At 39.8% G+C, this 288,358-nt stretch overlaps 2 long non-coding RNA genes and 1 other non-coding gene across 4 annotated transcripts; 1 reads left to right on the top strand and 2 right to left on the bottom strand.

Moving 5' to 3' along the window:
* Window positions 1–43,366: 43,366 nt before the first annotated feature.
* Window positions 43,367–51,767, bottom strand: LOC131808258 (uncharacterized). Its single transcript, XR_009344750.1, has 3 exons — window positions 49,379–51,767; window positions 46,966–47,151; window positions 43,367–45,141 (listed from the first exon to the last, which is right to left on the bottom strand). It is a non-coding gene; the product is annotated as an uncharacterized LOC131808258 (long non-coding RNA).
* A 51,180-nt stretch (window positions 51,768–102,947) lies between these two features.
* LOC131808259 (uncharacterized) lies at window positions 102,948–282,009 on the top strand. 2 transcript variants are annotated; one of them, XR_009344751.1, is made up of 3 exons: window positions 102,948–103,202; window positions 280,291–280,416; window positions 281,598–282,009. It is a non-coding gene; the product is annotated as an uncharacterized LOC131808259 (long non-coding RNA). The 2 variants fall into 2 exon arrangements; XR_009344752.1 differs by lacking the exon at window positions 102,948–103,202 and adding an exon at window positions 103,921–104,160.
* Window positions 208,055–208,161, bottom strand: LOC131808665 (U6 spliceosomal RNA). Its single transcript, XR_009344874.1, has one exon. It is a non-coding gene; the product is annotated as a U6 spliceosomal RNA (small nuclear RNA).
* Window positions 282,010–288,358: the final 6,349 nt, after the last annotated feature.

The raw sequence follows: 288,358 nt of genomic DNA, 5'->3' as shown, positions 1-288,358 counted from the left end.
CGATTTGATATGCGGTTCCTGACAACCAACCTCAGAAATAATTCCATCTTCATGAGAAGTCAGAAAGAACCACAAACCAAACCTCAAAATAGATTCAAAGAGAAAATACTCTTTAAAAAATTTCCCTTCCTGGGGCACTGGAGTGGCTCAGTGAGTTAAAGCCTCTGCGTTTGGCTCAGGTCATGATCCTAGGGTCCTGGGATTGAGCCCCATGTCTGGCTCTCTGCTCAGTGGGGAGCCTGCTTCCACCTCTCTCTGTCTCTCTCTCTTCCTGCTCTGGCCTACTTGTGATCTCTGTCTGTCAAATAAATAAAAAAATAAAATCTTTTAAAAATATTTCCCTTCCTATCAGAAGCAGACCAAACCAATAACAAATTCCCCAGAGCTTCATCTAAAAGGTTGTACTTTCTTCAGACACCCAGCAGGACCTTGATCTCTTGGCCTGGTATTTCTTCAATGGCCCATCCCAGAGAATAAGACACTAAACTACTGAGCACCATGGGCCTCAGAACCACGAAAGAGATGATGAGGGGCACAAAGCATGCCTCTGGTCACCAAGAGGGTATGGAAACGTTTGCTGCTTTTCTGCATTTTTCAAAGCTGAGTTGTTAGCTGGAGGCCGCTCCTTTATGATAAATTGCTGATACCGTATTAGTAAAAGCTATTATATGATCTTTTACAAACCATTTCCTATCTTTGCATTGTCATGTGCCAAGACAGACACGGATTATTTAAAACCCTGAAGAGAGTGCTCTTGCATTTAAATTACCTGTAACCTTCGTGTAATAGATTTATGATTGATGATAGATTTAGTTAAAATAGAACTATTTAAAATATTTACTCTCAGTAAACGATTTCAACCTATGCTCATTTAAGTAACTTGGTGCATAATCCCTTTTCTATTAAACCATAGTGCAAGGACCAATGCCGCGATTCCTAGAGAACCCCAAGCTATTTTTCTAGAATGTCCGTATGCCTATATATCAGGCGTCCTGTTTTCACTCCCTTTGTGGAGCACCTACCCTGGAGGTCATGTAATAAACAATGACTAAAAATACAAACAAAAAACCCAAACATCCAGGTTGAAGTGCCATCCCTGCCTGGAGATTGCTCAGACAGATCCCGGGCAGGCATTTCAGCCCAGGCCTGTGCTGGGGAAGCTGGTTCATGGCTTTCGGAGCAATCTGGAAGCCAGTAAACTGACCCAAGGGTGAAGCTGGGGTATAGGACTGATGATCTTTTCCCAGCCAGGCCGCGCACGGACACCCGCTCAGGGAGCCAGGCTAGGAGGCTGCCCAGCGCAGGCGCTGGGAACTCTTGCAGCCCGCCCGAGCTTCGCCCCGCACCCCAGCCCGGGCCGGGCCTCAGGAGGGAGGGGGCGGGGGCGGCGCAGAGAAGGGGCTTTGCTAATTTCCAAAGCAGGAAGTGAGCTTGTGGAGGACTCAGGAGGGAGGGGGTCGGAGGCCGCCCTAAGCAGGGGCTTTGCTAATTGACGAGGCAGGAAGTGAGCTCATGGAGGATGTGGTGGAGAGTCTGGGAGGAGGTGGAGTGGCTGGCGGAGGAGCGGCGGGCAACGCCAGGGTGCTGTGCTGCGGCCCAGTCCGGACTGCAGGACCCAAGGGACTCGCCGCCTCTGTGCTCCTGCGTGGGGCAGGGCTGTTTCGCTCCTTCTGCCTGCTGCCCCTCCCCGCCCCAAGAATTCTCCAGACCACCCTCTTTGCACAGGTAAAGTGACACCACGCCGCGCCCTCACCTGGAGCAGAAAGCAGGGGACGCGACCTGGGGGCGGGGAGGGGGGTTGTCCAGGCCCAGCCTCCCAGGAACCCCAGGGCACCGGGCCGCCCCCGGACACTGCGCCCAACCCAGGTCAGCATGGGGTTGGACTGGGGACAGAGCCTTGGGAGGTGCACCTCGCCAGCGGGTGCGCTAGCCCCCATCGTTCGGCACCCCCACGCGTGCGTGCTGAGGACCCCCTTCCGTCCCCCGCCTTGGCCCCGCTGCTTTTGTTCTGGACTTGGGATCCCAGGTGGAAACTAGTCCCTCAGACTTCCCTGGCAGCAAGGAGGGGAGGGAGGGATTCTTGGTTTTCTGCCCTGGCTCTTCCTCTCTCCCCATTCACAAGCCTTCTGGCTTCCCTTTCCTCTCCTCATTGTCAGTTTCATTAAATGGTTTTCTTCAGCATGTTGACCCGAAGAGCTATTTCATGAATGAATATACAGGAAACTGAGTCGGAGCCCACCTGTGAGAGCCCACCTGTAGAGGTCTTTCATTAGAATGGTCTCTGGTTCTAGCCTCAGTTCAGAATACTGCATGTACCCGAGGACCTAGTCCAGATGTTTCTTTCATGTCTGACTTGAATTTGAAATCCTCCTCAGACTTCAGCTTCCAGGATTTCTCCAGTCCTTACTCTCCCACGGTCTTGGTGGGGATCCACCATGAGTGTTGAACCTAGGAATGAATGAATGATATATACCCCAGATCGCTGGGGCTTTGTCTTGTTCTGCTGAGGTTGGAAAGGATTGGGAGAGACCCCCTGTATGCAGATACAGAGCTGCATGCAATTGCTTAGATAAACGTGTTCCCCACTTAATTGCTTGGGCATTGAACATTTTGCCCTTAACCTGTGGCTTGAGCAGTTAGGAGGAGACAATCTGGAGGTGAATCAGAAGATGGCTGAATCCACATGGTGGTGGTCTGGGTTTGGGAGATTTTCCTGGAGATTTAAACGAAAGATCTAAATTCTTCCAGTGGGGAGTGGTAAACATTTTATGGATGGGAGATGCAAAATAAATGGTCTGGTTAACCTTTCCCTCCCCCTCAAAACCCATTATTTGAAAAACCAAAAAGGGAAGTGAAGGGAGAAATCCTCCCACTCCCATCCCCACTCACCTCCATAGCCACCTCCTCTTCCAAGAACCTAACAGACAAGGTGCCAAGAAGTGTTAGGTACCAGCAGTGGTCTCAGATCTCATTCAAGGATCATGGTGAAAGGCATTCAAAGAGATTGTGGGGGCACAGGGATCCAATTAAGGGGGACAAGTTTAAGTTTTGCCTGGTCCCCTAAAAATTAATGGCACTAGAGAAGATGAGCTTTGGGAACTATAGCTTAATGGATACAATGTGTAAAAAGCTTCAGTAAGTCATGGTGGGAAGAGGCCATGAGGGCAGCAAATACAGTCTTAGATGATGTTATTAATAGCACTACAGGCTTTAGATTTCCTGTGGTGGTGTTCTTGGCAAGACCAGCCCGGCCCAAGTGGATACTCACAACCTGGAACAGAGGGTCTTGGAGATCCCAGCACGTGAGGTATGATGAGAGGGTAAAATGATAGGAGGTGTCCTTTGGAAGGACTGTCTCCTTGACTTTCAAAGGGAGAACCCAAATCTGTAGGTGAAATCTTTTTGGCTACAAAGAGGGCTGAGGCCTCCTAAGGTCAAGGTCTCCTCGTCACTTGCAAAGATGTCGAAGAACATATTCAGACATTTCAAAGATGTCCTCATGTCCATCGGTTCCCACTCTGGAATTCTATCAATAAGATGAGAGTTCCTCTCGTTGAATAAAAGATCTAAAAAGACATCCCTTTCTCATGTAATTTCTGTAACCTCCAGGACCCACCCACCTCCCCCTTCCAGCTCTGTAATGAAGCCACAGCTGGTGGAACTCCTTAAAGGCTATTAGTGGCTGTGATTTGTGGAACTCCTTAAAGGCTATTCTCCCTTATATACCCCCGGACCAAGTTTCCATGCTCCCTCACCTGATTTCCTACACTCACCTCCCACCTGGTGTGTTCACACCTGCAACTGCCTTTTACCAACCCCTTTGCCTAAAGGCAGCCAGAGTGACCTTTCAAAGACCTATCAGTTCCTGGCATTTGCCTCCATAGAAATCTGCACTGATCTTCTAACAAATTCTCAGTCCTCCAAAGGCACCCATAATCCTCCCATCAGTCTCTTCATACCCCTCCAACTGACTGAGGCCTGTTCTGCCCCATCTCTCTGCCCTTCAACCACACTGCCTCCCTCGTCCTGTGGAGACCCCTCATGGCGCCTACCTCCAAGCACAGGTGATTCCCATTGTTGGGAAGACCCTCTTCCTCTTCCCCATCTCCCCAACCCAGTTACTCCCACTTATTCGTGAGCTCAAAAGCCCCATGGTACACACTCTCCATGCAGCCTGCTCTCTCTTTTCTAGCACTGGCCTCCGTTTCTATCTGTGGTTGTGTCATGGATGTCCCTCCCCAGCCAGCCTCCAAGCTCTCCTTCCCTTTAGCTCCAACACCTGACACAGTGCCTGGCACGTAGTAAGCCCTGGCTAGCTCCTAAGAGCCTCACTGAGGGACTGGAAGCATTTTAAAAACGTCACCACGTAGGCTCCAAAGTGTAGGCAGAAAAAGCTTTGCCTGGATTGACATTTTAGAGAGGTATTCGTCAAGTTGGATGTGTTCACTGATTTACCTTGTAAAATTAAAAAAAAAAAAAAAAGGACCTCTGTATCGCTTCGCATCTAACGAAGGCACATGTATACTATTAGGCCACGTTATGAGCTTAATGGAAGGAGACAAGATGTTTTCGCTAAGAAAATGTATAAGACTTTTGAGGTCAAGTGGGAGGAAACAGTCCGTTTGTTGGAGCATTGCTATCTTACTCTATCACAGCCACTCATAAAAATCTGACACGGGGTGAGTCAGAATTGTCTGTCGGAGATGAGTTAGATCTGGCTCATGTTCCTACAGACATGAAAGCCAGGAACTAAGAAGGAGGCTTTGAAAGCCTGGGTTGAGGATGCGGTGTGGTTCACTGCGATGAACTAAGTGCCCAGGGCCACCTGCAGACATGCAGGCCTGTGTCCTTCCTTTGTTCTGGGGTCCCTCTTGCACCATGTGGTGAGGCTGGTGGCTGGGAGCAGCTCAGGACAGGTCCCGGTGGCATCTTACCTCTCCCACCCTCCTGTGGGCTCCAGTGGGCTCCAGTAGGTCCCAGAGGACAGCCTGCCTTCCTTGCAAAGCCCAGTAGCACTGGGAGCAGAAACTGGGACCAAAGAGTGAGCACCCTGTTTGACAAGCTGGACCAGCCACCTCTTCTTCAGATGCAGGGGGAGCCCTGGCATGCTGACTCCTCCCTTCCCCCTTTCCCCTTTCCTCTCTTCCTCCCTCTACCCTTCCCCTCTCACCTTCCCTGGTGGTGCCCTTTCCCAATGCCCACTTCATCCCTTTTCCTTTCTACATGCCTGCCTTCTAGAGTTTCTTCTCCTTCCTCCCCATTACTTCCCTTCATCTGAATCTCCTCCTTGGTCCCTTTGTCCCCGCGCTCTGCACCACCTCCCCTTCCCTGGCCCCTGTTCAGCTACATCCCCACTGCAGGCAGAGCTGGACTAACATGCTCACTTGCTAGCTCACCCACCCTCCAGAGAAGTCACTCTTCGGTGGCCACCTTCCTGACCCCCTGGTCCCTTCTCCACTTGTTCAGATATTGCTCTGAAGTCTGAGGAGGACAGAGCGGGGCTGCCACAGAATCAGGCCAGAGGAGAAACCAAACCATGTGTCCACACTGTCCTCCATCACTGCTGCTCTGAGAGGTTTCGGAAGTCCTCAACAGGATTAGGATTTAGGGGCTTCTTCAGAACAGGGAGTGAAAACAACCATAGGTCAAAAGAAAAGCTATGGCCCCCACACAAAAATAATAATCACAAATGAAAACTATGTTAACTCTGAAGTCCCAAAGTCGAAGAATTGCCTTGATCTGTCACTAGAAAACACCCAAGGCCTCACTCTCTGGTTTCTGGGTGCCCTGGGAATAGAAGGATGCTCTGACACGCACGTGCCAAATGATGGGGGCTACCCCGCCCGCTGGCGGGGGGGTGTTACCTCGTGGGGCGCTGTCTTCGGCCCGACCGCTGGTGGACAGGGTGCAGCGCGGCGTCCCGGGTGTACCTGGTGCCCTGGGGTTCGTGGGAGGCTGGGCCCCGACACCCCCCCCCCCCCGCGCGCGCCCCGCTCGTGGCCCGGGCTTTCTGCTCAAGGTGATGGCGCGGCGCGGTGTCACTTTACCTGTGAGCAGAGGGTCCTCCGGAGAAGCCTTGGGGCGGGGAGGGGCAGCAGGCGGCAGAAATGGGACAGCGCGGCCTTGTGGGCTAGGCTGGAGCAGGGGAGCGCAGGGGCGGCGAGTCCGGTGGGTCCTGCTGTCCCGACCAGGCCGCAGCACAGCACCCTGGCGCTGCCCGCCCCTCCTCCGCCAGGCCCTCCACCTCCTCCCAGACTCTCCACTGCGTCCTCCACGAGCTCACTTACCGCCTCGGAAATTAACAAAGCCCCTTCTCCTGGCTGCTCCTGCCCTGCACCCGCCCCCGCCCCCGCCCCCGCCCCCCTGCATCCTGAGTCCTCCGCCAGCTCACATCCGGCTTTGGAAATTAGCAAAGCCCCTTCTCTGCGCCGCCCCCACCCCCGCCCCACTCCCTCCTGAGGCCCAGGCCCGGGCTGGGGTGTGGGGCGAAGCCCAGGCGGGATGCGAGCATTGCCAGCACGGGCTCTGGGCAGCCTCCTAGCCTGGCTCCCTGAGCAGGTGTCCGAGCGCGGCCTGGCTGCAAAAAGATCATCAGTCCTAAACGCGGGCTGCACTCTTGGGTCAGTTTGCTGGATTCCAGATTGCGCCCAAAGCCAGGAACCAGCTTCCCCAGCACAGGCCTGGGCTGAGATGCCTGCCAGGCATCTGTCTGAGCAGTCTCCTCTTCTCCAGGCAGGGATGGCACTTCGACCTGGATGTTTGGGTTTTTTGTTTGTTTTTTTGGTCATTGGTTATTACATGACCTCAAGGGTAGGTGCTCCACAAAGGGAGTGAAAACAGGACGCCTGATATATAGGCATAGGGACATTCTAGAAAAATAGCTTGAGGTTCTCTAGGAAACATGGCATAGGTCCTTGCACTATGGTTTAATAGAAAAGGGATTATGCACCAAGTTACTTAAATGAGCATAGGTTGAAAATTACTGAGAGTAAATATTTTAAATAGTTCTATTTTAACTAAATCTATCATCAATCATAAATCTATTACACGAAGGTTACAGGCAATTTAAATGCAAGAGCACTCTCTTCAGGGTTTTAAATAATCCGTGTCTGTCTTGGCACATGAGAATGCAAAGATAGGAAATGGTTTGTAAAAGATCATATAATAGCTTTTACTAATTCTATTTATTTGACAGACAGAGATCACAAGTAGGCAGAGAGGCAGGCAGAGAGAAAGATGGGGAAGCAGGCTCCCCGCCAAGCAGAGAGCCTGATGAAGGGCTGGATCCCAGGACCCTGAGATCATGACCTGAGCCCAAGGCAGAGGCTTAACGCGCAGAGCCACCCAGGCGCCCCCAGATGAAATACATTTCTGACTTAGAAACTTCAGATAGAATTTTTTTGTCCATGATGACAACCGAAGAAAATGTGTCATCCCTAAACCTAACCTTAACCCCTTACAACGCTGAAACCTAAGCTGACCTTAAAGCCCAAACTAGAACCCTGAATCCCAACCCTGAAATGGAACCCAAAGCCTGTACCTGAGCCCTGGATCCAAGCCCTGAACCAAGAACCCAAACGCTAAACCAGACCTCCAAGTCATGAACCCTTAACCAAAATCTCAGCATGAAGCCAAACCCCAAATTTGAACTTGAACTTTATCCCATAAGCCCTGAGTCTTAAAGCCTAAATCATAAACTTAAAGCCCTAAACTATAACTCTGTTCCCTTGTCCTTCACTCTAAATCCTCACCCTAACACTAAACCCAAATCCTGATCTAGAATTCTGACTAAAACCTGAACCTGAACCCAAATTCAAACGCTTCACCACACTTTGCTTATGCACTTGCCATTGATGGATATTTGCAGTTTCTATCTTTTGATTCTTGTGAACATTGTTTGGGTTGGGGGCTAGGGTTAGGGTCTTGGATTAGATTAGGGTCCAGGCTTGAGACCAAGTTGAGGTCAGAGTGTGGGTCTGCATCGGGGCCATGTTCAGTGCCACTGTTTGGGTCAAGGATTGTTGTAATTCCTCATTGTTTCCAATTCATTGTTCCTTAGCTGTTTGGGGGGAAGTTGGGGGGTATTGGGCTCCATGCAGCTTGAATTTCTGGAATGAAATGGCGTCAGCTGGACCCAGGGAGGGAGCAGGACCTTCCACTGAAGGGTGAGCTCCCACAGTCCTGCACTGCCTTCCACCGCCTGCAGAGGGCGCCAGACCGCAGCTCCCGCCCTGAGCCCAGGCTGCACAGCCACAGCTGGGACCGGAGCCCCGCCTCTTCAGGAACCACTTTGGAGACTTCTGGAGAATGTGGGGCGCCTCCCTCCCTGACAGGACAAGCTGAGGAGGGTGTGGCTCTGCAGCCACACTGACCTGACCCGTTGTGGAGGACGTGCCCACACTGGCAGTAGTCCAACCTCCTAAGGACCAGACGCTGGAGGAGGTGAGGAGAAGCCACCTGAGTGGACTGTCAAGGGGTTCGTGGTCTCAGGACCCCACAGGGGAAGGGCGCCCTGTGTAGACACTGGGGCTTCCGTCATTTTGTGTGAGGAGACGTGGCCTCCTGCTGTGCTGTGCGCGGAGCTGTGGGGTCCCCCCTTTCTGGGCTCAGGTGCTCTTCGGACCTTGTCTGAGTTTGTGTGCTCGCGGATTCGGTTCCTGGGGCTCCTCAGATGGTCTGCAGTCAGGGAGCGGCCGCTTGCTTTGGTGCTTGTGCTCCCCCCACCTCAGCCCTACGGGGTCCTTCCCGTGTCCACACCCACTCCAGGCTTGTGCCGAGTCCCGAAATTCAGGAGCCAGAGTGAGGACTCTGTAGACAGTTTTGGGGAGAGTAGGTATTTTCCCAGTGTGGGTTCTTCCCTGAGCACAGTGCCTCCCCATCTCCGTGTGTCCCCCTCCCTGTCTGTCGTCATTGTTGCAGGGCTGTCAGAGGACAGGTCTGTCACATTCTTGGTTCAGGGGCCTCCCGGGTATCTTGCTGTCTTGGATGCAGGTGTAAATGAGATCGTTCTCCATAGTCTCTTTCTGATGGTTCCTTCTGAGCACGTAGGAGTGCCACTAATTTGTGCATATTGATTTTGTTCCTTGGAAGTTCTTGAATTTATTAGTTTGACTTGCCTTAAACTCCATCTGCCAGTTATTTGACCAGCAGCATGGGTTTATTTGGGAAGAGCAGAGAATGGCAGTCTGGGCTGAGCAAGCTACGGTCCCATCACAGGCAAGTGCGAGAAACAGGAGAGGAACATTATTTCATGGAGGAGGAAGAAGTTGGGAAGGGTGCTTGAAGGAAAGTCCCCTGGAGAAAGGCAGGGTAATGGAGAATTCTCACAAGCTGAGCTGCAAAGCTCCTACAAAAAGTCAGGAAATGAACCTCTGGCTTCCCCTGTGGGGCCTGGAATTGGTGAGTCTCTCCTGTGGGGGATTGCAATGATGTGGGGTCTGTAATGGGCCTGAGCACCAGGCGCCCCCTTCCAGCCTCCCCTTCTGGCATCCCCAGTCCACTTTACTGGGGCCTCCCTTCCTGCTTTTGCACAGTTCTAACCAGCTTGTGGTGGAACGTTGGGGAAAACTGAAATTCCAAATCCACTGCTTCTAATGCACCTTAGATACAGGCGCCCATGATTTAATCCTCCCACGAGTCTCTTGCTAACATGTGTCCTCTCCATGTTGGGTGACCTGGATCTGGGAGGGCTTGGCCTCCATCCCAAAGTCTGATGTTCTCCCTGCTTCCGTGTCGTCGTGCTAACATGGATGTTTGGAAGAGTCATTTCCTCTGCGGTGATTTCAAATTGCAGTCAGCTTGTTATAGCAGCACAAATACATGCTGTCTCCACACTCAGATTCCCCAGCCGTCATTTCTTTACCACATTTGCCACTTCACACAGGATTCTTCAGTGTGTTTGATCCCACACCAGGACAATGTCCTGCAGAACCAACACATAACCTGAAATGAGGAGATCATTACAGAACCCATCCAAGGGTTAGTGTTAGGGACCAGGGACATGGCAGGACTGACCTGAAGACCCCATGGAGAGCTGTCTGGGTGGCTGAGTTGACAGTGTAGGTGAGGGTGAGTGTCTGGCTCTGGCTTTGTGTCCAGGAGTCAGCTCTGTGTGGGTGTGTCCTCAGCTGGGCATGCAGATTTCTGCTCCTCTGAATCCTTTCCGGAGATCCAAAAGGCACAGTTTCCTTCTGGGTGGCAGGCTGAGTCCTCTGGGATTGCCCAGGTTTCCCCAAATTGTAGGGCACCTACTGCAAGGCCTTTGGGGTCAGAATCCTGAGAACCAAACCAAAGGTTATGGTTAGGGCCCACCACATGGTGGGCCTGATCTGCCAGCACTCTGTCCATCTTTCTGGGGGAGGGGGCAGTCGAGGGATTTGTTCAGGGTGAGTGTCCAGCTCCAGGTTTGCATCCAGGGGCCTGCTGAATATGGGGGTGTCCAGAGGTAGGAATGCAGATTTCAGTTCCTCTGAATCCTTTCTGGAGTTCCAAATGGCATGGTTCCTTTCAGGGTGGCAGGGTGAGTCCTATGGTGTTCCTCACTGTCCCCAATCTCTGAGGCTTTGGAGCCAGGCTGTCGGGGACAGACCTCTCAGGACAGAATCTAGGCTTAAGAGTTTGTACCTATGGGCATGGCTGCACTGATCTGAAAGCACTGTGGCGAGGATCACAGGGGTCTGAGTTGAGAGCATGGTTCAGGATCAGTACCAAGGTCTGGGTTTGTGTCCAGGGGACCGCTGAATGTGGGGGTGGTCTCAGATGTCCAAGACGATTTCCCCTACTCTGAATCCTTTCCAGCATTCCAAATAGCCGGTGGCAAGCTGAAATCTCTGGGATTTCTCAGGTCTTGCCCTTGCCCTTGTAAGGGCAATATACGTTTTACAGTAAAAATTTCACCAGATGAGCAGAACAGCAGAAAAGACACAGCTCAGGAGTAAATCAGTGAACAGGAATATCATGCCAAAATCTTCTTTGAGAACACACTACAGAGCAAGGGAAGATAGGAGAGAAAGCTGAGATATAAAGGACAAACCCTCCAACTTTCCAACATCATTCCCTACTTGTTTATTTCCATTGCTGTCAGCTCCTTCGCAGTCAAAAATAAGTCACCTGAGCCAGCCTTTATTCTTCCTGAGTTTGGGGCACTGCAAATCCCACCAGAGGGGCCAAGGGCACCCCTGTACCTGCTGAGCTGAGCCCATTTGTACTACCCCAACTGGGAGAAGGTACCAGCCTGGCCCTCTGGTGCTCCATGGTCTGTGGCAGTCCTTCCTTCTGGACTCTGCTTTGCTGCTCTTCCTTCCCAAACCTGGTCTCAAACTAGGGATTGCTCATGGAGTAGTAACTCAGGGAGATGAGGCTCAGGAGGGCCTCCCTGCCTGGAATCCCCATGTGAGGAGTGCACAGCCAACAGATTTTGCCCAGGGACTTGCAAAATGCAGAGAGGCAGATTTCTTTTCTCTCTTTCTCTCTCTCTCTTTCTAGCCTCATACCAACCGGGAGTTCTAGAACTTTCTTCAGTGACTTCTAGGTGTAGCTTGGCCACTATTTCCACAGAAAGGCCACTTGAGCATGATCAAACACACGTATAAGCAATTACATTTTAAAAAAATAAACAATAAGCCAATGCACACAGACCTTTGACAGCAGCACAGGACGCTCAAGGGACCAGAGTCCCTACCTTGGGCAATAGTGGTAGAGGCCGGGTTCTGCCACGCAGGTCCCTAGACCTTTGGCAGTTTCCACGATTGCAAATCCAGACATGCAGAATCCTGAGGGACAACCTACTAACTGCAAAAGAGCAAAAATTCATCAGGATTCAGAGAGTGGAAATCCATTTGTACTGGAAAAGAAAGAAGTAGGCTTGCTGTGAATCCAGCAGGGAGGACAGGCATAGATAAAGGCTGGTGTATGGGTCACGGAAACGATTGTTTCTCAAGGGTCATGCTGTCTCTGTAAAATGCTATGAGGACTGTCTCTTGGGGAACTCCTGCTTTCCTACCAGTGACGCCCCCAGATTCTGCTTTGCTAGTCCCATGGATTCCTGGGGATACCCAGTTGATAAGCTACGCTGTCCTCATGACAACACTTGCTAATGGACTGAATGTGTGTGTCTTGTCCCAATTCAGATGTTGAAGCCCTGACCCTCAAGGAGTGCCATCAGGAGGTATGGGCTTTGAGAGGTGATGAGGTCATGAGATTGGAACACTTGTGCATGAGATAAAAGCACTTCTGAGAAAAGACCTGAGAGATTGTTCTGCCAGCTGTCATCCATGCAAGGCTACAACAGAAATATGGGCATCTATAGATAATGAAGCAGTCTCTTGCTAGATATCAGATCTCCCAGGATCTTGCTTTTGGACTTCTCAGTCTCTAGAACTGCAAGGAATAGTACATGTTTTGCTGTTTCAGCCACCCAGTCTGTCATCATTTGTTGCAGCAACTTGAACTGAATAAGGCAGAGCCCAAGTACTGGTTAATCCCTGCTTCTACTCATTTCCCCTCAGAAAGAGTTTCTAATCCAGAACTGACCTCTGCTTTCCATACACGTGCTTCAGACTCCTTCTGTGAGAGCCCAGACTTTGTAAAAGATTCCTCCCTCATGGCAAACAGCATTCTGTGACTCCTGAAGAATGTCCTCCCTGACTGTACTGAGTCAATCAATCTGAATTTGATTCTGGAGTCCCAGGATCAAGGACTGCATCAGGCTCCCAGCTTCATGGGGAGTCCGCTTCTCCCTCTGACCTTCTCCCCTCTCATGCTCTCTCTCTCTCACCCTCTCTCTCACTCTCTCTCAAATAAATAAATAAAAATCTTTTAAAAATCTGATTTTAACAGACCATAAGCTTGTTCTTGCTGGTCTTTGGAAGATTAGGCATTAGGCCTTCGGAGAAAGTTCTGAATGGCTGCTTCAGGAAGGGGAGAACTGTGTCCCCAAGGTCTCTTTTTGCTGCCTGCTAATCACAGATGCTGAGACAAATCCTCCCAGGTGCTGGTTTTTCAAAGCATTTAATGCTTTGGCTTTGAAGTTCCTCACTTGACAGTTCTGCTTTAATCAGTTTGTGACAAAACAGCCAATTGGTGGTGGATGCAAAGTGCACTGATAAAGTTAATATCAGGGAACAATTTTTTGAGTGTCAAGCATGTGCATGTGTGTGCACACACATATCCATGTGCTAAGCATTATGGTAAATGTCTGACAAGAACTAAAACATCAAAATGTCAGGATACCCCATTAGCTGATATTTTTATTATTCCTACATCCTAAACTATGAAAAACAGGGTCCGAGAATCAGAAGTGGCAAAAAGAATCAAGATTTGAGGCAGTTCGATTTCACAGCCAGCCTTGATCAATAGGCATGTACACCTGTGTCTAGTTTCAGCTCTGTGTAACCTTGCCATAACCTTGGATAAGCCATTCATCTCTCAAGTTCAGGTTCTTGGTCCAAAGAGGGAAGGGGCACAGGTTGAGTACCTCCAGTGGGACTTCCTGGCAGGCTTGTTCATCCAAGCATTCCTGTTTTAGTTTGAGTAATTGAATCCCGTCTTTGTTTTACCGAAGGCCAAGCTTGTCCAGTGTGTCCATGCCACCAGCCAACAGCATTTGTCCATGCCATGTAACAACTGAGCAACATTCATAGGAATGGGGGGAGGAAAAGATGTCCACAGGTGTTGACAGATGTTCTGCATGGAGGAACAGGAGCTGGGGCCATCACCTGCTGTTTCTAGTGGCCTTCTCTGTCGAGTTAAAACAAATGGCAATTATTTGCAATGGCAGGGATGAAAGAAGAGGGTATTATGCCAAGCGAAATAAGTCAGTCAGAGAAAGACAATTATCATATGATCTCATTCATATGTGGGGTTTAAGAAACAAAACAGAATCCTAGGGCAGTAAAGGAAAAAAATAAAACAAGATGAAGTCAAAGAGGGAGACAAACCAGAAGAGACTTAAAAAAAAAAAGATTTTTATTTACTTATTTGACAAACAGAGATCACAAGTAGGCAGAGAGGCAGGAAGAGAGAGAGAGGAGGATGCAGACTCCCCAGGGAGCAGAGAGCCTGATGTGGGGCTTGATCCCAGGACCCTGAGATCATAACCTGAGTTGAAGGCAGAGGCTTTAACCCACTGAGCCAGCCAGCCAGGTACCCCTCAGAAGAGACTCTTAATCACAGTAAACAAACTGAGGGTTCATGGAGGGGAGGGGGATGGGTGGAAGGCAGTGCAGGAATGTGGGAGCTCACCCTTCAGTGGAAGGTCCTGCTCCCTCCCAGGGTCCAGCTGACGCCATTTCATTCCAGAAATTCAAGCTGCATGGAGCCCAATACCCCCCAACATCCCCCCAAACAGCTAAGGAACAATGAATTGGAAACAATGTGGAATTACAACAGTCCTTGACCCAAACAGTGGCACTGAACATGGCCCCGATGCAGAACCTCACTCTGACCTCAACTTGGTCTCAAGCCTGGACCCTAATCTAATCCAAGACCTTAATCCTAGCACCCAACCCAAACAATGTTCACAAGAATCAAAAGGTAGAAACTGCAAATATCCATCAATGGCAAGTGCATAAGCAAAGTGTGGTGAAGGGTATGAATTTGGGTTCAGGTTCAGGTTTTAGTCAGAATTGTAGATCAGGCTTTGGATTTAGTGTTAGGGTGAGGATTTAGAGTGAAGGACAAGGGAACAGAGTTATAGTTTAGGGCTTTAAGTATATGATTTAGGCTTTAAGGCTCAGGGGTATGGGATAAAGTTCAAGGTCAATTTGGGGTTTGGCTTCATGCTCAGATTTGGGTTCAGGGTTCATGACTTGGAGGTCTGGTTTAGGTTTTGGGTTCGTGGTTCAGGGCTTGGATCCAGGGCTCAGGTACAGGCTTTGGGTTCCATTTCAGGGTTGGGATTCAGGGTTCTAGTTTGGGCTTTAAGGTCAGCTTAGGTTTCAGCGTTGTTAGGAGTTAAGGTTAGGTTTAGGGATGACACATTTTCTTCGGTTGTCATCATGGACAAAAAAATTCTATCTGAAGTTTCTAAGTCAGAAATGTATTTCATCTGGGGGCGCCTGGGTGGCTCTGCGCGTTAAGCCTCTGCCTTGGGCTCAGGTCATGATCTCAGGGTCCTGGGATCCAGCCCTTCATCAGGCTCTCTGCTTGGCGGGGAGCCTGCTTCCCCATCTTTCTCTCTGCCTGCCTCTCTGCCTACTTGTGATCTCTGTCTGTCAAATAAATAGAATTAGTAAAAGCTATTATATGATCTTTTACAAACCATTTCCTATCTTTGCATTCTCATGTGCCTAGACAGACACGGATTATTTAAAACCCTGAAGAGAGTGCTCTTGCATTTAAATTGCCTGTAACCTTCGTGTAATAGATTTATGATTGATGATAGATTTAGTTAAAATAGAACTATTTAAAATATTTACTCTCAGTAAACGATTTCAACCTATGCACATTTAAGTAACTTGGTGCATAATCCCTTTTCTATTAAACCATAGTGCAAGGGCCAATGCCGCCTTTCCTAGAGAACCCAAAGCTATTTTTCTAGAATGGCCCTATGCCTATATATCTGGCGTCCTGTTTTCACTCCCTACCCTGGAGGTCATGTAATAACCAATGACCAAAAAAACAAACAAAAAACCCAAACATCCAGGTCGAAGTGCCATCCTTGCCTGGAGACAAGGAGACTGCTCAGACAGATGCCTGCAGGCATCTCAGCCCAGGCCTGTGCTGGGGAAGCTGGTTCCTGGCTTTGGGCGCAATCTGGAAGCCAGCAAACTGACCCAAGAGTGCAGCCCGCGTTTAGGACTGTTGATCTTTTTGCAACCAGGCAGCGCGCGGACACCCGCTCAGGGGGCCAGGCTAGGAAGCTGCCCAGAGCCGGCGCGGGCAATGTTCGCATCCCGCCTGGGTTTCTCCCCTCACCCCAGCCCGGTCTTGGGCCTCAGGAGGGAGGGGGGCGGGGGCGGGGGCGGCGCAGAGAAGGGGCTTTGCTAATTTTCAAAGCCGGAAGTGAGCTCCCAGAGGACTCAAGATGGAGCGAGGAGGGGGCGGGGCAGGAGCGGCCAGGAGAAGGGGCTTTGTTAATTCCTGAAGTGGTAAGTGAGCTCCTGGAGGACGCAGTGGAGAGTCTGGGAGGAGGTGGAGGGGCTGGCGGAGGAGGGGCGCGCAGCATCAGGGTGCTGTGCTGCGGCCCAGTCGGGACTGCAGACCCACCGGACTCGCCGCCCCCGCGCTCCCTCGCTCCAGCCTAGCCCTCGAGGCCGCGCTGTCCCGTTTCCGCCGCCTGCTGCCCCTCCCCGCCCCAAGGCCTCTCCGGAGGACCCTCTGCTCACAGTTAAAGTGACACCGCGCCGCGCCCTCACCTTGAGCAGAAAACCCGGGCCACGAGTGGGGCGAGGGGTGTGTGTGTCGGGGCCCAGCCTCCCACGAACCCCACGGCACCGGGAACACCCCAGACGCCGCGCTGAACCCCGTCAACCAGGAGTCGGGCCAGGGACAGCGCTGCATGAGGTAACCCCCGCACCCCCGCCAGCGGGCTGGCTAGCACCCATCGTTTGTCATGCGCATATCAGAGCCTCCTGCCATTCCCAGGGCTCCCAGACCCCAGAGAGTGAGGCCTTGGGTGCTTTCTAGTGACAGATTCAAGGCAATTCTTCGACTTTGGGACTTCAGAGTTTACATAGTTTTCATTTGTGATTATTATTTTTGTGTGGGGGCCATAGCTTTTCTTTTGACCTATGGTTGTTTTCACTCCCGGTTCTGAAGAAGCCCCTAAATCCTAACCCTGTTGAGGACTTCCGAAAGCTCTCAGAGCAGCAGTGCTGGGGGACAGTGTGGACACATGGTTTGGTTTCTCCTCTGGCCTGCTTCTGTGGCAGCCCCGCTCTGTCCTCCTCAGACTTCAGAGCAATATCTGAACAAGTGGAGAAGGGACCAGGGGGTCAGGAAGGTGGCCACCGAAGAGTGACTTCTCTGGAGGGTGGGTGAGCTAGCAAGTGAGCATGTTAGTCCAGCTCTGCCTGCAGTGGGGATGGAGCTGAACAGGGGCCAGGGAAGGGGAAGTGGAGCAGAGAGCAGGGACAGAGGGATCAAAGAGGAGATTCAGATGAAGGGAAGTAATGGGGAGGAAAGAGAAGAAACTCTAGAAGACAAGCATGTAGAAAGGAAAAGGGATGAAGTGGGCATTGGGAAAGGGCACCACCAGGGAAGGAGAGAGGGGAAGGGAGAATGGAGGAGTCAGCATGCCAGGGCTCCCCCTGCATCTGAAGAAGAGGTGGCTGGTCCAGTTTGTCTAACAGGGTGCTCACACTTTGGTCCCAGTTTCTGTTCCCAGTGCTACTGGGCTTTGCAAGGAAGGCAGGCTGTCCCCTGGGACCAACTGGAGCCAACTGGAGCCCACAGGAGGGTGGGAGAGGTAAGATGCCACCAGGTCCTGTCCTGAGCTGCTCCCAGCCACCAGCCACACCACATGGTGCAAGAGGGACCCCAGAACAAAGGAAGGACACAGGCCTGCATGTCTGCTGGTGGCCCTGGGTTCTTAGCTCATCGCAGTGAACCACACCGCCTCCTCAACCCAGGCTTTCAAAGCCTCCTTCTTCGTTCCTGGCTTTCATGTCTGTACGAACATGAGCCAGATCTAACTCATCTCCGACAGACAATTCTGATGCACCCCGTGTCAGATTTATATGAGAGGCTGTGATAGAGTAAGATAGCAATGCTCCAACAAACAGACTGTTTCCTCCCACTTGACCTCAACAGTCTTATATATTTTCTTAGCGAAAACCTCTTGTCTCATTCCATTAATCTCATAACGTGGTCTAATAGTATACATTTGCCTTCGTTAGATGCGAAGCGATACAGAGGTCCTTTTTTTTTTTTTTTAATTTTACAAGGTAAAGTCAGTGAACACATCCAACTTGACGAATACCTCTCTAAAATGTCAGTCCAGGCAAAGCTATTTCTGCCTAGTTTGGAGCCAAAGTGGTGATGTTTTTAAAATGCTTTCAGTCCCTCAGTGAGGCTCTTAGAAGCTAGCAAGGGTTTACTACGTCCCAGGCACTGTATCAGGTGTTGGAGCTAAAGGGAAGGAGAGCTTGGAGGCTGGCTGGGGAGGGACATCCATGACACAACCACAGCTAGAAACAGAGGCCAGTGCTAGAAAAGAGAGAGCAGGCTGCATGGAGAGTGTGTACCATGGGGCTTGTGAGCTCACTAATAAGTGGGAGTAACTGGAGTGGGGAGATGGGGGAGAGGAAGAGGGTCTTCCCATCAATGGGAATCACCTGTGCTTGGAGGTAGGCGCCATGAGGGGTCTCCACAGGAAGAGGGAGGCAGTGTGGTTGACTGGCAGAGAGATGGGGCAGAAAAGGCATCAGTCAGTTGGAGGGGGATGAAGAGACTGATGGGAGGATTATGGGTGCCTTTGGAGGACTGAGAATTTGTTAGAAGATCAGTGCAGATTTCTATGGAGACAAATGCCAGGAACTGATAAGTCTTTGAAATGTCACTCTGGCTGCCTTTTGGCAAAGGGGTTGGTAAAAGGCACTTGCAGGTGTGAACACAGCAGGTGGGAGGTGAGTGCAGGAAATCAGGTGAGGGAGCATGGGAACTTGGTCCGCGGGTATATAAGGGAGAATAGCCTTTAAGGAGTTCCACAAATTGGCACCAGTTGTGGCTTCATTACAGAGCTGGAAGGGGGAGGTGGGTGTGTCCTGGAAGCTACAGAAATTACATGAGAAAGGGACGATTTTTTAGATCTTTTTTTCAACAAGAGGAACTCTCATCTTATTGATAGAATTCCAGAGTGGGAACCGATGGACATGAGGACATCTTTGAAATGTCTGAATATGTTCTTCGACATCTTTGCAAGTGACGAGGAGACCTTGACCTTAGGAGGCCTCGGCCCTCTTTGTAGCCAAAAAGATTTCACACACAGGTTTGGGTTCTCCCTTTTAAAGTCAAGGAGACAGTCCTTCCAAAGGACACCTCCTATCATTTTACCCTCTCATCATACCTCAATGCTGGGATCTCCAAGACCCTCTGTTCCAGGTTGTGAGTATCCACTTGGGCCGGGCTGGTCTTGCCAAGAACACCACCACAGGAAATCTAGAGTGTAGTGCTATTAATAACATCATCTAAGACTGTACTTGCTGCCCTCATGGCCTCTTCCCACCATGACTCACTGAAGCTTTTTACACATTGTATCCATTAATCTATAGTTCCCAAAGCTCATCTTCTCTAGTGCCATTAATTTTTAGGGGACCAGGCAAACCTTAAACTTGTCCCCCTTAATTGGATCCCTGTGCCCCCACAATCTCTTTGAATGCCTTTCACCATGATCCTTGAATGAGATCTGATACCACTGCTGGTACCTAACACTTCTTGGCACCTTGTCTGTTAGGTTCTTGAAAGAGGAGGTGGCTATGGAGGTGAGTGGGGATGGGAGTGGGAGGATTTCTCCCTTCACTTCCCTTTTTGGTTTTTCAAATAATGGGTTTTGAGTGGGAGGGTAAGGTTAACCAGACCATTTATTTTCCATCTCCCATGCATAAAATGTTTACCACTCCCCACTGGAAGAACTTAGATCTTTCGTTTGAATCTCCAGGAAAATCTCCCAAACCCAGACCACCACCATGTGGATTCAGCCATCTTCTGATTCACCTCCAGATTGTCTCCTCCTAACTGCTCAAGCCACAGGTTAAGGGCAAAATGTTCAATGCCCAAGCAATTAAGTGGGGAACACGTTTATCTAAGCAATTGCATGCAGCTCTGTATCTGCATACAGGGGGTCTCTCCCAAGCCTTTCCAACCTCAGCAGAACAAGACAAAGCCCCAGCGATCTGGGGTATATATCATTCATTCATTCCTGGGTTCAACACTCATGGCGGATCCCCACCAAGACACTGGGAGAGCAAGGACTGGAGAAATCCTGGAAGCTGAAGTCTGAGGAGGATTTCAAATTCAAGTCAGACATGAAAGAAACATCTGGACTAGGTCCTCGGGTACATGCAGTATTCTGAACTGAGGCTAGAACCAGAGACCATTCTAATGAAAGGCCTCTACAGGTGGGCTCCCACAGGTGGGCTCCGACTCAGTTTCCTGTATATTCATTCATGAAATAGATCTTCCGGTCAACATGCAGAGGAAAACCATTTAATAAAACTGACAATGAGGAGAGTTAAAGGAAGCCAGAAGGCTTGTGAATGGGGAGAGAGGAAGAGCCAGGGCAGAAAACCAAGAATCCCTCCCTGCCCTCCTTGCTGCCAGGGAGGTCTGAGGGACTAGTTTCCAACTGGGATCCCAAGTCCAGAACAAAAGCAGCGGGACCAAGGCGGGGGACGGAAGGGGGTCCTCAGCACGCACACGTGGGGGTGCCGAACGATGGGGGCTAGCGCACCTGCTAGCGATGTGCACCTCGCAAGGCGCTGTCCCCAGCCCGACCCCATGCGGACCCGGATTGGGCGCAGCGTCCGGGGTGGTCCCAGTGTCCTGGTGTTCAGGGGATGCTGGGCCTCGCCAACCTCCCTCCCCGCCCCCAGGTCGCGTCCCCTGCTTTCTGCTCCAGGTGAGGGCCCGGCGTGGTCACATTACCTGTGCTAAGAGGGTGGTCCGGAGAAGCCTTGGGGCGGGGAGGGGCAGCAGGCAGTACGAGTGGGACAGCGAGGCCTCATGCAGGAGCACACTGGGGCGAGTCCGGTGGGTCCTGCAGTCCCGACTTGGCCCCAGCACAGCACCCTGGCGCTGTGCGCCCCTCCTCCGCCAGCCCCTCCACCTCCTCACAGACTCTCAGCCACAACCTCCGTGATCTCACTTCCCGCCTCGTCAATTTGCAAAGCCCCTGCTTCAGGTCGCCCCTGACCCGGCCCCTACCCCGACTCCCTCCTGCTCCCTCCTGAGACCTCCGTGAGCTCACTTCCGGGTTTGGAAATTGGCAAAGCCCCTTCTCTGCGCCGCCCCCGCCCCCCTCCCTCCTGCGGCCCCCAACCTGGCTGGGGTGCGGGGTGAAGCTCGGGCAGGCTGTGAGCATTGCCTGCGCCAGCGCTGGGCAGCCTCCTAGCCTGGCTCCCTGAGCGGGTGTCCGCGCGCTGCCTGGCTGCGAAAAGATCATCAGTCCTAAATGCCAGCTGCACTCTTGGGTCAGTTTGCTGGCTTCCAGATTGCGCCCAAAGCCAGCAACCAGCTTCCCCAGCACAGGCCTGGGCTGAGATGCCTGCCAGGCATCTGTCTGAGCAGTCTCTTCTTCTCCAGGCAGGGATGGCACTTCGACCTGGATGTCTGGGTTTTTTGTTTGTATATTTGGTCATTGTTTATTACATGACCTCCAGGGTAGGTGCTCCACAAAGGGAGGGAAAACAGGTCGCCTGATATATAGGCATACGGCCATTCTAGAAAAATAGCTTGGGGTTCTCTAGGAAACGCGGCATTGGTCCTTGCACTATGGTTTAATAGAAAAGGGATTATGCACCAAGTTACTTAAATGAGCATAGGTTGAAATCGTTTACAGAGAGTAAATATTTTAAATAGTTCTATTTTAACTAAATCTATCATCAATCATAAATCTATTACACGAAGGTTACAGGCAATTTAAATGCAAGAGCACTCTCTTCAGGGTTTTAAATAATCCGTGTCTGTCTTGGCACATGAGAATGCAAAGATAGGAAATGGTTTGGAAAAGATCATATAATAGCTTTTACTAATACAGTATCAGCAATTTTCATAAAGGAGTGCCCTCCAGCTAAAAACTCAGCTTTGAAAAATGCAGAAAAGCAGCAAACGTTTCCATACCGCTTGGTGACCAGAGGCATGCTTTGTGCCCCTCATCATCTCTTTCGTGGTTCTGAGGCCCATGGCGCTCAGTAGTTTACTGTCTTATTCTCTGGAATAGGCCATTGAAGAAATACCAGGACCAGAGAAGAAGGTCCTGCTGGGTGTCTGATGAAAGTACAACCTTTTACATGAAGCTTTCTGGAGTATTTTTTAGTGGTTTGGTCTGCTTCTGATAGGAAGGGAAATTTTTTTTAAAGATTTTATTTTTTTATTTATTTGACAGAGATCACAAGTAGGCCAGAGCAGGAAGAGAGAGAGACAGAGAGAGGTGGAAGCAGGCGCCCCACTGAGCAGAGAGCCAGACATGGGGCTCAATCCCAGGACCCTAGGATCAGGACCTGAGCCAAACGCAGAGGCTTTAACTCACTGAGCCACTCCATTGCCCCAGGAAGGGAAATTTTTTAAAGAGTATTTTCTCTTTGAATCTATTTTGAGGTTTGGTTTGTGGTTCTTTCTGACTTCTCATGAAGATGGAATTATTTCTGAGGTTGGTTGTCAGGAACCGCATATCAAATCGAGCTATCTTGTTAGCAATAAATAAATAAATAAATAAAAGCTCAAGTGTTGGTATAAAGCTATTATGCTTTTCAAAACTATGAACTATAATTGATGTATCGTGGTCATTCTTTATCATATCACACAGGAGAGAGGTGGCAGAAACGCACTTTCAGGTTAATTTTTTTACAAGGAAGATTGACTTATAAACCTACTTTGTTATTCCCTTTCATTCAATTTCCCTGTACCTCCTTTTCTATGAATTGTAACGGTAACCCATTATTATTTTTATTGTTGGCACGTGCTTTGTGAACCATAAAGTGTACGTTATAAATGGGAGCGCTTTTCTTTTTTGCAGTTTACGAAAAACTAATATTTTTAAATTTATTTTTTATTTATTTTCAGCATAACAGTATTTATTCTTTTTGCACCACACCCAGGGCTCCATGCAAGCAGTGCCCTCTATAATACCTCTCAAGCCCCCGCCCCTTCAAAACCCTCAGATTGTTTTTCAGAGTCCATAGTCTCTCATGGTTCAGCTCCCCTTCCAATTTCCCCCACCTCCCTTCTCGTCTCTAACTCCCCATGTCCATGAAAAACTAATTTAAAAACATTCATCCACCAGAGTACCCAAAGGGCTCCCATATAAACTATCTGTCATTACATTATGTCCCGATGTGGAGCTCGATCCCAGGATCCTGAGATCATGACCTGAACTGAAGGCAGAGGCTTTAACCCACTGAGCCACCAGCCCCAATGTATTCTCTTCAGTACCAGAATTTGTAACCAATTGACAGATGAAAAAGGAGGCAGTCAAGTGAAAAACAATAGGTCTTAGACCTGCAAGAAATTCGAATTAGATGAATTCAGCTACTCAGGCACTGTTTCACATTTTCAGATCTCTGCAGAAAAGGGGTTAACCTTTTTACAGCATGTAAAAGAGAAGACTATAACACATAATATGTGTAAGCATGTAAATATCAAAATATATCCCATTACTTGCTAAGACACACAGGGCCTATTTTTTCTCTGAAATTCATGAATATGTAGGAGCAATAAGTGAGAAGTGAATGTATACTCTTCACTTCGAAGTCTTTTAGAAATCTAAAATATGACTTTCTATGGTTTGTGTCTCCATATTCCTTTATTGCCAGTTTGAACAAATCCACATGCTTTGATTCAAAGGTAATACATTCCCCTTATTTGGAAAAATGATGTTTATTTTTGTTCTCTCACCCTTCGCAGGTGGTTTCATTTTAGCACACTTCAGAGTTATAATTTCATGCTTCTTAAAAACATTTATTATGATCTACATAGATGAATGAAACTTTTATTTTATTAAATTATTTGCCAAAAAATCTGTTATTTTTAAAAATGTATTTCCTTTGAAGGGTTATTTTAGAGCGTTCAGAGAGGATCTAGGAGTGTGGTATTATGCAGTTTTTAAGTAGGTATGAAATGGTTATTTATATGATTGTTTCTTTAAGGCTTATGTATATTGTCCATTATATGCTATAAAATATATTGAATGTAAATTTAAGGTGTGTTTTACGTAGTTTATTTTTTGGAAAAAATTATTGAAATAACTTATGAAATTCAGTATACTCTCAACATTAATTTATTCTGAAATTTACCAATTGTCTATTGAACCTATTATATGGCAGATATTACTTCAGACTACACTGGTAAATGAAATACTTGTCTTTGTAGAACTTTTATTTTCATGGGTGAGACAATTAAAAGCTATAAACCTTAATAAAAATTGCATAGTGCATTCAAAAATGATGAGTACAATGGGGAAAAATAAAAATTCAATCAGGGTGAGAAAAATCAAGGTTGCTAGGCAGGGGATGGGGAGCTAAAATTTTTAATAGGAAGATTAGGGTTGTTACAATGAAGCTGACAATTGAACAAAGGTATGGAAAGGTGATGAATTTGTCCAGAACTATCAGCAATAAGGTCACTCCAGACAAAGGAATTGGCTATCTTGAAGGCCATAAGGTTGGATCATGCCTGGCATATCTGAGGAATAGCAAGGAGGCCACTGTGAGTGACTGATGAGTAGCAGGGAAAGAGGTCACAGAGGTTAAATGAGTGGCTAGATCATGTAAAAGCTTAGAAGTCATTGTAAAACTCTGGCTTTTATATTTGGAAACTTACTGTGTGATAGAATTTCTGCTAATAACGGAGAATTCAAATGTCCATAAAATTTCAAGGATTCTTATTCTAGTAAGACAGAATAAAGAAAAAGAGTTCATAATTTCACATGGTGTAACAAATGCTCGGAGATCCCAAGCTATGGGAGCACAGAAGAAGGCACTAAAATCTCACCAATATATTTGGTGACTGTGACTATATATAAATTTGTATTTTCTAGATTTTTTTATAGTCATGGAATCACACAGTATATACTATTCATTGCCTGGCTTTTCTTTTCTCAGCATCATTACTTTGAGAATCTCCAATTGTAAATAGTTCATTTTGATGTTGAATAGTAATCTCTTGAATGAATAGATCATAATTTGTCTTTGCTCTATTGATGGGCATTGATGAACATTTCCACTGTTTTCAATTCTTAAAAATAAAGCTGCTATGAAATTCATATACAAGTCCTTGTATGAACATACGGTTTGTTTCTCTTGGTTAAATGCCTAGAAGTAAAATGGCTATTTGTGTAACTGCAACATATTTTGCATTTAAAAAAATTTTCAATCTATTTTCCAAAGTGGTTGTATCATGATATATGCCAACAACAGTTTAGATTTTTTGTTGCTTCTCAATCTAGCTCAGACGAAGTACAATTAGCCTTTATAATTTTAGCCATTCTAATAGATATGTAAGCATGTCTCATTATGATTTTAATTTGTATTTCTTTAATGTCGAGGTTCAGTGGGCTGAGGTCCGGAGCTGATGACCAAGAAAGAATTCTTGAGACATATTTGCTGCAAAAGGGTGGTTTATTGAGACATGGGGACAGCACCTGTGGGCAGGAAGAGCTGCAGGTTTAGTAATCTGTGGTTTGGGGAAGGTAAGGGTAAGGGAGGTTTCAAGGGAGTTTTCATATGCTAAAGAGGAGTTGTCTTTTACCAGGCCATTAACATCAAGATAGTTGAGAGATGCCTGTCTTGCAGGATTGTGAGCTCTGCAAGTTAACTCTTTGTTTCTTGTTTATGGAGGTCAGGGGTGCCTGAGGAATGTTACACATATTACAGAGGGGAGCGGGTGGAGAGGGGGTGCAAGGTGCCAGCTTTTGCTTTGTCCTCAGTCAGCCTCCTGCTCCCTCATCAAGTTCCAAACCTGAGAGGGGGCTCCTGGGAGTGAGGGAGTGCAAGAGAGTGGGAGGACGGGAGGGCTGCGGGCCTAGGGGAAGGCGCCCAGCCTGCTCCTGCTCTTTGTTTTGGAGACTCACGTGGTCCTGCCTAATTGGCCGCCATAGAGCCTGAGTTCCCAGGGAGGCAGAGGCGTCCTTTGCAGCTGTGGTTCCCGGGTTCTTCCAGCTGCCAGCCCCACCTTCCCGCAGGAGGCTGGAGGCCCTGGAGGGACCACAACTCCCACAAGACCCCGCACTCCAACAGAGCCTGGCTGATAAAGGGGCGGGGTCTGCGTGGAGGGGCGGGACCATGATGCAGGGGCCTTGGGGCTCAGCATCCCCATGTGGCTTTCTGGAGCTCAGGAGCTTTCTCATCCCTGGATTGGCATCTGGCAGCTGGACTCATTGGAGTCCTGGGGCGTCGCCTCGGACCGGCTCTCTACGGGTAGAGTGTAACGAAGTGTTAGCTTAGGAGGCACAGTGCTAGGGATTGGGTAGCGCTGAAGCTGCTGGTTGTCCTGGGCTTCCTGAGGAGGTTGTCTGAAAAAGTCACAGGTGCTGGTAGGGGAATCCTGGGGGAAAACTGGGGCCCAAACCAGCACTTGAGCCTCTGAGCCAGAAGCCAACAATAACTGGGAAAAAGTCCAACGGCGCTAAGGTGCTTTACTTTTGGCTGAGAAGATAAGCAGGAAGGATAACAAACCAATGGGATGTCTGTAGACTTCTACTGGAACTTTTAGGTCTGTCTTCTGTAATTCCTTACCTGTCACTCAGAGGTTTTTTCTTTTTCTTCCTTGGGTTGCCTTCTTAGAGAAATCCTTAGCTTGATATTCCATCTCTCTGGTTTGGTTTTAAGCAGTGCTCATTCTGCTATTCAACCCATCTCTTTGAAAGGTTTCTTTTTACTTCTGTTGCTATTTCTATTTCCAAGATATCGGTTAATTATTTTTATAACTGCCTGCTCTCATTTCATGATAAGATATTCTGGCTTATCCATATGATTAATTTAATTACATTGATGTTAATGTCTAACACTTTTCCCCCCCTTAGGTGCATATTCTCTCTTGAAAGAAAGGATAAAACATATTAAAGCTGTTCTTTTTTTCCGTGGCTTGATTTTTCTGAAACATTTGTGATTGTTGGTTTATGTCTCACGCATTTTTATGTACCTCGAGAGTCACTGCTTTGTACTCTCTTTGCAGGAGGCAGGGGCATGAAGAGGATGAACTGCAGAGTATATTTTTTTTCTTTTTAATGAAAATGGGTAGAATCAGGGTTTGTAACCTACTGGTCACCTGGGTACCCCACCCCATTCCTCCAGAGCCTCGTAATCATTGGGATTTTGCTTGTTTCTTTTACCCAAGCTCACATACTCTCCAAGCTGGAAGCAATCATCCCATTTTCTACTTCCTGGAAGGCTATACTTTGGTGAAGCTTTGGTTCTAGTCTCTCAGCCAGTTCCCCTTTCATTTTCTTTCTTTTTCATTTTCATTTTCTTCCTTTCTTTCTTTCTTTCTCTCTTTCTTTCTTTCATTTTGATTCTGGGCTCCTCCCTCCATGTTTGCACTGCCTTTCCTTATGTACAAATGGGGATAGTAGGAAAGAGTGACTGAGAAGCCCTTCCAGTTTTTTAAAAAGATTTTCTTTATTTATTTGACAGAGAGAGCACAAGTAGGCAGAGCTTCAGGCAAAGGGAGAGTTACAAGCAGGCTCTCTGCTGATCAGAGAGACTGAAGATGGACTCGATCCCAGGATCCTGGGATCATGACCTGAGCTGAAGGCAACCACTCATAATTGACTGACAACCCACGTGGCAGGCCCTTCCCCGAGAAAACAAACCAAGAAAGAAAAAAAAAAAAGGACTACAAGAGAACAACCACTACTTCATAGGAAAACTTGTATTGTTCTCTTGTTCCCACTATTCCGGTTCATTTTTGTTTTTTTTTTTTACACATAGGTAATTTTTTTTAACCTATTTACCATCACAGCGAGTTGTACAGTACATCAAATTCCAAATACCTTTCTAACCTAACTTTTTGATACATACACCTATGTTTTTCTTTTGCATTTTTATTTTTTGAATTCCTTTTTTTAAATTTTAGTTTAGTCTATTTTATTCCTTTTTAGTTTTATCCTCTAATATTCATATAGAGTTAAACTTCAAAGTAATCCTCTTTCCCCAATCAATACTACCCCTATAGGTAAACCAATTTTTAATCCCCTTTATCTTAGGAAAGTTGAGTCGTTTAATAAAGATATCGAGATACATCCAGGAAGAATCAAAACAACCTTCCTCACACACACTGAGAATTTATAAGAACTCTCCCATCTTCTTCCACCAGTGTTTCTGTGTTTTTTGTGTTTGTTCTGATAGCATATAAATTTTACACTTGTGGTTCTTTTTGACGAGGTTCTATCTTTATTTGCATATATATATATATATTTTTCTCTTGTCATATACTTGTATCAGTCTTTTTATCTCTTTTTGTTTGTCTACTTCATTAATTTTACCTTGGGGCCCATCTGGGCTGAACCTTATTTTTCATCTTCCCTTTCTTTCCTGTCTCTCTCTCTCTCTCTTTTCTTCTTTTCTTTTTTTACTTTTTTTCTTTTCTTTTATCTCTCGTTTGGGTGGGAATCCTGATTTCTCAAAGTGAATGTGTATATTTGAAGAGAGGACCTCAAGACCTCTGGAAGTCTGCATGCCTCATTCACTGGGCAGGGGACTTCCTGCTTCAGGTATTTGCACAATAGACTCCAGTTAAAGTCCACCTTCAGGACGAGTCGAAGCCATGATTGTTAAGAACACAGAATAGGGTCCTACGTAGCATACACGATGTGACCAATAGGCATTAATGGTCACTCAAGGGTTCTGGTACATTGTTATCCTCCTGTAGATTATATAGGTAAAAAGCATCTGAAAGAAGGATGAATACCCAACTTTTGTAGCAACATGGACAGGACTGGAAGAGATTATGCTGAGTGAAATAATTGAAGCAGAGAGAGTCAATGGTCATAGGGTTTCCCTTATATGTGGAGCATAACAAATAGCATGGAGGACAAGGGGAGATGGAGAGGAGAAGGGAGTTGAGGGAAATTGGAAGGGGAGGAGAAACATGAGACTATGGACTCTGAAAAACAATCAGGATTTAGAAGGGGTGGGGGGGAGGTAGGGGGAATGGGGTGGTGGGTACTGGGGAGGGCACGTATTGCATGGAGCACTGGGTGTGGTGCAAAAACACTGGATACTGTTACGCTGAAAAGAAATAAAAAATTTTAAAAAATATTTTAAAAATCTGAAAGGTTCCCAGGAAGCAGTGGGTTTTGTTTTGTTTTGTTTTGTTTTTTATAAAGAAGAGGAGGATGGGTCACTAGACTTTAAGAGGTCATGAATAAAGCAGGAGAGATAGGAACTGAATCATAAACCTTTGTCATTAGCTTGGCAGGAGTTGAGGTATAAGGTCCTAGGTCTGCATGGAGGTGGGTAGGTCACAGGGAGATAGTGAGGTTAGTACTCCAAAGGGGATCTGGCATGTGGGCTTGGGTATCAAGAAATCACCAATGTAATTAAGTGGGATAACCATGTTTGTAGTGTGTGTGTGTATGTGTGTGTCTGTGTGTTAATTCTTCATAGCTGGGGATACTGAGTTAGATGGTTATTGATGCCCTATCCAATTCCAACATTGCTAGTATTTATGACTTCTCTGGCTCAAATATTAGCAATGGCTATGGAGAGAAGGGTTAGACCCAAAAGCACGGAGCACAGTGTATAGAAAGTTTCTCCCAAGCTTGAAAGAAGGCTTTATCAGTATATTTTTGTCTACTCAGGCTGCTATACCAAACACAGGCTGGAGGGCTAAATGGCAGAAATGTATTTTCTCACAGATCTGGAGGCCAGAAGTTCCAGATCAAGGTGCCAGCAAGGTTGGTCTCCAGTGAGCCTTTTCTTGTTGGTCTATAGATCACTATCTTTTCAACTGTGCCCTCAGATGACCTCTTCTCTGTGGGCCCCCAGATGGGAGGTAGGGGGAGTGCTTTCATGTGTTTCCCCCTTATGAGGCCACCAGTCCTAGCAGATTAGGACTCCTGTGACCTCACCAAGCCTTCAGTACCTCCTTCTAGGTAGGCCCTATCTCCAGATGCAGTCACACTGGAGATTAGGAATTCTTCATATGACTTTTGTGGGGACACAATTCAGTCCATAACAATTAGTACAGGAGAAAAACCATGAAGAGAATTCTAGAGGAGTCACACGTTGATGTTATAAGGTAAGTGGGTATAAAAGTGCACCTCTGAAGTCCAATAGGTCATTAGAGCTAGAGGCCGACAGGAAAGTCCCGTACGTGCCACAGTTTTGAGTTTGATGCAAGCGCAACTCTGAAGGGAAGATATTTGGGAGGCCTTGGCCAACCACTACTTCCAGCCAGGGGTGATTCTGGAGGGAGTATCTCTCGGAGTGCTGCCTAGAATCAAGACTTTGGGGTTGGAAAAGTGCCACTTCCAAAGCTGGAGAAGGATGGTGCTGTAAGTTACCTGAAGAGTACTGTTCTGGGAGATAGGAGATCTGGAGTGTCCTCTTTGTTCTGCTGTTGACCAGATGTGAAAATGCAGATTAGCTCCCTAACCATCTCAGTTCTACCACCATGTGCTGCTGTCATGTGTCCCAAACCCCAGAGTTAGTTTTATCCATAAGCAGAAGCCGGTCTTTTAGTTCCCAATCTCTTAATCGGGCTGATCGTCACAATATATAGCAGACACGTGACAGCCACAGGGGAGAAGTAAGAGTTGTCTTCCCCTCAGGGAGAGTGGAAAAGCTCTAGGAGAGGGCATACCAGTAGACCAAAGGCAGCCAGTGCTGGGGAGTGGAGCCACGAGGAAGAGTGTGCTGATGACAGCCTTGTGGAGGGAGGGCAGAAAGAGCCACCACCATGACACTTGAGTTACAGATCGAGCTTGGGGATAGAGAAGGGATCAGGGCACGGTAGAGCAGCAGCTGGCAAAGTGATTCTGTTGAGCTTAAGCTCATAGTGCCTTAGCGAATTAGAATGGGAAATACCTTGCTATTGTCTGTGACTCTGTGATTGTGTGAGTATGAGTGACAGAGTGGGGACAAAGAGAGAGGGAGAGAGAATACATTAAATTTTAAAGAAGGACAATAAGGGATGCCTGGGTAGCTTACTCAGTTAAGCATCTACCTTTGGTTCAGGTCATGATCCCAGGGTCCTGGGATTGGATCCCATACCAGGCTCTACTGGGGGGCCTGCCTTCCCTCTGCCTGCTGCTCCCCTTGCTTGTGATCTCTCTCTTCCTCTGTAACAAATAATAGTAAAAAATAAACGAGGGCGATACGTTATGTTTACTTTTGTTTCTGATGCCAGACATGGGTTCAGAGGATTGAAGAGGGAGATCCAAGGAGCTAGCCTCTCAAGAGGAGTGAATACCTAGTCACTGGTAAGATCCCTGGTCCTGCAATACAATATGGCTCCTGTGATCTGGGTCCTGATAAGTGCCCCTCGCCATCCTTAACCCGATAGTTTGATTCTTCATTGCGTTCAGTGTGGGGAACTGGGAGAAGCTATGACACTTGGCCCTTTGTGGAGGAATTTTAGTAGCATAAATAGCAATAGCTATCAGTTCTGGAGCACTTCCATGACTCTGCTGCAGGCACTGTGCTGTGATCTGGGTTTAGAGCAGTGAGATAAACATAGAAATAGAAGTGGGCTTTGTTCCCAAGAATCTGAAACCCACTATTCTCCTTGTCCCCTTCCCATTCTGTCTTCTTCAGCCCTTGTGCAATCCCACCAAGCAGGAAGCTTGCTTCTCCCCGTCCCTCTGCTGCTCCCCCTGCTTGTGCTCTCATTCTCTCTCTCTGACAAGTAAATAAATCAAATGTTTTAAAAAATTATAAAAAAGGCAAAACAAATAACCATTTTTGGAGAGTGATTTTCTGAATGGAGTTATGGGCAGTGCTGGGTACTGAAGAAGACGCTCTGCTGACCAGAGGAGTGGGGAAATTACAGAACAATTCCACAGGTCATTGAATATATCACTTTCATCACCCCACCCATAGCACTCATTAATCTTTAGCCCAGCCAATATGTTGGTTATAAAAATGAGCTTTCTCCAAACTGACAGGAAGTTCTCGTTTTAGCAATGTAAATCATTCTGATCTTTATCACTAATGTGATCTAATCCTGTCTAGTAAAGAAACTTGAGAGTTCTATATATCTGTAAACATTTAAGAAAAACAATGGACTCAACTCTAATTACTTTTTAACTAACTTGACTTGCCAAAGGAAGGAGAAAGTAAATATCAGAAATCTTACCACTAAGCACAAGTTGCAAATTATACCTGCCAAAATGTGGTTCAAAATATAAGTAACCAGTCTCCTTAGAAGCCTTTTACCTTCTTATATCTGTTATGTTGGGTAAATGAGTAGTTACTGGAACACAGCTGGCTCAGTGATCACAATTCAGCTTACCCTCAGAAATATAAATAGATTACATGTTTAGCCCGGTAACTGGACACTGATATAGAATTATTCACTGGCTGATTCCTAGATCAGAAACCACAAAAATTTTTCTTTTTTATGGAAGTATGGCTGTTACAATAGTCTCACCTGTACCACATACTGATTGACTTAACTACTCTATACGTTACAGGTCTAGATGTAACATTTTAATAAAACAACAATATCTTTGATGGTATCATGGAAATGGAAGTGCCTTGTGCACTTTTCTTAATGTGTATAATTACCTAAACAGCATAGTAAGTAAATCAAGGCCATTGTCAAGCTTCCGTCAAGGAGAGTCCTTAACTAGAGGGATTTCCCATTGCTCTCAGGATGATAACCTCTGAGTTACAGGTTCCATTAGTTGGCCACACACATTTGGAGCCTTGTGGACTTTCTGATAGCTGAGCAGCATATCTCTGTTTCAAGTATTGTGATCCCTGTTCTTACTGTAAGAGTGACAGTTGTCACTTTTCCTGTGACCCCTGTCTTTAGGAAAGTGTCTGACTCAGAAAGTCGAGTCAGTACCCCCCAAAGGTACTTTTCAGGAGAACCACCTCAAAGATGATCACCTGAGATACTGTCAAGAAAAAAAAAAACCTGAAATTCTAAGCAACATCCATAATAAGTCTTTTTATGTTGATAAGGAAAGATTTTCCCCTAAATACCAGATAGGCTCCATGAAAGTGAGATCTTTACCTATTTTTTTCACCGTGTCACCAGTCCCTAGAAGAGCGCCTAAGACATCAGTCAAGATTAGGTTGCTTTGAATGAATCAAGTGAATGAATGAACTGTAGCCTTTGATAGTTAGGTAGTTTATGGTCCTTAGGCAAGAGATGGGATTTGTGTTGGGATTTCACTAATGGGAGGTGCCGAAGAGAAAATTGAGAAGCTAAATGTGAAAATAAGCAATTTACTGACTGGAGTAGTTCTGAATACATTTCAAACATAATTAAACTATGGCTGTGGATGTATATGCGTTTTCATAATTTTCCCTTGAAAATGTGAGGCATACAGAAGTTATCTACAGTGAATACTGGAGAAAAAGGCATTCTGACAGTCCTCAGCCCATCCACTCCAGGATTGTGACTCTTTCTTCCCATGTTCTTTCTGACATCATGGACTTTCAGATTGACATCTCCCATCTTGGGTCCCACTCTCATTAGCTGTAGAAGTCATGAGATGTTTGTGATGTGAGGTTGGCAATATCTCTGACCTTTGGTTACAATATGTCTTTGAAAGCCAGTGTTTATTCTGCTTTTACAGCATTTCTCCATTTGAACTGGCCACCTTTTAAGTGGTCATTAGCGACATGTGGCTACTAGCCATGGGACTTGGACAGCAGAGGTGTGGAAAATCCGCACATTCTTCCACTCAAAGGATATTGTGAGTTATGCTACATCTTTTTTTTAAGTGTCTTTTTTAGATATTTAAATTCAATTAGCCATTAGATAGAACATCATTGGTTTCAGAGAATTTAGTAACTCATCAGTTGTGGATAACCCTTGGTGCTCATCACATCACATGTCCTCCTTAATGCCTATCACCCAGTTACTCCATGTCTCCCACTCCCCTCCCCCCCAGCAACTCTCAGTTTGTTTCCTATAGTTAAAGGTGCCTCATATTTTGTTTCCCTTTCTGATGACTCCCATTCAGATTTCCCTCCCTTCCCTCTGATCCTCTGTACTACATCTTAATCTCAACAGTCAAGCAGTGGTAGTAATTCAGTCATGGAGTCATGCATATTCTAAATCTGATGAGGTGGATTCCTATACTGCCTTTGTCTCTGCTAGCGCGCTTACATTTGTTATATTATTGCTGCTGTGTTCATGTTTCTCGTTCACTGAATGTCTGATATAAGAATTAGTAAAATGTGTGACTGCAGAAAATACAATGGTCATGGATGATGAAGATTTTCTCCTTGACCAGACTGGAGTCAAGTTCCTCTGAGTCCTCTTTCTGTCCAGCCTTGACCTCAGGCTCCGCCCACTTAGCCCAGTTTTAGCAAGAAATCTGCTTAGTCAATTTTTCAGCAATCTCCTATCCTACTCTTGATATCTGATCAAATTCCTTATCTCTCACCCCTGGTATCTTACCACTCTTTTTTTTTTTAAGATTTATTTATTTTGACAGAGAGAGAGCCTGAGCAGGGGGAATAGCAGAGGGAGAGAGAGAACCAGACTCCCCACTGAGCAGCAAGCCCAATGCCAGGCTTGATCCTGGGATCAGATCATGACCTAAGCCAAAGCCAGAGATTTAACCAACTAAGCCACCCAGGTGCTTCAGTATCTATAACCCTTAATATCTGATCAAATCCCTTATTCCCAGGGCACCTGGTTGGTGCAGCTGGTTGAACGTTTGACTCTTGGTTTCTGCTCTGGTCATGATCTCACGGTCCTGAGATTAAGCCTCACCTCAGGCTCTATGCTCAGTGAAGAGTCTGATTAAAATTCTATTTCCCTCTCCCTCTACCCCTACCCCTGCTCCCTCTCTCTAAAATGTATTAATAAATCTTTTAAAAAATTCCTTATCCCCTGATCTCAATAGTTTATGACCCTAGCCTTCCTTCAACAATATTACTGTCCATATGGTTTAGCCAGAATCCCTTCATCCTTACCCTTGATATTCCATCTTAATTTTACATTCAGTGACCCCCACCATGCTGTTTAGCTGTAAATCTCCATTTGTCTGAGCTGAGCCAGATTTCTCTCCCATACTATAAAATAAAATCCCATCGTAGTAGCGTCCCTTGAATAAAATCTTCCTTACTGTCTTTAATGGGTGTCACAATTTTTTTTTTCTTTAACAGTCAGGAGGGTGCTAATGGAGTACCACGACAAAAGGCATAACTTCCTATATATGGACATTTCCTTGATTTACCTGACAAATACTCTTTCTCTCTTCTAAGGAAAATTTCAAGTTCTCAGTATAACTGCCAACTGGACCAGGGGTGGACAAGTGAGTCAGATGAGACCAAAATGAAAATTCTGTTGAGACAGTGGACCTTGAGGATTCAAGCCAAGGACAAAAAAGTGTTGGTACTGCATTATTCTGATGGTCCATTAACTCTTGCTTTTTTTTTTTTTTTTTTAAAGATTTATTTATTTATTTGACAGAGAGAGATCACAAGTAGGCAGAGAGGCAGGCAGAGAGAGAGAGAAGAGGAAGCAGGCTCCCTGCTGAGCAGAGAGCCCGATATGGGACTCGATCCCAGGACCCTGAGATCATGACCTGAGCCAAAGGCAGCGGCTTAACCCACCGAGCCACCCAGGCGCCCCAACTCTTGCTTTTTTGATTCCTGTGTCTATCACTGCCCCTGCCTTTTTGAAGATAATGACCATTCATCTGAGTACACGGTTCACAGAATCCCTTTGCAGTGGCCCATGCGGGCCAAGGTAGTAGAGCATAATAGATCTCTGTAAGTTTTTAAAAAATGTCTTTGTCCCTGTTGCCCATGGCCATTAAAGACAAAAGGTCGGGGGTAGGGGGATACTGGAAAAGGTGAAGTTCTAGTTACTCACTGATTTTTTGATTGGTAGAGAGAAAGCAACACCTACATACAGGGCCAGTGGATGAGTGGAGGAAACATCTTTGGATCTAGGAGGAATGGGGGAAGGAGAAATATTAATATTCTTTGTCTTTGGAACTGCCCCTGAAGACTTCCCCACACAGGAAAATGACCTAGCATGACTCTCCTAAACTTCGGCAAACCCCTTAAATTTAACTGACATCTAGATCTGATACTCCCTGCTGGATAACTCTGATCATTATTTGATTGTTATTTATTTTATTTTAAAATTATTTTTAAAGAAAATTTTAATCTAAAAACAATTAATTAACATATAATACAAGTTTCAGACATACAGGTTAGTGATTCATCAGTCTTTTATAACACCCAGTGCTCACTGTATCACATGCCTTCCTTAATGTCCATCACCCAGTTACCCCATCCACCCATCCCCCTCCCCTCCAAGAACCCTCAGTTTGTTTACTGTGATTAAGAGTCTCTTCTGAGGGGTACCTGGCTGGCTCAGTGGGTTAAAGCCTCTGCCTTCAACTCAGGTTATGATCTCAGGGTCCTGGGATCGAGCCCCACATCAGGCTCTCTGCTCCCTGGGGAGTCTGCATCCTCCTCTCTCTCTCTTCCTGCCTCTCTGCCTACTTGTGATCTCTGTTTGTCAAATAAGTAAATAAAAATCTTTTTTTTTTTAAAGTCTCTTCTGGTTTGTCTCCCTCTTTGACTTCATCTTGTTTTATTTTTTTCCTTTACTGCCCTAGGATTCTGTTTTGTTTCTTAAACCCCACATATGAATGAGATCATATGATAATTGTCTTTCTCTGACTGACTTATTTCGCTTGGCATAATACCCTCTACTTTCATCCCTGCCATTGCAAATAATTGCCATTTGTTTTAACTCGACAGAGAAGGCCACTAGAAACAGCAGGTGATGGCCCCAGCTCCTGTTCCTCCATGCAGAACATCTGTCAACACCTGTGGACATCTTTTCCTCCCCCCATTCCTATGAATGTTACTCAGTTGTTACATGGCATGGACTAATGCTGTTGGCTGGTGGCATGGACACACTGGACAAGCTTGGCCTTCGGTAAAACAAAGACGGGATTCAATTACTCAAACTAAAACAGGAATGCTTGGATGAACAAGCCTGCCAGGAAGTCCCACTGGAGGTACTCAACCTGTGCCCCTTCCCTCTTTGGACCAAGAACCTGAACTTGAGAGATGAATGGCTTATCCAAGGTTATGGCAAGGTTACACAGAGCTGAAACTAGACACAGGTGTACATGCCTATTGATCAAGGCTGGCTGTGAAATCGAACTGCCTCAAATCTTGATTCTTTTTGCCACTTCTGATTCTCGGACCCTGTTTTTCATAGTTTAGGATGTAGGAATAATAAAAATATCAGCTAATGGGGTATCCTGACATTTTGATGTTTTAGTTCTTGTCAGACATTTACCATAATGCTTAGCACATGGATATGTGTGTGCACACACATGCACATGCTTGACACTCAAAAAATTGTTCCCTGATATTAACTTTATCAGTGCACTTTGCATCCACCACCAATTGGCTGTTTTGTCACAAACTGATTAAAGCAGAACTGTCAAGTGAGGAACTTCAAAGCCAAAGCATTAAATGCTTTGAAAAACCAGCACCTGGGAGGATTTGTCTCAGCATCTGTGATTAGCAGGCAGCAAAAAGAGACCTTGGGGACACAGTTCTCCCCTTCCTGAAGCAGCCATTCAGAACTTTCTCCGAAGGCCTAATGCCTAATCTTCCAAAGACCAGCAAGAACAAGCTTATGGTCTGTTAAAATCAGATTTTTAAAAGATTTTTATTTATTTATTTGAGAGAGAGAGAGAGTGAGAGAGAGAGAGCATGAGAGGGGAGAAGGTCAGAGGGAGAAGCGGACTCCCCATGAAGCTGGGAGCCTGATGCAGTCCTTGATCCTGGGACTCCAGAATCAAAATCAGATTGATTGACTCAGTAAAGTCAGGGAGGCCATTCCTCAGGAGTCACAGAATGCTGGTTGCCATGAGGGAGGAGTCTTTTACAAAGTCTGGGCTCTCACAGAAGGAGTCTGAGGCACGTGTATGGAAAGCAGAGGTCAGTTCTGGAATAGAAGCTCTTTCTGAGGGGAAATGAGTAGAAGCAGGGATTATCCAGGACTTGGGCTCTGCCTTATTCAGTTCAAGTTGCTGCAACAAATGATGACAGACTGGGTGGCTGAAACAGCAAAACATGTACTATTCCTTGCAGTTCTAGAGACTGAGAAGTCCAAAAGCAAGATCCTGGGAGATCTGATATCTAGCAAGAGACTGCTTCATTATCTATAGATGCCCATATTTCTGTTGTAGCCTTGCATGGATGACAGCTGGCAGAACAATCTCTCAGGTCTTTTCTCAGAAGTGCTTTTATCTCATGCACAAGTGTTCCAATCTCATGACCTCATCACCTCTCAAAACCCATATCTCCTGATGGCACTCCTTGAGGGTCAGGGCTTCAAAAGCTGAATCGGGACAAGACACACACATTCAGTCCATTAGCAAGTGTTGTCATGAGGACAGCATAGCTTATCAACTAGGTATCCCCAGGAATCCATGGGACTAGCAAAGCAGAATCTGGGGGCGTCACTGGTAGGAAAACAGGAGTTCCCCAAGAGACAGTCTCATAGCATTTTACAGAGACAGCATGACCCTTGAGAAACAATAGTTTCCGTGACCCATACACCAGCCTTTATCTATGCCTGTCCTCCCTGCTGGATTCACAGCAAGCCTACTTCTTTCTTTTCCAGTACAAATGGATTTCCACTCTCTGAATCCTGATGAATTTTTGCTCTTTTGCAGTTAGTAGGTTGTCCCTCAGGATTCTGCATGTCTGGATTTGCAATCGTGGAAACTGCCAAAGGTCTAGGGACCTGCGTGGCAGAACCCGGCCTCTACCACTATTGCCCAAGGTAGGGACTCTGGTCCCTTGAGCGTCCTGTGCGGCTGTCAAAGGTCTGTGTGCATTGGCTTATTGTTTATTTTTTTAAATGTAATTGCTTATACGTGTGTTTGATCACACTATTTCTGTGGAAATAGTGGCCAAGCTACACCTAGAAGTCACTGAAGAAAGTTCTAAGAACTCCCGGTTGGTATGTGGCTAGAGAGAGAGAGAGAGAGAAAGAGAGAAAAGAAATCTGCCTCTCTGCATTTTGCAAGTCCCTGGGCAAAATCTGTTGGCTGTGCACTCGTCACACGGAGATTCCATGCAGGGAGGCCCTCCTGAGCCTCATCTCCCTGAGTTCCTCCTCCAGGAGCAATCCCTAGTTTGAGACCAGGGTTAGGGAAAGAAGAGCAGCAAAGCAGGGTCCAGAAGGAAGGACTGCCACAGACCATGGAGCACCAGACGGCCAGGCTGGTACCTTCTCCCTGTTGGGGTACAAATGGGCTCAGCTCAGCATGTACAGGGGTGCCCTTGGCCCCTCTGGTTGGCTTTGCAGTGCCCCAAACTCGGAAGAAAAAAGGCTCAGGTGACTTATATTTGACTGGGAAGGAGCTGACAGCAATGGAAATAAACAAGTAGGGAATGATGTTGGAAAGTTGGAGGGTCTGTCCTTTATATCTCAGCTTTCTCTCCTATCTTCCCTTGCTATGTAGTGTGTTCTCAAAGAAGAATTTTGCATGATATTGCTGTTCACTGATTTATTCCTGAGCTGTGTCTTTTCTGCTGTTCAGCTCATCTGGTGAAATCTTTTACTGTAAAAAGTATCTTGCCCTTGCAAGGGCAAGGGCAAGACCTGAGAAATCCCAGAGATTTCAGCTTGCCACTGGCTATTTGGAATGCTGGAAAGGATTCAGAGTAGGGGAAATCGTCTTGGACATCTGAGACCACCCCCACATTCAGCGGTCCCCTGGACACAAAACCAGACCTTGATACTGATCCTGAACCATGCTCTCAACACAGACCCCTGGGATCCTCACCACAGTGCTTTCAGATCAGTGAAGCCATGCCCATAGGTACAAACTCTTAAGCCTAGATTCTGTCCTGAGAGGTCTGTCCCCAACGGCCTGGCTCCAAAGCCGCAGAGATTGGGGACAGTGAGGAACACCATAGGACTCACCCTGCCACCCTGAAAGGAACCATGCCATTTGGAACTCCAGAAAGGATTCAGAGGAACTGAAATCTGCATTCCTACCTCTGGACACCCCCATATTCAGCAGGCCCCTGGATGCAAACCTGGAGCTGGACACTCACCCTGAACAAATCCCTCGACTTTCCCCTCCCCCAGAAAGATGGACAGAGTGCTGGCAGATCGGGCCTGCCATGTGGTGGGTCCTAACCATAACCTTTGGTTTGGTTCTCAGGATTCTGACCCCAAAGGCCTTGCAGTAGGTGCCCTACAATTTGGGGACACCTGGGCAATCCCAGAGGACTCAGCCTGTCGCCCAGAAGGAAACTGTGCCACTTGGAACTCCGGAAAGGATTCAGAGGAGCAGAAATCTGCATGCCCAGCTGAGGACACACCCACACAGAGCTGACTCCTGGACACAAAGCCAGAGCCAGACACTCACCCTCACCTACACTGTCAACTCAGCCACCCAGACAGCTCTCCATGGGGTCTTCAGGTCAGTCCTGCCATGTCCCTGGTCCCTAACACTAACCCTTGGATGGGTTCTGTAATGATCTCCTCATTTCTGGTTATGTGGTGGTTCTGCAGGACATTGTCCTGGTGTGGGATCAAACACACTGAAGCATCCCATGTGAAGTGGCAAACGTGGTAAGGAAATGACGGCTGGGGAATCTGAGTGTAGAGACAGCACGTATTTGTGCTGCTATAACAAGCTGACTGCACTTTGAAATCACCGCAGAGGAAATGACTCTTCCAAACATCCATGTCAGCACGTCGACACGGAAGCAGGGAGAACATCAGACTTTGGGATGGAGGCCAAGCCCTCCCAGATCCAGGTCACCCAACATGGAGAGGACACATGTTAGCAAGAGACTCGTGGGAGGATTAAATCATGGGCCCCTGTATCTCTCAGGTGCAATAGAAGCAGTGGATATGGAATTTCAGTTTTCCCCAACGTTCCACCACAAGCTGGTTAGAACTGTGCAAAAGCAGGAAGGGAGGCCCCAGTAAAGTGGACTGGGGATGCCAGAAGGGGAGGCTGGAAGGGGGCGCCTGGTGCTCAGTGCCCATTACAGACCCCACATTGCAATCCCCCACAGGAGAGACTCACCAATTTTAGGCCCCACAGGGGGAGCCGGAGGTTCATCTCCTGACTTTTTGTAGGAGAGAGAATTCTCCATCACCCTGCCTTTCTCCAGGGGACTTTCCTTCAAGCACCCTTCCCAACTTCTTCCTCCTCCATGAAATAATGTTCTTCTCCTTTGTTTCTCACACTTGCCTGTGATGGGACCGTAGCTTGCTCAGCCCAGACTGCCATTCTCTGCTCTTCCCAAATAAACCCATGCTGCTGGTCAAATAACTGGCAGATGGAGTTTGAGGCAAATCGAACTAATAAATTCAAGAACTTCCAAGGAACAAAATCAATATGCACAAATCAGTGGCACTCCTACGTGCTCGGAAGGAACCATCAGAAAGAGACTATGGAAAACGATCTCATTTACACCTGCATCCAAGACAGTAAGATACCCGGGAGGCCCCTGAACCAAGAAGGTGACAGACTTGTCCTCTGACAGCCCTGCAACAATGACGACAGACAAGGAGGGGGACACACGGAGATGGGGAGGCACTGTGCTCAGGGAAGAACCCACACTGGGAAAATACCTACTCTCCCCAAAACCGTCTACAGAGTCCTCACTCTGGCTCCTGAATTTCGGGACTCGGCACAAGCCTGGAGTGGGTGTGGACACGGGAAGGACCCCGCAGGGCTGAGGTGGGGGAGCACAAGCAGCGAAGCAGGCGGACGCTCCCTGACTGCAGACCATCTGAGGAGCCCCAGGAACCGAATCCGCGAGCACAGAAATACAGACGAGGACCGAGGAGCACCTGAGCCCAGAAAGGGGGGACCCCACAGCCCCGCACACAGCACAGCAGGAGGCCACGTCTTCTCACACAAAACGACGGAAGCCCCAGTGTCTACACAGGGCGCCCTTCCTCTGTGGGGTCCTGAGACCACAAACCCCTTGACAGTCCACTCAGTCGGCTTCTCCTCACCTCCTCCAGCGTCTGGTCCTTAGGAGGTTGGACTGCTGCCAGTGTGGGCGCATCCTACACAATGGGTCCGGTCAGTGTGGCTGCAGAGCCACACCCTCATCAGCTTGTCCTGTCAGGGTGGGAGGCACCCTACATTCTCCAGAAGTCTCCACAGTGGGTCCTGAAGAGGCGGGCCTCCGGTCCCAGCTGTGGCTGAGCTGCCTGGGCTCAGGGCGGGAACTGCGGTCTGGCGCCCTCTGCAGGCGGTGGAAGGCAGTGCAGGACTGTTTGAGCTCACCCTTCAGTGGAAGGTCCTGCTCCCTCCTGGGGTCCAGCTGATGCCATTTCATTCCGGAAATTCAAGCTGCATGGAGCCCAATACCCCCCAACATCCCCCCAAATAGCTAAGGAACAATGAATAGGAAACAATGTGGAATTACAACAGTCCTTGACACAAACAGTGGCACTGAACATGGCCCTGATGCAGACCCACACTGTGACCTCAATTTGGTCTCAAGCCTGGACCCTACCCTAATCCAAGACCCTAACCCTAGCCTCCAACCCAAACAATGTTCACAAGAATCAAAAGGTAGAAACTGCACATATCCATCAATGGCAAGTGCATAAGCAAAGTGTGGTGAAGGGTATGAATTTGGGTTCAGGTTCAGGTTTTAGTCAGAATTGTAGATCAGGCTTTGGATTTAGTGTTAGGGTGAGGATTTAGAGTGAAGGACAAGGGAACAGAGTTATAGTTTAGGGCTTTAAGTATATGATTTAGGCTTTAAGACTCAGGGGTATGGGATAAAGTTCAAGGTCAATTTGGGGTTTGGCTTCATGCTCAGATTTGGGTTCAGGGTTCATGACTTGGAGGTCTGGTTTAGGGTTTGGGTTCGTGGTTCAGGGCTTGGATCCAGGGCTCAGGTACAGGCTTTGGGTTCCATTTCAGGTTTGGGATTCAGGGTTCTAGTTTGGGCTTTAAGGTCAGCTTAGGTTTCAGCGTTGTAAGGGGTTAAGGTTAGGTTTAGGGATGACACATTTTCTTCGGTTGTCATCATGGACAAAAAAAATTCTATCTGAAGTTTCTAAGTCAGAAATATATTTCATCTGGGGGCGCCTGGGTGGCTCCGCGTGTTAAGCCTCTGCCTTGGGCTCAGGTCATGATCTCAGGGTCCTGGGATCCAGCCCTTCATCAGGCTCTCTGCTTGGCGGGGAGCCTGCTTCCCCATCTTTCTCTCTGCCTGCCTCTCTGCCTACTTGTGATCTCTGTCTGTCAAATAAATAGAATTAGTAAAAGCTATTATATGATCTTTTACAAACCATTTCCTATCTTTGCATTCTCATGTGCCTAGACAGACACGGATTATTTAAAACCCTGAAGAGAGTGCTCTTGCATTTAAATTGCCTGTAACCTTCGTGTAATAGATTTATGATTGATGATAGATGTAGTTAAAATATAACTACTTAAAATATTTACTCTCAGTAAACGATTTCAACCTATGCTCATTTAAGTAACTTGGTGTGAAAGACCCGCGGATCCCCTTACCCAAGAATCCAACACTGCCACTGGATGCAAACAGCAAGAGGTTTATTGTCACACAGGTACCGGCGGGTGGTCGGCAGCTCCAGCTAACGGAGCACACCAGGCTGGGGTAGTGCAGGATTTTTATAGACAGGTACAAACAAGTTTCGGGTGGGGCTGAGCTGATTGGTTGACAGTTTGAACAGGCATACTTGGCGTCAGTGAATTGAGTCAGGGGACAGCGCGCGAAAGCAGACAAAGCAATCTTACAGAAGCAGAACTGGCCGATTAGCCCACGCATGCGAATGAAAGCACTATCAGGATATTGAAGGCCTGGTTACTATCAAGCCAAGGCCACATTCCCTCTAATGAGGCACTAACATAAAGACAATTGGGAGTCTCCTGGTGGAATGTTACATTCCTGCTATCAAATGTCCTTGTTAGTGAGATTTAGGTCTTAAAAGAAATTTAACTTTATTTACTTTTCCTTCTACCTCCATCTCCTTCGGTTTTTTATGGAGGGGAGGGTGACGTTAGGGCTTGAGAAACTGAGTTATGTGTCTTTGGAAATTGAGCTATTGATAAGGCTACTTCTTTGTTGTAAATCTCAAGGACATTTGTAAACCAAGAGAGACTCCTGCCTTGCAGGACTGTGATCTCTGCAAGATAACCATTTGCTCTTCTTGTAGGGCAGTCAGGGGTGCCTGTGAAATGTCACACATGTTACCAAGGGGAGTGGGTGAAGGGGGGGGTGCAAGGCGCCAGCTTTCGCTTTGTCCTCAGCCAGCCTCCCGCTCCTTAGAGTTGAGGGTTTAAGCAATTTTTCATTTCTTAGCAAAGCATTAGAAGCATTATTATACAGAAGCCAGAAACAGCCGGGTTAAACACAGATTTTCGCTATTCGTTATCCTGTTATGCTGCTTGCTGACTCCCTTATCTATCGTCAGCTAGCTACAGTTTCTCAGTTAGCATAAGCTGGTCATAAAAAGAATGTTAAAACTTATAGGCTATAGTATAATTCTGACCTGGGGTCCTTCATTCCCCCCTTTTTCTTTAACATGGATATAATCTTATATCCATCTGTTTTGTTCTTCAATTGAGTCCTTTTGGGACTCTACTTGTTTAAGTAGTTGGTATTGCTGAGTCAAGACCATAGTCTGAACAACAGACAGGCGATCTTTAATGAATTGTACTAACCTGTTTAAGACACAAGGACCAAAAGTTAGAGTTAATAACAGAATGATGAGAGGGCCCCTTATAGATGACAACAAAGTAGTAAGCCAAGGCGATCTGTTGAACCAGTTTTCGAACTATCCCTGCTGGGACTGAAAATCCCTTTTTCTTTGAGCAAGTCTTTCTCTGAGTTTATCCATAGTTTCTCTGACTACTCCAGTTTGATCTGCATAAAAGCAACATTCTTTTTTAAGGCGGTCAGGGGTGCCTGTGCCTGTGGAATGTCACATATATTACCAAGGGGAGTGGGTGGAGAGGGAGTGCAAGGCATCAGCCCCTTCTCCATCCTCAGCCAGCCTCCTGCTTCCTCATCATTTCCCCCTGAACAATTTTGACTCTTAAATCTTTAAGGTGGTTGAAGGTGGAAGGTCTCATCTTCTGTAACTTCTTCCTGCTGAATAGGGGCGTAGAGCTGTCCCTACCTACTGGGGTCAATATTGATCAGTGGAGGAATGTATAGGGGAGTTACGAAAGGCGGAGGCAGCCGAATCCAGCGCTGACAGTGAAGGAGTGTCTTTGCGCGTGGTAAGGATCATCTGTCGTGGTGAAGTCATTGCAGCAATGGAGTCTCGGCGCCAAGTAGAGAAACACTGAACAGAGCAACATATTAAGGTTAATGAGGTGATAAAAATGAGAAGCCCGAGAAGGAGATTTGGCCAGAGTCCTCCTTCAAACCAGGAACTTAACCAATCACTGAAAGAGAGAGAGAGAGACCTTGTAGAGCCTTAATCTGGGCATTCATATCCTTTATTAGTCCTGTGAAATTTTTGTGATAGTCTGGGATGTACACACAACATTCTGTCTTGATAATTGCACATGTGCCATCCTGGGCTGCTGTCAGTACATCTAAGGCCATCCTATTTTGTAGGACTGCCTTGCATATCTGTGACACTTCGGTATTAAGCTGGGAGATGCCATTTAGTGAATCATTGAGTGCCTTTGTAGTATATTTATTAAGGGCTTCTACATGCCACATGACATAATGTGCCCATGAATTCAGGCAAATCCTAAAGTACAGCGTCCTATCCACCCTGGAGGAAGCCAGGGCCACAGGTTGGTTCCACATATCCAGTGGGTTCCGTTTGGAGCTGGCCATCTAATGCCAGGTCACCTTACCCAATCAGTAGCAAACCAGTCAGTAGCCTGGAGTACTATTACTTGGGAACACATTTCTAGTGAGCCATCCTAGACATCGTGTGTTATTTGCCCGAGTACCAATCGTATGATTCCTTTGTTCCCAGCATAAAACTGCCTTCTGACTGAGCTGTCCAATCGTGGGTGTAAGCCACAGATATGTATCTCAGATTTGATATATGCCATCTTCAGTATAGCGATAAGGAGGGTTTTGTAACTTAGGCCCATATTTGATTGGGGAGTTATGGCTTGATAGCATCCCCTTTCCTTCCAAATAGCTCCCTGGGCATATTTGGAGTCAGTATAAATGTTAATTCTTAGGCTTTGACAATTTGGCTACTAAGACAAATCTGGATCTGATGTGACATCATTACAGTCAGGGACTGTCCCATAGTGAGCTTTGAGGCTCCTTTTATGAGGGCTGTTTTATGCTTAGCTAAAGCATCTGTTTGCAATCGCACCTCAACAGAGGTGGCCTCTAGGATAAATATGACTAAGGGATGAAACCAATAAGACGACCTCTGAGTGGTCCAACCTTAACAATATCCTGATTACAGAGGATCATTGTCAAGTGGGAGAAAACTTGTCAAGAGATAAGGAGAGTTCCCCATGCATCATCCAATCCAATCATAAAGAAAGTGGGGTCATCCATTGTCTCCACAAGTCCATAGTTAATCCTATGGAGTGCAATAGGCTGGCTTTTAGGCAATTTCATTATCCCAGCCACACATAAGGTGTTAGTTAAGTTATACAATTGTAGGGGAATCAATCCCATTTTTCAGTTGTTTAATCATGTGCCGTGGGGTCTGCGAATATCCCCACAAAACAGTAAGATCAACTAAAGAAGCTATTGTACAACTTCTCTGAAGTTTACCTCAAATTGTTTAGCTTAGGTAAACATTTAAAGACAATCAAATCTAGAATTTAACATCCATAAAGGTGTGTTACTAAAACAATTTTTTTTCTCTAAAATAACCCTCATTTACAGAGATAGCCAAATCAGGACTAATTCACTTGTGAAACAAGTCCAGTTTTAACAAACTTGGCCCATTATTTACATAAGCTCAGCAAGAACAGTTGAGTGTGATCATATAGATCTTTTAGAATCTGCTTTGCTGGAACTTCTTATAAGGAATCTCTAGGTTGAACTTTTAGTAGCCTCTCCGGGCCAGAAGCCAAGCTCTGTACTTGCCATCAGGCATGCCTGCAATACCTGTTGATTTGTGCGAGTTCCTCTTCTGAGTGTCTGCACCTACCAAGGAGTGACACCCTTTACTCACCTGGTGAGGCTGCTGGGAACTCTGTAAGCAAGGTATCAGGCCAACAGTCAGTCCCAAGGGGCTTTATGGCTCCAGGTTTCATAAAGTCAACCTTAGTTCCTTTAAACTGTCTGGTCATATCTGAGTCTTTTCAAATATGACATCCCAGTCAAAGCCTTGGTAAAATAACCAGTTCTCAATGGTGTCCTGTTAAAGGAGAACAGATTCTTATTGAACTTATGCAAATGACTGATTGCCATGGAAGAAAGAATACTTACTGAGACCTTTTGGTTTCAGAGGGTTCAGATAGAGAGAAAAGCTTGAATGCTTTGAGCACTTTTACAAATGAGCACTTTTACATCTCTATAAGCTACAGATAACTAGGAGGGAGTATCCCTAGTCTGGAAGAGCAAACATTAAAGAGAACCAACAAAGTTTAAAGTTAAGATAAAGCATTAAGAGACACAACACTATAATCTTTTAGTTCATTTAGTCCCATGTTACTAATTCTGGTGAATTCGGCTTTAGTCAGTTCTGGAAATTCTTACCCATTTCAGTTTTGGGATTTTCAAGCATATCAAATATCTGTATTTGTCCTGAAAGTCCTTTATAGGAATATCCTTGAAGATAAAACTCATTTTACCAGAGAATTAAAACAATTATAAATGACAAAAACTCAGAATGGATATGGTTAGAGCTAAAGAGACACAGGAGTTTACAATTTAGCTGCAAGAAAATCAGGTTACAATTTCTGTGACATATAACATTCCCATAATTACAATATCAAGCGATGATCTCTCAAAACATTAAAACTTTAGGAAATGCATAGAATCTCTAGAATAGTTATAGCATTTTCCCAAATGTAACCCAAGGTTTATCATTGGTTTAAATCTTGTCAACAATTGCTAAAACCTTAGAAAGTTTAAAAACACATGCCTAAATATAATTAGGGATGTTAAACACCTGATAAAACAAAACATAGGAACTGAATTTTTCAGGCAGGCAAAGAGAAAACCATTTACACTTTTTAACAGATCAATTAGCTAAGAAAACTTTGCCCCTTTTAAACAGAAAGAAAACCAGTTTTTTATACCAGTGTCTTTCCCTTTTTTTAATTTTATTTCTAAGTGTGCAGTCTTAAGATAGGAGTTTTCTGGGTTTCCCTCCTATCATGAATGATGTCGCAGACAAGGGAGGGGGGGGATCTTTCCCCTGCTGTCCTGTTTGCATCCCTCACGGGAATTTAGGAGCGTCTTAGCTAAGGCTTGTCCGCATAAACCCCGGACCAGGCTACTCCGTGGAGTAGATGACCGTTATGCCATATGACGTCCCGCGAGACTCAAGGTGCAGCCCCCTCAGACTCCATAGCCAAAGTGGTGGAGCCATACAGACACATTCACACAGTCAGGCACTCTTCAGATTCAAACAGGTTGGATACCCTCCCCTTTTGGGCATCTCAGGCTAATGGGAGGTGATCAGTCTCCCCTTTCACTCTTTACAGATTAGAGTGAGTTTCTATGGTTACAGGCAAAGGAGGATGGTAACAGGGTGTTTTCGCAGTCCCTCAAGGTTGGGCTGCTTCCTTAATCTCTCAAGGCCAAATGGCCCTTCTACTTGGAAGTATAATCTATGTGGAGGCAGGTCAGGAGAGTGCTAAATCACCTTGGAGGCTGTTTTTCTTTCTTTTTTAGTCTGTCCTGACCATATCTAAAATTTCTTTTGTGAAGATTTCCGTTCACAAACCTTCTACAACTTTCCTTTGCATTCAGGTTTTGTCCCAAGCCATTTCCTTCCAAACAACCATCTCATTTAGGACAAAATTACCTTCCTTAAATTTTTCTTACATATCTCCTACTTTCCTACATACAGAGTTTCCTTTTATTTCCATCAGTCTTAGTTACACTAAGCAGAACCTTGTATTCTTAGAAACACCTTTAGTTATTAACCAATTGTGAACTGTTACAACAGAATTCTTCAGGTGACAAATTTATGAATCAGTTAAGTGGCAAACAAGTTTACCAACAGATTTAAATACTCTTAGTTTCTTTGCAGTAAGAAGTCAAAAGCACAAACCTACATTCAGTAATTAATGACAGCATTTTATCCTGTTTGGTTAAGACCTAGATGTCCACAATTTAATTCCATTTGTCATCCAAGCAAAACTTTAAAACTTTCAGGTTACCAAAGACTTTGAAAGCTATTTCAGCAATTACCCATTAGAACTTTGAGACAAACAATTAACCATCAGTTTAGTTATTTTTTTGCTAACAAATTTTAATAAATAACATGAGCTTATTTGACCTTCAGTAAACTTCGAAGTTTCACATTTACTGCTGATAACTTAAAAGACAGGTCTTAATTAAACCAACAAACTCAACTTAGTTCCAACTCTGATTTACGTTCCACCTGGACCCACTCCACTTTGAATGTTTACCTGAGACGTGCGTGGGAAGATCTGGAGTGGGGGTGTTCTTCTTGCTCCTTGACAGTGAAGAGAGAAGGAGCCATGGTGCATGATCTAGAGGCTAGTCATGCAGGCTGCACGCACGCTGGTGCACAGAAACAGGAGAAGGGGGAAACAGAAGAAACAAAGTGCTGCCAGGAGGCAGAGAAAGGATTCCCGGTTTTGGAGCTCCTAAGCCCCAACATAGGAGCAGACAACATGCTTTCCCACCAGCAAGGGGGGAGGGGTAAAGCAGTCTAAGTCAGGCCAGAGAACACAGGGAAACTTCCCCGAAACAAAGAGAGTTTCGGCAGCTGCTTGGGAATATTCCTTATAGTCTCTGTCTCGAGTTAGACCAACCCCAGTTGGCTCCAGTAATAGCCATTAACACGGGAAGTGAATGAGGGAGAAGCCCCATTTTAGAATCAAAGAAAACACCAAGGACAACGAGTAGAACACACAAAACAATTAACAAAAAGGTCGCTGCGCGGTTTCGGTATACTACCGAAAGAATGGTTTCCACCAGCCCAGGGAGCCTCGAGATCTCCCTGCGGTGGACAGACTCCGTCCAGAGCCGAGGCACCTCTGGAACGGACAGACGGATATAACCCTCGGACAGATGAGGGGCCCCAAAAAATTGGGCCCCTCGACACCCTGGAGCGTCCCCCAGGGTTGGCAGGGGAGAAGTCCGAGCTCGTCAGCTCCTTCTCAAGCTGCCTACAGAATACAGACCAACAACGCACGCTGTTGTACAATCCTATGCTACCGAAGCATAGGCAAAACAGAGGCCTACAAACGAGAACACGAGACTGGATACAAACAAGAACATGAGACAGGAGACAAGAATACTGGCCAGCTTACCTCCCGGTGGGAGTCAGTTGGATCCGTGGGCAGGAGTCCGATGATCTCGGTGGGACCTCCAAATGAAAGACCCGCGGATCCCCTTACCCAAGAATCCAACACTGCCACTGGATGCAAACAGCAAGAGGTTTATTGTCACACAGGTACCGGCGGGTGGTCGGCAGCTCCAGCTAACCGAGCACACCCGGCTGGGGTAGTGCAGGATTTTTATAGACAGGTACAAACAAGTTTCGGGTGGGGCTGAGCTGATTGGTTGACAGTTTGAACAGGCATACTTGGCGTCAGTGAATTGGGTCAGGGGACAGCGCGCGAAAGCAGACAAAGCAATCTTACAGAAGCAGAACTGGCCGATTAGCCCACGCATGCGAATGAAAGCACTATCAGGATATTGAAGGCCTGGTTACTATCAAGCCAAGGCCACATTCCCTCTAATGAGGCACTAACATAAAGACAATTGGGAGTCTCCTGGTGGAATGTTACATTCCTGCTATCAAATGTCCTTGTTAGTGAGATTTAGGTCTTAAAAGAAATTTAACTTTATTTACTTTTCCTTCTACCTCCATCTCCTTCGGTTTTTTATGGAGGGGAGGGTGACGTTAGGGCTTGAGAAACTGAGTTATGTGTCTTTGGAAATTGAGCTATTGATAAGGCTACTTCTTTGTTGTAAATCTCAAGGACATTTGTAAACCAAGAGAGACTCCTGCCTTGCAGGACTGTGATCTCTGCAAGATAACCATTTGCTCTTCTTGTAGGGCAGTCAGGGGTGCCTGTGAAATGTCACACATGTTACCAAGGGGAGTGGGTGAAGGGGGGGGGTGCAAGGCGCCAGCTTTCGCTTTGTCCTCAGCCAGCCTCCCGCTCCTTAGAGTTGAGGGTTTAAGCAATTTTTCATTTCTTAGCAAAGCATTAGAAGCATTATTATACAGAAGCCAGAAACAGCCGGGTTAAACACAGATTTTCGCTATTCGTTATCCTGTTATGCTGCTTGCTGACTCCCTTATCTATCGTCAGCTAGCTACAGTTTCTCAGTTAGCATAAGCTGGTCATAAAAAGAATGTTAAAACTTATAGGCTATAGTATAATTCTGACCTGGGGTCCTTCATTCCCCCCTTTTTCTTTAACATGGATATAATCTTATATCCATCTGTTTTGTTCTTCAATTGAGTCCTTTTGGGACTCTACTTGTTTAAGTAGTTGGTATTGCTGAGTCAAGACCATAGTCTGAACAACAGACAGGCGATCTTTAATGAATTGTACTAACCTGTTTAAGACACAAGGACCAAAAGTTAGAGTTAATAACAGAATGATGAGAGGGCCCCTTATAGATGACAACAAAGTAGTAAGCCAAGGCGATCTGTTGAACCAGTTTTCGAACTATCCCTGCTGGGACTGAAAATCCCTTTTTCTTTGAGCAAGTCTTTCTCTGAGTTTATCCATAGTTTCTCTGACTACTCCAGTTTGATCTGCATAAAAGCAACATTCTTTTTTAAGGCGGTCAGGGGTGCCTGTGCCTGTGGAATGTCACATATTACCAAGGGGAGTGGGTGGAGAGGGAGTGCAAGGCATCAGCCCCTTCTCCATCCTCAGCCAGCCTCCTGCTTCCTCATCAGGTGCATAATCCCTTTTCTATTAAACCATAGTGCAAGGACCAATGCCGCGTTTCCTAGAGAACCCCAAGCTATTTTTCTAGAATGGCCGTATGCCTATATATCAGGCGACCTGTTTTCACTCCCTTTGTGGAGCACCTACCCTGGAGGTCATGTAATAAACAATGACCAAAGAAACAAACAAAAAACCCAAACATCCAGGTCGAAGTGCCATCCCTGCCTGGAGAAGAGGAGACTGCTCAGACAGATCTGGGGCAGGCATTTCAGCCCAGGCCTGTGCTGGGGAAGCTGGTTCATGGCTTTGGGAGCAATCTGGAAGCCAGCAAACTGACCCAAGAGTGCAGCCCGCATTTAGGACTGATGATCTTTTTACAGCCAGGCCAGGCAAGGACACCCGCTCAGGGAGCCAGGCTAGGAGGCTGCCCAGAGCTGGCGCTGGCAATGCTCACAGCCTGCCTGGGCTTCGCCCCGCACCCTAGCCAGGGCCCGGGCCTCAGGAGGGTGGGGTCGGGGCGGCGCAGAGAAGGGGCTTTGCTAATTTCCAAAGCAGGAAGTGAGCTCACGGAGGACTCAGGAGGGAGGGGGGCGAAGGCGGGGGCGGGGCGGGAGTGGCCTGGAGAAGGGGCTTTGCTAATTCCCGAGGCGGGAAGTGAGCTCTTGGAGGATGCAGAGGAGAGTCTGGGAGGAGGTGGAGGGGCTGGCGGAGGAGGGGCGGGCAGCGCCAGGGTGCTGTGCTGAGGCCCAGTCGGGACTGCAGGACCCACAGGACTCGCAGCCCGTGCGCTAAAGCGCTCCAGCCTAGCACCCGAGGCCGCGCTGTCCCGTTCCAGCCGCCTGCTGCCCCTCCCTGCCCCATGGCTTCTCTGGACGACCCTCTGCTCACAGGTAAAGAGACAGGGCGCCGGGCCCTCACCTGGAGCAGAAAACCCAGGCGACGAGCAGGAGCCTGGCAGGGAGGGGTGTCGTGTCCCAGCCTCCCGCGAACCCCAGGGCACCGGGAACACCCCAGACGCCGCGCTGCACCCCGACCGCCAGTGGTCGGGCCGGGGACAGCGCCGCACAAGGTAACACCCCCACCCCGCCCGCTGCCAGCGGGCAGGCTAGCCCCCATCTTTCAGCATGCCCTTGTCAGTGCCTCCTGCCATTCCCAGAGAATCCAGAACCCAGAGAGTGAGGACTTGGGTGCTTTCTAGTGACAGATTCAAGGCAATTCTTCGACTTTGGGACTTCAGAGTTAACATAGTTTTCATTTGTGATTATTATTATTGGGTGGGGGCCATAGCTTTTCTTTTGACCTATGGTTGTTTTCACTCCCGGTTCTGAAGAAGCCCCTAAATCCTAACCCTGTTGAGGACTCCGAAAGCTCTCACAGCAGCAGTGCTGGGGGACAGTGTGGACACATGGTTTGGTTTCTCCTCTGGCCTGATTCTGTGGCAGCCCCGCTCTGTCCTCCTCACTTCACAGCAATATCTGAACAAGTGGAGAAGGGACCAGGGGGTCAGGAATGTGGCCACGGAAGAGTGACTTCTCTGGAGTGTGGCTGAGCTAGCAAGTGAGCATGTTAGTCCAGCTCTGCCTGCAGTGGGGATGTAGCTGAACAGGGGCCAGGGAAGGGGAGGTGGTGCAGAGAGCGGGGACAAAGGGACCAAGGAGGAGATTCAGATGAAGGGAAGTAATGGGGAGGAAGGAGAAGAAACTCTAGAAGACAGGCATGTAGAAAGGAAAAGGGATGAAGTGGGCATTGGGAAAGGGCACCACCAGGGAAGGTGAGAGGGGAAGGGTAGAGGGAGGAAGAGAGGAAAGGGGGAAGGGAGGAGTCAGCATGCCAGGGCTCCCCCTGCATCTGAAGAAGAGGTGGCTGGTCCAGCTTGTCAAACAGGGTGCTCACTCTTTGGTCCCAGTTTCTGCTCCCAGTGCTACTGGGCTTTGCAAGGAAGGCAGGCTGTCCTCTGGGACCTACTGGAGCCCACTGGAGCCCACAGGAGGGTGGGAGAGGTAAGATGCCACCGGGACCTGTCCTGAGCTGCTCCCAGCCACCAGCCTCACCACATGGTGCAAGAGGGACCCCAGAACAAAGGAAGGACACAGGCCTGCATGTCTGCAGGTGGCCCTGGGCACTTAGTTCATCGCAGTGAACCACACCGCATCCTCAACCCAGGCTTTCAAAGCCTCCTTCTTAGTTCCTGGCTTTCATGTCTGTAGGAACATGAGCCAGATCTAACTCATCTCCGACAGACAATTCTGACTCACCCCGTGTCAGATTTTTATGAGTGGCTGTGATAGAGTAAGATAGCAATGCTCCAACAAACGGACTGTTTCCTCCCACTTGACCTCAAAAGTCTTATACATTTTCTTAGCGAAAACATCTTGTCTCCTTCCATTAAGCTCATAACGTGGCCTAATAGTATACATGTGCCTTCGTTAGATGCGAAGCGATACAGAGGTCCTTTTTTTTTTTTTTTAAATTTTACAAGGTAAAGTCAGTGAACACATCCAACTTGACGAATACGTCTCTAAAATGTCAGTCCAGGCAAAGCTTTTTCTGCCTACAGTTTGGAGCCTAAGTGGTGATGTTTTTAAAATGCTTTCAGTCCCTCAGTGAGGCTCTTAGAAGCTAGCCAGGGCTTACTACCTGCCAGGCACTGTGTCAGGTGTTGGAGCTAAAGGGAAGGAGAGCTTGGAGGCTGGCTGGGGAGGGACATCCATGACACAACCACAGCTAGAAACGGAGGCCAGTGCTAGAAACGAGAGAGCAGGCTGCATGGAGAGTGTGTACCATGGGGCTTGTGAGCTCAGGAATAAGTGGGAGTAACTGGAGTGGGGAGATGGGGGAGAGGAAGAGGGTCTTCCCATCAATGGGAATCACCGGTGCTTGGAGGCAGGCGCCATGAGGGGTCTCCACAGGAAGAGGGAGGCAGTGTGGTTGAAGGGCAGAGAGATGGGGCAGATCAGGCATCAGTCTGTTGGAGGGGTATGAAGAGACTGATGGGAGGATTATGAGTGCCTTTGGAGGACTGGGAATTTGTTAGAAGATCAGTGCAGATTTCTATGGAGAGAAATGCCAGGAACTGATAGGTCTTTGAAAGGTCACTCTGGCTGCCTTTTGGCAAAGAGGTTGGTAAAAGGCACTTGCAGGTGTGAACACACCAGGTGGGAGGTGAGTGCAGGAAATCAGGTGAGGGAGCATGGGAACTTGGTCCGGGGGTATATAAGGGAGAATAGCCTTTAAGGAGTTCCACAAATTGGCACCAGTTGTGGCTTCATTACAGAACTGGAAGGGGGAGGTGGGTGTGTCCTGGAAGCTACAGAAATTACATGAGAAAGGGACGATTTTTTAGATCTTTTTTTCAACTAGAGGAACTCTCATCTTATTGATAGAATTCCAGAGTGGGAACCGATGGACATGAGGACATCTTTGAAATGTCTGAATATGTTCTTTGACATCTTTGCAAGTGACTAGGAGACCTTGACCTTAGGAGGCCTCAGCCCTCTTTGTAGCCAAAAAGATTTCACCTACAGATTTGGGTTCTCCCTTTTAAGTCAAGGAGACAGTCCTTCCAAAGGACACCTCCTATCATTTTACCTTCTCATCATACCTCATGTGCTGGGATCTCCATGACCCTCTGTTCCAGGTTGTGAGTATCCACTTGGGCCGGTCTGGTCTTACCAAGAACACCACCACAGGAAATCTAGAGCCTGTAGTGCTATTAATAACATCATCTAAGACTGTATTTGCTGCCCTCATTGCCTCTTCCCACCATGACTCACTGAAGCTTTTTACACATTGTATCCATTAAGCTATAGTTCCCAAAGCTCATCTTCTCTAGTTCCATTAATTTTTAGGGGACCAGGCAAAACTTAAACTTGTCACCCTTAATTGGATCTCTGTGCCCCCACAATCTCTTTGAATGCCTTTCACCATGATCCTTGAATGAGATCTGAGACCACTGCTGGTACCTAACACTTCTTGGCACCTTGTCTGTTAGGTTCTTGGAAGAGGAGGTGGCTATGGAGGTGAATGGGGATGGGAGTGGGAGGATTTCTCCCTTCACTTCCCTTTTTGGTTTTTCAAATAATGGGTTTTGAGGGGGAGTGAAAGGTTAACCAGACCATTTATTTTCCATCTCCCATCCATAAAATGTTTACCACTCCCCACCGGAAGAATTTAGACCTTTCGTTTGAATCTCCAGGAAAATCTCCCAAACCCAGACCACCACCATGTGGATTCAGCCATCTTCTGATTCACCTCCAGATTGTCTCCTCCTAACTGCTCAAGCCACAGGTTAAGGGCGAAATGTTCAATGCCCAAGCAATTAAGTGGGGAACACGATTATCTAAGCAATTGCATGTAGCTCTGTATCTGCATACAGGGGGTCTCTCCCAAGCCTTTCCAACCTCAGCAAAACAAGACAAAGCCCCAGCGATCTGGGGTATATATCATTCATTCATTCCTGGGTTCAACACTCATGGCAGATCCCCACCAAGACACTGGGAGAGCAAGGACTGGAGAAATCCTGGAAGCTGAAGTCTGAGGAGGATTTCAAATTCAAGTCAGACATGAAAGAAACATGTGGAATCGGTCCTCAGGTACATGCAGTATTCTGAACTGAGGCTAGAACCAGAGACCATTCTAATGAAAGGCCTCTACAGGTGGGCTCTCACAGGTGGGCTCCGACTCAGTTTCGTGTATATTCATTCATGAAATAGCTCTTCGGGTCAACATGCAGAAGAAAACCATTTAATAAAACTGACAATGAGGAGAGTTAAGGGAAGCCAGAAGGCTTGTGAATGGGGAGAGAGGAAGAGCCAGGGCAGAAAACCAAGAATCCCTCCCTGCCCTCCTTGCTGCCAGGAAGGTCAGAGGGACTAGTTTCCACCTGGGATCCCAAGTCTAGAACAAAAGCAGCAGGGCCATGGCGGGGGATGGAAGGAAGTCCTCAGCCCGCCCGGGTGGTTGTGCCGAAAGTTGGGGGCTAGCGCTCCCGCTGGCGGGGGGCACCTCACAAAGCGCTGTCCCCAGCAGGACCCCATGTGGACCCGGGTTGGGCGCAGCGTCATGGGGTGGTCCCGGTGCCCTGGGGTTTGCGGGAGGCTGGGCCTGGACAACAGCCCTACCCGCCCCCAGGTCGCATCCCCCGCTTTCTGCTCCAGGTGAGGGCGCGGCGCGGTGTCACTTTACCTGTGCAAAGAGGGTGGTCCGGAGAAGCCTTGGGGCGGGGAGAGGCAGCAGGCAGCAGGAGCGGGACAGCGGGGCCTCACGCAGGAGCATACAGGCAGTGAGTCCGGTGGGTCCTGCAGTCCCGACTGGGCGCAGCCAGCACCCTGGCGCTGCGCGCCCCTCCTCCGCCAGCCCCTCCACCTCCTCCCAGACTCTCCACCACATCCTCAGTGAGCTCACTTCCAGCCTCGTCAATTAGCAAAGCCCCTGCTTAGGGCCGCCCCCTACCCCCTCCCTCCTGAGTCCTCCACAAGCTCACTTCCCGCTTTGGAAATTAGCAAAGCACCTTCTTTGCGCAGCACCCGCCACCTCCCTCCTGAGGCCCGGGCCCGGACTGGGGTGCAGGGCGAAGCTCGGGCGGGCTGCAAGAGTTGCCAGCGCCTGCGCTGGGCAGCCTCCTAGCCTGGATCCCTGAGTGGGTGTCCGCTCCAGGCCTGGCTGGGAAAAAATCATCAGTCCTATACCCCAGATGCAGCCTTGGGTCAGTTTACTAGCTTCCAGATTGCTCCCAAAGCCATGAACCAGCTTCCCCAGCACAGGCCTGGGCTGAAATGCCTGCCCGGGGATCTGTCTGAGCAGTCTCCTCGTCTCTAGGCAGGGATGGCACTTCGACCTGGATGTTTGGGTTTTTTGTTTGTTTGTTTGGTCATTGGTTATTACATGATCTCCAGGGTAGGTGCTCCACAAAGGGAGTGAAAACAGGACGCCTGATATATAGGAATATGGCCATTCTAGAAAAATAGCTTGGGTTTCTCTCGGAAACAGGGCATTAGTCCTTGCACTATGGTTTAATAGAAAAGGGATTATGCACCAAGTTACTTAAATGAGCATAGGTTGAAATCGTTTACTGAGAGTAAATATTTTAAATAGTTATATTTTAACTAAATCTATCATCAATCATAAATCTATTACACGAAGGTTACAGGCAATTTAAACGCAAGAGCACTCTCTTCAGGGTTTTAAATAATCCGTGTCTGTCTTGGCACATGAGAATGCAAAGATAGGAAATGGTTTGTAAAAGATCATATAATAGCTTTTACTAATACGGTATCAGCAATTTATCATAAAGGAGCGGCCTCCAGCTAAAAACTCAGCTTTGAAAAATGCAGAAAAGCAGCAAACGTTTCCATACCCTCTTGGTGACCAGAGGCATGCTTTGTGCCCCTCATCATCTCTTTCGTGGTTCTGAGGCCCATGGTGCTCAGTAGTTTAGTGTCTTATTATCTGGGATGGGCCATTGAAGAAATACCAGGCCAAGAGATCAAGGTCCTGCTGGGTGTCTGAAGAAAGTACAACCGTTTAGATGAAGCTCTGGTGAATTTGTTATTGGTTTGGTCTGCTTCTGATAGGAAGGGAAATTTTTTTTAAAGATTTTATTTTTTTATTTATTTGACAGACAGAGATCACAAGTAGGCCAGAGCAGGAAGAGAGAGAGACAGAGAGAGGTGGAAGCAGGCGCCCCACTGAGCAGAGAGCCAGACATGGGGCTCAATCCCAGGACCCTAGGATCATGACCTGAGCCAAACGCAGAGGCTTTAACTCACTGAGACACTCCAGTGCCCCAGGAAGGGAAATTTTTTAAAGAGTATTTTCTCTTTGAATCTATTTTGAGGTTTGGTTTGTGGTTCTTTCTGACTTCTCATGAAGATGGAATTATTTCTGAGGTTGGTTGTCAGGAACCGCATATCAAATCAAGCTATCTTGTTAGCAATAAATAAATAAAAAAATAAATAAATAAAAGCTCAAGTGTTGGTATAAAGCTATTATGCTTTTCAAAACTCCGAACTATAATTCATGTATCGTGGTCGTTCTTTATCATATCACACAGGAGAGAGGTGGCAGAAACGCACTTTCAGGTTAATTTTTTTACAAGGAAGATTGACTTATAAACCTACTTTGTTATTCCCTTTCATTCAATTTCCCTGTACCTCCTTTTCTATGAATTGTAACGGTAACCCATCATTATTTTTATTGTTGGCACGTGCTTTGTGAACCATAAAGTGTACGCTATAAATGGGAGCGCTTTTCTTTTTTGCAGTTTACGAAAAACTAATATTTTTAAATTTATTTTTTATTTATTTTCAGCATAACAGTATTCATTCTCTTTGCACCACACCCAGTGCTCCATGCAAGCAGTGCCCTCTATAATACCTCTCAAGCCCCCGCCCCTTCAAAACCCTCAGATTGTTTTTCAGAGTCCATAGTCTCTCATGGTTCAGCTCCCCTTCCAATTTCCCCCACCTCCCTTCTCGTCTCTAACTCCCCATGTCCATGAAAAACTAATTTAAAAACATTCATCCACCAGAGTACCCAAAGGGCTCCCATATAAACTATCTGTCATTACATTATGTCCCGATGTGGAGCTCGATCCCAGGATCCTGAGATCATGACCTGAACTGAAGGCAGAGGCTTTAACCCACTGAGCCACCAGCCCCAATGTATTCTCTTCAGTACCAGAATTTGTAACCTATTGACAGATGAAAAGGGAGGCAGTCAAGTGAAAAACAATAGGTCTTAGACCTGCAAGAAATTCGAATTAGATGAATTCAGCTACTCAGGCACTGTTTCACATTTTCAGATCTCTGCAGAAAAGGGGTTAACCTTTTTACAGCATGTAAAAGAGAAGACTATAACACATAATATGTGTAAGCATGTAAATATCAAAATATATCCCGTTAGTTGCTAAGACACACAGGGCCTATTTTTTCTCTCAAATTCATGAATATGTAGGAGCAATAAGTGAGAAGTGAATGTATACTCTTCACTTCGAAGTCTTTTAGAAATCTAAAATATGACTTTCTATGGTTTATGTCTCCATATTCCTTTATTGCCAGTTTGAACAAATCCACATGCTTTGATTCAAAGGTAATACATTCATCTTATTTGGAAAAATGATGTTTATTTTTGTTCTCTCACCCTTCGCAGGTGGTTTCATTTTAGCACACTTCAGAGTTATTATTTCATGCTTATTAAAAACATTTATTATGATCTACATAGATGAATGAAACTTTTGTTTTAATTAATTAATTATTTGCCAAAAAATCTGTTATTTTTAAAAATGTATTTCCTTTGAAGCGTTAATTTAGAGCATTCAGAGAGGATCTAGGAGTGTGGTATTATGCAGTTTTTAAGTAGGTATGAAATGGTTATTCATATGATTGTTTCTTTAAGGCTTATGTATATTGTCCATTATATGCTATAAAATATTTTGAAAGTAAATTTAAGGTATGTTTTATGTAGTTTATTTTTTGGAAAAAATTATTGAAATGACTTATGAAATTCAGTATACTCTCAACATTAATTTATTCTGAAATTTACCAGTTGTCTACTGAACCGATTATATGGCAGATATTACTTCAGACTACACTGGTAAATGAAATACTTGTCTTTGTAGAACTTTTATTTTCATGGGTGAGACAATTAAAAGCTATAAACCTTAATAAAAATTGCATAGTGCATTCAAAAATGATGTGTACAATGGGGAAAAAGAAAAATTCGATCAGGGTGAGAAAAATCAAGGTTGCTAGGCAGGGGATGGGGAGTTAAAATTTTTAATAGGAAGATCAGAGTAGTTACAATGAAGCTGACAATTGAACAAAAGTATGGAAAGGTGATGAATTTGCCCAGAACTATCAGCAATAAGATCACTCCAGACAAAGGAATTGGCTATCTTGAAGGCCATAAGGTTGGATCATGTCTGGCATATCTGAGGAATAGCAAGGAGGCCACTGTGAGTGACTGAAGAGTAGCAGGGAAAGAGGTCACAGAGGTTAAATGAGTGGCTAGATCATGTAAAAGCTTAGAAGTCATTGTAAAACTCTGGCTTTTATATTTGGAAACTTACTGTGTGATAGAATTTTTGCTAATAACGGAGAGTTCAAATGTCCATAAAATTTCAAGGATTCTTATTCTAGTAAGACAGAATAAAGAAAAAGAGTTCATATTTTCACATGGTGTAACAAATGCTCGGAGATCCAAGTGTAGGAAGCTATGGGAGCACAGAAGAAGGCACTAATATCACACCAATATATTTGATGACTGTGACTATATATAAGTTTGTATTTTCCTGATTTTTTATAGTCATGGTATCACACAGTATATACTATTCATTGCCTGGCTTTTCTTTTCTCAGCATCATTACTTTGAGAATCTCTAATTGTAAATAGTTCATTTTGATGTTGAATAGTAATCTCTTGAATGAATAGATCATAATTTGTCTTTGCTCTATGGATGGACATTGATGAACATTTCCACTGTTTTCAATTCTTAAAAATAAAGCTGCTATGAAATTCATATACAAGTCCTTGTATGAACATAGGGTTTGTTTCTCTTGGTTAAATGCCTAGAAGTAAAATGGCTATTTGTGTAACTGCAACATATTTTGCATTTAAAAAAATTTTCAAACTCTTTTCCAAAGTGGTGGTATCATGATATATGCCAACAACAGTTTAGATTTTTTGTTGCTTCCCAATCTAGCTCAGACGAAGTACAATTAGCCTTTATAATTTTAGCCATTCTAATAGATATGTAAGCATGTCTCATTATGATTTTAATTTGTATTTCTTTAATGTCTAAATGTTGAGAAATTTGTCATGTGCTTATAAGCCATCCTTATCCTTTTGGTGTCATGTCTCTTCCATTATTTCCTTCACATGTAAAATTGGATACTCTGTTTGGTTATTAGTAAGGTTTTTTATTTTTATTCATTTTTTAATAATCAGAGTAGATGTCCATTATCACATATATAATTTTCAAATCCCTTCTCCATCTTTACGGTTTCTCAGTGGAGCTTTGATAGCTGTTTCTTTCAAGAAATATGCTACTTCTTTCCTGGTACACGGAGGTATGACTAGAACATTATCAATGTTGACCTTTGCAAAGAAAATCATGGCTTAAGATATATGTAGTCTGCAGTTGTTGGGAGTGTTCACCATCCTTGCCTCTTACTCATCTCTCACTGCCCACACATTCAGATATAGGGGAATATTGATTGACAAAATATTAATAGCCAAATAACACTAGTTGGAGAATAAGAAAAATGCACGCACCTGATTATATAATATTACTTAAATAAAATATGTTTTTATTAGTGCTATTGGAAGTAAATTCCTCAATACTTTAATCACACAGAATGATGGAATCCTAGATTTTTTTCTTGTATTTACTAAGAAAATGATCATACCTCAAGTATAGTAAAATGGAATAGGGAAAATTAAAAATTGTTTTAAGTTGATTTGCGTGTGTTGTGCGTATGTGAGAGAGAAAGTGAGAGAGAAAGAGAAAGAGAGAAAAAGAGAAAGGGAAAGACAGAGAGGTGGCTGCAGTGAACTGATGAGTTGCAGGATAGATTTTAAAGTTTTGTCTTTTGCTTTCTACATTTCCTTTTCCTTAGGTTCAAGAGAACAATCAGTAATATCTCAGATGCCTGCTGGTAACATCAGCAGAAAGAGTTAGAGGTTCCCAGAAAATTAAAGATGAGATATAGTTTTCCTGACATAAGAAAAGTCATTTTTTGTCCCCAGCTATTTTCAATGATCTATACCCCACCTGTGTACTTTCCCAAGCACACTTCTTCCAAAACTCCCTGGGAGGTTCTTACAAAGAAATGCAAAAACCTCACTAGTTAAGGATTTTGAGGGAACAAGGCAATGGGAAAACTAACAGTCACCACCAGACCAGGAAATAGCCTAAGCTATTGAGACAATAAATCAGTGGTAAAACTCCTAGTGCTATTTCAAAAGTAATCAAGGCCTTGCATTCCTTGTCCCAGAAAATGAGCCCAAGTCCCCATCTAGTTTATATCTGCTCTTGAAGCCTGCAGAGTCCCTTTCAATTGTCCAACAGTTACCTCTGCTTTATTCTAACGTTGAAGTTTCTGCCCTCGGTCGAATATAAGCTTCATTCAGGTGAACATGCAATACATATTGCACAAATACATATTTGGATGTGCATGCATCCACGGGATAATAAAACTCTCCTTTCTGAGTATTCATCTTAAATACTATATAAAAATCTTGCTTCTGTTCAAACAGTCAAGGCTTTAGAACTTATTCCCTGTGATCTCCTTGTATGTTATAAACAAAGATTCCTTTGTTTGACAACTCCACCTGTTTCTGTGATTCACCAAAGACTGACCTCAATTAGTTCCGTCACTGTAATGGCTTTCACTACTCTGATTCTACCTCTGCAAGTCTCCAAATTTAACTATTTTTTTCTCCCAATTCTGCATGTTCTTGGCTTTAAACTGCAACTCTGCAGAGATGCTTTACTTGTTTTAAAAAAAAAAATCAAGAGACGGGAGTAGTAGTCAACATTGTTACTTTGAACTTCCTGCCCTAAGGGGCTCTCCTGTTGTTTCTCTTTGACTTCCTGGACTGAAACGACAGAAATTTGGCAATACATCACTCCCCAATCCAGATTACTGACAGAACAGTTTAGACTCTTAGAAAAATATTAGTTTAAAAGATCACATAATTAAATACTTAAGCATGTAGTGTAATATAGTGGTTTACAAGAAATATATTTTGGTCATCTGAATATTTGGTTTTCAACCATGGCTACTGACTCACAGCTCCTAAAACTCTTGGAATTTCCTGTGATAAGGGTGAGAGAGGTGTGTTTTGTTATGTTCATGAAGTGACCTTCAGACCTCACTCAAGTCAAGGGCTGTTTGCCTGAAGGACCAACCACTTGGTGAAAGCCTTCATAACTTTTTGCCCAACATGCCTCCCCTTCCTCCCAATTCAGGATTATCTGGGGAGGGAAGAGGAGCTGGAGATTAGATCAGCAAATGACAATGATTTAGTCAGTCATGACTATGTCATGAAGCCTCCACAGAAAACCTGAAAGGACTGGGTTCAGAAAGCTTTTAGTTTGTTAAATGTATGAAAAGGCAGGAAGAGTGGCAGTCTTACAGAAGGTAATAGAAGCTCTGTGCCCATTCTCCATACCTTACCCTGTGCACTTCTTTATCTATCTATTGATTTAAATCTTCTATTATATCTTTTAATAAGCTGGCAAACATAAAGTAAGTATTTTTCTGAGTTTTGTGAGTCCCTGTAGCAAATTAAAAGAACGTGAGAAGTAGGCCACTGGGACCTCCAACCTGTAGTTGCTCAGTCACAAGCACAGGTAATAACCTGGGGCCTACAGTGAGATTGGCATCTGAGATGGGGTTGGAGATAGTCTTGGAGGACTGATCCCTTAACTGATGAAATCTTACGCTATGTTCAGGTAGATAGTGTCAGAATTTAGTTGAATTCTTGGAGATCCTGCTGTTGTCTGAAAATTATTTGGCATTGTTGGTATGATGTCCTAAAACCCAAAAAGATATAGCTACCTCAAAATAAGAATAAGGTTGACAGCTTATATATAATTAGTTTGTATATCAGGGATTTAAAATATACCCAATAAATAGTGTAAGGAAATAAGGAAAGATTCTGAAATAAAAACAAGAATAAGAACCTAGTGGTACTAATAGATTAAATATATGTAATCTAGTTGAATTAAGAATACAATGGATAGAATATGTAATGGATTCAATAGAGATAAGAAGTCACTTAAGGATATTGTCATCTGGATACCAGCAAAGCATTAAAATTATAAATATAAAAGAGGTGTAAGATGTAAGTGATGTGTGTGGAACAAAAGCTAGAGAAAAAATTAGATTTCCTTACTACTCATAGCCTGTTGACAAGTCCTTGAAGTTCCTCTGGGGACTCAGCTGCTTCCATGTGGACTCATCCACTCAGGGCAAAAAGCATTCCTTAGTCCACCCCCCCAGGATACTGAAAATCTACTTTCACATGTAAAAATTACTTTCGAAACTTCTTTATCTCTACTCCACACCCCTGCCCTCAAGATATACATTGGCAATCATCTCCCAAGCATATACCCACTGATACACATCAGAAGAGTCTCTTCCCTGAGTTTTTACTAAATAGTAATAAATGACCTTTCCCTAACAATAGCTAGCCCCCTCAAGGTCCTGGAAACCTTGTTTATAAAATACCTTGGAAGCTTGTGCTATCCCTAACCTCCTCCCAAATTGAAAGTATATAATCAGCCACTCTTCGTGACCCTCTCTCTCTACTCCAAATAAATAAATAAATATTTTCTAAACAAAATAAAATAAATGACTTTTTTTAAATGAAAGAAGAAAAAGGAAAGAAATATTTGAATATTAATGTACATCTATTTCTCAAGCATAAAATAGTCAAGACCCTGGATTAAAATTTACATACAAGAAAAGAAAGAAAATATTCATAACTATAGTTGACTCTATGAATCCCAAACTAGGGCATACATACCAAAGACAAAAAAAAAAAATCATAAGTGTTAGAGAGAGAAAAAAATTTCATTAATAAAGAAACAAGAATCAGACTGACAGAAATTTTTTAAATAACATCAGATATAAAAGAGAATGAAGTAATAGCTTTATTATCTTGAAAAAATAATCACAAATGTAAACATTTAGATCCTTATAAAATGTCATTGGAATAGGAAGGCATAATAAAAAAAATATTTTCAGGAATACAGACCACAGATAATTTGACTTAATTTGTGTAGGCAGCACTTAAATACTAATATTATTTTAACAGTTAAAATATACTCTATGACCTATGGGGTGGGGGAAAAGAGGATGACCAAGTCATCTTGAAATAATTCAGTTTTATGAAAAAAGTAAAAAGATCGAAAAAAAAGACTTGAAGAAAAGAGAGATAAAACATATGCATAATAAAAATAAATAAATAAATAAACAACTGGAGTGCCTGGGTGACTTAGTCGGTTCAAGTGTCTGCCTTCAGCTCAGGTGATGATCCCAGGGTCCTGGTATTGAGCCCTGCATCAGGCTCCCTGCTCAGTGGAGAGTCTGCTTCTCCCTCCCATTGAGAAAAAAAATTTGACTTATTTATTTGAGAGAGATAATCTTTAAATTTTACTTATTTATTTGAGAGAGAGTGAGAAAAGAAAAACATGCACACAGCAGGGGGAATAACAGAGGGAGAGGGAGAAGCACCCCACTGAGCAGGGAACCCCCTGCGGGGCTCTAACCCAGGACCCGGGTATTATGACCTGAGCTATAGGTAGACACTTAACTGACTGAGCCACTCAGGTACCCCAATGAATACAATCTTTAAAAATAATAATAATAATAATAATAATAAATAATATTTCAGATAGTATGATATTTTTAAATGTAAGACTTGGTATAAAAACAAGATGACATACTTGTCTAATTATAGCAAAAGACTTTGATAAGTTTAGATGCAGTAGTACATAAAAAATTTAACTTCTTTCATTAACTGATAATTTAATTAGATTAAATTAAGAGACATCAAAATTTAGAGAATCTAATAGTCCTGATCTATTAATAAATGTAGCCATCCTGACCCCAAAACAATAGTCTTCAGTATGTATATAAGCATAAGTTGAACATTTACACAAACAGGCTATTATTTAGGCCAGAAGTATATGCCAATAAATTCCTAGAGTTAAATATCAGGCTTTAGTTTCCAAGAATAAGGCAATAAAATTAGAAAACAATGACCAAAATATTAAATTCATATAATTGGAAGTTAACTTCATACCTAAAAAGAAATAATACAGCTAATTCAGAAATTTTTAGAATTATAGTACTTTGGTAATATCAACTCTCAAAATGAGTAACGGACAGGTGGGGCTAGGGAGGACGAGATCCATAGGGAACTTTGTGAACAGGCTCTCAGAAATCCCCAAAATGTGGTGTGGAAAAACCAGAGTAAAGAGATAAATTGGACCACCCAACCCCAGGGAAGAGCACCCTGATGTAGGCATGTGGGATGGAGGACCACCCTGCCCTAGGTGTATGGGGTGGGTCATGTGGGGTGGGTGTCTCTATGATAAACACCTGTAACCAAAAAAGAATAATCAGACCCTAAAAAGGAGGTAAGCCATTGCAGCAGTTATTGATAGAGATGTTAAAAGGATTAAAGTTGCCTGGTTACCTTTTTATAAAAAATAAACCCTGAAGGCACTCATTGTTAACTGTGTGGGGAGCCCTCTTAGTTGTGAGAGCTTTTTCTATATATTCACTTGATAAACTTCTGTCACTTACTCACTCTCCATTGCCCATGAGATTCCTTCTTTGACTCCAAGAGACAAGAACCTAGCTCTCCCACATCATTCCCTAGAGTTAAGTATCAGGCTATATTTTCCAATGATAATGCAATAAAACTAGAATAGAATGACAAAAATATTAAGTCCATGTAACTGGAAGTTAACTTTATACATAAAAAGAAATAATACAGCTAATTCAGAAATATTTAAAATTACTCTACTATGGTAATATCATTTGTGAAAATAAGTGACAATAATTAAAGGTATGAAGGAAATCTAAAGGTTTAATTGTAGTAATTCAAAAGAAAAACAAAACAATACAACAAAAACACCAAAGCATAAAACAACAAAACAAAACAAAAAGAATATAAAGGCAAAACCTAAGAACGACAGCAGTAATAACAAAATATTATAGAAATAAACAAATTTTTGGAATAGATTAATAAGAAAGATTTGACCAATGAGTACTGGTCAGGAATACTCAGAGATGATGAAGATAAAATAAAATGCTAAATGAAATGTATAAAAACTAAATTATAGACCTAAGAGACTGATTAAAAATGCTTCTAGAAAAAGAGTCTAATTTGAAGACAATAAAATTAATAGCACCATAGAGAAAACTGTATTTGTGACATAGGGGATCAATTAGAGATGATAAAGTATTTCCTTAAATATCAAAGATAACAATTAGACTCAGTGGTTCAGTCAGCTAAGCCTCTGCCTTCACCTCAGATCATGATCCCAAGGCCCTGAGACTGAGCTTGTCTCCCTGCTTGGTGGGGAACCTGCTTCTTCTTTTCCCTCTCCCTCTGCAGCTTCCCCTGCTTGCGCTTGTTCTCTATCTCTCTCTCTCTCTCAATAAATAAAATTTTAAAAGTTAAAAAAAATTAAGAAATAAGCATCAAAGATTAATCCATAAGGTAAAAATATTTATTAAAGTGATTAATTAATTTATATTAAAATTAAATATTTCCTTGCAATTAAGTGCAGTGTGGAGAAAAAGTTAATACACAACTGACATAGGAATGAACCATACTTAAAATATTTAAAACTGACAAGGAATTATTAGATTTAGACTCCATGATGATCTCTATGTATGTGCATATAAAACACCTTAAAATACTTTGTAGGAATGTGCTACAGGAAATTAAAGAGACAGGGAGGTAAAGGGGGGAAAAAATAGCTCAACTTGAAATGACTCGTTGGTTGCCACTGTGTTTTATTTACATTTTCTACCACTGTTTTGGTCAATGAAATTATTTTACATGTATCTATTATTATCTTATAGGACATGTTACACTAATATCATTATTAATGAAGTTGAGAATAAGAATATGATGCCTCATTTCATCATAATTGTTAAAAATGATCCCTAAGCTGGTAAATGCAGGAAGCCAGAAACAGAAATAATACTTAACGCCAGTTCAAAAGCTTGTCCACCTGGAACCTGTAAGAAAATCCAACTAGATCCTGAAAATAATGAGTGATTTGAGGAAACTGGACAGGGATATAGATTTCCAGATGCTTTTTACTTATAATGGCAATAGCAACTTAGACAAAGTAATGGGAAAACATCTATTAATTGGCAGTAGGAAAATTATTAAAAAAATAGAAACCATAAGCCAATGAACTTGGGAAAATTATGAACAATCTACATAAACATAAAAAGAAACAATATATATTTGCCAAGGCACATTCACATTTAAAAAAATAAGATGAAAGGGGAACAATATGCCATAATACATATACCAATGTTTTTCATAGAAGTTTAGTATAAAAAATAAACATTTTACATAATTTATTTGGAAATTGATATCACATATCTGAAAAACTTGAAAGAAGAAATGGATAACCATGACTAAACAAATGTAGCAGAAAATGATTTACAATAATAGATAAAAGCTATTCAAAAATGCAATGAATATTGGCCAAAGCTTAGAAAAATCGATAAAATATAAAATGTAAAATGAATTCATGAATGAAAAATAGAATCGCATTAAATCCAATTTGGAAAGAACTAATAATTTTTTTTTGCCTGAATCTGCTCTGCCTTTCATTAGGTGGGACACTGACCAAGCCCACTCAGCTCCTCTCTCATGCCCAGTAATAGAAAAGTCAGGGACATCAATTACTTTTGAGATGAATTTTAACCACTGTGGATAGGATGCAGAAGCCAGTGGGTTAAACAGATTGTTTCTTGTTTCAGGAAAATAATTCTGAGATGTATTCTGTGCATTAGGATTGATGCTCAGTTGTCCACAATCATAATCCACTCAGTCTGAACTCATATATGTTTCTCCTGGACCACTTAGCTCTTCTCATTCTCTCCTCTTCCACGTGATCAAATCCCAAAATAATTATTTACGTTGTGTATGCAAGTCCTGATTTTGAAGGGAAACTCAGTTACAGAAAGAGATGAAAATAAAGATACAGGGAAAAAAATGGTGCACTTGGGTGACTCAATTAGATAAGCATCTGACTCTTGATTTCAGCTCAGGTTGTTATCTCAGGGCGATGAGATGAAGCCCCTATACGCTCTGTGCTGGGCAAGGAGGTTGCTTAAGATTCTCTCTTCTTATCCCTTTCCTTCCACCCCTCACCTCCCATGCTGTCTTTCTCTTAAATAATAAGCACTGCTGAACTATCTTAGATTCTGTACCTTCTCTCCAGCCATGAACCTATCACTGTCTTTAACTCTTGAAAACTTCATTAGACAAATTAATGTGGTGAAGGAAGCAATATGAGAAAGCCTATTAATCTGATGAGCGTGGAACTGAACAAACCCTATAGATACTTTCCCTTTGATTTCTAGCCTATCAATACCTACAGTGAGTCACATACACTCATGATTATTATTTTTATTGTATACTTCATATATTCATTAATTTTTGACTCGTTATCATTTTGTTGAAGTGTTAAACTATGGTAATAAACAAACTTTTAATTAAATTTTCCTCCTATGATACAAATATAACTTGCACTTAAGCTTTAGCTAATTTTATGTTCTAAAATTGCCAAAACAAAATGATCAAGGTTTCTAGATTATTTACTGTATTTTCTACTATATAATATTGTTCTATCTCTTCTGTATAAAGAAAATGAATGCTTGGGGCTCTTGGGTGGCTCAGTGCGTTAAAGCCTCTGCCTTCTGCTCAGGTCATGATCCCAGAGTCCTGGGATAGAGCCCCACATCAGGCTCTCTGCTCTCTCTGTCTGCCTCTCTCTGCCTGCCTCTCTGTCTACCTGTGATCTCTGTCTGTGAAAAAATAAATAAAATCTTAAAAAAAAGCAAATGAATGCTTGATAACTAAATGAATGCTTTACTGAACAAATTAAATATGGCAATAGCATTTTATTTTATCATGCTTTACATATTAAACTATAATATTATATCACTAGTCTACAAATAATCTACTCACATAGTGATTTGGAAGCTTTTAGCAAAAGAATTCTTCCTCCTGATTGTAGTATAAAAGCCACAGAAATATACAGAAGACTCGTAGGATAGAAAGTTAAATCCATTTATCCGTGATGCCTTGAATAGGACCTGACCTATGTATGTCCTGGGATGCACTCGTAACTGTTACATGTGATAGGATTATATTTAATATATACAGTTTCATTTACTTCACAAAGGAGATATAAATTTGAGAATAAAATATTTGATGAATCTATAAAGTCTATATCTATTTGTAACCAATGTGGTAGAATTAAGATGTTAATTTGAAAAAAAAATTTCATTGAACACATACACAGATTCAATTGTTTTTATATATGTAAACAGCATTATTTATTTATGTAAATAAATGCATTGTCAGTAAAATCCATTTACTGATCAATCATAAGGGTAATTTTAAGTACTAAGTATAAGAAATATGTGAAAAGATAAGTGTTCAAGATTGCAGTTTGTGGTAATTAATACAATATGATAGGCTCATAAAAAAGATATATTACTTGAACTTAAAAGCTTCTATAATTAAGCGATGACCACTTGAAATTTGTAATTAGTCTTGCTGCAGTTTTTCCTTGCACTTATTGCCCTTCCCCAGAAGTTCATTAAGAATTTCTGTGAATGTCCTTATGTTTAATCTCATTCATAGATTCCACTGCTGCTCACAAAACAAAGCAAAAAAGAGAGGTAACTCTATGTGGCACTCCATCCACAAGCAATACATTCATAAATAATTAAAAAGCTCTCTATTTCATTTCTTACCCATTCAGCTGATAATTTAAATGAGTAACTGAGGCCATTTTATCAGCACTTTTAATAGAATGCGACTCAGAAAATTCACAGTGTTATTTAAGAAGAAATGCTCATGTGTTAAGGTTTTTATTTTTTTTAAATCAACAAAATAATTTTCAAATATTAAAAGCAAATGTCTCCTTTTCCTCCAAGTTTCCTTGCTATGTCAAAGTTATAAATAAATACATTACAATCGTATTTTGAGTAGTAGATAAAAACAAATGTTTTGAAACTGTCTGTGGGTTGAGTGTCTGGGTTAACTTGTATAAATATCTGAACTCAATGTATTTAGACTTTATTAGATGGTTTTTTAGACTTAAAATACATGCTCAGATAATGACAACATTATTTTATTCATTTTAATAAATAAATTATTTTATTTAATTATGTTTAGATATTTATTAAATTAATGATTTAATATTTAACAATCTAAATTTGAATATTTTAAATTCTAAAAAATATTTATTTAATTAAATCGATACATTTAATATAAATATTTAATAAATTATTTAATCATTATTATAATTATGCAATACATTATGTATTGTGTAATAATTGCATTTTAATAAATAAATGTATTATTTACATTATTTTATTTTACTTTATTTTATTTAGTTGACAAAGAGAGGGAGAACCCAAGCAAAGGGAGCTGCAGGCAGAGGGAGACGGAGAAGTAGGCTCCCAGCTGAGCAGAAAGTTCAACCTGGGGTTCCATCCCACGACCCTGGGATCACCACCTGAGTCGAAGGCAGATGCTTAACTGACTGAGCCATCCAGATGCCCAACGCTTTGTATTCTTCACTTCTAAATATTGATGCTGCTTCATCTCTGGAGTTAGTAAATTGATGCTGAGAATTCATATCGAAGAATTGATAGTAGCTGTTAAACAGAAACATGTAATTTAAGGGAAAAAAAAGAACAGAAGGAAGAGAAAGGCCAAAAGTCAAAAGCACATTAATATAAAATTTAATTAGATAAATAAAGCTGATATTCCTGAAGGGGGCTAATAAAAGAGCTGCAAAGAGCTGATAGCATTAGGAAAATTGTCCACTCCTGGTCATTTCATAATTTTAAACTATTCCTTATTAATAAATATACTTAGCTCCAGAAACACAACCACATAAGGACATTTCCACCAAGTTTCCTCTAACAGCATTTACAAATTAGACATTCAAACAATGTAGTTCGTTACATGTTGCATCTGTATCTTAAAGTTTAAATACTTTCTGTGACACATTTTCTAACAATGAAAATTAATATATATATATATATATTTATTTATTTATCCCTAAATGGAAAATATATATATATATATATATAGAAACCTTATCCCTAAATGAAACCTTTCTTTGTTTATTAGCTTAAATAGGTAAATTAGAAACAACAACAACAACAAACAGCTAATATTATAGAGGTAGGAACAATTTACCTTTTCATTCATTGCTATTTTCTAAAAATTCCTATTTTATTTTTTTCTCAAGTATGTCATAATAATTTTCTAAATCTCCTGCCTTATTCAATTTTCTTTTAGTGGAAATCTCTATTTCATATTTATTTTCTCTTCCTCCACTCTTTGCTCTAATAATTCAATGTATTATTAGATTTTCTGTTTTTCTCTTTATCCAGATATATCTTTTCTTTCTTTCTTTTTTAAATAATTTGATTTGCTGGCATTTTACATCAGTACATGCTTTCTTATGGATGTTAGAAATGTCTGTGGAACTACTAGAAGAATAAACGTCTTTACCTTTAAGAAGTTTACAGTCTAGAGTGCCTGGGTGGCTCAGTTGGTTAAGTGTCTTCCTTCAGCTTAGGCCATGATGCCAGGGTACTAGGATCCAGTCCTGCATCAGCGCCTGCTCAGCAAGGAGTCTGGTTATTCCTCTCCCTCTGCCCCTCCCTCTCTCTCTCTAATAAATAAATAAAATCATTTAAAAAAAAAAGACTTACTGAAATCTGAGACTGAATTACTAAATTCAGTCTTAATATAAGACAGCTAAACAAAGCAATGATCACAACTGGAAAATTTAGTCAGATCATGGTTTAACATTTTTGGTTGACACAGGACCTCTTTCAGTAACAACTTTCCCTAAATATCAATTTCTATTTAAGGCAAAAAATTTTGACAAGAAATCCAGATCCTTCTCATCATTTTCATATCAATTTAATGTGACATCCTCGGAGTATATAATCAAATATGTAATTATTCTATCTGTTGCCTTGTATATTTCCTGTATCTTTTTCAGACTCAAAGTTCCATTGAGGTAGAGTTTTTTTGTTTTGTTTTTAAAGCAGAGATTTTTAAAGTGTTTGATATATCCAAGATGCTTCATAAGTGTTTACAAAACCTATGTATTTCAGAAGCCTTAAACAGGCTTTCAAATAATGTAGGTGATATTAGTAGTCATATCAAACAATTTGTAGGTTTCAGTCATGTAAATAACTACATTTCTCAGAGACAGAGAAACATACAAATGATCTGGGTCCAGTAGGATAATGCTAGCATGTGTTGTAAATTCTCTTATATGACCTTATTCTTGCAAGAATTGGTTATGTGGCAGTAAAAAAGGTATCACTATCTTATACTTTATTATTTAAAGAGATTTATGGAAGTTGTTAATTTCTTACACTACCCCTTTGTTTCAGTGGACCCAATTTCCGTGGTAATGGTGAGAGGAAAGTAGGCAATTTAGGCAGCAGCAAAAATCTCCTACAAGGCACTATAAAATAAGGCTTGTTCTAGATCATGGGTCTGTCCAAAGGGGAATGTTAAGGGGTAGAATGGATGATGGATGCATTGTGGACTTATAACTATAAGATTAATACTGTTATGTCCCAATAATGGGTCTATGATTAAAGGAGGGAGACTGATGTAAAGCAAAGGTCAAGCAAAGCTTTATTTCATGCCAAGCATCAAGAATCTAACCGAACGTTCGGGGCCACACCTCTTATGAGAGAAGGCAACCCTTCGCTGTTTCACAGTCTAGCTTTTAAGGGCAAAGGCCATGCAGTCAGGCCTGGCCACGCACAGGTGACCAATGAGATTTTAACACACACAGGAAACTCCACAGTGAGGCTAGGTGACCAATTGAGGTTCAATTTACCCTAGTATAAACATTTGACCCAGCCTATTAGGATTAGTGCCAAAACGGTTCCCAAAGGGAGAAGGAGTGGGGCATACTCCTTAGTATCTAGGGAGACAATATGCAAACACCGCCCTCCCCTCCCGCTGATTGATGTCTCCACCTGGCCTGACCCACCCTTGTATATGGGCTTTGTTACCTGGAGTTGATTTCCAGGACTTGTTTTTAAGTGAAACCTCTGGGGGAGGGGGAGCACGGAGAGTTTAAGGGTTAATCTCAATGAAAGCCTCTTGCTAAAATATAAAAATATAAAATAGGTCCTTACATTACAACAACTCAGTAGGGAAAGTCCCAGTGTGGTGATAAAAGAAGTGATGTAACTTGCATTGCGCATTTTATTTTTAAAACTTGTAAGTTGTATTTTTCCCTGCCATGACATCATACTTTATCTTCATCTCTGTCTACTAGTTTAAAACTAGTTAAAAAAAACTCAACAATTTTTTTAAAAAATATTTTATTTATTTATTTAAGAGCAAAAGTCAGAGAGAGAGAGAGAGAGAGAGAGATGAGCAATATGGGGCTCGATCCCAGGACTCTTGAGATCATGATCTGAGCCAAAGGCAGACACTTAACTGACTGAGCAAATGAGACTCCCAAAAACTCAACAATTTTTTTTAAAGATTTTATTTATTTATTTGACAGAGAGAAATCACAAGTAGATGGAGAGGCAGGCAGAGAGAGAGAGAGGAGGAAGCAGGATCCCTGCCAAAAGAGAGCCCGATGAGGGACTCGATCCCAGGACCCTGATATCAAGACCCGAGCCGAAGGCAGCAGCTTAACCCACTGAGCCACCCAGGCGCCCCAAACTCAACAATTTTATAAAATTTTTAATTGTTGGGGTGCCTGGCTGGATCAGTCAGTAAATATGTAACTCTTGATCTTGGGGTTGTATGTTTGAAATCCACCTTGGGTGTAGAGGTTTTTAAAAATAAAATCTTTAAAAAATTCTTTTTTCATTTTTTTATTTAAGCCATTGTATGGCAATGTTGATCACTATATTGTACACCTGAACTAATATTCACCTTATTTTAACTAACTGGAATTTAAATAAAAACTTTAAAAATAAAATAAAAATAATAATCATAAAAATAAAAAAGAGGAAAAATTATTTGGCAGGTAATTTTCTTAATTGCATTATTATTTATTATTATCATAGTCTGTGTGTGTCGGTGGGAAGTGGCTGGTATTCCACTGAGTTTCATATCTGTGTTACACTGAGGTCCATGTCTGTAGTCAGTCTTTTTTTTTCTTTTAATTTATTTTCAGTGATCCAAAATTCATTGTTTATGCACCACACCCAGTGATTCATGTAATAAATTCCCTCCTTAATACCCACCACTGGGCTCACCCAACCACCTGCCACCCTCCTCTACAAAACCCTCAGTTTGTTTCTCAGAGTCCACAGTCTCTCATGGTTTGTCTCTCCCTCCGATTTCCCCCAGCACACTTCTCTCCATCTCCCAGTGTCCTCCACGTTATTCCTTATGTATTGAGTCTTATAAAAACTTTTATTTCTTTCCCTATTCTGCTTTGCATATGCTTACCTTAGATGTTAAAATGTTATAAACCTCTCCTGCCTGGTCCATTTTCTCTCTCTTCTCTCATGATTTCTCATGCTCTCCCTGCCAACCCCACATGCCTTACAATATCTGGATATGACTAATTTCTTCCTGAGATACTTTATTCTACTCTGCCATATGGTTGCCCTTCCGTCTTCTGTACCAAAACTTCTATCCCCTGCATTTGTGCTTTAACAATGCCTAATTCTTTTCACTACATCTGTATCTTTGAGGCCAATACTCAGTAGTGCAATCGCTGGGTCATAGGCTAGCTCTATTTTACTGGAAAGAAGGGCCATATGCACCCCAGTGTTCATAGCAGCAATGTCCACAATAGCCATTCTGTTGAAAGAGCCAAGATCCCCTTCAACAGACAAACGGATAAAGAAGATGTGATCTATGGATACAATGGAATATCACTCAGCCATCAGAAAGGATGAATACCCAACTTTTGCATCAACATGGATGGGACTGGAGGAGATGTTATGTTAAGTGAAATAAGTCAAGCAGAGAAAGTCAATCATCATATGGTTTCACTTATATGTGGAACCTAAGGAATAGCATGGAGGACATTAGGAGAAGGAAAGGAAAAATGAAGTGGGGGGATTGGAGGGGGAAATGAAACATGAAAAACTATGGACTCCAAGAAACAAACTGAGGGTTTTAAAGATGAGAAGGATGTGAGGATGGGTGAGCCTGGTGATGGGTATTAAGGAGGGCACATATTGCATGGGGCACTGGGTGTTTTACACAAACAATGAATCATGGAACACTACTTCAAAAACTAATGATGTATTGTATGGTAACTAACATAACATAATTTAAAAAAAAAGGAGGGGGACAATACCTAACACTCAATCTTTGCTAGTTTCTTGTTTACCTCCTTTTAAGAATAAGCTCATTAGTGGTTTTTCGTTTGTTTGTTTGTTTTTTCTGTCTCAACTAAAAGAAGAAAAATAATACACATTATTTTGAAAACTTTTTGAACAGTGTACAAACGTTAGTCAAGTCCACAATGTATCATCTCTTCTTCCTCCTAACATGGCTAAGTTGAAAAACCCTTTATCTGGGAAAATATCATTCTCCTGACACCTTGTGTAAGATTTTGGCTTTAGCTTAGATTATCCTTTCTTTCCTTTTCTGAAAATAAGTTGAAAATATTAATAGCCTCAGTTTCTTCTTCCAAAATATGACTGTTTCTTTACCAAGTGCAAAAGCAACCCATTTTGACCATAGTAAACAGCTTGGACCTACTTTTTTTGGCTCACTGTTTTAGTGAGACAAGTGGAGTGAAGATGACACACCATTTCCAAATGTATTAATAATTGGTAAACCATACTTCTAAATTGAAGTTTTGTTGCCATTAAACTACGACCAGACTCGCTATAATTACAGAGGTAAATTCTTTATATTTACTATATTTGAAATTACCATATAATACCAAAATAAAATTATGATTATGTGAAGAGTCTGTAATATTAAGAAGATCACTTTGAAATTATTGCTCATCTAAATGAAATTTCCCATTTTATAATCTTGTATAAGCTTCCGTTGTCATTTCCTATTTAAAATCTATTAGAAGGCACTCTTATTTTCCCTTAAGTGGGAAGTCAAATGTGGAACAAATTCATTCCAAAGGAAATGATTCTATATTCCACTGAAGACCACGTGGCTTCCATGTGGCATTTTGCCTCTTGCATATTGTTCATCTCCTACAACAAATGGGGGTATGCTCTTTAGTAAACTAATTCAACTCAATTAGAGGCATTGTCTTCAAGGGATAACATCAAAGAGACTAGAATCAGAATCATACTTTTGGGAAAATTGGGCCCAGGTTTTTTGTTTTGTTTTGTTTTGTTTTAAGATTTTATTTATTTATTTGACAGACACAAGTAGACACCACAAGTAGGCAGAGGGGCAGAGAGAGGGGGGGAAGCAGGCTCCCTGCTGAACAGAGAGCCTGATGCAGAGCTCGATCCCAGGACCCTGAGATCATGGCCTGAACCGATGGCAGATGCTTAACCCACTGAGCTACCCAGGCGCCCCATGGGCCCAGGTTTTGATGGATTCTTTCCTCAATCTTATAAAACCTATTTGAACTCTACTGGATGCCAGAACTGCTTAAAAATATTTGGTCCCTTGTAATTTTAACCTTCCAGTATTCAATGCACCTGATCCATTTAATATCCTATAGTATTTTTGTCAAATGAAGGCTCTCAAAGTGTGTTTCTTGGGAGTCACTTTTCAATTGGTTGCTTACATTTCTGAATTTATTATTTGTTCTAGACCATCCTTTGAAGATGGTTGTATTGAATAGACTTGGAAGACAGAAATAGTATCTTTTTTTTTAACTTAACCTGTTGTGTTTGCAAATATTATCTGCCTCTGTTTTGATTCTTCTTGTGGGAACTGAGGCTCAGAAGTGATATATAACTCCCACCCCTACACACACACACAAACACACACACACACACACACACACACACACACACAAATACTGTTAATATTTTGGCTACCTCTATTGCTGTGAATAATAAACTATATTATTTCTGAACCATGAGTCTGCGTCTTCTATCAACACCCAAGAAACCACAGAAGACTCATACACCAGCTTTCAAATAAGGGAAAATAATCTCAGATGCTTTATATTTTTTGATAGTGTTACCCACTTCTGAACATATGACTGAACACATATAAAGCTGGAGCCATGACCATTTAGAGCTTCTTCTGTGGAAGAACTATGCATTCACTAGTAAACAAAAGTAGTTTCATCTTTTTTTGTTCCCTCCTGGACACCATTTCCTCTCTCACACTGTTGCTCAAATTGGATGGAGTCTAAGGTCCTTTGAGGAAATTTTTGTTTAATGACTCAAAATAAAATAGGAAGAGTCTAAAGTGCTAAAAATAATTCTAGATAAAAGGTATAAGATCATGCCAGAAAGGATAGTAATTTTATCTAACAACTGCCTGTTCACCCCTTATTTGTTCATTAACTAATCTCAAATTTCTGACTAAATCCCTTTTGTAAGCCAGAATGTGAGCTAAAAACTGGGATTTCAAAAACGTTTTCATTTGAAATCCAGTTAGTTAACATATATGGTTGTATTAGTTTCATGTGTACAGTATAACATATAGCACTCGGTGCTCATCATGACAAGTGCTCTAATTAACCCCCATCACTTATTTAATCCATCACTCCTCTCAGATCCCCTCAAGTAACCATCAGTTTGCTCTCCGTAATGAAATGACTGTTTCTTGCTTTGTTTCTCTTTCTATGTCTTATTATTTTCCCCTTTGCTTGTTTGTTTTGTATCTTTTATTCCATATATGAGTAAAGGTATTTGTCTTTCTCTGACTGACTTATTTCACTTTTAGCATTATACTGTCTAGTTCCATCCATGTTATTGCAAATGGCAAGATTTCAGTCTTTTTTATGGCAGAATAATATTCCATTGTATATACATACCACTTATTCTTTATTTATTCATCAATTGATGGATATTTGGGCTCTTTCCATATCTTAGCTTTACAAATAATGCTGCTATAAACATAGGGGTGCCAGCATCCCTTTGAATAAGTTTTCTTGTATTCATTGGGTAAATACACACCAACAGGATTGTTGGATCACAAAGGACTTCTATTTTTAAATTTTATGGAAATTCCATACTGTTTTCAAATATGGCTGTATCAGTTTGCATCACCACCAACAGTTCACAATTGTTACTTTTTCCTTTTTTTTTAAAGATTTTATTCATTTGACAGAGAGAGATCACAAGTAGAGAGAGAGAGGAGGGAGCAGGCTCCATGCCTGGCAGAGAGCCCGATGTGGGACTTGATCCCAGGACCCTGAGATCATGACCTGAGCTGAAGGCAGAGGCTTAACCCACTGAGCCACCCAGACAGCCCCCACAAGTGTTACTTTTTCACATCCTCTCCAACACCTTTTGTTTCTTGTAGTGTTGATTTTAGCCATTCTGACAGGTGTGAGGTGGTATCACTTTCTAGTTTGGCTTTGCAATTTCCTGATGATACATGATGATGGACATCTTTTCATGTATCTACTGAACATTTGAATGTGTTCTTTGGGGAAACACTTGTTCATGTCTTCTATCCATGTTTTTATTGGATTATTTGTTTTTGGATGTTGACTAAAAACTGGATAATAAGTAACACACAAGACAGGTTTCCTTGAGCTTAAATTTTATTTGCATGAGTATCATTAACAGGAAAAAATATGCATATGTGTATGTACAAGTGTGTTTACGTATACATCTATCTATCTATCCTCTATCCCCTGTCTTCTAATTGTGGTAAATCCTGTAAGGTGGGGAATGGGATAGTCTTAAGAAATATGCTGCTGGATATGTTGGGTAAGCAAATTTAATTGCACTCAGATGCATTGGATATAAGTGAATCACTCAAATGAGTTATTTAATATTATATAGAAACAAATTAAAATTTTATGTAGTTGAAAATAATAGGTAGTTAAAATAATTTTTATTGTTTGTTGTTTTTGTGTCTTTTTTTGATTATATATACTATGGTGTGAATGTTTATGTCTCCCAAAATCATATTATGAAATCTAACTCTGGAAGTGATAGTATTAAAACATAGGGGCCTTTGGGAGGTGATTAGGTCATAAGTGGGATTACAGTCCTTTTAAAGGAGACCCCAGAGAGTTCTCTTGTTTCATTCATCATGTACGTTTACAGTGAGAAGATAGCCATCTATGAGGAAGTGGGCTCTCCCTGGATCTGCCCATTCCTTAATCTTGAACTTCTCAGTTCTAGAACTGTGAGAAATAAATTCCTGTTCTTTATAAGCTATTCAGTCTATATCATGTCCGTTATAGCAGCCTGCATGCAGAAGGACACTATGACCTAAAACGAGAGCAATAAATATAAAGTTTCAGTAAAGTCAGTTGGTACAATGTTTTTTTACTTAGAAAAGACATGCTGCTTCATGTTAAACCTTGATATTGTATATGTTTCTTGAAGGGCCACTTCTTACTCCTTTGTGTTTTCCACAAAGTCCAGGATGATGCCTTACATAAAGGTAATATTTTATAAATACTGTTGGAAATATATACTTCTCTAAAATCTTATTTTGCGTACTGATTACTTGGATCTACTTTGCCTTGTGTAGAATATTTGAAATATATTAAGAACCGGATGTCTCTCTAAATAACATTTAGAATCATCATTAGTTTATTACTCCTGACTCATTTGTTTATGCAGTGATACTTACTGCAAGAACACTGAAGTTTGTAATATAATTTTTGAAATAACCACCAGTCTAGTTTATTATAACTTATGAAAAAATAATTTCTCATGTTGGTTTAATTCTGCTCTTATGTTATGGTCATGACATTTTCATTAAAATAAAGTAGAAATTAGAAGTAAATTATAAATGAAAATAAAAAATAATAAATAAAAAAATAAAAGTAATACTCTTGTGAAATGTTAAACTTTTCTTACTTATTTTGATTTGCTTTTCCTCTACCATAATGGCAAAGCTCTATTTTGCAGATAGATACAATATTCTAGTTGCTAGGTTTGTTACTTTTGCCAAAATTTTCAAAATATAAGAAGTTGAATAGTCAGGGATTGTTTATTAAACTCCTTATCTACACATATAAAAATAAAACAATGATGGTGACCTGGGTATTTCTAAAATTGTATTCTGTTTTTCCATATTATGTTTTACAATGTAATTAATAAAATTCTGCATATATTAACACCCATCCCCTTCTATCTCATCTGTATGTCCATTACAGAGCATGTATGATTTCTATTCATTGCTATGTTGTGGTGAAGAGATTGTCTGAAGTAGTCCTATATTTATGCAGGAAGATCTTAAGCTACGGTGCTCTTGTTTAGTTGCTTGTTCGTGATCAGTATGTCTGAAAGATGGTAAATATTGCATCAGGTATGACGATTAAAAAATATTATTGGTGCCTGATACACTGTGATGAAATAGGTAAGTCGATTCATAATTTGTTAATTAAATTAGAAAAAAATTCCTTTGGATTTGTCCTTTATTAAGAGTTTTGCTTTTTTTTTAAACAAATTCCTTGGGATGTTTTTTGTGTAATATATATCACATGCCTCAACCTTTAAATTTGTATGTAGAAAAGAGTTATCAGAATGAGCCTAGAAAATATTGTTATGAAATATTTGTGTTCTGTTATATTATGTTAACTTAGGAAATAATGGTAGTTATTTTTATTAGCATTTCCAACTTTCCACATGCCCTTACAGATGAGATATCATGGTTTTCCTATTCTTTTTATCGTGGTTGTTATATTCTTCATGATCAATAACAATCAATGAAAATTCGTAACATTAATTTTCTTTGGGAAAGTGATATTTTAGCAAGAATCCATGACCAAAAATTTTAGCTGTTGTTCTTCCAGGAAATGAGACTATCAATGTTCCCGAAATTTCAAGAAATAGAACTTATTAATTGTGTTGGTTGATGTTTATAGTCTCTGAATTTAGAGGTGCATAATTCAATTTAAAATTTATTTTGGGGGCGCCTGGGTGGCTCAGTGGGTTAAAGCCTCTGCCTTTTGCTCAGGTCATGATCCCAGGGTCCTGGGATCGAGTCCCACATTGGCCTCTCAGCTCAGCAGGGACCCTGCTCCCTCCTCTCTCTCTTTGCCTGAGTCTGCCTACTTGTGATCTCTATCAAATAAATAAATAAAATCTTTTATAAAAAAATTTTTAAAAATAACATGTCATGTCTGGAATCTGGAGCATATGGAAAAAAATAATATCTGAGGACAATACTTCTCCCATGTTTGTGCCTTGTTAATAATTTTAAACAGTCAGGCAACTTTTAGCTTTATTGAAATACCTGCTAAGATACCAGCAGTGCCTTTTGGAGCCCTATGACTATAAAAATTAATTGCAAATATTCAAAATGTTTACTATGGTGAAACTATTTAGGGCCACCACCAAGTATGTTTCAGAAGTAAGCATAACTGTTACTCTTCCATAAGGCAAAAGGGCAAATATTCAGGAGTTCCATCTGCTGTACCAGGAGGTGAATCAAGTAATGATTTTTGTCTATAAAATAATTCACTTTTCAATCTAACATTCCTCATTCCACATTATAATAATAAAAACTAGGAGTAGACTAAAACAAACAAACAACTACAACTACAACAACCAGCTTTTCCTTCAGTGGAAAAGTAGATATAACCTTATGAGTAGCCTGAAATTTATTTTTAAATATTTTTAAGATAAACGTTTTTGTTAGAAAACCATATATTTTATATTACTAAGAGATAACAGGCAAAGTTTTATTAACTTCTAAAAAGTCTAGTTACTTCTATTTATCTATTAACTTATCTCTTTATGAAGTAGAACATGATCACAACTATTGTATCTTCCCAAGTTTGTATGCTTTGGTTATTTTATGTTTGCTATTTCCTTGCTTAAATTTTACAATATTTGATACATAATAGTATCTTTAAGTCCATCTATGGTTTCACAGAATTTGTTTGAACTTCATAAAAATGTACCATACTTTTTGCACTGTCCTTGTTTGACTTCTCTATTAGCTTTCCAAGATTTATTCACTTTAGAGTGTGTAGCTATCATTTATTTTTATTCCTCCATAATGCTATGTTTACAAATTTGTATTTATCTGTACTTTTAAAAATATCTTAATTATAAACCATTTCTCATCTCATGTAACACTCATGTTACTTCTACACTTATCAGATATTATGTAACTGAAAACCACAACTCAGCAACAATAGAACACCATTTTTCAAAATTAAATGGCTTACCAGAATTCTTTAATTCTATCCTTTATTTGTAGTAGATGACCCTTTATTCTGGTATTTGGCATTGTTCATATGGAGGAAAGCTTATAAGTTGATATTCCATAAATAGAAGGATTTATTATGATTGAGTAATTATTTTCATTTATAATGCATAGAATATGGTTGATTTAATATTTCTTTCTTACCTTCTGCCTGGAACATAGTGCTATCTATGTAATAGCCACTAAAATATTAAGTTAATTACCTAGAGTTTAAACTGCATATTAATAGGAATAACATACAGAACTCTTCTCAGATTGGGACACCTGGGTGGCTCAGTCAGTTAAACGCCTGAGCCTTTAGCTCAGGTCATGATCTTAGGGTCCTGGGACTCAGATCTGCAACAGATTCCCTGCTTAGCCGGGAGTTTGCTTCTCCTTCACCCTGCTGCTCCCCCTGCTTGTGCTCTCTCTCACTCTCTCTCTTACAAATAAATAAAATTAAAAAAATAAATTTTCTGGGAGATTACCCAAGGTAGAAAAGAATGGGAAAGTGATACAGTGAAGAAGCAACTTTGTCAAAGAGGTACATTGTTGATATAATTGTTGTGGATAGAAAATGAAGGCTTGCTTTTACTGAAAGGTCCTGAGAAACTTCTTTAAGTTGTCCTCATGAAGACCTGAAAACTGACAATTTTACCTATGGTTCTTATTTCCACTTCACTGAGAGCTGTCCTCAGAGGACATTAACTCTCCTACACTTTTGGGTTGTGTTGGAGACATTCTAAAATGAGAGAGAGAACATGAGATGCTATCAGTGTTAAGTAACTGCAATTTCCCATGGAACTATCCACCACAGGTTTGGCTATAATCAGGTGTTGGGCCTTGATATCAGAGGGATTTGAGGCAGTATCATTTTAGGTTAATCATTATATCTGAAATTTCCAAAAACTTCAACTGATGAAACTTTGATTATAAATCTATAAATATAACAATAAATCTACAGTATTCAAATTATTTTCATAGAAATACACAAACAAAGCATCAATTGATTAATATTTAAATGTTACAAAATACTGAACTGAAAGAATTTGGTCATAGAACAACGTGTAAGAATTAGAACTTAGGTTTAGTTTAGAACTCAGGATGCATTTGAGACTCAGTTAAGAAATTGAATGGAGGGATGCCTGGGTGGCTCAGTGGGTTAAGCCACTGTATTTGGCTCAGGTCATGATTCTAGGATCCTGGGACCGAGCACCAAATCAGGCTCTCTGCTCAGCAGGGAGCCTGCTTCCTCCTCTCTCTCTGCCTGCCTCTCTGCCTGCTTGTCATGTCTCTCTGTCAAATAAATAAATAAAATCTTAAAAAAAAGAAATTGAATGGATGTCTGACTGTCTTATAGGTTTGCTAAAAATCAGTGACTTTGTGTTCACGTGTGGCTATGCAGGAATTTTTAACTTTCTCTAAGAAGTTATTAGATTTGATTATAAAAGGGCAGTAAAGGATGGGGAAAAGCAAAGTACAAACCCCATAAATACAAAGACACTGAGTATGAGAAAAGAGTAATAGATAAGAAGAATCAATGCATTTGAGGAAAATGGGAATTGAAATACACAATGATTGTTGATTTTTTTAGATGGAGAAAACAAAACTAGCTTGCAAGAAGGAAATAACAGAAGACATGTTGTGATGTGATACAGAATCCTGGAAAAGGCAGTAACGTGGATTAAAGGAGTAGGGAGAGCATATCAGGGAATTTGGATAGGAAGGAGTTAGGAGATAATTGCTTGATAAATTTTATATGGCCCACTTAAATGCACAGATTTCTCTTCTTTAATTTATATGGAGAACAGGGTGTCCTTTCTCTTCCCTTTCAGAGCACCAGAGGTGTACTCTTTCAGACTGAAAACCTGAAAAGCTCAGGACTCAGTTGCTTAAGCACAGCTGAGAGGACATATTTCAATTAAGATTTACATTTTGCTGTAGGTAGTAGACTGTCAAAAGTGGTTTAACCATATTTTTTCATTTAACAGGAAGACTACGGAGAGTGTTTTCTGGTGTTGGTTCAGAGTCTTAAGAAAGTCAAGTGAAGTATCTTAGAGGTTTTCATGTATTTTATTCACAGTAGCAAAAATTGCTGTTGGAGTTCTCACTACTAAGCCCACATTTCTGGTAGAAAGATAGAGGTAAAAGAGAATGATATCTCGTACGACTGATACTTTGTCATATGGTTACAATGTAACTAGAAAAGAGACAATAAAATATTTGATGTTGTTTTAAGTTTCTTTGTTGTCAATCCCTCAGTGCTTTCTGATATTAAAGGAAAAAGTAGATGGATATTGACCTGGCAACTATCAACACCTGTCAGTCTCTCTTGGATAACCAGTATATCTATAATCTCTTCTTCCCAGTAAAAAAAATAAAATATATTCATAACCCACACTGTGCCATCTCAAGTTACTGCACCAAGATAAAATTCCAATGATTTTAAGTTGTTCCAAATGGACAGAATACCCTTCCTTATGATATCATGTCTTATAAGATAGATAATTGGCTTGCTACCAATATACCCAGATGTGATTGTGGAAGAGACAGGAAAAAAATAATAATATTTATTTATTCCTTGGGTTGACCCTGTATACACAGATGCATTACTATTAGAAAAGGTTGGTTTGGGACATTGGAATGAATTTACTTAATGGGTCTGTATGTAACTGGGTTGGAGGAAATTTTTAATTTCTACAAAAATTATTAGAATTCTATCTTATTCTCTTTTGTTAATTTTCACATGTTAACAAAGCCAACATTTTTGTCTAGCAGACAAGATCTTAAATTCTAACAAAACTCAATTTTTTCCTTTTTTTTTTTAAGTTTGAGAGCCTCATGTTCTCTCATGCTGCTTTAAATACAGCTCAAAAAAAAAAAAAGGAGCTAAATGGGGCAGTAAGATCAGACTTTTATTTTATTTTATTTATCTTATTTTTAATTAAAAAAGTAAAGATTGTATTTATTTATTTGAGAGAGAGAGAGAGCATGAGTGGGGCAGGGGGATGTAGCAGCAGAGAGAGACTGAGAAGTATATTCCCTAATGAGCAGGAAGCCCGATATGTGGCTGGATCCCAGGATCCTGACTGAGATCATGACCAGCGACAAAGGCAGATACATGTGCAAAATCCCTTTTTTTTCTGCGAAACAATACTTTACAAGAGATGTTTGAAAAAGTACTGGGGAATTAACTTTAATCAGAGATACAAAAATTTAATTGACTTTTGTAAAGCTACAGGGATCCAAATGATGGGAATCCCAGCCTGTTTAGGTTGTGGACCACAGAGTATTCTTCTCTGTAATATTTTATTTTCTTCCATATCTACTAACTCCAGTCCAAGTTCACTGATCTCTATTTAGATAGTGCAAAACATGGCAAAGAATACCAAACAAGTGCCCAATATTCTACATTTATTACATCATTTCTAACATATAGAAGTGTGTTATCAAGGCTGGTTCTGTGAACGAACCTAGTTATGCTAAAGTGTGTTTTATTCTCCAAGAAATTAAATGCATGATTATCACACAATTATAAAATACTTGTGTCAAGAATTTTTTTTTCAAAAATTAATAAGAGAAGCAGATATTAAAACTAGTTCACATGGTTATTTGGGATATAAGCAGAGTTGTGCAGCAGAAGTGCTCTGGGCCCATAATTTGGGTTATAGAATTTATGTTCTCTAATGAAAAATCACTAACTTGCATTATTGTTAAAAGAATCTTGTGCATTACCATCAGTTTTCTACATTACAACCTCTTGCTCTACAGTTTGTAAATAACTTTGTCAATAGCATGCTAATAAACGGGGTGACTCCAATGGATTGAGATAATCTCCAGAGTTTCTGCTACATAATGCCCAGGACTCCTTTGAAAGGACACCTAAGAATTTATTTTGCCCAAAAATTTGATCATTTTTTTCACTGCCCTTACCTATTTTCCAAACCTAGTCCTTTTGTTTCACCTTTCAGTCTACGGACAACCCTGTATCTGACTGACTTGTCAATTCTGGGAATGTTTTGCAGATTAATTTGCTTGCCAGAGGTGGTTCCTCTAATTGATGTCTAAGAACCCTAATTAGTTAAGAAAACATTTTTTTAACATTTTCATTGCTACTTATTATTATTATTATTATTGCTAATATCACTATTATAAATAATTCACAAGGGCATCTTTCTGACAAAAGACAAAGAGCTGGCTACTAGTAGAAAAAGTACATTTGACTCTGTCAGTGAAAGTGGTAAAGGGATTTGAGAAAATAAGGCAAAGCACTGGAATTATGTGTTAAAACTTTAAATATTATAGACACATTTACTTAATTTCTAATACTGTTGGTGCTTACAATTAAATGAGATGTTTTCCATGAACCACGCATTACAGCAAATATATTGTTTATACAGATTAAATTTTCATCAAAAGGGACGCCTGGGTGGCTCAGTTGGTTAAGCAGCTGCCTTTGGCTCAGGTCACGATCCCAGCATCCTGGGATGGAGTCCCGCATCGGGCTCCTTGCTCGGCGGGGAGCCTGCTTCTCCCTCTGCCTCTGCCTGCCATTCTGTCTGCCTGTGCTTGCTCTCTCGCCCACTCTCTCTGATAAAGAAATAAAATCTTAAAATAAATAAATTTTCATCAAGAAATTGTAAGTGTATTTTATTGTAGGATCCTGATAAGCATTTTGCAGATGAGAAAAGTGAAATTTAGAAAAGTATGTCTCTTCAAATCCCTCATACATTATCTGGCCTAGATAGAAGGATATGCTATCACAATTGAGGATGATAATTGAGATTACTTAAAATGATAAACTTTATAGGGTTTTTTAAAAGTTTTCCACAGATTCTGATTCTTTTAAAATATATATCTATTTTGTGTAAAGAGAATGCACTGAGAAGTAAAAAGTAAGTGATATATCAGTGCTACCAACTAATGGCTATAATATCATCACCTTATTTATGAACATTGAAACAGTGTGCAATATTTAAATAAATTTAAATAAATTCCTATTTATTTTATATATTTATAAATTTAGGTAGATTCCTATTTATTTATTATTAAAGAAATTCCTCTAACAAACAGTATGTTTTGAAGGTTAATAGCAGGAAAGTGTTGTACTACATGGACGTAAGCAGAAAATGTGATCTAAAAGTCTGCTTTCAAGGGCGCCTGCGTGGCTCAGTGGGTTAAAATTCTGCTTTCAAGAAGCTATAACAGTAAGTACTGAGCATTAGCTATTATATGCTATGGGATGAATAACTGAAATCTACATTTGAAACTAATGGTACACTATATGTTAACTAATTGAATTTTAAAAAGTTAATTTAAAAAACCACTATTTTATAAAACAATATTCCCAACAGGCTCTTTTGCTTTAAAATACTCACTTTGTAATGAGAGTCATTACTTTTGTCTAGCCAATTCTTACACCACTGTTTATCCCTTCCCTGCTTTATCCCTTCCCAGTATCAATAAAGGCTCACTTGGGTTACCTAGAAGCCATGAGAAAGCTGGCTGGTATTCACCAGCAATTTGACCACCATGTGCACTGGGAAGTCTATTGATAAAGGCTTTATTGCAATAAGTTGCAAATACATGGATGATTTTGAATTCTCTTTCTTGAGGTCTTGTTTCATGATAATAAATTTAGGGTGGCTTATTGGAATGGATGTTATTAACATATCTTCATAGTTATAAGTACAGGGAATTATAAAGTAGATGAATGAATGTGGCATTACTGACAACTGTCCTCATTTTGAAATCAAATTACAGTGTACTAAGATGAGGAAGCAAAGCAGATTTGGGATTTTGAGTGAAATAATTTAAAAAAGTCTTAGGGGTATGATCAGACTATTGGGTAATTCAGTAGAAAAATGTCAACTGATTGAGATTCTGTGTTCCCTGATTTCAGAGAGAAGTTAAGATAAATAAGTAACACGAGGAGACTAGGAAGCCAAACATAAGTGATAATTTTGTGCCAGGTTGCGTATACATCTGTTTATCTTCTTGCTTTACCACTAAGGTTGCTCCTAGAGAGGAGTTTAAATATGTGTTGGAGCTAATCTCTGTGGATTACACAAGAAACCACATCCTACAGCTCTCCCTGAAACACCCTTTATGATTTCAATGTAATTTGGTTTTTGCATTTTTAGAAATAACAAAATACTTTGCAAACTCATCTACTTTATTACCAACACAAGTGAGTCAGCTGACTCCACATTTTAACACAGTGACAGTCACAGAGGAATGGAGGAATGAGTAGAGTTATCAATATATGTGCTTTTAAGAAGTATGACAGGGTACCAAAACATGGGTCAGCAGCTGTGCAGGAAAAGTGATGGAATAAATGACTCATTTCAGAGGAGTTCTATAACATATTAGTTCTATAATGTATCTTCAGCACCCAATTACCCGCTTTGATCTAAAGAAAAGGATTTACAGTTAAGGTCCCATTAATGATTTGACTGGTAGGGTCTGAATCATTTTTACTATTGTTTTGACTATTACTTGAAACCTATAGTAGTACTTGGGATATGTGTTGTGTATTCTGTGAACATGTGCTATTTTTAGATTAGATAACTTCTGTCTCGAACCCCTGTTAATTTGTTTGTTTTTGTTTATTTGATAGTGGTTTCAGTAAATGGATATATCTGAAAAATTGCAAAGCCACTATTAAAATAAGTTACTATGATATATAGCATGGAATTGCACATTCCTCCTTTGAATCCGACAGAGCTTCACCATATCCTTAACATGTTGGGAAAAACATGCTATTATTTTTCATTATAAAATTTCTCCTGTTAGGCTGTGATGGTTGTCATCAGCAGTAACTCCTCTGAAGGCTTTGTCAAAAGAGTTGAAAAAATTGGAAAGGTGTGAATGAAGCTGTTTGCTGAATATAAAGAAAAGAACATTGAAGTACAATTCACACTCTTCCTTCTCCTTCTATGCTTTCAGATGTTTGACATTTGAAAATTTTGCTTCTAGAAGAGATGCCCTATATAATTCTTACTTTAAGGAGCCAGTTGCTTTTATAATTTTTTTATTATTCTACCATTCAAGTATTTCCATTTAAATTAAATTCAATACCATTTAAAAAAAATCAAAAGTGCAGCCAGTATTCAATTCCTGGGCTAAATAATTTTAGAAAGCTTTGTGTTATTGAAGCTACAGGGTTTTTCTGTAGTTTTAACTCTTTCTTTCTGTGATTTTTCCCATTAGTCACGTAAATGACTGCAATATAACAGACATTGAGGATAAAGAAGGACTGAATAGAACAATCCTTGGCCTCATGAAGTTGAAAATCTAGCAAGGGAGTCAAACAATTCAATCATTCAGAGACAATTTATTGAGTGCCTGGCCTAAGATGAGCACAACAAAACCCCAGCACAGAGGAATCATTTTAGTGGGAGAGTTAGATAATAGGTAAGCCAACTTTAAAAAAAAAAAATCGTACTGGTTTTTCTTTAATAGTGATGCATATTTGAACTAAATAAGCACATTTTAAAAAGAGCAGTGATTGAGAAGAGGCTTTTTAACTGAGTGGTCTGACGGGGCCTCCCTGAAAAAGTCTGTTTTGAACAGATTTCTGAATAATATCAGCTAGGAAGCTGCGTAAAAATCTCAGGGATGGGTGATTTTTCCAGTCAAAAACTGTAAAGGCGGGACGCCTGGGTGGCTCAGTTGGTTAAGCAGCTGCCTTCGGCTCGGGTCATGATCCCAGCGTCCTGGGATCGAGTTCCACATGGGGCTCCTTGCTCAGCGAGGAGCCTGCTTCTCCCTCTGCCTCTGCCTGCCATTCTGTCTGCCTGTGTTCGCTCTCTCCCCCCCTCTCTCTCTGATAAATAAATAAAATCTTTAAAAAAAAAAAACTGTAAAGGCTCCAAAGTCACAATAGAGCTATAAGTTTCTCTAATAAAGTAACTTCTGACAAAGAATGAGAAGAAATAACTAGCCCAGGTTTGAAAGAAAAGGGACAGATTTTCTATGGAATTCATATTTAATTAAAGCTCTAAAGGACAAAAATACAATACAGCAAAATTCTGGTCACGCTGATATACCTTATGAAAGTTCATAAACAAGGTGTGGGTAGCAAAGAGTGTGTGGGAATGTTGGTAAGAACAGTGGGGAAGAGTCATCCCTGAACATGTTCTTAAATGAAGCAATTCTTGTGTTGTTTTAAAGGGTAAATTGGAGTTTGCCTAAGTGATTAGAGAAGGATGCCTCAGCTTATGGAAGTTCAAAGCCATAAAGATGTGATAAACTACTGCAGACATTTTCATGTATATTTGTTGTTGCTTCTAGGAATGGTGATCTAAAAACTCCTACTTAAGACAACTAAAACTCCAGACAAAATAGCTTTTAAAATTAAAAATATCAGAATGATTATAAAAATTAAGTGTGGGATTACTGGGCCAAAATATGAAATACAATGAGAGCCTAGAGATATATGCCCTGAAGCCATTTTAGCTATGAGAGCATTTGAAACTGCTAAAACACACTGAGCTGTGTTGTTAATAGACTCTTGATACTAGAGAAACAAAATTCAAAATCCAGCAGCAATCAAATTTGAGGACTTTGGTACAACTCAAATTTAAGTTGAGATCCCCAAAGCACAAGGAGAAGCAGAAATAAGACTATAGCCTACCTTGCCTTCTGTGTAAACTGAGAAAGTCAATCACTGAATTTGGAGTATGATTGTCTTGTAGAGTCTCAGATATAAGAGAAAATCCTGCCAAGGAGGACCATACCATTATTATAGCTCTTAATTATCCCTACTCAATAAGAGTTTCAAATATAATGTCTTGAACATAGCAAAATGGAACAAAGCACACAAAGAAAAACCATTAACAAGATTTGATAGACAAAAGGGGATTAAGTATGATGTTAAAATGATCCATAAATATTCATTGTAAAATGGCTTGATTACTCTGCTCAAAGAAATGAGAGGGGAAGCAAATTGAACAAAAAACTGAAACTAAAAATGATATTGAGAAAGGTTTTATAAATGAACCAAATGGATACTCTAGAACTTTAAAGATATGACAGCTAATTTAAGATACCACAGGGGTGCCTGGGTGGCTCACTTAATTAAACCTCCAATTCTTTTTCCTTTTTTTTTTAACACCTTAATTTTATTTTATTTCTTTCATTATGGCTCAGGTCATGATGTCAGGGTTGTGAAATAGAGACCAGAGTTGGGCTCTGTGCTGAGCCTGGAGCCTGCTTAAGATTCTTTTCCTTCTTTTTCTATCCCTCCCTGCGCTCTCACTTGCTCGCTCTCTCTTGCTTGCAAATAAATAGATAGATGATAGATAGATAGATAGATAATAGACAAAGAAAAATAAAAGCAGATTATGAAAATAAATATAAAGATTTTGAAATGAAAACAAGTTCAAAATAAAATAGAGAAGACCTACACAGCTAAAAGTTCATTCAGAAAATCTACTATTAAAGAAGTCAGTATGACACAATGTTAAGATATCAAAAGATTTGAGCATGTACTTTACAGAAAGGGTAATCCAAATGGCCACTCATATATAAAAACTGTTTATCTTTATTATGAATCTGGAATTAAATTAAAATAAATTAAAAATAAATTAAAACCTAAAATGACATACTATTACACAATTACCATATTGGGCAACAGTAAAATTGTCTTGCAAGAATGTGAAAGAATAAAAGTGCCCATAATAAAAACATTTGAGGTAAGTTGGACAATATTTAGAAAACTTAAAAACTTAAATAAACATTTGGTCCATTCCTAGAATACAACATGGAACTAAATGAATATTTTCACCAGGATATGCAAACAGATGATTATAGCTATTTCATTCATAACGGCAGATCAGTAGTGGTCTATTTGCACAATGTTACATTAAATAAGAGAGAATATTAACAACCTGGGAGGAGGGGCTAGGTTGTTATCATAAACAGATCTTCTATGGTGCTGATTATGTTCTATTTCTTAAAAAAGTTTTCAAATTTATATCTAGATAGATAGATGATAGATAGACAGATATCCCAGAAGCTGCAATGCTAGGCTAAGACCAGGCTTTAAAGGGCTTTTCTATATTCTACTAAATACTTAAAACCATTCATTATACCATAGCTCAGTGTTCAAATCTCCATTTGTTTCCTCAGTTTCCTAATATTTATCTTAAGGTGACCTGATCCAGACTTTTGATCACCTTTGTCTAAATATTTCTATTTTAACAAAGTCCTTTTTAACACTGAGAGACTAAAACTTAGAAAAATACTCTGATTGTTATCTCACTAGAGTGGAAAATATATAGTTACCCATTAACTAATGATATCCATGTCTACATTAGATCCATGACATTTTTAATTCTTGGGAGCTTTTGGTTAAATGAATTTTTTAAGCTTCCTTTAAATGAAGCTTTAAGCCATCACCACATGAATAAAACTAAAGAACTCAATGAAAACAGGCCAAGTATTTACAGAGTAATAGAATGTGCAGTGGAAAGAGTACAATTCTGAAATCATAAAGCCTAAATTAGTGTGATGCATCTTTACTAGCCATGTAATCATAAACCAGTTATCTAAATGTGCTAGCCTCAGTTTTTTCACCCATGAAATGGTGATGATAATACTTATTATGCAGAGTTGTTGTGTGGATGTGATGAAGCATGGAGCATGAGAGTCTCATATTCCATGCTAAAATGATAGCTATTTTTATACTTATAAAAATTCTAATAATAGTAATTAAATTGTTCAAAATGGTAATATTCATTTATATTGAGGCATTGTATTGACTATTCACAGACACATTTACCAAAATAAATTTCATTTTACTTTACCCCCTCTGAGGATATATATTCCCTAATTCAATATGAATCTCATTATGAATAATAATTATCATAATAAATATGCTGATTTTTCTTCTATTTATTTTTAGGGAAGTATCCTTTACTGTTGAACATAAAGAAACTTAAGCAAGTCTGTCTTATTCAAAATTTGCATGCTGCTTTCTTATGAAACTAGATTATAGAGTTGTATGAAATAAATTCATGCAGTTAAGACATTTATGTTTGGAAAACTGGGTGGTCAGTTTAGTATTTCAAAAGAAGATTTTAAATTTAAACCTTAAAACTGAGCTCTTTCAGTCTTATTTATAGACCATCCTTCATGCTTCATAAGTACTCCTTCATTGTAAACTAAGTAATAGTTTTTGTCACAGTGTATATAACGAAAATGGATTTTATATTCTATTATTTCAGAGTTAGTTGCAGTTTCTACTTCCTTACTTCCTTTTTTGAAAAATAGATTAATTCTACAAAAAGTTTTTTCCAGCTTTATTGAAAAAAAAACGACATATTATAATTTGTGAATTTAAGAAATGATTTCTTATAACATTGCAAACTTTTAACATTGTGTAAATTTTGTACAATTTGATAAATTGGTATACATCGTTATTGCAATAAATCTACACAAAAATGTTAATACATCTACACTCTCCTATAGTTGCCACTGTTTTTTATGCATGTATCGTAAGGAATTTTAAGATCTATTCTTTTAGCAACTTTTATGTATATAGTATAGTAGAGATAAACTTCAGAGGTCTTGTGGGTTTTGTTCCAGACTGCCTCAATAAAGTGATTATCTCAATAAACTAAGTCAAATTATTATTTTTTTTGGTTTCCCAGTGCATATAAAAAATTATGTTTCCCAGTGCATATAAAAAATAAACACTATAGTGTACTGTTCAAAAGCATTATGTTTTTAAAGAAAAACAATGTATATACCTTAAGTAAACTAGTTCTGAGTTTTCAGTGGGTCATAATTAGTGATCACAGATCACCATAACAAATACAATAATAATGAAAAAACTTGAAATATTGCAAGAATTACCAACATGTGACAGAGAGAGACAAAATGAAAAAATGTTGTTAGAAAAATGATGGCAGCAGACCTCTTTTATACAAGATTGCTATAAACTTTCAACTTGTAAGAATGTGATATATGCAAAGTTTAATAAAGTGAAGCACAATAAAAAAGTATGTATATTTTATTAACTATGATCATCATGCTGTATATTAGATCACCAGAACTTTTTCATATTATAGTTGCAAGTTTGCACCCTTTGACCACCTTACTCCACCCCAGGTTCACCCCTTGTCAACTCAACTCTAAGTTTCCATTAGTTTGCCTTTTCCTCAGATTCTGTATGTAAGGGATATCATAATACATAAATTAAAAAAATATATAAAATCTTTGAAATATTTCACTTAGTATAACGCCTTCAAGATCCATCCATGCTGTTGTAAATGGCAGTATTTCTTAATTTTTCATGGTTAAGTAGTATTCCATAGTATATATTTACCATACTTATTTTATTCATTCATCCATTAAGGGATACTGAAGTTATTTCCATCTCTTGCTTAGAGTTAATAATTTTATAATAAACATAAGAGTGTTGGGGCGCCTGGGTGGCTCAGTGGGTTAAGCCGCTGCCTTCGGCTCAGGTCATGATCTCAGGGTCCTGGGATCGAGCCCCACATCAGGTTCTCTGCTCAGCAGGGAGCCTGCTTCCTCCTCTCTCTCTGCCTGCCTCTCTGCCTACTTGTGATCTGTCTATCGAATAAATAAAAAATTAAAAAAAAAAAAAGAGTGTTTAAATTTTTACACCGCGCCACGCCCTCACCTGGAGCAGAAAGCGGGGGACGCGACCAGGGGGTAGGGAGGGGGGTTGTCGAGGCACAGCCTCCCGCGAACCCCAGGGCACCGGGACCACCCCGGACGCTGGGCCGAACCCGGGTCCGTACGGGGTCGGGCTGGGGACAGCGCCTTGTGAGGTGCCCCCCACCAGCGGGCGCGCTAGCCCCCATTGTTCGGCACCCCCACGCGCGCCTGCTGAGGACCCCTTGCCCACCCCCGCCGTGGCCCTGCTACTTTTTTTCTGGACTTGGGATCCCAGGTGGAAACTAGTCACTCAGACCTCCCTGGCAGCAAGGAGGGCAGGGAGGGAGTCTTGGTTTTCTGCCCTGGCTCTTCCTCTCTCCCCATTCACAAGCCTTCTGGCTTCCCTTAACACTCCTCATTGTCAGTTTTATTAAATGGTTTTCTTCTGCATGTTGACCCGAAGAGCTATTTCATGAATGAATATACAGGAAACTGAGTCGGAGCCCACCTGTGAGAGCCCACCTGTAGAGGCCTTTCATTAGAATGGTCTCGATTCTAGCCTCAGTTCAGAATACTGCATGTACCTGAGGACCGAGTCCAGATGTTTCTTTCATGTCTGACTTGAATTTGAAATCCTCCTCAGACTTCAGCTTCCAGGATTTCTCCAGTCCTTGCTCTCCCAGGGTCTTGGTGGGGATCTGCCATGAGTGTTGAACCCAGGAATGAATGAATGATATATACCCCAGATCGCTGGGGCTTTGTCTTGTTTTGCTGAGGTTGGAAAGGCTTGGGAGAGACCCCCTGTATGCAGATACAGAGCTGCATGCAATTGCTTAGATCATCGTGTTCCCCACTTAATTTCTTGGGCATTGAACACTTCGCCCTTAACCTGTGGCTTGAGCAGTTAGGAGGAGACAATCTGGAGGTGAATCAGAAGATGGCTGAATCCACATGGTGGTGGTCTGGGTTTGGGAGATTTTCCTGGAGATTCAAATGAAAGATCTAAATTCTTCCGGTGGGGAGTGGCAAACATTTTATGGATGGGAGATGGAAAATAAATGGTCTGGTTAACCTTTCCCTCCCCCTCAAAACCCATTATTTGAAAAAACAAAAAGGGAAGTGAAGGGAGAAATCCTCCCACTCCCATCCCCACTCACCTCCATAGCCACCTCCTCTTCCAAGAACCTAACAGACAAGGTGCCAAGAAGTGTTAGATACCAGCAGTGGTCTCAGATCTCATTCAAGGATCATGGTTAAAGGCATTCAAAGAGATTGTGGGGGCACAGGGATCCAATTAAGGGTGACAAGTTTAAGGTTTGCCTGGTCCCCTAAAAATTAATGGCACTAGAGAAGATGAGCTTTGGGAACTATAGCTTAATGGATACAATGTGTAAAAAGCTTCAGTGAGTCATGGTGGGAAGAGGCCATGAGGGCAGCAAATACAGTCTTAGATGATGTTATTAATAGCACTACAGGCTCTAGATTTCCTGTGGTGGTGTTCTTGGCAAGACCAGCCCGGCCAAAGTGGATACTCACAACTTGGAACAGAGGATCTTGGAGATCCCAGCACGTGAGTTATGATGAGAAGGTAAAATGATAGGAGGTGTCCTTTGGAAGGACTGTCTCCTTGACTTTAAAAGGGAGAACCCAAATCTGTAGGTGAAATCTTTTTGGCTACAAAGAGGGCCGAGGCCTCTGAAGGTCAAGGTCTCGTCGTCACTTGCAAAGATGTCGAAGAACATATTCAGACATTTCAAAGATGTCCTCAGGTCTATCGGTTCCCACTCTGGAATTCTTTCAATAAGGTGAGAGTTCCTCTTGTTGAAAAAAAGATCTAAAAAGACGTCCCTTTCTCATGTAATTTCTGTAACCTCCAGGACACACCCACCTCCCCCTTCCAGCTCTGTAATGAAGCCACAGCTGGTGCCAATTTGTGGAACTCCTTAAAGGCTATTCTCCCTTATATACCCCCGGACCAAGTTCCCATGCTCCCTCACCTGATTTCCTGCACTCACCTCCCACCTGCTGTGTTCACACCTGCAAGTGCCTTTTACCAACCCCTTTGCCAAAAGGCAGCCAGAGTGACCTTTCAAAGACCTATCAGTTCCTGGCATTTGTCTCCATAGAAATCTGCACTGATCTTCTAACAAATTCTCAGTCCTCCAAAGGCACCCATAATCCTCACATCAGTCTCTTCATACCCCTCGAACTGACTGATGCCTGTTCTGCCCCATCTCTCTGCCCTTCAACCACACTGCCTCCCTCTTCCTGTGGAGAACCCTCATGGCGCCTACCTCCAAGCACAGGTGATTCCCATTGATGGGAAGACCCTCTTCCTCTCCCCCATCTCCCCACTCCAGTTACTCCCACTTATTCGTGAGCTCACAAGCCCCATGGTACACACTCTCCATGCAGCCTGCTCTCTCTTTTCTAGCACTGGCCTCCGTTTCTAGCTGTGGTTGTGTCATGGATGTCCCTCCCCAGCCAGCCTCCAAGCTCTCCTTCCCTTTAGCTCCAACACCTGACACAGTGCCTGGCACGTAGTAAGCCCTGGCTAGCTTCTAAGAGCCTCACTGAGGGACTGAAAGCATTTTAAGAACGTCACCACGTAGGCTCCAAACTGTAGGCAGAAAAACTTTGCCTGGATTGACATTTTAGAGACGTATTCGTCAAGTTGGATGTGTTCACTGACTTTACCTTGTAAAATTAAAAAAAAAAAAAAAGGACCTCTGTATCGCTTCGCATCTAACGAAGGCATATGTATACTATTAGACCACGTTATGAGCTTAATGGAAGGAGACAAGATGTTTTCGCTAAGAAAATGTATAAGACTGTTGAGGTCAAGTGGGAGGAAACAGTCCGTTTGTTGGAGCATTGCTATCTTACTCTATCACAGCCACTCATAAAAATCTGACACGGGGTGAGTCAGAATTGTCTGTCGGAGATGAGTTAGATCTGGCTCATGTTCCTACAGACATGAAAGCCAGGAATGAAGAAGGAGGCTTTGAAAGCCTGGGTTGAGGAGGCAGTGTGGTTCACTGCGATGAGCTAAGTGCCCAGGGCCACTGGCAGACATGCGGGCCTGTGTCCTTCCTTTGTTCTGGGGTCCCTCTTGCACCATGTGGTGAGGCTGGTGGCTGGGAGCAGCTCAGGACAGGACCCGGTGGCATCTTACCTCTCCCACCCTCCTGTGGGCTCCAGTGGGCTCCAGTAGGTCCCAGGGGACAGCCTGCCTTCCTTGCAAAGCCCAGTAGCACTGGGAGCAGAAACTGGGACCAAAGAGTGAGCACCCTGTTTGACAAGCTGGACCAGCCACCTCTTCTTCAGATGCAGGGGGAGCCCTGGCATGCTGACTCCTCCCTTCTCCCTTCTCCCTTTCCTCTCTTCCTCCCTCTTCTCTTCCCCTCTCTCCTTCCCTGGTGGTGCCCTTTCCCAACGTCCACTTTATCCCTTTTCCTTTCTACATGCCTGTCTTCTAGAGTTTCTTCTCTTTCCTCCCCATTACTTCCCTTCATCTGAATCTCCTCTTTGGTCCCTTTGTCCCAGCTCTCTGCTCCTCCTCCCCTTCCCTGGCCCCTGTTCAGCTCCATCAGGACTGCAGGCAGAGCTGGACTAACATGCTTACTTGCTAGCTCAGCCACCCTCCAGAGAAGTCACTCTTCGGTGGCCACCTTCCTGACCCCCTGGTCCCTTCTCCACTTGTTCAGATATTGCTGTGAAGTGAGGAGGACAGAGCGGGGCTGCCACAGAATCAGGCCAGAGGAGAAACCAAACCATGTGTCCACACTGTCCCCCAGCACTGCTAATCTGAGAGCTTTCGGAGTCCTCAACAGGGTTAGGATTTAGGGGCTTCTTCAGAACCAGGAGTGAAAACAACCATAGGTCAAAAGAAAAGCTATGGCCCCCCACACAAAAATAATAATCACAAATGAAAACTATGTTAACGCTGATGTCCCAAAGTCGAAGAATTGCCTTGAATCTGTCACTAGAAAGCACCCCAGGCCTCACTCTCTGGGTTCTAGGTGCCCTGGGAAAGGCAGGAGGCTCTGACAAGCGCATGCCAAACGATGGGGGCTAGCCCGCCTGCTGGCGTTAGGGTGGGGGGGTGGGTTACCTATTGCGGCGCTGTCCCCGGCCCGAACCGTGGCGGACGGGGTGCAGCGAGGCGTCCGGAGTGTTCCCGGTGCCCTGGGGTTCGCGGGAGGCTGGGCCCCGATCCTGATCGTGGCCCGGGTTTTCTGCTCCAGGTTAGGGCGCGGCACGGTGTCACTTTACCTGTGAGCAGAGGGTCCTCCGGTGAAGCCATGGGGCGGGGAGGGGCAGCAGGCATTGGGAACCGGACAGCGCGGCCTCGGGCTTAGGCTAGAGCGCGGGAGCCCATGGGCGGCGAGACCGGTGGGTCCTGCAAGTCCCGACTGGGCGGCAGCACAGCACCCTGGCGCTGCCCGCCCCTCCTCCGCCAGCCCCTCCACCTCCTCCCAGACTCTCCACTGCGTCCTCCGGGAGCACACTTCCCGCCTTGGGAATTAGCAAAGCCCATTCTCAGGGCCCCTCCCGCCCCGCGCCCGCCCCCCTCCCTCCTGAGTCCTCCTCGAGCTTACTTCCCGCTTTGGAAATTAGCAAAGCCCTTTCTCTGCGCCGCCCCCGCCCCCCTTCCTCCTGAGGCCCCTGCCTGGGATGGAGTGCAGGGCGAAGCCCAGACGGGCTGCAAGCATTGCCAGCGCAGGCGCTGGGCAGCCTCCTAGCCTGGCTCCCTGAGAGGGTGTCCTTGCCTGGCCTGGCTGCAAAAAGATCATCAGTCCTAAATGCCGGCTGCACTCTCTGGTCCATTTGCTGGCTTCCAGATTGCGCCCAAAGCCAGGAACCAGCTTCCCCAGCACAGGCCTGGGCTGAAATGCCTGCCAGGGATCTGTCTGAGCAGTCTCCTCTTCTCCAGGCAGGGATGGCACTTCGACCTGGATGTTTGGGTTTTTTGTTTTTTGTTTTTTTTGGTCATTGGTTATTACATGACCTCCAGGGTAGGTGCTCCACAAAGGGAGTGAAAACAGGACGCCTAATATATAGGCATACGGCCATTCTAGAAAAATAGCTTGAGGTTCTCTAGGAAACGCGACATTGGTCCTTGCACTATGGTTTAATAGAAAAGGGATTATGCACCAAGTTACTTAAATGAGCATAGGTTGAAATCGTTTACTGAGAGTAAATATTTTAAGTAGTTATATTTTAACTAAATCTATCATCAATCATCTATTACACGAAGGTTATAGGCAATTTAAATGCAAGAGCACTCTCTTCAGGGTTTTAAATAATCCGTGTCTGTCTTGGCACATGAGAATGCAAAGATAGGAAATGGTTTGTAAAAGATCATATAATAGCTTTTACTAATTCTATTTATTTGACAGACAGAGATCACAAGTAGGCAGAGAGGCAGACAGAGAGAAAGATGGGGACGCAGGCTCCCCGCCAAGCAGAGAGCCTGATGAAGGGCTGGATCCCAGGACCCTGAGATCATGACCTGAGCCCAAGGCAGAGGATTAACACGCGGAGCCACCCAGGCGCCCCCAGATGAAATACATTTCTGACTTAGAAACTTCAGATAGAATTTTTTTGTCCATGATGACACCCGAAGAAAATGTGTCATCCCTAAACCTAACCCTAACCCCTAACAACGCTGAAACCTAAGCTGACCTTAAAGCCCAAACTAGAACCCTGAATCCCAAACCTGAAATGGAACCCAAAGCCTGTACCTGAGCCCTGGATCCAAGCCCTGAACCACGAACCCAAACCCTAAACCAGACCTCCAAGTCATGAACCCTGAACCCAAATCTCAGCATGAAGCCAAACCCCATAACTTTATCCCATAAGCCCTGAGTCTTAAAGCCTAAACCATAAACTTAAAGCCCTAAACTATAACTCTGTTCCCTTGTCCTTCACTCTAAATCCTCACCCTAACACTAAACCCAAAGCCTGATCTAGAACTCTGACTAAAACCTGAACCTGAACCCAAATTCAAACCCTTCACCACACTTTGCTTATGCACTTGCCATTGATGGATATTTGCAGTTTCTACCTTTTGATTCGTGTGAACATTGTTTGGGTTGGGGGCTAGGGTTAGGGATTTGGATTAGGGTAGGGTCCAGGCTTGAGACCAAGTTGAGGTCAGAGTGTGGGTCTGCATCAGGGACATGTTCAGTGCCACTGTTTGGATCAAGGACTGTTGTAATTCCACATTGTTTACAATTCATTGTTCCTTAGCTATTTGGGGGGAAGTTGGGTGGTATTGGGCTCCATGCAGCTTGAGTTTCCGGAATGAAATGGCTTCAGCTGGACCCTGGGAGGGAGCAGGACCTTCCACTCAAGGGTGAGCTCCCACAGTCCTGCACTGCCTTCCACGGCCTGCAGAGGGCGCCAGACCGCAGCTCCCGCCCTGAGCCCAGGCTGCACAGCCACAGCTGGGACTGGAGCCCCGCCTCTTCAGGACCCACTGTGGAGACTTCTGGAGAATGTGGGGCGCCTCCCACCCTGACAGGACAAGCTGAGGAGGGTGTGGCTCTGCAGCCACACTGACCGGACCCGTTGTGGAGGACGCGCCAACACTGGCAGCAGTCCAACCTCCTAAGGACCAGACGCTGGAGGAGGTGAGGAGAAGCCGCCTGAGTGGACTGTCAAGGGGTTCGTGGTCTCAGGACCCCACAGAGGAAGGGCGCCCTGTGTAGACACTGGGGCTTCCGTCGTTTTGTGTGAGGAGACGTGGCCTCCTGCTGTGCTGTGCGCGGGACTGTGGGGTCCCCCCTTTCTGGGCTCAGGTGCTCCTCGGTCCTCGTCTGTATTTCTGTGCTCGCGGATTCGGTTCCTGGGGCTCCTCAGATGGTCTGCAGTCAGGGAGCGTCCGCCTGCTTCGGTGCTTGTGCTCCCCCACCTCAGGCCTGCGGGGTCCATCCCGTGTCCACACCCACTCCAGGCTTGTGCCGAGTCCCGATATTCAGGAGCCAGAATGAGGACTCTGTAGACGGTTTTGGGGAGAGTAGGTATTTTCCCAGTGTGGGTTCTTCCCTGAGCACAGTGCCTCCCCATCTCCGTGTGTCCCCCTCCCTGTCTGTCGTCATTGTTGCAGGGCTGTCAGAGGACAGGTCTGTGACCTTCTTGGTTCAGGGGCCTCCTGGGTATCTTGCTGTCTTGGATGCAGGTGTAAATGAGATCGTTCTCTGTAGTCTCTTTCTGATGGTTCCTTCTGAGCACGTAGGAGTGCCACTAATTTGTGCATAATGATTTTATTCCTTGCAAGTTCTTGAATTTATTAGTTCGATTTGCCTTAAACTCCATCTGCCAGTTATTTGACCAGCAAAATGGGTTTATTTGGGAAGAGCAGAGAATGGCAGTCTGGGCTGAGCAAGCTACAGTCCCATCACAGGCAAGTGCGAGAAACAAAGGAGAGGAACATTATTTCATGGAGGAGGAAGAAGTTGGGAAGGGTGCTTGAAGGAAAGTCCCCTGGAGAAAGGCAGGGTGATGGAGAATTCTCACAAGCTGAGCTGCAAAGCTCCTACAAAAAGTCAGGAGATGAACCTCCGGCTTCCCCTGTGGGGCCTGGAATTGGTGTGTCTCTCCTGTGGGGGATTGCAATGTGGGGTCTCTAATGGGCACTGAGCACCAGGCGCCCCCTTCCAGCCTCCCCTTCTGGCATCCCCAGTCCACTTTACTGGGGCTTCCCTTCCTGCTTTTGCACAGTTCTAACCAGCTTGTGCTGGAATGTTGGGGAAAACTGAAATTCCAAATCTTCTACTGCATCTGAGAGATACAGGGGCCCATGATTTAATCCTCCCACGAGTCTCTTGCTAACATGTGTCCTCTCCATGTTGGGTGACCTGCATCTGGGAGGGCTTGGCCTCCATGCCAAAGTCTGATGTTCTCCCAGCTTCCGTGTCGTCGTGCTAACATGGATGTTTGGAAGAGTCATTTCCTCTGCGGTGATTTTAAAGTGCAGTCAGCTTGTTATAGCAGCACAAATACGTGCTGACTCCACACTCAGATTCCGCAGCCGTCATTTCTTTACCACGTTTGCCACTTCACACGGGATGCTTCAGTGTGTTTGACCCCAAAGCAGGACAATGTCCTGAAGAACCACCACATAACCTGAAATGAGGAGATCATTACACAACCCATCCAAGGGTTAGTGTTAGGGACCAGGGACATGGAAGGACGGACCTGAAGACCCCATGGAGAGCTGTCTGGGTGGCTGAGTTGACAGTGTAGGTGAGGGTGAGTGTCTGGCTCTGGCTTTGTGTCCAGGAGTCAGCTCTGTGTGGGTGTGTCCTCAGCTGGGCATGCAGATTTCTGCTCCTCTGAATCCTTTCCGGAGTTCCTAAAGGCACAGTTTCCTTCTGGACGGCAGGCTGAGTCCTCTGGAATTGCCCAGGTGTCCCCAAATTGTAGGGCACCTACTGCAAGGCCTTTGGGGTCAGAATCCTGAGAACCAAACCAAAGGTTATGGTTAGGGCCCACCACATGGCAGGCCCGATCTGCCAGCACTCTGTCCGTCTTTCTGGGGGAGGGGGCAGTTGAGGGATTTGTTCAGGGTGAGTGTCAAGCTCCAGGTTTGCATCCAGGGGCCTGGTGAATATGGGGGTGTCCAGAGGTAGGAATGCAGATTTCAGTTCCTCTGAATCCTTTCTGGAGTTCCAAATGGCATGGTTCCTTTCAGGGTGGCAGGGTGAGTCTATGGTGTTCCTCACTGTCCCCAATCTCTGAGGCTTTGGAGCCAGGCTGTCGGGGACAGACCTCTCAGGACAGAATCTAGGCTTAAGAGTTTGTGCCTATGGGCATGGCTGCACTGATCTGAAAGCACTGTGGCGAGGATCACAGGGGTCTGTGTTGAGACATGGTTCAGGATCAGTATCAAGGTCTGGGTTTGTGTCCAGGGGACCGCTGAATGTGGGGGTGGTCTCAGATGTCCATGACGATTTCCCCTACTCTGAATCCTTTCCAGCATTCCAAATAGCCGGTGGCAAGCTGAAATCTCTGGGATTTCTCATGTCTTGCCCTTGCCCTTGCAAGGACAAGATACTTTTTATAGTAAAAGAATTCACCAGATGAGCTGAACAGCAGAAAAGACACAACTCAGGAGTAAATCAGTGAACAGGAATATCATGGTAAATCTTCTTTGAGAACACACTACAGAGCAAGGGAAGATAGGAGAGAAAGCTGAGATATAAAGGACAAACCCTCCAACTTCCCAACATCATTCCCTACTTGTTTATTTCCATTGCTGTCAGCTCCTTTCCAGTCAAAAATAAGTGACCTGAGCCAGCCTTTTTTCTTTCTGAGTTTGGGGCACTGCAAAGCCCACCAGAGGGGCCAAGGGCACCCCTGAACCTGCTGAGCTGAGCCCGTTTGTACCCCAACAGGGAGAAGGTACCAGCCTGGCCCTCTAGTGCTCCATGGTCTGTGGCAGTCCTTCCTTCTGGACCCTGCTTTGCTGCTCTTCCTTCCCTAACCCTGGTCTCAAACTAGGGATTGCTCATGGAGGAGGAACTCAGGGAGATGTGGCTCAGGAGGGCCTCCCTGCCTGGAATCTCCGTGTAGGAGTGCACAGCCAACAGATTTTGCCCAGGGACTTGCAAAATGCAGAGAGGCAGATTTCTTTTCTCTCTTTCTCTCTCTCTCTCTCTCTAGCCTCATACCAACCGGGAGTTCTTAGAACTTTCTTCAGTGACTTCTAGGTGTATCTAGGCCACTATTTCCACAGAAAGGCCAATTGAGCATGATCAAACACACGTATAAGCATTTACATTTAAAAAAATAAACAAAAAGCCAATGCACACAGACCTTTGACAGCAGTACAGGATGCTCAAGGGACCAGAGTCCCTACCTTGGGCAATAGTGGTAGAGGCCGGGTTCTGCTCTGAAAAAGAGCAGAAATTCATCAGGATTCAGAGAGTGGAAATCCATTTGTACTGGAAAAGATAGAAGTAGGCTTGCTGTGAATCCAGCAGGGAGGACAGGCATAGATAAAGGCTGGTGTATGGGTCACGGAAACTATTGTTTCTCAAGGGTCATGCTGTCTCTGTAAAATGCTATGAGGACTGTCTCTTGGGGAACTCCTGCTTTCCTACCAGTGACACCCCCAGATTCTGCTTTGCTAGTCCCATGGATTCCTGGGGATACCCAGTTGATAAGCTACGCTGTCCTCATGACAACATTTGCTAATGGACTGAATGTGTGTGTCTTGTCCCAATTCAGATGTTGAAGCCCTGACCCTCAAGGAGTGCCATCAGGAGGTATGGGCTTTGAGAGGTGATGAGGTCATGAGATTGGAACACTTGTGCATGAGATAAAAGCACTTCTGAGAAAAGACCTGAGAGATTGTTCTGCCAGCTGTCATCCATGCAAGGCTACAACAGAAATATGGGCATCTATAGATAATGAAGCAGTCTCTTGCTAGATATCAGATCTCCCAGGATCTTGCTTTTGGACTTCTCAGTCTCTAGAACTGCAAGGAATAGTACATGTTTTGCTGTTTCAGCCACCCAGTCTGTCATCATTTGTTGCAGCAACTTGAACTGAATAAGGCAGAGCCCAAGTACTGGTTAATCCCTGCTTCTACTCATTTCCCCTCAGAAAGAGCTTCTAATCCAGAACTGACCTCTGCTTTCCATACACGTGCCTCAGACTCCTTCTGTGAGAGCCCAGACTTTGTAAAAGACTCCTCCCTCATGGCAACCAGCATTCTGTGACTCCTGAGGAATGGCCTCCCTGACTGTACTGAGTCAATCAATCTGATTTTGATTCTGGAGTCCCAGGATCAAGGACTGCATCAGGCTCCCAGCTTCATGGGGAGCCCGCTTCTCCCTCTGACCTTCTCCCCTCTCATGCTCTCTCTCTCTCTCACTCTCTCTATCTCAAATAAATAAATAAAAATCTTTTAAAAATCTGATTTTAACAGACCATATGCTTTTTCTTGCTGATCTTTGGAAGATTACGCATTAGCCCTTCGGAGAAAGTTCTGAATTGCTGCTTCATGAAGGGGTGAACTGTGTCCCCAAGGTCTCTTTTTGCTGCCTTCTAATCACAGATGCTGAGACAAATCCTCCCCGGTGCTGGTTTTTCAAAGCACTTAATGCTTTGGCTTTGAAGTTCCTCACTTGACAGTTCTGCTTTAATCAGTTTGTGACAAAACAGCCAATTGGTGGTGGATGCAAAGTGCACTGATAAAGTTAATATCAAGGAACAATTTTTTGAGTGTCAAGCATGTGCATGTGTGTGCACACACATATCCATGTGCTAATCATTATGGTAAATATCTGACAAGCACTAAAACATCAAAATGTTAGGATACCCCATTAGTTGATATTTTTATTATTCCTACATCCTAAACTATGAAAAACAGGGTCCGAGAATCAGAAGTGGCAAAAAGAATCAAGATTTGAGGCAGTTCGATTTCACAGCCAGCCTTGATCAATAGGCATGTACACCTGTGTCTAGTTTCAGCTCTGTGTAACCTTGCCATAACCTTGGATAAGCCATTCATCTCTCAAGTTCAGGTTCTTGGTCCAAAGAGGGAAGGGGCACAGGTTGAGTACCTCCAGTGGGACTTCCTGGCAGGCTTGTTCATCCAAGCATTCCTGTTTCAGTTTGAGTAATTGAATCCAGTCTTTGTTTTACCGAAGGCCAAGCTTGTCCAGTGTGTCCATGCCACCAGCCAACAGCATTTGTCCATGCCATGTAACAACCGAGCAACATTCATAGGAATGGGGGGAGGAAAAGATGTCCACAGGTGTTGACAGATGTTCTGCATGGAGGGACAGGAGCTGGGGCCATCACCTGCTGTTTCTAGTGGCCTTCTCTGTCGAGTTAAAACAAATGGCAATTATTTGCAACGGCAGGGATGAATGTAGAGGGTATTATGCCAAGCGAAATAAGCCAGTCAGAGAAAGACAATTATCATATGATCTCACTCATATGTGGAGTTTAAGAAACAAAACAGAATCATAGGGGAGTAAAGGAAAAAAATAAAACAAGATGAAGTCAAAGAGGGAGACAAACCAGAAGAGACTTTAAAAAAAAAGATTTTTATTTACTTATTTGACAAACAGAGATCACAAGTAGGCAAGAGGCAGGAAGAGAGAGAGAGGAGGATGCAGACTCCCCAGGGAGCAGAGAGCCTGATGTGGGGCTCGATCCCAGGACCCTGAGATCATAACCTGAGTTGAAGGCATTGAAGGCAGAGGCTTTAACCCACTGAGCCAGCCAGGTACCCCTCAGAAGAGACTCTTAATCACAGTAAACAAACTGAGGGTTCTTGGAGGGGAGGGGGATGGGTGGATGGGGTAACTGGGTGATGGACATTAAGGAAGGCATGTGATACAGTGAGCACAGGGTGTTATAAAAGACTGATGAATCACTAACCTGTATGTCTGAAACTAGTATTATATGTTAATTAATTGTATTTAGATTAAAATTTTCTTTAAATATAATTTTAAAATAAAATAAATAACAATCAAATAATGATCAGAGTTATCAAGCAGGGAGTATCAGATCTAGATGTCAGTTAAATTTAAGGGGCTTGCCGAAGTTTAGGAGAGTCACGCTAGGTCATTTTCCTGTTTGGGGAAGTCTTCAGGGGCAGTTCCAAAGACAAAGAATATTAATATTTCTCCTTCCCCCATTCCCCCTAGAGCCGAAGATGTTTCCTCCACTCACCCACTGGCCCTGTATGTAGGTGTTGCTTTCTCTCTACCAATCAAAAAATCAGTGAGTAACTAGAACTTCACCTTTTCCAGTATCCCCCTACCCCCGACCTTTTGTCTTTAATGGCCATGGGCAACAGGGACAAAGACATTTTTTAAAAACTTACAGAGATCTATTATGCTCTACTACCTTGGCTCGCATGGGCCACTACAAAGGGATTCTGTGAACTGTGTACTCAGATGAATGATCATTATCTTCAAAAAGGCAGGGGCAGTGATAGACACAGGAATCAAAAAGGCAAGAGTTAATGGACCATCAGAATAATGGAGTACCAACACTTTTTTGTCCTTGGCTTGAATCCTCAAGGTCCAGTGTCTCAACAGAATTTTCATTTTGGTCTCATCTGACTCACTTGTCCACCCCTGGGCCAGTTGGCAGTTATACTGAGAACTGGAAATTTTCCTAAGAAGAGAGAAAGAGTATTTGTCAGGTAAACCAAGGAAATGTCCATTATAGGAAGTTAGGCCTTTTATCGTGGTACTCCAGTAGCACCCTCCTGACTGTTAAAGAAAAAAAAATTGTGACACCCATTAAAGACAGTAAGGAAGATTTTATTCAATGGATGCTACTACGATGGGATTTTATTTTATAGTATGGGAGAGAAATCTGGCTCAGCTCAGACAAATGGAGATTTAACAGCATGGTGGGGGTCACTGAATATAAAATTAAGATGGAACATCAAGGGTAAGGATGAAGGGATTCTGCCTAAACCATCTGGACAGTAATATTGTTGAAGGAAGGCTAGGGTCATAAACTATTGAGATCAGGGGATAAGGAATTTTTTAAAAGACTTATTACTACATTTTAAAAATATATGTTTATAAAAAATAAAAAATTAAAAAAAAAATGCAAAAAAAAAAAAAAAAAAAAAAAAAAAAAAAAGACTTATTACTACATTTTAGAGAGAGGGAGCAGGGGTAGGGGTAGAGGGAGAGGGAAAGAGAATTTTTAATCAGACTGTTCACTGAGCATAGAGCCTGAGGTGAGGCTTAATCTCAGGACTGTGAGATCATGACCAGAGCAGAAACCAAGAGTCAAACGTTCAACCAGCTGCACCAACCAGGTGCCCTGGGAATAAGGTATTTGATCAGATATTAAGGGTTATAGATACTGAAGCACCTGGGTGGCTTAGTTGGTTAAATCTCTGGCTTTGGCTTAGGTCATGATCTGATCCCAGGATCAAGCTTGGCATTGGGCTTGCTGCTCAGTGGGGAGTCTGGTTCTCTCTCTCCCTCTGCTATTCCCCTTGCTCAGGCTCTCTCTCTGTCAAAATAAATAAATCTTAAAAAGAAAAAAAAAGAGTGGTAAGATACCAGGGGTGAGAGATAAGGAATTTGATCAGATATCAAGAGTAGGATAGGAGATTGCTGAAAAATTGACTAAGCAGACTTCTTGCTAAAACTGGGCTAAGTGGGTGGAGCCTGAGGTCAAGGCTGAACATAAAGAGGACTTGACTCCAGTCTGGTCAAGGAGAAAATCTTCATCATCATGACCATTGTATTTTCTGCAGTCACACATTTTTCTAATTCTTTTAACAGACATTCAGTGAACGAGAAACATGAACACAGTAGTAATAATATAACGAATGTAAGCGCTCTAGCAGAGACAAAGGCAGTATAGGAATCCACCTCATCAGATTTAGAATATGCATGACTCCATGACTGAATTACTACCACTGCTTGACTGCTGAGATTAAGATGTAATACAGAGGATCATAGGGAAGGGAGGGAAATCTGAATGGGAGTCATCAGAAAGGGAGACAAACCATGAGGCACCTTTAACTATAGGAAACAAACTGAGAGTTGCTGGGGGGGGAGGGGAGTGGGAGACATGGAGTAACTGGGTGATAGGCATTAAGGAGGACACGTGATGTGATGAGCACCAAGTGTTATCCACAACTGATGAGTTACTAAATTCTCTGAAACCAATGATGTACTATCTAATGGCTAATTGAATTTAAATATCTAAAAAAGACACATAAGAAAAAGATGTAGCATAACTCACAATATCCTTTGAGTGGAAGAATGTGCGGATTTTCCATACCTCTGCTGTCCATGTCCCATGGCTAGTAGCCACATGTGGCTAATGACCACTTAAAAGGTGGCCAGTTCAAATGGAGAAATGCTGTAAAAGCAGAATAAACACTGGCTTTCAAAGACATATTGTAACCAAAGTTCAGAGAGTATTGCCACCCTCACATCACAAACATCGCTTGAATTCTACAGCTAATGAGAGTGGGATCCAAGACGGGAGAGGTCATCCTGAAAGTCCATGATGTCAGAAAGAACATGGGAAGAAAGAGTCACAATCCTGGAGTGGATGGGCTGAGGACTATCAGAATGCCTTTTTTTTTTTTTTTTTTTTTGTGGTGATTCTGTCTGTATACAGACAAGGAGAATTCACTGGAGATGACATCTGTATGCCTCACATTTTCAAAGGAAAATTATGAAAACGCATATACACCCACAGCCATAGTTTAATTATGTGTGAAATGTATTCAGAACTACTCCAGTCAGTAAATTGCATATTTTCACATTTAGCTTCTCAATTTTCTCTTCGGCACCTCCCATTCTTGAAATCCCAACACAAATCCCATCTCTTGCCTAAGGACCATAAACTACCTCACTATCACAGGCTACAGTTCATTCATTCATTTGATTCATTCAAAGCAACCTAATCTTGAGTGATGTCTTAAGCGCTCTTCTAGGGACTGGTGACACGGTGAACAAAATAGGTAAAGATCTCACTTTCATGGAGCCTATCTGGTATTTAGGGGAAAATCTTTCCTTATCAACATGAAAAGACTTATTATGGATGTTGCTTAAAATTTCAGTTTTTTTTTTTTTCTTGACAGTATCTCGGGTGATCATCTTTGAGGTGGTTCTCCTGAAAAGTACCTTTGGGGGGTACTGACTCGACTTTCTGAGTCAGACACTTTCCTAAAGACAGGAATCACAGGAAAAGTGACAACGGTCACTCTTGCAGTAAGAACAGGGATCACAATACTTGAAACAGAGATATGCTGCTCAGCTATCAGAAAGTCCACAAGGCTCCAAATGTGTGTGGCCAACTAATGGAACCTGTAACTCAGAGGTTATCATCCTGAGAGCAATGGGAAATCCCTCTAGTTAAGGACTCTCCTTGACGGAAGCTTGACAATGGCCTTGATTTACTTACTATGATGGTTAGGTAATTATACACATTAAGAAAAGTGCACAAGGCACTTCCATTTCCATGATACCATCAAAGATATTGTTGTTTTATTAAAATGTTACATCTAGAGCTGTAACGTATAGAGTAGTTAAGTCAATCAGTATGTGGTACAGGTGAGACTATTGTAACAGCCATACTTCCATGAAAAAGAAAAATTTTTTGTGGTTTCTGATCTAGGAATCAGCCAGTGAATAATTCTATATTAGTGTCCAGTTACCTGGCTAAACATGTAATCTATTTATATTTTTGAGGGTAAGCTGAATTGTGATCACTGAGCCAGCTGTGTTCTAGTAACTACTCATTAACCCAACATAACAGATATAAGAAGGTAAAAGGCTTCTAAGAAGACTGGTTACTTATATTTTGAACCACATTTTGGCAGGTATAACTTGCAACTTGTGCTTAGTGGTAAGATTTCTGATATTTACTTTCTCCTTCCTTTGGCAAGTCAAGTTAGTTAAAAAGTAATTGGAGTTGAGTCCATTGTTTTTCTTAAATGTTTACAGAGATATAGAACTCTCAAGTTTCTTTACTGGACAGGATTAGATCACATTAGTGATAAAGATCAGAATGATTTACCTTGCTAAAACAAGAACTTCCTGTCAGTTTGGAGAAAGCTTATTTTTATCAAAGCAATACAGATTTCCTTTTTTTTTTTTAAATTTTACAAGGTAAAGTCAGTGAACACATCCAACTTGACGAATACGTCTCTAAAATGTCAATCCAGGCAAAGCTTTTTCTGCCTACAGATTGGAGCCTACGTGGTGACGTTTTTAAAATGCTTTCAGTCCCTCAGTGAGGCTCTTAGAAGCTAGCCAGGGCTTACTACGTGCCAGGCACTGTGTCAGGTTTGGAGCTAAAGGGAAGGAGAGCTTGGAGGCTGTCTGGGGAGGGACATCCATGACACAACTACAGCTAGAAACGGAGGCCAGTGCTAGAAAAGAGAGAGCAGGCTGCATGGAGAGTGTGTACCATGGGGCTTGTGAGCTCATGAATAAGTGGGAGTAACTGGAGTGGGGAGATGGGGGAGAGGAAGAGGGTCTTCCCATCAATGCTAATCACCTGTGCTTGGAGGCAGGCGCCATGAGGGGTCTCCACAGGAAGAGGGAGGCAGTGTGGTTGAAGGTCAGAAAGATGGGGCAGAACAGGCATCAGTCAGTTGGACGGGTATGAAGAGACTGATGGGAGGATTATGGGTGCCTTTGGAGGACTGGGAATTTGTTAGAAAATCAGTGCAGATTTCTATGGAGACAAATGCCAGGAACTGATAGGTCTTTGAAAGGTCACTCTGTCTGGCTTTTGGCAAAGGGGTTGGTAAAAGGCACTTGCAGGTGTGAACACACCAGGTGGGAGGTGAGTGCAGGAAATCAGGTGAGGGAGCATGGGAACTTGGTCCCGGGGTATATAAGGGAGAATAGCCTTTAAGGAGTTCCACAAATTGGCACCAGCTGTGGCTTCATTACAGAGCTGGAAGGGGCAGGTGGGTGTGTCCTGGAAGCTACAGAAATTACATGAGAAAGGGACGTCTTTTTAGATCTTTTTTTCAACTAGAGGAACTCTCACCTTATTGATAGAATTCCAGAGTGGGAACCGATGGACATGAGGACATCTTTGAAATGTCTGAATATGTTCTTCGACATCTTTGCAAGTGACGAGGAAACCTTGACCTTAGGAGGCCTCGGCCCTCTTTGTAGCCAAAAAGATTTCACCTACAGATTGGGTTCTCCCTTTTAAAGTCAAGGAGACAGTCCTTCCAAAGGACACCTCCTATCATTTTACCCTCTCATCATACCTCACGTGCTGGGATCTCCAAGACCCTCTGTTCCAGGTTTTGAGTATCCACTTAGGCCGGGCTGGTCTTGCCACCACAGGAAATTTAGAGCCTGTAGTGCTATTAATAACATCATCTAAGACTGTTTTTGTTGCCCTCATGGCCTCTTCCCACCATGCCTCACTGAAACTTTTTACACATTGTATCCATTAAGCTATAGTTCCCAATGCTCATCTTCTCTAGTGCCATTAATTTTTAGGGTACCAGGCAAACCTTAAACTTGTCCCCCTTAATTGGATCCCTGTGTCCCCACAATCTCTTTGAATGCCTTTCACCATGATCCTTGAATGAGATCTGAGACCACTGCTGGTACCTAACACTTCTTGGCACCTAGTTTGTTAGGTTCTTGGAAGAGGAGGTGGCTATGGAGGTGAGTGGGGATGGGAGTGGGAGGATTTCTCCCTTCACTTCCCTTTTTGTTTTTTCAAATAATGGGTTTTGAGGGGGAGGGAAAGGTTAACCAGACCATTTATTTTCCATCTCCCATCCATAATGTTTACCACTCCCCACCGGAAGAATTTAGATCTTTCGTTTGAATCTCCAGGAAAATCTCCCAAACCCAGACCACCACCATGTGGATTCAGCCATCTTCTGATTCACCTCCAGATTGTCTCCTCCTAACTGCTCTAGCCACAGTTTAAGGGCGAAATGTTCAATGCCCAAGCAATTAAGTGGGGAACACATTTACCTAAGCAATTGCATGCAGCTCTGTATCTGCATACAGGGGGTCTCTCCCAAGCCTTTCCAACCTCAGCAAAACAAGACAAAGCCCCAGCGATCTGGGGTATATATCATTCATTCATTCCTGGGTTCAACACTCATGGCAGATCCCCACCAAGACCCTGGGAGAGCAAGGACTGGAGAAATCCTGGAAGCTGAAGTCTGAGGAGGATTTCAAATTCAAGTCAGACATGAAAGAAACATCTGGACTCGGTCCTCAGGTACATGCAGTATTCTGAACTGAGGCTAGAACCGAGACCATTCTAATGAAAGGCCTCTACAGGTGGGCTCTCACAGGTGGGCTCCGACTCAGTTTCCTGTATATTCATTCATGAAATAGCTCTTCGGGTCAACATGCAGAAGAAAACCATTTAATAAAACTGACAATGAGGAGTGTTAAGGGAAGCCAGAAGGCTTGTGAATGGGGAGAGAGGAAGAGCCAGGGCAGAAAACCAAGAATCCCTCCCTGCCCTCCTTGCTGCCAGGGAGGTCTGAGGGACTAGTTTCCACCTGGGATCCCAAGTCCAGAACATAAGCAGCTGGGGCACGGCGGGGGAGGGAAGGTGTTCCTCAGCCCCCTCGCATGGGGTTGCTGAACAATGGGGGCTAGCGCTCCCGCTGGCGGAGGGCACCTCAGAAAGCGCTCTCCCCAAAACGACCCCATGCAGACCGGGGTTGGGCGCAGCGTCCGGGCGTGGTCCCGGTGCCCTGGGGTTCGTGGGCGACTGGGCCTCGACAACCCCCCTCCCCGCCCCCAGGTCGCGTCCCCCGTTCTGCTCCAGGTGAGGGCACGGCGCGGTGTCACTTTACCTGTGCAAAGAGGGTGGTCCGGAGAAGCCTTGGGGCGGGGAGAGCAGCAGGCAGCAGGAGCGGGACAGCACGATTTCACGCAGGAGCACACAGGCGGCGAGTCCGGTGGGTCCTGCAGTCCTGACTGGGCTCTAGCACAGCACCCTGGCGCTGCGTGCCCCTCCTCCGCCAGCCCCTCCACCTCCTCCCAGACTCTCAGCCACATCCTCCGTGAGCTCACTTCCCGCCTCGTCAATTAGCAAAGCCTCTGCTTAGGGCCGCCCCCGACCCGCCCCCGACCCCCTCCCTCCTGAGTCCTCCTCAAGCACACTTGGAGCTTTGGAAATTAGCAAAGCCCCTTCTCTGCGCCGCCCCCGCCCCCCTCCCTCCTGAGGACCGGGCCCGGGCTGGGGTGCAGGGCAAAGCTCGGACGGGCTGCAAGCATTGCCAGCGCCCGCGCTGGGCAGCCTCCTAGCCTGGCTCCCAGAGCGGTTGTCCGCGCGGCCTGACTGGGAAAATATCATCAGTCCTATACGCCAGCTGCAACCTTTGGTCAGTTTACTGGCTTCCAGATTGCGCCCAAAGCCATGAACCAGCTTCCCCAGCACAGGCTTGGGCTGAAATGCCTGCCGGGGATCTGTCTGAGCAGTCTCCGCGTCTCCAGGCAGGGATGGCACTTCGACCTGGATGGTTGGGTTTTTTGTTTGTTTTTTTGGTCATTGGTTATTACATGACCTCCAGGGTAGCTGCTCCACAAAGGGAGTGAAAACAGGACGCCTGATATATAGGCATGGGGCCATTCTAGAATAATAGCTTGGGGTTCTCTCAGAAATGCGGCATTGGTCCTTGCACTATGGTTTAATAGAAAAGGGATTATGCACCAAGTTACTTAAATGAGCATAGGTTGAAATTGTTTACTGAGAGTAAATATTTTAAATAGTTCTATTTTAACTAAATCTATCATCAATCATAAATCTATTACACGAAGGTTACAGGCAATTTAAATGCAAGAGCACTCTCTTCAGGGTTTTAAATAATCCGTGTCTGTCTTGGCCATGAGAATGCAAAGATAGGAAATGGTTTGTAAAAGATCATATAATAGCTTTTACTAATATGGTATCAGCAATTTATCATAAAGGAGCGGCCTCCAGTAAAAACTCAGCTTTGAAAAATGCAGAAAAGGGGCGCCTGGGTGGCTCAGTGGGTTAAGCCGCTGCCTTCGGCTCAGGTCATGATCTCAGGGTCCTGGGATCGAGTCCCGCATCGGGCTCTCTGCTCAGCGGGGAGCCTGCTTCCTTCTCTCTCTCTCTGCCTGCCTCTCAGTGTACTTGTGATTTCTCTCTGTCAAATAAATAAATAAAAAATCTTAAAAATAAATAAAAAAAAAAAAGAAAAATGCAGAAAAGCAGCAAAAGTTTCCATACCCTCTTGGTGACCAGAGGCATACTTTGTGCCCCTCAGCATCTCTTTTGTGGTTCTGAGTCCCATGGCGCTCTGTAGTTTAGTGTCTTATTCTCTGGGATACGCCATTGAAGAAATACCAGGCCAAGAGATCAAGGTCCTGCTGTGTGTCTGAAGAAAGTACAACCTTTTAGATGAAGCTTTCTGGGGAATTTGTTAGTGGTTTGGTCTGCTTCTGATAGGAAGGGAAATTTTTTTAAAAGATTTTATTTCTTTATTTATTTTACAGACAGAGATCACAAGTAGGCAGAGAGCAGAGAGAGAGAGAGAGAGAGAGGTGGAAGAAGGCTCCCCACTGAGCAGAGAGCCAGACATGGGGCTCAATCCCAAGACCCTAGGATCATGACCTGAGCCAAAGGCAGAGGCTTTAACTCACTGAGCCACTCCAGTGCCCCAGGAAGGGAAATTTTTTAAAGAGTATTTTCTCTTTGAATCTATTTTGAGGTTTGGTTTGTGGTTCTTTCTGACTTTTCATGAAGATGGAATTATTTCTGAGCTTGGTTGTCAGGAACCACATATCAAATCGAGCTATCTTGTTAGCAATAAATAAATAAATAAATAAAAGCTCAAGTGTTGGTATAAAGCTATTATGCTTTTCAAAACTCCGAACTATAATTCATGTATCGTGGTCGTTCTTTATCATATCACACAGGAGAGAGGTGGCAGAAACGCACTTTCAGGTTAATTTTTTTACAAGGAAGATTGACTTATAAACCTACTTTGTTATTCCATTTCATTCAATTTCCCTGTACCTCCTTTTCTATGAATTGTAACGGTAACCCATCATTATTTTTATAGTTGTCATGTGCTTTGTGAACCATAAAGTGTACGCTATAAATGGGAGCGCTTTTCTTTTTTTGCAGTTTACGAAAAACTGATATTTTTTAATTTATTTTTTATTTATTTTCAGCATAACAGTATTCATTCTTTTTGCACCACACCCAGTGCTCCATGCTATCAGTGCCTTCTATAATACCCACCACCTGGTACCCCAACCTCCCAACCCCCCGCCCCTTCAAAACCCTCAGATTGTTTTTCAGAGTCCATAGTCTCTCATGGTTCAGCTCCCCTTCCAATTTCCCCCACCTCCCTTCTCGTCTCTAACTCCCCGTGTCCATGAAAAACTAATTTAAAAACATTCATCCACCAGAGTACCCAAAGGGCTCCCATATAAACTCTCTGTCGTTACATTATGTCCCGATGTGGAGCTCGATCCCAGGATCCTGACATCAAGACCTGAACTGAAGGCAGAGGCTTTAACCCACTGAGCCACCAGCTCCAATGTATTCTCTTCAGTACCAAAATTTGTAACCAATTGACAGATGAAAAAGGAGGCAGTCAAGTGAAAAACAATAGGTCTTAGACCTGCAAGAAATTCGAATTAGATGAATTCAGCTACTCAGGCACTGTTTCACATTTTCATATCTCAAAATATATCCCATTAGTTGCTAAGACACACAGGGCCTATTTTTTCTCTCAAATTCATGAATATGTAGGAGCAATAAGTGAGAAGTGAATGTATACTCTTCACTTCGAAGTCTTTTAGATAGGAGAGAAAGCTGAGATATAAAGGACAAACCCTCCAACTTTCCAACATCATTCCCTACTTGTTTATTTCCATTGCTGTCAGCTCCTTCCCAGTCAAAAATAAGTCACCTGAGCCAGCCTTTTTTCTTCCTGAGTTTGGGGCACTGAAAAGCCCCCCAGAGGGGCCAAGGGCACCCCTGTACCTGCTGAGCTGAGCCCATTTGTACTACCCCAACAGGGAGAAGGTACCAGCCTGGCCCTCTGGTGATCCATGGTCTGTGGCAGTCCTTCCTTCTGGACCCTGCTTTGCTGCTCTTCCTTCCCTAACCCTGGTCTCAAACTAGGGATTGCTTCTGGAGGAGGAACTCATGGAGATGAGGCTCAGGAGGGCCTCCCTGCCTGGAATCTCCGTGTGAGGAGTGCACAGCCAACAGATTTTGCCCTGGGACTTGCAAAATGCAGGGAGGCAGATTTCTTTTCTCTCTTTCTCTCTCTCTCTCTCTCTCTCTCTCTACCCTCATACCAAACGGGAGTTCTTAGAACTTTCTTCAGTGACTTCTAGGTGTAGCTTGGCCACTATTTCCACAGAAAGGCCACTTGAGCATGATCAAACACACGTATAAGCAATTACATTTAAAAAAATAAACAATAAGCCAATGCACACAGACCTTTGACAGCAGCACAGGACGCTCAAGGGACCAGAGTCCCTACCTTGGACAATAGTGGTAGAGGCCGGGTTCTGCCACACAGGTCCCTAGACCTTTGGCAGTTTCCACGATTGCAAATCCAGACATGCAGAATCCTGAGGGACAACCTACTAACTGCAAAAGAGCAAAAATTCATCAGGATTCAGAGAGTGGAAATCCATTTGTACTGGAAAAGAAAGAAGTAGGCTTGCTGTGAATCCAGCAGGGAGGACAGGCATAGATAAAGGCTGGTGTATGGGTCACGGAAACGATTGTTTCTCAAGGGTCATGCTGTCTCTGTAAAATGCTATGAGGACTGTCTCTTGGGGAACTCCTGCTTTCCTACCAGTGACGCCCCCAGATTCTGCTTTGCTAGTCCCATGGATTCCTGGGGATACCCAGTTGATAAGCTACGCTGTCCTCATGACAACACTTGCTAATGGACTGAATGTGTGTGTCTTGTCCCAATTCAGATGTTGAAGCCCTGACCCTCAAGGAGTGCCATTAGGAGGTATGGGCTTTGAGAGGTGATGAGGTCATGAGATTGGAACACTTGTGCATGAGATAAAAGCACTTCTGAGAAAAGACCTGAGAGATTGTTCTGCCGGCTGTCATCCATGCAAGGCTACAACAGAAATATGGGCATCTATAGATAATGAAGCAGTCTCTTGCTAGATATCAGATCTCCCAGGATCTTGCTTTTGGACTTCTCAGTCTCTAGAACTGCAAGGAATAGTACATGTTTTGCTGTTTCAGCCACCCAGTCTGTCATCATTTGTTGCAGCAACTTGAACTGAATAAGGCAGAGCCCAAGTCCTGGTTAATCCCTGCTTCTACTCATTTCCCCTCAGAAAGAGCTTCTAATCCAGAACTGACCTCTGCTTTCCATACACGTGCTTCAGACTCCTTCTGTGAGAGCCCAGACTTTGTAAAAGACTCCTCCCTCATGGCAACCAGCATTCTGTGACTCCTGAGGAATGGCCTCCCTGACTGTACTGAGTCAATCAATCTGATTTTGATTCTGGAGTCCCGGGATCAAGGACTGCATCAGGCTCCCAGCTTCATGGGGAGTCCGCTTCTCCCTCTGACCTTCTCCCCTCTCATGCTCTCTCTCTCTCACTCTCACTCTCTCTCTCTCTCTCAAATAAATAAATAAAATTCTTTTAAAAATCTGATTTTAACAGACCATAAGCTTGTTCTTGCTGGTCTTTGGAAGATTAGGCATTAGCCCTTCGGAGAAAGTTCTGAATGGCTGCTTCATGAAGGGGTGAACTGTGTCCCCAAGGTCTCTTTTTGCTGCCTGCTAATCACAGATGCTGAGACAAATCCTCCCAGGTGCTGGTTTTTCAAAGCACTTAATGCTTTGGCTTTGAAGTTCCTCACTTGACAGTTCTGCTTTAATCAGTTTGTGACAAAACAGCCAATTGGTGGTGGATGCAAAGTGCACTGATAAAGTTAATATCAGGGAACAATTTTTTGAGTGTCAAGCATGTGCATGTGTGTGCACACACATATCCATGTGCTAAGCATTATGGCAAATGTCTGACAAGAACTAAAACATCAAAATGTCAGGATACCCCATTAGCTGATATTTTTATTATTCCTACATCCTAAACTATAAAAACAGGGTCCGAGAATCAGAAGTGGCAAAAAGAATCAAGATTTGAGGCAGTTCGATTTCACAGCCAGCCTTGATCAATAGGCATGTACACCTGTGTCTAGTTTCAGCTCTGTGTAACCTTGCCATAACCTTGGATAAGCCATTCATCTCTCAAGTTCAGGTTCTTGGTCCAAAGAGGGAAGGGGCACAGGTTGAGTACCTCCAGTGGGACTTCCTGGCAGGCTTGTTCATCCAAGCATTCCTGTTTCAGTTTGAGTAATTGAATCCAGTCTTTGTTTTACCGAAGGCCAAGCTTGTCCAGTGTGTCCATGCCACCAGCCAACAGCATTTGTCCATGCCATGTAACATCTGAGCAACATTCATAGGAATGGGGGGAGGAAAAGTTGTCCACAGGTGTTGACAGATGTTCTGCATGGAGGGACAGGAGCTGGGGCCATCACCTGCTGTTTCTAGTGGCCTTCTCTGTCGAGTTAAAACAAATGGCAATTATTTGCAATGGCAGGAATGAAAGTAGAGGGTATTATGCCAAGCGAAATAAGCCAGTCAGAGAAAGACAATTATCATATGATCTCACTCATATGTGGAGTTTAAGAAACAAAACAGAATCATAGGGGAGTAAAGGAAAAAAATAAAACAAGATGAAGTCAAAGAGGGAGACAAACCAGAAGAGACTTAAAAAAAAAAAAGGTTTTTATTTACTTATTTGACAAAAGGAGATCACAAGTAGGCAGAGAGGCAGGAAGAGAGAGAGAGGACGATGCAGACTCCCCAGGGAGCAGAGAGCCTGATATGGGGCTCGATCCCAGGACCCTGAGATCATAACCTGAGTTGAAGGCAGAGGCTTTAACCCACTGAGCCAGCCAGGTACCCCTCAGAAGAGACTCTTAATCACAGTAAACAAACTGAGGGTTCTTGGAGGGGAGGGGGATGGGTGGATGGGGTAACTGGGTGATGGACATTAAGGAAGGCATGTGATACAGTGAGCACTGGGTGTTATAAAAGACTGATGAATCACTAACCTGTATGTCTGAAACTAGTATTATATGTTAATTAATTGTATTTAGATTAAAATTTTCTTTAAAAATAATTTCAAAATAAAATAAATAACAATCAAATAATGATCAGAGTTATCCAGCAGGGAGTATCAGATCTAGATGTCAGTTAAATTTAAGGGGCTTGCCGAAGTTTAGGAGAGTCACGCTAGGTCATTTTCCTGTGTGGGGAAGTCTTCAGGGGCACTTCCAAAGACAAAGAATATTAGTATTTCTCCTTCCCCCATTCCTCCTAGAGCCAAAGATGTTTCCTCCACTCACCCACTGGCCCTGTATGTAGGTGTTGCTTTCTCTCTACCAATCAAAAAATCAGTGAGTAACTAGAACTTCACCTTTTCCAGTATCCCCCTACCCCCGACCTTTTGTCTTTAATGGCCATGGGCAACAGGGACAAAGACATTTTTTAAAAACTTACAGAGATCTATTATGTTCTACTACCTTTGCCCGCGTGGGCCACTGCAAAGGGATTCTGTGAACCGTGTACTCAGATGAATGGTCATTATCTTCAAAAAGGCAGGGGCAGTGATAGATACAGGAATCAAAAAAGCAAGAGTTAATGGACCATCAGAATAATGGAGTACCAACACTTTTTTGTCCTTGGCTTGAATCCTCAAGGTCCAGTGTCTCAACAAAATTTTCATTTTGGTCTCATCTGACTCACTTGTCCACCCTTGGGTTAGTTGGCAGTTATACTGAGAACTGAAATTTTCCTTAGAAGAGAGAAAGAGTATTTGTCAGGTAAACCAAGGGAATGCCCATTATAGGAAGTTAGGCCTTTTGTCGTGGTACTCCATTAGCACTCTCCTGACTGTTAAAGAAAAAAAAAATGTATCACCCATTAAAGACAGTAAGGAAGATTTTATTCAAGGGATGCTACTACGATGGGATTTTATTTTATAGTATGGGAGAGAAATCTGGCTCAGCTCAGACAAATGGAGATTTACAGCTAAAGAGCATGGTGGGGGTCACTGAATGTAAAATTAAGATGGAACATCAAGGGTAAGGATGAAGGGATTCTGGCTAAACCATCTGGACAGTAATATTGTTGAAGGAAGGCTAGGGTCATAAACTATTGAGATCAGGGGATAAGGATTTTTTTAAAAGACTTATTAATACATTTTAGAGAGAGGGAGCAGGGGTAGGGATAGAGGGAGAGGGAAAGAGAATTTTTAATCAGACTGTTCACTGAGCATAGAGCCTGAGGTGAGGCTTAATCTCAGGACCGTGAGATCATGTCCAGAGCAGAAACCAAGAGTCAAACGTTCAACCAGCTGCACCAACCAGGTGCCCTGGGAATAAGGGATTTGATCAGATATTAAGCGTTATATATACTGAAGCACCTGGGTGGCTTAGTTGGTTAAATCTCTGGCTTTGGCTTAGGTCATGATCTGATCCCAGGATCAAGCTTGGTTTTGGGCTTGTTGCTCAGTGGGGAGTCTGGTTCTCTCTCTCTCTCTGCTATTCCCCCTGCTCAGGCTCTCTCTCTGTCAAAATAAATAAATAAAAAAAAAAGAGTGGTATGATACCAGGGGTGAGAGGTAATGAATTGGATCAGATATCAAGAGTAGGATAGGAGATTGCTGAAAAATTGACTAAGCAGATTTCTTGCTAAAACTGGGCTAAATGGGCGGAGCCTGAGGTCAAGCCGGGACAGAAAGAGGACTCAGAGGAACTTGACTCCAGTCTGGTCAAGGAGAAAATCTTCATCATCCATGACCATTGTATTTTCTGCACTCACACATTTTACTAATTCTTTTAAGAGACATTCAGTGAACGAGAAACATGAACACAGCAGCGATAATATAACAAATGTAAGCGCTCTAGCAGAGTAAAAGACTGTATAGGAATCCACCTCATCAGATTTAGAATATGCATGACTCCATGACTGAATTACTACCACTGCTTGACTGTTGAGATTAAGATGTAGTACAGAGGATCAGAGGGAAGGGAGGGAAATCTGAATGGGAGTCATCAGAAAGGGAGACAAACCATGAGGCACCTTTAACTATAGGAAACAAACTGAGAGTTGCTGGGGGGGAGGGGAGTGGGAGACATGGAGTAACTGGGTGATAGGCATTAAGGAGGACACGTGATATGATGAGCCCCAAGGGCTATCCACAACTGATGAGTTACTAAATTCTCTGAAACCAATGATGTACTATCTAATGGCTAAATGAATTTAAATATCTAAAAAAGACACTTAAAAAAAAGATGTAGCATAACTCACAATATCCTTTGAGTGGAAGAATGTGCGGATTTTCCACACCTCTGCTGTCCAAGTCCCATGGCTAGTAGCCACATGTGGCTTATGACCACTTAAAAGGTGGCCAGATCAAATGGAGAAATGCTGTAAAAGCAGAATAAACACTGGATTTCAAAGACATATTGTAACCAAAGATCAAAGATATTGCCAACCTCACATCACAAACATCGCATGACTTCTACAGCTAATGAGAGTGGGACCCAAGATGGGAGATGTCAATCTGAAAGTCCATGATGTCAGAAAGAACATGGGGAAGAAAGAATCACAATCCTGGAGTGGATGGGCTGAGGACTGTCAGAATGCCTTTTTCTCCAGAATTCACTGTAGATAGTATCTATATGCCTCACATTTTCAAGGGAAAATTATGAAAACGCATATACACCCACAGCCATAGTTTAATTATGTTTGAAATGTATTCAGAACGACTCCAGTCAGTAAATTGCTTATTTTCACATTTCACTTCTCAATTTTCTCTTCGGCACCTCCCATTCTTGAAATCCCAACACAAATCCCATCTCTTGCCTAAGGACCATAAACTACCTCACTATCAAAGGCTACAGTTCATTCATTCATTTGATTCATTCAAAGCAACCTAATCTTGAGTGATGTCTTAGGCGCTCTTCTAGGGACTGGTGACACGGTGAACAAAATAGGTAAAGATCTCACTTTCATGGAGCCTATCTGGTATTTAGGGGAAAATCTTTATCAACATGAAAAGACTTATTATGGATGTTGCTTAGAATTTCAGTTTTTTTTTTTTTTCTTGACAGTATCTCAGGTGATCATCTTTGACGTGGTTCTCCTGAAAAATACCTTTGGGGGGTACTGACTCGACTTTCTGAGTCAGACACTTTCCTAAAGACAGGGGTCACAGGAAAAGTGACAACTGTCACTCTTGCAGTAAGAACAGGGATCACAATACTTGAAACAGAGATATGCTGCTCAGCTGTCAGAAAGTCCACAAGGCTCCAAATGTGTGTGGCCAACTAATGGAACCTGTAACTCAGAGGTTATCATCCTGAGAGCAATGGGATATCCCTCTAGTTAAGGACTCTCCTTGACGGAAGCTTGACAATGGCCTTGATTTACTTACTATGATGTTTAGGTAATTATACACATTAAGAAAAGTGCACAAGACACTTCCATTTCCATGATACCATCAAGATATTGTTGTTTTATTAAAATGTTACATCCAGAGCTGTAACATATAGAGTATTTAAGTCAATCAGTATGTGGTACAGGTGAGACTATTGTAACAGCCATACTTCCATAAAAAAGAAAAATTTTTTGTGGTTTCTGATATAGGAATCAGCCAGTGAATAATTCTATATCAGTGTCCAGTTACCAGGCTAAACATGTAATCTATTTATATTTCTGAGGGTAAGCTGATTTGTGATCACTGAGCCAGCTGTGTTCCAGTAACTACTCATTTACCCAACATAACAGATATAAGAAGGTAAAAGGCTTCTAAGGAGACTGGTTACTTATATTTTGAACCACATTTTGGCAGGTATAACTTGCAACTTGTGCTTAGTGGTAAGATTTCTGATATTTACTTTCTCCTTCCTTTGGCAAGTCAAGTTAGTTAAAAAGTAATTAGAGTTGAGTCCATTGTTTTTCTTAAATGTTTACAGAGATATAGAACTATGAAGTTTCTTTACTAGACAGGATTAGATCACATTAGTGATAAAGATCAGAATGATTCACATTGCTAAAACGAGAACTTCCTGTCAGTTTGGAGAAAGCTCATTTTTATAACCAACATATTGGCTGGGCTAGAGATTAATGAGTGCTATGGGTGGGGTGATGAAAGTGATATATTCAATGACCTGTGGAATTTGTTCTGTAATTTCCCCACTCCTCTGGTCAGCAGAGCGTCTTCTTCAGTACCCTGCACTGCCCATAACTGCATTCAGAAAATCACTCTCCAAAAATGGTTATTTGTTTTGCCTTTTTTATAATTTTTTAAAACATTTGATTTATTTACTTGTCAGAGAGAAAGAATGAGAGCACAAGCAGGGGGAGCAGCAGAGGGACGGGGAGAAGCAAGCTTCCTGCTTGGTGGGATTGCACAAGGGCTGAAGAAGACAGAATGGGAAGGGGACAAGGAGAATAGTGGGTTTCAGATTCTTGGGAACAAAGCCCACTTCTATTTCTATGTTTATCTCACTGCTCTAAACCCAGGTCACAGCACAGTGCCACAGCAGAGTCATGGAAGTGCTCCAGAACTGATAGCTATTGCTATTTATGCTACTAAAATTCCTCCACAAAGGGCCAAGTGTCATAGCTTCTCCCAGTTCCCCACACTGAACGCAATGAAGAATCAAACTATCGGTTTAAGGATGGCGAGGGGCATTTAACAGGACCCAGATCACAGGAGCCATATTGTATTGCAGGACCAGGGGTCTTACCAGTGACTAGGTATTCACTCCTCTTGAGAGGCTAGCTCCTTGGATCTCCCTCTTCAATCCTCTGAACCCATGTCTGGCATCAGAAACAAAAGTAAACATAACGTATCGCCCTCGTTTATTTTTTACTATTATTTGTTACAGAGGAAGAGAGAGATCACAAGCAAGGGGAGAAGCAGGCAGAGGGAAGGCAGGCCCCCCAGTAGAGCCTGGTATGGGATCCAATCCCAGGACCCTGGGATCATGACCTGAACCAAAGGTAGATGCTTAACTGAGTAAGCTACCCAGGCATCCCTTATTGTCCTTCTTTAAAATTTAATGTATTCTCTCTCCCTCTCTCTTTGTCCCCACTCTGTCACTCATACTCACACAATCACAGAGTCACAGACAATAGCAAGGTATTTCCCATTCTAATTCGCTAAGGCACTATGAGCTTAAGCTCAACAGAATCACTTTGCCAGCTGCTGCTCTACCGTGCCCTGATCCCTTCTCTATCCCCAAGCTCGATCTGTAACTCAAGTGTCATGGTGGTGGCTCTTTCTGCCCTCCCTCCACAAGGCTGTCATCAGCACACTCTTCCTCGTGGCTCCACTCCCCAGCACTGGCTGCCTTTGGTCTACTGGTATGCCCTCTCCTAGAGCTTTTCCACTCTCCCTGAGGGGAAGACAACCCTTACTTCTCCCCTGTGGCTGTCACGTGTCTGCTATATATTGTGACGATCAGCCCGATTAAGAGATTGGGAACTAAAAGACCGGCTTCTGCTTATGGATAAAACTAACTCTGGGGTTTGGGACACATGACAGCAGCACATGGTGGTAGAACTGAGATGGTTAGGGAGCTAATCTGCATTTTCACATCTGGTCAACAGCAGAACAAAGAGGACACTCTAGATCTCCTATCTCCCAGAACAGTACTCTTCAGGTAACTTACAGCACCATCCTTCTCCAGCTTTGGAAGTGGCACTTTTCCAACCCCAAAGTCTTGATTCTAGGCAGCACTCCGAGAGATACTCCCTCCAGAATCACCCCTGGCTGGAAGTAGTGGTTGGCCAAGGCCTCCCAAATATCTTCCCTTCAGAGTTGCGCTTGCATCAAACTCAAAACTGTGGCACGTACGGGACTTTCCTGTCGGCCTCTAGCTCTAATGACCTATTGGACTTCAGAGGTGCTCTTTTATACCCACTTACCTTATAACATCAACGTGTGACTCCTCTAGAATTCTCTCCATGGTTTTTCTCCTATACTAATTGTTATGGACTGAATTGTGTCCCCACAAAATCATATGAAGAATTCCTAATCTCCAGTGTGACTGCATCTGGAGATAGGGCCTACCTAGAAGGAGGTACTGAAGGCTTGGTGAGGTCACAGGAGTCCTAATCTGCTAGGACTGGTGTCCTCATAAGGGGGAAGCACATGAAAGCACTCCCCCTACCTCCCCTCTGGGGGCCCACAGAGAAGAGGTCATCTGAGGGCACAGTTGAAAAGATAGTGATCTATAGACCAACAAGAAAAGGCTCACTGGAGACCAACCTTGCTGGCACCTTGATCTGGAACTTCTGGCCTCCAGATCTGTGAGAAAATACATTTCTGCCATTTAAGCCCTCCAGCCTGTGTTTGGTATAGCAGCCTGAGTAGACAAAAATATACTGATAAAGCCTTCTTTCAAGCTTGGGAGAAACTTTCTATACACTGTGCTCCGTGCTTTTGGGTCTAACCCTTCTCTCCATAGCCATTGCTAATATTTGAGCCAGAGAAGTCATAAATACTAGCAATGTTGGAATTGGATAGGGCATCAATAACCATCTAACTCAGTATCCCCAGCTATGAAGAATTAACACACAGACACACACATACACACACACACTACAAACATGGTTATCCCACTTAATTACATTGGTGATTTCTTGATACCCAAGCCCAAATGCCAGATCCCCTTTGGAGTACTAACCTCACTATCTCCCTGTGACCTACCCACCTCCATGCAGACCTAGGACCTTATACCTCAACTCCTGCCAAGCTAATGACAAAGGTTTATGATTCAGTTCCTATCTCTCCTGCTTTATTCATGACCTCTTAAAGTCTAGTGACCCATCCTCCTCTTCTTTATAAAAAACAAAACAAAACAAAACAAAACAAAACCCACTGCTTCCTGGGAACCTTTCAGATTTTTTAAAAATTTTTTAAAATTTTTTATTTCTTTTCAGTGTAACAGTATCCAGTGTTTTTGCACCACACCCAGTGCTCCATGCAATACGTGCCCTCCCCAGTACCCACCACCTCATTCCCCCTACCTCCCCCCCACGCCTTCTAAATCCTCATTGTTTTTCAGAGTCCATAGTCTCATGTTTCTCCTCCCCTTCCAATTTCCCTCAACTCCCTTCTCCTCTCCATCTCCCCTTGTCCTCCATGCTATTTGTTATGCTCCACAAATAAGGGAAACCCTATGACCATTGACTCTCTCTGCTTCACTTATTTCACTCAGCATAATCTCTTCCAGTCCCGTCCATGTTGCTACAAAAGTTGGGTATTCATCCTTCTTTCAGATGTTTTTTACCTCTATAATCTACGGGAGGATAACAATGTACCAGAACCCTTGAGTGACCATTAATGCCTATTGGTCACATCGTGTATGCTACGTAGGACCCTATTCTGTGTTCTTAACAATCATGGCTTTGACTCGTCCTGAAGGTGGACTTTAACTGGAGTCTATTGTGCAAATACCTGAAGCAGGAAGTCCCCTGCCCAGTGAATGAGGCATGGAGACTTCCAGAGGTCTTGAGGTCCTCTCTTCAAATATACACATTCACTTTGAGAAATCAGGATTCCCACCCAAACGAGAGACAAGAGAAAAGAAAAAAAGTAAAAAAAGAAAAGAAGAAAAGAGAGAGAGAGAGAGACAGGAAAGAAAGGGAAGATGAAAAATAAGGTTCAGCCCAGATGGTCCCCAAGGTAAGATTAATGAAGTAGACAAACAAAAAGAGATAAAAAGACTGATACAAGTATATGACAAGAGAAAAAAAAATATATATGCAAATAAAGAAAGAACCTCGTCAAAAAGAACCACAAGTGTAAAATTTATATGCTATCAGAACAAAAAAAAAGAAATCTAAAATATGACTTTCTATGGTTTCTGTCTCCATATTCCTTTATTGCCATTTTGAACAAATCCACATGCTTTGATTCAAAGGTAATACATTCATCTTATTTGGAAAAATGATGTTTATTTTTGTTCTCTCACCCTTCGCAGGTGGTTTCATTTTAGCACACTTCAGAGTTATTATTTCATGCTTCTTAAAAACATTTATTATGATCTACATAGATGAATGAAACTTTTGTTTTAATTAATTATTTGCCAAAAAATCTGTTATTTTTAAAAATGTATTTCCTTTGAAGCGTTAATTTAGAGCATTCAGAGAGGATCTAGGAGTGTGGTATTATGCAGTTTTTAAGTAGGTATGAAATGGTTATTCATATGATTGTTTCTTTAAGGCTTATGTATATTGTCCATTATATGCTATAAAATATTTTGAAAGTAAATTTAAGGTATGTTTTATGTAGTTTATTTTTTGGAAAAAATTATTGAAATGACTTATGAAATTCAGTATACTCTCAACATTAATTTATTTTGAAATTTACCAGTTGTCTACTGAACCTATTATATGGCAGATATTACTTCAGACTACACTGGTAAATGAAATACTTGGCTTTGTAGAACTTTTATTTTCATGGGTGAGACAATTAAAAGCTATAAACCTTAATAAAAATTGCATAGTGCATTCAAAAATGATGTGTACAATGGGGAAAAAGAAAAATTCGATCAGGGTGAGAAAAATCAAGGTTGCTAGGCAGGGGATGGAGAGTTAAAATTTTTAATAGGAAGATCAGGGTAGTTACAATGAAGCTGACAATTGAACAAAGGTATGGAAAGGTGATGAATTTGCCCAGAACTATCAGCAATAAGATCACTCCAGACAAAGGAATTGGCTATCTTGAAGGCCATAAGTTTGGATCATGCCTGGCATATGTGAGGAATAGCAAGGAGGCCACTGTGAGTGACTGAAGAGTAGCAGGGAAAGAGGTCACAGAGGTTAAATGAGTGGCTAGATCATGTAAAAGCTTAGAAGTCATTGTAAAACTCTGGCTTTTATATTTGGAAACTTACTGTGTGATAGAATTTCTGCTAATAACGGAGAGTTCAAATTCCATAAAATTTCAAGGATTCTTATTCTAGTAAGACAAAATAATGAAAAAGAGTTCATATTTTCACATGGTGTAACAAATGCTCGGAGATCCAAGTGTAGGAAGCTATGGGAGCACAGAAGAAGGCACTAAAATCACACCAATATATTTGATGACTGTGACTATATATAAATTTGTATTTTCTAGATTTTTTATAGTCATGGAATCACACAGTATATACTATTCATTGCCTGGCTTTTCTTTTCTCAGCATGATTACTTTGAGAATCTCCAATTGTAAATAGTTCATTTTGATGTTGAATAGTAATCTCTTGAATGAATAGATCATAATTTGTCTTTGCTCTATGGATGGACATTGATGAACATTTCCACTGTTTTCAATTCTTAAAAATAAAGCTGCTATGAAATTCATATACAAGTCCTTGTATGAACATAGGGTTTGTTTCTCTTGGTTAAATGCCTAGAAGTAAAATGGCTATTTGTGAAACTGCAACATATTTTGCATTTAAAAAAATTTTCAAACTCTTTTCCAAAGTGGTGGTATCATGATATATGCCAACAACAGTTTAGATTTTTTTTGCTTCCCAATCTAGCTCAGACCAAGTACAATTAGCCTTTATAATTTTAGCCATTCTAATAGATATGTAAGCATGTCTCATTATGATTTTAATTTGTATTTCTTTAATGTCTAAATGTTGAGAAATTTGTCATGTGCTTATAAGCCATCCATATCCTTTTGGTGACATGTCTCTTCCATTATATCCTTCACATGTAAAATTGGATACTCTGTTTGGTTATTAGTAAGGTTTTTTATTTTTATTCATTTTTTAATAATCAGAGTAGATGTCCATTATTAGAAATATAATTTGCAAATCCCTTCTCCATCTTTACGGTTTCTCAATGGAGCTTTGATAGCTGTGTCTTTCAAGAAATATGCTACTTCTTTCCTGGTACACGGAGGTATGACTAGAACATTATCAATGTTGACCTTTGCAAGGAAAATCATGGCTTAAGATATAGGTAGTCTGCAGTTGTTGGGAGTGATCACCATCCTTGCCTCTAACTCATCTCTCACTGCCCACACATTCAGATATAGGGGAATATTGATTGACAAAATATTAATTGCCAAATAATACTAGTTGGAGAATAAGAAAAATGCAGGCACCTGATTATATAATATTACTTAAATAAAATATGTTTTTATAAGTGTTATTGGAAGTAAATTCCTCAATACTTTAATGACACAGAATGATGGAATCCTAGATTTTTTTTCTTCTATTTACTACGAAAATGATCATGCCTCAAGTATATTAAAATGGAAAAGGGAAAATTAAAAATTGTTTTAAGTTGATTTGCGTGTGTTGTGCATATGTGAGAGAGAAAGAGAAAGAGAGTAAAAGAGAAAGGGAAAGACAGAGAGGTGGCTGCAGTGAATTGATGAGTTGCAGGATAGATTTTAAAGTTTTGTCTTTTGCTTTCTACATTTCCTTTTCCTTAGGTTCAAGAGAACAATCGTAATATCTCAGAGGCCTGCTGGTAACATCAGCAGAAAGAGTTAGAGGTTCCCAGAAAATTAAAGATGAGATATAGTTTTCCTGACATAAGAAAAGTCATTTTTTGTCCCCAGCTATGTTCAATGTTCTATACCCCACCTGTGTACTTGCCCAAGCACACTTCTTCCAAAACTCCCTGGGAGGTTCTTACAAAGAAATGCAAAAACCTCACTAATTAAGGATTTTGAGGGAACAAGGCAATGGGAAAACTAACAGTCACCACCAGACCAGGAAATAGCCTAAGCTATTGAGACAATAAATCAGTGGTAAAACTCCTAGTGCTATTTCAAAAGTAATCAAGGCCTTGCATTCCTTGTCCCAGAAAATGAGCCCAAGACCCCATCTAGTTTATATCTGCTCTTGAAGCCTGCAGAGTCCCTTTCCCTTGTCCAACAGTTACCTCTTCTTTATTCTAATGTTGAAGTTTCTGCCCTCGGTTGAATACAAGCTTAATTCAGGTGAACATGCAATACATATTGCACAAATACATATGTGGATGTGCATGCATCCACGGGATAATAAAACTCTCCCTTCTGAGTATTCATCTTAAATACTAAATAAAAATCTCTCTCCTGTTCAAACAGTCAAGGCTTTGGAACTTATTCCCTGTGATCTCCTTGTATGTTGTAAACAAATATTCCTTTGTTTGACAACTCCACCTGTTTCTGTGATTCACCAAAGACTGACCTCAGTTAGTTCCGTCACTGTAATGGCTTTCACTACTCTGATTCTACCTCTGCAAGTCTCCAAATTTAACTATTTTTTTCTCCCAATTCCGCATGTTCTTGGCTTTAAACTGCAACTCTGAAGAGATGCTTTTATCCCCAGGGGTACAGGTCTGTGAATCACCAGGTTTACACACTTTAAAAAAAAAAATCAAGAGAAGGGAGTAGTAGTCAACATTGTTACTTTGAACTTCCTGCCCTAAGGGGCTCTCCTGTTGTTTCTCTTTGACTTCCTGGACTGAAACGACAGAAATTTGGCAATACATCACTCCCCAATCCAGATTACTGACAGAACAGTTTAGACTCTTAGAAAAATATTAGTTTAAAAGATCACATAATTAAATACTTAAGCATGTAGTGTAATATAGTGGTTTACAAGAAATATATTTTGGTGATCTGAATATTTGGTTTTCAACCATGGCTACTGACTCACAGCTCCTAAAACTCTTGGAATTTCCTGTGATAAGGGTGAGAGAGGTGTGTTTTGTTATGTTCATGAAGTGAACTTCAGACTTCACTCAAGGCAAGGGCTGTTTGCCTGAAGGACCAACCACTTGGTGAAAGCCTTCATAACTTTTTGCCCAACATGCCTCCCCTTCCTCCCAATTCAGGATTATCTGGTGAGGGAAGAGGAGCTGGAGATTAGATCAGCAAATGACAATGATTTAGTCAGTCATGACTATGTCATGAAGCCTCCACAGAAAACCTGAAAGGACTGGGTTCAGAAAGCTTTTAGTTTGTTAAATGTATGAAAAGGCAGGAAGAGTGGCAGTCTTACAGAAGGTAATAGAAGCTCTGTGCCCATTCTCCATACCTTGCCATGTGCACTACATTATCTATCTATTGGTTTAAATCTTCTATTATATCTTTTAATAAGCTGGCAAACATAAAGTAAGTATTTTTCTGAGTTTTGTGAGTCCCTGTAGCAAATTAAAAGAACATAAGAAGTAGGCCACTGGGACCTCCAACCTGTAGTTGCTCAGTCACAAGCACAGGTAATAACCTGGGGCCTACAGTCAGACTGGCATCTGAGGTGGGGTTGGAGATAGTCTTGGAGGACTGATCCCTTAACTGATGAAATCTTATGCTATGTTCAGGTAGATAGTGTCAGAATTTAGTTGAATTCTTGGAGATCCTGCTGTTGTCTGAAAATTATTTGGCATTGTTGGTATTGAAGGACCCCAGGTTAGAATTATACTATAGCCTATAAGTTTTAACATTCTTTTTATAACCAGCTTATGCTAACTGAGAAACTGTAGCCAGCTGACGATAGATAAGGGAGTCAGCAAGCAGCATAACAGGATAACGAATAGCGAAAATCTGTGTTTAACCCAGCTGTTTCTGGCTTCTGTATAATAATGCTTCTAATGCTTTGCTAAGAAATGAAAAATTGCATAAACCCTCAACTCTAAGGAGCAAGAGGCTGGCTTAGGACAAAGCAAAAGCTGGCGCCTTGCACCCCCCGCTTCACCCGCTCCCCTCCATATGTGTAGCATTATAATTAGTTAACTTGCAGAAATCACAGTCCTGCTGGGTAGGAGTCTCCCTTGGTTTGCAAATGTCCTTGAGATTTACAACAAAGAAGTTACCTTACGTTTGATAGCAGGAATGTAACATTTCACCAGGAGAGACTCCCAATTGTCTTTATGTTAGGACCTCATTAAAGGGAAAATGGCCTTGGCTTGATAGTAACCAGGCCTTCAATATCCTGATAGTGCTTTCATTCGCATGCGTGGGCTAACTGGCCAGTTCTGCTTCTGTAAGATTGCTTTGTCTGCTTTCGCACGTGGGTCCCCTGATCCACTCCACTGACGCCAAGTATGCCTGTTCAAACTATCAATCAGTCAGCTCAGCCCCTCCCGAAACATGTTTGTCCATAAAAATCCTGCACTACCCCAGCCTGTTGTGCTCAGCTAGCAGGAGCTGCTGACCACCCGCAGGCGCCTGCCTAACAATAAAGAACCTCTTGCTGATTGCATCCAGTGGCAGTGTTGGATTCTTGGGTAAGGGGATCCGCGGGTCTTTCAGTATGATGTCCTAAAACCCAAAAAGATATAGCTACCTCAAAATAAGAATAAGGTTGACAGCTTATATATAATAAGTGAGTATATCAGGGATTTAAAATATACCCAATAAATAATGTAAGGAAATAAGGAAATATTTTGAAATAAAACAAGAATAAGAACGTAGTGGTACTAATAGATTAAATATATGTAATCTAGTTGAATTAAGAATACAATGGATAGAATACGTAATGGATTCAATAGAGATAAGAAGTCACTTAAGGATATTGTCATCTGGATACCAGCAAAGCATTAAAATTATCAATATAAAAGAGGTGTAAGATGTAGGTGATGTGTGTGGAACTAAAGCTAGAGAAAAAATTAGATTTCCTTACTACTCATAGCCTGTTGACAAGTCCTTGAAGTTCCTCTAGGGACTCAGCTGCTTCCATGTGGACACATCCACTCTGGGCAAAAAGCATTCTTAGTCCACCCCCCCAGGATACTGAAAATCTACTTTCACATGTAAAAATTACTTTGGAAACTTCTTTATCTCTACTCCCCACCCCTGCCCTCAAGATATACATTGGCAATCATCTCCCAAGCATATACCCACTGATACACATCAGAAGAGTCTCTTCCCTGAGTTTTTACTAAATAGTAATAAATGACCTTTCCCTAACAATAGTTAGCCCCCTCAAGGTCCTGGAAACCTTGTTTATAAAATACCTTGGAGGCTTGTGCTATCCCTAACCTCCTCCCAAATTGAAAGTATATAATCAGCCACTCTTCATGACCCTCTCTCTCTACTCCAAATAAATAAATAAATATTTTTTAAATAAAATAAAATAAATGACTTTTTTTAAATGAAAGAAGAAAAAGGAAAGAAATATTTGAATATTAATGTACATCTATTTCTCAAGCATAAAATAGTCAAGACACTGGATTGAAATTTACATACAAGAAAAGAAAGAAAATATTCATAACTATAGTTGACTCTATGAATCCCAAACTAGGGCATACGTACCGAAGACAAAAAAAAAATCATAAGTGTTAGAGAGAGAAAAAAAAATTCATTAATAAAGAAACAAGAATCAGACTGACAGAAATTTTTTAAATAACATCAGATATAAAAAAGAGTGAAGTAATAGCTTTATTATCTTGAAAAAAATAATCACAAATGTAAACATTTAGATCCTTATAAAATGTCATTGGAATAGGAAGGCATAATAAAAAAAATATTTTCAGGAATACAGACCACAGATAATTTGCCTTAATTTGTGTAGGCAGCACTTACATACTAATATTATTTTAACAGTTAAAATGTACTCTATGACCTATGGGGTGGGGGAAAAGAGGATGACCAAGTCATCTTGAAATAATTCAGTTTTATGAAAAAAGTAAAAAGATCGAAAAAAAAGACTTGAAGAAAAGAGAGATAAAACATATGCATAATAAAAGTAAATAAATAAATAAACAACTGGAGTGCCTGGGTGACTTAGTCGGTTCAAGTGTCTCCCTTCAGCTCAGGTGATGATCCCAGGGTCCTGGTATTGAGCCCTGCATCAGGCTCCCTGCTCAGTGGAGAGTCTGCTTCTCCCTCCCATTGAGAAAAAAAATTTTGACTTATTTATTTGAGAGAGATAATCTTTAAATTTTACTTATTTATTTGAGAGAGAGTGAGAAAAGAAAAACATGCACACAGCAGGGGGAATAACAGAGGGAGAGGGAGAAGCACCCCACTGAGGAGGGAACCCCCTGCGGGGATCTATCCCAGGACCCGGGTATTATGACCTGAGCTATAGGTAGACACTTAACTGACTGAGCCACTCAGGTACCCCAATGAATACTATCTTTAATAATAATAATAATAATAATAATAATAAATAATATTTCAGATAGTATGTTTTTTTTTAATGTAAGACTTGGTATAAAAACAGGATGACATACTTGTCTAATTATAGCAAAAGACTTTGATAAGTTTAGATGTAGTAGTATATAAAAAATTTAACTTCTTTCATTAATTGATAATTTAATTAGATTAAATTAAGAGACATCAAAATTTAGAGAATCTAATAGTCCTGATCTATTAATAAATGTAGCCATCCTGACCCCAAAACAATAATCTTCAGTAAGTATATAAGCATAAGTTGAACATTTACACAAACAGGCCATTATTTAGTCCACAAGTATATGCCAATAAATTCCTAGAGTTAAATATCAGGCTATATTTTCCAAGAATAAGGCAATAAATTAGAAAACAATGACCAAAATATTAAATTCATATAATTGGAAGTTAACTTCATACCTAAAAAGAAATAATACAGCTAATTCAGAAATTTTTAGAATTACAGTACTTTGGTAATATCAACTCTCAAAATGAGTAACGGACAGGTGGGGCTAGGGAGGAAGAGATCCATAGGGAACTTTGTGAACAGGCTCTCAGAAATCCCCAAAATGTGGTGTGGGAAAACCAGAGTAAAGAGATAAATTGGACCACCCTACCCCAGGGAAGAGCACCATGATCTAGGCATGTGGGATGGACGATCACCCTGCCCTAGGTGTATGGAGTGGGTCATGTGGGGTGGGTGTCTCTATGATAAACACCTGTAACCAAAAAAGAAAAATCAGACCCTAAAAAGGAGGTAAGCCATTGCAGCAGTTATTGATAGAGATGTTAAAAGGATTAAAGATGCCTGGTTACCTTTTTATAAAATATAAACCCTGAAGGCACTCATTGTTAACTGTGTGGGGACCCCTCTTAGTTGTGAGAGCTTTTTCTATATATTCACTTGATAAACTTCTGTCACTTACTCACTCTCCATTGCCCACGAGATTCCTTCTTTGACTTCAAGAGACAAGAACCTAGCTGTCCCACATCATTCCCTAGAGTTAAGTATCAGGCTATATTTTCCAATGATAAGGCAATAAAACTAGAATAGAATGACCAAAATATTAAGTCCATGTAACTGGAAGTGAACTTTATACCTAAAAAGAAATAATACAGCTAATTCAGAAATATTTAGAATTACTCTACTATGGTAATATCATTTGTGAAAATAAGTGACAATAATTAAAGGTATGAAGGAAATCTAAAGGTTTAATTGTATTAATTTAAAGGAAAAACAAAACAATACAACAAAAACACCAAAGCATAAAACAACAAAACAAAACAAAAAGAATATAAAGGCAAAACCTAAGAACGACAGCAGTAATAACAAAATCTTATAGAAACAAACAAATTTTTGGAATAGATTAATAAGAAAGATTTGACCAATGAGTACTGGTCAGGAATACTCAGAGATGATGAAGATAAAATAAAATGCTAAATGAAATGTATAAAAACTAAATTATAGACCTAAGAGACTGATTTAAAATGCTTCTAGAAAAAGAGTCTAATTTGAAGACAATAAAATTAATAGCACCATAGAGAAAACTGTATTTGCGACATAGGGGATCAATTAGAGATGGTAAAGTATTTCCTTAAATATCAAAGATAACAATTAGACTCAGTGGCTCCGTCAGCTAAGCCTCTGCCTTCACCTCAGATCATGATCCCAACGCCCTGAGACTGAGCTTGACTCCCTGCTTGGTGGGGAACCTGCTTCTTCTTTTCCTTCTCCCTCTGCAGCTTCCCCTGCTTGCGCTTGTTCTCTCTCTCTCTCTCACTCTCTCTCTCAATAAATAAAATTTTAAAAGTTAAAAAAAAATTAAGAAATAAGCATCAAAGATTAATCCATAAGGTAAAAATATTTATTAAAGTGATTAATTAATTTATATTAAAATTAAATATTTCCTTGCAATTAAGTGCAGTGTGGAGAAAAAGTTAATACACAACTGACATAGGAATGAACCATACTTAAAATATTTAAAACTGACAAGGAATTATTAGATTTAGACTCCATGATGATCTCTATGTATGTGCATATAAAACACCTTAAAATACTTTGTAGGAATGTGCTACAGGAAATTAAAGAGACAGGGAGATAAAGGGGGAAAAAAATAGCTCAACTTGAAATGACTCGTTGGTTGCCACTGTGTTTTATTTACATTTTCCACCACTTTTTTGGTCAATGAAATTATTTTACATGTCTCTATTATTATCTTGTAGGACATGTTACACTAATATCATTATTAATGAAGTTGAGAATAAGAATATGATGCCTCATTTCATCAGAATTGTTAAAAATGATCCCTAAGCTGGTAAATGAAGGAAGCCAGAAACAGAAATAATAATTAGCACCAGTTCAAAAGCTTGTCCACCTGGAACCTGTAAGAAAATCCAACTAGATCCTGAAAATAATGAGTGATTTGAGGAAACTGGACAGGGATATAGATTTCCAGATGCTTTTTACTTATAATGGCAATAGCAACTTAGACAAGGTAATGGAAAAAAATCTACTAATTGGAAGTAGGAAAATTATTTAAAAAATAGAAACCATAAGCCAATGAACTTGGGAAAATTATGAAGAATCTACATAAACATAAAAAGAAACAATATATATTTGCCAAGGCACATTCACATTAAAAAAAATAAGTTGTAAGGGGAACAATATGCCATAATACATATATCAATGTTTTTCATAGAAGTTTAGTATAAAAAATAAACATTTTAAATAATTTATTTGGAAATTGATATCACATATCTGAAAAACTTGAAAGAAGAAATGGATAACGATGACTAAACAAATGTAGCAGAAAAATGATTTACAATAATAGATAAAAGCTATACAAAAATGCAGTGAATATTGGCCAAAGCTTAGAAAAATCGATAAAATATAAAATGTAAAATGAATTCATGAATGAAAAATAGAATCCTATTAAATCTAATTTGGAAAGAACTAATAATTTTTTTTTGCCTGAATCTGCTCTGCCTTTCATTAGGTGGGACACTGACCAAGCCCACTCAGCTCCTCTCTCATGCCCAGTAATAGAAAAGTTAGGGACATTAATAACTTCTGGGATGAATTTTAAACACTGTGGATAGGATGCAGAAGCCAGTGGGTTAAACAGATTGTTTCTTGTTTCAGGAAAATAATTCTGAGATGTATTCTGTGCATTAGGATTGATGCTCAGTTGTCCACAATCATAATCCACTCAGTTTGAACTCATATATGTTTCTCCTGGACCTCTTAGCTCTTCTCATTCTCTCCTCTTATACGTGATCAAGTCCCAAAATAATTATTATGTTGTGTATGCAAGTCCTGATTTTGAAGGGAAACTCAGTTACAGAAAGAGATGAAAATAAAGATACAGGAAAAAAAAATGGTGCACTTGGGTGACCTAATTAGATAAGCATCTGACTCTCGATTTCAGCTCAGGTTGTTATCTCAGGGCGATGAGATGAAGCCACTATAGGCTCTGTGCTGGGCAAGGAGGTTGCTTAAGATTATCTCTTCTTATCCCTTTCCTTCCACCCCTCACCTCCCATACTGTCTTTCTCTTAAATAATAAGCACTGCTGAACTATCTTAGATTCTGTACCTTCTCTCCAGCCATGAACCTATCACTGTCTTTAACTCTTGAAAACTTCATTAGACAAATTAATGTGGTGAAGGAAGCAATATGAGAAAGCCTGTTAATCTGATGAGCATGGAACTGAACAAACCCTATAGATAATTTCCCTTTGATTTCTAGCCTATCAATACCTACAGTGAGTCACATACACTCAAGATTATTGTTTTTATTGTATACTTCATATATTCATTAATTTTTGACTCGTTATCATTTTGTTGAAGTGTTAAACTATGGTAATAAACAAACTTTTAATTAAATTTTCCTCCTATGATACAAATATAACTTGCACTTGAGCTTTAGCTAATTTTATGTTCTAAAATTGCCAAAACAAAATGATCAAGGTTTCTAGATTATTTACTGTATTTTCTACTATATAATATTGTTCTATCTCTTCTGTATAAAGAAAATGAATGCTTGGGGCTCTTGGGTGCCTCAGTGCGTTAAAGCCTCTGCCTTCTGCTCAGGTCATGATCCCAGAGTCCTGGGATAGAGCCCCACATCAGGCTCTCTGCTCAGCAGGGACCCTGCTTCCCTTCCTTTCTCTCTGCCTGCCTCTCTGTCTACCTGTGATCTCTGTCTGTCAAATAAATAAATAAAATCGTTAAAAAAAGCAAATGAATGCTTGATAACTAAATGAATGCTTTACTGAACAAATTAAATATGGCAATAGCATTTTATTTTATCATGCTTTACATATTAAACTATAATATTATATCACTAGTCTACAAATAATCTACTCACATAGTGATTTGGAAGCTTTTAGCAAAAGAATTCTTCCTCCTGATTGTAGTATAAAAGCCACAGAAATATACAGAAGACTCCTAGGATAGAAAGTTAAATCCAGTTATCCGTGATGCCTTGAGTAGGACCTGACCTATGTATGTCCTGGGATGCACTAGTAACTGTTACATGTGATAGGATTATATTTAATATATACAGTTTCATTTACTTCACAAAGGAGATATAAATTTGAGAATAAAATATTTGATGAATCTATAAAGTCTATATCTATTTGTAACCAATGTGGTAGAATTAAGATGTTAATTTGAAAAAAAAATTTCATTGAACACATACACAGATTCAATTGTTTTTATATATATAAACAGCATTATTTATTTATGTAAATAAATGCATTGTCAGTAAAATCCATTTACTGATCAATCATAAGGGTAATTTTAAGTACTAAGAATAAGAAATATGTGAAAAGATAAGTGTTCAAGATTGCAGTTTGTGGTAATTAATACAATATGATAGGCTCATAAAAAAGATATATTACTTGAACTTAAAAGCTTCTATAATTAAGCGATGACCACTTGAAATTTGTAATTAGTCTTGCTGCAGTTTTTCCTTGCACTTATTGCCCTTCCCCAGAAGTTCATTAAGAATTTCTGTGAATGTCCTTATGTTTAATCTCATTCATAGATTCCACTGCTGCTCACAAAACAAAGCCAAAAAGAGAGGTAACTCTATGTGGCACTCCATCCACAAGCAATACATTCATAAATAATTTAAAAGCTCTCTATTTCATTTCTTACCCATTCAGCTGATAATTTAAATGAGTAACTGAGGCTATTTTATCAGCACTTTTAATAGAATGCGACTCAGAAATTTCACAGTGTTATTTAAGAAGAAATGCTCATGTGTTAAGGTTTTTATTTCTTTTAAATCAACAAAATAATTTTCAAATATTAAAAGCAAATGTCTCCTTTTCCTCCAAGTTTCCAAGCTATGTCAAAGTTATAAATAAATACATTACAATCGTATTTTGAGTAGTAGATAAAAACAAATGTTTTGAAACTGTCTGTGGGTTGAGTGTCTGGGTTAACTTGTATAAATATCTGAACTTAATGTACTTAGACTTTATTAGATGGTTTTTTTAGACTATTTAAAAATACATGCTCAGATAATGACAACATTATTTCATTTATTTTAATAAATAAATTATTTTATTTAATTATGTTTAGATATTTATTTATTAAATTAATGATTTAATATTTAACAATCTAAATTGGAAATATTTTAAATTCTAAAAAATATTTAATTAAATCGATATATTTAATATAAATATTTAATAAATTATTTAATCATTATTATAATTATGCAATACATTATGTATTGTGTAATAATTGCATTTTAATAAATAAATAAATGTATTATTTACATTATTTTATTTTACTTTATTTTATTTAGTTGACAAAGAGAGGGAGAACGCAAGCAAAGGGAGCAGCAGGCAAGGGAGAGGGAGAAGTAGGCTCCCAGCTGAGCAGAAAGTTCAACCTGGGGTTCCATCCTACGACCGTGGGATCACCACCTGTGTGGAAGGCAGATGCTTAACTGATGAGCCATCCAGATGCCCAAGGCTTTGTATTCTTCGCTTCTAAATATTGATGCTGCTTCATCTCTGGAGTTAGTAAATTGATGCTGAGAATTCATATCGAAGAATTGATAGTAGCTGTTAAACAGAAACATGTAATTTAGGGGAAAAAAAGAACAGAAGGAAGAGAAAGGCCAAAAGTCAAAAGCACATTAATATAAAATTTAATTAGATAAATAAAGCTGATATTCCTGAAGGGGGCTATTAAAAGAGCTGCAAAGAGCTGATAGCATTAGGAAAATTGTCCACTCCTGGTCATTTCATAATTTTAAACTATTCCTTATTAATAAATATACTTAGTTCCAGAAACACAACCACATAAGGACATTTCCACCAAGTTTCCTCTCACAGCATTTACAAATTAGACGTTCAAACAATGTAGTTCGTTACATGTTGCATCTGTATCTTAAAGTTTAAACACTTTCTGTGACACATTTTCTAACAATGAAAATTTATATATATATATATATATATATATATATATATATATATATATATACCTTATCCCTAAATGGAAAAAAAATATATATATATATAGAAACCTTATCCCTAAATGAAACCTTTCTTTGTTTATTAGCTTAAATAGGTAAATTAGCAACAACAACAACAACAAACAGCTAATATTATAGAGGTAGGAACAATTTACCTTTTCATTCATTGCTATTTTCTAAAATTTCATATTTTATTTTTTTCTCAAGTCTGTCATAATAATTTTCTAAAACTCCTGCCTTATTCAATTTTTTTTCTTTTAGTGGAAATCTCTATTTCATATTTATTTACTCTTCCTCCACTCTTTGCTCTAATAATTCAATGTATTATTAGATTTTCTGTTTTTCTCTTTATCCAGATATATCTTTTCTTTCTTTCTTTCTTTTTTAAATAATTTGATTTGCTGGCATTTTACATCAGTACATGCTTTCTTATGGATGTTAGAAATGTCTGTGGAACTACTAGAAGAATAAACGTTTTAACCTTTAAGAAGTTTACAGTCTAGAGTGCCTGGGTGGCTCAGTTGGTTAAGTGTCTTCCTTCAGCTTAGGCCATGATGCCAGGGTACTAGGATCCAGTCCTGCATCAGCTGCCTGCTCAGCAAGGAGTCTGGTTCTTCCTCTCCCTCTGCCCCTCCCTCTCTCTCTCTAATAAATAAATAAAATCATTAAAAAAAGACTTACTGAAATCTGAGACTGAATTACTAAATTCAGTCTTAATATAAGACAGCTAAACAAAGCAATGATCACAACTGGAACATTTATTCAGATCATGGTTTAACATTTTTGGTTGACACAGGACCTCTTTCAGTAACAACTTTCCCTAAATATCAATTTCTTTTTAAGGCAAAAAATTTTGACAAGAAATCCAGATCCTTCTCATCATTTTCATATCAATTTAATGTGACATCCTCGGAGTATATAATCAAATATGTAATTATTCTCTCTGTTGCCTTGTATATTGCCTGTATCTTTTTCAGACTCAAAGTTCCATTGAGGTAGAGTTTTTTTGTTTTGTTTTTAAAGCAGAGATTTTTAAAGTGTTTGATATATACAAGATGCTTCATAAGTGTTTACAAAACCTATGTATTTCAGAAGCCTTAAACAGGCTTTCAAATAATGTAGGTGATATTAGTAGTCATATCAAACAATTTGTAGGTTTCAGTCATGTAAATAACTACATTTCTCAGAGACAGAGAAACATACAAATGATCTGGGTCCAGTAGGATAATGCTAGCATGTGTTGTAAATTCTCTTATATGACCTTATTCTTGCAAGAATTGGTTATGTGGCAGTAAAAAAGGTATCACTATCTTATACTTTATTATTTAAAGAGATTTATGGAAGTTGTTAATTTCTTACACTACCCCTTTGTTTCAGTGGACCCAATTTCCGTGGTAATGGTGAGAGGAAAGTAGGCAATTTAGGCAGCAGCAAAAATCTCCTACAAGGCACTATAAAATAAGGCTTGTTCTAGATCATGGGTCTGTCCAAAGGGGAATGTTAAGGGGTAGAATGGATGATGGATGCATTGTGGACTTATAACTATAAGATTAATACTGTTATGCCCCAATAATGGGTCTATGATTAAAGGAGAGAGACTGATGTAAAGCGAAGGTCAAGCAAAGCTTTATTTCATGCCAAGCATCAAGAATCTAACCAAACATTCGGGGCCACACCTCTTATGAGAGAAGGCAACCCTTCGCTGTTTCACAGTCTAGCTTTTAAGGGCAAAGGCCATGCAGTCAGTCCTGGCCACGCACAGGTGACCAATGAAATTTTAACACACACAGGAAACTCCACAGTGAGGCTAGGTGACCAATTGAGGTTCAATTTACCCTAGTATAGACATTTGACCCAGCCTATTACACCTTGATTAGGATTGGTGCCAAAACGGTTCCCAAAGGGTGGAGGAGTGGGGCATACTCCTTAGTATCTAGGGAGACAATATGCAAACACCGACCCCCCTCCCGCTGATTGATGTCTCCACCTGGCCTGACCCACCCTTGTGTATGGGCTTTGTTACCTGGAGCTGATTTCCAGGACTTGTTTTTAAGTGAATCCCCTGGGGGAAGGGGAGCAAGGACAGTTTAAGGGTTAACCTCAATGAAGGCCTCTTGCTAAAATATAAAAATATAAAATAGGTCCTTACATTACAACAACTCAGTACTGAAAGTCCCAGTGTGGTGATAAAAGAAGTGATGTAACTTGCATTGCGCATTTTATTTTTAAAACGTGTAAGTTGTATTTTTCCCTGCCATGACATCATACTTTATCTTCATCTCTGTCTACTAGTTTAAAACTAGTTAAACAAACTCAACAATTTAAAAAAATATATTTTATTTATTTAAGAGCAAAAGCCAGAGAGAGAGAGAGAGAGAGAGAGCATGAGCAATATGGGGCTCGATCCCAGGACTCTTGAGATCATGATCTGAGCCAAAGGCAGACACTTAACTGACTGAGCAAATGAGACTCCCACAAACTCAACAATTTTATAAAATTTTTATTTGTTGGGGTGCCTGGCTGGATCAGTCAGTAAAATATGTAACTCTTGATCTTGGGGTTGTACGTTTGAAATCCACCTTGGGTGTAGAGGTTTTTAAAAATAAAATCTTTAAAAAATTTTTTTCATTTTTTAATTTAAGCCATTGTATGGCAGTGTTGATCACTATATTGTACACCTGAAACTAATATTCACCTTATTTTAACTAACTGGAATTTAAATAAAAACTTTAAAAATAAAATAAAAATAATAATCATAAAAATAAAAAAGAGGAAAAATTATTTGGCAGGTAATTTTCTTAATTGCATTATTATTTATTATTATCATAGTCTGTGTGTGCCAGTGGGAAGTGGCTGGTATTCCAGTGAGTTCCATATCTGTGTTACACGGAGGTCCATGTCTGTAGTCAGTCTTTTTTTTTCTTTTAATTTATTTTCAGTGATCCAAAATTCATTGTTTATGCACCACACCCAGTGCTTCATGTAATAAATTCCCTCTTTAATACCCACCACTGGGCTCACCCAACCACCTGCCACCCTCCTCTTCAAAACCCTCAGTTTGTTTCTCAGAGTCCACAGTCTCTCATGGTTTGTCTCTCCCTCCGATTTCCCCCAGCACACTTCTCTCCATCTCCCAATGTCCTCCACATTATTCCTTATGTATTGAGTCTTATAAAAACTTTTATTTCTTTCCCTATTCTGCTTTGCATATGCTTACCTTAGATGTTAAAATGTTATAAACCTCTCCTGCCTGGTCCATTTTCTCTCTCTTCTCTCATGATTTCTCATGTTCTCCCTGCCAACCCCACATGCCTTACAATATCTGGATATGACTAATTTCTTCCTGAGCTACTTTATTCTACTCTGCCATATGGTTGCCCTTCCCTCTTCTGTACCATAACTTCTATCCCCTGCATTTGTGCTTTATCAATACCTAATTCTTTTCACTACATCTGTATCTTTGAGGCCAATACTCAGTAGTGCAATCTCTGGGTCATAGGCTAGCTCTATTTTACTGGAAAGAAGGGCCATATGCACCCCAGTGTTCATAGCAGCAATGTCCACAATAGCCATTCTGTTGAAAGAGCCAAGATCCCCTCAACAGACAAACGGATAAAGAAGATGTGATCTATGGATACAATGGAATATCATTCAGCCATCAGAAAGGATGAATACCCAACTTTCGCATCAACATGGATGGGACTGGAGGAGAATATGTTAAATGAAATAAGTCAAGCAGAGAAAGTCAATCATCATATGGTTTCACTTATTTGTGGAACCTAAGGAATAGCATGGAGGACATTAGGAGAAGGAAAGGAAAAATGAAGTGGGGGGATTGCAGGGGGAAATGAAACATGAAAAACTATGGACTCCAAGAAACAAACTGAGGGTTTTAAAGATGAGAAGGATGTGGGGATGGGTGAGCCTTGTGATGGGTATTAAGGAGGGCACATATTACATGGGGCACTGGGTCTTTTACACAAACAATGAATCATGGAACACTACTTCAAAAACTAATGATGTATTGTATGGTAACTAACATAACATAATTTTAAAAAAAAGGAGGGGGCAATACCTAACACTCAATCTTTGCTAGTTTCTTGTTTACCTGCTTTTAAGAGTAAGCTCGCTAGTGGTTTTTTGTTTGTTTGTTTGTTTGTCTCAACTAAAAGAAGAAAAATAATACACATTATTTTGAAAACTTTTTGAACAGTGTGCAAACATTAGTCAAGTCCACAATGTCTCATCTCTTCTTCCTCCTAACATGGCTAAGTTGAAAAACCCTTTATCTTGGTAAAGATCATTCTCCTGCCACCTTGTGTAAGATTTTGGCTTTAGCTTAGATTATCCTTTCTTTCCTTTTCTGAAAATAAGTTGAAAATATTAATAGCCTCAGTTTCTTCTTCCAAAATATGACTGCTTCTTTACCAAGTGCAAAAGCAACCCATTTTGACCATAGTAAACAGCTTGGACCTACTTTTTTTGGCTCACTGTTTTAGTGAGACAAGTGGAGTGAAGATGACACACCATTTCCAAATGTATTAATAATTGGTAGACCATACTTCTAAATTGAAATTTTGTTGCCATTAAACTACGACCAGACTCGCTATAATTACAGAGGTAAATTCTTTACATTTACTATATTTGAAATTACCATATAATACCAAAATAAAATTATGATTATGTGAAGAGTCTGTAATATTAAGAAGATGACTTTGAAATTATTGCTTATCTAAATGAAATTTCCCATTTTATAATCTTGTATAAGCTTCCGTTGTCATTTCCTATTTAAAATCTATTAGAAGGCACTCTTATTTTCCCTTAAGTGGGAATTCAAATGTGGAACAAATTCATCCCAAAGGAACTCATTCTATATTCCACTGAAGACCACGTGGCTTCCATGTAGCATTTTGCCTCTTGCATATTGTTCATCTCCTAAAACAAATGGGGGTATGCTCTTTAGTAAATTAATTCAACTCAATTAGAGGCATTGTCTTCAAGGGATAACATCATAGAGACTAGAATCAGAATCATACTTTTGGGAAAATTGGGCCCAGGTTTTTTGTTTTGTTTTGTTTTGTTTTAAGATTTTATTTGTTTATTTGACAGACCGAGACCACAAGTAGGCAGAGAGGCAGAGAGAGGGGGGGAAGCAGGCTCCCTGCTGAACAGAGAGCCTGATGCAGAGCTCGATCCCAGGACTCTGAGATCATGGCCTGAGCCGAAGGCAGAGGCTTAACCCACTGAGCTACCCAGGCGCCCCTGGGCCCAGGTTTTGATGGCTTCTTTCCTCAATCTTATAAAACATATTTGAGCTCTACTGAATGCCAGAACTGCTTAAAATATTTGGTCCCTTGTAATTTTAACCTTCCAGTATTCAATGCACCTGATCCATGTAATATCCTATAGTATTTTTGTCAAATGAAGACTCTCAAAGTGTGTTTCTTGGGAGACACTTTTCAATTGGTTGCTTACATTTCTGAATTTATTATTTGTTCTAGACCATCCTTTGAAGATGGTTGTATTGAATAGACTTGGAAGACAGAAATAGCATCTTTTTTTTAACTTAACCTGTTGTTTGCAAATATTATCTGCCTCTGTTTTGATTCTTCTTGTGGGAACTGAGGCTCAGAACTGATATATAACTCCCACCCCTACACACACCCACAAACACACAAACACACACACACACACACACACACAAATACTGTTGATATTCTGGCTACCTCTATTGCTGTGAATAATAAACTATATTATTTCTGAACCATGAGTCTGCGTCTTCTATCAACACCCAAGAAACCACGGCAGACTCATACACCAGCTTTCAAATAAGGGAAAATAATCTCAGATGCTTTATATTTTTTGATAGTGTTACCTACTTCTGAACATATGACTGAACACATATAAAGCTGGAGCCATGACCATTTAGAGCTTCTTCTGTGGAAGAACTATGCATTCACTAGTAAACAAAAGTAGTTTCATTTTTTTTTTTTTTTCCTCCTGGACAACATTTCCTCTCTCACACTGTTGCTCAAATTGGATGGAGTCTAAGGTCCTTTGAGGAAATTTTTGTTTAATGACTCAAAATAAAATAGGAAGAGTCTAAAGTGCTAAAAATAATTCTAGATAAAAGGTATAAGATCATGCCAGAAAGGATAGTAATTTTATCTAACAACTGCCTGTTCACCCCTTATTTGTTCATTAACTAATCAAATTCCTGACTAAATCCCTTTTGTAAGCCAGAATGTGAGCTAAAAACTGGGATTTCAAAAAAGTTTTCATTTGAAATCCAGTTAGTTAACATATATAGTTGTATTAGTTTCATGTGCACAATATAACATATAGCACTCGGTGCTCATCATGACAAGTGCTCTAATTAACCTCCATCACTTATTTAATCCATCACTCCTTTCAGATCCCCTCAAGTAACCATCAGTTTGCTCTCCGTAATGAAATGTCTGTTTCTTGCTTTGTTTCTCTTTCTATGTCTTATTATTTTCCCCTTTGCTTGTTTGTTTTGTTTCTTTTATTCCATATATGAGTAAAGGTATTTGTCTTTCTCTGACTGACTTATTTCACTTTTAGCATTATACTTTCTAGTTCCATCCATGTTATTGCAAATGGCAAGATTTCAGTCTTTTTTATGGCAGAATAATATTCCATTGTATATACATACCACTTATTCTTTATTTATTCATCAATTGATGGATACTTGGGCTCTTTCCATATCTTTGCTTTACAAATAATGCTGCTATAAACATAGGGGTGCTAGCATCCCTTTGAATAAGTTTTCTTATATTCATTGGGTAAATACACACCAACAGGATTGTTGGATCACAAAGGACTTCTATTTTTAAATTTTATGGAAATTCCATACTGTTTTCAAATATGGCTGTATCAGTTTGCATCACCACCAACAGTTCACAGTTGTTACTTTTTCTTTTTTTTTAAGATTTTATTCATTTGACAGAGAGAGATCACAGGTAGAGAGAGAGAGGAGGGAGCAGGCTCCATGCCTGGCAGAGAGCCCGATGTGGGACTTGATCCCAGGACCCTGAGATACTGACCTGAGCTGAAGGCAGAGGCTTAACCCACTGAGCCACCCAGGCAGCCCCCACAAGTGTTACTTTTTCACATCCTCTCCAACACCTTTTGTTTCTTGTAGTGTTGATTTTAGCCATTCTGACAGGTGTGAGGTGATATCTCTTTCTAGTTTGGCTTTGCAATTTCCTGATGATACATGATGATGGACATCTTTTCATGTATCTACTGAACATTTGAATGTGTTCTTTGGGGAAACACTTGTTCATGTCTTCTATCCATGTTTTTATTGGATTATTTGTTTTTGGATGTTGACTAAAAACTTGATATTAAGTAACACACAAGACAGGTTTCCTTGAGCTTAAATTTTATTTGCATGAGTATCATTAACAGGAATAAATATGCATATGTGTATGTACAAGTGTGTTTACATATACATCTATCTATCTATCCTCTGTCCCCTGTCTTCTAATTGTGGTAAATCCTGTAAGGTGGGGAATGGGATAGTCTTAAGAAATATGCTGCTGGATATGTTGTGTAAGCAAATTTAATTGCACTCAGATGCATTGGATATAAGTGAATCACTCAAATGAGTTATTTAATATTATATAGAAACAAATTAAAATTTTATGTAGTTGAAAATAATAGGTAGTTAAAATAATTTTTGTTGTGTGTTGTTTTTGTGTCTTTTTTTGATTATGTATACTATGGTGTGAATGTTTATGTCTCCCCAAATCATATTATGAAATCTAACTCTGGAAGTGATAGTATTAAAACATAGGGGCCTTTGGGAGGTGATTAGGTCATAAGTGGGATTACAGTTCTTTTAAAGGAGACCCCAGAGAGTTCTCTTGATTCATTCATCATGTACGTTTACAGTGAGAAGATAGCCATCTATGAGGAAGTGGGCTCTCCCTGGATCTGCCCATTCCTTAATCTTGAACTTCTCAGTTCTAGAACTGTGAGAAATAAATTCCTGTTCTTTATAAGCTATTCAGTCTATATAATGTCCGTTATAGCAGCCTGCATGCATAAGGACACTATGACCTAAAACGAGAGCAATAAATATAAAGTTTCAGTAAAGTCAGTTGGTACAATGTTTTTTTTTACTTAGAGAAGACATGATGCTTCATGTTAAACCTTGATATTGTATATGTTTCTTGAAGGGCCACTTCTTACTCCTTTGTGTGTTCTCCACAAATTCCAGGATGATGCCTTACTTAAAGGTAATATTTTATAAATACTGTTGGAAATATATACTTCTCTAAAATCTTATTTTGCCTACAGATTACTTGGATGCACTTTGCCTTGTGTAGAATATTTGAAATATATTAAGAACAGAATGTCTCTCTAAATAACATTTAGAATCATCATTAGTTTATGACTCCTGACTCATTTGTTTATGCAGTGATACTTACTGCAAGAACACTGAAGTTTGTAATATAATTTTAGAATTAATCACCAAGCTAGTTTATTATAACTTATGAAAAAATAATTTCTCATGTTGGTTTAATTCTGCTCTTATGTTATGGTCATGACATTTTCATTAAAATAAAGTAGAAAATAGAAGTAAATAATAAATGAAAAATAAATAATAATAAATAAAAGATAAAAGCAAAACTCTTGTTAAATGTTAAACTTTTCTTACTTATTTTGTTTTGCTTTCCCTCTACCATGCTGGCAAAGTTGTATTTTGCAGATAGATACAATTTTCTAGTTGCTAGGTTTGTTACTTTTGCTAAAATTTTCAAAATATAAGAAGTTGAATAGTCAGGGATTGTTTATTAAACTTCTTATCTACACATATAAAAATAAAACAATGATGGTGACCTGGGTATTTCTAAAATTGTATTCTGTTTTTCCATATTATGTTTACAATGTAATTAATAAAGATTCTGCATATATTAACACCCGTCCCCTTCTATCTCATCTGTATGTCCATTACAGAGCATGTATGATTTCTATTCATTGCTATGTTGTGGTGAAGAGATTGACTGAAGTAGTCCTATATTTATGCAGGTAGAACTTAAGCTACGGTGCTCTTGTTTATTTGCTTGTTCCTGATCAGTATGTCTGAAAGATGGTAACTATTGCATCAGGTATGACGATTAAAAAATATTATTGGTGCCTGGTACACTGTGATGAAATAGGTAAGTCGATTCACAATTTGTTAATTAAATTAGAAAAAAATTACTTTGGATTTGTCCTTCATTGAGTTTTTTTTTTTTAACAAATTCCTTGGGATGTTTTTTGTGTAATATATATCACATGCCTCAACCTTTAAATTTGAATGTAGAAAAGAGTTATCAGAATGAGCCTAGAAAATATTGTTATGAAATATTTGTGTTCTGTTATATTATGTTAACTTTGGAAATAATGGTAGTTATTTTTATTAGCATTTCCTACTTTCCTTACAGATGAGATATCATGTTTTTCCTATTCTTTTTATCGTGGTTATTATATTCTTCATGATCAATAACAATCAATGAAAATTCATAACATTAATTTGCTTTGGGAAAGTGATATTTTAGCAAGAATCCATGACCAAAAATTTTAGCTGTTGTTCTTCCAGGAGATGAGACTATCAATGTTCCCGAAATTTCAAGAAATAGAACTTATTAATTGTGTTGGTTGATGTTTATTGTCTCTGAATTTAGAGGTGCATAATTCAATTTAAAATTTATTTTCGGGGCGCCTGGGTGGCTCAGTGGGTTAAAGCCTCTGCCTTTGGCTCAGGTCATGATCCCAGGGTCCTGGGATCGAGCCCCGCATCTGGCTCTCTGCCTAGCAGGGAGCCTGCTTCCTCTTCCCTCTCTCTCTGCCTGCCTCTCTGCCTACTTGTGATCTCTATAAGTCAAATAAAATAAATAAAATCTTTAAAAAAATAGAGTGGACCTTAGGGGTGTGCTTATCTGAAATTGAGGGACATTATAATAAAAAATAAAAAATAAAATTTATTTTGGATTGAAAACAAGATCTTACTGAAGTTTAGGCATCCCACTTTATATCAGGCCTCCAGTACATTCTAATTTGTTTATAGAAAATATCATAAACATGAATGTCACTTTTCCTATTGCATTTATACTGAAACTGCAATGACTCAAATTGTCAGATCTGAAAAGCACTACCTTTCTATAATTTCTGTTTCCTAGGAGGAATGGATATACCATTTTAGCACAATTATCCAACAGTATTCAAAACCACCATGAATTTTAAAACATAGTTATTACACCCTAAAAATCAAGTATGAAAATGTATAAGCAACCAAATCTCTATCTGTAAAGAAATACTCCCAAACAGATGGGTTTTAAAACTTTCTAACTTAAGGAATTTGATAGCCCAGACTCAGGGTAGTAGTTTCAGTGCCTACAGTATACTTTCAGGGAGAGAGTAATGTAGGCTCTGAGTCACTTTCTGCCTAGAGATGACCTAATAGTGGTTCTGCCATTGTTTGTTTGTTTTTGAAAATACGTTCCTGGGCGTCATTCAGAAAATGCAGTTTGGCAATCTATATAAATTAAGGATGATCTTTTTGAATGTTTGTCTTTCACTACATCAAATTAACATAATTGGACAGAAATTCCACTAAATTAAGCATTGTTAGGAAACGTGTAAATTGGAGCTGCTCAAATTAGTTGCTCTTTGAACTACGTGCTGTTTCTTCAGCATTAGATAAGGAGTTTGAAGGAAAACCTAAATCATTGCTTCCTTTTTTGAGAGAGTCTTAGCATATTTTCTTAAAATTAGCTGAAATAAACAATGTGTTTAGTCGCAAAGTGATTTGCAATTTTGCACAAACTCCCTATCTCCTTGAGAATTATAACAAATATTTCATGAAACATCATTGATCTTTACTTTGTGACACTGCTGTAAAGTACATTCAGAGTTGCCAGTTAAAATTGTTAGTGTTGAGATGAAATGTCATGCATTTTTCTTCACTTCCATGCAAATGAACACAGTAATTTATTAAGACACAATGAAGAAAAAAAAATTGACAATGAGTTCCAGATTTTAAAAATCACTTGCCATTCAATCCAAATTGTGAGTTTGATCAGTTACTGAAAACTTTATAATGCACCCCCGTTAATTTTACAGAGATTATTTTTTCTTACCAATTCTTGATTATTCTGTCTTGCAATGCAGAGAAAGCTAACTAATTTAAAATAAACTTCCGTTAATTTTGATTGTCATAAACTTAAAATTGATTAATTTCCATATACAGAGTTGAAAATGTTCACAATTTACATTAAATATATATTCTGTGAATACCTTGGACAAATTATACTAAAAATTGAAATTAAAATGATGTTGTATATAGCTGCAAGAAGCCGCCTGTCCCATTTCATCTTCCTATATAAGTTGTGTCAGGTAATTTATAAAATCCCTACTGCATAACAAGTCTATTTTTTGTTGGAATGGGTAGTAATGTTTCCTCTTATTTCTAAATAAGAGTTGGTCTATGAGTGCATCTGCAACTGTATTTTTCCTAAGTGGCTTTATGGTCTTGAACTGAGAAAGCTCAGAACATTAAACATCAAAATAATATATTTTGACATAATTAGACATCAAGGAAGTGCAATTAAAATGACACTGAGATATCACTACACACTTACCAGAATGGCTAAAATAAAATATAATGACAAGACCAAAAGAAAAAAATATACCATTTGATGATACACAATGGCAAGTTGTACCATCACTTAACCATCTCAGACTAGTGTAGTGTTAAATTTGTTTTTCTAAGCAATGTTTTGGGTCACTTACCACTTTTCAAGGATATAAAGTGCTACCATTTTACTTAAAACTGTGAAATTTGGTCAGATTTAAATTTCAATTTATGTTAAAACATTCTGTAAACTGTGTTAAACTTTGACATTTGTTCCCTCTGTTCAGTGAATAACACTATATCATATTCTGAAAAATACGCTAATTTTCATTTTGAAAAATATCCCTTTTTCCTCTTATGGTAATTATTAATATGAATTAATAGTAGAATTTGATATGGTTCCATATGCCCATAAATACTTTATTGTATATTATCAAATTTAATAATGAATATAATGTACTTCTTTGGACAATTTTTAAAGACCAGTCTACTCTTAAGACAAAAAAATGGAGACGCACTTCTTTAGTTCACACAAATTTCATTTTGTTATATATAACCTCAGATAAATTTCAACAAATTATATTTTATTAAAATTATGTCTACTTAAAAATCTCATAGATGAGTAAAACCATCATAAATAAAAATAAACACACACAACACACACACATCATCCATGTATAGGCAAATCACAATGGCTGTAACAATACATTAGGCATTCCACAGTTAAGGGCTATCAAAATTTCCATCAGTGACAAAAAGATTTGTATCCAAATGGACTGATTTTCCAAAATCCAAGAAAAAGTATCCTAGGGTTTATTTAAATATAAATATTTAAACAAACACTTCTTAAATTTAGGAAATTCAGAACATACGATTAAAGAATATTTGCAGTGCAGACTATATTCAATCCTTCCTTCAAAATGTGCCTTTGAGTACATAATTCTGTTTTCTCTATCTAAATTAAGCTGTCCTCCAAGGAAGTTTTCTAAAATGTGTGTCTCTGTGTGATAAATGTTCTAAGACCTAACATGCTTCATTGTATTTTTACTGTGCTCTCATATTTAATCAGTAATTTGGCTTGATGTATAATATCTAGTTTCAAATATCTTTTCCATCTATACAAACACCCAGCTGTCTCCTTTATATGCTATTACTATCGAGAATTCTGCTGTCAGTATTATTCTTGTACATTTTAGGTGATCTGTTCTTCTCTTGGGCATCATTTATGCTCTTCTCTGTTTTGGATATTCTTAAAACTCACCATAATGTATATGAGTGGTTTTGTGTGTGTGTGGTTTTTGTTTTGTTTTGTTTCTGATTTCTCATGTTTGGCATCATTTTAAGTCTTGTATCTTTTATCTTTCTTTAATTCTCCAAAATTTATCTCAGTACTTATTTAAATATTTTCTTTATTTTTTTTTCTCTTCTGCTGCATTTGGGCAGAAGTCATTAATTTGATTGTTTCTTTGCTTTTCCCAACTCATTTATTCATTTTACAGCTATATTCATCTTAATCTCCATTTATTGTATTCTTTATTTCAACAATTTTCACTTAATTTATATTCACAGTATAGTATCTTTTCTTGTATATGTATATCATTATTTTATCATATACTTTTAAACTATTTTTAAAAATATTTTATTTATTTATTTGACAGTGAGAGATCACAAGTAGGCAGAGAGGTGGGCAGAGAGAGAGGAAGGGAAGCAGTCTACCTCCTGAGCCAAAAGCCCGATGTGGGGCTTGATCCCAGGACCCTGAGATCATGACCTGAACCGAAGGCAGTGGCTTAACCCACTGAGCCACCCAGGCGCCCCTTTTAAGCTATTTTTTGAAAGTACAGTCATTCTTTTTTTTTTTTTTAAGATTTTCTCTCTTTATTTATTTAACAGAGAGATCACAAGTAGACGGAGGGCAGGCAGAGAGAGAGAGAGAGAGAGAGAGAGAGGGAAGCAGACTCCCTGCTGAGCAGAGAGCCTGATACAGGACTTGATCCCAGGACCCTGAGATCATGACCTGCGCTGAAGGCAGTGGCTTAATCCACTGCGCCACGTAGGCGCCCCTAAGCTATTTTTAAAATTCCAGTTCCAATAACACTTGGATTGCCATATAAAGTTAACCACATCATCTTTTTTAGGTAAGTAATTGTACTTTTTATGTGCATAGTTATTTTGGTCCATGATTTCAGCTCCTCTTAGGATCATTAGATCTCTGTAAAGTCTGGGTATGCTAGGATTTTCTAAGCAACAATAAAATACATTGAAACCTGGTAGCTTAATTATTATAATGTTTTCTTTGTCAATCATTCACAATTGTATTACATTCTGAGTAGCTTCCTTCTATTTTGCAGCTATAGTGTTTGGAAAAACTTGAATTGTGATATCACTGTGATAATGTGAATTAGTCAGGGTTTTTCAGAGAATCGGGAAAAGAAAACAAGGAAGATATTCTCCAGGGCCAACTCTAGAAGTGACTATTAAAACATCTGTCCAAATTCAATTGAACAAAACTCAGAAATGCCATCTCCAGTGAAATACAAAGAAGATTATATATAGTTCTGGGCACACACATCTCATTTGACCCAATGATGTACATCAATGAAAGACTGAAGGCCAATCACCACTCCATGGGAGAATTTAAAAATAAATTTACTAATGAGGCCAAGAATTCAGAATCACAAATACTTCAGAACTAATAATAACTGCCTTCACTTGATGTTATTCTATAAGATAAATCCTACGATCAAGTTTCAATTTTAAATTCTTACAATTTTAAATTCTTAAATCCTTATGAAGAAGCATCATTTGGAGGGAGCAGTTTTCATAATTTATCATCCATCAGCACTTTTTTTTAAGATTTTATTTATTTATTGGACACAGAGAAAGAGAAAGAGAGAGAGATCACAAGTAAGCAGAGAGGCACGCAAGCAGGGAGGGAAGCAGGCTTCTTTTTGAGCAGAGGCCGATGTGGGGCTGGATCCCAGGACCCAGAGACCATGACTTGAGATGAAGGCAGAGGCCTAACCCACCAACCACGTGATGAGAGAGCCACTCAGGTGCCCCTCATCCATCAGTCTTAATTGATTGGAGGAAAATGTGTGGAGGAATAATGCCTTAGGGAGCTAATCTCTCTAAAGGATTTTCAAGTCTTTACCCCTTCAAGGTTTTTGTACAGTTCTGATAGCCTCTAAACATCCAGCTGATTTCTACAGTGACAGGCCTGTTAAAACCTCTCTTCAAACCAGGAATAGAGCTTGAAACATACCAGTCAAGAGCAACTTTGAGTCTTTTAAGGAATTTATCATCATTTCTTTGTTTTTGGTTAATATCTGAAATAGTTCCATATTACACTTGCATAATTTCTCCAGAGCTAACTTTGAAGGAGGCATTCAGTTCCAGCTAGTTCCATATTTTGGCAAGAACTATAATTCTATATAAAAAAAAAAAACATATTTTAGGGCGCCTGGGTGGCTCAGTGGGTTAAAATCTCTGCCTTCGGCTCAGGTCATGATTCCAGGTTCCTGGGATTGAGTCCCACAGTGGGCTCTCTTTTCAGCAGGGAGCCTGCTTCCATTCCTCTCTCTCTGGCTGCCTCTCTGCCTTCCTGTGATCTCTGTCAAGTAAATAAATAAAATTTTTTTAAAAACATATTTTATACCAGTTATTCATGTTTACTAACTAAGATATCACAATACAAATAATACAAACAGTTGCTCTTTATTAATACCTTCAACCAAGACCAAAAAATATGTCATATTTTCTCCAAAAATTTTATATCATCTGATAGGTCATATATATATAAAAGTACATTTAAAGTTTTAAAAATATCAGCAAATATCTTCATTTAAATGCAAATTTGAAAAAAATCTACTTTTCCAAACACGACTCTTTATCCTATTTTTTTTGAATTTTGTCGACAACTGATAAAATGTTTAGCGAGACTATAAATGTTAGATCGAAAAAAATGATTAATACATGTAGGTTCAAATTATTATGTTCCATTAAAAATGATTTAGTCTTTGATGAACATCTGTTTGGTAATATGTTGTATCCAGATAGAGTAAATTAATGATATATATAAAATCATAGGGAAATGACACCTGCCATTCCATTATGAGTAGAGCTTTTAAAATGCTATTTGTCACAAACTGTCATCTTGTCATTACGTAGCATAATGTAGCATTTAAAAAAAATATACTCTTCACTTTGAAGTCTTTTAGAAATCTAAAATATGACTTTCTATGGTGTGTGTTTCCATATTCCTTTATTGCCATTTGAACAAATCCACATGCTTTGATTCAAAGGTAATACATTCATCTTATTTGGAAAAATGATGTTTAATTTTGTTCTTTCACCCTTCGCAGGTGGTTTTATTTTAGCACACTTCAGAGTTATAATTTCATGCTTATTAAAAACATTTATTATGATCTACATAGATGAATGAAACTTTTTTTATTAAATTATTTGCCAAAAAATCTGTTATTTTTAAAAATGTATTTCCTTTGAAGGGTTATTTTAGAGCGTTCAGAGAGGATCTAGGAGTGTGGTATTATGCAATTTTTAAGCAGGTATGAAATGGTTATTTATATAATTGTTTCTTTAAGGCTTATGTATATTGTCCATTATATGCTATAAAATATTTTTAAAGTAAATTTAAAGTATGTTTTACATAGTTTATTTTTTGGAAAAAATATTGAAATGACTTATGAAATTCAGTATACTCTCAACATTAATTTATTTTGAAATTTACCAGTTGTCTACTGAACCTATTATATGGCAGATATTACTTAAGACTACACTGGTAAATGAAATACTTGTCTTTGTAGAACTTTTATTTTCATGGGTGAGACAATTAAAAGCTATAAACCTTAATAAATTTGCATAGTGCATTCAAAAATTATGAGTACAATGGGGAAAAAGAAAAATTCGATCAGGTTGAGAAAAATCAAGGTTGCTAGGCAGGGGATGGGGAGTTAAAATTTTTAATAGGAAGATCAGGGTAGTTACAATGAAGCTGACAATTGAACAAAGGTATGGAAAGGTGATGAATTTGTCCAGAACTATCAGCAATAAGGTCACTCCAGACAAAGGAATTGGCTATCTTGAAGGCCATAAGGTTGGATCATGCCTGGCATATCTGAGGAATAGCAAGGAGGCCACTGTGAGTGACTGAAGAGTAGCAGGGAAAGAGGTCACAGAGGTTAAATGAGTGGCTAGATCATGTAAAAGCTTAGAAGTCATTGTAAAACTCTGGCTTTTATATTTGGAAACTTACTGTGTGATAGAATTTCTGCTAATAACGGAGAGTTCAAATGTCCATAAAATTTCAAGGATTCTTGTGCTAGTAACACAGAATAAAGAAAAAGAGTTCATATTTTCACATGGTGTAACAAATGCTCCGAGATCCAAGTGTAGGAAGCTATGGGAGCACAGAAGAAGGCACTAACATCACACCAATATATTTGATGACTGTGACTATATATAAATTTGTATTTTCTAGATTTTTTATAGTCATGGAATCACACAGTATATACTATTCATTGCCTGGCTTTTCTTTTCTCAGCATCATTACTTTGAGAATCTCCAATTGTAAATAGTTCATTTTGATGTTGAATAGTAATCTCTTGAATGAATAGATCATAATTTGTCTTTGCTCTATTGATGGACATTGATGAACATTTCCACTGTTTTCAATTCTTAAAACTGCTATGAAATTCATATACAAGTCCTTGTATGAACATAGGGTTTCTTTCTCTTGGTTAAATGCCTAGAATTAAAATGGCTATTAGTGTAACTGCAACATATTTTGCATTTAAAAATTTTTCAATCTATTTTCCAAAGTGGTGGTATCATGATATATGCCAACAACTGTTTAGATTTTTTGTTGCTTCCCAATCTAGCTCAGACGAAGTACAATTATCCTTTATAATTTTAGCCATTCTAATAAATATGTAAGCATGTCTCATTATGATTTTAATTTGTATTTCTTTAATGTCTAAATGTTGAGAAATTTGTCATGTGCTTATAAGCCATCCTTATCCATTTGGTGACATGTCTCTTCAATAATTCTCTTCACATGTAAAATTGGATACTCTGTTTGGTTATTAGTAAGGTTTTTATTTTTATTCATTTTTTAATAATCAGAGTATATGTCCATTATCAGATATAGAATTTGCAAATCCCTTCTCCATCTTTACGGTTTCTCAATGGAGCTTTGATAGCTGTGTCTTTCAAGAAATATGCTACTTCTTTCCTGGTACACAGAGGTATGACTAGAACATTATCAATGTTGACCTTTGCAAAGAAATTCATGGCTTAAGATATAGGTAGTCTGCGGTTGTTGGGAGTGCTCTGTAATATCAAGCATATCTAGTTAGTTGATAATTTTGTTCAAGTCTTACATATCTTACCAATTTGATCACCATTTGTCTATATAATCTTAAAATAAGGGTGTTGAAATTTTTTTTCCATTTCTCTTCTAAGGTAGATGTTATGATTTTTGTTCTTAGTTTTTCCCTATATATCCCCAAATCTGTTATTAAGTATTAAAAGTCAAGAATTATTATACTCCCTGATGAATTCATCCTTTTACTCTTCTGTAATTTTGACTTGATCTTTATGTCTGATAATGAAATTTGCTTTAAAATCACTTTTCATTATCTTGATATAACCACCAAATTTATAGTGTGATTAGTGTTAATAAAGCATATTTTTTCTTTTACTTTTTAAAGCACTTCTATATTTAATCCTGACAAAGAAACAAAACAGCTTTTTAACTCTGGAAGCATCTTTCTAAATTATCTTTTTTTTTTTAAATAAAGCAGTAGCAATATTTAAGGGACCTAAAGTGAAAGTAGATTTAGAAATTTATTTATTTATTTAATTATTTATTTAGTAAAAGATTTTATTTTGTTTATTGACAGCAAGAGAGAGAGAGAGAGAGAGAGAAGAAGAAGCACACAAGCAGGGGGAATCACGTGCAAAGAGAGAGGAAGAAGCAAGCTCCTTGGGGTGCAAGTAGTCCCATGCAGGGCTGGATCCCTGTACACTGGAATCATGACCTCAGCCAAAGGCAAACATCTGCTTAAACAACTGTGTCATCCAGGCACCCTTAGAAAATTAAAAAAAAAAAAAAAGACCTTTTAAAAACATTTTGTTTCTTTCTTGTATTTTTTTTAAATATTTTATTTATTTGACAGACAGAGAGAGAGGAAGAGGAACTATAAGCAGGGCAGAGGGAAAAGGAGAAGCAGGTTTCCCACTCAGCAGAGAGCCTGAAGTGGGGCTCCATCCCAGGACCCTGGGATCATGACCTGAAAAGAAGGGACACTTATGGAGGAAGCCACCCAGACACCTCTTTTCTTTGTTTTTAATATATGGCAACTGATGCTTCCCAGCCATGAGGAGCATATTACCCATTGATTATATCTTTGATAACAAACTATTTACAAAGGTGTGTAAATATATACTTACTCAGATTTATACACTTTGTGTTTTCTTCATAGTTTGGGGCTGGACCCCATGGTCACAACACTGCTTCCAGTCTTTGCCTTCCCATCTTTTGATACCAGGTATTTGGTCAGCAAAGCAAATTAGTATCAAAATTAATAAGCCCTTGGCACCATATCTCTGGAGCAGGGGTTGCTCTTAGCCAAGGCCCAGAGCAGTTGACGTCCCCTCGCTAGTGCTATAGCCCCAAGGACTAGGTCCCTGCCACCAGAACTCAGTCTTACATGTTATGCTAAGCAGACAAAACCAAAACAGGAAAGCTCTGACAGCTTTCACTGGCATGCCTCATCTCCAACTCCCTCGACGTCCAGGCAGTACCAGATGACAGGGAGGGGTCTTGGTCCAACATATGGGAGGGAAGGAAGTAGCCACGAGCAAGTACCTGCCTCTCTGTTCCTTTCTTTCATGAGCAGGTTGTAAGGAGGAGGAAGAGGAAGGGGAAGAGAGGTGAACTTCAAGGGGTGAAGGCCTCAGGTAGGCAGCTGGCTCCTGCCAGTAGGAAAGGGACAAAGGAGAAGGCCTTGAGCCTTTCAGGGAGCGTGGGGGGTAAGGGTTACAGCTTATGACGGTATCTGGACAGGATTAATAGGGATACTAGTCATTTGAGTCCACCATTGGCAAGCTGGGCTGGGTTTCAGGGCAGATAGGCCTCCCTGGGCAACGGCACATGAGAGAAGGTGGAATTCTTCTCTGAGGAGCAGGTGGAGCTTTGGGTGTTGGGAAAGCATAGACAGTATTGTTCCAGGGCCAAAAACAGGTCCAGGTACTCCTGGTTGGAGGTCAAGGCCACAGTATGATCCAGGTCTTCTACCAGCAGCTTGAAGGTACCATATGCCAGCCACCCCTCATTATTGTGTATAACTCTCTGGTGCACTTATTGGCTTATCCATCAAATGACTCCATCAGCAGCTTGAAAACCACCTCCACAGGCACTCCAGGATATGGGAGGCTCCTAGAGTGAAAATTTTGCACAGGATCACCCCAAAAGACCAGAAGTCACTCTGGTGGATGTAGATCTGGTAAAAAATGGCCTTAGGGACCATCCACTTCACAGGCAGTCCACTGTTGGTTGTCTTTTTATAGTAACTGATGTGGTGATATCTCTGGCAAGGCTGAAGTCTGAGATCTTCATCATGTTGTCCTTTTTCACCAGCACTTCCCTGGTGGCCAGGTCTTGGTGTATGCACTTCTTGGAGGCAAGGTACTCCATGCCTCAGGCTACCTGGTAGGCACAGGATACCAGGTCCTTGGAGGAGAGTTGCTCTGCTGCATTGTGGCTGATATTGTAACAGTACTCCAGGTCAGGAGGCCTCTGGGCCTGCAGGTACTCCTGTATGTTGTCTTTGGAGGCATATTCCATGGGAGTGTACGAAGGACCGACCTGTGTGCAGGACCCAGCAGGTTGATGGTGTCCTTGTGCTGTCCAATCATCTTCATCATCTCCATTTCTGAGATTAGGTTTGACAGGTCTTTCTCTGTTGCAACTGACTTCAACATCTTCACAGACACTTTAGTCAAATGGTTGGATTTGCCTTTGTCCAGCCCAATGGCCTCCTCCAACACCACCTGCCCAAAGTAGGCCTGTTTTAGGGGTCTGCCTAAACTGCCTACAACCAGCCTGCCTCAAGGCAGTTATGAACTCTAGATTATCCTCAAAAACATTAAACCACAAGCTAAAAATTCTCTTCACTAGGTCTCTGTTGCAGATCTAATTTTCTTATCTTTCATCATTTATCTTTTTCCTAATTCTTATTTTCAGTGTAGTTTATTTTGCTTCCAGGTGTTTCCCCTGGTTTCTGTATGCTGTTTCATAGGGAAGAATTTTCCTGTCATAAAATTATTTCTTGAGCATTCATTACATCTCTCAGTTAAAATGGGTTCTTTTATGGTATTGATTCATTAGAGTTTTCTCAAAATGGTAAGAATTTTCAAAATGGTGTTTTCCTCAAGGTTCAGAGTATGTCTTGGCCTCATCTTTACACTTTTTGAAATTCACTTTTCAAATTCTTGTCCCTCTTTTTATCTTTTTAAATTAAAATGTTTAATTTTTACTATTTTTTTATTTGAGTATAGTTGATATTCAGTGTTACATTGGTTTCAGGTTTTCCATATCTCCATACATTATTCGATGATCACTACAAATATAGCCATGATCTGTCACAGTTTGTTTTGTGAGATGAAGAGTCTCTTATGGTTTGTCTCCCTCCCGATCCCATCTTGTTTCATTTACTCTTTTCCTGTCCTCCAAACCCCCCACATTGCACCTCCATTTCCTCATATCAGGGAGATCATATGATAGTGTCTTTCTCTGGTTGACTTATTTTGCTAAGTATAATACCCTTTAGTTCCATCCATGTCAACGCAAATGGTAAGATTTCATTTCTTTTGATGGCTGCATAGTATTCCATTGTATATATATATATATATATGGTAAATATATATATATATGGTAAATATATATACCATATATATATATATATATATATATATATATATATATATATATATATATACCATTCATTTGTTTATGGACATCTAGGTTCTTTCCATAGTTTGGCTATTGTGGATATTACTGCTATAAACATTTGGTGCACGTGCCCCTTTGGATCATATAGCAGTCTTCTTTACCTCTATCAGAACCCCAGGAAGCTTTATTTATTTATTTACTCACATAAACAGATGATCCAACACAACGTTTTTTGATGTTCAAATGTATTATAATGTCTTACCGCTTAACACTATGCTTACTGCTCTCTTTCACTGTCTGACTAAATCCTCATCATCACTATGCCATTTAATGAGAAAGAACATTTGAACTCAGAGTTCTCTCCATATCAGGGAATGAAGACTCCACCCTTCTGTTTGTGCAGGTAAAATAAATGTTGATATTGTCTGTCCTGCACATACCCAGAATATTCACCATCAAAATATATACAAAATGAAAACCATACCTCACCACTTCTATTACCACCACCACCACCCAGCATGCTAAAAACACCATCATATGTTCCTGAATTATTGACTTGATTGATAACCCCACTTCCACACATACTGCACTCCTTTTTCCTTGCAAATTTATTTTGGTACAGCAATTTAACCTAAAAATCAAGTCAGATGATTTTATTCTGCTGTTGAAAGTCATTTGGTATCTTCCCCTTTCATATTAAATAAAAACTGAAAGCGTTTCAATGTACTAGAAGGTCATACATCAATACGTTCTTCCTCTCTCCACCACTATGAACTCCTCATTGGCCTCCTTGCTTTTCCTCAAAAGTAACAGACAAGCTGTTCACACAAAGTCTATATACTTACTTGCTCTGCCTAGAGCAATCTTTTCCTTTAATATTTGTATAACACTCTCCTTCATTTCCTGGGTCTTTGTGCAAATAACATCTCCTAAATGAGATATAACCACCCAACACAAAATAAAATTAACTTTCATCCCAGCATTCCTCAATGGCTTTTACCTTTCTTGTATTTCTTTGTAACACTTATCACCATCAACCATCAATCATTATTCTATTACTGGTTTATTTTCTTATTTGAGACAGAGAGAGAGAGAGAATTGGGAGGGTGCGCAGAGGAAGAAGAAAATACCCCACTGCCTAGAAAGCCTGCTGGGGAGTTACATCCCAGGACCCTAGGATCAAGACCCAAGCCAAAGGCAGTCACTCAATGGACTGGGCCACCGAGGTGCCCCTCTATTATTGGTTTATTTCACTATTATATTTCAAAAGAATGTAAGCTCTTTGTGGTCAGGTATTTTATATGTTTTATTAATTGAAGTATTCTCAGAAAGGTAACTGGCAGATTGTAAGGGCTCACTAAACTGTATTTTGTTGTTATTATTGGGCTCCTTTATGGGCTTTACCTCTTACGCTAGAAGTCTATCCTTCAGATGTAAGCAATAAGAATAGAGCCCTGCTGCCTGTTCAAATGTGTAAAAAGCCTGTATTAAGTGGATATTTTAAAAGCTAAATGAATGGCTTAATAGTTGTATATAGGGGGAAAGGGAACATATTTTCCACAGTTCAGAAGTGGAGTTCTTTTATAGAGTTCTTGTACAAGCCTACACTATTGAACGATAATTACAATTATACAAACACTTTGGTAATTTATATCCTTTTTTTGTAATTCATGACTGGATCATTTAATTCCTTAGGAGCATTATAGCATTTCAACTTTTCATGTTCAATAAACTTATTGGGGTTTCTACCTTTTTTATTCAAATGGAGAAATAGTCATGATTTAATCTAAATAAAGTGTTACTGATTGTGTTGTTTTCTAGGAATGAGTCGCACATGCTAGTTTAAAAGTTTTGTTAAGTTCCCAAGTCTGTCACTGATAAAAGCCTTTTGTAGATTAGTAACTTGATCAAAACGGAAAAGTTATGTAATACCAATTGTTATACTATCTTTGTTTCCATCTTGCATTGTAATAACACCCATCTTAACTCTATTTAAGACAAATCATTGCCAGATGGATTTCTGGCATTGATTGCATGATATGAAATCTAGTATAACTAAAAGTTTTTGGTTTTAGTAGCATATAAATCAAGTTAGAAAAATATATGTACTTGAATATAAGATAAAGTTTTAAATTATTTGGCAATAGTAAACTAAACTTCTTTTTGTAAATTTTTATTTTCTAAAATTTCATTGAGCTCTTTTGCAATAAGAAACAAGTTATAAAAAATTAAGGTTTATTTACCCCAATTCAAAATTATTAGGAATATAATCATAGAGGTTCACGTATTTAACATATTGAGCCCAAAATATTTTATTAGGTAAATTCATCAATGCTGAACATTCACTGTTAAAATATACTAATAATATTGATAGACTGGTAGGAGCCTAAAATCAAATATTTATTAAATATTTATATCCATATCTTTTCATGGCTTGGTAATTCATTTCTCTAGCATTAAATAATATTCCATTGTTTACCTATACTACACTTTATTTTTCCTTTCACCTATGGAAGGATATCTTGGTTGCTTCCAAGCTTTTGTCAGTTATGAATAAAACTACTATAGACATCTTTGTGGGTATAGATTTCATCTTCTTTGGATGAATACCAAGAACTGCTACTGCTGAATCATCTGGCAAGAATATGTTTAGTTTTGTAAGAAACTGCCAAGTTTTTTTCCATTCTTTATTCTCAATAGACATGGAAGAACATTCCTGTTGCTCCACATCCTCACCAACATTTCGTGTTCTGTTGTCAGTGCTCTGGATTCTGGGTATGTACTGGTGTCTCTTTTTTGTTTTAATTTGCATTTTCTTGATGACATATGATGTGAAGCATCTTTTTATATGCTTATTTGCCATCTGTAATATTGTCTTTTGTGAGGTATCTGCTAAGGTCTTTGGCTCATTTTTAATCAGGTTTTTCCCCCATTGTTGAGTTTTAAGGGGTCTTTGTGTATTTTTGATTTACAGTCCTTTGCCAGATGTGTATTTTGCAAATTTTTTCTCATAGTCTGTGCTTTGCCTTTTCATTCTCTTGGCATTGTGTTTCACAGAGTAGACATTTTTAAATTTAGTGCTTGTGCTTTTGTAGCAAAAGTTATTGCCAAAACCAAGGTCATTTAAATTTTCTTCTATATTAGCTTCTACATGTTTCATGTTTAGGTTTATAATCCAATCTGAGATAATTTTTGTGAAGAGTGTATGATATCTGCCTGGATTTATTTTATTTTATTATTTTATTTTTATTTTATTTTATATTTTTACATTTAGCTTCACCATTACTCCAGAACCATTTGTTTAAAAGATTGTATTTGCTCTCTTGTATTGCTTTTGCTTTTATATTAAATATAAAATATAATTGATAATATATATTCTGTTGCTTTAATCTAGTCTTTCTGTGGTATTACAATATCTTGCTTACAATTATCGTTATGGTAAACTTTTTTTAAAGATTTTATTTATTTATTTAACAGAGAGAGAGATCACAAATAGGCAGAGAGACAGACAGAGAGAGGGATGAGGAGAAGCAGGCTCCCTGCTGAGCAGAGAGCCCAGTGCGGGACTCGATCCCAGGCCCCTGGGATCATGACCTGAGCCGAAAGCAGAGGCTTAACCCACTGAGTCACCCAGGCGCCCCATCATTATGGTAAACTTTGAAGTCAGTCCTCAGTCTTTGTTCTCCTTCAACACTATGTTGACTATTGTAAGTCTTTGCCTCTCCATATAAACTTTAAAATAAGTTTGTTAATATTAAAAAAAAAAGAACTTTCTGGAATGCATTAATTGTATAGATAAACTTGGAAACCAGTGACCTCTTGAGCTTAGCAGGAGATAGACCATGGACATCAGTTGTCACAGTGGTGCCTCTGGCAGAACCTATTGCAAATCCCTAGGCCAAATGAGACCTCAAGGATCTGAGAGAATGTCTAAGAAGTACTTGATACATCCCTTGGGTATGGTTTATTGAAGTGTCCACCTGTCTGAAAGCTGGGGAATCTAGATAAGGGAGGGAAAATTAGTTATGATAAAACATATCAACAAACATCAATAAATTTTGTAAAACTAATTGTCATGGCTCATATACAATATGACCAACAGAGGGACCATCAGAAGGAAAGCATCAGTTATGTTTATTGTGAAATTTTTTATTCAAAATAAAGCAATGTGAGGGGAAGACACAATGAGATAATTACCATTTTTTAAATGGTTAAACTTCTTACAAAATGGAATAGGTTTTATATTCTAAGTAATATATTGAAAAGTAAAACATTGGGGCGCCTGGGTGGCTCAGTCGGTTGGGCTGCTGCCTTCGGCTCGGGTCATGATCTCAGGGTCCTGGGATTGAGCCCCTCATCGGACTCTCTTCTACGCAGGGAGCCTGCATCCCTCTCTCTCTCTCTGCCTGCCTCTCTGCCTACTTGTGATCTCTGTCTGTCAAATAAATAAATAAAATCTTTAAAAAAGAAAAGAAAAGAAAAGTAAAACATTAAAAAATAAAATTTTAATTACAAAATTATGTAATTAAAAAAAAGGTTAAAAATAGCAGAACCATTTTTCTTATAACTGGAAAATACATTTATATATATCTATCAAAAATAACTTGTCATGGGGGCGCCTGGGTGGCTCAGTGGGTTAAAGCCTCTGCCTTCGGCCTAGGTCATGATCCCAGGATCCTTGGATCGAGTCCCACATCCGGCTCTCAGCTCAGCAGGGAGCCTGCTTCCTCCTCTCTCTCTCTGCCTGACTCTGCCTACTTGTGATCTCTGTCAAATAAATAATTAAATTCTTTTATAAAAAAAATTTTAAAAAATAATTTGTCATGTCTGGAATCAGGAGCATATGGAAAAAAATAATATCTAAGGACAATACTTCTGCCATGTTTTGTGCCTTGTTAATATTTTTAAACAGTCAGGAAACTTTTAGCTTTATTGAAATACCTGCTAAGATACCAGCAGTGCCTTTTGGAGCCCTATGACTATAAAAATTAATTGCAAATATTCAAAATGTTTACTATGGTGTCACTATTTAGGGCCACCACCAAGTATGTTTCAGAAGTAAGCATAACTGTTACTCTTCCATAAGGCAAAAGGGCATATTTTTAGGAGTTCCATCGGCTGTACCAGGAGGTGAATCAAGTAATGATTTTTGTCTATAAAATAACTCACTTTTCAATCTAACATTCCTCATTCCACATTATAATAATAAAAACTAGGAGGAGACTCAAACAAACAAACAACTACAACTACAACAACCAGCTTTTCCTTCAATGGAAAAGTAAATATAACCTTATGAGTAGCCTGAAATTTATTTTTAAACATTTTTAAGGTAAACGTTTTTGTTAGAAAACCATATATTTTATATTACTAAGAAATAACAGGCAAAGTTTTATTAACATCTAAAAAGTCTAGTTACTTCTATTTATCTATTAACTCATCTCTTTATGAAGTAGAACATGATCACACATATTGTATCTACCCAAGTTTGTATGCTTTGGTTATTTTATGTTTGCTATTTCCTTGCTTAATTTTTACAATATTTGATACATAATAGTATCTTTATGGTTTCACAGAATTTGTTTGAACTTCATAAAAATGTACCATAATTTTTGCACTTTGTTTTACTTCTCTATTAGCTTTCCAAGATTTATTCACTTTAGAGTGTGTATTTTATTTTTATTCCTCCATAATGCTATGTTATAAAATTTGTATTCATCTGTACTTTTAAAAATATCTTAATTATATACCATTTCTCATCTCACGTAACACTCATTTTACTTCTACACTTTTCAAATATTATGTAACTGAAAACCACAACTCAGCAACAATAGAACACCATTTTTCAAAATTAAATGGCTTACCAGAATTCTTTAATTCTATCCTTTATTTGTATTAGATGACCCTTTATTCTGGTATTTGGCATTGTTCATATGGAGGAAAGCTTATAAGTTGATATTCCATAAATATAAGGATTTATTATGATTAATTATTTTCATTTAGAATGCATAGAATAAGGTTGATTTAATATTTCTTTCTTACCCTCTGCCTGGAACATAGTGCTATCTATGTAATAGCCACTAAAATATTAAGTTAATTGCCTAGACTTTAAACTGCATATTAATAGGAATAACATACAGAACTCTTCTCAGATTGGGACACCTGGGTGGCTCAGTCAGTTAAACGCCTGAGCCTTTAGCTCAGGTCATGATCTAAGGGTCCTGGGACTCAGTTCTGCAATAGATTCCCTGCTTAGCCAGGAGTTTGCTTCTCCCTCACCCTGCTGCTCCCCCTGCTTGTGCTCTCTCTCACTCTCTCTCTTACAAATAAATAAAATTAAAAAAATAAATTCTTCTCAGATAGCTAATATAGAATATCATCTTTGTATTCATCAAAGGGAAAGTGCCATATAATAATGAAATTCAGACTACTTCAAATTTATTTTTTAACCAGTAAGAAAGTACTAGAAACAAGCCAAAAATGTCTTCAATGAATTAAAGAAATAGATTGATTTTCAATATCTTAATGTTTCTAAAATAAATTGCAAGATTTTTATACTAGATATCAGTGTAAATATTCATTATACAAGGATATTCTAAAAATAAACCTGAGAAAACTACTTGACATATATGATGACAAAAACGAGTTTGACAAAAGTCAGTTTGGGTAAAACTTACAATACCTACCACCTGAAAGTCTTGTTCTATAATTAATTATTTTAATTTACAAAAATACAAAAATAATATGTCAGAGTAAGTATATTGATAGCTTTGAAGGTATGCTCTGGTTGTGCACTGTTTACTATTTAAAGGGGAATCAAATATGTGATGCTTATGGTGTGACTATATTAAAATTCAACAAGTTCAGAAGCATACGAGGAATAGAATAAAGACAAAAGATGACCCTTACTTATCCTAAAGATAGACAATGGTATATATGTGCTAGTTGGGGAGAGAATCCAGTCAGTAGATGGACGATGTGGTAGTGGAAAAAAAAAGACACAACGTTTTGGTTGAAAGTTTAGCACTATATTTAACAAAGTGAAATTGTGTGTTAATAGCCTTGAATAAAATCCAAAAAATATTTTCAATTCATTGAAGATTATTTAGGAAAAACTTGAAAAATACAACTTGATAAGGATTCCAATAAAAGATTCATAAGCAATACAAGTTTCAGAATTTTTAATATATTTTCCCTAAAAAGCCATTTGATTTAAATTAAAAAGAATTCTATTTACCTGCCACTTAAATAAGAGGAAATTATTTGGTTTTGTAATAAGTCAATAAAATAAATTAACATATCTTTAGAAAACAGATATGCACACTAATTTAAAAAGAATAGTGCTTAATCTGTTCAGCAAACATTTGTAAAATTCCTTGCCATCAGCTAGCTCTGGAGTTCTGCTAGGTGAGTAAGGCCATGTATGTTACTGCTCAGAGTACTGACGCAAAGCAATTGTCCCCTTCACGACCATTTTTTGCTGTTGATATGTCATGCTATGTTGTTTAGAGATCCATAGATGGCCCTACATGAAGGCCTTTTTTTGTGTGTATATGGGTGACTGTGATTTACCTTTCAAATAAGATGGCTCCTGATTTACAATGATTCAACTTATGATATATTTGGCAATGATGTGAAAGTGAAAGTGATTCAGTAGAAACTGTACTTTGAATTTTGAATTTGGGTCTTTATAAAAAGGGCCAGTGACATGTGGTATGGTGCCATCTTGTGATGCTGGGCAGCGGCAGTGAGCCACAGTTCCCAGTCAGCTAGAAGATTACAGGGGTGAACACCTGATATTCTTACAAGCATTCTATATATAACCATTCTTCTTTTTTTAGTGTAATATTTAATAAATTGCATGTGATATTTGATACTTTGTTATAAAATAGGCTTTGCTTAAGATGATTTTGCCCAAATGCAGGCAAATGTAAGTGTTCTGAGTATGTTTAAATAAGCTTAAGGTAAGCTATGATATTTGATAGTTTAGGGGTATTAAATGCATTTTCAATTGTTTATGTGTTTCTCTGTACATAGCCCCCTTGTAAGCTGAGGAACATCTCTATATGTATATGTAGCCTTGGTATGGCTTACATATTATTGGCATGAAACATCTAGAACAGTACGCGTGCCATATAATTGTCTACAACATCCAACAAGTTTCTTGAAAACTTGTGCCAAAGGGGTTATGTCTTTAAGGATTCTTATTTCAGAAGGGTTCTCTCAAACGTAAGATTTTTCAGAAGTTAAGTGAAAATCTGACCAAACTAAACATTTTTCCATTTTCCCTAGTGAGCAAAGAGAGCTAAAATCTATCTGCCATTTTCAACACTGTACTCAACGATTGTAATTCTAATTTAAGAACAGATTATTTATATCAAAACCACATGTTGGTCTAATCTTATACAATATTCATAAATCTCACTCAGAGCCTTGGACACTTTTATTTGTTGAGTCTATATGGTACTATGGACATTCATCTTTTTGGACCTCATAGCTTCATATATGTCTATACTTTTGAAAATACATGCATCATAGTTCCATTGTAAAATGTCTGGGTTATAAAATGTGCTATGCTATCAAAATGGTAATAAGAACATACAAATGACCTGATGTAATGAACTGGACCAGATTGCCAGATATCACATTTCATACCAGAAAGATTCAGTGGTAAGTTTTAAAATGGCCAGCTATACTTCGACTGAATTATAACTCATTTAACTTCTTTCTTTGTGTACAGTATTATACATTCGTCAGTATTATAGTAAATAAGTACTTTGGACAGATGTAAATATGCTGTAATAAAAAATGTTTTTCTTATTTCTTTTAGTCCTTTTTTTTACTTGTAAGACTAGCCACAAATACCATGCCTCCCCCCAAATAATTTGCAATCCAAATTTATCTCTAAATGAATTTATTGCACAGAAAAAATAATATATATATACATTACAGTAGACACGTTCAAAAATAGTTACACAACAGCAGGGCCCTATATGTAAGCAGTATCGTTGTTTTGTTTTGTTTTGTTTCTTTCTTTAAAAAAAAAAAGAGGTTATGTGAAATATTGGAAATATTGGAAATATTGGAATTTTATTTCCAGGCCTAGTATTTCAAGACAGTTAACTACACTTATGGTGTCAACAGCCTCTTGTTGGCAGTATGATTTTATTGGCTCCATGGAATAACAGCAAGAATTTACTACTGCTTTTTTCTTTTATGACACACACAGAAAATAAAATTGACACATTTTCTCAAGACCAACCAGGTTCCTATCAAAATTGATGGGAGGCCTTCACTGCCAAAGTCACTGCTGGGTTTTCACAATTCATTGCAGACAATCTGCTACTCCCATTAGGATAAAGGAGAGAAGAGTCATAATCAGGGAAGAAAGCTGGATTAATACTTGTAATTATCATTGAATTATTTAGCCTGCTATAGGATTATTATTATTAGTGTCATTTGATAATTTTCTCTCATTTTATTATACACAACTGTGAGTAATTACCCTACCTAATATTTCTCTGTATTGGCTGACTAGCTAGCAAACATTCATGAAAATATCCATTAGCCACACATATAAAATGCTGCATTATGATGCTGTTGAATCAGAACATACCACTACCTGATCCTGTAGCTCTTTGAGGATTTGCAAATCAATTAATTCTATGTTTATTGGATTCTTCCCATACAATTAGAAAATTTATAATAGAGTCCATGAACATTATTAGTTTTACCATTTTAAACCAGCAATCACACTTTGATTTTTACAACAAAAGCAGAAATATAAACACACACATTTGGATTAGTTTTCTGTTAGTCTGTCTGGACTTCAAAATCCTATTCCTCAAGATAATGCACACCAAAGTTCTGGATTAAACAAGAAATTATATGGCACCTGAACACTTGGTTTAATATTCTCAAAAGGATTATGCAACTTATTTCTTACATTATGACATTGTTTTACAAAGATCCACACTTTTATAATGTTAGTATTTTTAATAATCAATAAAGTCAATTAATCATGATTAAAAATCAAACATAAAAATTTCTACTTTTTGCTTTTGCCCCCTCCATTTAGAACTTATTTATAGCCTGATAATTCAAAGGTCCCTATGTTTATGAAAATCTGGACAGAAATAGCTCTAAGATCCCATTCAGAACTTGATATTAAAATAAGTCTTTTGGCTCCATTTATCCTGAGAGCAAAGAGTAGGACAAAGGATTTGAGTACTGTTAGTTGATCTGGGAGATTACCCAAGGTAGAAAAGAATGGGAAAGTGATACAGTGAAGAAGCAACTTTGTCAAAGAGGTACATTGTTGATATAATTGTCGTGGATAGATAATGAAGGCGTGCTTTTACTGAAAGGTCCTGAGAATCTTTAAGTTGTCCTCATGAAGACCTGAAAACTGACAATTTTACCTATGGTTCTTATTTCCACTTCACTGAGAGCTGTCCTCAGAGGACATTAACTCTCGTACACATTTGGGTTGTGTTGGAGACATTCTAAAATGAGAGAGAGAACATGAGATGCTATCAGTGTTAAGTAACTGCAATTTCCCATGGAACTATCCACAACAGGTTTGGCTATAATCAGGTGTTGGGCCTTGATATCAGAGGGATTTGAGGCAGTATCATTTTAGGTTAATCATTATATCCGAAATTTCCAAAAACTTCAACTGATGAAACTTTGATTATAAATCTATAACAATAAATCTACAGTATTCAAATTATTTTCATAGAAATACACAAACAAAGCATCAATTGATTAATATTTAAATGTTACAAAATACTGAACTGAAAGAATTTGGTCATAGAACAACGTGTAAGAAGTAGAACTTAGGTTTAGGTTAGAACTCAGGATGCATTTGAGACTCAGTTAAGAAATTGAATGGAGGGACGCCTGGGTGGCTCAGTGGGTTAAGCCACTGTATTTGGCTCAGGTCATGATTCTAGGATCCTGGGACCGAGCCCCAAATCAGGCTCTCTGCTCAGCAGGGAGCCTGCTTCCTCCTCTCTCTCTGCCTGCCTCTCTGCCTGCTTGTCATCTCTCTCTCTGTCAAATAAATAAATAAATAAAATCTTAAAAAAAAGAAATTGAATGGATGTCTGACTATCTTATAGGTTTGCTAAAAATCACTGACTTTGTGTTCACGTGTGGCTATGCAGGAATTTTTAACTTTCTCTAAGAAGTTATTAGATTTGATTATATAAGGGCAGTAAAGGATGGGGAAAAGCAAAGTACAAACCCCATAAAGACAAAGACACTGAGTATGAGAAGAGTAATAGATAAGAAGAATCAATGCATTTGAGGAAAATGGGAATTGAAATACACAATGATTGTTGATTTTTTTAGATGGAGAAAACAAAACTAGCTTGCAAGAAGGAAATAACAGAAGACATGTCGTGATGTGATACAGAATCCTGGAAAAGGCAGTAACGTGGATTAAAGGAGTAGGGAGAGCATATCAGGTAATTTGGATAGGAAGGAGTTAGGAGATAATTGCTTGATAAATTTTATATGGCCCACTTAAATGCACAGATTTCTCTTCTTTAATTTATATGGAGAACAGGGTGTCCTTTCTCTTCCCTTTCAGAGCACCAGAGGTGTACTCTTTCAGACTGAAAACCTGAAAAGCTCAGGACTCAGTTGCTTAAGCACAGCTGAGAGGACATATTTCAATTAAGATTTACATTTTGCTGAAGGTAGTAGACTGTCAAAAGTGGTTTAACCATATTTTTTCATTTAACAGGAAGACTACGGAGAGTGTTTTCTGGTGTTGGTTCAGAGTCTTAAGAAAGTCAAGTGAAGTATCTTAGAGGTTTTCATGGCTTTTTATTCACAGTTGCAAAAATTGCTGTTGGAGTTCTCACTATTAAGCCCACATTTCTGGCAGAAAGATAGAGGTAAAAGAGAATGATATCTTGTACGACTGATACTTTGTCATATGGTTACAATGTAACTAGAAAAGAGACAATAAAATATTTGATGTTGTTTTAAGTTTCTTTGTTGTCAATCCCTCAGTGCTTTCTGATATTAAAGGAAAAAGTAGATGGATATTGACCTGGCAACTATCAACACCTGTCAGTCTCTCTTGGATAACCAATATCTCTATAATCTCTTCTTCCCAGTAAAAAAAATAAAATATATTCATAAGCCACACTGTGCCATCTCAAGTTACTGCACCAAGATAAAATTACAATGATTTTCAGTTGTTCCAAATGGACAGAATACCCTTCCTTATGATATCATGTCTTATAAGATAGAAAATTGGCTTGCTACCAATATACCCAGATGTGACTGTGGAAGAGACAGGAAAAAAATAATAATATTTATTTATTCCTTGGGTTGACTCTGTTTACACAGATGCATTACTATTAGAAAAGTTTGGTTTGGGACATTGGAATGAATTTACTTAATGGGTCTGTATGTAATTGGGCTGGACGAAATTTTTAATTTCTACAAAAATTATTAGAATTCTATCTTATTCTCCTTTGTTAATTTTCACATGTTTACAAAGCTAACATTTTTTTTCTAGCAGACAAGATCTTAAATCCTAACAAAACTCAATTTTTTCCTTTTTTTTTAAGTTTGAGAGCCTCATGTTCTCTCATGCTGCTTTAAATACAACTCAAAAAAAAAAAAAAGGAGCTAAATGGGGCAGTAAGACCAGACTTTTTATTTGATTCTATTTATCTTATTTTTAATTAAAAATTTAAAGATTGTATTTATTTATTTGAGAGATGAGAGAGCATGAGTAGGGCAGGGGGATGTAGCAGTAGAGAGAGACTGAGAAGCATATTCCCTAATGAGCAGGAAGCCCGATATGGGGCGCGATCTCAGGATCCTGACTGAGATCATGACCAGAGACAAAGGCAGATACATGTGCAAAATCCCCTTTTTTCTGGGAAACAATACTTTACAAGAGATGTTTGAAAAAGTACTGGGGAATCAACTTTAATCGGAGATACAAAAATTTAATTGACTTTTGTAAAGCTACAGGGATCCAAATGATGGGAATCCCAGCCCGTTTAGGTTGTGGACCACAGAGTATTCTTCTCTGTAAGATTTTATTTTCTTCCATGTCTACTAACTCCAGTCCAAGTTCACTGACCTCTTTTTAGATAGTGCAAAACATGGCAAAGAATACCAAACAAGTGCCCAATATTCTACATTTATTACATCATTTCTAACATATAGAAGTGTGTTATCAAGGCTGGTTCTGTGAACGAACCTAGTTATGCTAAAGTGTGTTTTGTTCTCCAAGAAATTAAATGCATGATTATCACACAATTATAAAATACTTGTGTCAAGAATTTTTATTCAAAAATTAATAAGAGAAGCAGATATTAAAACTAGTTCACATGGTTATTTGGGATATAAGCAGAGTTGTGCAGCAGAAGTGCTCTGGGCCCATAATTTGGGTTATAGAATTTATGTTCTCTAATGAAAAATCACTAACTTGCATTATTGTTAACAAGAATCTTGTGCATTACCATCAGTTTTCTACATTACAACCTCTTGCTCTACAGTTTGTAAATAACTTTGTCAATAGCAAGCTAATAAACGGGGTGACTCCAATGGATTGAGATAATCTCCAGAGTTACTGCTACATAATGCCCAGGACTCCATTGAAAGGACACCTAAGAATTTATTTTGCCAAAAAATTTGATCATTTTTTTCACTGCCCTTACCTATTTTCCAAACCTAGTCCCTTTGCTTCACCTTTCAGTTTACGGACAACCCTGTATCTGACTGACTTGTTAATTCTGGGAATGTTTTGCAGATTAATTTGCTTGCCAGAGGTGGTTCCTAAATTGAAGTCTAAGAACCCTAATTAGTTAAGAAAACTTTTTTTAACATTTTCATTGGTACTTATTATTATTATTATTATTGCTAATATCTCTATTATAAATAATTCACAAGGGCATCTTTCTGACAAAAGACAAAGAGCTGGCTACTAGTAGAAAAAGTACATTTGACTCTGTCAGTGAAAGTGGTAAAGGGATTTGAGAAAATAAGGCAAAGCACTGGAATTATGTGTTAAAACTTTAAATATTATAGACACACTTACTTAATTTCTAATACTGTTGTTGCTTATAATTAAATAAGATGTTTTCCATGAACCACGTATTACAGCAAATATATTGTTTATACAGATTAAATTTTCATCAAAAGGGACGCCTGGGTGGCTCAGTTTGTTAAGCAGCTGCCTTTGGCTCAGGTTATTATCCCAGCGTCCTGGGATTGAGTCCCGCTTCGGGCTCCTTGCTCGGCCGGGAGCCTGCTTCTCTCTCTGCCTCTGCCTGCCATTCTGCCTGCCTGTGCTTGCTCTCTGGCCCACTCTCTCTGATAAAGAAATAAAATCTTAAAATAAAAAAATTTTCATCAAAAAATTGTAAGTGTATTTTATTGTAGGATCCTGATAAGCATTTTGCATATGAGAAAAGTGAAATTTAGAAAAGTGTGTCTCTTCAAATACCTCATACAATATCTGGCCTAGATAGAAGGATATACTATCACAATTGAGGAAGATAATTGAGATTACTTAAAATGATAAACTTTACTCTATAGGGTTTTTTAAAAGTTTGCCACAGATTCAGAATCTTTTAAAATATATATCTATTTTGTGTAAAGAGAATGCACTGAGAAGTAAAAAGAAAGTGATATATCAGTGCTACCAACTAATGGCTATAATATCATCACCTTATTTATGAACAATGAAACAGTGTGCAATATTTAAATAAACTTAAATAAATTCCTATTTATTTTATATATTTATAAATTTAAATAAATTCCTATTTATTTATTATTAAAGAAATTCCTCTAAGAAACAGTATGTTTTGAAGGATGCTAGCAGGAAAGTGTTGTACTACATGGAAGTAATCAGAAAATGTGATCTAAAAGTCTGCTTCCAAGGGCAACTGGGTGGCTCAGTGGGTTAAAATTCTGCTTTCAAGAAGCTATAACAGTAAGTACTGAGCAATAGCTATTATATGCTATGGACGAATAACTGAAATCTACATTTGAAACTAATGGTACACTATATGTTAACTAATTGAATTTTAAAAAGTTAATTAAAAAAAACCCACTAATTTATAAAACAATATTCCCAACAGGCTCTTTTGCTTTAAAATACTCACTTTGTAATGAGAGTCATTACTTTTGTCTAGCCAATTCTTACACCACTGTTTATCCCTTCCCTGCTTTATCCCTTCCCAGTATCAATAAAGGCTCACTTGGGTTACCTAGAAGCCATGAGAAAGCTGGCTGGTATTCACCAGCAATTTGACCACCATGTGCACAGGGAAGTCTATTGATAAAGGCTTTATTGCAATAAGTTGCAAATACATGAATGATTTTGAATTCTCTTTCTTGAGGTCTTGTTTCATGAGAATAAATTTAGGGTGGCTTATTGGAATGGATGCTATTAACATATCTTCATAGTTATAAGTACATGGAATTGTAAAATAGATGAATGAATGTGGCATTACTGACAACTGTCCTCATTTTGAAATCAAGTTTCAGTGTACTAAGAAGAGGAAGCAAAGCAGATTTGGGATTATGAGTGAAATAATTTAAAAAAGTCTTAGGGGTATGATCAGACTATTGGGTAATTCAGTAGAAAAATGTCAACTGATTGAGATTCTGTGTTCCCTGATTTCAGAGAGAAGTTAAGATAAATAAGTAACACGAGGAGACTAGGAAGCCAAACATAAGTGATAATTTTGTGCCAGGGTGTGTATACATCTGTTTATCTTCTTACTTGACCCCTAAGGTTGCTCCTAGAGGAGAGTTTAAATATGTGTTGGAGCTAATCTCTGTGGATTACACAAGAAACCACATCCTACAGCTCTCCCTGAAACACCCCTTATGATTTCAATGTAATTTGGTTTTTGCATTTTTAGAAATAACAAAATACTTTGCAAACTCATCTACTTTATTACCACCACAAGTGAGTCAGCTGACTCCACATTTTAACACAGTGACAGTCACAGAGGAATGGAGGAATGAGTAGAGTTATCAATATATGTGCTTTTAAGAAGTATGACAGGGTAGCAGCTATTTCCAGGAACCAAAACATGGGTCAGCAGCTGTGCAGGAAAAGTGATGGAATAAATGACTCATTTCAGAGGAGTTCTATAACATATTAGTTCTATAATGTATCTTCAGCACCCAATTACCCGCTTTGATCTAAAGATAAGGATTTACAGTTAAGGTCCCATTTATGATTTGACTGGTAGGGTCTGAATCATTTTTACTATTGTTTTGACTCCTACTTGAAACCTATAGTAGTACTTGGGATATGTGTTGTGTATACTGTGAACATGTGCTATTTTTAGATTAGATAACTTCTGTCTCGAACCCCTGTTAATTTGTTTGTTTTGTTTATTTGATAGTGGTTTCAGTAAATGGATATATCTGAAAAATTGCAAAGCCACTATTAAAATAAGGTAGTATGATATATAGCATGGAATTGCACATTCCTCCTTTGAATCCGACAGAGCTTCACCATATCCTTAACAACTTGGGAAAAACATGCTATTATTTTTCTTTATAAAATTTCTATGACTCTTAATCTCACAAAACAAACTGAGGGTTGTTGGGGGAAGGGGGTTTGGGAGAAGGGGTGGTATTATGGACATTGGGGAGGGTATGTGTTTTGGTGAGTGCTGTGAAGTGTGTAAACCTGGTGACTCACAGACCTGTACCCCTGGGGATAAAAATATATGTTTATAAAAAATAAAAAACTATATTAAAAAAAAATTTCTCCTGTTAGGCTGTGATGGTTGTCATCAGCAGTAACTCCTCTGAAGGCTTTGTCAAAAGAGTTGAAAAAATTGGAAAGGTGTGAATGAAGCTGTTTGCTGAATATAAAGAAAAGAGCATTGAAGTACAATTCACACTCTTACTTCTCCTTCTATGTTTTCAGATGTTTGACATTTGAAAATTTTGCTTCTAGAAGAGATGCCCTATATAATTCTTACTTTAAGGAGCCAGTTGCTTTTATAATTTTTTTATTATTCTACCATTCAAGTATTTCCATTTAAATTAAATTCAATACCATTTAAAAAAAAATCAAAAGTGCAGCCAGTATTCAATTCCTGGGCTAAATAATTTTAGAAAGCTTTGTGTTATTGAAGCTACAGGGTTTTTCTGTAGTTTTAACTCTTTCTTTCTGTGATTTTTCCCATTAGTCATGTAAGTGACTGCAATATAACAGACATTGAGGATAAAGAAGGACTGAATAGAACAATCCTTGGCCTCATGAAGTTGAGAATCTAGCAAGGGAGTCAAACAATTCAATCATTCAGAGACAATTTATTGAGTGCCTGGCCTAAGATGAGCACAACAAAACCCCAGCACAGAGGAATCATTTTAGTGGGAGAGATAGATAATAGGTAAGCCAACTTTAAAAAAAAAATCATACTGGTTTTTCTTTAATAGTGATGCATATTTGAACTAAATAAGCACATTTTAAAAAGAGCAGTGATTGAGAAGAGGCTTTTTAACTGAGTGGTCCGAAAGGGCCTCCCTGAAAAAGTCTGTTTTGAACAGATTTCTGAATAATATCAGCTAGGAAGCTGCGTAAAAATCTCAGGGATGGGTGATTTTTCCAGTCAAAAAACTGTAAAGGCTCCAAAGTCACAATAGAGCTATAAGTTTCTCTAATAAAGTAACTTCTGACAAAGAATGAGAAGAAATAACGAACCCAGGTTTGAAAGAAAAGGGACAGACTTTCTATGGAATTCAAATTTAATTAAAGCTCTAAAGGACAAAAATACAATAGAGCAAAATTCTGGTCACGCTGATATACCTAATGAAAGTTCATAAACAAGGTGTGGGTAGCAAAGAGTGTGTGGGAATGTTGGTAAGAACAGTGGGGAAAAGTCATCCCTGAACATGTTCTTAAATGAAGCAATTCTTGTGTTGTTTTAAAGGGTAAATTGGAGTTTGCCTAAGTGATTAGAGAAGGATGCCTCAGCTTATGGAAGTTCAAAGCCATAAAGATGTGATAAACTACTGCAGACATTTTCATGTATATTTGTTGTTGCTTCTAGGAATGGTGATCTAAAAACTCCTACTTAAGACAACTAAAAATTCAGACAAAATAGCTTTTAAAATTAAAAATATCAGAATGATTATAAAAATTAAGTGTGGGATTACTGGGCCAAAATACGAAATACAATGAGAGCCTAGAGATATATGCCCGGAAGCCATTTTAGCTATGAGAGCATTTGAAACTGCTAAAACACACTGAGCTGTGTTGTTAATAGACTCTTGATACTAGAGAAACAAAATTCAAAATCCAGCAGCAATCAAATTTGAGGACTTTGGTACAACCCAAATTTAAGTTGAGATCCCCAAAGCACAAGGAGAAGCAGAAATAAGACTATAGCCTACCTTGCCTTCTGTGTAAACTGAGAAAGTCAATCACTGAATTTGGAGTATGATTGTCTTGTAGAGTCTCAGATATAAGAGAAAATCCTGCCAAGGAGGACCATACCATTATTATAGCTCTTAATTATCCCTACTCAATAAGAGTTTCAAATATAATGTCTTGAACATAGCAAAATGGAACAAAGCACACAAAGAAAAACCATTAACAAGATTTGATAGACAAAAGGGGATTAAGTATGATGTTAAAATGATCCATAAATATTCATTGTAAAATGGCTTGATTACTCTGCTCAAAGAAATGAGAGGGGAAGCAAATTGAACAAAAAACTGAAACTAAAAATGATATTGAGAAAGGTTTTATAAATGAACCAAATGGATACTCTAGAACTTTAAAGATATGACAGCTAATTTAAGATACCACAGGGGTGCCTGGGTGGCTCACTTAATTAAACCTCCAATTCTTTTTCCTTTTTTTTTTAACACCTTAATTTTATTTTATTTCTTCCATTTTGGCTCAGGTCATGATGTCAGGGTTGTGAAATAGAGCCCAGAGTTGGGCTCTGTGCTGAGCCTGGAGCCTGCTTAAGATTCTTTTCCCTTCTTTTTCTATCCCTCCCTGCACTCTCACTTGCTCGCACTCTCTTGCTTGCAAATAAATAGATAGATAGATAGATAATAGACAAAGCAAAATAAAAGCAGATTATGAAAATAAATATAAAGATTTTGAAATGGAAACAAGTTCAAAATAAAATAGAGAAGACCTACACAGCTAAAAGTTCATTCATAAAGTCTACTATTAAAGAAGTCAGTATGACACAATGTTAAGATATCAAAAGACTTGAGCATGTACTTTACAGAAAGGGTAATCCAAATGGCCACTCATATATAAAAACTGTTTATCTTTATTATGAATCTGGAATTAAATTAAATGAAATTAAAAATAAATTAAAACCTAAAATGACATACTATTACACACTTACCATATTGGGCAACAGTAAAATGTCTTGCAAGAATGTGAAAGAATGAAAGTGCCCATAATGAAAACATTTGAGGTAAGTTGGACAATATTTAGAAAACTTAAAAATAAAAATAAAGATTTGGTCCATTCCTAGAAATACAACATGGAACTAAATGAATATTTTCACCAGGATATGCAAACAGATGATTATAGCTATTTCATTCATAACGGCAGATCAGTAGTGGTCTATTTGCACAATGTTACATTAAATAAGAGAGAATATTAACAACCTGGGAGGAGGGGCTAGGTTGTTATCATAAACAGATCTTCTATGGTGCTGATTATGTTCTATTTCTTAAAAAAGTTTTCAAATTTATATCTAGATAGATAGATGATAGATAGACAGATATCCCAGAAGCTGCAATGCTAGGCTAAGACCAGGCTTTAAAGGGCTTTTCTATATTCTACTAAATACTTGAAGCCATTCATTGTACCACAGCTCAGTGTTCAAATCTCCATTTGTTTCCTCAGTTTCCTAATATTTATCTTAAGGTGACCTGATCCAGACTTTTGATCACCTTTGTCTAAATATTTCTATTTTAACAAAGTCCTTTTTAACACTGAGAGTCTAAAACTTAGAAAAATACTCTGATTGTTATCTCACTAGAGTGGAAAATATATAGTTACCCATTAACTAATGATATCCATGTTTACATTAGATCCATGACATTTTTAATTCTTGGGAGCTTTTGGTTAAATGAATTTTTTAAGCTTCCTTTAAATGAAGCTTTAAGCCATTACCACATGAATAAAACTAAAGAACTCAATGAAAACAGGCCAAGTATTTACAGAGTAATAGAATGTGCAGTGGAAAGAGTACAATTCTGAAATCATAAAGCCTAAATTAGTGTGATGCATCTTTACTAGCCATGTAATCATAAACCAGTTATCTAAATGTGTTAGCCTCAGTTTTTTCACCCATGAAATGGTGATGATAATACTTATTATGCAGAGTTGTTGTGTGGATGTGATGAAGCATGGAGCATGAGAGTCTCATATTCCATGCTAAAATGATAGCTATTTTTATACTTATAAAAATTCTAATAATAGTAATTAAATTGTTCAAAATGGTAATATTCATTTATATTGAGGCATTGTATTGACTATTCACAGACACATTTACCAAAATAAATTTCATTTTACTTTACCCCCTCTGAGGATATATATTCCCTAATTCAATATGAATCTCAATATGAATAATAATTATCATAATAAATATGCTGATTTTTCTTCTATTTATTTTTAGGGAAGTATCCTTTACTGTTGAACATAAAGAAACTTAAGCAAGTCTGTCTTATTCAAAATTTGCATGCTGCTTTCTTATGAAACTAGATTATAGAGTTGTATGAAATAAATTCATGCAGTTAAGACATTTATGTTTGGAAAACTGGGTGGTCAGTTAAGTATTTCAAAAGAAGATTTTAAATTTAAACCTTAAAACTGAGCTCTTTCAGCCTTATTTATAGACCATCCTTCATGCTTCATAAGTACTCCTTCATTGTAAACTAAGTAATAGTTTTTGTCATAGTGTATATAACGAAAATGGATTTTATATTCTATTATTTCAGAGTTAGTTGCAGTTTCTACTTCCTTACTTCCTTTTTTGAAAAATAGATTAATTCTACAAAACGTTTTTTCCAGCTTTATTGAAAAAAAAGACATAATTTGTGAATTTAAGAAATGATTTCTTATAACATTGCAAACTTTAACATTGTGTAAATTTTGTATCATTTGATAAATTGGTATACATCTTTATTGCAATAAATCTACACAAAAATGTTAATACATCTACTACCTCGTATAGTTGCCACTGTTTTTTATGCATGTATCGTAAGGAATTTTAAGATCTATTCACTTAGCAACTTTTATGTATATAGTATAGTAGAGATAAACTTCAGAGGTCTTGTGGGTTTTGTTCCAGACTGCCTCAATAAAGTGATTATCTCAATAAACTAAGTCAAATTATTATTTTTTTTTGGTTTCCCAGTGCATATAAAAAATTGTGTTTCCCAGTGCATATAGAAAATAAACACTATAGTGTACTGTTCAAAAGCATTATGTTTTTAAAGAAAAACAAAGTATATACCTTAAGTAAACTAGTTCTGAGTTTTCAGTGGGTCATAATTACTGATCACAGATCACCATAACAAATACAATAATAATGAAAAAACTTGAAATATTGCAAGAATTACCAACATGTGACAGAGAGACACAAAATGAACAAATGTTGTTAGAAAAATTGTGGCAGCAGACCTCTTTTATACAAGATTGCTATAAACTTTCAACTTGTAAGAATGTGATATATGCAAAGTTTAATAAAGGGGAGCACAATAAAAAAAGTATGTATATTTTATTAACTATGATCATCATGCTGTACATTAGATCCCGAGAACTTTTTCATATTATAGTTGCAAGTTTGCACCCTTTGACCACCTTACTCCACCCCAGGTTCACCCCTTGTCAACTCAACTCTAAGTTTCCATTAGTTTGCCTTTTCCTCAGATTCTGTATGTAAGGGATATCATAATACATAAATTAAAAAAATATATAAAATCTTTGAAATATTTCACTTAGTATAATGCCTTCAAATCCATCCATGCTGTTGTAAATGGCAGTATTTCTTAATTTTTCATGGTTAAGTAGTATTCCATAGTATATATTTACCATACTTATTTTATTCATTCATCCATTAATGGATACAGAAGTTATTTCCATCTCTTGCTTAGAGTTAATAATTTTATAATAAACATAAGAGTGTTTAAATTTTTACACCGCGCCGCGACATCACTTGGAGCAGAAAGCGAGGGACGCGACCTGGGGGCGGTGAGGGGGGTTGGCGAGGCACAGCCTCCCGCGAACCCCAGGGCTCCTGGACCACCCCGGACGCTGGGCCAAACCCGGGTCTGCATGGGGTTGGGCTGGGGACATCGCCTTGCAAGGTGCCCCCCGTCAGCGGGCGCGCTAGCCCCCATCGATCGGAACCCCCTTGCGTGCGTGCTGAGGACCACCCTTCCCTCCCCCGCCGTGGCCCCGCTGCTTTTGTTCCGGACTTGGGATCCCAGGTGGAAACTAGTCCCTCAGACCTCCCTGGCAGCAAGGAGGACAGGGAGGGATTCTTGGTTTTCTGCCCTGGCTCTACCTCTCTCCCCATTCACAAGCCTTCTGGCTTCCCTTTCCTCTCCTCATTGTCAGTTTTATTAAATGGTTTTCTTCTGCATGTTGACCTGAAGAGCTATTTCATGAATGAATATACAGGAAACTGAGTCGGAGCCCACCTGTGAGAGCCCACCTGTAGAGGCCTTTCATTAGAATGGTCTCTGGTTCTAGCCTCAGTTCAGAATACTGCATGTACCTGAGGACCGATTCCACATGTTTCTTTAATGTCTGACTTGAATTTGAAATCCTCCTCAGACTTCAGCTTCCAGGATTTCTCCAGTCCTTGCTCTCCCAGGGTCTTGGTGGGGATCCGCCATGAGTGTTGAACCCAGGAATGAATGAGTGATATATACCCCAGATCGCTGGGGCTTTGTATTGTTTTGCTGAGGTTGGAAAGGCTTGGGAGAGACCCCCTGTATGCAGATACAGAGCTGCATGCAATTGCTTAGATCATCGTGTTCCCCACTTAATTTCTTGGGCATTGAACACTTCGCCCTTAACCTGTGGCTTGAGCAGTTAGGAGGAGACAATCTGGAGGTGAATCAGAAGATGGCTGAATCCACATGGTGGTGGTCTGGGTTTGGGAGGTTTTCCTGGAGATTCAAATGAAAGATCTAAATTCTTCCAGTAGGGGGTGGTAAACATTTTATAGAAGGGAGATGGAAAATAAATGGTCTGGTAAACCTTTCCCTCCCCCTCAACACCCATTATTTGAAAAAACAAAAAGGGAAGTGAAGGGAGAAATCCTCCCACTCCCATCCCCATTCACCTCCATAGCCACCTCCTCTTCCAAGAACCTAACAGACAAGGTGCCAAGAAGTGTTAGGTACCAGCAGTGGTCTCAGATCTCATTCAAGGATCATGGTGAAGGCATCCAAAGAGATTGTGGGGGCACACGGATCCAATTGAGGGGGACAAGTTTAAGGTTTGCCTGGTCCCCTAAAAATTAATGGCACTAGAGAAGATGACCTTTGGGAACTATAGCTTAATGGATACAATGTGTAAAAAGCTTCAGTGAGTCATGGTGGGAAGAGGCCATGAGGGCAGCAAATACAGTCTTAGATGATGTTATTAATAGCACTACAGGCTCTAGATTTCCTGTGGTGGTGTTCTTGGCAAGACCAGCCCGGCCAAAGTGGATACTCACAACCTGGAACAGAGGGTCTTGGAGATCCCAGCATGTGAGGTATGATGAGAGGGTAAAATGATAGGAGGTGTCCTTTGGAAGGACTGTCTCCTTGACTTTAAAAGGGAGAACCCAAATCTGTAGCTGAAATCTTTTTGGCTACAAAGAGTGCCGAGGCCTCCTAAGGTCAAGGTCTCCTCAGTCACTTGCAAAGAAGTCGAAGAACATATTCAGACATTTCAAAGATGTCCTCATGTCCATCGGTTCCCACTCTGGAATTCTATCAATAAGGTGAGAGTTCCTCTAGTTTAAAAAAAAGATCTAAAATACGTCCCTTTCTCATGTAATTTCTGTAACCTCCAGGACACACTCACCTCCCCCTTCCAGCTCTGTAATGAAGCCAGAGCTGGTGCCAATTTGTGGAACTCCTTAAAGGCTATTCTCCCTTATATACCCCCGGACCAAGTTCCCATGCTCCCTCACCTGATTTCCTGCACTCACCTCCCACCTGGTGTGTTCACACCTGCAAATGCCTTTTATCAAACCCTTTGCCAAAAGGCAGCCAGAGTGACCTTTCAAAGACCTATCAGTTCCTGGCATTTGTCTCCATAGAAATCTGCACTGATCTTCTAACAAATTCCCAGTCCTCCAAAGGCACCCATAATCCTCCCATTAGTTTCTTCATACCCCTCCAACTGACTGATGCCTATTCTGCCCCATCTCTCTGCCCTTCAATCACACTGCCTCCCTCTTCCTGTGGAGAACCCTCATGGCGCCTGCCTCCAAGCACAGGTGATTCCCATTGATGGGAAGACCGTCTTTCTCTTCCCCATCTCCCCACTCCACTTACTCCCACTTATTCATGAGCTCACAAGGTTCATGGTACACACTCTCCATGCAGCCTGCTCTCTCTTTTCTAGCGCTGGCCTCGGTTTCTAGCTGTGGTTGTGTCATGGATGTCCCTCCCCAGCCAGCCTCCAAGCTCTCCTTCCCTTTAGCTCCAACACTTGAGACAGTGCCTGGCACGTAGTAAGCCCTGCCTAGCTTCTAAGAGCCTCACTGAGAGACTGAAAGCATTTTAAAAACGTCACCACGTAGGCTCCAAACTGTAGGCAGAAAAAGCTTTGCCTGGATTGACATTTTAGAGACGTATTCGTCAAGTTGGATGTGTTCACTGACTTTACCTTGTAAACTTAAAAAAAAAAAAAAAAAAGGACCTCTGTATCGCTTCGCATCTAACAAAGGCACATGTATACTATTAGACCACGTTATGAGCTTAATGGAAGGAGACAAGATGTTTTCGCTAAGAAAATGTATAAGACTGTTGAAGTCAAGTGGGAGGAAATAGTCCCTTTGTTGGAGCATTGCTATCTTACTCTATCACAGCCACTCATAAAAATATGACACGGGGTGAGTCAGAATTGTCTGTCGGAGATGAGTTAGATCTGGCTCATGTTCCTATAGACATGAAAACCAGGGACGAAGAAGGAGGCTTTGAAAGCCTGGGTTGAGGAGGCAGTGTGGTTCACTGCGATGAGCTAAGTGCCCAGGGCCACCGGCAGACTTGCGGGCCTGTGTCCTTCCTTTGTTCTGGGGTCCCTCTTGCACCATGTGGTGAGGCTGGTGGCTGGGAGCAGCTCAGGACAGGACCCGGTGGCATCTTACCTCTCCCACCCTCCTGTGGGCTCCAGTGGGCTCCAGTAGGTCCCAGGGGACAGCCTGCCTTCCTTGCAAAGCCCAGTAGCACTGGGAGCAGAAACTGGGACCAAAGAGTGAGCACCCTGTTTGACAAGCTGGACCAGCCACCTCTTCTTCAAATGCAGGGGGAGTCCTGGCATGCTGTCTCCTCCCTTTTCCCTTTCCCCTTTCCTCTCTTCCTCCCTCTTCCCTTCCCCTCTCTCCTCTCTGGTGGTGCCCTTTCCCAATGCCCACTTCATCCCTTTTCCTTTCTACATGCCTGTCTTCTAGAATTTCTTCTCTTTTCTCCCCATTACTTCCCTTCATCTGAATCTCCTCTTTGGTCCCTTTGTCCCTGCTCTCTGCTCCACCTCCCCTTCCCTGGCCCCTGTTCAGCTCCATCCCAACTGCAGGCAGAGCTGGACTAACATGCTCACTTGCTAGCTCAGCCACCCTCCAGAGAAGTCACTCTTTGGTGGCCACCTTCCTGACCCCCTGGTCCCTTCTCCACTTGTTCAGATATTGCTCTGAATTCTGAGGAGGACAGAGCTGGGCTGCCACAGAATCAGGCCAGAGGAGAAACCAAACCATGTGTCCACACTGTCCCCCAGCACTGCTGCTGTGAGAGCTTTCAGAGTCCTCAACAGGGTTAGGATTTAGGGGCTTCTTCAGAACCAGGAGTGAAAACAACCATAGGTCAAAAGAAAAGCTATGGCCCCCACACAAAAATAATAATCACAAATGAAAACTATGTTAACTCTGAAGTCCCAAAGTCGAAGAATTGCCATGAATCTGTCACTAGAAAGCACCCAAGGCCTCACTCTCTGGGTTCTGGGTGCCCTGGGAATGACAGAAGGGACTGACACGCGCGTGGGGAACGATGGGGGCTAGCCTGCCCGCTGGCGGCGGGGGGAGGGGGGGGGAAAGGGGGTGTTACCTCGTGAGGCGCTGTCCCCAGCCCTACCCCTGGCGGTCGGGGTGCAGCGCGGCGTCTGGGGTGTTCCCGGTGCCCTGTGGTTCACGGGAGGCTGGGCCACGACACCCCCACCCCCGCCCCGCTCCTGCTCGTGGCCCGGGTTTTATGCTCCAGGTGAGGGCGCGGCGCCCTGTCTCTTTACCTGTGAGCAGAGGGTCCTCCGGAGAAGCCATGGGGCGGGAAGGGGCGGCAGGCTGAGTCCTCTGGGATTGCCCAGGTGTCCCCAAATTGTAGGGCACCTACTGCAAGGCCTTTGGGTCAGAATCCTGAGAACCAAACCAAAGGTTATGGTTAGGGCCCACCACATGGCAGGCCCGATCTGCCAGCACTCTGTCCATCTTTCTGGGGGAGGGGGCAGTCGACGGATTTGTTCAGGGTGAGTGTCCAGCTCCAGGTTTGCATCCAGGGGCCTGCTGAATATGGGGGTGTCCAGAGGTAGGAATGCAGATTTCAGTTCCTCTGAATCCTTTCTGGAGTTCCAAATGGCATGGTTCCTTTCAGGGTGGCAGGGTGAGTCCTATGGTGTTCCTCACTGTCCCCAATCTCTGAGGCTTTGGTGCCAGGCCGTCGGGGACAGACCTCTCAGGACAGAATCTAGGCTTAAGAGTTTGTGCTTATGGGCATGGCTGCACTGATCTGAAAGCACTGTGGCGAGGATCACAGGGGTCTGAGTTGAGAGCATGGTTCAGGATCAGTATCAAGGTCTGGGTTTGTGTCCAGGGGACCGCTGAATGTGGGGGTGGTCTCAGATGTCCAAGACGATTTCCCCTACTCTGAATCCTTTCCAGCATTCGAAATAGCCGGTGGCAAGCTGAAATCTCTGGGATTTCTCAGGTCTTGCCCTTGCCCTTGCAAGGACAAGATACTTTTTACAGTAAAAGAATTCACCAGATGAGCTGAACAGCAGAAAAGACACAGCTCAGGAGTAAATCAGTGAACAGGAATATCATGCCAAAATCTTCTTTGAGAACACACTACAGAGCAAGGGAAGATAGGAGAGAAAGCTGAGATATAAAGGACAAACCCTCCAACTTTCCAACATCATTCCCTACTTGTTTATTTCCATTGCTGTCAGCTCCTTCGCAGTCAAAAATAAGTCACCTGAGCCAGCCTTTTTTCTTCCTGAGTTTGGGGCACTGCAAAGCCCACCAGAGGGGCCAAGGGCACCCCTGTACCTGCTGAGCTGAGCCCATTTGTACCCCAAAAGGGAGAAGGTACCAGCCTGGCCCTCTGGTGCTCCATGGTCTGTGGCAATCCTTCCTTCTGGACCCTGCTTTGCTGCTCTTCCTTCCCTAACCCTGGTCTCAAACTAGGGATTGCTCCTGGAGGAGGAACTCAGGGAGATGAGGCTCAGGAGGGCCTCCCTGCCTGGCATCTCCGTGTGACGAGTGCACAGCCAAAATATTTTGCCCAGGGACTTGCAAAATGCAGAGAGGCAGATTTCTTTTCTCTCTTCCTCTCTCTCTCTCTCAGGCCTCATACTAACTGGGAGTTCTTAGAACTTTCTTCAGTGACTTCTAGGTGTAGCTTGGCCACTATTTCCACAGAAAGGCCACTTGAGCATGATCAAACACACGTATAAGCAATTACATTTAAAAAAAATAAACAATAAGCCAATGCACACAGACCTATGACAGCCGCACAGGACGCTAAAGGGACCAGAGTCCCTACCTTGGGCAATAGTGGTAGAGGCCTGGTTCTGCCACGTAGGTCCCTAGACCTTTGGCAGTTTCCACGATTGCAAATCCAGACATGCAGAATCCTGAGGGACAACCTACTAACTGCAAAAGAGCAAAAATTCATCAGGATTCAGAGAGTGGAAATCCATTTGTACAGGAAAAGAAAGAAGTAGGCTTGCTGTGAATCCAGCAGGAAGGACAGGCATAGATAAAGGCTGGTGTATGGGTCACGGAAACTATTGTTTCTCAAGGGTCATGCTGTCTCTGTAAAATGCTATGAGGACTGTCTCTTGGGGAACTCCTGCTTTCCTACCAGTGACGCCCCCAGATTCTGCTTTGCTAGTCCCATGGATTCCTGGGGATACCCAGTTGATAAGCTATGCTGTCCTCATGACAACACTTGCTAATGGACTGAATGTGTGTGTCTTGTCCCAATTCAGATGTTGAAGCCCTGACCCTCAAGGAGTGCCATCAGGAGGTATGGGCTTTGAGAGGTGATGAGGTCATGAGATTGGAACACTTGTGCATGAGAGAAAAGCACTTCTGAGAAAAGACCTGAGAGATTGTTCTGCCAGCTGTCATCCATGCAAGGCTACAACAGAAATATGGGCATCTATAGATAATGAAGCAGTCTCTTGCTAGATATCAGATCTCCCAGGATCTTGCTTTTGGACTTCTCAGTCTCTAGAACTGCAAGGAATAGTACATGTTTTGCTGTTTCAGCCACCCAGTCTGTCATCATTTGTTGCAGCAACTTGAACTGAATAAGGCAGAGCCCAAGTCCTGGTTAATCCCTGCTTCTACTCATTTCCCCTCAGAAAGAGCTTCTAATCCAGAACTGACCTCTGCTTTCCATACACGTGCTTCAGACTCCTTCTGTGAGAGCCCAGACTTTGTAAAAGATTCCTCCCTCATGGCAAACAGCATTCTGTGACTCCTGAAGAATGTCCTCCCTGACTGTACTGAGTCAATCAATCTGAATTTGATTCTGGAGTCCCAGGATCAAGGACTGCATCAGGCTCCCAGCTTCATGGGGAGTCCGCTTCTCCCTCTGACCTTCTCCCCTCTCATGCTCTCTCTCTCTTACCCTCTCTCTCACTCTCTCTCAAATAAATAAATAAAAATCTTTTAAAAATCTGATTTTAACAGACCATAAGCTTGTTCTTGCTGATCTTTGGAAGATTAGGCATTAGACCTTTGTAGAAAGTTCTGAATGGCTGCTTCAGGAAGGGGTGAACTGTGTCCCCAAGGTCTCTTTTTGCTGCCTTCTAATCACAGATGCTGAGACAAATCCTCCCAGGTGCTGGTTTTTCAAAGCACTTAATGCTTTGGCTTTGAAGTTCCTCACTTGACAGTTCTGCTTTAATCAGTTTGTGACAAAACAGCCAATTGGTGGTGGATGCAAAGTGCACTGATAAAGTTAATATCAGTGAACAATTTTTTGAGTGTCAAGCATGTGCATGTGTGTGCACACACATATCCATGTGCTAAGCATTATGGTAAATGTCTGACAAGAACTAAAACATCAAAATGTCAGGATACCCCATTAGCTGATATTTTTATTATTCCTACATCCTAAACTATGAAAAACAGGGTCCGAGAATCAGAAGTGGCAAAAAGAATCAAGATTTGAGGCAGTTCGATTTCACAGCCAGCCTTGATCAATAGGCATGTACACCTATGTCTAGTTTCAGCTCTGTGTAACCTTGCCATAACCTTGGATAAGCCATTCATCTCTCAAGTTCAGGTTCTTGGTCCAAAGAGGGAAGGGGCACAGGATGAATACCTCCAGTGGGACTTCCTGGCAGGCTTGTTCATCCAAGCATTCCTGTTTCAGTTTGAGTAATTGAATCCAGTCTTTGTTTTACCAAAGGCCAAGCTTGTCCAGTGTGTCCATGCCACCAGCCAACAGCATTTGTCCATGCCATGTAACAACTGAGCAACATTCATAGGAATGGGGGGAGGAAAAGAAGTCCACAGGTGTTGACAGATGTTCTGCATGGAGAGACAGGAGCTGGGGCCATCACCTGCTGTTTCTAGTGGCCTTCTCTGTCGAGTTAAAACAAATGGCAATTATTTGCAATGGCAGGGATGAATGTAGAGGGTATTATGCCAAGCGAAATAAGCCAGTCAGAGAAAGACAATTATCATATGATCTCACTCATATGTGGAGTTTAAGAAACAAAACAGAATCATAGGGGAGTAAAGGAAAAAAATAAAACACGATGAAGTCAAAGAGGGAGACAAACCAGAAGAGACTTTAAAAAAAAAAAAGATTTTTATTTACTTACTTGACAAACAGAGATCACAAGTAGGCAGAGAGGCAGGAAGAGAGAGAGAGGACGATGCAGACTCCCCAGGGAGCAGAGAGCCTGATGTGGGGCTCGATCCCAGGACCCTGAGACCATAACCTGAGTTGAAGGCAGAGGCTTTAACCCACTGAGCCAGCCAGGTACCCCTCAGAAGAGACTCTTAATCACAGTAAACAAACTGAGGGTTCTTGGAGGGGAGGGGGATGGATGGATGGGGTAACTGGGTGATGGACATTAAGAAAGGCATGTGATACAGTGAGCACTGGGTGTTATAAAAGACTGATGAATCACTAACCTGTATGTCTGAAACTAGTATTATATGTTAATTAATTGTATTTAGATTAAAATTTTCTTTAAATATAATTTTAAAATAAAATAAATAACAATCAAATATTGATCAGAGTTATCCAGCAGGGAGTATCAGATCTAGATGTCAGTTAAATTTAAGGGGCTTGCCGAAGTTTAGGAGAGTCACGCTAGGTCATTTTCCTGTGTGGGGAAGTCTTCAGGGGCAGTTCCAAAGACAAAGAATATTAATATTTCTCCTTCCCCCATTCCTCCTAGAGCCGAAGATGTTTCCTCCACTCACCCACTGGCCCTGTATGTAGGTGTTGCTTTCTCTCTACCAATCAAAAAATCAGTGAGTAACTAGAACTTCACCTTTTCCAGTATCCCCCTACCCCCGACATTTTGTCTTTAATGGCCATGGGCAACAGGTACAAAGACATTTTTTAAAAACTTACAGAGATCCATTATGCTCTACTACCTTGGACTGCATGGGCCACTGCAAAGGGATTCTGTGAACCGTGTACTCAGAGGAATGGTCATTATCTTCAAAAAGGCAAGGGCAGTGATAGACACAGGAATCAAAAAAGCAAGAGTTAATGGACCATCAGAATAATGGAGTACCAACACTTTTTTGTCCTTGGCTTGAATCCTCAAGGTCCAGTGTCTCAACAGAATTTTCATTTTGGTCTCATCTGACTCACTTGTCCACCCCTGGGCCAGTTGGCAGTTCCACTGAGAACTGGAAATTTTCCTTAGAAGAGAGAAAGAGTATTTGTCAGGTAAACCAAGGAAATGTCCATTACAGGAAGTTAGGCCTTTTGTCGTGGTACTCCATTAGCACCCTCCTGACTGTTAAAGAAAAAAAAAATTGTGACACCCATTAAAGACAGTAAGGAAGATTTTATTCAACGGATGCTACTACGATGGGATTTTATTTTATAGTATGGGAGAGAAATCTGGCTCAGCTCAGACAAATGGAGATTTACAGCTAAAGAGCATGGTGGGGGTCACTGAATGTAAAATTAAGATGGAACATCAAGGGTAAGGATGAAGGGATTCTGGCTAAACCATCTGGACAGTAATATTGTTGAAGGAAGGCTAGGGTCATAAACTATTGAGATCAGGGGATAAGGAATTTTTAAAAAACTTATTAATACATTTTAGAGAGAGGGAATAGCGGTAGGGGTAGAGGGAGAGGGAAAGAGAATTTTTAATCAGACTCTTCACTGAGCATAGAGCCTGAGGTGAGGCTTAATCTCAGGACCGTGAGATCATGACCAGAGCAGAAACCAAGGGTCAAATGTTCAACCAGCTGCACCAACCAGGTGCCCCGGGAATAAGGGATTTGATCAGATATTAAGGGTTATAGATACTGAAGCACCTGGGTGGCTTAGTTGGTTCAATCTCTGGCTTTGGCTTAGGTCATGATCTGATCCCAGGATCAAGCCTGGCATTGGGCTTGCTGCTCAGTGGGGAGTCTGGTTCTCTCTCTCCCTCTGCTATTCCCCCTGCTCAGGCTCTCTCTCTGTCAAAATAAATAAATCTTAAAAAAAAAAAAGAGTGGTAAGATACCAGGGGTGAGAGATAAGGAATTGGATCAGATATCAAGAGTAGGATAGGAGATTGCTGAAAAATTGACTAAGCAGATTTCTTGCTAAAACTAGGCTAAGTGGGCAGAGCCTGAGGTCAAGGCTGGACAGAAAGAGGACTCGGAGGAACTTGACTCCGTCTGGTCAAGGAGAAAATCTTCATCATCCATGACCATTGTATTTTCTGCGATCACACATTTTTCTAATTCTTTTAACAGACATTCAGTGAACGAGAAACCTGAACACAGCAGCAATAATATAACAAATGTAAGCGCTCTAGCAGAGACAAAGGCAGTATAGGAATCCACCTCATCAGATTTAGAATATGCATGACTCCATGACTGAATTACTACCACTGCTTGACTGTTGAGATTAAGATGTAGTACAGAGGATCAGAGGGAAGGGAGGGAAATCTGAATGGAAGTCATCAGAAAGGGAGACAAACCATGAGGCACCTTTAAGTATAGGAAACAAACTGAGAGTTACTGGGGGGGGGGAGGGGAGTGGGAGACATGGAGTAACTGGGTGATAGGCATTAAGGAGGACACGTGATGTGATGAGCACCAGGGGTTATCCACAACTGATGAGTTACTAAATTCTCTGAAACCAATGATGTACTATCTAATGGCTAATTGAATTTAAATATCTAAAAAAGACACTTAAAAAAAAGATGTAGCATAACTCACAATATCCTTTGAGTGGAAGAATGTGCGGATTTTCCACACCTCTGCTGTCCAAGTCCCATGGCTAGTAGCCACATGTGGCTAATGACCACTTAAAAGGTGGCCAGATCAAATGGAGAAATGTTGTAAAAGCAGAATAAACACTGGCTTTCAAAGACATATTGTAACCAAAGGTCAGAGAGTATTGCCAACCTCACATCACAAACATCGCTTGACTTCTACAGCTAATGAGAGTGGGACCCAAGATGGGAGAGGTCAACCTGAAAGTCCATGATGTCAGAAAGAACATGGGGAAGAAAAAGTCACAATCCTGGAGTGGATGGGCTGAGGACTATCAGAATGCCTTTTTTTTTTTTTTTTGTGGTGATTCTGTCTGTATACGGACAAGGAGAATTCACTGGAGATGACATCTGTATGCCTCACATTTTCAAGGGAAAATTATGAAAACGCATATACACCCACAGCCATAGTTTAATTATGTTTGAAATGTATTCAGAACTACTCCAGTCAGTAAATTGCATATTTTCACGTTTAGCTTCTCAATTTTCTCTTTGGCACCTCCCATTCTTGAAACCCCAACACAAATCCCATCTCTTGCCTAAGGACCATAAACTACCTCACTATCAAAGGCTACAGTTCATTCATTCATTTGATTCATTCAAAGCAACCTAATCTTGAGTGATGTCTTAGGCGCTCTTCTAGGGACTGGTGACACGGTGAACAAAATAGGTAAAGATCTCACTTTCATGGAGCCTATCTGGTATTTAGGGGAAAATTTTTATCAACATGAAAAGACTTATTATGGATGTTGCTTAGAATTTCAGTTTTTTTTTTTCTTGACAGTATCTCAGGTGATCATCTTTGAGGTGGTTCTCCTGAAAAATACCTTTGGGGGGTACTGACTCGACTTTCTGAGTCAGACACTTTCCGAAAGACAGGGGTCACAGGAAAAGTGGCAACTGTCACTCTTGCAGTAAGAACAGGGATCACAATACTTGAAACAGAGATATGCTGCTCAGCTGTCAGAAAGTCCACAAGCCTCCAAATGTGTGTGGCCAACTAATGGAACCTGTAACTCAGAGGTTATCATCCTGAGAGCAATGATAATTCCCTCTAGTTAAGGACTCTCCTTGAAGGAAGCTTGGCAATGGCCTTGATTTACTTACTATGATGTTTAGGTAATTATACACATTAAGAAAAGTGCACAAGGCACTTCCATTTCCATGATACCATCAAAGATATTGTTGTTTTATTAAAATGTTACATCTAGAGCTGTAACAGATAGAGTAGTTAAGTCAATCAGTATGTGGTACAGGTGAGACTATTGTAACAGCCATACTTCCATAAAAAAGAAAAATTATTTGTGGTTTCTGATCTAGGAATCAGCCAGTGAATAATTCTATATCAGCGTCCAGTTACCTGGCTAAACATGTAATCTATTTATATTTCTGAGGGTAAGTTGAATTGTGATCACTGAGCCAGCTGTGTTCTAGTAACTACTCATTTACCCAACATAACAGATATAAGAAGGTAAAAGGCTTCTAAGAAGACTGGTTACTTATATTTTGAACCACATTTTGAAAGGTATAACTTGCAACTTGTGCTTAGTGGTAAGATCTCTGATATTTACTTTCTCCTTCCTTTGGCAAGTCAAGTTAGTTAAAAAGTAATTAGAGTTCAGTCCATTGTTTTTCTTAAATGTTTACAGAGATATAGAACTCTCAAGTTTCTTTACTGGACAGGATTAGATCACATTAGTGATAAGGGTCAGAATGATTTACATTGCTAAAACAAGAACTTCCTGTCAGTTTGGAGAAAGATCATTTTTATCAAAGCGATACAGAGGTCCTTTTTTTTTTTTTTTTAAATAGACAGTGAACACATCCAACTTGACGAATACGTCTCTAAAATGTCAGTCCAGGCAAAGATATTCTGCCTACAGTTTGGAGCCTACGTGGTGATGTTTTTAAAATGCTTTCAGTCCCTCAGTGAGTCTCTTAGAAGATAGCCGGGGCTTACTACGTGCCAGGCACTGTGTCCGGTGTTGGAGCTAAAGGGAAGGAGAGCTTGGAGGCTGGCTGGGGAGGGACATCCATGACACAACCACAGCTAGAAACCGAGGCCAGTGCTAGAAAAGAGAGAGCAGGCTGCATGGAGAGTGTGTACCATGGGGCTTGTGAGCTCACGAATAAGTGGGTGTAACTGGAGTGGGGAGATGGGGGAGAGGAAGAGGGTCTTCCCATCAATGGGAATCACCTGTGCTTGGAGGCAGGCGCCATGAGGGGTCTCCACAGGAAGAGGGAGGAAGTGTGGTTGAAGGTCAGAAAGATGGGGCAGAACAGGCATCAGTCAGTTGGAGGGGTATGAAGAAACTGATGGGAGGATTATGGGTGCCTTTGGAGGACTGAGAATTTGTTAGAAGATCAGTGCAGATTTCTATGGAGACAAATGCCAGGAACTGATAGGCCTTTGAAAGGTCACTCTGGCTGCCTTTTGGCAAAGGGGTTGGTAAAAGGCACTTGCAGGTGTGAACATACAAGGTGGGAGGTGAGTGCAGGAAATCATGTGAGGGAGCATGGGAAATTGGTCTGCGGGTATATAAGGGAGAATAGCCTTTAAGGAGTTCCACAAATTGGCACCAGCTGTGGCTTCATTACAGAGCTGGAAGGGGGAGGTGGGTGTGTCCTGGAGGTTACAGAAATTACGTGAGAAAGGGACTTGTTTTTAGATCTTTTTTTCAACTAGAGGAACTCTCATCTTATTGATAGAATTCCAGAGTGGGAACCAATGGACATGAGGACATCTTGGAAATGTCTGAATATGTTCTTCGACATCTTTGCAAGTGACGAGGAGACCTTGACCTTAGGAGGGCTCGGCCCTCTTTGTAGCCAAAAAGATTTCAGCTACAGATTTGGGTTCTCCCTTTTAAAGTCAAGGAGACAGTCCTTCCAAAGGACACCTCCTATCATTTTACCTTCTCATCATACCTCACGTGCTGGGATCTCCAAGACCCTCTGTTCCAGGTTGTGAGTATCCACTTTGGCCGGGCTGGTCTTGCCACCACAGGAAATTTAGAGCCTGTAGTGCTATTAATAACATCATCTAAGACTGTATTTGCTGCCCTCATGGCCTCTTCCCACCATGACTCACTGAAGCTTTTTACACATTGTATCCATTAAGCTATAGTTCCCAAAGCTCATCTTCTCTAGTGCCATCAATTTTTAGGGGAATAGGCAAACCTTAAACTTGTCCCCCTTAATTGGATCCCTGTGCCCCCACAATCTCTGAATGCCTTTCACCATGATCCTTGAATGAGATCTGAGACCACTGCTGGTACCTAACACTTCTTGGCACCTTGTCTGTTAGGTTCTTGGAAGAGGAGGTGGCTATGGAGGTGTGTGGGGATGGGAGTGGGAGGATTTCTCCCTTCACTTCCCTTTTTGTTTTTTCAAATAATGGGTTTTGAGGGGGAGGGAAAGGTTAACCAGACCATTTATTTTCCATCTCCCATCCATAAAATGTTTACCACGCCCCACTGGAAGAATTTAGATCTTTCATTTGAATCTCCAGGAAAATCTCCCAAACCCAGACCACCACCATGTGGATTCAGCCATCTTCTGATTCACCTCCAGATTGTCTCCTCCTAACTGCTCAAGCCACAGGTTAAGGGTGAAATGTTCAATGCCCAAGCAATTAAGTGGGGAACACGTTTATCTAAGCAATTGCATGCAGCTCTGTATCTGCATACAGGGGGTCTCTCCCAAGCCTTTCCAACCTCAGCAGAACAAGACAAAGCCCCAGCGATCTGGGGTATATATCATTCATTCATTCCTGGGTTCAACACTCATGGCGGATCCCCACCAAGACCCTGGGAGAGCAAGGACTGGAGAAATCCTGGAAGCTGAAGTCTGAGGAGGATTTCAAATTCAAGTCAGAGATGAAAGAAACATCTGGACTAGGTCCTCAGGTACATGCAGTATTCTGAACTGAGGCTAGAACCAGAGACCATTCTAATGAACGGCCTCTACAGGTGATTTCTCACAGGTGGGCTCCGACTCAGTTTCCTGTATATTCATTCATGAAATAGCTCTTCGGGTCAACATGCAGAAGAAAACCATTTAATAAAACTGACAATGAGGAAAGGAAAGGGAAGTCAGAAGGCTTGTGAATGGGGAGAGCCAGGGCAGAAAACCAAGAATCCCTCCCTGTCCTCCTTGCTGCCATGGAGGTCTGAGGGACTAGTTTTCACCTGGGATCCCAAGTCCAGAACAAAAGCAGTAGGGCCATGGCGGGGGAGGGAAGGGTGTCCTCAGTACGTTCGCGAGGGGGTGCCGAACGATGGGGGCTATTACGCCCACTTGTGGGGGGCACCTCGCAAGGCACTGTCCCCAGCCCGACCCCATGCGGACCCGGGTTCAGCCCAGCGTCCGGGGTGGTCCCGGTGCCCTGGGGTTCCTGGGAGGCTGGGCCTCGACAACCCCCCTCCCCGACCCAGTTGTACTCCCCCGCTTTATGCTCCAGGTGAGGGCGCGGCGCGGTGTCACTTTACCTGTGGGAAGAGGGTGGTCCGGAGAAGCCTTGGGGCGGGAAGGGGCAGCAGGCAGCAGGAGCGGGACTGCAGGGCCTCACGCAGGAGCGCAGGGACTGCGAGTCCGGTGGGTCCTGCAGTCCCAACTGGGCCGCAGCACAGCACCGCGGCGCTGCGCGCCCCTCCTCTGCCAGCCGCTCCACCTCCTCCCAGACTCTCTACCACATCCTCCGTGAGCTCACTTCCCGCTTTGGGAATTAGCAAAGTCCCTTCTCCCTGCTGCCCTCGACCCGCCCTCGCCCCCATCCCTCCTGAGTGTTCCGAGAGCTCACTACCCGCTTTGGCAATTAGCAAAGCCCCTTCTCTGTGCCGCCCCCGCCCCCTGCTCTCCTAAGGCCCGGCACTGGCTGGGGCGGGGGGAAGCCCTGGGCGGCTGCAAGCGTGTCCAGCGCCGGCGCTGGGCAGCCTCCTAGCCTGGCTCCCTGAGTAGATGTCTGCCCATGGCCTGGCTGCGAAAAGGTCATCAGTCCTGTTAACCCTGGCTGCACTCTCCGGTCACTTTGCTGGCTTTCTGATTGCGCCCAAAGCCAGCAACCAGCTTCCCCAGCACAGGCCTGGGCTGAGATGCCTGCCCAGGATCTGTTGAGCAGTCTACTCATCTCCAGGCAGGGATGGCACTTCGACCTGGATGTTTGGGTTTTTTGTTTGTTTTTTGGTCATTGGTTATTACATGACCTCCAGGGTAGGTGCTCCACAAAGGGAGTGAAAACAGGACGCCTCATATATAGGCATAAGGCCATTCTAGAAAAATAGCTTAGGGTTCTCTAGGAAACGCGGCATTGGTCGTTGCACTATGGTTTAATAGAAAAGGGATTATGCACCAAGTTACTTAAATGAGCATAGGTTGAAATCGTTTACTGAGAGAAAATATTTTAAATAGTTATATTTTAACTAAATCTATCATCAATCATAAATTTATTACACAAAGGTTACAGGCAATTTAAATGCAATAGTACTCTCTTCAGGGTTTTAAATAATCCATGTGTGTCTTGGCACATGAGAATGCAAAGACAGGAAATGGTTTGTAAAAGATCCTATAATAGCTTTTACTATACGGTATCAGCAATTTATCATAAAGGAGCGGCCTCCAGCTAAAAACTCAGCTTTGGAAAATGCAGAAAAGCAGCAAACGTTTCCATACCCTCTTGGTGACCAGAGACATGCTTTGTGTCCCTCATCATCTCTTTCGTGGTTCTGAGGCCCATGGCGCTCAGTAGTTTAGTGTCTTATTCTCTGGAATAGGCCATTGAAGAAATACCAGGCCCAGAGAACAAGGTCCTGCTGGGTGTCTGAGGAAAGTACAACCTTTTAGATGAAGCTTTCTGGGGTATTTGTTAGTGGTTTGATCTGCTTCTGATAGGAAGGGAAATTGTTTTTAAAGATTTTATTTATTTATTTATTTATTTATTTATTTATTTTACAGACAGAGATCAGAAGTAGGCAGAGAGCAGGAAGAGAGAGAGAGAGAGAGAGGTGGAAGCAGGCTCCCCGCTGAGCAGAGAGCCTACATGGGGCTCAATCCCAGGACCCTAGGATCATGACCTGAGCCAAACGGAAAGGCTTAACTCACTGAGCCACTCCTGTGCCCCAGGAAGGGAAATTTTTTAAAGAGTATTTTCTCTTTGAATCTATTTTGAGGTTTGGTTTGTGGTTCTTTCTGACTTCTCATGAAGATGGAATTATTTCTGAGGTTGGTTGTCAGGAACCGCATATCAAATCGAGCTATCTTGTTAGCAATAAATAAATAAATAAATAAATAAATAAATAAAAGCAAGCTCAAGTGTTGGTATAAAGCTATTATGCTTTTCAATATCCCGAACTATAATTCATGTATCGTGGTCGTTCTTTATCATATCACGCAGGAGAGAAGTGGCAGAAACGCACTTTCAGGTCAATTTTTTTACAAGGAAGATTGACTTATGTTTTTAAATTAGTTTTTCATGGACATGGGGAGTTAGAGACAAGAAGGGAGGTGGGGGAAATTGGAAGGGGAGCTGAACCATGAGAGACTATGGACTCTGAAAAACAATCTGAGGGTTTTGAAGGGGCGGGGGGATGGGAGGTTGGGTACCAGGTGGTGGGTATTATAGAGGGCACTGCTTGCATGGAGCACTGGGTGTGGTGCAGAAAGACTGAATACTGTTATGCTGAAAATAAATAAAAAATAAATTTAAAAATATTAGTTTTTCATAAGAGTTGGGTTTGGGGATGCTGCTGCTGCTTGCCTGAGGTAGGCTCTGTAGCACGGTGGAAGATACCCTCATGGAGCGAAACACTCTTTGCCCAAGCATCCCCTCTGCCTGAGAGAGAAGCATGGTCGCACACGTCTGTCACCGCGCTCCCCAGGAGCAAGTGTGGGGAAGGCACAGCACGCCGCCCCCAGGGAAGAGAAGGAGCCCTTGGCCTTGGGGTCGGGAAATGCTCAGGAAGCAGGATAGCCTGACCACTGTGGCAAGAACAGCAGGCCAGTGGCAAGACAAGTGTCACCCGCTCCCTGTGCGGAGAGATGGAAGCCTGGCTGCCAAGGAGACATGAGGGGACAACTAGGGCAGGGGCGCGTGCTCCACTCTGAGGAAGGAGTCTGGGCAGAAGGCAGGCCTGTCCTGTGCCTCTGGTCCCAATGGGACAGCATCACCTTGGCCACCAGTCCCAAGGGCAGACGGGCTTGCCCCCAGGTGCCATACCCGGAACTCACAGAAACAACCCCATGGAGAAACGGGCAGTCAGATGCCGTCTTCCACCAAGATGTGGCAGCGTTGTGGGTGGTAGGTGGGTGTGCCGGGGAAGGAGTGGAGACAGAGACAGTCCCCCACAGTTCGCCATCACAGTACACAGGCCGAGTGCAGGGATCCTGTCACCTCCTCTCTCCTGTGTTGAAGGCACTGGCCTAGACCCTGAGTCTGCCTGAGTGCCAGAGCAAAAGGCAAAGCCTTACCTACGCCAGGAGATGGTAATTGGCATAGAGTGCAATGCTAGGCCACGCACGCTGCTGCAGGGTTGTGACTGTGTCTGCTTAGTTCAGCTTAGCAAGGTGAACCCCGGGCGCGAACATGGAGCCCGGGAAAGCAAGGCCCAAGAGGCACCAGCTCTCCCGTGGCTCTTCTTCCCTGATGCGACTGGAAGCCTTGCTGAGGAAGCAGAGGCAAGTGCTGTTCGCTCCAAGCCAAAGCCTCTGCAAAAGCACAGCATTGGCTGAGAAATGTTCTAAGGGCTGCTGCTGCTTGACTGAGCCCAGTCTCGCGGTGGGAGAAACCCGCATACAGCGAAAGCCTCTTTGCCTGGGCATCTCCCCTGGGAAAGCACAGCTTTCGTTGGGAAATCAGAGTTGGGTTTGGGGATGCTGCTGCTTGCCTGAGCTAGTCTCCACAGCACGGTGGAAGATACCCGCATGGACGGAAATTCTCTTTGCCCTAGCATCCCCTCTGCCTGAGAGAGAAGCATGGTTGCACACATCTGTCACAGCGCTCCCCAGGAGCAAGTGTGGGGAAGGCACAGCACGCCGCCCCCGGAGAAGAGAAGGAGCCACTGGCCTTAGGGTCGGGAAAATTGAACAGCCACATGCAGAAAAATGAAATTGGACCATTTCCTTACACCATACATGAAAATAGACTGGAAATGGATGAAGAATCATAATGTGAGAAAGGAATCCATCAAAATCTTTGAGGAGAGAACAGGTAGCAACCTCATTGACCTCAGCAGCAGCAACTTCTTCCTAGGAACATCGCCAAAGGCAAGGGAAGCAAGGGTAAGAATGAAATATTGGGATTTCATAAGATCAAAAAGCTTTTGCCCAGCAAAGGAAACAGTTAACAAAGCCAAAAGGTGACTGTCAGAAGTTATCTGGGAGAAGATATCTGAGGTAGGCAAATGACATACCAGATAAAGGGCCAGTATCCAAAATCTATAAAGAGCTTATCAAACTCAACACCCTAAGAACAAATAATCCAATGAAGAAATGGGCAGAGGACATGAACAGACATTTCTGCAAAGAATACATCCAAATGACCAACAGACACATGAAAAAATGCTCCACATCACTCGGCATCAGGGAAATACAAATCAAAACCAGAATGAGATACCACCTCACACCTTTCAGAATGGCTAAAATGAACAAGTCAGTCAATGACAGATGCTGGCGAGGATGTGGAGAAAGGGCAACTCTCCTACACTGTACGTTGGAATGCAAGCTGGTGCAACCACTCTGGAAAACAGCATGGAGGTGCCTCAAAAAGCTGAAAATAGAACTACCCTATGACCTAGTGATTGTAGTACTGGGTATATACCCTACAGATACAAACGTGGCATTCTGAAGGGGCACATGCACCCAAATGTTTATAGCAGCAATGTCCACAATAGTTACACTATGGAAAGAACCTAAATGTCCTTCAACAGATGAATCAATAAATAAGATGTGGTATATATGTACAATGGAATACTATGCAGCCATCAAAAGAAATGAAATCCTGCTATTTGTGATGACGTGGATGGAACTAGAGGGTATTATGCTTGGCGAAATAAATCAATCTGAGAAAGACAACTATCCTATGATCTCCCTGATATGATGAAGTAGAGATGCAACATAGGCAGTTTCGGGCATACGAAAAGAAAAATAAAAGAAGATGGGATTGGGAGGGAGACAAACCATAAAAGACTGAATCTCACAAAACAGACTGAGGGTTGCTGTGGGGAGGTGTGTTGGGAGAGGATGGGGAGGGCAGGTGCTATGGTGAGTGATGGTGAGTGCTGTGAAATGTGTAAACCTGGTGATTCACAGACCTGTACCCCTAGGGATAAAAACACATTATTAGTTTATAAAAAATTTAAAAAATAATTTAAAAAATCCATTAAAGAAGAAACATATATTGCAAGCCCAGAGTTAATCTCATATTCAATCAAAAAAGTTTGAAAGTTTTCCCCTTAAAGATCAGAAAAAAGACAAGTGTGTCCACTTTCACTACTATCATTTGACATAGTACTGGATGTCCTAGCCAGAGAAACAAGGAACACAAAGAAATAAGAGACTCCAAAAAAAAAAAAAAAAAGGAAGAAGTAAAATTTTCTTTTTTTGGATAACATGAACTTACATGTTAAAAAATCCTAAAAACTTCACAAAAAAATTTGAATAAACAAATTTAGTAAAGCTGCCAAATACAAGATCAATATATAAAATACAAGAATTTTGTTTTGTTTCATTTTTTTTTAATATGGAATGCTTCCCAGTTTTTCATGTCATCCTTGTTCAGTGATCACGCTAATCTTCTCTGCATCATTCCAATTTTAGTATATGTGCTGCCAAAGTAAGCACAAGACAGGAGCATTTTAACACTCTAATGATGAAATAAGTGAAAAAATAAAGAAAACAATCTAATTCACAATAGCATCAAAAATAATAAAATAGGAGTAGATTTAACTAAAAAGATGAAAGATCTGTACTCCATAAACTATGACATTGATAAAGAAATTGAAGGAGACACAAATGGAAAGATAGCTCATATTTATGAATGGTAAGAATTAACATTGTTAAAATGTCCATACTACCGAAAACCATCTGTAAATCCAATTCCTATCAAAAATCCAATGTTAGGGGCGCCTGGGTGGCTCAGTGGGTTAAGCCGCTGCCTTCGGCTCAGGTCATGTTCCCAGGGTCCTGGGATCGAGCCCCGCATCAGGCTCTCTGCTCAGCAGGAAGCCTGCTTCCTCTTCTCTCTCTGCCTGCCTCTCTGCCTGCTTGTCATCTCTGTCTGTCAAATAAATAAATTAAAAATCTTAAAAAAAATCCAATATTATTTTTTTACAGAAGTAAGTAAAGAATCCTAAAATTTATATGAGACCATAAAAGACAACAAATAATCAAATCAGTTCTGAGAAAGAATGAAGAAGAGAAATTGCACTTCTTGATTTGAAACTATACTACAAAGCCCTCATGCTGAAAACAATAACGTATACTGGCATAAAAACAGACCAATATATAAGTAGAACAGAATTGAGAGTCCAGAAATAAATCCTTTCATACAGTCACCTAATATTTGACAGGGGCCAACATATGTAATGGGTAAAGATAGTCTGTTCAATAAATGATATTTAAAACTGAATAGTCACATAAACAGTATGAAACTGGAACCTTATATAACTCATAAGTCTTAACTTGAAATAGATTAAAGACTTAAACGTGATGCATGAAACTACATTTCCTAAAGGAAAACATAGGAAAAATTCTCCTTGACATTGGTCTTGCCAATAGTTTTTTGGATACCAGACCAAAAACACAAGCAAAAAAAGCAAAAATAAATAAATGGTACTACATCAAACTAAAGTTCTTCATTGCCAAAAAAAAAAAAAAAAAAAAAACAACGAGAGAGAGAATGAAAACACAATCCACAGAATGTAAGAAAATACTTACAAATCTTATATCTGAAAAGAGGTTAATAACCAACAGATACAAATAGAAAAATATATATATAATTAAAAAAATAGCAAAAGGATCTCAATAGACTTTTTTTTTCAAAAAAGTTATATAAATGACCAACAGGAGCATTAAAAAGTGCTCATCGTAAAAAACTCAGGGCAAAGTCATTATGTTGTTGTTGTTGTTGTTTACCTCTGAAAAACACAGCAAGATATTACTACCTATTAGAATATATACTACCAAAAAATTGAAAATAACAAATTTTGGTAAATATTGGGGAAGATGGGAAACTTATGCACTGTGATAGGGATATAAATTTGTATGTAAAACAGTATGGAGATTATTCATATTATTAAAAGTAAAATTACCATATGATTCAGTAATCCCACTTCTAGGTATATATCTAAAGGAAACGAAGGCACTGTTTAAAGACATATCTGAACTCTTATGTTTATTATAAAATTATTAACTCTAAGCAAGAGATGGAAATAACTTCAGTATCCATTAATGGATGAATGAATAAAATAAGTATGGTAAATATATACTATCGAATACTACTTAACCATGAAAAATTAAGAAATACTGCCATTTACAACAGCATGGATGGATCTAGAAGGCATTATACTAAGTGAAATATTTCATAGATTTTATATATTTTTTAATTTATGTATTATGATATCCCTTACATACAGAATCTGAGGAAAAGGCAAACTAATGGAAACTTAGAGTTGAGTTGACAAGGGGTGAACCTGGGGTGGAGTAAGGTGGTCAAAGGGTGCAAACTTGCAACTATAATATGAAAAAGTTCTCGGGATCTAATGTACAGCATGATGATCATAGTTAATAAAATATACATACTTTTTTTATTGTGCTTCCCTTTATTAAACTTTGCATATATCACATTCTTACAAGTTGAAAGTTTATAGCAATCTTGTATAAAAGAGGTCTGCTGCCACAATTTTTCTAACAACATTTGTTCATTTTGTGTCTCTCTGTCACATGTTGGTAATTCTTGCAATATTTCAAGTTTTTTCATTATTATTGTATTTGTTATGGTGATCTGTGATCAGTAATTATGACCCACTGAAAACTCAGAACTAGTTTACTTAAGGTATATACTTTGTTTTCTTTAAAAACATAATGCTTTTGAACAGTACAGTATAGTGTTTATTTTCTATATGCACTGGGAAACATAATTTTTTATATGCACTGGGAAACCAAAAAAAATAATAATTTGACTTAGTTTATTGAGTTAATCACTTTATTGAGGCAGTCTGGAACAAAACCCACAAGACCTCTGAAGTTTATCTCTACTATACTATATACATAAAAGTTGCTAAGAGAATAGATCTTAAAATTCCTTACGATACATGCATAAAAAACAGTGGCAACTATACGAGATAGTAGATGTATTAACATTTTTGTGTAGATTTATTGCAATAAAGATGTATACCAATTTATCAAATGATACAAAATTTACACAATGTTAAAGTTTGCAATGTTATAAGAAATCATTTCTTAAATTCACAAATTATGTCGTTTTTTTTTTCAATAAAGCTGGAAAAAACGTTTTGTAGAATTAATCTATTTTTCAAAAAAGGAAGTAAGGAAGTAGAAACTGCAACTAACTCTGAAAAAATAGAATATAAAATCCATTTTCGTTATATACACTGTGACAAAAACTATTACTTAGTTTACAATGAAGGAGTACTTATGAGGCATGATGAAGGATGGTCTATAAATAAGGCTGAAAGAGGGAGAGGGAGTCAAGATGGCGGAGAAGTAGCAAGCTGAGACTGCTTCAGCTAGCCGGAGATCAGCTAGATAGCTTATCTAAAGATTGCAAACACCTGAAAATCCATCGGCAGTTCGAAGAGAAGAAGAACAGCAATTCTGGAAACAGAAAAACAACCACTTTCTGAAAGGTAGGACCGGCGGAGAAGTGAATCCAAAGCGACGGGAAGATAGACCCCGGGGGGAGGGGCCGGCTCCCGGCAAGCGGCGGAGCAACCGCGCACAAAATCAGGACTTTTAAAAGTCTGTTCCGCTGAGGGACATCGCTCCAGAGGCTAAACCGGGGCGAAGCCCACGCGGGGTCAGCGTGGCCTCAGGTCCCGCAGGGTCACAGAAGGATCGGGGGTGTCTGAGTGTCGCAGAGCTTGCGGGTATTGGAACGGGAAAGCCGGCTACAGAGACAGAGCCGACAGTAAGCTCGCAGCTCCGTGTTACCTTGAACCGGTCGCAGGCTCGGTGAGCTCGGAGCGCGGCCGGAGGTCAGGCAGACGGGAGTAACTGGGCGCTGTTCTCTGAGGGCGCACTGAGGAGTGGGGCCCTGGGCTCTCGGCTCCTCCGGGCTGGAGACCAGGAGGCCGCCATTTGTATTCCCGTCCTCTGGAACTCTACGGAAAGCGCTCAGGGAACAAAAGCTCCTGAAAGCAAACCCGAGCGGATTACTCACCCCGGCCCCGGGTAAGGGCGGTGTAATTCCGCCTGGGGCAAAGAAACTTGAGAATCACTACAACAGGCCCCTCCCCCAGAAGATCAACAAGAAATCCAGCCGAGACCAAGTTCACCTACCAAGGAGTGCGGTTTCAATACCAAGGAGAGCAGCAGAATTCCAGAGGAGGAGAAAGCCAAGCACGGAACTCATGGCTTTTTTCCTGGGATTTTTTTTAGTCTTGCAGTTAATTTAATTTTTTCTTTTTCATTTTTTTTTTTTCTCGCCTTCGGGTAAAATTTTTTTTTTAACTGTTACCTTTTTCTTTTTTAACGATTTTTTACTAGTTTATCTAATATATATATATATATATATATATATATATATATATATATTTTACATTTTTCTTAGGTGTTTTCTTTTTTTAAAAAAATTCTTTTCTTTTCTTTTTTTTTTTTTTCTTTTTTCTTTCTTCCTTTTTGAACCTCTTTTTATCCCCTTTCTCCCCACTCACGATTTTGGATCTCTTCTAATTTGGCTAAAGCATATTTTCCTGGGGTTGTTGCCACCCTTTTAGTATTTTACTTGCCCCTTCATTTACTCTTATCTGGACAAAATGACAAGACGTAAAAATTCACCACAAAAAAAAGAACAAGAGGCAGTACCGAAGGCTAGGGACCTAATCAATACAGACATCGGTAATATGTCAGATCTAGAGTTCAGAATGACAATTCTCAAGGTTCTAGCCGGGCTCGAAAAAGGCATGGAAGATATTAGAGAAACCCTCTCGAGAGATATAAAAGCCCTTTCTGGAGAAATAAAAGAACTAAAATCTAACCAAGTTGAAATCAAAAAAGCTATTAATGAGGTGCAATCAAAAATGGAGGCTCTCACTGCTAGGATAAATGAGGCAGAAGAAAGAATTAGTGATATAGAAGACCAAATGACAGAGAATAAAGAAGCTGATCAAAAGAGGGACAAACAGCTACTGGACCACGAGGGGAGAATTCGAGAAATAAGTGACACCATAAGACGAAACAACATTAGAATAATTGGGATTCCAGAAGAAGAAGAAAGTGAGAGGGGAGCAGAAGGTATACTGGAGAGAATTATTGGGGAGAATTTCCCCAATATGGCAAAGGGAACGAGCATCAAAATTCAGGAGGTTCAGAGAATGCCCCTCAAAATAAATAAGAATAGGCCCACACCCCGTCACCTAATAGTAAAATTTACAAGTCTCAATGACAAAGAGAAAATCCTGAAAGCAGCCCGGGAAAAGAAGTCTGTAACATACAATGGTAAAAATATTAGATTGGCAGCTGACTTATCCACAGAGACCTGGCAGGCCAGAAAGAGCTGGCATGATATTTTCAGAGCACTAAACGAGAAAAACATGCAGCCAAGAATACTATATCCAGCTAGGCTATCATTGAAAATAGAAGGAGAGATTAAAAGCTTCCAGGACAAACAACAACTGAAAGAATTTGCAAATACCAAACCAGCTCTACAGGAAATATTGAAAGGGGTCCTCTAAGCAAAGAGAGAGCCTACAAGTGGTAGATCAGAAAGGAACAGAGACCATATACAGTAACAGTCACCTTACAGGCAATACAATGGCACTAAATTCATATCTCTCAATAGTTACCCTGAATGTGAATGGGCTAAATGCCCCTGTCAAAAGACACAGGGTATCAGAATGGATAAAAAAACAAAACCCATATATATGTTGCCTCCAAGAAACTCATTTTAAGCCCGAAGACACCTCCAGATTTAAAGTGAGGGGGTGGAAAAGAATTTACCATGCTAATGGACATCAGAAGAAAGCAGGAGTGGCAATCCTTATATCAGATCAATTAGATTTTAAGCCAAAGACTATAATAAGAGATGAGGAAGGACACTATATCATACTCAAAGGGTCTGTCCAACAAGAAGATTTAACAATTTTAAATATCTATGCCCCCAATGTGGGAGCAGCCAACTATATAAACCAATTAATAACAAAATCAAAGAAACACATCAACAATAATACAATAATAGTAGGGGACTTTAACACTCCCCTCACTGAAATGGACAGGTCATCCAAGCAAAAGATCAGCAAGGAAATAAAGGCCTTAAATGACACCCTGGACCAGATGGACATCACAGATATATTCAGAATATTTCATCCCAAAGCAACAGAATACACATTCTTCTCTAGTGCACATGGAACATTCTCCAGAATAGATCACATCCTCGGTCCTAAATCAGGACTCAACCGGTATCAAAAGATTGGGATCATTCCCTGCATATTTTCAGACCACAATGCTCTAAAGCTAGAACTCAACCACAAAAGGAAGTTTGGAAAGAACCCAAATACATGGAGACTAAACAGTATCCTTCTAAAGAATGAATGGGTCAACCGGGAAATTAAAGAAGAATTGAAAAAAATCATGGAAACAAATGATAATGAAAATACAACGGTTCAAAATCTGTGGGACACAACAAAGGCAGTCCTGAGAGGAAAATATATAGCGGTACAAGCCTTTCTCAAGAAACAAGAAAGGTCTCAGGTACACAACCTAACCCTACACCTAAAGGAACTGGAGAAAGAACAAGAAAGAAACCCTAAGCCCAGCAGGAGAAGAGAAATCATAAAGATCAGAGCAGAAATCAATGAAATAGAAACCAAAAAAACAATAGAACAAATCAACGAAACTAGGAGCTGGTTCTTTGAAAGAATTAATAAAATTGATAAACCCCTGGCCCGACTTATCAAAAAGAAAAGAGAAAGGACCCAAATAAATAAAATCATGAATGAAAGAGGAGAGATCACAACTAACACCAAAGAAATACAAACTATTATAAGAACATACTATGAGCAACTCTACGGCAATAAATTTGACAATCTGGAAGAAATGGATGCATTCCTAGAAACATATAAACTACCACAACTGAACCAGGAAGAAATAGAAAGCCTGAACAGACCCATAACCAGTAAGGAGATTGAAACAGTCATTAAAAATCTCCAAACAAACAAAAGCCCAGGGCCAGACGGCTTCCCGGGGGAATTCTACCAAACATTTAAAGAAGAACTAATTCCTATTCTCCTGAAACTGTTCCAAAAAATAGAAATGGAAGGAAAACTTCCAAACTCATTTTATGAGGCCAGCATCACCTTGATCCCAAAACCAGACAAGGATCCCACCAAAAAAGAGAGCTATAGACCGATATCCTTGATGAACACAGATGCGAAAATACTCAACAAAATACTAGCCAATAGGATTCAACAGTACATTAAAAAGATTATTCACCACGACCAAGTGGGATTTATTCCAGGGCTGCAAGGTTGGTTCAACATCCGCAAATCAGTCAATGTGATACAACACATCAATAAAAGTAAGAACAAGAACCATATGATACTCTCAATAGATGCTGAAAAAGCATTTGACAAAGTACAACATCCCTTCCTGATCAAAACTCTTCAAAGTGTAGGGATAGAGGGCACATACCTCAATATCATCAAAGCCATCTATGAAAAACCCACCGCAAATATCATTCTCAATGGAGAAAAACTGAAAGCTTTTCCGCTAAGGTCAGGAACACGGCAGGGATGTCCATTATCACCACTGCTATTCAACATCGTACTAGAGGTCCTAGCCTCAGCAATCAGACAACAAAAGGAAATTAAAGGCATCCAAATCGGCAAAGAAGAAGTCAAATTATCACTCTTCGCAGATGATATGATACTATATGTGGAAAACCCAAAAGACTCCACTCCAAAACTGCTAGAACTTATACAGGAATTCAGTAAAGTGTCAGGATATAAAATCAATGCACAGAAATCAGTTGCATTTCTCTACACCAACAGCAAGACAGAAGAAAGAGATATTAAGGAGTCAATCCCATTTACAATTGCATCCAAAACCATAAGATACCTAGGAATAAACCTAACCAAAGAGACACAGAATCTATACTCAGAAAACTATAAAGTACTCATGAAAGAAATTGAGGAAGACACAAAGAAATGGAAAAATGTTCCATGCTCCTGGATTGGAAGAATAAATATTGTGAAAATGTCTATGCTACCTAAAGCAATCTACACATTTAATGCAATTCCTATCAAAGTACCATCCATCTTTTTCAAAGAAATGGAACAAATAATTCTAAAATTTATATGGAACCAGAAAAGACCTCGAATAGCCAAAGGGATATTGAAAAAGAAAGCCAACGTTGGTGGCATCACAATTCCGGACTTCAAGCTCTATTACAAAGCTGTCATCATCAAGACAGCATGGTATTGGCACAAAAACAGACACATAGATCAATGGAACAGAATAGAGAGCCCAGAAATAGACCCTCAACTCTATGGTCAACTAATCTTCGACAAAACAGGAAAGAATGTCCAATGGAAAAAAGACAGCCTTTTCAATAAATGGTGCTGGGAAAATTGGACAGCCACATGCAGAAAAATGAAATTGGACCATTTCCTTACACCACACACAAAAATAGACTCAAAATGGATGAAGGACCTCAATGTACGAAAGGAATCCATCAAAATCCTTGAGGAGAACACGGGCAGCAACCTCTTCGACCTCTGCCGCAGCAACATCTTCCTAGGAACAACGCAAAAGGCAAGGGAAGCAAGGGAAAAAATGAACTACTGGGATTTCATCAAGATCAAAAGCTTTTGCACAGCAAAGGAAACAGTTAACAAAATCAAAAGACAACTGACAGAATGGGAGAAGATATTTGCAAACGACATATCAGATAAAGGACTAGTGTCCAGAATCTATAAAGAACTTAGCAAACTCAACACCCAAAGAACAAATAATCCAATCAAGAAATGGGCAGAAGACATGAACAGACATTTCTGCAAAGAAGACATCCAGATGGCGAACAGACACATGAAAAAGTGCTCCATATCACTCGGCATCAGGGAAATACAAATCAAAACCACAATGCGATATCACCTCACACCAGTCAGAATGGCTAAAATCAACAAGTCAGGAAATGACAGATGCTGGCGAGGATGCGGAGAAAGGGGAACCCTCCTACACTGTTGGTGGGAATGCAAGCTGGTGCAGCCACTCTGGAAAACAGCATGGAGGTTCCTCAAAATGTTGAAAATAGAACTGCCCTATGACCCAGCAATTGCACTATTGGGTATTTACCCTAAAGATACAAATGTAGTGATCCAAAGGGACACATGCACCCGAATGTTTATAGCAGCAATGTCCACAATAGCCAAACTATGGAAAGAACCTAGATGTCCATCAACAGATGAATGGATCAAGAAGATGTGGTATATATACACAATGGAATACTATGCAGCCATCAAAAGAAATGAAATCTTGCCATTTGCAACAACGTGGATGGAACTAGAGCATATCATGCTTAGTGAAATAAGTCAAGCAGAGAAAGACAACTATCATATGATCTCCCTGATATGAGGAAGTAGTGATGCAACATGGAGGCTTAAGTGGGTAGAAGAATAAATGAAACAAGATGGGATTGGGAGGGAGACAAACCATAAGTGACTCTTAATCTCACAAAACAAACTGAGGGTTGCCGGGGGGAGGGGGTTGGGGAGAAGGGGGTGGGATTATGGACATTGGGGAGGGTATGTGATTTGGTGAGTGCTGTGAAGTGTGTAAACCTGGTGATTCACAGACCTGGGGATAAAAATATATGTTTATAAAAAAATATATGTTTATAAAAAATAAAAAATTTAAAAAAAAAATAAGGCTGAAAGAGCTCAGTTTTAAGGTTTAAATTTAAAATCTTCTTTTGAAATACTTAACTGACCACCCAGTTTTCCAAACATAAATGTCTTAACTGCATGAATTTATTTCATACAACTCTATAATCTAGTTTCATAAGAAAGCAGCATGCAAATTTTGAATAAGACAGACTTGCTTAAGTTCCTTTATGTTCAACAGTAAAGGATACTTCCCTAAAAATAAATAGAAGAAAAATCAGCATATTTATTATGATAATTATTATTCATAATGAGATTCATATTGAATTAGGGAATATATATCCTCAGAGGGGGTAAAGTAAAATGAAATTTATTTTGGTAATGTGTCTGTGAATAGTCAATACAATGCCTCAATATAAATGAATATTACCATTTTGAACAATTTAATTACTATTATTAGAATTTTTATAAGTATAAAAATAGCTATCATTTTAGCATGGAATATGAGACTCTCATGCTCCATGCTTCATCACATCCACACAGCAACTCTGCATAATAAGTATTATCATCACCATTTCATGGGTGAAAAAACTGAGGCTAACACATTTAGATAACTGGTTTATGATTACATGGCTAGTAAAGATGCATCACACTAATTTAGGCTTTATGATTTCAGAATTGTACTCTTTCCACTGCACATTCTATTACTCTGTAAATACTTGGCCTGTTTTCATTGAGTTCTTTAGTTTTATTCATGTGGTGATGGCTTAAAGCTTCATTTAAAGGAAGCTTAAAAAATTCATTTAACCAAAAGCTCCCAAGAATTAAAAATGTCATGGATCTAATGTAGACATGGATATCATTAGTTAATGGGTAACTATATATTTTCCACTCTAGTGAGATAACAATCAGAGTATTTTTCTAAGTTTTAGTCTCTCAGTGTTAAAAAGGACTTTGTTAAAATAGAAATATTTAGACAAAGGTGATCAAAAGTCTGGATCAGGTCACCTTAAGATAAATATTAGGAAACTGAGGAAACAAATGGAGATTTGAACACTGAGCTGTGGTATAATGAATGGTTTCAAGTATTTAGTAGAATATAGAAAAGCCCTTTAAAGCCTGGTCTTAGCCTAGCATTGCAGCTTCTGGGATATCTGTCTATCTATCATCTATCTATCTAGATATAAATTTGAAAACTTTTTTAAGAAATAGAACATAATCAGCACCATAGAAGATCTGTTTATGATAACAACCTAGCCCCTCCTCCCAGGTTGTTAATATTCTCTCTTATTTAATGTAACATTGTGCAAATAGACCACTACTGATCTGCCGTTATGAATGAAATAGCTATAATCATCTGTTTGCATATCCTGGTGAAAATATTCATTTAGTTCCATGTTGTATTTCTAGGAATGGACCAAATCTTTATTTTTATTTTTAAGTTTTCTAAATATTGTCCAACTTACCTCAAATGTTTTCATTATGGGCACTTTCATTCTTTCACATTCTTGCAAGACATTTTACTGTTGCCCAATATGGTAAGTGTGTAATAGTATGTCATTTTAGGTTTTAATTTATTTTTAATTTCATTTAATTTAATTCCAGATTCATAATAAAGATAAACAGTTTTTATATATGAGTGGCCATTTGGATTACCCTTTCTGTAAAGTACATGCTCAAGTCTTTTGATATCTTAACATTGTGTCATACTGACTTCTTTAATAGTAGACTTTATGAATGAACTTTTAGCTGTGTAGGTCTTCTCTATTTTATTTTGAACTTGTTTTCATTTCAAAATCTTTATATTTATTTTCATAATCTGCTTTTATTTTGCTTTGTTTATTATCTATCTATCTATCTATCATCTATCTATTTATTTCCAAGCAAGAGAGAGCGAGCAAGTGAGAGCGCAGGGAGGGATAGAAAAAGAAGGAAAAGAATCTTAAGCAGGCTCCAGGCTCAGCACAGAGCCCAACTCTGGGCTCTATTTCACAACCCTGACATCATGACCTGAGCCAAAATGAAAGAAATAAAATAAAATTAAGGTGTTAAAAAAAAAGGAAAAAGAATTGGAGGTTTAATTAAGTGAGCCACCCAGGCACCCCTGTGGTATCTTAAATTAGCTGTCATATCTTTAAAGTTCTAGAGTATCCATTTGGTTCATTTATAAAACCTTTCTCAATATCATTTTTAGTTTCAGTTTTTTGTTCAATTTGCTTCCCCTCTCATTTCTTTGAGCAGAGTAATCAAGCCATTTTACAATGAATATTTATGGATCATTTTAACATCATACTTAATCCCCTTTTGTCTATCAAATCTTGTTAATGGTTTTTCTTTGTGTGCTTTGTTCCATTTTGCTATGTTCAAGACATTATATTTGAAACTCTTATTGAGTAGGGATAATTAAGAGCTATAATAATGGTATGGTCCTCCTTGGCAGGATTTTCTCTTATATCTGAGACTCTACAAGACAATCATACTCCAAATTCAGTGATTGACTTTCTCAGTTTACACAGAAGGCAAGGTAGGCTATAGTCTTATTTCTGCTTCTCCTTGTGCTTTGGGGATCTCAACTTAAATTTGGGTTGTACCAAAGTCCTCAAATTTGATTGCTGCTGGATTTTGAATTTTGTTTCTCTAGTATCAAGAGTCTATTAACAACACAGCTCAGTGTGTTTTAGCAGTTTCAAATGCTCTCATAGCTAAAATGGCTTCCGGGCATATATCTCTAGGCTCTCATTGTATTTCGTATTTTGGCCCAGTAATCCCACACTTAATTTTTATAATCATTCTGATATTTTTAATTTTAAAAGCTATTTTGTCTGAATTTTTAGTTGTCTTAAGTAGGAGTTTTTAGATCACCATTCCTAGAAGCAACAACAAATATACATGAAAATGTCTGCAGTAGTTTATCACATCTTTATGGCTTTGAACTTCCATAAGCTGAGGCATCCTTCTCTAATCACTTAGGCAAACTCCAATTTACCCTTTAAAACAACACAAGAATTGCTTCATTTAAGAACATGTTCAGGGATGACTTTTCCCCACTGTTCTTACCAACATTCCCACACACTCTTTGCTACCCACACCTTGTTTATGAACTTTCATTAGGTATATCAGCGTGACCAGAATTTTGCTCTATTGTATTTTTGTCCTTTAGAGCTTTAATTAAATATGAATTCCATAGAAAGTCTGTCCCTTTTCTTTCAAACCTGGGTTAGTTATTTCTTCTCATTCTTTGTCAGAAGTTACTTTATTAGAGAAACTTATAGCTCTATTGTGACTTTGGAGCCTTTACAGTTTTTTGACTGGAAAAATCACCCATCCCTGAGATTTTTACGCAGCTTCCTAGCTGATATTATTCAGAAATCTGTTCAAAGCAGACTTTTTCAGGGAGGCCCTTTCGGACCACTCAGTTAAAAAGCCTCTTCTCAATCACTGCTCTTTTTAAAATGTGCTTATTTAGTTCAAATATGCATCACTATTAAAGAAAAACCAGTATGATTTTTTTTTTTAAAGTTGGCTTACCTATTATCTATCTCTCCCACTAAAATGATTCCTCTGTGCTGGGGTTTTGTTGTGCTCATCTTAGGCCAGGCACTCAATAAATTGTCTCTGAATGATTGAATTGTTTGACTCCCTTGCTAGATTCTCAACTTCATGAGGCCAAGGATTGTTCTATTCAGTCCTTCTTTATCCTCAATGTCTGTTATATTGCAGTCACTTGCATGACTAATGGGAAAAATCACAGAAAGAAAGAGTTAAAACTACAGAAAAACCCTGTAGCTTCAATAACACAAAGCTTTCTAAAATTATTTAGCCCAGGAATTGAATACTGGCTGCACTTTTGATTTTTTTTAAATGGTATTGAATTTAATTTAAATGGAAATACTTGAATGGTAGAATAATAAAAAAATTATAAAAGCAACTGGCTCCTTAAAGTAAGAATTATATAGGGCATCTCTTCTAGAAGCAAAATTTTCAAATGTCAAACATCTGAAAACATAGAAGGAGAAGTAAGAGTGTGAATTGTACTTCAATGCTCTTTTCTTTATATTCAGCAAACAGCTTCATTCACACCTTTCCAATTTTTTCAACTCTTTTGACAAAGCCTTCAGAGGAGTTACTGCTGATGACAACCATCACAGCCTAACAGGAGAAATTTATTTTTAATATAGTTTTTTATTTTTTATAAACATATATTTTTATCCCCAGGGGTACAGGTCTGTGAGTCACCAGGTTTACACACTTCACAGCACTCACCAAAACACATACCCTCCCCAATGTCCATAATACCACCCCTTCTCCCAAACCCCCTTCCCCCAACAACCCTCAGTTTGTTTTGTGAGATTAAGAGTCATAGAAATTTTATAAAGAAAAATAATAGCATGTTTTTCCCAAGTTGTTAAGGATATGGTGAAGCTCTGTCGGATTCAAAGGAGGAATGTGCAATTCCATGCTATATATCATAATACCTTATTTTAATAGTGGCTTTGCAATTTTTCAGATATATCCATTTACTGAAACCACTATCAAATAAACAAAACAAACAAATTAACAGGGGTTCGAGACAGAAGTTATCTAATCTAAAAATAGCACATGTTCACAGTATACACAACACATATCCCAAGTACTACTATAGGTTTCAAGTAGGAGTCAAAACAATAGTAAAAATGATTCAGACCCTACCAGTCAAATCATAAATGGGACCTTAACTGTAAATCCTTATCTTTAGATCAAAGCGGGTAATTGGGTGCTGAAGATACATTATAGAACTAATATGTTATAGAACTCCTCTGAAATGAGTCATTTATTCCATCACTTTTCCTGCACAGCTGCTGACCCATGTTTTGGTTCCTGGAAATAGCTGCTACCCTGTCATACTTCTTAAAAGCACATATATTGATAACTCTACTCATTCCTCCATTCCTCTGTGACTGTCACTGTGTTAAAATGTGGAGTCAGCTGACTCACTTGTGGTGGTAATAAAGTAGATGAGTTTGCAAAGTATTTTGTTATTTCTAAAAATGCAAAAACCAAATTACATTGAAATCATAAGGGGTGTTTCAGGGAGAGCTGTAGGATGTGGTTTCTTGTGTAATCCACAGAGATTAGCTCCAACACATATTTAAACTCTCCTCTAGGAGCAACCTTAGGGGTCAAGTAAGAAGATAAACAGATGTATACACACCCTGGCACAAAATTATCACTTATGTTTGGCTTCCTAGTCTCCTCGTGTTACTTATTTATCTTAACTTCTCTCTGAAATCAGGGAACACAGAATCTCAATCAGTTGACATTTTTCTACTGAATTACCCAATAGTCTGATCATACCCCTAAGACTTTTTTAAATTATTTCACTCATAATCCCAAATCTGCTTTGCTTCCTCTTCTTAGTACACTGAAACTTGATTTCAAAATGAGGACAGTTGTCAGTAATGCCACATTCATTCATCTATTTTACAATTCCATGTACTTATAACTATGAAGATATGTTAATAGCATCCATTCCAATAAGCCACCCTAAATTTATTCTCATGAAACAAGACCTCAAGAAAGAGAATTCAAAATCATTCATGTATTTGCAACTTATTGCAATAAAGCCTTTATCAATAGACTTCCCTGTGCACATGGTGGTCAAATTGCTGGTGAATACCAGCCAGCTTTCTCATGGCTTCTAGGTAACCCAAGTGAGCCTTTATTGATACTGGGAAGGGATAAAGCAGGGAAGGGATAAACAGTGGTGTAAGAATTGGCTAGACAAAAGTAATGACTCTCATTACAAAGTGAGTATTTTAAAGCAAAAGAGCCTGTTGGGAATATTGTTTTATAAATTAGTGGGTTTTTTTTAATTAACTTTTTAAAATTCAATTAGTTAACATATAGTGTACCATTAGTTTCAAATGTAGATTTCAGTTATTCGTCCATAGCATATAATAGCTATTGCTCAGTACTTACTGTTATAGCTTCTTGAAAGCAGAATTTTAACCCACTGAGCCACCCAGTTGCCCTTGGAAGCAGACTTTTAGATCACATTTTCTGATTACTTCCATGTAGTACAACACTTTCCTGCTAGCATCCTTCAAAACATACTGTTTCTTAGAGGAATTTCTTTAATAATAAATAAATAGGAATTTATTTAAATTTATAAATATATAAAATAAATAGGAATTTATTTAAGTTTATTTAAATATTGCACACTGTTTCATTGTTCATAAATAAGGTGATGATATTATAGCCATTAGTTGGTAGCACTGATATATCACTTTCTTTTTACTTCTCAGTGCATTCTCTTTACACAAAATAGATATATATTTTAAAAGATTCTGAATCTGTGGCAAACTTTTAAAAAACCCTATAGAGTAAAGTTTATCATTTTAAGTAATCTCAATGATCTTCCTCAATTGTGATAGTATATCCTTCTATCTAGGCCAGATATTGTATGAGGTATTTGAAGAGACACACTTTTCTAAATTTCACTTTTCTCATATGCAAAATGCTTATCAGGATCCTACAATAAAATACACTTACAATTTTTTGATGAAAATTTTTTTATTTTAAGATTTTATTTCTTTATCAGAGAGAGTGGGCGAGAGAGCAAGCACAGGCAGGCAGAATGGCAGGCAGAGGCAGAGAGAGAAGCAGGCTCCCGGCCGAGCAAGGAGCCCGAAGCGGGACTCAATCCCAGGACGCTGGGATAATAACCTGAGCCAAAGGCAGCTGCTTAACCAACTGAGCCACCCAGGCGTCCCTTTTGATGAAAATTTAATCTGTATAAACAATATATTTGCTGTAATACGTGGTTCATGGAAAACATCTTATTTAATTATAAGCAACAACAGTATTAGAAATTAAGTAAGTGTGTCTATAATATTTAAAGTTTTAACACATAATTCCAGTGCTTTGCCTTATTTTCTCAAATCCCTTTACCACTTTCACTGACAGAGTCAAATGTACTTTTTCTACTAGTAGCCAGCTCTTTGTCTTTTGTCAGAAAGATGCCCTTGTGAATTATTTATAATAGAGATATTAGCAATAATAATAATAATAATAAGTACCAATGAAAATGTTAAAAAAAGTTTTCTTAACTAATTAGGGTTCTTAGACTTCAATTTAGGAACCACCTCTGGCAAGCAAATTAATCTGCAAAACATTCCCAGAATTAACAAGTCAGTCAGATACAGGGTTGTCCGTAAACTGAAAGGTGAAGCAAAGGGACTAGGTTTGGAAAATAGGTAAGGGCAGTGAAAAAAATGATCAAATTTTTTGGCAAAATAAATTCTTAGGTGTCCTTTCAATGGAGTCCTGGGCATTATGTAGCAGTAACTCTGGAGATTATCTCAATCCATTGGAGTCACCCCGTTTATTAGCTTGCTATTGACAAAGTTATTTACAAACTGTAGAGCAAGAGGTTGTAATGTAGAAAACGGATGGTAATGCACAAGATTCTTGTTAACAATAATGCAAGTTAGTGATTTTTCATTAGAGAACATAAATTCTATAACCCAAATTATGGGCCCAGAGCACTTCTGCTGCACAACTCTGCTTATATCCCAAATAACCATGTGAACTAGTTTTAATATCTGCTTCTCTTATTAATTTTTGAATAAAAATTCTTGACACAAGTATTTTATAATTGTGTGATAATCATGCATTTAATTTCTTGGAGAACAAAACACACTTTAGCATAACTAGGTTCGTTCACAGAACCAGCCTTGATAACACACTTCTATATGTTAGAAATGATGTAATAAATGTAGAATATTGGGCACTTGTTTGGTTTTCTTTGCCATGTTTTGCACTATCTAAAAAGAGGTCAGTGAACTTGGACTGGAGTTAGTAGACATGGAAGAAAATAAAATCTTACAGAGAAGAATACTCTGTGGTCCACAACCTAAACGGGCTGGGATTCCCATCATTTGGATCCCTGTAGCTTTACAAAAGTCAATTAAATTTTTGTATCTCCGATTCAAGTTGATTCCCCAGTACTTTTTCAAACATCTCTTGTAAAGTATTGTTTCCCAGAAAAAAGGGGATTTTGCACATGTATCTGCCTTTGTCTCTGGTCATGATCTCAGTCAGGATCCTGAGATCGCGCCCCATATCGGGCTTCCTGCTCATTAGGGAATATACTTCTCAGTCTCTCTCTACTGCTACATCCCCCTGCCCTACTCATGCTCTCTCATCTCTCAAATAAATAAATACAATCTTTAAATTTTTAATTAAAAATAAGATAAATAGAATCAAATAAAAAGTCTGGTCTTACTGCCCCATTTAGCTCCTTTTTTTTTTTTTTTTTGAGTTGTATTTAAAGCAGCATGAGAGAACATGAGGCTCTCAAACTTAAAAAAAAAGGAAAAAATTGAGTTTTGTTAGGATTTAAGATCTTGTCTGCTAGAAAAAAAATGTTGGCTTTGTAAACATGTGAAAATTAACAAAGGAGAATAAGATAGAATTCTAATAATTTTTGTAGAAATTAAAAATTTCGTCCAACCCAATTACATACAGACCCATTAAGTAAATTCATTCCAATGTCCCAAACCAAACTTTTCTAATAGTAATGCATCTGTGTAAACAGAGTCAACCCAAGGAATAAATAAATATTATTATTTTTTTCCTGTCTCTTCCACAGTCACATCTGGGTATATTGGTAGCAAGCCAATTTTCTATCTTATAAGACATGATATCATAAGGAAGGGTATTCTGTCCATTTGGAACAACTGAAAATCATTGTAATTTTATCTTGGTGCAGTAACTTGAGATGGCACAGTGTGGCTTATGAATATATTTTATTTTTTTTACTGGGAAGAAGAGATTATAGAGATATTGGTTATCCAAGAGAGACTGACAGGTGTTGATAGTTGCCAGGTCAATATCCATCTACTTTTTCCTTTAATATCAGAAAGCACTGAGGGATTGACAACAAAGAAACTTAAAACAACATCAAATATTTTATTGTCTCTTTTCTAGTTACATTGTAACCATATGACAAAGTATCAGTCGTACAAGATATCATTCTCTTTTACCTCTATCTTTCTGCCAGAAATGTGGGCTTAATAGTGAGAACTCCAACAGCAATTTTTGCAACTGTGAATAAAAAGCCATGAAAACCTCTAAGATACTTCACTTGACTTTCTTAAGACTCTGAACCAACACCAGAAAACACTCTCCGTAGTCTTCCTGTTAAATGAAAAAATATGGTTAAACCACTTTTGACAGTCTACTACCTACAGCAAAATGTAAATCTTAATTGAAATATGTCCTCTCAGCTGTGCTTAAGCAACTGAGTCCTGAGCTTTTCAGGTTTTCAGTCTGAAAGAGTACACCTCTGGTGCTCTGAAAGGGAAGAGAAAGGACACCCTGTTCTCCATATAAATTAAAGAAGAGAAATCTGTGCATTTAAGTGGGCCATATAAAATTTATCAAGCAATTATCTCCTAACTCCTTCCTATCCAAATTACCTGATATGCTCTCCCTACTCCTTTAATCCACGTTACTGCCTTTTCCAGGATTCTGTATCACATCACGACATGTCTTCTGTTATTTCCTTCTTGCAAGCTAGTTTTGTTTTCTCCATCTAAAAAAATCAACAATCATTGTGTATTTCAATTCCCATTTTCCTCAAATGCATTGATTCTTCTTATCTATTACTCTTCTCATACTCAGTGTCTTTGTCTTTATGGGGTTTGTACTTTGCTTTTCCCCATCCTTTACTGCCCTTATATAATCAAATCTAATAACTTCTTAGAGAAAGTTAAAAATTCCTGCATAGCCACACGTGAACACAAAGTCAGTGATTTTTAGCAAACCTATAAGATAGTCAGACATCCATTCAATTTCTTTTTTTTAAGATTTTATTTATTTATTTATTTGACAGAGAGAGAGATGACAAGCAGGCAGAGAGGCAGGCAGAGAGAGAGGAGGAAGCAGGCTCCCTGCTGAGCAGAGAGCCTGATTTGGGGCTCGGTCCCAGGACCCTGGGATCATGACCTGAGCCGAAGACAGTGGCTTAACCCACTGAGCCACCCAGGCGTCCCTCCATTCAATTTCTTAACTGAGTCTCAAATGCATCCTGAGTTCTAACCTAAACCTAAGTTCTACTTCTTACACGTTGTTCTATGACCAAATTCTTTCCGTTCAGTATTTTGTAACATTTAAATATTAATCAATTGATGCTTTGTTTGTGTATTTCTATGAAAATAATTTGAATACTGTAGATTTATTGTTATAGATTTATAATCAAAGTTTCATCAGTTGAAGTTTTTGGAAATTTCGGATATAATGATTAACCTAAAATGATACTGCCTCAAATCCCTCTGATATCAAGGCCCAACACCTGATTATAGCCAAACCTGTTGTGGATAGTTCCATGGGAAATTGCAGTTACTTAACACTGATAGCATCTCATGTTCTCTCTCTCATTTTAGAATGTCTCCAACACAACCCAAATGTGTACGAGAGTTAATGTCCTCTGAGGACAGCTCTCAGTGAAGTGGAAATAAGAACCATAGGTAAAATTGTCAGTTTTCAGGTCTTCATGAGGACAACTTAAAGAAGTTTCTCAGGACCTTTCAGTAAAAGCACGCCTTCATTATCTATCCACGACAATTATATCAACAATGTACCTCTTTGACAAAGTTGCTTCTTCACTGTATCACTTTCCCATTCTTTTCTACCTTGGGTAATCTCCCAGATCAACTAACAGTACTCAAATCCTTTGTCCTACTCTTTGCTCTCAGGATAAATGGAGCCAAAAGACTTATTTTAATATCAAGTTCTGAATGGGATCTTAGAGCTATTTCTGTCCAGATTTTCATAAACATAGGGACCTTTGAATTATCAGGCTATAAATAAGTTCTAAATGGAGGGGGCAAAAGCAAAAAGTAGAAATTTTTATGTTTGATTTTTAATCATGATTAATTGACTTTATTGATTATTAAAAATACTAACATTATAAAAGTGTGGATCTTTGTAAAACAATGTCATAATGTAAGAAATAAGTTGCATAATCCTTTTGAGAATATTAAACCAAGTGTTCAGGTGCCATCTAATTACTTGTTTAATCCAGAACTTTGGTGTGCATTATCTTGAGGAATAGGATTTTGAAGTCCAGACAGACTAACAGAAAACTGATCCAAATGTGTGTGTTTATATTTCTGCTTTTGTTGTAAAAATCAAAGTGTGATTGCTGGTTTAAAATGGTAAAACTAATAATGTTCATGGACTCTATTATAAATTTTCTAATTGTATGGGAAGAATCCAATAAACATAGAATTAATTGATTTGCAAATCCTCAAAGAGCTACAGGATCAGGTAGTGGTATGTTCTGATTCAACAGCATCATAATGCAGCATTTTATATGTGTGGCTAATGGATATTTTCATGAATGTTTGCTAGCTAGTCAGCCAATACAGAGAAATATTAGGTAGGGTAATTACTCACAGTTGTGTATAATAAAATGAGAGAAAATTATCAAATGACACTAATAATAATAATCCTATAGCAGGCTAAATAATTCAATGATAATTACAAGTATTAATCCAGCTTTCTTCCCTGATTATGACTCTTCTCTCCTTTATCCTAATGGGAGTAGCAGATTGTCTGCAATGAATTGTGAAAACCCAGCAGTGACTTTGGCAGTGAAGGCCTCCCATCAATTTTGATAGGTTCAAATGATTCTGGTTGGTCTTGAGAAAATGTGTCAATTTTATTTTCTGTGTGTGTCATAAAAGAAAAAAGCAGTAGTAAATTCTTGCTGTTATTCCATGGAGCCAATAAAATCATACTGCCAACAAGAGGCTGTTGACACCATAAGTGTAGTTAACTGTCTTGAAATACTAGGCCTGGAAATAAAATTCCAATATTTCACATAACCTCTTTTTTTTTTTTTTTTAAAGAAAGAAACAAAACAAAACAAAACAACGATACTGCTTACATATAGGGCCCTGCTGTTGTGTAACTATTTTTGAACATGTCTACTGTAAGTGTATATATATATATTATTTTTTCTGTGCAATAAATTCATTTAGAGATAAATTTGGATTGGAAATTATTTGGGGGGAGGCATGGTATTTGTGGCTAGTCTTACAAGTAAAAAAAAGGACTAAAAGAAATAAGAAAAACATTTTTTATTACAGCATATTTACATCTGTCCAAAGTACTTATTTACTATAATACTGACGAATGTATAATACTGTACACAAAGAAAGAAGTTAAATGAGTTATAATTCAGTCGAAGTATAGCTGGCCATTTTAAAACTTACCACTGAATCTTTCTGGTATGAAATGTGATATCTGGCAATCTGGTCCAGTTCATTACATCAGGTCATTTGTATGTTCTTATTACCATTTTGATAGCATAGCACATTTTATAACCCAGACATTTTACAATGGAACTATGATGCATGTATTTTCAAAAGTATAGACATATATGAAGCTATGAGGTCCAAAAAGATGAATGTCCATAGTACCATATAGACTCAACAAATAAAAGTGTCCAAGGCTCTGAGTGAGATTTATGAATATTGTATAAGATTAGACCAACATGTGGTTTTGATATAAATAATCTGTTCTTAAATTAGAATTACAATCGTTGAGTACAGTGTTGAAAATGGCAGATAGATTTTAGCTCTCTTTGCTCACTAGGGAAATTGGAAAAATGTTTAGTTTGGTCAGATTTTCACTTAACTTCTGAAAAATCTTACGTTTGAGAGAACCCTTCTGAAATAAGAATCCTTAAAGACATAACCCCTTTGGCACAAGTTTTCAAGAAACTTGTTGGATGTCGTAGACAATTATATGGCACGCGTACTGTTCTAGATGTTTCATGCCAATAATATGTAAGCCATACCAAGGCTACATATACATATAGAGATGTTCCTCAGCTTACAAGGGGGCTATGTACAGAGAAACACATAAACAATTGAAAATGCATTTAATACCCCTAAACTATCAAATATCATAGCTTACCTTAAGCTTATTTAAACATACTCAGAACACTTACATTTGCCTGCATTTGGGCAAAATCATCTTAAGCAAAGCCTATTTTATAACAAAGTATCAAATATCACATGCAATTTATTAAATATTACACTAAAAAAAGAAGAATGGTTATATATAGAATGCTTGTAAGAATATCAGGTGTTCACCCCTGTAATCTTCTAGCTGACTGGGAACTGTGGCTCACTGCCGCTGCCCAGCATCACAAGATGGCACCATACCACATGTCACTGGCCCTTTTTATAAAGACCCAAATTCAAAATTCAAAGTACAGTTTCTACTGAATCACTTTCACTTTCACATCATTGCCATATATATCATAAGTTGAATCATTGTAAATCAGGAGCCATCTTATTTGAAAGGTAAATCACAGTCACCCATATACACACAAAAAAAGGCCTTCATGTAGGGCCATCTATGGATCTCTAAACAACATAGCATGACATATCAACAGCAAAAAATGGTCGTGAAGGGGACAATTGCTTTGCGTCAGTACTCTGAGCAGTAACATACATGGCCTTACTCACCTAGCAGAACTCCAGAGCTAGCTGATGGCAAGGAATTTTACAAATGTTTGCTGAACAGATTAAGCACTATTCTTTTTAAATTAGTGTGCATATCTGTTTTCTAAAGATATGTTAATTTATTTTATTGACTTATTACAAAACCAAATAATTTCCTCTTATTTAAGTGGCAGGTAAATAGAATTCTTTTTAATTTAAATCAAATGGCTTTTTAGGGAAAATATATTAAAAATTCTGAAACTTGTATTGCTTATGAATCTTTTATTGGAATCCTTATCAAGTTGTATTTTTCAAGTTTTTCCTAAATAATCTTCAATGAATTGAAAATATTTTTTGGATTCTATTCAAGGCTATTAACACACAATTTCACTTTGTTAAATATAGTGCTAAACTTTCAACCAAAACGTTGTGTCTTTTTTTTTCCACTACCACATCGTCCATCTACTGACTGGATTCTCTCCCCAACTAGCACATATATACCATTGTCTATCTTTAGGATAAGTAAGGGTCATCTTTTGTCTTTATTCTATTCCTCGTATGCTTCTGAACTTGTTGAATTTTAATATAGTCACACCATAAGCATCACATATTTGATTCCCCTTTAAATAGTAAACAGTGCACAACCAGAGCATACCTTCAAAGCTATCAATATACTTACTCTGACATATTATTTTTGTATTTTTGTAAATTAAAATAATTAATTATAGAACAAGACTTTCAGGTGGTAGGTATTGTAAGTTTTACCCAAACTGACTTTTGTCAAACTCGTTTTTGTCATCATATATGTCAAGTAGTTTTCTCAGGTTTATTTTTAGAATATCCTTGTATAATGAATATTTACACTGATATCTAGTATAAAAATCTTGCAATTTATTTTAGAAACATTAAGATATTGAAAATCAATCTATTTCTTTAATTCATTGAAGACATTTTTGGCTTGTTTCTAGTACTTTCTTACTGGTTAAAAAATAAATTTGAAGTAGTCTGAATTTCATTATTATATGGCACTTTCCCTTTGATGAATACAAAGTCGATATTCTATATTAGCTATCTGAGAAGAATTTATTTTTTTAATTTTATTTATTTGTAAGAGAGAGAGTGAGAGAGAGCACAAGCAGGGGGAGCAGCAGGGTGAGGGAGAAGCAAACTCCTGGCTAAGCAGGGAATCTATTGCAGAACTGAGTCCCAGGACCCTTAGATCATGACCTGAGCTAAAGGCTCAGGCGTTTAACTGACTGAGCCACCCAGGTGTCCCAATCTGAGAAGAGTTCTGTATGTTATTCCTATTAATATGCAGTTTAAAGTCTAGGCAATTAACTTAATATTTTAGTGGCTATTACATAGATAGCACTATGTTCCAGGCAGAGGGTAAGAAAGAAATATTAAATCAACCTTATTCTATGCATTCTAAATGAAAATAATTAATCATAATAAATCCTTCTATTTATGGAATATCCACTTATAAGCTTTCCTCCATATGAACAATGCCAAATACCAGAATAAAGGGTCATCTAATACAAATAAAGGATAGAATTAAAGAATTCTGGTAAGCCATTTAATTTTGAAAAATGGTGTTCTATTGTTGCTGAGTTGTGGTTTTCAGTTACATAATATTTGAAAAGTGTAGAAGTAAAATGAGTGTTACGTGAGATGAGAAATGGTATATAATTAAGATATTTTTAAAAGTACAGATGAATACAAATTTTATAACATAGCATTATGGAGGAATAAAAATAAAATACACACTCTAAAGTGAATAAATCTTGGAAAGCTAATAGAGAAGTAAAACAAAGTGCAAAAATTATGGTACATTTTTATGAAGTTCAAACAAATTCTGTGAAACCATAAAGATACTATTATGTATCAAATATTGTAAAAATTAAGCAAGGAAATAGCAAACATAAAATAACCAAAGCATACAAACTTGGGTAGATACAATATGTGTGATCATGTTCTACTTCATAAAGAGATGAGTTAATAGATAAATAGAAGTAACTAGACTTTTTAGATGTTAATAAAACTTTGCCTGTTATTTCTTAGTAATATAAAATATATGGTTTTCTAACAAAAACGTTTACCTTAAAAATGTTTAAAAATAAATTTCAGGCTACTCATAAGGTTATATTTACTTTTCCATTGAAGGAAAAGCTGGTTGTTGTAGTTGTAGTTGTTTGTTTGTTTGAGTCTCCTCCTAGTTTTTATTATTATAATGTGGAATGAGGAATGTTAGATTGAAAAGTGAGTTATTTTATAGACAAAAATCATTACTTGATTCACCTCCTGGTACAGCCGATGGAACTCCTAAAAATATGCCCTTTTGCCTTATGGAAGAGTAACAGTTATGCTTACTTCTGAAACATACTTGGTGGTGGCCCTAAATAGTGACACCATAGTAAACATTTTGAATATTTGCAATTAATTTTTATAGTCATAGGGCTCCAAAAGGCACTGCTGGTATCTTAGCAGGTATTTCAATAAAGCTAAAAGTTTCCTGACTGTTTAAAAATATTAACAAGGCACAAAACATGGCAGAAGTATTGTCCTTAGATATTATTTTTTTCCATATGCTCCTGATTCCAGACATGACAAATTATTTTTTAAAATTTTTTTTATAAAAGAATTTAATTATTTATTTGACAGAGATCACAAGTAGGCAGAGTCAGGCAGAGAGAGAGAGGAGGAAGCAGGCTCCCTGCTGAGCTGAGAGCCCGATGTGGGACTCGATCCAAGGATCCTGGGATCATGACCTAGGCCGAAGGCAGAGGCTTTAACCCACTGAGCCACCCAGGCGCCCCCATGACAAGTTATTTTTGATAGATATATATAAATGTATTTTCCAGTTATAAGAAAAATGGTTCTGCTATTTTTAACCTTTTTTTTAATTACATAATTTTGTAATTAAAATTTTATTTTTTAATGTTTTACTTTTCTTTTCTTTTTTAAAGATTTTATTTATTTATTTGACAGACAGAGATCACAAGTAGGCAGAGAGGCAGGCAGAGAGAGAGAGAGGGAAGCAGGCTCCCTGCGTAGAAGAGAGTCCGATGAGGGGCTCAATCCCAGGACCCTGAGATCATGACCCGAGCCGAAGGCAGCAGCCCAACCGACTGAGCCACCCAGGCGCCCCAATGTTTTACTTTTCAATATATTACTTAGAATATAAAACCTATTCCATTTTGTAAGAAGTTTAACCATTTAAAAAATGGTAATTATCTCATTGTGTCTTCCCCTCACATTGCTTTATTTTGAATAAAAAATTTCACAATAAACATAACTGATGCTTTCCTTCTGATGGTCCCTCTGTTGGTCATATTGTATATGAGCCATGACAATTAGTTTTACAAAATTTATTGATGTTTGTTGATATGTTTTATCATAACTAATTTTCCCTCCCTTATCTAGATTCCCCAGCTTTCAGACAGGTGGACACTTCAATAAACCATACCCAAGGGATGTATCAAGTACTTCTTAGACATTCTCTCAGATCCTTGAGGTCTCATTTGGCCTAGGGATTTGCAATAGGTTCTGCCAGAGGCACCACTGTGACAACTGATGTCCATGGTCTATCTCCTGCTAAGCTCAAGAGGTCACTGGTTTCCAAGTTTATCTATACAATTAATGCATTCCAGAAAGTTCTTTTTTTTTTTAATATTAACAAACTTATTTTAAAGTTTATATGGAGAGGCAAAGACTTACAATAGTCAACATAGTGTTGAAGGAGAACAAAGACTGAGGACTGACTTCAAAGTTTACCATAATGATGGGGCGCCTGGGTGACTCAGTGGGTTAAGCCTCTGCTTTCGGCTCAGGTCATGATCCCAGGGGCCTGGGATCGAGTCCCGCACTGGGCTCTCTGCTCAGCAGGGAGCCTGCTTCTCCTCATCCCTCTCTCTGTCTGTCTCTCTGCCTATTTGTGATCTCTCTCTCTGTTAAATAAATAAATAAAATCTTTAAAAAAAGTTTACCATAACGATAATTGTAAGCAAGATATTGTAATACCACAGAAAGACTAGATTAAAGCAACAGAATATATATTATCAATTATATTTTATATTTAATATAAAAGCAAAAGCAATACAAGAGAGCAAATACAATCTTTTAAACAAATGGTTCTGGAGTAATGGTGAAGCTAAATGTAAAAATATAAAATAAAATAAAAATAAAATAATAAAATAAAATAAATCCAGGCAGATATCATACACTCTTCACAAAAATTATCTCAGATTGGATTATAAACCTAAACATGAAACATGTAGAAGCTAATATAGAAGAAAATTTAAATGACCTTGGTTTTGGCAATAACTTTTGCTACAAAAGCACAAGCACTAAATTTAAAAATGTCTACTCTGTGAAACACAATGCCAAGAGAATGAAAAGGCAAAGCACAGACTATGAGAAAAAATTTGCAAAATACACATCTGGCAAAGGACTGTAAATCAAAAATACACAAAGACCCCTTAAAACTCAACAATGGGGGAAAAACCTGATTAAAAATGAGCCAAAGACCTTAGCAGATACCTCACAAAAGACAATATTACAGATGGCAAATAAGCATATAAAAAGATGCTTCACATCATATGTCATCAAGAAAATGCAAATTAAAACAAAAAAGAGACACCAGTACATACCCAGAATCCAGAGCACTGACAACAGAACACGAAATGTTGGTGAGGATGTGGAGCAACAGGAATGTTCTTCCATGTCTATTGAGAATAAAGAATGGAAAACAACTTGGCAGTTTCTTACAAAACTAAACATATTCTTGCCAGATGATTCAGCAGTAGCAGTTCTTGGTATTCATCCAAAGAAGATGAAATCTATACCCACAAAGATGTCTATAGTAGTTTTATTCATAACTGACAAAAGCTTGGAAGCAAGCAAGATATCCTTCCATAGGTGAAAGGAAAAATAAAGTGTAGTATAGGTAAACAATGGAATATTATTTAATGCTAGAGAAATGAATTACCAAGCCATGAAAAGATATGGATATAAATATTTAATAAATATTTGATTTTAGGCTCCTACCAGTCTATCAATATTATTAGTATATTTTAACAGTGAATGTTCAGCATTCATGAATTTACCTAATAAAATATTTTGGGCTCAATATGTTAAATACGCGAACCTCTATGATTATATTCCTAATAATTTTGAATTGGGGTAAATAAACCTTAATTTTTTATAACTTGTTTCTTATTGCAAAAGAGCTCAATGAAATTTTAGAAAATAAAAATTTACAAAAAAAAGTTTAGTTTACTATTGCCAAATAATTTAAAACTTTATCTTATATTCAAATACATATATTTTTCTAACTTGATTTATATGCTACTAAAACCAAAAACGTTTAGTTATACTAGATTTCGTATCATGCAATCAATGCCAGAAATCCATCTGGCAATGATTTGTCTTAAATAGAGTTAAGATGGGTGTTATTACAATGCAAGATGGAAACAAAGATAGTATAACAATTGGTATTACATAACTTTTCCGTTTTGATCAAGTTACTAATCTACAAAAGGCTTTTATCAGTGACAGACTTGGGAACTTAACAAAACTTTTAAACTAGCATGTGCGACTCATTCCTAGAAAACAACACAATCAGTAACACTTTATTTAGATTAAATCATGACTATTTCTCCATTTGAATAAAAAAGGTAGAAACCCCAATAAGTTTATTGAACATGAAAAGTTGAAATGCTATAATGCTCCTAAGGAATTAAAGGATCCAGTCATGAATTACAATAAAAGGATATAAATTACCAAAGTGTTTGTATAATTGTAATGTACAACTGCCCATTATCGTTCAATAGTGTAGGCTTGTACAAGAACTCTATAAAAGAACTCCACTTCTGAACTGTGGAAAATATGTTCCCTTTCCCCCGATATACAACTATTAAGCCATTCATTTAGCTTTTAAAATATCCACTTAATACAGGCTTTTTACACATTTGAACAGGCAGCAGGGCTCTATTCTTATTGCTTACATCTGAAGGATAGACTTCTAGCGTAAGAGGTAAAGCCCATAAAGGAGCCCAATAATAACAACAAAATACAGTTTAGTGAGCCCTTACAATCTGCCAGTTACCTTTCTGAGAATACTTCAATTAATAAAACATATAAAATACCTGACCACAAAGAGCTTACATTCTTTTGAAATATAATAGTGAAATAAACCAATAATAGAGGGGCACCTCGGTGGCCCAGTCCATTGAGTGACTGCCTTTGGCTTGGGTCTTGATCCTAGGGTCCTGTGAAGTAACTCCCCAGCAGGCTTTCTAGGCAGTGGGGTGTTTTCTTCTTCCTCTGCGCACCCTCCCAATTCTCTCTCTCTCTGTCTCAAATAAGAAAATAAACCAGTAATAGAATAATGATTGATGGTTGATGGTGATAAGTGTTACAAAGAAATACAAGAAAGGTAAAAGCCATTGAGGAATGCTGGGATGAAAGTTAATTTTATTTTGTGTTGGGTGGTTATATCTCATTTAGGAGATGTTATTTGCACAAAGACCCAGGAAATGAAGGAGAGTGTTATACAAATATTAAAGGAAAAGATTGCTCTAGGCAGAGCAAGTAAGTATATAGACTTTGTGTGAACAGCTTGTCTGTTACTTTTGAGGAAAAGCAAGGAGGCCAATGAGGAGTTCATAGTGGTGGAGAGAGGAAGAACGTATTGATGTATGACCTTCTAGTACATTGAAACGCTTTCAGTTTTTATTTAATATGAAAGGGGAAGATACCAAATGACTTTCAACAGCAGAATAAAATCATCTGACTTGATTTTTAGGTTAAATTGCTGTACCAAAATAAATTTGCAAGGAAAAAGGAGTGCAGTATGTGTGGAAGTGGGGTTATCAATCAAGTCAATAATTCAGGAACATATGATGGTGTTTTTAGCATGCTGGGTGGTAATAGAAGTGGTGAGGTATGGTTTTCATTTTGTATATATTTTGATGGTGAATATTCTGGGTATGTGCAGGACAGACGATATCAACATTTATTTTACCTGCACAAACAGAAGGGTGGAGTCTTCATTCCCTGATATGGAGAGAACTCTGAGTTCAAATGTTCTTTCTCATTAAATGGCATAGTGATGATGAGGATTTAGTCAGACAGTGAAAGAGAGCAGTAAGCATAGTGTTAAGCGGTAAGACATTATAATACATTTGAACATCAAAAAACGTTGTGTTGGATCATCTGTTTATGTGAGTAAATAAATAAATAAAGCTTCCTGGGGTTCTGATAGAGGTAAAGAAGACTGCTATATGATCCAAAGGGGCACGTGCACCAAATGTTTATAGCAGTAATATCCACAATAGCCAAACTATGGAAAGAACCTAGATGTCCATAAACAAATGAATGATATATATATATATATATATATATATATATATATATATATATATGGTATATATATTTACCATATATATATATATATATATATATATATATATATATATATATACAATGGAATACTATGCAGCCATCAAAAGAAATGAAATCTTACCATTTGCGTTGACATGGATGGAACTAAAGGGTATTATACTTAGCAAAATAAGTCAACCAGAGAAAGACACTATCATATGATCTCCCTGATATGAGGAAATGGAGGTGCAATGTGGGGGGTTTGGAGGACAGGAAAAGAGTAAATGAAACAAGATGGGATCGGGAGGGAGACAAACCATAAGAGACTCTTCATCTCACAAAACAAACTGTGACAGATCATGGCTATATTTGTAGTGATCATCGAATAATGTATGGAGATATGGAAAACCTGAAACCAATGTAACTCTGAATATCAACTATACTCAAATAAAAAAATAGTAAAAATTAAACATTTTAATTTAAAAAGATAAAAAGAGGGACAAGAATTTGAAAAGTGAATTTCAAAAAGTGTAAAGATGAGGCCAAGACATACTCTGAACCTTGAGGAAAACACCATTTTGAAAATTCTTACCATTTTGAGAAAACTCTAATGAATCAATACCATAAAAGAACCCATTTTAACTGAGAGATGTAATGAATGCTCAAGAAATAATTTTATGACAGGAAAATTCTTCCCTATGAAACAGCATACAGAAACCAGGGGAAATACCTGGAAGCAAAATAAACTACACTGAAAATAAGAATTAGGAAAAAGATAAATGATGAAAGATAAGAAAATTAGATCTGCAACAGAGACCTAGTGAAGAGAATTTTTAGCTTGTGGTTTAATGTTTTTGAGGATAATCTAGAGTTCATAACTGCCTTGAGGCAGGCTGGTTGTAGGCAGTTTAGGCAGACCCCTAAAACAGGCCTACTTTGGGCAGGTGGTGTTGGAGGAGGCCATTGGGCTGGACAAAGGCAAATCCAACCATTTGACTAAAGTGTCTGTGAAGATGTTGAAGTCAGTTGCAACAGAGAAAGACCTGTCAAACCTAATCTCAGAAATGGAGATGATGAAGATGATTGGACAGCACAAGGACACCATCAACCTGCTGGGTCCTGCACACAGGTCGGTCCTTCGTACACTCCCATGGAATATGCCTCCAAAGACAACATACAGGAGTACCTGCAGGCCCAGAGGCCTCCTGACCTGGAGTACTGTTACAATATCAGCCACAATGCAGCAGAGCAACTCTCCTCCAAGGACCTGGTATCCTGTGCCTACCAGGTAGCCTGAGGCATGGAGTACCTTGCCTCCAAGAAGTGCATACACCAAGACCTGGCCACCAGGGAAGTGCTGGTGAAAAAGGACAACATGATGAAGATCTCAGACTTCAGCCTTGCCAGAGATATCACCACATCAGTTACTATAAAAAGACAACCAACAGTGGACTGCCTGTGAAGTGGATGGTCCCTAGGGCCATGTTTGAGCAGATCTACATCCACCAGAGTGACTTCTGGTCTTTTGGGGTGATCCTGTGCAAAATTTTCACTCTAGGAGCCTCCCATATCCTGGAGTGCCTGTGGAGGTGGTTTTCAAGCTGCTGATGGAGTCATTTGATGGATAAGCCAATAAGTGCACCAGAGAGTTATACACAATAATGAGGGGTGGCTGGCATATGGTACCTTCAAGCTGCTGGTAGAAGACCTGGATCATACTGTGGCCTTGACCTCCAACCAGGAGTACCTGGACCTGTTTTTGGCCCTGGAACAATACTGTCTATGCTTTCCCAACACCCAAAGCTCCACCTGCTCCTCAGAGAAGAATTCCACCTTCTCTCATGTGCTGTTGCCCAGGGAGGCCTATCTGCCCTGACACACAGCCCAGCTTGCCAATGGTGGACTCAAATGACTAGTATCCCTATTAATCCTGTCCAGATTCCATCATAAGCTGTAACCCTTACCCCCCACGCTCCCTGAAAGGCTCAAGGCCTTCTCCTTTGTCCCTTTCCTACTGGCAGGAGCCAGCTGCCTACCTGAGGCCTTCACCCCTTGAAGTTCACCTCTCTTCCCCTTCCTCTTCCTCCTCCTTACAACCTGCTCATGAAAGAAAGGAACAGAGAGGCAGGTACTTGCTCGTGGCTACTTCCTTCCCTCCCATATGTTGGACCAAGACCCCTCCCTGTCATCTGGTACTGCCTGGACGTCGAGGGAGTTGGAGATGAGGCATGCCAGTGAAAGCTGTCGGAGCTTTCCTGTTTTGGTTTTGTCTGCTTAGCATAACATGTAAGACTGAGTTCTGGTGGCAGGGACCTAGTCCTTGGGGCTATAGCACTAGCGAGGGGACGTCAACTGCTCTGGGCCTTGGCTAAGAGCAACCCCTGCTCCAGAGATATGGTGCCAAGGGCTTATTAATTTTGATACTAATTTGCTTTGCTGACCAAATACCTGGTATCAAAAGATGGGAAGGCAAAGACTGGAAGCAGTGTTGTGACCATGGGGTCCAGCCCCAAACTATGAAGAAAACACAAAGTGTATAAATCTGAGTAAGTATATATTTACACACCTTTGTAAATAGTTTGTTATCAAAGATATAATCAATGGGTAATATGCTCCTCGTGGCTGGGAAGCATCAGTTGCCATATATTAAAAACAAAGAAAAGAGGTGACTGGGTGGCTTCCTCCATAAGTGTCCCTTCTTTTCAGGTCATGATCCCAGGGTCCTGTGATGGAGCCCCACTTCAGGCTCTCTGCTGAGTGGGAAACCTGCTTCTCCTTTTCCCTCTGCCCTGCTTATAGTTCCTCTTCCTCTCTCTCTGTCTGTCAAATAAATAAAATATTTTAAAAAAATACAAGAAAGAAACAAAATGTTTTTAAAAGGTCTTTTTTTTTTTTTTAATTTTCTAAGGGTGCCTGGATGACACAGTTGTTTAAGGAGATGTTTGCCTTTGGCTGAGGTCATGATTCCAGTGTACAGGGATCCAGCCCTGCATGGGACTACTTGCACCCCAAGGAGCTTGCTTCTTCCTCTCTCTTTGCACGTGATTCCCCCTGCTTGTGTGCTTCTTCTTCTCTCTCTCTCTCTCTCTCTCTTGCTGTCAATAAACAAAATAAAATCTTTTACTAAATAAATAATTAAATAAATAAATAAATTTCTAAATCTACTTTCACTTTAGGTCCCTTAAATATTGCTACTGCTTTATTTAAAAAAAAAAAAGATAATTTAGAAAGATGCTTCCAGAGTTAAAAAGCTGTTTTGTTTCTTTGTCAGGATTAAATATAGAAGTGCTTTAAAAAGTAAAAGAAAAAATATGCTTTATTAACACTAATCACACTATAAATTTGGTGGTTATATCAAGATAATGAAAAGTGATTTTAAAGCAAATTTCATTATCAGACATAAAGATCAAGTCAAAATTACAGAAGAGTAAAAGGATGAATTCATCAGAGAGTATAATAATTCTTGACTTTTAATACTTAATAACAGATTTGGGGATATATAGGGAAAAACTAAGAACAAAAATCATAACATCTACCTTAGAAGAGAAATGGAAAAAAAATTTCAACACCCTTATTTTAAGATTATATAGACAAATGGTGATCAAATTGGTAAGATATGTAAGACTTGAACAAAATTATCAACTAACTAGATATGCTTGATATTACAGAGCACTCCCAACAACCGCAGACTACCTATATCTTAAGCCATGAATTTCTTTGCAAAGGTCAACATTGATAATGTTCTAGTCATACCTCTGTGTACCAGGAAAGAAGTAGCATATTTCTTGAAAGACACAGCTATCAAAGCTCCATTGAGAAACCGTAAAGATGGAGAAGGGATTTGCAAATTCTATATCTGATAATGGACATATACTCTGATTATTAAAAAATGAATAAAAATAAAAACCTTACTAATAACCAAACAGAGTATCCAATTTTACATGTGAAGAAAATTATTGAAGAGACATGTCACCAAATGGATAAGGATGGCTTATAAGCACATGACAAATTTCTCAACATTTAGACATTAAAGAAATACAAATTAAAATCATAATGAGACATGCTTACATATTTATTAGAATGGCTAAAATTATAAAGGATAATTGTACTTCGTCTGAGCTAGATTGGGAAGCAACAAAAAATCTAAACAGTTGTTGGCATATATCATGATACCACCACTTTGGAAAATAGATTGAAAAATTTTTAAATGCAAAATATGTTGCAGTTACACAAATAGCCATTTTACTTCTAGGCATTTAACCAAGAGAAACAAACCCTATGTTCATACAAGGACTTGTATATGAATTTCATAGCAGTTTTAAGAATTGAAAACAGTGGAAATGTTCATCAATGTCCATCCATAGAGCAAAGACAAATTATGATCTATTCATTCAAGAGATTACTATTCAACATCAAAATGAACTATTTACAATTGGAGATTCTCAAAGTAATGATGCTGAGAAAAGAAAAGCCAGGCAATGAATAGTATATACTGTGTGATTCCATGACTATAAAAAATCTAGAAAATACAAATTTATATATAGTCACAGTCATCAAATATATTGGTGTGATGTTAGTGCCTTCTTCTGTGCTCCCATAGCTTCCTACACTTGGATCTCGGAGCATTTGTTACACCATGTGAAAATATGAACTCTTTTTCTTTATTCTGTGTTACTAGCACAAGAATCCTTGAAATTTTATGGACATTTGAACTCTCCGTTATTAGCAGAAATTCTATCACACAGTAAGTTTCCAAATATAAAAGCCAGAGTTTTACAATGACTTCTAAGCTTTTACATGATCTAGCCACTCATTTAACCTCTGTGACCTCTTTCCCTGCTACTCTTCAGTCACTCACAGTGGCCTCCTTGCTATTCCTCAGATATGCCAGGCATGATCCAACCTTATGGCCTTCAAGATAGCCAATTCCTTTGTCTGGAGTGACCTTATTGCTGATAGTTCTGGACAAATTCATCACCTTTCCATACCTTTGTTCAATTGTCAGCTTCATTGTAACTACCCTGATCTTCCTATTAAAAATTTTAACTCCCCATCCCCTGCCTAGCAACCTTGATTTTTCTCACCCAGATCGAATTTTTCTTTTTCCCCATTGTACTCATCATTTTTGAACGCACTATGCAAATTTATTAAGGTTTATAGCTTTTAATTGTCTCACCCATGAAAATAAAAGTTCTACAAAGCCAAGTATTTCATTTACCAGTGTAGTCTGAAGTAATATTTGCCATATAATAGGTTCAGTAGACAACTTGTAAATTTCAAAATAAATTAATGTTGAGAGTATACTGAATTTCATAAGTCATTTCAATATTTTTTCCAAAAAATAAACTATGTAAAACATACTTTAAATTTACTTTAAAAATATTTTATAGCATATAATGGACAATATACATAAGCCTTAAAGAAACAATTATATAAATAACCATTTCATACCTGCTTAAAAATTGCATAATACCACACTCCTAGATCCTCTCTGAACGCTCTAAAATAACCCTTCAAAGGAAATACATTTTTAAAAATAACAGATTTTTTGGCAAATAATTTAATAAAAAAAGTTTCATTCATCTATGTAGATCATAATAAATGTTTTTAATAAGCATGAAATTATAACTCTGAAGTGTGCTAAAATGAAACCACCTGCGAAGGGTGAGAGAACAAAATTAAACATCATTTTTCCAAATAAGATGAATGTATTACCTTTGAATCAAAGCATGTGGATTTGTTCAAATGGCAATAAAGGAATATGGAAACACACACCATAGAAAGTCATATTTTAGATTTCTAAAAGACTTCAAAGTGAAGAGTATATTTTTTTTAAATGCTACATTATGCTACGTAATGACAAGATGACAGTTTGTGACAAATAGCATTTTAAAAGCTCTACTCATAATGGAATGGCAGGTGTCATTTCCCTATGATTTTATATATATCATTAATTTACTCTATCTGGATACAACATATTACCAAACAGATGTTCATCAAAGACTAAATCATTTTTAATGGAACATAATAATTTGAACCTACATGTATTAATCATTTTTTTCGATCTAACATTTATAGTCTCGCTAAACATTTTATCAGTTGTCGACAAAATTTAAAAAAAATAGGATAAAGAGTCGTGTTTGGAAAAGTAGATTTTTTTTTCAAATTTGCATTTAAATGAAGATATTTGCTGATATTTTTAAAACTTTAAATGTACTTTTATATATATATGACCTATCAGATGATATAAAATTTTTGGAGAAAATATGACATATTTTTTTATCTTGGTTGAAGGTATTAATAAAGAGCAACTGTTTGTATTATTTGTATTTTGATATCTTAGTTAGTAAACATGAATAACTGGTATAAAATATGTTTTTAAAAAAATTTTATTTATTTACTTGACAGAGATCACAGGAAGGCAGAGAGGCAGCCAGAGAGAGAGGAATGGAAGCAGGCTCCCTGCTGAAAAGAGAGCCCACTGTGGGACTCAATCCCAGGAACCTGGAATCATGACCTGAGCCGAAGGCAGAGATTTTAACCCACTGAGCCACCCAGGCGCCCTAAAATATGTTTTTTTTTTATATATAGAATTATAGTTCTTGCCAAAATATGGAACTAGCTGGAACTGAATGCCTCCTTCAAAGTCAGCTCTGGAGAAATTATGCAAGTGTAATATGGAACTATTTCAGATATTAACCAAAAACAAAGAAATGATGATAAATTCCTTAAAAGACTCAAAGTTGCTCTTGACTGGTATGTTTCAAGCTCTATTCCTGGTTTGAAGAGAGGTTTTAACAGGCCTGTCACTGTAGAAATCAGCTGGATGTTTAGAGGCTATCAGAACTGTACAAAAACCTTGAAGGGGTAAAGACTTGAAAATCCTTTAGAGAGATTAGCTCCCTAAGGCATTATTCCTCCACACATTTTCCTCCAATCAATTAAGACTGATGGATGAGGGGCACCTGAGTGGCTCTCTCATCACGTGGTTGGTGGGTTAGGCCTCTGCCTTCATCTCAAGTCATGGTCTCTGGGTCCTGGGATCCAGCCCCACATCGGGCTCTGCTCAAAAGGAAGCCTGCTTCCCTCCCTGCTTGCCTGCCTCTCTGCTTACTTGTGATCTCTCTCTCTCTCTCTTTCTCTCTCTCTGTGTCCAATAAATATATAAAATCTTTTAAAAAAGGCTGATGGATGATAAATTATGAAAACTGCTCCCTCCAAATGATGCTTCTTCATAAGGATTTAAGAATTTAAAATTGTAAGAATTTAAAATTGAAACTTGATCGTAGGATTTATCTTATAGAATAACATCAAGTGAAGGCAGTTATTATTAGTTCTGAAGTATTTGTGATTCTGAATTCTTGGCCTCATTAGTAAATTTATTTTTAAATTCTCCCATGGAGTGGTGATTGGCCTTCAGTCTTTCATTGATGTACATCATTGGGTCAAATGAGATGTGTGTGCCCAGAACTATATATCATCTTCTTTGTATTTCACTGGAGATGGCATTTCTGAGTTTTGTTCAATTGAATTTGGACAGATGTTTTAATAGTCACTTCTAGAGTTGGCCCTGGAGAATATCTTCCTTGTTTTCTTTTCCCGATTCTCTGAAAAACCCTGACTAATTCACATTATCACAGTGATATCACAATTCAAGTTTTTCCAAGCACTATAGCTGCAAAATAGAAGGAAGCTACTCAGAATGTAATACAATTGTGAATGATTGACAAAGAAAACATTATAATAATTAAGCTACCAGGTTTCAATGTATTTTATTGTTGCTTAGAAAATCCTAGCATACCCAGACTTTACAGAGATCTAATGATCCTAAGAGGAGCTGAAATCATGGACCAAAATAACTATGCACATAAAAAGTACAATTACTTACCTAAAAAAGATGATGTGGTTAACTTTATATGGCAATCCAAGTGTTATTGGAACTGGAATTTTAAAAATAGCTTACGGGCGCCTACGTGGCGCAGTGGATTAAGCCACTGCCTTCAGCGCAGGTCATGATCTCAGGGTCCTGGGATCAAGTCCTGTATCAGGCTCTCTGCTCAGCAGGGAGTCTGCTTCCCTCTCTCTCTCTCTCTCTCTCTCTCTCTGCCTGCCCTCCGTCTACTTGTGATCTCTCTGTTAAATAAATAAAGAGAGAAAATCTTAAAAAAAAAAAAAGAATGACTGTACTTTCAAAAAATAGCTTAAAAGGGGCGCCTGGGTGGCTCAGTGGGTTAAGCCACTGCCTTCGGTTCAGGTCATGATCTCAGGGTCCTGGGATCAAGCCCCACATCGGGCTTTTGGCTCAGGAGGTAGACTAAACACATTATTTCAGCTAATTTTAAGAAAATATGCTAAGACTCTCTCAAAAAAGGAAGCAATGATTTAGGTTTTCCTTCAAACTCCTTATCTAATGCTGAAGAAACAGCACGTAGTTCAAAGAGCAACTAATTTGAGCAGCTCCAATTTACACGTTTCCTAACAATGCTGAATTTAGTGGAATTTCTGTCCAATTATGTTAATTTGATGTAGTGAAAGACAAACATTCAAAAAGATCATCCTTAATTTATATAGATTGCCAAACTCTGCATTTTCTGAATGACGCCCAGGAACGTATTTTCAAAAACAAACAAACAAACAATGGCAGAACCACTATAAGGTCATCTCTAGGCAGAAAGTGACTCAGAGCCTACATTACTCTCTCCCTGAAAGTATACTGTAGGCACTAAAACTACTACCCTGAGTCTGTGCTATCAAATTCCTTAAGTTAGAAAGTTTTAAAACCCGTCTGTGTGAGAGTATTTCATTTACAGATAGAGATTTGGTTGTTTATATATTTTCATACTTGATTTTTAGGGTGTAATAACTATGTTTTAAAATTCATGGTGGTTTTGAATACTGTTGGATAATTGTGCTAAAATGGTATATCCATTCCTCCTAGGAAACAGAAATTATAGAAAGGTAGTGCTTTTCAGATCTGACATCTTTGAGTCATTGCAGTTTCAGTATAAATGCAATAGGAAAAGTGACATTCATGTTTATGATATTTTCTATAAATAATTTAGAATGTACTAGAGGCCTGGTATAAAGTGGGATGCCTAAACTTCAGTAAGATCTTGTTTTCAATTCAAAATAAATTTTATTTTTTATTTTTTTTATAATGTTCCTCAATTTCAGATAAGCACACCCCTAAGGTCCACTCCATTTTTTAAAAAGATTTTATTTATTTTATTTGACTTATAGAGATCACAAGTAGGCAGAGAGGCAGGCAGAGAGAGAGGGAAGAGGAAGCAGGCTCTCTGCTAGGCAGAGAGCCCGATGCGGGGCTCGATCCCAGGACCCTGGGATCATGACCTGAGCCAAAGGCAGAGGCTTTAACCCACTGAGCCACCCAGGCGCCCCCAAAATAAATTTTAAATTGAATTATGCACCTCTAAGTTCAGAGACTATAAACATCAACCAATACAATTAATAAGTTCTATTTCTTGAAATTTCGGGAACATTGATAGTCTCATCTCCTGGAAGAACAACAGCTAAAATTTTTGGTCATGGATTCTTGCTAAAATATCACTTTCACAAAGCAAATTAATGTTACGAATTTTCATTGATTGTTATTGATCATGAAGAATATAACAACCACGATAAAAAGAATAGGAAAACCATGATATCTCATCTGTAAGGGCATGTGGAAAGTTGGAAATGCTAATAAAAATAACTACCATTATTTCCTAAGTTAACATAATATAACAGAACACAAATATTTCATAACAATATTTTCTAGGCTCATTCTGATAACTCTTTTCTACATTCAAATTTAAAGGTTGAGGCATGTGATATATATTACACAAAAAACATCCCAAGGAATTTGTTAAAAAAAAAAAAACTCAATGAAGGACAAATCCAAAGTAATTTTTTTCTAATTTAATTAACAAATTGTGAATCGACTTACCTATTTCATCACAGTGTACCAGGCACCAATAATATTTTTTAATCGTCATACCTGATGCAATAGTTACCATCTTTCAGACATACTGATCAGGAACAAGCAAATAAACAAGAGCACCGTAGCTTAAGTTCTACCTGCATAAATATAGGACTACTTCAGACAATCTCTTCACCACAACATAGCAATGAATAGAAATCATACATGCTCTGTAATGGACATACAGATGAGATAGAAGGGGACGGGTGTTAATATATGCAGAATCTTTATTAATTACATTGTAAACATAATATGGAAAAACAGAATACAATTTTAGAAATACCCAGGTCACCATCATTGTTTTATTTTTATATGTGTAGATAAGAAGTTTAATAAACAATCCCTGACTATTCAACTTCTTATATTTTGAAAATTTTAGCAAAAGTAACAAACCTAGCAACTAGAAAATTGTATCTATCTGCAAAATACAACTTTGCCAGCATGGTAGAGGGAAAGCAAAACAAAATAAGTAAGAAAAGTTTAACATTTAACAAGAGTTTTGCTTTTATCTTTTATTTATTATTTTTTATTTTTCATTTATTATTTACTTCTATTTTCTACTTTATTTTAATGAAAATGTCATGACCATAACATAAGAGCAGAATTAAACCAACATGAGAAATTATTTTTTCATAAGTTATAATAAACTAGCTTGGTGATTAATTCTAAAATTATATTACAAACTTCAGTGTTCTTGCAGTAAGTATCACTGCATAAACAAATGAGTCAGGAGTCATAAACTAATGATGATTCTAAATGTTATTTAGAGAGACATTCTGTTCTTAATATATTTCAAATATTCTACACAAGGCAAAGTGGATCCAAGTAATCTGTAGGCAAAATAAGATTTTAGAGAAGTATATATTTCCAACAGTATTTATAAAATATTACCTTTAAGTAAGGCATCATCCTGGAATTTGTGGAGAACACACAAAGGAGTAAGAAGTGGCCCTTCAAGAAACATATACAATATCAGGGTTTAACATGAAGCATCATGTCTTCTCTAAGTAAAAAAAAACAATGTACCAACTGACTTTACTGAAACTTTATATTTATTGCTCTCGTTTTAGGTCATAGTGTCCTTATGCATGCAGGCTGCTATAACGGACATGATATAGACTGAATAGCTTATAAAGAACAGGAATTTATTTCTCACAGTTCTAGAACTGAGAAGTTCAAGATTAAGGAATGGGCAGATCCAGGGAGAGCCCACTTCCTCATAGATGGCTATCTTCTCACTGTAAACGTACATGATGAATGAATCAAGAGAACTCTCTGGGGTCTCCTTTAAAAGAACTGTAATCCCACTTATGACCTAATCACCTCCCAAAGGCCCCTATGTTTTAATACTATCACTTCCGGAGTTAGATTTCATAATATGATTTGGGGAGACATAAACATTCACACCATAGTATACATAATCAAAAAAAGACACAAAAACAACACACAACAAAAATTATTTTAACTACCTATTATTTTCAACTACATAAAATTTTAATTTGTTTCTATATAATATTAAATAACTCATTTGAGTGATTCACTTATATCCAATGCATCTGAGTGCAATTAAATTTGCTTACACAACATATCCAGCAGCATATTTCTTAAGACTCTCCCATTCCCCACCTTACAGGATTTACCACAATTAGAAGACAGGGGACAGAGGATAGATAGATAGATGTATATGTAAACACACTTGTACATACACATATGCATATTTATTCCTGTTAATGATACTCATGCAAATAAAATTTAAGCTCAAGGAAACCTGTCTTGTGTGTTACTTAATATCAAGTTTTTAGTCAACATCCAAAAACAAATAATCCAATAAAAACATGGATAGAAGACATGAACAAGTGTTTCCCCAAAGAACACATTCAAATGTTCAGTAGATACATGAAAAGATGTCCATCATCATGTATCATCAGGAAATTGCAAAGCCAAACTAGAAAGAGATATCACCTCACACCTGTCAGAATGGCTAAAATCAACACTACAAGAAACAAAAGGTGTTGGAGAGGATGTGAAAAAGTAACACTTGTGGGGGCTGCCTGGGTGGCTCAGTGGGTTAAGCCTCTGCCTTCAGCTCAGGTCAGTATCTCAGGGTCCTGGGATCAAGTCCCACATCGGGCTCTCTGCCAGGCATGGAGCCTGCTCCCTCCTCTCTCTCTCTACCTGTGATCTCTCTCTGTCAAATGAATAAAATCTTAAAAAAAAAGAAAAAGTAACAACTGTGAACTGTTGGTGGTGATGCAAACTGATACAGCCATATTTGAAAACAGTACGGAATTTCCATAAAATTTAAAAATAGAAGTCCTTTGTGATCCAACAATCCTGTTGGTGTGTATTTACCCAATGAATATAAGAAAACTTATTCAAAGGGATGCTAGCACCCCTATGTTTATAGCAGCATTATTTGTAAAGCTAAGATATGGAAAGAGCCCAAGTATCCATCAATTGATGAATAAATAAAGAATAAGTGGTATGTATATACAATGGAATATTATTCTGCCATAAAAAAGACTGAAATCTTGCCATTTGCAATAACATGGATGGAACTAGAAAGTATAATGCTAAAAGTGAAATAAGTCAGTCAGAGAAAGACAAATACCTTTACTCATATATGGAATAAAAGAAACAAACAAACAAGCAAAGGGGAAAATAATAAGACATAGAAAGAGAAACAAAGCAAGAAACAGACATTTCATTACGGAGAGCAAACTGATGGTTACTTGAGGGGATCTGAAAGGAGTGATGGATTAAATAAGTGATGGGGGTTAATTAGAGCACTTGTCATGATGAGCACCGAGTGCTATATGTTATATTGTGCACATGAAACTAATACAACCATATATGTTAACTAACTGGATTTCAAATGAAAACTTTTTTGAAATCCCAGTTTTTAGCTCACATTCTGGCTTACAAAAGGGATTTAGTCAGGAATTTGATTAGTTAATGAACAAATAAGGGGTGAACAGGCAGTTGTTAGATAAAATTACTATCCTTTCTGGCATGATCTTATACCTTTTATCTAGAATTATTTTTAGCACTTTAGACTCTTCCTATTTTATTTTGAGTCATTAAACAAAAATTTCCTCAAAGGACCTTAGACTCCATCCAATTTGAGCAACAGTGTGAGAGAGGAAATGGTGTCCAGGAGGGAAAAAAAAAAAATGAAACTACTTTTGTTTACTAGTGAATGCATAGTTCTTCCACAGAAGAAGCTCTAAATGGTCATGGCTCCAGCTTTATATGTGTTCAGTCATATGTTCAGAAGTAGGTAACACTATCAAAAAATATAAAGCATCTGAGATTATTTTCCCTTATTTGAAAGCTGGTGTATGAGTCTGCCGTGGTTTCTTGGGTGTTGATAGAAGACGCAGACTCATGGTTCAGAAATAATATAGTTTATTATTCACAGCAATAGAGGTAGCCAGAATATCAACAGTATTTGTGTGTGTGTGTGTGTGTGTGTTTGTGTGTTTGTGGGTGTGTGTAGGGGTGGGAGTTATATATCAGTTCTGAGCCTCATTTCCCACAAGAAGAATCAAAACAGAGGCAGATAATATTTGCAAACAACAGGTTAAGTTAAAAAAAAGATATATTTCTGTCTTCCAAGTCTATTCAATACAACCATCTTCAAAGGATGGTCTAGAACAAATAATAAATTCAGAAATGTAAGCAACCAATTGAAAAGTGTCTCCCAAGAAACACACTTTGAGAGTCTTCATTTGACAAAAATACTATAGGATATTACATGGATCAGGTGCATTGAATACTGGAAGGTTAAAATTACAAGGGACCAAATATTTTAAGCAGTTCTGGCATTCATTAGAGCTCAAATATGTTTTATAAGATTGAGGAAAGAAGCCATCAAAACGTGGGCCCAGGGGCGCCTGGGTAGCTCAGTGGGTTAAGCCTCTGCCTTCGGCTCAGGCCATGATCTCAGAGTCCTGGGATCGAGCTCTGCATCAGGCTCTCTGTTCAGCAGGGAGCCTGCTTCCCCCCCTCTCTCTGCCTCTCTGCCTACTTGTGGTCTCGGTCTGTCAAATAAACAAATAAAATCTTAAAACAAAACAAAACAAAACAAAAAACCTGGGCCCAATTTTCCCAAAAGTATGATTCTGATTCTAGTCTCTATGATGTTATCCCTTGAAGACAATGCCTCTAATTGAGTTGAATTAATTTACTAAAGAGCATACCCCCATTTGTTTTAGGAGATGAACAATATGCAAGAGGCAAAATGCTACATGGAAGCCACGTGGTCTTCAGTGGAATATAGAATGAGTTCCTTTGGGATGAATTTGTTCCACATTTGAATTCCCACTTAAGGGAAAATAAGAGTGCCTTCTAATAGATTTTAAATAGGAAATGACAACGGAAGCTTATACAAGATTATAAAATGGGAAATTTCATTTAGATAAGCAATAATTTCAAAGTCATCTTCTTAATATTACAGACTCCTCACATAATCATAATTTTATTTTGGTATTATATGGTAATTTCAAATATAGTAAATGTAAAGAATTTACCTCTGTAATTATAGCGAGTCTGGTCGTAGTTTTTTGGCAACAAAATTTCAATTTAGAAGTATGGTCTACCAATTATTAATACATTTGGAAATGGTGTGTCATCTTCACTCCACTTGTCTCACTAAAACAGTGAGCCAAAAAAAGTAGGTCCAAGCTGTTTACTATGGTCAAAATGGGTTGCTTTTGCACTTGGTAAAGAAGCAGTCATATTTTGGAAGAAGAAACTGAGGCTATTAATATTTTCAACTTATTTTCAGAAAAGGAAAGAAAGGATAATCTAAGCTAAAGCCAAAATCTTACACAAGGTGGCAGGAGAATGATCTTTACCAAGATAAAGGGTTTTTCAACTTAGCCATGTTAGGAGGAAGAAGAGATGAGACATTGTGGACTTGACTAATGTTTGCACACTGTTCAAAAAGTTTTCAAAATAATGTGTATTATTTTTCTTCTTTTAGTTGAGACAAACAAACAAACAAACAAAAAACCACTAGCGAGCTTACTCTTAAAAGCAGGTAAACAAGAAACTAGCAAAGATTGAGTGTTAGGTATTGCCCCCTCCTTTTTTTTTAAATTATGTTATGTTAGTTACCATACAATACATCATTAGTTTTTGAAGTAGTGTTCCATGATTCATTGTTTGTGTAAAAGACCCAGTGCCCCATGTAATATGTGCCCTCCTTAATACCCATCACAAGGCTCACCCATCCCCACATCCTTCTCATCTTTAAAACCCTCAGTTTGTTTCTTGGAGTCCATAGTTTTTCATGTTTCATTTCCCCCTGCAATCCCCCCACTTCATTTTTCCTTTCCTTCTCCTAATGTCCTCCATGCTATTCCTTAGGTTCCACAAATAAGTGAAACCATATGATGATTGACTTTCTCTGCTTGACTTATTTCATTTAACATATTCTCCTCCAGTCCCATCCATGTTGATGCGAAAGTTGGGTATTCATCCTTTCTGATGGCTGAATGATATTCCATTGTATCCATAGATCACATCTTCTTTATCCGTTTGTCTGTTGAGGGGATCTTGGCTCTTTCAACAGAATGGCTATTGTGGACATTGCTGCTATGAACACTGGGGTGCATATGGCCCTTCTTTCCAGTAAAATAGAGCTAGCCTATGACCCAGCGATTGCACTACTGAGTATTGGCCTCAAAGATACAGATGTAGTGAAAAGAATTAGGTATTGTTAAAGCACAAATGCAGGGGATAGAAGTTATGGTACAGAAGAGGGAAGGGCAACCATATGGCAGAGTAGAATAAAGTAGCTCAGGAAGAAATTAGTCATATCCAGATATTGTAAGGCATGTGGGGTTGGCAGGGAGAACATGAGAAATCATGAGAGAAGAGAGAGAAAATGGACCAGGCAGGAGAGGTTTATAACATTTTAACATCTAAGGTAAGCATATGCAAAGCAGAATAGGGAAAGAAATAAAAGTTTTTATAAGACTCAATACATAAGGAATAACGTGGAGGACATTGGGAGATGGAGAGAAGTGTGCTGGGGGAAATCGGAGGGAGAGACAAACCATGAGAGACTGTGGACTCTGAGAAACAAACTGAGGGTTTTGAAGAGGAGGGTGGCAGGTGGTTGGGTGAGCCCAGTGGTGGGTATTAAGGAGGGAATTTATTACATGAAGCACTGGGTGTGGTGCATAAACAATGAATTTTGGATCACTGAAAATAAATTAAAAGAAAAAAAAAGACTGACTACAGACATGGACATCCGTGTAACACAGATATGGAACTCACTGGAATACCAGCCACTTCCCACCGACACACACAGACTATGATAATAATAAATAATAATGCAATTAAGAAAATTACCTGCCAAATAATTTTTCCTCTTTTTTATTTTTATGATTATTATTTTTATTTTATTTTTAAAGTTTTTATTTAAATTCCAGTTAGTTAAAATAAGGTGAATATTAGTTTCAGGTGTACAATATAGTGATCAACATTGCCATACAATGGCTTAAATAAAAAAATGAAAAAAATTTTTTAAAGATTTTATTTTTAAAAACCTCTACACCCAAGGTGGATTTCAAACGTACAACCCCAAGATCAAGAGTTACATATTTTACTGACTGATCCAGCCAGGCACCCCAACAAATAAAAATTTTATAAAATTGTTGAGTTTGTGGGAGTCTCATTTGCTCAGTCAGTTAAGTGTCTGCCTTTGGCTCAGATCATGATCTCAAGAGTCCTGGGATCGAGCCCCATATTGCTCATGCTCTCTCTCTCTCTCTCTCTCTGGCTTTTGCTCTTAAATAAATAAAATATATTTTTTTAAATTGTTGAGTTTGTTTAACTAGTTTTAAACTAGTAGACAGAGATGAAGATAAAGTATGATGTCATGGCAGGGAAAAATACAACTTACACGTTTTAAAAATAAAATGTGCAATGCAAGTTACATCACTTCTTTTATCACTACACTGGGACTTTCAGTACTGAGTTGTTGTAATGTAAGGACCTATTTTATATTTTTATATTTTAGCAAGAGGCTTTCATTGAGGTTAACCCTTAAACTGTCCTTGCTCCCCTTCCCCCAGGGGATTCACTTAAAAACAAGTCCTGGAAATCAGCTCCAGGTAACAAAGCCCATACACAAGGGTGGGTCAGGCCAGGTGGAGACATCAATCAGCGGGAGGGGGGGCGGTGTTTGCATATTGTCTCCCTAGATACTAAGGAGTATGCCCCACTCCTCCACCCTTTGGGAACCGTTTTGGCACCAATCCTAATCAAGGTGTAATAGGCTGGGTCAAATGTCTATACTAGGGTAAATTGAACCTCAATTGGTCACCTAGCCTCACTGTGGAGTTTCCTGTGTGTGTTAAAATTTCATTGGTCACCTGTGCGTGGCCAGGACTGACTGCATGGCCTTTGCCCTTAAAAGCTAGACTGTGAAACAGCGAAGGGTTGCCTTCTCTCATAAGAGGTGTGGCCCCGAATGTTTGGTTAGATTCTTGATGCTTGGCATGAAATAAAGCTTTGCTTGACCTTCGCTTTACATCAGTCTCTCTCCTTTAATCATAGACCCATTATTGGGGCATAACAGTATTAATCTTATAGTTATAAGTCCACAATGCATCCATCATCCATTCTACCCCTTAACATTCCCCTTTGGACAGACCCATGATCTAGAACAAGCCTTATTTTATAGTGCCTTGTAGGAGATTTTTGCTGCTGCCTAAATTGCCTACTTTCCTCTCACCATTACCACGGAAATTGGGTCCACTGAAACAAAGGGGTAGTGTAAGAAATTAACAACTTCCATAAATCTCTTTAAATAATAAAGTATAAGATAGTGATACCTTTTTTACTGCCACATAACCAATTCTTGCAAGAATAAGGTCATATAAGAGAATTTACAACACATGCTAGCATTATCCTACTGGACCCAGATCATTTGTATGTTTCTCTGTCTCTGAGAAATGTAGTTATTTACATGACTGAAACCTACAAATTGTTTGATATGACTACTAATATCACCTACATTATTTGAAAGCCTGTTTAAGGCTTCTGAAATACATAGGTTTTGTAAACACTTATGAAGCATCTTGGATATATCAAACACTTTAAAAATCTCTGCTTTAAAAACAAAACAAAAAAACTCTACCTCCATGGAACTTTGAGTCTGAAAAAGATACAGGCAATATACAAGGCAACAGATAGAATAATTACATATTTGATTATATACTCCGAGGATGTCACATTAAATTGATATGAAAATGATGAGAAGGATCTGGATTTCTTGTCAAAATTTTTTGCCTTAAAAAGAAATTGATATTTAGGGAAAGTTGTTACTGAAAGAGGTCCTGTGTCAACCAAAAATGTTAAACCATGATCTGAATAAATGTTCCAGTTGTGATCATTGCTTTGTTTAGCTGTCTTATATTAAGACTGAATTTAGTAATTCAGTCTCAGATTTCAGTAAGTCTTTTTTTAATGATTTTATTTATTTATTAGAGAGAGAGAGGGAGGGGCAGAGGGAGAGGAAGAACCAGACTCCTTGCTGAGCAGGCAGCTGATGCAGGACTGGATCCTAGTACCCTGGCATCATGGCCTAAGCTGAAGGAAGACACTTAACAAACTGAGCCACCCAGGCACTCTAGACTGTAAACTTCTTAAAGGTTAAAACGTTTATTCTTCTAGTAGTTCCACAGACATTTCTAACATCCATAAGAAAGCATGTACTGATGTAAAATGCCAGCAAATCAAATTATTTAAAAAAGAAAGAAAGAAAGAAAAGATATATCTGGATAAAGAGAAAAACAGAAAATCTAATAATACATTGAATTATTAGAGCAAAGAGTGGAGGAAGAGTAAATAAATATGAAATAGAGATTTCCACTAAAAGAAAAAAAAATTGAATAAGGCAGGAGTTTTAGAAAATTATTATGACAAACTTGAGAAAAAAATAAAATATGAATTTTTAGAAAATAGCAATGAATGAAAAGGTAAATTGTTCCTACCTCTATAATATTAGCTGTTTGTTGTTGTTGTTGTTGCTAATTTACCTATTTAAGCTAATAAACAAAGAAAGGTTTCATTTAGGGATAAGGTTTCTATATATATATATTTTTTTTTCCATTTAGGGATAAGGTATATATATATATATATATATATATATATATATATATATATATATAAATTTTCATTGTTAGAAAATGTGTCACAGAAAGTGTTTAAACTTTAAGATACAGATGCAACATGTAACGAACTACATTGTTTGAACGTCTAATTTGTAAATGCTGTGAGAGGAAACTTGGTGGAAATGTCCTTATGTGGTTGTGTTTCTGGAACTAAGTATATTTATTAATAAGGAATAGTTTAAAATTATGAAATGACCAGGAGTGGACAATTTTCCTAATGCTATCAGCTCTTTGCAGCTCTTTTAATAGCCCCCTTCAGGAATATCAGCTTTATTTATCTAATTAAATTTTATATTAATGTGCTTTTGACTTTTGGCCTTTCTCTTCCTTCTGTTCTTTTTTTCCCCTAAATTACATGTTTCTGTTTAACAGCTACTATCAATTCTTCGATATGAATTCTCAGCATCAATTTACTAACTCCAGAGATGAAGCAGCATCAATATTTAGAAGCGAAGAATACAAAGCCTTGGGCATCTGGATGGCTCATCAGTTAAGCATCTGCCTTCCACACAGGTGGTGATCCCACGGTCGTAGGATGGAACCCCAGGTTGAACTTTCTGCTCAGCTGGGAGCCTACTTCTCCCTCTCCCTCTGCCTGCTGCTCCCTTTGCTTGCGTTCTCCCTCTCTTTGTCAACTAAATAAAATAAAGTAAAATAAAATAATGTAAATAATACATTTATTTATTTATTAAAATGCAATTATTACACAATACATAATGTATTGCATAATTATAATAATGATTAAATAATTTATTAAATATTTATATTAAATATATCGATTTAATTAAATATTTTTTAGAATTTAAAATATTTCCAATTTAGATTGTTAAATATTAAATCATTAATTTAATAAATAAAATCTAAACATAATTAAATAAAATAATTTATTTATTAAAATGAATGAAATAATGTTGTCATTATCTGAGCATGTATTTTTAAATAGTCTAAAAAAACCATCTAATAAAGTCTAAGTACATTAAGTTCAGATATTTATACAAGTTAACCCAGACACTCAACCCACAGACAGTTTCAAAACATTTGTTTTTATCTACTACTCAAAATACGATTGTAATGTATTTATTTATAACTTTGACATAGCTTGGAAACTTGGAGGAAAAGGAGACATTTGCTTTTAATATTTGAAAATTATTTTGTTGATTTAAAAGAAATAAAAACCTTAACACATGAGCATTTCTTCTTAAATAACACTGTGAAATTTCTGAGTCGCATTCTATTAAAAGTGCTGATAAAATAGCCTCAGTTACTCATTTAAATTATCAGCTGAATGGGTAAGAAATGAAATAGAGAGCTTTTTAATTATTTATGAATGTATTGCTTGTGGATGGAGTGCCACATAGAGTTACCTCTCTTTTTTGCTTTGTTTTGTGTGCAGCAGTGGAATCTATGAATGAGATTAAACATAAGGACATTCACAGAAATTCTTAATGAACTTCTGGGGAAGGGCAATAAGTGCAAGGAAAAACTGCAGCAAGACTAATTACAAATTTCAAGTGGTCATCGCTTAATTATAGAAGCTTTTAAGTTCAAGTAATATATCTTTTTTATGAGCCTATCATATTGTATTAATTACCACAAACTGCAATCTTGAACACTTATCTTTTCACATATTTCTTATTCTTAGTACTTAAAATTACCCTTATGATTGATCAGTAAATGGATTTTACTGACAATGCATTTATTTACATAAATAAATAATGCTGTTTATATATATAAAAACAATTGAATCTGTGTATGTGTTCAATGAAATTTTTTTTTCAAATTAACATCTTAATTCTACCACATTGGTTACAAATAGATATAGACTTTATAGATTCATCAAATATTTTATTCTCAAATTTATATCTCCTTTGTGAAGTAAATGAAACTGTATATATTAAATATAATCCTATCACATGTAACAGTTACTAGTGCATCCCAGGACATACATAGGTCAGGTCCTACTCAAGGCATCACGGATAACTGGATTTAACTTTCTATCCTAGGAGTCTTCTGTATATTTCTGTGGCTTTTATACTACAATCAGGAGGAAGAATTCTTTTGCTAAAAGCTTCCAAATCACTATGTGAGTAGATTATTTGTAGACTAGTGATATAATATTATAGTTTAATATGTAAAGCATGATAAAATAAAATGCTATTGCCATATTTAATTTGTTCAGTAAAGCATTCATTTAGTTATCAAGCATTCATTTGCTTTTTTTAACGATTTTATTTATTTATTTGACAGACAGAGATCACAGGTAGACAGAGAGGCAGGCAGAGAGAAAGGAAGGGAAGCAGGGTCCCTGCTGAGCAGAGAGCCTGATGTGGGGCTCTATCCCAGGACTCTGGGATCATGACCTGAGCAGAAGGCAGAGGCTTTAACGCACTGAGCCACCCAAGAGCCCCAAGCATTCATTTTCTTTATACAGAAGAGATAGAACAATATTATATAGTAGAAAATACAGTAAATAATCTAGAAACCTTGATCATTTTGTTTTGGCAATTTTAGAACATAAAATTAGCTAAAGCTCAAGTGCAAGTTATATTTGTATCATAGGAGGAAAATTTAATTAAAAGTTTGTTTATTACCATAGTTTAACACTTCAACAAAATGATAACGAGTCAAAAATTAATGAATATATGAAGTATACAATAAAAACAATAATCTTGAGTGTATGTGACTCACTGTAGGTATTGATAGGCTAGAAATCAAAGGGAAATTATCTATAGGGTTTGTTCAGTTCCATGCTCATCAGATTAACAGGCTTTCTCATATTGCTTCCTTCACCACATTAATTTGTCTAATGAAGTTTTCAAGAGTTAAAGACAGTGATAGGTTCATGGCTGGAGAGAAGGTACAGAATCTAAGATAGTTCAGCAGTGCTTATTATTTAAGAGAAAGACAGTATGGGAGGTGAGGGGTGGAAGGAAAGGGATAAGAAGAGATAATCTTAAGCAACCTCCTTGCCCAGCACAGAGCCTATAGTGGCTTCATCTCATCGCCCTGAGATAACAACCTGAGCTGAAATCGAGAGTCAGATGCTTATCTAATTAGGTCACCCAAGTGCACCATTTTTTTTTCCTGTATCTTTATTTTCATCTCTTTCTGTAACTGAGTTTCCCTTCAAAATCAGGACTTGCATACACAACATAATAATTATTTTGGGACTTGATCACGTATAAGAGGAGAGAATGAGAAGAGCTAAGAGGTCCAGGAGAAACATATATGAGTTCAAACTGAGTGGATTATGATTGTGGACAACTGAGCATCAATCCTAATGCACAGAATACATCTCAGAATTATTTTCCTGAAACAAGAAACAATCTGTTTAACCCACTGGCTTCTGCATCCTATCCACAGTGTTTAAAATTCATCCCAGAAGTTATTAATGTCCCTAAATTTTCTATTACTGGGCATGAGAGAGGAGCTGAGTGGGCTTGGTCAGTGTCCCACCTAATGAAAGGCAGAGCAGATTCAGGCAAAAAAAAAATTATTAGTTCTTTCCAAATTAGATTTAATAGGATTCTATTTTTCATTCATGAATTCATTTTACATTTTATATTTTATCGATTTTTCTAAGCTTTGGCCAATATTCACTGCATTTTTGTATAGCTTTTATCTATTATTGTAAATCATTTTTCTGCTACATTTGTTTAGTCATCGTTATCCATTTCTTCTTTCAAGTTTTTCAGATATGTGATATCAATTTCCAAATAAATTATTTAAAATGTTTATTGTTTATACTAAACTTCTATGAAAAACATTGATATATGTATTATGGCATATTGTTCCCCTTACAACTTATTTTTTTTAATGTGAATGTGCCTTGGCAAATATATATTGTTTCTTTTTATGTTTATGTAGATTCTTCATAATTTTCCCAAGTTCATTGGCTTATGGTTTATATTTTTTAAATAATTTTCCTACTTCCAATTAGTAGATTTTTTTCCATTACCTTGTCTAAGTTGCTATTGCCATTATAAGTAAAAAGCATCTGTAAATCTATATCCCTGTCCAGTTTCCTCAAATCACTCATTATTTTCAGGATCTAGTTGGATTTTCTTACAGGTTCCAGGTGGACAAGCTTTTGAACTGGTGCTAATTATTATTTCTGTTTCTGGCTTCCTTCATTTACCAGCTTAGGGATCATTTTTAACAATTCTGATGAAATGAGGCATCATATTCTTATTCTCAACTTCATTAATAATGATATTAGTGTAACATGTCCTACAAGATAATAATAGAGACATGTAAAATAATTTCATTGACCAAAAAAGTGGTGGAAAATGTAAATAAAACACAGTGGCAACCAACGAGTCATTTCAAGTTGAGCTATTTTTTCCCCCTTTATCTCCCTGTCTCTTTAATTTCCTGTAGCACATTCCTACAAAGTATTTTAAGGTGTTTTATATGCACATACATAGAGATCATCATGGAGTCTAAATCTAATAATTCCTTGTCAGTTTTAAATATTTTAAGTATGGTTCATTCCTATGTCAGTTGTCTATTAACTTTTTCTCCACACTGCACTTAATTGCAAGGAAATATTTAATTTTAATATAAATTAATTAATCACTTTAATAAATATTTTTACCTTATGGATTAATCTTTGATGCTTATTTCTTAATTTTTTTTTAACTTTTAAAATTTTATTTATTGAGAGAGAGAGTGAGAGAGAGAGAGAGAACAAGCGCAAGCAGGGGAAGCTGCAGAGGGAGAAGGAAAAGAAGAAGCAGGTTCCCCACCAAGCAGGGAGTCAAGCTCAGTCTCAGGGCGTTGGGATCATGATCTGAGGTGAAGGCAGAGGCTTAGCTGACGGAGCCACTGAGTCTAATTGTTATCTTTGATATTTAAGGAAATACTTTACCATCTCTAATTGATCCCCTATGTCGCAAATACAGTTTTCTCTATGGTGCTATTAATTTTATTGTCTTCAAATTAGACTCTTTTTCTAGAAGCATTTTAAATCAGTCTCTTAGGTCTATAATTTAGTTTTTATACATTTCATTTAGCATTTTATTTTATCTTCATCATCTCTGAGTATTCCTGACCAGTACTCATTGGTCAAATCTTTCTTATTAATCTATTCCAAAAATTTGTTTGTTTCTATAAGATTTTGTTATTACTGCTGTCGTTCTTAGGTTTTGCCTTTATATTCTTTTTGTTTTGTTTTGTTGTTTTATGCTTTGGTGTTTTTGTTGTATTGTTTTGTTTTTCCTTTAAATTAATACAATTAAACCTTTAGATTTCCTTCATACCTTTAATTATTGTCACTTATTTTCACAAATGATATTACCATAGTAGAGTAATTCTAAATATTTCTGAATTCGCTGTATTATTTCTTTTTAGGTATAAAGTTCACTTCCAGTTACATGGACTTAATATTTTGGTCATTCTATTCTAGTTTTATTGCCTTATCATTGGAAAATATAGCCTGATACTTAACTCTAGGGAATGATGTGGGACAGCTAGGTTCTTGTCTCTTGAAGTCAAAGAAGGAATCTCGTGGGCAATGGAGAGTGAGTAAGTGACAGAAGTTTATCAAGTGAATATATAGAAAAAGCTCTCACAACTAAGAGGGGTCCCCACACAGTTAACAATGAGTGCCTTCAGGGTTTATTTTTTATAAAAAGGTAACCAGGCATCTTTAATCCTTTTAACATCTCTATCAATAACTGCTGCAATGGCTTACCTCCTTTTTAGGGTCTGATTTTTCTTTTTTGGTTACAGGTGTTTATCATAGAGACACCCACCCCACATGACCCACTCCATACACCTAGGGCAGGGTGATCGTCCATCCCACATGCCTAGATCATGGTGCTCTTCCCTGGGGTAGGGTGGTCCAATTTATCTCTTTACTCTGGTTTTCCCACACCACATTTTGGGGATTTCTGAGAGCCTGTTCACAAAGTTCCCTATGGATCTCTTCCTCCCTAGCCCCACCTGTCCGTTACTCATTTTGAGAGTTGATATTACCAAAGTACTGTAATTCTAAAAATTTCTGAATTAGCTGTATTATTTCTTTTTAGGTATGAAGTTAACTTCCAATTATATGAATTTAATATTTTGGTCATTGTTTTCTAATTTATTGCCTTATTCTTGGAAAATATAGCCTGATATTTAACTCTAGGAATTTATTGGCATATACTTGTGGACTAAATAATGGCCTGTTTGTGTAAATGTTCAACTTATGCTTATATACTTACTGAAGATTATTGTTTTGGGGTCAGGATGGCTACATTTATTAATAGATCAGGACTATTAGATTCTCTAAATTTTAATGTCTCTTAATTTAATCTAATTAAATTATCAATTAATGAAAGAAGTTAAATTTTTTATATACTACTACATCTAAACTTATCAAAGTCTTTTGCTATAATTAGACAAGTATGTCATCCTGTTTTTATACCAAGTCTTACATTAAAAAAAAACATACTATCTGAAATATTATTTATTATTATTATTATTATTATTATTATTAAAGATAGTATTCATTGGGGTACCTGAGTGGCTCAGTCAGTTAAGTGTCTACCTATAGCTCAGGTCATAATACCCAGGTCCTGGGATAGATCCCCGCAGGGGGTTCCCTCCTCAGTGGGGTGCTTCTCCCTCTCCCTCTGTTATTCCCCCTGCTGTGTGCATGTTTTTCTTTTCTCACTCTCTCTCAAATAAATAAGTAAAATTTAAAGATTATCTCTCTCAAATAAATAAGTCAAAATTTTTTTTCTCAATGGGAGGGAGAAGCAGACTCTCCACTGAGCAGGGAGCCTGATGCAGGGCTCAATACCAGGACCCTGGGATCATCACCTGAGCTGAAGGGAGACACTTGAACCGACTAAGTCACCCAGGCACTCCAGTTGTTTATTTATTTATTTACTTTTATTATGCATATGTTTTATCTCTCTTTTCTTCAAGTCTTTTTTTTCGATCTTTTTACTTTTTTCATAAAACTGAATTATTTCAAGATGACTTGGTCATCCTCTTTTCCCCCACCCCATAGGTCATAGAGTACATTTTAACTGTTAAAATAATATTAGTATGTAAGTGCTGCCTACACAAATTAAGGCAAATTATCTGTGGTCTGTATTCCTGAAAATATTTTTTTTATTATGCCTTCCTATTCCAATGACATTTTATAAGGATCTAAATGTTTACATTTGTGATTATTTTTTTCAAGATAATAAAGCTATTACTTCACTCTTTTTTATATCTGATGTTATTTAAAAAATTTCTGTCAGTCTGATTCTTGTTTCTTTATTAATGAATTTTTTTTTCTCTCTCTAACACTTATGATTTTTTTTTTGTCTTCGGTACGTATGCCCTAGTTTGGGATTCATAGAGTCAACTATAGTTATGAATATTTTCTTTCTTTTCTTGTATGTAAATTTTAATCCAGTGTCTTGACTATTTTATGCTTGAGAAATAGATGTACATTAATATTCAAATATTTCTTTCCTTTTTCTTCTTTCATTTAAAAAAAGTCATTTATTTTATTTTATTTAAAAAATATTTATTTATTTATTTGGAGTAGAGAGAGAGGGTCATGAAGAGTGGCTGATTATATACTTTCAATTTGGGAGGAGGTTAGGGATAGCACAAGCCTCCAAGGTATTTTATAAACAAGGTTTCCAGGACCTTGAGGGGGCTAACTATTGTTAGGGAAAGGTCATTTATTACTATTTAGTAAAAACTCAGGGAAGAGACTCTTCTGATGTGTATCAGTGGGTATATGCTTGGGAGATGATTGCCAATGTATATCTTGAGGGCAGGGGTGGGGAGTAGAGATAAAGAAGTTTCCAAAGTAATTTTTACATGTGAAAGTAGATTTTCAGTATCCTGGGGGGGTGGACTAAGAATGCTTTTTGCCCAGAGTGGATGTGTCCACATGGAAGCAGCTGAGTCCCTAGAGGAACTTCAAGGACTTGTCAACAGGCTATGAGTAGTAAGGAAATCTAATTTTTTCTCTAGCTTTAGTTCCACACACATCACCTACATCTTACACCTCTTTTATATTGATAATTTTAATGCTTTGCTGGTATCCAGATGACAATATCCTTAAGTGACTTCTTATCTCTATTGAATCCATTACGTATTCTATCCATTGTATTCTTAATTCAACTAGATTACATATATTTAATCTATTAGTACCACTACATTCTTATTCTTGTTTTATTTCAAAATATTTCCTTATTTCCTTACATTATTTATTGGGTATATTTTAAATCCCTGATATACTCACTTATTATATATAAGCTGTCAACCTTATTCTTATTTTGAGGTAGCTATATCTTTTTGGGTTTTAGGACATCATACTGAAAGACCCGCGGATCCCCTTACCCAAGAATCCAACACTGCCACTGGATGCAATCAGCAAGAGGTTCTTTATTGTTAGGCAGGCGCCTGCGGGTGGTCAGCAGCTCCTGCTAGCTGAGCACAACAGGCTGGGGTAGTGCAGGATTTTTATGGACAAACATGTTTCGGGAGGGGCTGAGCTGACTGATTGATAGTTTGAACAGGCATACTTGGCGTCAGTGGAGTGGATCAGGGGACCCACGTGCGAAAGCAGACAAAGCAATCTTACAGAAGCAGAACTGGCCAGTTAGCCCACGCATGCGAATGAAAGCACTATCAGGATATTGAAGGCCTGGTTACTATCAAGCCAAGGCCATTTTCCCTTTAATGAGGTCCTAACATAAAGACAATTGGGAGTCTCTCCTGGTGAAATGTTACATTCCTGCTATCAAACGTAAGGTAACTTCTTTGTTGTAAATCTCAAGGACATTTGCAAACCAAGGGAGACTCCTACCCAGCAGGACTGTGATTTCTGCAAGTTAACTAATTATAATGCTACACATATGGAGGGGAGCGGGTGAAGGGGGGGGTGCAAGGCGCCAGCTTTTGCTTTGTCCTCAGCCAGCCTCTTGCTCCTTAGAGTTGAGGGTTTATGCAATTTTTCATTTCTTAGCAAAGCATTAGAAGCATTATTATACAGAAGCCAGAAACAGCTGGGTTAAACACAGATTTTCGCTATTCGTTATCCTGTTATGCTGCTTGCTGACTCCCTTATCTATCGTCAGCTGGCTACAGTTTCTCAGTTAGCATAAGCTGGTTATAAAAAGAATGTTAAAACTTATAGGCTATAGTATAATTCTGACCTGGGGTCCTTCAATACCAACAATGCCAAATAATTTTCAGACAACAGCAGGATCTCCAAGAATTCAACTAAATTCTGACACTATCTACCTGAACATAGCATAAGATTTCATCAGTTAAGGGATCAGTCCTCCAAGACTATCTCCAACCCCACCTCAGATGCCAGTCTCACTGTAGGCCCCAGGTTATTACCTGTGCTTGTGACTGAGCAACTACAGGTTGGAGGTCCCAGTGGCCTACTTCTTATGTTCTTTTAATTTGCTACAGGGACTCACAAAACTCAGAAAAATACTTACTTTATGTTTGCCAGCTTATTAAAAGATATAATAGAAGATTTAAATCAATAGATAGATAAAGAAGTGCACAGGGCAAGGTATGGAGAATGGGCACAGAGCTTCTATTACCTTCTGTAAGACTGCCACTCTTCCTGCCTTTTCATACATTTAACAAACTAAAAGCTTTCTGAACCCAGTCCTTTCAGGTTTTCTGTGGAGGCTTCATGACATAGTCATGACTGACTAAATCATTGTCATTTGCTGATCTAATCTCCAGCTCCTCTTCCCTCCCCAGATAATCCTGAATTGGGAGGAAGGGGAGGCATGTTGGGCAAAAAGTTATGAAGGCTTTCACCAAGTGGTTGGTCCTTCAGGCAAAGAGCCCTTGCCTTGAGTGAAGTCTGAAGTTCACTTCATGAACATAACAAAACACACCTCTCTCACCCTTATCACAGGAAATTCCAAGAGGTTTAGGAGCTGTGAGTCAGTAGCCATGGTTGAAAACCAAATATTCAGATGACCAAAATATATTTCTTGTAAACCACTATATTACACTACATGCTTAAGTATTTAATTATGTGATCTTTTAAACTAATATTTTTCTAAGAGTCTAAACTGTTCTGTCAGTAATCTGGATTGGGGAGTGATGTATTGCCAAATTTCTGTCGTTTCAGTCCAGGAAGTCAAAGAGAAACAACAGGAGAGCCCCTTAGGGCAGGAAGTTCAAAGTAACAATGTTGACTACTACTCCCTTCTCTTGATTTTTTTTTTTAAAGTGTGTAAACCTGGTGATTCACAGACCTGTACCCCTGGGGATAAAAGCATCTCTTCAGAGTTGCAGTTTAAAGCCAAGAACATGCGGAATTGGGAGAAAAAAATAGTTAAATTTGGAGACTTGCAGAGGTAGAATCAGAGTAGTGAAAGCCATTACAGTGACGGAACTAACTGAGGTCAGTCTTTGGTGAATCACAGAAACAGGTGGAGTTGTTAAACAAAGGAATATTTGTTTACAACATACAAGGAGATCACAGGGAATAAGTTCCAAAGCCTTGACTGTTTGAACAGGAGAGAGATTTTTATTTAGTATTTAAGATGAATACTCAGAAGGGAGAGTTTTATTATCCCGTGGATGCATGCACATCCACATATGTATTTGTGCAATATGTATTGCATGTTCACCTGAATTAAGCTTGTATTCAACCGAGGGCAGAAACTTCAACATTAGAATAAAGAAGAGGTAACTGTTGGACAAGGGAAAGGGACTCTGCAGGCTTCAAGAGCAGATATAAACTAGATGGGGTCTTGGGCTCATTTTCTGGGACAAGGAATGCAAGGCCTTGATTACTTTTGAAATAGCACTAGGAGTTTTACCACTGATTTATTGTCTCAATAGCTTAGGCTATTTCCTGGTCTGGTGGTGACTGTTAGTTTTCCCATTGCCTTGTTCCCTCAAAATCCTTAATTAGTGAGGTTTTTGCATTTCTTTGTAAGAACCTCCCAGGGAGTTTTGGAAGAAGTGTGCTTGGGCAAGTACACAGGTGGGGTATAGAACATTGAACATAGCTGGGGACAAAAAATGACTTTTCTTATGTCAGGAAAACTATATCTCATCTTTAATTTTCTGGGAACCTCTAACTCTTTCTGCTGATGTTACCAGCAGGCCTCTGAGATATTACGATTGTTCTCTTGAACCTAAGGAAAAGGAAATGTAGAAAGCAAAAGACAAAACTTTAAAATCTATCCTGCAACTCATCAATTCACTGCAGCCACCTCTCTGTCTTTCCCTTTCTCTTTTTCTCTCTTTCTCTTTCTCTCTCACATATGCACAACACACGCAAATCAACTTAAAACAATTTTTAATTTTCCCTTTTCCATTTTAATATACTTGAGGCATGATCATTTTCGTAGTAAATAGAAGAAAAAAAATCTAGGATTCCATCATTCTGTGTCATTAAAGTATTGAGGAATTTACTTCCAATAACACTTATAAAAACATATTTTATTTAAGTAATATTATATAATCAGGTGCCTGCATTTTTCTTATTCTCCAACTAGTATTATTTGGCAATTAATATTTTGTCAATCAATATTCCCCTATATCTGAATGTGTGGGCAGTGAGAGATGAGTTAGAGGCAAGGATGGTGAACACTCCCAACAACTGCAGACTACCTATATCTTAAGCCATGATTTTCCTTGCAAAGGTCAACATTGATAATGTTCTAGTCATACCTCCGTGTACCAGGAAAGAAGTAGCATATTTCTTGAAAGACACAGCTATCAAAGCTCCATTGAGAAACCGTAAAGATGGAGAAGGGATTTGCAAATTATATTTCTAATAATGGACATCTACTCTGATTATTAAAAAATGAATAAAAATAAAAAACCTTACTAATAACCAAACAGAGTATCCAATTTTACATGTGAAGGATATAATGGAAGAGACATGTCACCAAAAGGATATGGATGGCTTATAAGCACATGACAAATTTCTCAACATTTAGACATTAAAGAAATACAAATTAAAATCATAATGAGACATGCTTACATATCTATTAGAATGGCTAAAATTATAAAGGCTAATTGTACTTGGTCTGAGCTAGATTGGGAAGCAACAAAAAATCTAAACTGTTGTTGGCATATATCATGATACCACCACTTTGGAAAAGAGTTTGAAAATTTTTTTAAATGCAAAATATGTTGCAGTTTCACAAATAGCCATTTTACTTCTAGGCATTTAACCAAGAGAAACAAACCCTATGTTCATACAAGGACTTGTATATGAATTTCATAGCAGCTTTATTTTTAAGAATTGAAAACAGTGGAAATGTTCATCAATGTCCATCCATAGAGCAAAGACAAATTATGATCTATTCATTCAAGAGATTACTATTCAACATCAAAATGAACTATTTACAATTGGAGATTCTCAAAGTAATCATGCTGAGAAAAGAAAAGCCAGGCAATGAATAGTATATACTGTGTGATTCCATGACTATAAAAAATCTAGAAAATACAAACTTATATATAGTCACAGTCATCAAATATATTGGTGTGATTTTAGTGCCTTCTTCTGTGCTCCCATAGCTTCCTACACTTGGATCTCCGAGCATTTGTTAACCCATGTGAAAATATGTACTCTTTTTCTTTATTCTGTCTTACTAGAATAAGAATCCTTGAAATTTTATGGAATTTGAACTCTCCGTTATTAGCAGAAATTCTATCACACAGTAAGTTTCCAAATATAAAAGCCAGAGTTTTACAATGACTTCTAAGCTTTTACATGATCTAGCCACTCATTTAACCTCTGTGACCTCTTTCCCTGCTACTCTTCAGTCACTCACAGTGGCCTCCTTGCTATTCCTCAGATATGCCAGGCATGATCCAAACTTATGGCCTTCAAGATAGCCAATTCCTTTGTCTGGAGTGATCTTATTGCTGATAGTTCTGGGCAAATTCATCACCTTTCCATACCTTTGTTCAATTGTCAGCTTCATTGTAACTACCCTGATCTTCCTATTAAAAATTTTAACTCCCCATCCCCTGCCTAGCAACCTTGATTTTTCTCACCCTGATCGAATTTTTCTTTTTCCCCATTGTACACATCATTTTTGAATGCACTATGCAATTTTTATTAAGGTTTATAGCTTTTAATTGTCTCACCCATGAAAATAAAAGTTCTACAAAGCCAAGTATTTCATTTACCAGTGTAGTCTGAAGTAATATCTGCCATATAATAGGTTCAGTATACAACTGGTAAATTTCAGAATAAATTAATGTTGAGAGTATACTGAATTTCATAAGTCATTTCAATAATTTTTTCCAAAAAATAAACTACATAAAACATACCTTAAATTTACTTTCAAAATATTTTATAGCATATAATGGACAATATACATAAGCCTTAAAGAAACAATCATATGAATAACCATTTCATACCTACTTAAAAACTGCATAATACCACACTCCTAGATCCTCTCTGAATGCTCTAAATTAACGCTTCAAAGGAAATACATTTTTAAAAATAACAGATTTTTTGGCAAATAATTAATTAAAACAAAAGTTTCATTCATCTATGTAGATCATAATAAATGTTTTTAATAAGCATGAAATAATAACTCTGAAGTGTGCTAAAATGAAACCACCTGCGAAGGGTGAGAGAACAAAAATAAACATCATTTTTCCAAATAAGATGAATGTATTACCTTTGAATCAAAGCATGTGGATTTGTTCAAACTGGCAATAAAGGAATATGGAGACATAAACCATAGAAAGTCATATTTTATATTTCTAAAAGACTTCGAAGTGAAGAGTATACTTTCACTTCTCACTTATTGCTCCTACATATTCATGAATTTGAGAGAAAAAATAGGCCCTGTGTGTCTTAGCAACTAATGGGATATATTTTGATATTTACATGCTTACACATATTATGTGTTATAGTCTTCTCTTTTACATGCTGTAAAAAGGTTAACCCCTTTTCTGCAGAGATCTGAAAATGTGAAACAGTGCCTGAGTAGCTGAATTCATCTAATTCAAATTTCTTGCAGGTCTAAGACCTATTGTTTTTCACTTGACTGCCTCCTTTTTCATCTGTCAATTGGTTACAAATTCTGGTACTGAAGAGAATACATTGGGGCTGGTGGCTCAGTGGGTTAAAGCCTCTGCCTTCAGTTCAGGTCATGATCTCAGGATCCTGGGATTGAGCTCCACATCGGGACATAATGTAACGACAGATAGTTTATATGGGAGCCCTTTGGGTACTCTGGTGGATGAATGTTTTTAAATTAGTTTTTCATGGACATGGGGAGTTAGAGACGAGAAGGGAGGTGGGGGAAATTGGAAGGGGAGCTGAACCATTAGAGACTATGTACTCTGAAAAACAATCTGAGGGTTTTGAAAGGGCGGGGGTTTGGGAGGTTGGGGTACCAGGTGGTGGGTATTATAGAAGGCACTGCATGCATGGAGCACTGGGTGTGGTGCAAAAAGAATGAATACTGTTATGCTGAAAATAAATAAAAAATAAATTTAAAAAATATAAGTTTTTCGTAAACTGCAAAAAAAGAAAAGTGCTCCCATTTATAGCGTACACTTTATGGTTCACAAAGCACATGCCAACAATAAAAATAATGATGGGTTACCGTTACAATTCATAGAAAAGGAGGTACAGGGAAATTGAATGAAAGGGAATAACAAAGTAGGTTTATAAGTCAATCTTCCTTGTAAAAAAATTAACCTGAAAGTGCGTTTCTGCCACCTCTCTCCTGTGTGATATGATAAAGAACGTCCACGATACATGAATTATAGTTCGGAGTTTTGAAAAGCATAATAGCTTTATACCAACACTTGAGCTTTTATTTATTTATTTATTTATTGCTAACAAGATAGCTCGATTTGATATGTGGTTCCTGACAACCAAGCTCAGAAATAATTCCATCTTCATGAAAAGTCAGAAAGAACCACAAACCAAACCTCAAAATAGATTCAAAGAGAAAATACTCTTTAAAAAATTTCCCTTCCTGGGGCACTGGAGTGGCTCAGTGAGTTAAAGTCTCTGCCTTTGGCTCAGGTCATGATCCTAGGGTCTTGGGATTGAGCCCCATGTCTGGCTCTCTGCTCAGTGGGGAGCCTTCTTCCACCTCTCTCTCTCTCTCTGCTCTCTGCCTACTTGTGATCTCTGTCTGTAAAATAAATAAAGAAATAAAATCTTTTAAAAAAATTTCCCTTCCTATCAGAAGCAGACCAAACCACTAACAAATTCCCCAGAAAGCTTCATCTAAAAGGTTGTACTTTCTTCAGACACACAGCAGGACCTTGATCTCTTGGCCTGGTATTTCTTCAATGGCCTATCCCAGAGAATAAGACACTAAACTACAGAGCGCCATGGGACTCAGAACCACAAAAGAGATGCTGAGGGGCACAAAGTATGCCTCTGGTCACCAAGAGGGTATGGAAACTTTTGCTGCTTTTCTGCATTTTTCTTTTTTTTTTTTATTTATTTTTAAGATTTTTTTATTTATTTATTTGACAGAGAGAAATCACAAGTACACTGAGAGGCAGGCAGAGAGAGAGAGAAGGAAGCAGGCTCCCCGCTGAGCAGAGAGCCCGATGCGGGACTCGATCCCAGGACCCTGAGATCATGACCTGAGCCGAAGGCAGCGGCTTAACCCACTGAGCCACCCAGGCGCCCCTTTTCTGCATTTTTCAAAGCTGAGTTTTTACTGGAGGCCGCTCCTTTATGATAAATTGCTGATACCATATTAGTAAAAGCTATTATATGATCTTTTACAAACCATTTCCTATCTTTGCATTCTCATGTGCCAAGACAGACACGGATTATTTAAAACCCTGAAGAGAGTGCTCTTGCATTTAATTTGCCTGTAAACTTCGTGTAATAGATTTATGATTGATGATAGATTTAGTTAAAATAGAACTATTTAAAATATTTACTCTCAGTAAACAATTTCAACCTATGCTCATTTAAGTAACTTGGTGCATAATCCCTTTTCTATTAAACCATAGTGCAAGGACCAATGCCGCATTTCTGAGAGAACCCCAAGCTATTATTCTAGAATGGCCCCATGCCTATATATCAGGCGTCCTGTTTTCACTCCCTTTGTGGAGCAGCTACCCTGGAGGTCATGTAATAACCAATGACCAAAAAAAACAAACAAAAAACCCAACCATCCAGGTCGAAGTGCCATCCCTGCCTGGAGACGCGGAGACTGCTCAGACAGATCCCCGGCAGGCATTTCAGCCCAAGCCTGTGCTGGGGAAGCTGGTTCATGGCTTTGGGCGCAATCTGGAAGCCAGTAAACTGACCAAAGGTTGCAGCTGGCGTATAGGACTGATGATCTTTTCCCAGTCAGGCCGCGCGGACAACCGCTCTGGGAGCCAGGCTAGGAGGCTGCCCAGCGCGGGCGCTGGCAATGCTTGCAGCCCGTCCGAGCTTTGCCCTGCACCCCAGCCCGGGCCCGGTCCTCAGGAGGGAGGGGGGCGGGGGCGGCGCAGAGAAGGGGCTTTGCTAATTTCCAAAGCTCCAAGTGTGCTTGAGGAGGATTCAGGAGGGAGGGGGTCGGGGGCGGGTCGGGGGCGGCCCTAAGCAGAGGCTTTGCTAATTGACGAGGCGGGAAGTGAGCTCACGGAGGATGTGGCTGAGAGTCTGGGAGGAGGTGGAGGGGCTGGCGGAGGAGGGGCACGCAGCGCCAGGGTGTTGTGCTAGAGCCCAGTCAGGACTGCAGGACCCACCGGACTCGCCGCCTGTGTGCTCCTGCGTGAAATCGTGCTGTCCTGCTCCTGCTGCCTGCTGCTCTCCCCGCCCCAAGGCTTCTCCGGACCACCCTCTTTGCACAGGTAAAGTGACACCGCGCCGTGCCCTCACCTGGAGCAGAACGGGGGACGCGACCTGGGGGCGGGGAGGGGGGTTGTCGAGGCCCAGTCGCCCACGAACCTCAGGGCACCGGGACCACGCCCGGACGCTGCGCCCAACCCCGGTCTGCATGGGGTCGTTTTGGGGAGAGCGCTTTCTGAGGTGCCCTCCGCCAGCGGGAGCGCTAGCCCCCATTGTTCAGCAACCCCATGCGAGGGGGCTGAGGAACACCTTCCCTCCCCCGCCGTGCCCCAGCTGCTTATGTTCTGGACTTGGGATCCCAGGTGGAAACTAGTCCCTCAGACCTCCCTGGCAGCAAGGAGGGCAGGGAGGGATTCTGGGTTTTCTGCCCTGGCTCTTCCTCTCTCCCCATTCACAAGCCTTCTGGCTTCCCTTAACACTCGTCATTGTCAGTTTTATTAAATGGTTTTCTTCTGCATGTTGACCCGAAGAGCTATTTCATGAATGAATATACAGGAAACTGAGTCGGAGCCCACCTGTGAGAGCCCACCTGTAGAGGCCTTTCATTAGAATGGTCTCTGGTTCTACCCTCAGTTCAGAATACTGCATGTACCTGAGGACCGAGTCCAGATGTTTCTTTAATGTCTGACTTGAATTTGAAATCCTCCTCAGACTTCAGCTTCCAGGATTTCTCCAGTCCTTGCTCTCCCAGGGTCTTGGTGGGGATCTGCCATGAGTGTTGAACCCAGGAATGAATGAATGATATATACCCCAGATCGCTGGGGCTTTGTCTTGTTTTGCTGAGGTTGGAAAGGCTTGGGAGAGACCCCCTGTATGCAGATACAGAGCTGCATGCAATTGCTTAGGTAAATGTGTTCCCCACTTAATTGCTTGGGCATTGAACATTTCGCCCTTAAACTGTGGCTAGAGCAGTTAGGAGGAGACAATCTGGAGGTGAATCAGAAGATGGCTGAATCCACATGGTGGTGGTCTGGGTTTGGGAGATTTTCCTGGAGATTCAAACGAAAGATCTAAATTCTTCCGGTGGGGAGTGGTAAACATTATGGATGGGAGATGGAAAATAAATGGTCTGGTTAACCTTTCCCTCCCCCTCAAAACCCATTATTTGAAAAAACAAAAAGGGAAGTGAAGGGAGAAATCCTCCCACTCCCATCCCCACTCACCTCCATAGCCACCTCCTCTTCCAAGAACCTAACAAACTAGGTGCCAAGAAGTGTTAGGTACCAGCAGTGGTCTCAGATCTCATTCAAGGATCATGGTGAAAGGCATTCAAAGAGATTGTGGGGACACAGGGATCCAATTAAGGGGGACAAGTTTAAGGTTTGCCTGGTACCCTAAAAATTGATGGCACTAGAGAAGATGAGCATTGGGAACTATAGCTTAATGGATACAATGTGTAAAAAGTTTCAGTGAGGCATGGTGGGAAGAGGCCATGAGGGCAACAAAAACAGTCTTAGATGATGTTATTAATAGCACTACAGGCTCTAAATTTCCTGTGGTGGCAAGACCAGCCCGGCCTAAGTGGATACTCAAAACCTGGAGCAGAGGGTCTTGGAGATCCCAGCACGTGAGGTATGATGAGAGGGTAAAATGATAGGAGGTGTCCTTTGGAAGGACTGTCTCCTTGACTTTAAAAGGGAGAACCCAAATCTGTAGGTGAAATCTTTTTGGCTACAAAGAGGGCCGAGGCCTCCTAAGGTCAAGGTTTCCTCGTCACTTGCAAAGATGTCAAAGAACATATTCAGACATTTCAAAGATGTCCTCATGTCCATCGGTTCCCACTCTGGAATTCTATCAATAAGGTGAGAGTTCCTCTAGTTGAAAAAAAGATCTAAAAAGACGTCCCTTTCTCATGTAATTTCTGTAGCTTCCAGGACACACCCACCTGCCCCTTCCAGCTCTGTAATGAAGCCACAGCTGGTGCCAATTTGTGGAACTCCTTAAAGGCTATTCTCCCTTATATACCCCGGGACCAAGTTCCCATGCTCCCTCACCTGATTTCCTGCACTCACCTCCCACCTGGTGTGTTCACACCTGCAAGTGCCTTTTACCAACCCCTTTGCCAAAAGCCAGACAGAGTGACCTTTCAAAGACCTATCAGTTCCTGGCATTTGTCTCCATAGAAATCTGCACTGATTTTCTAACAAATTCCCAGTCCTCCAAAGGCACCCATAATCCTCCCATCAGTCTCTTCATACCCGTCCAACTGACTGATGCCTGTTCTGCCCCATCTTTCTGACCTTCAACCACACTGCCTCCCTCTTCCTGTGGAGACCCCTCATGGCGCCTGCCTCCAAGCACAGGTGATTAGCATTGATGGGAAGACCCTCTTCCTCTCCCCCATCTCCCCACTCCAGTTACTCCCACTTATTCATGAGCTCACAAGCCCCATGGTACACACTCTCCATGCAGCCTGCTCTCTCTTTTCTAGCACTGGCCTCCGTTTCTAGCTGTAGTTGTGTCATGGATGTCCCTCCCCAGCCAGCCTCCAAGCTCTCCTTCCCTTTAGCTCCAAACCTGACACAGTGCCTGGCACGTAGTAAGCCCTGGCTAGCTTCTAAGAGCCTCACTGAGGGACTGAAAGCATTTTAAAAACATCACCACGTAGGCTCCAATCTGTAGGCAGAAAAAGCTTTGCCTGGATTGACATTTTAGAGACGTATTCATCAAGTTGGATGTGTTCACTGACTTTACCTTGTAAAATTTAAAAAAAAAAAAGGAAATCTGTATTGCTTTGATAAAAATAAGCTTTCTCCAAACTGACAGGAAGTTCTTGTTTTAGCAAGGTAAATCATTCTGATCTTTATCACTAATGTGATCTAATCCTGTCCAGTAAAGAAACTTGAGAGTTCTATATCTCTGTAAACATTTAAGAAAAACAATGGACTCAACTCCAATTACTTTTTAACTAACTTGACTTGCCAAAGGAAGGAGAAAGTAAATATCAGAAATCTTACCACTAAGCACAAGTTGCAAGTTATACCTGCCAAAATGTGGTTCAAAATATAAGTAACCAGTCTTCTTAGAAGCCTTTTACCTTCTTATATCTGTTATGTTGGGTTAATGAGTAGTTACTAGAACACAGCTGGCTCAGTGATCACAATTCAGCTTACCCTCAGAAATATAAATAGATTACATGTTTAGCCAGGTAACTGGACACTAATATAGAATTATTCACTGGCTGATTCCTAGATCAGAAACCACAAAAAATTTTTCTTTTTCATGGAAGTATGGCTGTTACAATAGTCTCACCTGTACCACATACTGATTGACTTAACTACTCTATACGTTACAGCTCTAGATGTAACATTTTAATAAAACAACAATATCTTTGATGGTATCATGGAAATGGAAGTGCCTTGTGCACTTTTCTTAATGTGTATAATTACCTAACCATCATAGTAAGTAAATCAAGGCCATTGTCAAGCTTCCGTCAAGGAGAGTCCTTAACTAGAGGGATTTCCCATTGCTCTCAGGATGATAACCTCTGAGTTACAGGTTCCATTAGTTGGCCACACACATTTGGAGCCTTGTGGACTTTCTGATAGCTGAGCAGCATATCTCTGTTTCAAGTATTGTGATCCCTGTTCTTACTGCAAGAGTGACCGTTGTCACTTTTCCTGTGATTCCTGTCTTTAGGAAAGTGTCTGACTCAGAAAGTCGAGTCAGTACCCCCCAAAGGTACTTTTCAGGAGAACCACCTCAAAGATGATCACCTGAGATACTGTCAAGAAAAAAAAAAAAAACTGAAATTTTAAGCAACATCCATAATAAGTCTTTTCATGTTGATAAGGAAAGATTTTCCCCTAAATACCAGATAGGCTCCATGAAAGTGAGATCTTTACCTATTTTGTTCACCGTGTCACCAGTCCCTAGAAGAGCGCTTAAGACATCACTCAAGATTAGGTTGCTTTGAATGAATCAAATGAATGAATGAACTGTAGCCTGTGATAGTGAGGTAGTTTATGGTCCTTAGGCAAGAGATGGGATTTGTGTTGGGATTTCAAGAATGGGAGGTGCCGAAGAGAAAATTGAGAAGCTAAATGTGAAAATATGCAATTTACTGACTGGAGTAGTTCTGAATACATTTCACACATAATTAAACTATGGCTGTGGGTGTATATGCGTTTTCATAATTTTCCTTTGAAAATGTGAGGCATATAGATGTCATCTCCAGTGAATTCTCCTTGTCTGTATACAGACAGAATCACCACAAAAAAAAAAAAAAAAGGCATTCTGATAATCCTCAGCCCATCCACTCCAGGATTGTGACTCTTTCTTCCCATGTTCTTTCTGACATCATGGACTTTCAGGATGACCTCTCCCGTCTTGGATCCCACTCTCATTAGCTGTAGAATTCAAGCGATGTTTGTGATGTGAGGGTGGCAATACTCTCTGAACTTTGGTTACAATATGTCTTTGAAAACCAGTGTTTATTCTGCTTTTACAGCATTTCTCCATTTGAACTGGCCACCTTTTAAGTGGTCATTAGCCACATGTGGCTACTAGCCATGGGACATGGACAGCAGAGGTATGGAAAATCCGCACATTCTTCCACTCAAAGGATATTGTGAGTTATGCTACATCTTTTTCTTATGTGTCTTTTTTAGATATTTAAATTCAATTAGCCATTAGATAGTACATCATTGGTTTCAGAGAATTTAGTAACTCATCAGTTGTGGATAACACTTGGTGCTCATCACATCACGTGTCCTCCTTAATGCCTATCACCCAGTTACTCCATGTCTCCCACTCCCCTCCCCCCCCAGCAACTCTCAGTTTGTTTCCTATAGTTAAAGGTGCCTCATGGTTTGTCTCCCTTTCTGATGACTCCCATTCAGATTTCCCTCCCTTCCCTATGATCCTCTGTATTACATCTTAATCTCAGCAGTCAAGCAGTGGTAGTAATTCAGTCATGGAGTCATGCATATTCTAAATCTGATGAGGTGGATTCCTATACTGCCTTTGTCTCTGCTAGAGCGCTTACATTCGTTATATTATTACTACTGTGTTCATGTTTCTCGTTCACTGAATGTCTGTTAAAAGAATTAGAAAAATGTGTGACTGCAGAAAATACAATGGTCATGATGATGAAGATTTTCTCCTTGACCAGACTGGAGTCAAGTCCTCTTTATGTTCAGCCTTGACCTCAGGCTCCACCCACTTAGCCCAGTTTTAGCAAGAAGTCTGCTTAGTCAATTTTTCAGCAATCTCCTATCCTACTCTTGATATCTGATCAAATTCCTTATCTCTCACCCCTGGTATCTTACCACTCTTTTTTTTTTCTTTTTAAGATTTATTTATTTTGACAGAGAGAGAGCCTGAGCAAGGGGAATAGCAGAGGGAGAGAGAGAACCAGACTCCCCACTGAGCAGCAAGCCCAATGCCAAGCTTGATCCTGGGATCAGATCATGACCTAAGCCAAAGCCAGAGATTTAACCAACTAAGCCACCCAGGTGCTTCAGTATCTATAACCCTTAATATCTGATCAAATCCCTTATTCCCAGGGCACCTGGTTGGTGCAGCTGGTTGAACGTTTGACTCTTGGTTTCTGCTCTGGTCATGATCTCACAGTCCTGAGATTAAGCCTCACCTCAGGCTCTATGCTCAGTGAACAGTCTGATTAAAAATTCTCTTTCCCTCTCCCTCTACCCCTACCCCTGCTCCCTCTCTCTAAAATGTAGTAATAAGTCTTTTAAAAAATTCCTTATCCCCTGATCTCAATAGTTTATGACCCTAGCCTTCCTTCAACAATATTACTGTCCAGATGGTTTAGGCAGAATCCCTTCATCCTTACCCTTGATGTTCCATCTTAATTTTATATTCAGTGACCCCCACCATGCTGTTAAATCTCCATTTGTCTGAGCTGAGCCAGATTTCTCTCCCATACTATAAAATAAAATCCCATCGTAGTAGCATCCGTTGAATAAAATCTTCCTTACTGTCTTTAATGGGTGTCACAATTTTTTTTTCTTTAACAGTCAGGAGGGTGCTAATGGAGTACCACGATAAAAGGCCTAACTTCCTATAATGGACATTTCCTTGGTTTACCTGACAAATACTCTTTCTCTCTTCTAAGGAAAATTTCCAGTTCTCAGTATAACTGCCAACTGGCCCAGGGGTGGACAAGTGAGTCAGATGAGACCAAAATGAAAATTCTGTTGAGACACTGGACCTTGAGGATTCAAGCCAAGGACAAAAAAGTGTTGGTACTCCATTATTCTGATGGTCCATTAACTCTTGCCTTTTTGATTCCTGTGTCTATCACTGCCCCTGCCTTTTTGAAGATAATGATCATTCATCTGAGTACACAGTTCACAGAATCCCTTTGCAGTGGCCCATGCGGGCCAAGGTAGTAGAGCATAATAGATCTCTGTAAGTTTTTAAAAAATGTCTTTGTCCCTGTTGCCCATGGCCATTAAAGACAAAAGGTCGGGGGTAGGGGGATACTGGAAAAGGTGAAGTTCTAGTTACTCACTGATTATTTGATTGGTAGAGAGAAAGCAACACCTACATACAGGGCCAGTGGGTGAGTGGAGGAAACATCTTCGGCTCTAGGGGGAATGGGGGAAGGAGAAATATTAATATTCTTTGTCTTTGGAACTGCCCCTGAAGACTTCCCCAAACAGGAAAATGACCTAGCGTGACTCTCCTAAACTTCGGCAAGCCCCTTAAATTTAACTGACATCTAGATCTGATACTCCCTGCTGGATAACTCTGATCATTATTTGATTGTTATTTATTTTATTTTAAAATTATATTTAAAGAAAATTTTAATCTAAATACAATTAATTAACATATAATACTAGTTTCAGACATACAGATTAGTGATTCATCAGTCTTTTATAACACCCTGTGCTCACTGTATCACATGCCTTCCTTAATGTCCATCACCCAGTTACCCCATCCACCCATCCCCCTCCCCTCCAAGAACCCTCAGTTTGTTTACTGTGATTAAGAGTCTCTTCTGAGGGGTACCCGGCTGGCTCAGTGGGTTAAAGCCTCTGCCTTCAATGCCTTCAACTCAGGTTATGATCTCAGGGTCCTGGGATCGAGCCCCACATCAGGCTCTCTGCTCCCTGGGGAGTCTGCATCCTCCTCTCTCTCTCTTCCTGCCTCTTGCCTACTTGTGATCTCTGTTTGTCAAATAAGTAAATAAAAATCTTTTTTTTTAAAGTCTCTTCTGGTTTGTCTCCCTCTTTGACTTCATCTTGTTTTATTTTTTTCCTTTACTCCCCTATGATTCTGTTTTGTTTCTTAAACTCCACATATGAGTGAGATCATATGATAATTGTCTTTCTCTGACTGGCTTATTTCGCTTGGCATAATACCCTCTACATTCATCCCTGCCATTGCAAATAATTGCCATTTGTTTTAACTCGACAGAGAAGGCCACTAGAAACAGCAGGTGATGGCCCCAGCTCCTGTCCCTCCATGCAGAACATCTGTCAACACCTGTGGACATCTTTTCCTCCCCCCATTCCTATGAATGTTGCTCGGTTGTTACATGGCATGGACAAATGCTGTTGGCTGGTGGCATGGACACACTGGACAAGCTTGGCCTTCGGTAAAACAAAGACTGGATTCAATTACTCAAACTGAAACAGGAATGCTTGGATGAACAAGCCTGCCAGGAAGTCCCACTGGAGGTACTCAACCTGTGCCCCTTCCCTCTTTGGACCAAGAACCTGAACTTGAGAGATGAATGGCTTATCCAAGGTTATGGCAAGGTTACACAGAGCTGAAACTAGACACAGGTGTACATGCCTATTGATCAAGGCTGGCTGTGAAATCGAACTGCCTCAAGTCTTGATTCTTTTGGCCACTTCTGATTCTCGGACCCTGTTTTTCATAGTTTAGGATGTAGGAATAATAAAAATATCAGCTAATGGGGTATCCTAACATTTTGATGTTTTAGTGCTTGTCAGATATTTACCATAATGCTTAGCACATGGATATGTGTGTGCACACACATGCACATGCTTGACACTCAAAAAATTGTTCCTTGATATTAACTTTATCAGTGCACTTTGCATCCACCACCAATTGGCTGTTTTGTCACAAACTGATTAAAGCAGAACTGTCAAGTGAGGAACTTCAAAGCCAAAGCATTAAGTGCTTTGAAAAACCAGCACCTGGGAGGATTTGTCTCAGCATCTGTGATTAGAAGGCAGCAAAAAGAGACCTTGGGGACACAGTTCACCCCTTCATGAAGCAGCAATTCAGAACTTTCTCCGAAGGGCTAATGCCTAATCTTCCAAAGACCAGCAAGAAAAAGCATATGGTCTGTTAAAATCAGATTTTTAAAAGATTTTTATTTATTTATTTGAGATAGAGAGAGTGAGAGAGAGAGAGAGCATGAGAGGGGAGAAAGTCAGAGGGAGAAGCGGGATCCCCATGAAGCTGGGAGCCTGATGCAGTCCTTGATCCTGGGACTCCAGAATCAAAATCAGATTGATTGACTCAGTAAAGTCAGGGAGGCCATTCCTCAGGAGTCACAGAATGCTGGTTGCCATGAGGGAGGAGTCTTTTACAAAGTCTGGGCTCTCACAGAAGGAGTCTGAGGCACGTGTATGGAAAGCAGAGGTCAGTTCTGGATTAGAAGCTCTTTCTGAGGGGAAATGAGTAGAAGCAGGGATTAACCAGTACTTGGGCTCTGCCTTATTCAGTTCAAGTTGCTGCAACAAATGATGACAGACTGGGTGGCTGAAACAGCAAAACATGTACTATTCCTTGCAGTTCTAGAGACTGAGAAGTCCAAAAGCAAGATCCTGGGAGATCTGATATCTAGCAAGAGACTGCTTCATTATCTATAGATGCCCATATTTCTGTTGTAGCCTTGCATGGATGACAGCTGGCAGAACAATCTCTCAGGTCTTTTCTCAGAAGTGCTTTTATCTCATGCACAAGTGTTCCAATCTCATGACCTCATCACCTCTCAAAGCCCATACCTCCTGATGGCACTCCTTGAGGGTCAGGGCTTCAACATCTGAATTGGGACAAGACACACACATTCAGTCCATTAGCAAGTGTTGTCATGAGGACAGCGTAGCTTATCAACTGGGTATCCCCAGGAATCCATGGGACTAGCAAAGCAGAATCTGGGGGCGTCACTGGTAGGAAAGCAGGAGTTCCCCAAGAGACAGTCCTCATAGCATTTTACAGAGACAGCATGACCCTTGAGAAACAATCGTTTCCGTGACCCATACACCAGCCTTTATCTATGCCTGTCCTCCCTGCTGGATTCACAGCAAGCCTACTTCTATCTTTTCCAGTACAAATGGATTTCCACTCTCTGAATCCTGATGAATTTCTGCTCTTTTTCAGAGCAGAACCCGGCCTCTACCACTATTGCCCAAGGTAGGGACTCTGGTCCCTTGAGCATCCTGTACTGCTGTCAAAGGTCTGTGTGCATTGGCTTATTGTTTATTTTTTTAAATGTAAATGCTTATACGTGTGTTTGATCATGCTCAATTGGCCTTTCTGTGGAAATAGTGGCCAAGATACACCTAGAAGTCACTGAAGAAAGTTCTAAGAACTCCCGGTTGGTATGACGCTAGAGAGAGAGAGAGAAAGAGAGAAAAGAAATCTGCCTCTCTGCATTTTTCAAGTCCCTGGGCAAAATCTGTTGGCTGTGCACTCCTCACATGGAGATTCCAGGCAGGGAGGCCCTCCTGAGCCACATCTCCCTGAGTTCCTCCTCCATGAGCAATCCCTAGTTTGAGACCAGGGTTAGGGAAGGAAGAGCAGCAAAGCAGGGTCCAGAAGGAAGGACTGCCACAGACCATGGAGCACTAGAGGGCCAGGCTGGTACCTTCTCCCTGTTGGGGTACAAATGGGCTCAGCTCAGCAGGTTCAGGGGTGCCCTTGGCCCCTCTGGTGGGCTTTGCAGTGCCCCAAACTCAGAAAGAAAAAAGGCTGGCTCAGGTCACTTATTTTTGACTGGAAAGGAGCTGACAGCAATGGAAATAAACAAGTAGGGAATGATGTTGGGAAGGTGGAGGGTTTGTCCTTTATATCTCAGCTTTCTCTCCTATCTTCCCTTGCTCTGTAGTGTGTTCTCAAAGAAGATTTACCATGATATTCCTGTTCACTGATTTACTCCTGAGTTGTGTCTTTTCTGCTGTTCAGCTCATCTGGTGATTTCTTTTACTATAAAAAGTATCTTGTCCTTGCAAGGGCAAGGGCAAGACATGAGAAATCCCAGAGATTTCAGCTTGCCACCGGCTATTTGGAATGCTGGAAAGGATTCAGAGTAGGGGAAATCGTCATGGACATCTGAGACCACCCCCACATTCAGCGGTCCCCTGGACACAAACCCAGACCTTGATACTGATCCTGAACCATGTCTCAACTCAGACCCCTGTGATCCTCGCCACAGTGCTTTCAGATCAGTGCAGCCATGCCCATAGGCACAAACTCTTAAGCCTAGATTCTGTCCTGAGAGGTCTGTCCCCGACAGCCTGGCTCCAAAGCCTCAGAGATTGGGGACAGTGAGGAACACCATAGGACTCACCCTGCCACCCTGAAAGGAACCATGCCATTTGGAACTCCAGAAAGGATTCAGAGGAACTGAAATCTGCATTCCTACCTCTGGACACCCCCATATTCACCAGGCCCCTGGATGCAAACCTGGAGCTTGACATTCACCCTGAACAAATCCCTCGACTGCCCCCTCCCCCAGAAAGACGGACAGAGTGCTGGCAGATCGGGCCTGCCATGTGGTGGGCCCTAACCATAACCTTTGGTTTGGTTCTCAGGATTCTGACCCCAAAGGCCTTGCAGTAGGTGCCCTACAATTTGGGGACACCTGGGCAATCCCAGAGGACTCAGCCTGCCGTCCAGAAGGAAACTGTGCCTTTAGGAACTCCGGAAAGGATTCAGAGGAGCAGAAATCTGCATGCCCAGCTGAGGACACACCCACACAGAGCTGACTCCTGGACACAAAGCCAGAGCCAGACACTCACCCTCACCTACACTGTCAACTCAGCCAGCCAGACAGCTCTCCATGGGGTCTTCAGGTCCGTCCTTCCATGTCCCTGGTCCCTAACACTAACCCTTGGATGGGTTGTGTAATGATCTCCTCATTTCAGGTTATGTGGTGGTTCTTCAGGACATTGTCCTGCTTTGGGGTCAAACACACTGAAGCATCCCGTGTGAAGTGGCAAACGTGGTAAAGAAATGACGGCTGCGGAATCTGAGTGTGGAGTCAGCACGTATTTGTGCTGCTATAACAAGCTGACTGCACTTTAAAATCACCGCAGAGGAAATGACTCTTCCAAACATCCATGTTAGCACGACGACACGGAAGCTGGGAGAACATCAGACTTTGGCATGGAGGCCAAGCCCTCCCAGATCCAGGTCACCCAACATGGAGAGGACACATGTTAGCAAGAGACTCGTGGGAGGATTAAATCATGGGCCCCTGTATCTCTCAGATGCAGTAGAAGATTTGGAATTTCAGTTTTCCCCAACATTCCACCACAAGCTGGTTAGAACTGTGCAAAAGCAGGAAGGGAAGCCCCAGTAAAGTGGACTGGGGATGCCAGAAGGGGAGGCTGGAAGGGGGCGCCTGGTGCTCAGTGCCCATTAGAGACCCCACATTGCAATCCCCCACAGGAGAGACTCACCAATTCCAGGCCCCACAGGGGAAGCCGGAGGTTCATCTCCTGACTTTTTGTAGGAGCTTTGCAGCTCAGCTTGTGAGAATTCTCCATCACCCTGCCTTTCTCCAGGGGACTTTCCTTCAAGCACCCTTCCCAACTTCTTCCTCCTCCATGAAATAATGTTCCTCTCCTTTGTTTCTCGCACTTGCCTGTGATGGGACTGTAGCTTGCTCAGCCCAGACTGCCATTCTCTGCTCTTCCCAAATAAACCCATTTTGCTGGTCAAATAACTGGCAGATGGAGTTTAAGGCAAATCGAACTAATAAATTCAAGAACTTGCAAGGAATAAAATCATTATGCACAAATTAGTGGCACTCCTACGTGCTCAGAAGGAACCATCAGAAAGAGACTACAGAGAACGATCTCATTTACACCTGCATCCAAGACAGCAAGATACCCAGGAGGCCCCTGAACCAAGAAGGTCACAGACCTGTCCTCTGACAGCCCTGCAACAATGACGACAGACAGGGAGGGGGACACACGGAGATGGGGAGGCACTGTGCTCAGGGAAGAACCCACACTGGGAAAATACCTACTCTCCCCAAAACCGTCTACAGAGTCCTCATTCTGGCTCCTGAATTTCGGGAGTCGGCACAAGCCTGGAGTGGGTGTGGACACGGGATGGACCCCGCAGGGCTGAGGTGGGGGAGCACAAGCACCGAAGCAGGCGGACGCTCCCTGACTGCAGACCATCTGAGGAGCCCCAGGAACCGAATCCGCGAGCACACAAACACAGATGAGGACCCAGGAGCACCTGAGGCAAGAAAGGGGGGACCCTACAGTCCCGCGCACAGCACAGCAGGAGGCCACGTCTCCTCACACAAAACGACGGAAGCCCCAGTGTCTACACAGGGCGCCCTTCCTCTGTGGGGTCCTGAGACCACGAACCCCTTGACAGTCCACTCAGGCGGCTTCTCCTCACCTCCTCCAGCATCTGGTCCTTAGGAGGTTGGACTGCTGCCAGTGTGGGCGCGTCCTCCACAACGGGTCCGGTCAGTGTGGCTGCAGAGCCACACCCTCCTCAGCTTGTCCTGTCAGGGTGGGAGGCGCCCCACATTCTCCAGAAGTCTCCACAGTGGGTCCTGAAGAGGCGGGGCTCCAGTCCCAGCTGTGGCTGCACAGCCTGGGCTCAGGGCGGTAGCTGCGGTCTGGCGCCCTCTGCAGGCCGTGGAAGGCAGTGCAGGACTGTGGGAGCTCACCCTTGAGTGGAAGGTCCTGCTCCCTCCCAGGGTCCAGCTGAAGCCATTTCATTCCGGAAACTCAAGCTGCATGGAGCCCAATACCACCCAATTTCCCCCCAAATAGCTAAGGAACAATGAATTGTAAACAATGTGGAATTACAACAGTCCTTGATCCAAACAGTGGCACTGAACATGTCCCTGATGCAGACCCACACTCTGACCTCAACTTGGTCTCAAGCCTGGACCCTACCCTAATCCAAATCCCTAACCCTAGCCCCCAACCCAAACAATGTTCACACGAATCAAAAGGTAGAAACTGCAAATATCCATCAATGGCAAGTGCATAAGCAAAGTGTGGTGAAGGGTTTGAATTTGGGTTCAGGTTCAGGTTTTAGTCAGAGTTCTAGATCAGGCTTTGGGTTTAGTGTTAGGGTGAGGATTTAGAGTGAAGGACAAGGGAACAGAGTTATAGTTTAGGGCTTTAAGTTTATGGTTTAGGCTTTAAGACTCAGGGCTTATGGGATAAAGTTATGGGGTTTGGCTTCATGCTGAGATTTGGGTTCAGGGTTCATGACTTGGAGGTCTGGTTTAGGGTTTGGGTTCGTGGTTCAGGGCTTGGATCCAGGGCTCAGGTACAGGCTTTGGGTTCCATTTCAGGTTTGGGATTCAGGGTTCTAGTTTGGGCTTTAAGGTCAGCTTAGGTTTCAGCGTTGTTAGGGGTTAAGGTTAGGTTTAGGGATGACACATTTTCTTCGGGTGTCATCATGGACAAAAAAATTCTATCTGAAGTTTCTAAGTCAGAAATATATTTCATCTGGGGGCGCCTGGGTGGCTCCGCGTGTTAAGCCTCTGCCTTTGGCTCAGGTCATGATCTCAGGGTCCTGGGATCCAGCCCTTCATCAGGCTCTCTGCTTGGCGGGGAGCCTGCGTCCCCATCTTTCTCTCTGCCTGCCTCTCTGCCTACTTGTGATCTCTGTCTGTCAAATAAATAGAATTAGTAAAAGCTATTATATGATCTTTTACAAACCATTTCCTATCTTTGCATTCTCATGTGCCAAGACAGACACGGATTATTTAAAACCCTGAAGAGAGTGCTCTTGCATTTAAATTGCCTATAACCTTCGTGTAATAGATGATTGATGATAGATTTAGTTAAAATATAACTACTTAAAATATTTACTCTCAGTAAACGATTTCAACCTATGCTCATTTAAGTAACTTGGTGCATAATCCCTTTTCTATTAAACCATAGTGCAAGGACCAATGTCGCGTTTCCTAGAGAACCTCAAGCTATTTTTCT

The sequence above is a fragment of the Mustela lutreola genome, chromosome 9 (assembly GCF_030435805.1).
Source record: "Mustela lutreola isolate mMusLut2 chromosome 9, mMusLut2.pri, whole genome shotgun sequence".
In the NCBI taxonomy this organism is placed as follows: domain Eukaryota; kingdom Metazoa; phylum Chordata; class Mammalia; order Carnivora; family Mustelidae; genus Mustela; species Mustela lutreola.
This window is presented reverse-complemented; position numbering and strand designations above follow the sequence as displayed.